Consider the following 288358-nt stretch of genomic DNA (forward strand, 5'->3'; position numbering starts at 1 on the left):
AGTAAGTTCAGTTGAATTTTCCCTCCTCCACACTCAACCATTTTTTCCATCTTCTTCGTGCTTAAAAGCTTGGTCCCAATACAAAGTGAAGTGGGAAGCTGGCAATTATCCTATAAATCCGGGTTATGTTGTTAGGTCAACAGAATTGTAGATTTGATGGAGCTTAAAGGAATTTTAGAGATTATCCTATCCAACAGCTTTCAAACTTTAAATATTTTGTTAATGAAATCATATGTAGAACTCCAACATATAAATTAGGTTTTACAAGTATTTCACTAGTATAACTTGGTCAAAGATTATAGAGGGAAGAAAAAAAGGTTGGTATGTGATTGTCCAAAGCCGAAGAGTCCATGAGAGATGAGAAAGTGGAGTAATGTGGAAATCCAAAGGAGAAAATGATTATTTCTGTCTAAGCTGACCAGGAAAAACTTCATGATGTTGGTACTAAAAGATCAACAGAATTTGGACATTGTTTCCTCCACTGACTTGCCCTTCCTTATCAAAGATACAGGTTAGAATCATGGTCTTCTACAAACTCATCGAATGGACAGGCACATGGGAATTTTATCAACCTGAGGAGATGGTCACTTTCCCATAATTGTCCATCCTTTGGATCCTGTGGCAGAGATTGCTGGCCGGTAACCAAAAGTCTTTCCTTGTCTTGTGAACACAATTACACTTCCCAGCTTCCCAGCATCAGATATGGCCATGTGACTGAATTCTAAAATGATACATGGAAAGAAATGATGCGTTCCAGTCCTAGCCGATAAAACAAATTCCTCCATGCAATCCCTCATTCTCCTCTCTTTTTCTTGCTATATATTGATGCCCAGCATGGCATGAGCTGAGAAGTGACACACGGAGGATGGCAAAGCCTCCATTAACCTGGATCCCTGAAAGACTGCATGGAGCAACGCCCCCACCATGACCATTACTAGTCAGCAATATCTGCATTGGACTGTTACATGAGGGAGAAATAAAATTTCATGACACTAAACCTCCTGGTATTTTAGGATTTGTTACAGCGGCTGTTGCCACCCTAACTAATACAGATATCTTTCTCTATTACAGCCAGCTCATCTTTCCCTTTCTTGCATACATTTGCATTTTTCTCGGGTGTGTTTTTGTACATCGCTAAGCTTTTGTACATTATTAATTATGTAATCTCAAGAGAATAGCTGTTAATAAGATATAATCCAAGTCTCTTCGAAGGAAGAGACCATGTTTCCACATAGATGTTTGAAACTCCTCTGGATGCCATTTTCTTTATAGATAAAGAAGAGCATGGAATAGACATGGGCAAAGCCTCTTCCTATCACGAAAACTCTGCTTCTACGATGCAGTGACAAAGTTGTCAATGACAGCATGCATTGGTATACTGGAAAAGTTACCAGATTCAGAGTCAGACAACCTCAGGCACATCACCTAATCTTCCAGTTTCCTCACTTGTAAAATAAGGATAAAAATACCTACTTTGCAGAAGGTGTTGGTTATTCACTCAATGGCCATTAATGATGTACCAATTAGGTTGCATTGCCAAAGAATGTATATCTGGAGGTTCTTTGTAAGCCAACAGTGGTTGATGATTACGTTTACATATCTCTTTAGCTAGCTAGGTTCCTGATAATGCGGGCCAGTGCTTGAAACTAGTAAAAGAGGTATAAATATGCAATACTATTTTATCCAAAGGATTCCAATTTTCTATCTTGGAGACTGCAAAAAGGGGTTTTATAAAATTGGCTGTATGTCCCATTGGCCACTTTGCCTTTTCCCCAATTTAGAAACTCCAGGTTTGATTCTCCACCCCCACCATGTGTACCAGCATCACCAACACTAGATATCTTTCTCTTTCACAAAGTCTATCACTCCCCAGGTGTGCCAAATAGGCAAAATTCAGAACACCAGCTAACAGTGGGCAGAGAGCAGAGGACATCATTCTGCATTGCTGTGCAGAATTGCCTTCAAAGTCAGCATTTCACTCACCATGGAAGCTCCACCAGCATTTGGTGGGGAGATCTCAACCTTCCAACTCTCACTAGATTTGGAGGCCATGTAAAAACCAGAAACCAAAGAGCCCCACTCTCTCATGACCACCCGTCATTGCTACCACAGTCATTGTCCAAGAAGGCCGCCCTCTTACCTCAGACCTGGGATCAGTGGCTATCAGGACTGGACAGGATAGGACAGGAAGGCAAAGCTGTCAGGCTATTATCTGGTTCATTTTTTTTCTCTTCCAGAGTACATTTCAGTTTCAGAAAGAGCTCTGCAGCTAAACACTTACATAAAGGTTTGTAAACCTCTGAAACAAGTGCCATGAGGCAAGTGACTTGCTTCAAACTTCAATTTTCTCAACTGTAAAATGTGAGTAATAATATGTTGGTTTTTTCTGCCACGTGAGGATTGTTGTGAAGCATAAATGAAATTATGTCTACCATGGACAAATCTAGGAGGTTTTATCATTATATCTTAATTGCTATCTTACTGAAGGCCAGCACCAAGACCTAGAGCTCAAAATCATGTCATTGACAGGGCATATTCTAGGTCAATCATACTGAATATAAGACTACTTTATTTTAGATTTTAAATATGCAGGATCTCTTCAAAATTAAAGCCTTGAATAGTAATAAAGTCTCAGGAATCCAGACTCTGCAAATTCAAAATTTATCACTCTATAGAGAGAGCTAAACTGAAATGAACCTTTGCACCAATTATAAAATAAGAACTTAATGTATAAACAAAGCTTCAAGGGGAGTATTGACCCTACTTGCGAGTAAGTCTTCAAAGCCTTTTGGTCAGAACTTTCAAAAATATTTTCAAAGCAACCTCTTCCTATAAATAAGTGATAAAGCTATTCTGAAATGTTCTTACCTCTTTGTTATGGCAAGTCCCATAAGGGCCTATTCATGAAGATTTTGTTAACTGAGTTTTCTTAATTAAAAATGCATTTGCTTAAAATACTCTATAATTTAACTTTGTACTATGAATAAAAATCACCTTTCATTGAGTGCTTACTGATGTCAGGCCATTGGTTTAAGCATGTTCACACACATCATTTCATTTAACCCTTATGATGGCCCTGTGATGTACTGTGGGCATGATTATTTCCTTTTTACCCACAGGAAAGCCAGGCTCAGAGATTTTAAGTGACTTGTCCAGTGCCCTGAAGCTAGAAAGTGATACAGCAGAGATATTATACAAACCAAGAATTATCTGATTCCAAAACCCTTTCTCCTGCCATTTTTCTACTTTGCCTCTTAAGATTTACCTTTTATCTAGTTAGCCCAACTTAGTAGGAACTTCGGTACAATGAAATATAATAAAAAGGTTAGTCTCCACACCATCAGCTGGCATGCTCTAGAAAGCAATAGCCACCTTTGACCAAATCTTTATTAAGTCCATTCAGCCTGACTAGGTGTCATCATGTGTGGATGCCACAGGGAAGTTTGATACTCACAATGACTTCCAAGTTCCCCTCATTGTCAGACAACTGATAAGCTTGAGAAACAATCTGTGTTGAGGTAACAAAATCACCAGCAAGTGGGAAGTGGTCACGGGAAGGTTAACTCAGGGGGCTATTAGGCTCATCTTCCATCTTCCCTTTGACCCTCTACTGACATTGCTCCGGGCACTAGCCCTGGCTTTTATAGGGAGGATAAAGGACAAAAAGCATTAGTCTTTCTTGATCCCTCCCAAGAAAGAAAAGACGACCAGCTGGGAAGGGCAGTGCAGTTGTTTCACAGTAATGCAGGCTTTCGAGGGAGCTGGCTCCAACGTCAGGAATGTGCAACTCTATCCACTGCTGATTTTCTTCCCGAAGAGAGACCCTTTGGAACGTAAACTTCAACCAAGAATTGGATTTTTCTTACAACGTCAACAATTACTTTGTTATTAAAGAAAAAATCTGGGCGGGAGACAGCAGATGGGTACATCTGACAAGGGGCTGGGAGGAGGGAGCAGTGTTTCAGGTATTGGAGAAATTGTTCAAGGACAATTTGTGTGTGGAAATGTAAATTCCTATAAATCTGCCAGAGCCAACAGGGCTGAAGACAAATCACTCACAGAAATGCGTCTCTCCCCAGCAAAGCTGACCACGGGCTTAATTTAGGTGCACGCCCTGTTTGTGCTGGATTTCAGATATTGTTTTAAGAGAGGCAAGAACAACAAAGAAGTAAATTGATATCAGTACCCCTACCTTGTCCTGTTAACAGCATCTTTTGCCTTCTGGTATTTTTAGGGCTTTGATTCAAAATAGGAAAGTCTATGTCATGATCCAGACCAATGAGCATATCATTGCCATGGCAATAGAATATTGGCCTAGGAGCAAAAGAGCCAACTTTCTCTTCCCAATGCCACCATCAACTTTCTTCTTCATGTTGGCATGACTAAAAGAGATGGAGGAGCTGATCCATTATTTAGCCAGTTGAGAATTGCCTAAGCCACTCATTCTACCCACTGAGATATAAGTCACATTAGGGCAGGGATTTTTTTTTTCTTGCTCATGCTCTGTCCCCAGTGCCTGAACTGTGACTCACTTGCAGTAAGAAGTCAATCGTTATTTGTGGCACTCATGAATGAATGAACCATCCATCCATTCATTCATCCTCAAAGATCACTGCCAAATATTCATAGGTTTTCCTCCCACGGAATTGCAAATTATACTCATTATCTCATTCAATTTTATCTCTGGGGCCATGGGTAAATCACTGACATACTTCCATATTACTTTAAGTGCAGGTGAATGATTTTGGGACAAGAGTTAATCTCTGGGAAAATCTTGCACCAACGAATACTTCTGCTTAATTTTCAAACCCTCCCTTACCAACTTATTATTGCAGCGATCTACTTTCTTAACTTCTTATGTTCATCAGCTTGGATAATATAGGTTACAGACAATTAAACAAAGAGCTGTATTCAGAATTATTGCTCTCTAGATTATCAGATTCCAGTTTTATTCTATCACACTTTTTCTTAAATGAATGAACTGTCAGCTTTTCCTAGGAGGTTTTAGAAGAGAGGCTTCTGATATGACCATAGTTAAGTCATTTCTCCTTTCTGGACTTCCATTTCCCATCCAACATAGAAGGCAGTTGGACCAGACCAGAGGCACCGACATTCAACACTCAGAGTACATGGAAACCACAGACATATCTTATTTGACCTGCATGGAGATTTCTGAGTGGGGTGGAGAGCACTAGGTGTGGGATTGAGGGGCGGTGGTGGGAGGTGTTTAGTTGCCAATATGTAAAGACATTTTCACATAAAAATGGCAATATCCAAATTCCTAGGTTTTCTTTATTTTCTTTCTTTATTTTATTTATTTATTTATTTGAGATGGAGTCTCACTCTGTTGCCCAGGCTGGAGTGCAATGGCATGATCTCGGCTCACTGCAACCTCTGCCTCCCAGGTTCAGGCAACTCTCCTGCCTCATCCTCCCAAGTAGCTGGGATTACAGGCATGCACCATCACGCCCAGCTAATTTTTTGTATTTTTAGTAAAGGTGGGGTTTCACTGTGTTGGCCAGGCTGGTCTTGAACTCCTGACCTCAGGTGATCCACTTGCCTCAGCCTCCCAAAGTGCTGGGATAACAGGAGTGAGCTACCGCACTCGGCCCCTAGCTTGTCTTTAGAAGTCATATCTGGCAATACTGGGTTCAAAGGCTTGCAGGGAAACAGTTTAGGAGGTGCCCCCTTTTAGGATAGCTTGATCTCTCTGATTCCCCAGTGCCTCCAGCCCCACGTTACTCCTTAATGTTAGCTACCTGACCCCTGAGCTAAGCAAGCCCTGAATTTCCTTCTATATCGAGCATTCTGTTATTCCAAAACTGTATGAAATACTGTCAATTGGTATTGGGTCACTAATAAGCATTTGATAGGGTATATATTGGGTAAATCTCTGTGTTGCCACTCAGTGTGATTTATTTATTTGTTAATGTCACAGGGACACTCAATGCTCTGCATCTCCATTTGTTCATCAGTGCTGAAAAAAATGGGCTACTCAGTGAAGAGCTACTGAGGCCCACGGATGCCATGCAGCCCACTGGCCTCGCTTTGAATATAAGGCTAAATGATTAGGATGCTACCTCTGTTGCTGCTTCTCAAATAACCCAGATATTTACACTAAATGATGACAAACCATGAGAATTTTTTCATTGACATTCTTCTAGTCAATGAAGTAGATCATGCAAGTGGTAAGATGGTACATTTTTCCCATGGGACTCAGTAAAACTATTTTTATTTTGAATGGAAAATAAATACAGCCTGTAAACATTATTTATTTTTTCTGAGAAATGTCTTCTATTTCTCAAATTCTATGATTCCATGTTTTGTTAATGCCTTTCTCCACCAAGACAAAAATACTCCAAAACTGGGGATATTCTACTAATATTATATTGGTAGAAAAGAATAAAACTAAAATTGCCTAAGTATGTCCTAAATGCTTTTCAATACAATTACATTTTAGCCTTACAGCAGTCCTGTGAAGTAGATATTGTCATCCTACTTTTACTGTGAGGGACCAGTAACACCTGGAACTAGAAGTCAAACTCAGAGTGGTCTGATTTGAAATCCCAGCTTTTCCTACTTTACTTCACTGCCCCCTTGAAAAGTCTGTTTCCCAAACTGCAGACAATGACTTGATTTTTAGGTGGAACTAAGCACTGATTAGTTAAATATCCCTCCATTAGTGACTACAAATAAATAGATCTATTTTTGTCATTGAGAAATTTATTTTAGGTGTGGAAATTTTTAAATTTATCTGGTTTATCATTAATTGTTTTTCATTGGTGAATTTTATTCTTAAAAAACTTTTAAGTAGCATTTTTGCTTCCGTTGTACTTACTTGTATGATTTCCTTGTATTTACTGCAGGTGAATACTGACTTTTCTTTCATTTATAAACAGTTTTAAAAGTGAGTCAATAAAACAAATAGCCAGGCCAGATGCAGTGGCTCACACCTGTAATCCCAGCACTTCAGGAGGGCAAGGTGGGTGGATCACCTGAGGTCAGAAGTTCAAGACCAGCCTGGCCAACGTAATGAAATCCTGTCTCTACTAAAAATACAAAAAATAGCTGGGCGTGGTGGTGCGTGCCTGTAATCCCAGCTACTTGGGAGGCTGAGGTGGGAGGATTGCTTGAACCTGGGAGGCAGAGGTTGCAGTGGGCCGAGATCATGTCTTTGCACTGCAGCCTCGGCGACAGAGTGAGACTCTGTCTCAAAATAATGAATACGTTAAGTTAATTAATTAAATAGCCAGGCATGGTGGCTCAGGCCTGTAATGCCAGCTATGCAGAGGCTGAGGCAGGATGATACCGTGAGCTCTGGAGTTTAAGGCTGCAGTGAGTTATGATCGTGTCACTACGCTCCAACCTGGGTGGCAGGGCAAGACCCTGTCTCTAAATATATATATTTATTTATATAAAATGAGGAGATGAAACAGCACAAGTGGCAAATTGATAAAGAAAAAATCAGAAAGAAAATGCACCAATGTTTAAAGTTCAGGAAAAATTAGGCTGAAGGGGAAGGTATTTGGTCAGGGATCTTGGGAGGGGCTAACTTCATCTGGGGTTAATTAGAGTCCCATCCCAGGGAACAGCCATCTTATTGGCTGAATATGGGAAAGGGCCAGAAATAATAAAGTATCTACAAGGAAAGATGTTAATAGAAGAAAAGATCTTTTCTCTTTTTGTCTTCCCAATGGTTTCCTCTTCAATACACCCCTTCCTGTCTCCTAACTTGATCCCACCCAGCATCTATTACTCTCCTATTAGGCTGCTCATGCATTTTTAAATCCCGCTTAATTGGACATTGACATATTTGGCTCCTCTCTTTAGCACCAAAGCCACCCAATCAAGTAAAAAATTTATTTTCTCCTCAGTACTGCAAATGGAAAGTATCTGCATGCAAAAAAATAAAATATAAATAAAAATTCCTTCTGTAAGAAAGAATATCAACAAGAGCACAAAGTAGAACATGCCAAGTGTTTAGAAAGACAACATCAGCTTCATTTTATTTAAATGCTCCATTGTTTGTAATAAATTTTTAATAGCTTGAAAATCTAATTTTTCCACTACCAATTTTATCCTTGGCCACTTGGCAAATACTGATACTGGCTTGTTTTTTCTTTTCTGCCTCTGTTACCCCAGTAGTAAAAGCTGAAGATCTGGATATGTGAGTTCTTAATTATGAACCATTACAATGAAAATATCAGCTCTGTATTGGGAATAGCACCAAGTGGTATAAAGACCTAGACTGTTATGAATTATTTGGGACCAGAGTATCTCTCCACCCTACTATAGGAGAGAGAACACTCAGAAAAATAGAGACAGAAAGTCTGTGGGGGTGGCTGATCTGTAGTGAAACTCTTTTATAATTTAGAAGACACAATTGTCCCGAACCTTTATACTAACCACATATTACTCATTGCATAATTATTGCAGGATTGAAAATGTATGACAAATGTGCCATAACTCCCCCCGCCCACTCTCATGGCAGACATTGCTAATCAACTATGAAACTCTTTCCCACTAAACATTCTAGGTGGACACTGCGGTTGGGATGGTGTGGCAGGGGGAAGGTTGGGGCAGAAAGAGCAAGAATCTCCCCTATTCCTGATACTTCCTTCTTGTAAAAAGAGCACCACTAATGTAACACTCCTACTTTCCTCCAGAGAAGAAAAAGAGACATAATCTGATTGGTAAGCTTTAAAAGAAACACTAGTCATGGGTTGCCAAGCCCCTTCCTCTGGCAGTATGCACACTCACACAGAGCATGTGCTCCTGATATTTCTCTACCAGCTAATAAATCTATCAGTGAACTTACTCCTCAACCTGTAGGAAGATCAGCAGTGGTCCAATGCTGCTGGAGGCTGGGTGTGGTCCCTGCAATATCACAGTTAAGAATGGGGACGCTCACTGGCACAGCAGATATAACCACATTCCTCAGTAGCAACTTTAACAACAACAAAGGTGATGTTTTGACTCTTTCTGTCTTACTCTTTTGCCTAGCTCTAATTGATTCAAGCCTTGGGCCAAAAAGAAGGGTGATGTTTCAGGGTCCCTTAAAACCCCTCACAGAAGCAATTGATTAGGACACTCACAGGAAATTGATGTACAGTCTAGTACACTTCAGGAGCCATAATGTGGTCTGATTTACAGTTAACGAGAGATGTGTGAGGTCAGTGTTGTTTGGGGTGGCATGCCAACGACCTATACAAGGCCCGACACAGGAGTAGCTCTTGTGTCATCAAGTTCCCGAGACTTTGCAGTCCAGATCATCAGTTCTGTCATTGCTTCAGACATGGTCTGTCCCAAGCAACTCACCCAACTGACCAAATTCATGGGCAACCCTCATATACTCCCAGTGGAAGTGGAAATTGGTGCCATTTTGAGGGGGCCAATTTAGTAGTACATAGCCAAATTGTCCATTTAGTTATGCATTGTGATGGCAATTTCACTTCTGTGTATCTATTCTCATAGAAAATGCACAAAAATTAATGTCCAAGTTTATTGCAACACCTATTGTCACGATGATAATTTGGAAACTACCTAAATGCCCAGCCATAGAGAACTGGTTAAATAAATAGTTAAGAAATATTGTGAATTGGCTTCTAGTCATTTCATGGGTTTTTTGGTTTGTTTGGTTAGTTGGTTGGTGTTTTAGAGACGGGATCCTGCTCTGTTGTCCAGGCTGGAGTGCAGTGGCGATCATAGCTCACTGTATCCTCCTTGGGCTGAAGTGATTCTCTCACCCCAGCCTCCCAAGTAGCTGGGACTACAGGTGCACGCCACCATGCCTGGCTATTTTTTAATTTTTTTGTAGAGACAGAATCTCTCTATCTTGTCTTGAACTCCTGCATTCAAGTGATCCTGCCCCCTCAGTCTTCCTGAGCACTGACTGGGATTACAGATGTGAGCCACCATGCCTGGCCCATTTTGTTTTTTAATGTAGCAATTTTATACTATGTGTCATGGCATGGTGATAGATGGAGAAAGAGTATCCACTTCTTACTCTATATTTCTTCCATTTGAAATTTTGAGTAAATGTTCTAATTTTATGATTAGTAATTAAGAGAAATGAACATGAATTTAATAATTTTTAATTTTTTTTTCTTGAATGGTGCTGCCCATCATTTAGACTGCTCTCCATGATGACAGTGCCTGGAAGCTGAGCAGGTAACAGAAGGTTGGTGGGAGAGCCAAGGATTGGGACAAGGGCAACAGTTGTCTGGAAGGAGAATTCTCCCATACCAAAGTGTGCCTAATCAATCCCCTCTGTCATAATAGAGTCCAGCTTTCTCCAGCTTTCCTAGGACCAAAATTCCCATGACTGCCAAAACCGAAGTTTCTTTTCTTTTCTTTTCTTTTCTTTTCTTTTCTTCTTCTTCTTTTGAGACTGCATCTCACTATGTTGCCCATGCTGGTGTCAAACTCCTGGGCTCAAAATCCTCCCACCTCAGTCTCTCAAATAGTAGAGAATGCAGGTGCATGCCACTGTACCTGACTCTTTCATTTTCGTAGTGCTGGAGAAACATCATTCAAGTCTTCGTCTTTTGGTTCTCATCTCAGAAACTCCAAGCAGATCATAAACACATACTCCCTGCAGTTAGATCTAATACAATGGGTTGAGCTTCAGCTTTTGCCAGGTGACTGCCCTTGAAAAGATTCAAGATCCCTGCCTCTCTCCCTTTTGAAGAGTCAACTTGGCATTCTAAAGACAGTGAGTGAAAATTCTATTTGACTTTGTCTAACTCAAATCTATTTGACCCATTTTTGTCCCTGAAAAACCTGTTTCACAGATCAAACTTTAGCCAACACTTTATGAAAAAACTCCCAGAGTTCTATTTTTCAGCAATATGAATATTCTCCCTTGATTGAATATGAGCTGTCCTCATCTCCCTGTGACCTCCTCAACTACTCAGGCTTTTCCTTGGTGGATGTCATTTCCACAGATAGTTGGTTTCATTGATCATACATGAATCTTAAGTATTGACCACCCATCCTTATAATTGCAATCTCCTCTGCCACGTAAGATTTGGTTTGTCATATTTACAATAATGCCAAATAATGCCTTGGGTTTGCGTAGTGCTTTCAACTTTTAAAGGCTTTTCATATCCATTATTTTATTTTGTTTTCACAATAATTCTTTTAGGTATGATTGGCTCTGTGTCAACTGACAGATGAGAGAACCAAGACTGCAAGAAGTAACTGAGAATATGTCTTGATGATGAGCGAACCAGTCCTACAACCAGTGTCTCCTACCTTTTGGTCTTGAGCTAGAAGCCAATTAATCCCAAGCACAGAATAGTTTCTAGGTACACTGGACTTTTCAAACCACTTGAAGCCTCAAAGCTTCAGTACTGAAAGCTTAGTTTGCTAGATGATGTCTACCTTAAACCACTAGGCTTCTCTCTATTGAAATAAATAGGCTTGTGCCATGCTAGTTGTTGGCATTGTTTTGTCATTGTTGTTATGTGATAGAGTTCCTGTCCCTCAAGGCCAGAAGAATATAGCTATATGACTTATTTAAAAAGACACAGCCAAGGAAAGCAGTCCAAGCTTTCTATGCAGTTCCAGGTATATTGAGATCATTCTCAATATGTCTGGTAGCAACAGAGAATTCTTTATAGAAGGAGGTGGGGGCACTTGAGTTGGGTTGCAATGGATCATGAGAGAGAGAATAAGTAGAGGCATTTCAGAAACAAAATGTCATGAACAAAAGAATAATAGTCATAAAAGTTTTCTGTCTTTTCAAGATCCTGGTTCCCTCCATCTGAGATAGAATATTGATGATAACTCAATCACTGAAAGCAATTCCTCTGTGTCTGAAGGCATGCTGAGGTTAAGCAGAGACCCAAGGATTAGGGCACTGGGCACATTTTCTTTGGAGCCTGGTCACTATTCATTACCCTTCCTCAGGGCTAAGTCACTTATCAGTAGCCCATTCTTTGATTCACACACCTGACACCTTCTCACTCCTGTGTTAAGTACTATGTAGACACAACTTAGAGTGTCCAGCCACCTCCCTCCAACTGTGCTACTACCTCCAGGGCTCTACTATTTAGAAGTTCTAAAGTTGCCACAGATTTAGGACTTCTGCCTTTATATTTCCCAGCCACTAAATGATGAGGAACAGCGACATACCAAGGTTAGAGACCCTCAGAGAGGTAGAGAAGATCAATGTTTATAGAGACAAGTATTGGAAGGAGACTGGGTGCCAAGCAAAATCTCTAAATTACCAAAATTGAATTGAAGTGACTTTCTCTCAGGCTTCTCCTCAGGTGGGATAGGCTTTGTGTGAGATACAAAGGAAAAAGAAATCTACTAATAAAGCACTTTCTATCTGGCAGAGAAGTTAACTGCAAGGTAAAAAGTCACACAATATAGCTGTTTACCCATCCCGAGTTCCCTCAGGGCTTGATCTCAATGAATGGTTTTATTTTAAACCAGAAGATCTAAACTGATCTTCTGTGTTGGGCTAACTAGCTAATGTTCCTATCCATAGGAGATGGTGCTTTAATGCCCAAAGGCCAACTTTATTCTTTCATTTCTGAATCCTACAAATTATTTACATCCCCTTAGAAGCTGCCTTCTCAGTGAACTTGGAGCAAGTTATTTAAATCTTTTTGTGCTTCAGTTTTCTGAACTGTAAAAAGACACAGTGCTCACATCAGAAGAGTTGTAAGGATGAAAAGAAATCATTTAAAGTATTTAACAGAGCTCCTAGCCCATAATAAGTGCTCAATGAATGTTAACAATTAATTTTACTTTGAACTCACTCTGGTTAGAGTCAGTGCCTGTTTTGCACATATGCAAAAAGTTTTCCAATGGCTAAGGCAAGGAAGATCTAGGGGTTTTTGTGTGTGTGGTTTTGTTTGTTTGTTTGTTTCTTTTTGTGACACAGTCTCTTTCTGTCACCCAGGCTGGAGTGCAGGGGTGCATTCCCGGCTCACTGCAACCTTGACCTTCCAGCTTCAGGTGATTCTCCCAGCTCTGCCTCCTGAATAGCTGGGACCACAGGCACACACCACCCTGCCCAGTTAATTTTTTCATTTTTTGTGGAGAGGGGCTTTCACCATGTTGCCTAGGCTCGTCTTGAACTCCTAGGCTCAAGCGATCCAACCGCCTCGGCCTCCCAAAATGTTGGGATTACAGGTGTGAGCCACCTCACCTGGTCTATTTTTATTTTTTATATAAGTAATACATTGGAAACTACCAAACACCACAAAGAAATCTGTAACTGTCTTAATTCTAATATTGACATAAACTTATGTTTTAAGTTAAAAACTATTTTCTTTTTAAACTTAACATTATTTTGAACATCTTTCCATGTCAGTAAACATGGTTCTATTACATTCTTAATATCTGCATATTTTTTATTAGAGTTGTACCATGATTTATTTAACCAATCCTCCATTGTAAATTATTTATGTTGTTTCCAACTTTTTGCTATTTTAAACAATGTTCTTGTATAAATTTTATGCATTCATTTTTTGTGAACTTCTCCAAAATTGTCCTTAGGATACATTCATGGGAGTAAAATTTCTGGGTCTAGCAGTATGTTCCAAGGGACTTATTACATACTGTACTGCCAATTTGTCTTTCAGAAGGACTGTACAAACTGGCACTCCCACCAGCAGGGCAAATTCCATTTTCTCACTTCCTCCTCACCACCAGCTACTATTTAAAATATTTGCCAAGTTGGTGGGTCATAAACATAATTTTATTTTTTAATTTTAATACATTCAGCAAACATTTTAATTTTTTCTTCTCTAAAATCCTTTACAATGCCATCAAAAACTTGGTAAAGTGTGTTCTTGAGAGCACAGACCCTGGAGACTGACTACTCGAGTCTGAATTCAGTCTCTGCCTCTGAATTTAATGATTTCAAGCCAGTTACATATCCTCTCTGTGCCTCAGTGTCTTCATCTAGAATGAGAACAATATTAGTGATTGCCATATAGAGTTAGATGCATGCATGTAAGCACTTAAGGCAATGGACTACTCTTATTGTTTGTCCATTTTTCAGTTGGCATGTTGGACTTCTCTGGGTGGATATGGTGAGAAGGCAAATTGAGGGACATCCAGAAGAAGTAATGACATAAACAAAGGCACAAAGAGACATTAAGTGTCATGTTAACTCCTACATTTAAATCTTCCCAATATTTTCATGTGTTTCGAAGAACAAAGAACAAGAATGGTTTCATGCATTGTTTTCCACTTCATGAAACCCAATTTAAACCATATGAAACAAGCCTTGACATGTTGTCAACATGAACTTTTCTTGGTCTATGCATGACACTGTCCCTCCAGGTCCAGCAGTTCCCAGTTGTGCTGTCTTTCACCTATAATGACCCATGTTGAGCAGGCAAGGGAAAGCATAATTATATTTGCTCACAGAATTCTATGCAAGCTTCTGTATTTCCAAATGCAAATTATACAAGAATATCTCTCCTCCCCATTATGCAGTACAACAGGGAATTATTCAAACCCAACTTTGTGCTCCAATCGTGTCCTTGTGTTTGGATGACACTAGCAATGTACACAGCCCTAGAAGTTTCATGGTGAGTCAGAAGGAACCTCAGAGCTCATCTAGTTTAACCTCCTCATTCATAGAGAAAATTCTGGATGACTACATTCAAAACAGATCCAAGAATGAGGAAACATTGACCACAGGGGCTTTCTAACTTTGGGAACATGGGAGCCTTCTATACAACTTATTGTAGAATTTTTAAACCTAACCCTCGTGTTGGTGGGATCAGCTAAAGATGGAGGAGCCACAATTACTGTACCCTATTCTGTCCATATATCCTGAGTCCTTTATGAAAGTGGAATTCCACATTTGAGAACCATTTGTCTGATGAGGATCAGCCTCCTCCTCCTCCAACTAGTGTCCTAACCCTTTCTTCTTACGGCTTTGTCTTAGGTAAGCCAACTACCTCTACTTAGCATCTCTGGGTCTCAGTTTCCTCATATGTAATGAGGGTGCTATTCTTTTTTTTATTTTTTATTTTTTTTTTTTTATTTTTTTTTTGAGACGGAGTCTCGCTCTGTCGCACAGGCTGGGGTGCAGTGGCGCGATCTCGGCTCACTGCAAGTTCCGCCTCCCTGGTTCATGCCATTCTCCTGCCTCAGCCTCCCGAGTAGCTGGGACTACAGGCGCCCGCCACCGCGCCTGACTAATTTTTTGTATTTTTTAGTAGAGACGGGGTTTCATCATGTTAGCCAGAATGGTCTCGATCTCCTGACCTCGTGATCCGCCCGCCTCGGCCTCCCAAAGTGCTGGGATTACAGGCGTGAGCCACCGCGCCCGGCCGAGGGTGCTGTTCTAAAAGATGCCTTCCAGAACAAATATTTCGGGGTTCCATTTGCAGGCTTACATATTGATTCCAAGAATATACTTTTCTGAGACAAAGTACTTTATGACTACAGAAAATCGCCACCCCCATAATTACCATTGTTGAAAACTAGCCAAAGGTCTCAACCCAAGTTCTGCGGCAGGCCCAGGATACAACTCAGATCTCCTCATTCCCAGACCTTGAAAAGTTAGGCACACCCTAAAGGGGTACTGTTTCAAAAAACCAAAACATGGACACTAACTTAGGCAAGGGGAGATTTTAAAATTCAGCTTGACTAACTTTACGAATGCAACTTTTCAATACTTCAATGTAAAAATATTAAAGTGACCTGTAGTATCTTCCTTCTTTGTCTGCAGTCCACTGATCTCTCTATAGGGTGCCACTGTCCTTAGTGGCTAGGCCAGTGATTCTCACCCTTGGTTGCACAGAATTCCCTAGTGGATGGGGTGGAGGGGGAAGGTGAAATATTCCCATGATCTGTGTACCACCCCCCAGAGATCCTGATTGATTTGACCTGGGGTTGGGACCGCAGTGTCAATTTTTAAACTCTCCAGAAAAGCTAATTTTCAGCCAAAGTTGAGTACCACTAGTCCAGATAAATTGCTTCCAAAGCAGAGCGCATAATTCATCAGCATGCTGAAAAATATTGTAGAATGTCTTTATATATTTTTATCTCATACTTTTAAATTTTTTATGATTTACATCTTTGAGCATATTAATATATATTGATACATTTGTAACAGATTGGTGCAAGAGTAAATACATAATTTATAAATAAATACATATTTATCTGGTGTGCATTCTAAAACAAAGGTTTTCTGATAGAAGTATATTCTCCAAAAGTTTGAATCTGAATGATTCACTGGGTAAGTAGCCATTTCTACTAAATAGGCATTCCTTTAATTATGGCATTTGTGGTCTGCTGTTAGCTAACTTCTGTATTGATATTTGCCTTTCATTTGTGCAATATGTCTTGTCTCCCAAAGTAGATTGTAAATGCCTTTAAGGCAAAGACTCTGTTTCCTGCTTTATACTCTCTCTCATATTTCTTGGCAATATGTTAAACCCATCAGGGTCTGCCCACTTTCTAGCTGTTGAACTATGGGCAAGCCTTAATCTCAATCAAAAAATATTAATAATAGTACCAACTTCATAGCATTATTATGAAGATTAAATTTGAGACAGTTTAAACACAGTTCCTAAAATATATTATGGACTCAAAGAATGAAAGCTATTTTATCACTGGTTGAATTGAATTCTTACATTCCATACATACAGAATGTCAGGTATGATCCTAAGAAATAAGGAAAACATGTATAAGACATGACTCCTCTGTAAGGAATTCAGTCTAACAACAACAAACAGATATTTGAACATATAGTCATAATACCACATAATATAATAAATGGTCTGATTGGCATATATGTAAAATGCTATGAGAATACAGCTAAAGGGGGCAATTAATTCTTCCCAGTGCCTTGAAGGATGAATAGGAGTCTTCCCGTAGGAAAGGAAGAGCATATGCTTGGAAGAACAGCATAAACAAATGCATAGAGCACTAGTTCTCAAAGTATGGTCTGGGGATCCGTGGGAATGTTTGAGACAATTTCAGGTGGCCCACAGGGTCAAAACAATGATTATAATAATATTAAGACATTATTTGCTTTTCTCGCTTTCATTTTTTGAGAAAGGTACAGTGGAGTTTTCCAGAAACTATATGACTTGCGATATGAAACACACTGAATGCAGAAGCAGCTATGAGAATCTAGCTATCTTCCATTAAAGAGACTTCTAAAAATGTAAAACAATGCCTGTCTTCTCACTATGTTTCATTGTTTTGGAAAATATAGTTATTTTTTATTAAAAACTGTTTTATCAGAATGGATTTATTATTTTAAAATCAGTTATAAATATTTTTAAATATTTCTACTATAATGTATAATATTTTACATATACAAAATCTGACTTTCTAATATTAAATGTATATATATCCACCACAAACAAAAGCTCTTTGCAGTCCTCAATAATTTTTAAGTGAAAAGGGGTCCTGTGGACCACTGGTGTAAAGACATAAAATTGCATGACATGTTCAAGGAATAAATGAATAAGTGTAGTTAGCTACCTCCAGTTCTTTTTGGAAGTAGACAGAGTATAAATTATAAATACATACATCACACATTCATACACAATGAATGTGATTATCATATCCTCTCAGCCTATGAATAACAGATAAAATATACCAGAATGCTGAGAGGGTTAATCTGAATGTATGGGTGATTTTGAGAAAGGACGAGGGAGCAGATTTAGTTAATCCAGTGAAAGTCATCGCATACAAATTTGCAAACTAAAATATTCCCTGGGCTGAGGTCATGTGTTTAATTTTAGCAAGTAGGGTGAATATGTTTGGGTAGGTATTTATACTAAGCAGTGGACTGAGCTGGAGATGGGTTTGACAGTGGAAACAGTGATACAACCTTTATTATTTTCAATGCAAAAAAAATGAACTATTAATGTGATGTTCTGGTTGAAAATTTAAACTCTCAAAAAATCTGGAAATTCAAAGTCATGGTACCCATAGCAACCATAACTCTGCCCCCTTGCATGCCCAGTGTGGAGTATTTTGTATTGCAGTACATGCTGTGAAATCTATGCCTAAATGTGCTATATAGCAGAGTTACAGTTGCTGTGGGAACTGTAACTTTGAATTGCCTGCCTTTTGTGTCATTAAACTTTCAGCTGAAGTATTGCATTAAAGGAGGTTTTTTTTTTCCTCTACTGCGTTTCCTCATTTAAAAAAAAATTGATTGGGCATCTTTTTTAAAAAAGGATGTAAATGATGTTAGATTCAAATAGCAGGATAATGCATTCTAGCTTCCCAGATACATGCACTGATATAGCATTAGTGAATTACCACATTTACATATTTCAACCTGCAATAACAAGTCATAAAATAATCCTCTATTTATATAGCACTTTTAATCCTGAAGGGTCCCATCACACACACAGACACACAGTAACCGAACCACTCTGGACAAGAAAACTCAATAAATATTTAACAGCGCCCAACAAAATTATACAGTGCTTTAGGACAAGCAGTAAGGAAGAAAGGCACTGTCATGCAGTGGTCAGAATACAAACCAACGAGTGAGAATTCTCATGCTCCACTCTTACTTTTATGATGGCATGGGCTCTCCCCGTGACCTTGAGTCAATGATTTGACTGCCTCGCAAAAACTCTGAGTATTCCTTTTTTTTTTTTCTATCTGTTTACCAAGGAAGTATTTCTAGGACCAAAGGCAAGAAAAGACTTCAAAAGGTCATTTGGTTGAGTTGACTACTCCCAACCAAGGGATGTATCTCCATATTCTAGAATAGGAGTCAGCAAATTTCTACTACAAAGGGCAAGACAGTAAATATTTTAGGCTTTGAGGGCCATACGGTCTCTGTCATAACTACTCAATTCTGCTGTTTTAGCGCGAAAGCAGCCATAGACAATACATAAATGAAAAAGCATGGCTGTGTTCCAATAACATTTATTTACGGACACTGAAATTTGAATTGCATATAATTTTTATATGTCACAAAATATTATTCTTCTACTGATTTTTCTGAGCCATTTAAAAATGTAAAACATGTTCTTGGCCTGGGTGCTATAGAAAAGCAGGTGGTAGGCTGTAGTTTGCTGGCCCCTGCTCTAGAAGTCTGAATTGTATATCATGTTCAAAGATACCTATACAATGTGGTGTGCTTTCAAATCTTTAACAATTAGTTCCTCACCCCCAAAAAGGTATGTATGTTTTATTTAAATATATACAAAGATCTAGATCTAGATATATAGACCTATATATGTATATATGTAGGTCAAGTTATCCACATATATGTGTGCAATTTTATTATATATTTTGCAGATATACAGGAAGTATAGCAGAAATGTGCAAATAATAATTATACACACTCTTCATTGTGAATTCCAGATAGCTAATTTATTCTCATAGAATGCTTCTGTTCCTGTTTGCTGAACTCTGCTATCCATACCTAATCTATGGTTGCAATTAATAAATAAGTGTAGCTCTAACTTTAATGTTGATTGATATTTTCACTTATATTAAGGAGTACAATAAAAGAGAAAAAACAGAGATGTATCCCAGAACTTCCCTCTTTCATCAATGACATTGAACACCTTCTTTGCTGGTATCAAATAATAGTTTTCAATATATTTCCTCAATTGTGCTATTCACAATACGATTGGCTACAGGCTTGACACACTTTTAAGTTAAACCTAAGTCAGAGTTCTCCAGAAAAACAGAATAAGGTGTGTGTGTGTGTGTGTGTGTGTGTGTGTGTGTGTGTGTGTGTTGTATGGAGTATGTGTAGAGAAAGAGAGGGAAAGACAGGGACAGATTAATTTATTATGAAGAATTGGCTCACATGATTGATTATGGAGGCTAAGAAGTCCCAAGATCTGTAATCACCAAGCTGGAGACCCAGGAGAGCTGATGTGTACTTCCAATCTGAGTCCCAAGGTCTGGAAACCAGGAAAACAGATGTTTCAGTTCAAATCTGAAGGCCGGAAAAGACCAATATCCCAGGTCAAGCAGACAGTCGAGAGGAGTTCCCTCTTACTCAGCCTTTTTGTTCTAGTCAGGCCTTCGACTGATTGGATGATGCCCACCCACGAGGGGGTTTACTTTGCATATCATTTGTCTGCATTACTCAGTCTAGTGATTCAAACGTTAATCTCATCCAAAAACACTCCCCCAGATACACCTAGAAAAATGTTTGACCAAATATATGGGCACCCCATGGCCCACTCAAGTTCACACATAAAATTAATCATCGCAATCTGCAGTATTAACATTGTCTTCATCACTTTCTCAAGTCCAATCAACAAAACAATGAATCGAGCTCTGATTTGTAATGTTTGCTGAATTCCATGGTATAAATACCCCACCATGGCCTATTTCAAGCTACCAATGGGATGTCAATGGATGTGAATTGGGAAGAGATGGGGAGTAGCACACCCTTATATAGTAGAGTTGGCCCTCCATATACAAGTTCTGCATCTGAGGATTCAACCAACTGCAGATTTAAAATATTCAGAAAGGCCAGGCATGGTGCCTCACGCCTATAACCCCAGCAATTTGGGAGGCCGAGGCAGGTGGATCACTTGAGGTCGGGAGTTTGAGACCAGCCTGACTGACATGTTGGAACCCTGCCTCTACCAAAAAATACAAAAATTAGCCAGGTGTGGTGGCGCATGCCTGTAGTCCCAACTACTCGGGATGCTGAGGTGGGAGAACTGCTGCAACCCAGGAGGCGGAGGTTGCAATGACCAGAGATTTCACCACTACCCTCCAGCCTGAGCAACACAATGAGACTGTCTCAAAAAAATACAAATAAAAAAATAAACATAAAAATAAGTGAAAAATAAAAATAAGTGAATAAGTGAAATAAGTGAAAAATAAAAATAAGTGAAAAATAAAACAATATAACAACTGTTTACATAGCATTTACGTCATATTAGTTATTACAATATGATGATTTAAAGTATAAGGGGGATGTGAGTAGGTGATATTCAAATACTATGCCATCTTATATAAGGGACTTGAGCATCCACAGATTTTGGTATCTGCCAGGAGTCCTGGAACCAGTCCTCTGAGGATACTGTATTGCGGCCACAAAAATACAAAAGACATAAATAACCTCCAGAGTATAGATAACAGTTAAATATAGTAAAACAATTAGAGTGTTGAGGGTATATTACCATTGTTTTCTAATATAATTTATTTGAGAGCTTATATAATTTAATGTTCAATAGTGGATGTGTTTGACATCTGACTTGCAAAATTTCTGAAAATGTAATCATCAGCTCTAGGGAGTCTGCGGGAACTAGTGCCAGCACATCCCTAGAAGGGCGTTGTTTAAGCCCTGAGGGAAATTCATCTGGTCCCCTACTATCTTTGTGGAAAGCCCACCCAATTTTATTTTGGCCAAAGCTTATTGGAAATGAAAACAGAACCAACCTCACTGTTTTTCTTGGTATTATTTTTCTTCTGAAGTACACAGATCTCCTTATACCCTTAGTGAATTACCACGTTTACATATTTCAACCTGCAATAACAAGTCATAAAATTATCAGTCTGTGACATGGCAAAATGCAGGTGGAGGCGGTCAAGGGACTTGCCGGCACTTCCATGGGTCTGAATGACTCCCCAGCAAGGGCAGCTGCCTCTATACAGATGAACAGCCTGGATAATTCTGCCACAATATCTGAGAAATTCTGACAAGGCCAGAATTAGGGTTTGAGTCCTGCAGATAATTATAGTCATGGACATGGAGACACAGCAAATCAGAGAAGAATGATCCCCTTGACTTTCAGTCTAGTGATTTACCTACCGTACCTACTCTGCTTCTAAGTAATGAGTTACTTAATGCTTGTCAAGTAATTATAAGTTGTAAATCACCAAATACAAGGCATCATTAATGTCTGTTTGAAACTGCACAGAGAAATTTTAGTAGGCAATATATGAGTGCCCCATTGGAGCCAAGACTCCATGTCTGTACATTTTTTCTTGTCTCCTTTAAAAAAAAATCAGGTATGGCAAGATGTTTTAATAACCTCAGATGGTTGGGACCTCTGTTTTGAGTATGACCTATGATAGGTGTTCCCAGGAATTTCTTTAATACCATGCTGGGGGGCAATTTGATCAAATTATTTATTAATATGTGGATCACAAATGAGTCTGAAAGCCTGAGTCACCACTACCCTTTCCTCCAGCACCCTGCCATTTGAGATGGAATGCCGTGGCATTCTGAATAGAGGGGCAAGATTACAATTTAGCCAAACGTCATATATGTACTCCGCAGTGCAGGCAATTAAAAAAATAAAAGCTTAGTTATTTCTATACTAAGTAACCCATAAATGTCAAGGGCACTTGAAGGCAATGAAATTGTTAAAATTAAGGGGTGTTAGGGTGTATTTGTGATTGGGGTGAGGGAATGGGACTTGGCTTTAATTTACAAACAAATTAGAAAAAATAAACAGACTCAGCATTTCTATTGTAACTAGAAAGGCTTGAGCAAATTTAATCCAACTTCCTGCATAATATTTGATTAATCTCAGACTCGGGAGGAAAATCAAGATGAGATAGGAAGTCTCCATCTGTACCGAGGGCAGGGGAACTTGGGGCTTCCAGTGCCCACAAAGGGCATCACATGACCCTTCCCAGGGGATCACTTGCTCCGAGTTCCCTGTGTCTCTCTTGGCTCCGGCTCCAAGTTCATGAGAAATCTGTCCCCATACCCATCCTTCTGAAGCTTCCAGCCTTTACCACCTGGACCTGGGCTGGAGTCCCACCCCCACCACAGCTCTTGAGACAGGCGACGAATAGACCCAAATTTGAGATGTAGCTCAACCTTTGACCACTAGAGGTCTCCTGGAAAGCAATGACCCGTATAACCCGGTTGATCCTCCTTCAAACCAATAGACTTGTTGCACTAAGGCTTGGCGAGCCTGCTCTGCTCAAGGCCTCCTTATTAATAACGCCACCCGCCCCCGCCGCTCACGATGGCGCCAGGCATAGAGGGGGATGGGACCAGGCGGTGGCTGACCCTCAGACAGTGCTGGTTCTTTACGAATCAGTCTGCAGACTCCAGGGCTACCCCTTCGAACCCCACTTACTGACCAAGCAAGAGCAGGAGAGCGTGCCTAACTCGAGGTCCCCAGGTGGGCAGCGTGGAGCCCCACAGACTTCCAACCAGCGATGGACTGGGCAAGGGACCCACGTTCAGAATCACCTAGCATCAGGTCCGCCAACAGGCCAGAATCCACTCGCCCCTCGCTTCGTCCCCCTAATTCCTCGTCCCCATTACCCCCCTTCACCGCCTCCGTTTTGCCTCCGGATCGCAAAAGTGACCCGAGCTTTAACCAGTGGAGAGAGATCAGGGAACAATTCACTGTCCCTATTCTCATCCATGTGGTATTTTCTGGGAAAATTAGTGGCTTCTAGCTGGAAGAGGAAAGAAAAGGGGTGGGGGGGTAGATGGCTGAGGGGGAGCAAGAAAGGAAACAGCCAGGTTGAATTCCCAGTCTTTATCAAGCAATTCGCTCACCAATGAGAGAAAGCTGCAGTGGCAGATTCGAGCCACATGCGGTAGTGTGTAGCAATTAGTAGATAAAATGCTGACTAAAGTGCTAAAACATGAAGTATTATTGTAGCCAAGGTCAAAAATGCTTCAGTTGTCTTTTGCAATTTGGGGGAGGGGAGGCCCAGGGGTACGCAGAGAGGTTTGCATTTTCGAAATGGTCGCCTTCTTTCTTCAAACTGTACTTTTCCTTTTTTTCTTTTTTTATGATCCTGTTTATTATAGTCCAAGCTGCCTAATTATGTCACTGCTGGTTTTTGCAACTAACTTAATCCTCCTGATCCTTTATGAAGCGATTCACAGACACTGAATAATGTCTACTGCTCTCCCATCCCCTTGAGGGGCAAGAATGATTTTTAATTTTTTACCGTGTAAATACACGAGATTAACTTAGAGAGTTGGATTTTTGGCTAGTAAAGCAGCAAGAATATAGGTGTGTGGGTACCGGATTCTGTGTTTCAGTACAAGAAAGAGCCCAGAAATAGTGGGTCATATAAACATATACTACTCTCCCTCCCACCTTTTATACACAGCAAGTTCCAGCTACAAGCTTTTTTATAGATAAATAAAGCAGTTGCTTTCATGATTATAACTGTCCTGAATGGATTGTCTTCTTACAACATTCAATCTGTTTATGAGTATTTACTTTACATTAGCCCAGGGACCCTGCACTGCAGGAGTTTGCCTCTATTCCCCTGGGTGTCGGTGTCTCAAGTCTTACATCTGCTCTGTGATTGATGGAGCCTTGAATCCACGTTATTAGTCTCTCACAAGCAGAAATCGGACAGGCTATTAACTACATTACTTCAAAGAACTGTTTCAATACAATCTCCTTATCTTAATTGAAACTTTCTTTGTATGGATATTTGCTACACAGATAATTTACAGGTGCCTATCAAACATCACATTAAAGAAGAGGTAAAATTGAGGGATTTTTGGGGGGGAGGGGTAAACACTATTGTGATCTGTAATTTTAAAAGACATTCACAGTATTGGTTTGATTTATTAGATTTATTATGTTCACGGGGGGTGGGGGCAGTGCTGTAAAAAGAGGGGGAAAGATACCCCTGTGATTCGGTTTTGAAATTTAGCATTCATCTGATTACAAGGCTGCGGATATTCAAAAATATTCAGACCCAGATCCCTGCAATTGTTAACATCTCAGAAACCTTATCGGAGAGATAAGGCAGCATGCCTCCTAGTTCAGTGCCTACCTTGAAGAGCTGAAGAAACAGGGTTTCTAATTAGATGAAGTTCGTTACACACTTAAAGACTTACAGCACCAAAGATAGTAGAAGTAGCTTAGATGCTGTAAAGAGCTGTATAATTTTTTAAGAAAGAGATTTAATATACAATTGAGGGATACCCTCAGGCATTCTGTTGAGGTTTCTTGCATAAATGCTGCTGCATTGGTCATACAGGAAACTGACTCAGAGTCGATCTCAAATACGATCTTGTCAAAATACTGCAACTCAAGTTTTTTTAATATAGGATTTCTTGAACTGGATGTATATATTTACGCTAACATGACAGAGACTAACAGAAGCTTTAGGCATATCTATTTTTTAAAAAGACATGTAAAATGCCCCTCAGTCAAGTCCATTCATATGTTAAAAATGAACAAAATGGGCGATTCTAATCAAACGTCTGCAGTATGCATTATAAAGTTAAAAAGAGAGAGAGAAAGCGCAGGAGAGCTATAATTTCTCTTTGTAACCCATGTTTATAAAATAGAAAGATCAGATGAAATTTCAAGAGATAATTAAAGAGTGATGTGCAAGTCATAATTTGGCTAATGTTAAAGATGGGAGACTGCGAATTGTAGTCCTCCATGGTGCAGAGTTGTGATATTACTTTAAATTATTAAAATAGTTTTCGACAGCTTTCAGAATACCGGCTCTTTGGCATGGGCTTTTATTATTTATTGTAATTAGAGGATCTGCCATTTTCTTTCGTTTATCTCTGTGTGTATAGAAACGAGATAGATTTTGCCTTTTATTACTTCCCCATATTCTGAATCAAAAATGTGGTTTAGATAATGTTAAGTGCCCTAATTCTTACTGCAGCGGACGCAGACGTTATGAAAAGGCATAAAAATACACACAGAGGGTCTTTCCACCTCAAGTCACTGAATATGAGGCATTTGCGCTCTGCCGGGTGTATTAACTTCAGCCATGTGAATATAATTTTCATTAAAGTAATCCTGTTTCAACTAGATGCTGTGACTAGAGGTGAAACGTTGCGAAAGCGTTAAAAATAGCTTACTAGTAATTTCAACATCCTGTAATTTTATCACAGATCAAGTTTCAACTGTCATACTATACAGACCTTATTCCCCATATAGTACATGTTTACTTTTTTAGCATGCCAGACCCACTTTGGAAAGATTGGTGCCAATATAATAAAAGCTGGAGGGGGGTGTGCTGGAAGGAGTGGGAGGAGAGCGGGGAAGGGGGTGGGGGAACGTGGGGGAAGCGAGTACACCATTTTAAATCAACACTGCGAAAATGCAATCTAGCCTGGCGGAGGACCGGCAGCTGGGTCGGAGCTTGCGAGGGCTTTGCAGTCTCTGCCTGTTCCTTGTTCTGTCGCTCTTAAGTTTCTCTGTGTTTGCATAATAGCCGTGCATGCAAACCTCGCAATGCTCCAGGGCTCCAGAACAATAAATATACACATTTAAAGCCTTTATTGTCTTACGGATGCCCCCGGTTTTCAACAGCTTAATTTCTGGTTGTATTTAACTAGTTTGCAAATGGATTTTTTCAGTTTCAAACTATTATTGAGGAAGCTCCCCTCCCTTTTTTGGCGGGGGAGGGGATGGGGGTGGGGTAGGAGTCGGTATATTATTCCTGTAGCGCTGGGTTATATAAACACATTATCATTTGAGAGCGCCCTTGGCGTCCATCAGCATTGTAAACACGTACTAGTGTATATACTTCAAAATTAAAGAATGCACACGCAGATCCGGGAGCCTGAATTCATATTCTGAGCAGACTCGCTTCTCGCATTTATTGATTTATCATGCATCGTTTATTGTTCCAGTCCCTAAATGCAGTCGCTGTCCGTTCAATATTGTTTGCAAAATCCTAAGATATGTGTGCACTGCTCACTTGTCTCTTTTTTTTTGCTAAGTATTTTTTTGCGAAGCGAACAAATGCATTAATATTTATATGTTTATATAATCGATAACCCACTTTTCCCTTCCATGTAAATAGGCATCAAAAGATAATTTAACAGATTAGTTCTCGAAAACATGGCAGTGAGGAAGCGTAATTTAACTATCAAACAAATCTACATGTCTAATAACAGCAAATCTGCTAAGGAGCATTAGAAAGAGGAGCAGCGCCCCGGAATCTCTGCAGGAAATGTTCTTTATATTAGACATATACAAGCAGGTCCTGTCAGATGCACAGTGGAGCTCGCTAGCCCTCCTCTCCTCCAAAAATCTCATCAGACGATATCCCAGACAGGGGCGGTTAGAGAGAGAGGAATCACATCTCCACACAGTTTTAGGGTGCCTTTTATTTTTACAAATCTTCCTGTGTGTTTTTTGCCTTGATCCATCCTCTTCCCGCCGAGATCGTATGGCGCCTTTCTCTCGATTATGAATTTGATCAATCCATATTTGGAAGAAAACCCACATAGTTTTTTCAGGAGCTGAAAATTGAGTCGTTATAGAAATATTAGGACATATTTTCAATCATTTCGGTGCCCAAAGGGAGGCAAGAGCTCAGTTTTATATTGAGACATTACGCCGGCTGAAGACAGAGAATGCGTTTCCCTGCCAGGACCTGATGCAATCCATTCAAGCCAACAAGTTTGGAGAGAATGTTGAGTTCAATCAATTCAGAACGTCGAGATGGAGCCCAACTCACTCCAGGTATTTCGCTCTCCTCCGCTCCTCCGATCCCGGCACCCCCCGGCACCCCCCAACCCCCCAGCTCACCCACACCTCTGCACCCACCCACACCCCCCACAAACTTTTCACCAAACTTTTACCCTCTGCATCCCCCAAAATCATTTTTATTGTTTAAAAAAATCCCTGCACTGATCATACATACATAATGTAATTTTACCGCCTCAAATGGGGAGGTGGGGAGAAGTGGCGGTGGGGGGCCCTGAGTTTTTTTTTTTTTTTTTTTTAGGGAAGCAGAAAATTTGTGGGTGCTATTATTTTTTCCACCCAGCGTTATATCTGTTGGGTCGTCTGTATTAAGAGAGTGGATGTCTGTGTGTAAATGTGTCTGGGAATAGATGTTTGTGCTCTGATGGCTACATTATTTATTTGGTGTTTTTTTCCCCCCCTGCAGTGGGTCGGCTCACCGTGTGGCTTGCACGGACCTTACATTTTCTACAAGGCTTTTCAATTCCACCTTGAAGGCAAACCAAGAATTTTGTCCCTTGGCGACTTTTTCTTTGTAAGATGTACGCCAAAGGATCCGATTTGCATAGCGGAGCTCCAGCTGTTGTGGGAAGAGAGGACCAGCCGGCAACTTTTATCCAGCTCTAAACTTTATTTCCTCCCAGAAGACACTCCCCAGGGCAGAAATAGCGACCATGGCGAGGTGGTAAACCTGTCTGTCCCCCTCTTCTTTCTTTATTATTTTTCCCCCTAGTAATGCTTATTACAGGGCAAGCTTGAAAATACTGTATTCACTTCTGCAGGCAAGCAGGATCGACTCCTTTTTTAAAGGGGTAGCGCCACTAGCTGGGGCTCGAGTATTTTGCCATTGTCAGAGTTTGGCTGTCAGCTTTACAAAGAGGATCCAACTGCTGATTTTAGTCAAGATCAAATAACTTGTTCGAGAAGGGTTTTGTTCAAGGATGTGTGTGTGTGTGTGTGTGTGTGTGTGTGTGTGTGTGTGTGTGTGTTCATTTGCTCTCCTGCTATTGCCTCTTGAACATCACATGCTTTTTATATTTTTTGCCTTTTGAAAATTTACCTTCGTGTCTGGCTCGGTCGTGTCTGGGTGGATTTCTTTCGGTGGGTTTCGATATTGTTCTTTTTTCAAAGTAAGTATTTGATATGTTTAAGAGGGCGGAAATTACGAAATGGAGGCAGAATGAGATCAAAAGCTATTGAGTTGGCAAAGACGTGTTGAATAAAGTGATAAATGACAGGTACTGGAATAATACATTCAAATAACTTGCAGATCTGCCCGGGCGGATTTCAAAGCGGTGGTGTAACAGGCACAAACACGTTAAGCATTAACAACTATCTCTCGCCCACTCCCCCTCCCCCCGGACAAGCCATTTGATGTTCTAGTTTGCAATTACTCCACGCAAAGTGGACGTCCTCCTGCGCGATCTTTGGGGGTGTGTGGGACGGGGGCGGGGGAGGGGAGGGCAGAGGGGTGTGTGCTCGCCCACTGGCCCTGCGGGTCCAGCGTTCTCCGTGCCCAGACGGCGCTCCCGGGGAGGGCGGGGAGGGGACAGAGCCTCCCCGGCACGTTTCTGGGCGGCCGCGGGGGCGCTCGCCGCGCTCCCGGGAGGACGCCGGAGGTGAGCCCGCTGTCACTGGGCGCCGGGGCGGCCGCCTCCCTTCGGCTCTGTCATTTCATATGTGACCGCAGTTCTGCGGGCTCCCCTCCTCAGCTGACCGACCTCAGCGCCGTGGTACCTACCGAGGGGAACTATTTTGGGGAGTCTGTGCCCACGGCGCAGCGGGGAGGGAGGGCGCACTGCCGCCTGGCGAGGCTTTGTGTTGCCAAAGCGAGAGCAGGGTAATCAAACAGACTTTTGAGGGCAGCTAGTGCTGTGCCAGGCTCTCGAGCTTTCGAGGTAGGTGTAAGGATCTAAGGATCTTTTTGTTAAATGAATGGTTTCCCGTTTAACTCATCCCGGGGCTCGGAGCTGCCAGTCCTTCCAGAATTCCTCGGTTTGATCGAGTTGATAGTACTTTTGGCATTGCCAGTTCACTTCCTCTCCCCAGGATCGAATTACTCGTCAGTGGTCTATGCCGGTTAATTACTGGAGTTCGTCGAAACGTTCGCCCTCGAATCTGCCTTTTCGGAAATAAGCCCCTCCCACCTCCCCGCTCACCTCCCCCCTCCACCCTCCCCGGCCAGCTTTGGTTTTTAAATGTTCATATTTCCCGACGTCCGCCTGCAATTTTAAAAAGGTGTTGTTTGGAAATACTGTGAAAAATCCTGCAACCTACCAACAGGTTGAGCTCTTTCCCCCTCCCAAGGTCTGGCTCGGCCCCCTCCCCCGACCCAACTTTCCTGCGCAGCTGTCTTCCTCCCCCTCCCCCTCCCCCTCCTGATTTCTTATTATTTGCTTTTCAAATTTATTACTTCAACATGGCCTGTGATCTGGAAAAGGGAAGGATTAAATATCCAGAAAAGAACTGGTGCCTAATAGACTTCTGACTAAGTCCAGGAGGAAATTATTCAGTGTTTTATGGGATATTTTGTGGTCACTCTTTTTTGGGGGGGGGGATTGAAATTGGGATGTTTTTTAAAGACCCTGAGTTGACCCCACTTGGTACAGTTTTAATTTTTGTTGGTGTAATTAAATGGTGAATTCTGATTTAAGAATAAAGGCTATATTTGCCAAACGTTGCATCTGCTAGAAGTGTTGACAGTGAATAGATATATTTTTAAATACATGATTTCTTTTTAATTGTTCATTATGGGGAATTGAAAGGGAACCATTGTAATGATCTGTGCATTTCGTCACTGCTATATGAGCCATACCTGAGAAAATTAATCTTGCCATTTAAAAGTAAACTCTAGGGGGTTTGCGGAGGGAGATGGCTCTATTTATAATCCTCAGCTGCATATACATCGTCTAATATTATGCATGATTTGTTTTTTAATGCTAACACGGCTGGTAATTAGCTGTATGATTATACTTGTATATTTCATTAGGACTTTGGCTGATGTCATTGTGAATTATTCAGCCATATTAAAACAATTTTCAATTGAGATAATGACACGCCTCAAAATTATGCAAATGCAGACTGCATTGTGCAAAATAATTATGACAAATGTAAAGCAGGTAGAAAGTTTCCCAATGCAGATCGGTTTTCCACCCTGGTGATGTCATTTCCCCCCTGGCCTAAGTTAGTCATTCATTAGCAGAATAGCAGCAGCAGTCTTCTCTGGAGGAGAGCCTTACAGAAACCAGCATTTACTGCTGGCACCTAGAGGGGGCAACAGGGCCCTCTCATTAAGAAATTTGCTTTGTTTTCACTTATTCCATTAACTTGTTTATATACATTTAAATGATTTTTATTATTGATTTTAAATAGTTTTGAATGATGCATTTGCCATTTGCAATGTGTAACTGAAAGAGAAAGGTTTCTTGGTGATATGCACTGTTACTTGGAGAAAATGTTCAGCACATTTAATCAGCCAGTACAGTTTATTTTAAGTAACCAAATGGAGATTAATAATTTCTTGATTGAGCTGACATCAGCATCCATTTCGAAAGGACAGCCAGGACTCAGTATGCTTTTTTTGGTTTAAGAGAATCATTCTGCCTTTTTATGATTTCTTGAAATGTAAAGACGTCAGTTCTAAAAGCAGAAAAATGATCATTGTGCAAGATTAGAAATAGCGTCCCTGTGTGGTTTGCTGTGATTTGCAGAGAGTTTTTTTTTTTTTTTTTGGGAATATTTTCTCATGATTTTTGTAATAATTGTGGGAGGCTGGATAAGGCAGGACTTTGTACACCCATTTTACAGATGGGGACAGAGACTTGGAAAGGTTATGTGGTTTGTCAAAGGTCACCAGGCTAGAACCCAGGCCTCCTTGAAATTCAAGGTTATCTTTTCTCCCCAGTGAAACCTACCCTTGAAAGCAGAGCTTGAATGCATCATATTACATTCTAGAAGTGTGTACTAATGTGAACAGTCCCTCAGACATTTTAGAATTGTAACTAGTTAATCAGCTTTGCCAAAGGTCACCAGATGTCTAGGTAGCAAAACTATCCTTATCCTGTAAAGTTAAGCTAATTCTAATCAGTGGTATATAATGATAACAGTTATATTTTAATAGTTATTAATGAGCATTAACAACTTACTATTCATTTTAATGATGATGGTGATGATTTATATGCTTATATACACCAATGCCTTCATATATAATACTTCCAGTGTTGGCAACTGGTGTTGAGGAAAAGCATTCAAGAAAGTCACATTTTGATTCTGCAGCTTGCTACTTGCTTAATCTTGAACAACCATAAGTACTTGGAACCTCAGTTTCTTCAGCTGCAAAATGGGAACAAAGTAGGGATGACTATAGATTGTTGGTGAAGATCAAGAGGATTTATAGGCAAAAGAGCTTTATATACTATAAAGTACTTAAATAAATAGAAAAGAATTATGATTATAGTGACCTTTGTTCTAGATATTCTTAATTTTATAAACAATAAAAAAAAACTTTTGTGTCTGTGTGGAGGTTCTTGGACCTAAAAATGATACCATCTTAAATTACCATGAAAATGAATAGCAGGGCCATGTGCAAGGAGTTAAGTGTCTTTAGTAATTACTTAGAATTGCCACATTCAGCCACTAGCTCTTCAGAGGAGGAAAATGGCAAAGTAGGCGGGTAATTGGTTCTGTTACTGGATAACTTCTGATTACATTCATTTTCCAATTGCCAAGTGCTTAATCTATTGGCAGTATACCCTCTTAAAATGGGTGGATATGCAAGCTTGGATTTCAGCCTGACCAGCCATCGCTGGGATTTTACAAGAAGGTTTGCTGGTCACCTCCAACTGTGCTTGTGGATGGCTAAGCTAATGATGTCCAGGAGTCAAGATCAGGCATACCTGGATGTTACAGATTCTAGCATGCATTCCAGATTTCTAAAAGTGATTCGGTTATCACCAGCCTCACTACTGAATTTAAAAATGCTAAAAATCCATGTTCTGGGGCCCCTATTGAAGTCTCCTCAAATAGAATCTCTAGAGTTGGGTCCAGGAGTCTGAATTTTAAATATTTAAACAGTCTCAGTCTAGCTATGTTATCTTGGGCAAGTTCTAAACTCTCTGTGCCTCCGTTTTCTCATCTGTAAAGTGGAAATACAGTCCTTATTTCCTAGGATTATTTTAAGGATTAAATAAGTTAATATATGTAAAATGCATATGCCCGAAGTTGACACATAGTAGATACTTCAATAATGGTTGACTGTTGTTATTATCATTAATATTAGCATTAATCTCACTGAGGTTTGAAACCACTACCATGGAGCTTACTGAAAAGTTTTTCCATGTGAGGGAATGGCACCTAGGTGAGTTTGCTAGGACATGTGGGCTTCCAAGTCCTACCGAATCAGGCTATCTTTCATCTCCATGTTGGCTTTAGCTGTGTCACCAAAATAAAAAGTGTCTTAAGGATTTACATTTTAGTGCAGAAGTAAACTGTCAACTGGATCAGCAGGATTTTTTTTTTCAAAAGATTGCCTGATTTGGTCATATCTGGAGTTAGACAGACACATTCTGGAATCTAGAAGGTGCTGGATTAGTCTTGCTCTTCTCTTTGGATAGCTCCTCAGTCTTGGTCTATATCCATAAGGTAATTTTTTAGAGATTTCTGAGACCTCTTAAATGACCACACTGGCCTTAGACAATTGCTTTAACTTTTTTAAGCCTCTGTTTCTTCCTCTGTAAAATGGATTTAATGGCCTCAACTGTGCTGGGAATCAGAGATAATAATGAAAAGGGTCTGGAATCTAGCATAGTATAGTACCTACACATGAGAGTTCAATGAATAATGGTTGCACTTATAATAGTTATTATTTATTTTTAGTAATCATCTTAAGCTAAGAAAAGGATTTATCTTTACTCTACCAAGCAGGCCTTTTAGAACAAAGATAAGAATGTAAAGAATTACGTGGAGAGAAATTACTGGACTGTGACAAGAGTCGGCCAAGTAAGGCCTGAAGGCCAAATCTGGCCCACTGTCTGTTTTTGTGAATAAAGTTTTATTGGAATGTGGCCATGCTAATTTGTTTATGGCTGCTCTCAGGCTCCAACAGCAGAGTTGAGTTGTTTTGACAGTTACCAGATCGCTGACAAAGTAGAAATATTTATTATCTGGCTTTCTTAAGAAAAACTTTGCTGACCCCTGGCCTATGCGGTTGATCTGCAATAAGGTAGATGATTGTGTACCTATTTTTCTTTCTTGAGTTTTGGCCATTAACCAGTAATAGCAGAAATATAAGAAACTTAAGTAATATAAGAAATTGTACTTCAATATTATATCATTAACGTTTACATATCCAATCCAATTTCACCATTGATTCTAGGACATTAAAATTTGAGAATGAGTGAAATAATATTAAATTATATTTTGTATGGTTAAGATCGAAACTTTAGCCAATATTAGTATTGTCTATTTTGAGTTAATAAAAAACTACTCGTGAAGTTCTATGTGCTCAGTACTCTGCTAGGTGAAGAGACGGATGCAAAATAGTTTGCGATGTGACCCTTTTTCTGAATAAATTTATCAGTCTTGATAAGGAGATGAGATCAACATGTCTAAAAATGTAAAAGCAATATGAGACACAACACATCAGTAAATTGTGCTGATAATACATGTCATAGGCGTCCAAAGGAAGGCTCCCAGCCATCATGTTTTTTGGAAAAAGAATTCATTAAATTTCTCAGATGTTGATTGAAAACCTACTGTGTGCTGGCACTTGGATACAAGAGATTAAGGAGAATGGCCTCGGCCAGGCATAGTGGCTCACGCCTGTAATCCCAGCACTTTGAGAGGCCGAGGCAGGCAGATCACGAGATTGAGAACATCCTGGCTAACATGGTGAAACCCCGTCTCTACTAAAAATACAAAAAAATTAGCTGGGCGTGGTGGTGGGCGCCTGTAGTCCCAGCTACTTGGGAGGCTGAGGCAGGAGAATGGCGTGAACCCGGGAGGCAGAGCTTGCAGTGAGCCAAGATTGCACCACTGCACTCCAGCCTGGGCAACAGAGCAAGACTCCATCTCAAAAAAAAAAAAAAAAAAAAAAAAGAAGAAGAAGAAGAAGAATGGCCTCTGCCCTCAAGGAGTTCCCAAACTGCCTTTGTAGACAGACAGTGATCACAGAAAAGGCCATCAGATTCTTTCCATCTGGGTTCCTTAGTTTAAGTTGAGACGAACTGAGATCACTATTTATTTGTAGCATTTCTTAATCTTTCCGGAAATTAGAAAGTACTGTCTTCATCTTTGAATTATTACTTCCTGGACACATATTTGTAGAGCACCTATTATGTGCCAGATCCTATTCTAGGCCCTGGGGATGCAGCATGAACAAGACAGACAAAAATCACTGCTCCCAGGGAGCTTATAGTCCAGTGGTTGGTTGTAACCTCTCGTGCACTTTATACCTTGTGCCTTATAGTTATCTGTGTTCTTTTCCTTTACCTTGTCACCTGACCCTATGCTCCCCCCACCATAGTGCTGTTCTCAGGAGCAGGCAGTTGTGCCTTATTCACCTCTGGGTCCTCTGCAATATTTAGTGCTATTCAGTGAGTTGTTTTTTTTTTTTTTTTTTTTTTTGAGACGGAGTCTCGCTTTGTCGCCCAGGCTGGAGTGCAGTGGCGCGATCTCGGCTCACTGCCAGCTCCGCCTCCTGGGTTCACGCCATTCTCCTGCCTCAGCCTCCCAAGTAGCTGGGACTACAGGCGCCCGCCACCGCGGCCGGCTAATTTTTTGTATTTTTAGTAAAGACGGGGTTTCACCATGTTGGCCAGGATGGTCCCGATCTCCTGACCTCGTGATCCACCCGCCTTGGCCTCCCAAAGTGCTGGGATTACAGGCGTCAGCCACCGCGCCCGGCCTTCAGTGAGTATTTTCTGAGTGACTGAACCACAGAATTAAAATGCCTTCTTGCACACAGTCTACCTTTTTTAAGCTTTACCCAGTTTCTTTCTGGCAGATGACCAGTGACCAGTCATTCACATGTGGGCCAGATCCACGACCCCATCTCACACTTCTTTCTCTTCCAAAGTCTGTAGTCATTTTGCACTGTAGAATGTGAAAACATGGGAAGTGGTTTTTTCACAGGGGCACTCACCAAAGAAATAAGCAAATATTTGAATGATTAGACTGGAGGCAGCATCTCTGTTTCGTTGTTAATTTTCCAGTCTCAGCAGTCAACCCGTAAACAGTCAGGGCTTTGGGGTGGCAACCTGTGAAAAGACTAGACTTCAGGAAAGAAGATTCACTCCTCGCCTGGTGTTGGTTGGCAGTTCATACGAGCCAGCATGTTTTTCAGGCTGATGGTCTTAACTAAGCCACATGTTTGATAGTGCCTCAAAATTGTAAGCAATTAAAACCTCTCGACAATTAGACTGTCAGACACATACTAAGGAAATGTTATTTTTATGAAATACAAGAGTCCATACATGTAAATACTTCATTATTAATTATTAATAAAGCATGCCATTGTTCATAGTGGCATCTAGTGATATATGACTCAAGCTCATTTATCAAAGTCTAGTTTTAACCAATATCCAGAATATAATTGCTTGAACCAAATGCATTCACTTGTCATTTTTTATAGCCAGTGTAGTTGGATATTTGCCATCTTCTACTCAGAATAATATTGTAGCTAGTGACTACCCGTTGCCTTGGCTTTTAAGGAAATTTAAAACAAATTTATCGATTGTTGGCTTAAGGATTCATTCACCTCTCAGAGATGTGGTCATGGATTCCCTCATTTCTTGAAGAATCTACACCGCACAAATCCAAGGATGCATTTTTCTGGCCACGCTGTGTTCCTCACTGACTTGCTGGAGATGAGAACCTTGGTCTTAGCCCTCCAGCACACATCCCTCATGCCCTGGACTATGAGCATCAGTATCGACAACACATTTCAAACATGCAGATGATGATGATTATTGAAAGGGTGCTTTAGAATCATGCTAATGGCATCAATCTCTCGCACACACTTGGGTAAATTAATTCTGCTTTTAAAATCAGATGCACTGTTAGCAGCGTTAAAGATGGATATTTGACATTTATCACGCAGACTAGGATGGGTGGTTTAATTACGTGAATTTTCTGTAGGATCTTTGTGGCTGTATAAATAGACGCACAGTGGCGTGTGTCCTTGGCATATGACCATCAGGTTCACAGTCACATCTCCATTCCTGTGCCCCAGTAAGAACCCCAGGCGGCAAAGGTCAAATGTTGCTAGTCAATCTAGTGACCCCATAAACATCTTTTCCCCCACCTTTCTTTTCTCATGACTCCAAGCACACCCGGGCTATGAAACACCCCTTCCACCCCATAGTTGAGTTCCAAGCCTGATCAGTGGCACTAAACATTAAACTCTTGTCTTTGAGAATAATGGGCTTTGCTTTCTACACCCTCAAGCATGTTGAGCTACTGTGCAAGCTGGAAAATAAAAATGTTCTAATTGTGTCTTTTAAATAAGCATAGGAGTGAATTAATTAGACCATATTTTGTCTTTAGTTGCTTAGTTACACAATAGTATTCCTGAGCACGAGTAAGATAAATTGGTTCTTTTTGTGCTGCTTGTCCCTTAATCATAATTACTGTATTGCTTAGGAGAGTAAAGCATACATAGATTTTGAATTTTTTATTAATAGTCAAAAATATGCATATGATATATAAAGTATATGCTGTTCAACCTGTTTTATATGTGGGAAGAAGTTTTATTGTGGTGGTTACATTTGCATTAGTTGCTCAAAGATGTAGTTCTGGGAAATACATAATTGAAATGTTTTTGAATTGCTTTTTCTGGCCTTTTCAATCTTATTCAAAATAATAGTGCCTCCAGTCCTGGAGTAGTCATTCTCATTTGATTTAACGTCTTTCTTTGCACTGCATGAGCGGCACCCAGTTTTAACCCTGCAGAGCCTAGATGAAGTTCTGTGATTCATAGGCCATACATTGTGCCTTATGTTTTTTGGCTCATGCTCTTGGGGCTTGGGGGGCAGCGAGCAGAAGGGTGCCTTTGTCTTGCCGTCATTATTCCAATGCCCTTCGCCCTTGGCTCACTTCCATGCTCCTTAAGGAAGGTTCTAGGGTTAGAGAGCGTAAGAGTTTTTTTAGCATGAGCTGGACAACTATCTGTGCTTGCCTGCTGGGGTCTTGCAAAATGAAATGTTGCTACTGGAAGTTGGGTTTCTAACCCCCTACCCCAACCCTCCACCAAGGAGGGCAGCAGGAGTTAGACAGCTTGATATAGTTATTGAACAATGAGAGAGTCTGGATTATGACCCAGGATACTTGCTTGGTAAATGTATGTGAAAATCGACTCCATTGTTCTATTGTATTTGAAAAGCAAGTAAATTATTTACAGATATTTGCTAATTAAAGCATATGTTGTTTCACAAGCACAAAGGAACGCAGTATAACTGGAGACAAAGAACTAAGTGCAAATAATTTAAATTCACTAATACTGTGTATTCTTCTTAAGGGAGGAATATGTTTTTAAAATGTGTATATATAGGGTGTTGGTCAAAAGGTACAAACTTTTAGTTATAAGATATTCATCATATATATGTGTTCATCTTCTATCTGGAGATCTAATGTATAGTATAGTGACTATAGTTAATAGTACTGTATTGTATACTTGAAAATTGCTAACAGAGTGGATCTTAAGTGTTGTTACCACATCAAAAAAGGATAACTGAGGTGATGAATGTTAATAACTTGATTGTGGTAATCTTCATGATATATATGTACATCAAATCATCACATTGTATACCTTAAATATATACAACCATCATATTGTATACTTTAATGTATACTATTTTTGTTAGTCAATTATACTTCAATAAAGCTGGAGAAAATAAAAGTATGTATATAGGCATATATATAATTATGTGTGTATATATATGCATGTTTATATATATATACACACATACACACACACACATACAGATAACTTGTCCTGTTATCTCTGTATACATTACACATATATACATACTTTTTTTTTAACCCTTCCAAGGGAAGTCTCGCATGCTACAGAGATAACAAGCCAAGTTACCCCCTAGTTGCTTGTCACTAAGCTTGCCCTAAGCTCTCCAACGGAAGATGAGATGGAAACAGTTTTGACAGAATGCTATTTTCCCTTTGGTTTTTGCTTGCCATTATCTAGTTTGAGCTCAGCTCAGAGTATCACTAGAAATAAGGCAAATTAGCCAGATACAGTATCAGAGAATAAAAATGTTCTCACCCATTCCTTTGTCCTCAGACTTTCCTGAATGTGATAGGCTCAGGTTTAGTTGTTTTTCTTCTGTTTTGGCAGTGTTCTGGTTGGAAATTTGCACTGTGGAAAAGACGCTGGTGATACAAGGCAAAAGGCAGACCAGTGAAGGTCAGATGCAGAAAAGGTCATTGATAATGTTCTCAGAGACATTTTCCTGGCTGGAACTTTGGTGTATCCATTGGTAAAGCTGGTCTCTCTGGCTGTGTTGTCTGCCAACATGTTTGGTTTTAGGCATGGCTAGCTTAAAGTCCCTTGGTATTGTTGATAACGATGGTCAAGAAGAATTGCCATGGTTATTTAAGAGAATGGCTCATGTCTAATTTGCCATGGACAATTCTGTAGACTCACAAGATAACAGATAAAAGAGACTGAGAAGAACAAATCCAGCCCTCTTTATTTAATAGATGCAGAACCTAAGGCCCAGAAAAATCTTGGGCATGTCCTCAGAACTAGAGAGTGACAGAAGTGGAACTAGGATTCAGTGTTCTCAGGCACCACAGTCTGGTCGGCTGTTTTGTGGGGAAGGGGCTGCTCTCTTGAGGTCATGCGCTGAGGAAAGTAGGCAAGTGCTTCCCGTGGCTGTGTTCTTGGTAGGTCATTCCAGTGCCCTGTCTTATACCAGTGCATGGTGCCATGGGGGACATCACTTTTATAAAACAACTCATGGAGAGTATGGACTTTACTGGAATGGCAAGATACCTTGTTTTGTTTGTTTGTTTGTTTTTGAGATGGAGTTTCGCTCTTTTTGCCCAGGCTGGAGTACAATGGCGCAATCTCAGCTCACCGCAACCTCCGCCTCCCAGGTTCAAGCGATTCTCCTGCCTCAGCCTCCTGAGTAGCTGGGATTACAGGCATGTACCACCATGTCTGGCTAATTTTGTATTTTTAATAGAGACGGGGTTTCTCCATGTTGGCGAAGCTGGTCTTGAACTCCCGACCTCAGGTGATCCACCCGCCTCAGCCTCCCAAAGTGCTGGGATTACAGGCGTGAGCTACCGCGCCCAGCCCTGGAATGACAGGATACTTAGCAGAGAGTTAGTGATTACACAGAAGCCAGGATTGATATCCAGGATCCCAGACTGGACATCACCTTCATGTCTATAATTTTTCCTGAAGCCAGGAGGGCCCTCTAATGGGATGCTATTTATGTTGGCTGAAGAAAAGCTTCGCCAAAAGGTGGCAATGTTGGTAATAAATGGAATTGGTACTTATGCGAACATCTGATACTCATGGATGGTTTCATCATTCAGAAGTGTGTATCTACTATATGCCTACTATGTGTCAGTTCTCTGTGCTGTTAAAGGAGCAGTTAAAGTGAGTGCCTACTATGTATCAGTTCTCTGTGCTGGGGATATAATAGTGAACAATGAGTGACTAGTACACAAAGATTTCTGTTCTCAGAGAGCACATTTTCTCTCCTATAGTAAGAAGGAAGAAGCAACTTGATTAATTTGTCCCAAATGGAGGGAAAACCATCTCCATACATTGTAGTCTTAAAACCAAATTCACGCTTCCTTCTGGAGTGCTTTTTCTGTGTATTCACAGCCCAGAGAAAATGCCCCATATTTCTCTTTCCTGAAACCATCTGCAAAATTTTCACCCACAGTCTTTTCAATGAAGTCAAAGTCACAACATTTTCCATTAATTCAGTGACCACTTATATGTCAGGCATTGCAAATACATTAACATATAAATTAAATGTAAATAAAATATCTCATTTAATTCTCATGGATACTCTATTATGTCCGTAGTAGTTTGACATTTCCATACTTTGCAGCTGAGGCCAACAGAGGTTAAAGGAACTTGCCCAAGGTCACACATAGGTGAGACTCAAGAGTCGGGATTGAAACCCATGTTCTCCCGATGCTGCCAAGACCAGTGGGCGAGCTTGGTTTCTCATTATAACTTTAGAATATATTGAGAACTCTCAACATCAGCACTGGGGTTTTCACTATATACTGATGTATTCTTTAATTGAGTCTTTATGAAAGCTTCTTTCCTGCTCTTTAGGGACTTGCACAGTTGACTGATACCCAGATAATAGTAATACCATGCACACAGGTAATACACTTTCAAAGGGCACTTTAAACTCCACATAGCGCCTTTCTCACATTTCACAGGAGAGAAGTCTCAGACTCAGTACCTCCAGCGTGACTTTTGTGTGCAGCCCAGCACTGCGCACTGGAGAGAGAGAGGTGGAAAACCAGGCAGATCCTGCCGCCATGGAGCTTACCATCAGGTGGGGACCACACGCATAGTATATAAACTTATCACAAACAAAGGGTGATTCTGTGATGTGGTCAAGGGGATGAAGGGCAAATACAGTGCCTATGTCAGGGGTACATGATTTTGTCGGAAAGGTCTCAGGAGGCATTTTAGAAGAAATATCATTTGAGTTGAGGTCTAAAGGGATCTGGGGGTGAAGATTGGGAAGTTTCTAGGCAAGCTGTAGGGTGAGCACAACCTCCCTGCAGAATGGTTTCTGGGCTGGGCTTGGCCTTGGTGAATTCGTAGCCAGGTTAGAGATGTCCATTTGCCCACTGGAGGGACCAGTTGGTCTAGGTATCATCTAGACACCTGGGGTGCATATTTAGAGCTAATGTACATCATTTGGCTATGGAGATGGTTGAAAACACGGCAAGCTAAGGCAAACTAAGGCCCATAGGCCAACTCTGGTCTACTATCTGTCTTTGTTTGTTTTTTGTTTGTTTGTTTGTTTGTTTGAGACAGAGTCTCGCTCTGTCGCCCAGGCTAGAGTGCAATGGCACGATCTCAGCTCACTGCAACCTTCACCTCCCAGATTCAAGTGATTCTCCTGCCTCAGCCTCTGGAATAGCTGGGATTACAGGTGCCCACCACCATGCCTGGCTAATTTTTGTATTTCTAGTAGAGACTGGGTTTCACCATGTTGGTCAGGCAGGTCTTGAACTCCTGACCTCAAGCAGTCCACCCGCCTCAGCCTCCCAAAGTGCTAGGATTACAGGCGTGAGCCACCGTGTCCAGCCTTGTTTGTTTGTTTTTGAGATAGGGTCTCGCTCTGTCACCCAGGCTGGAGTGCAAAGGCGTGGTCTTGCCTCATCGCAACCTCTGTTGCCCAGGTTCAAGTGATTCTTATGCCTCAGCCTGCCGAGTAGCTGGGATTGCAGGCAGGTGCCACCCCACCCAGCTAATTTTTATATTTTTTTTAGTAGAGATGGGGTTTTGCCATGTTGGCCAGGCTGGACTACCTGTTTCTGTAAATAAAGTTTTATTAGCACAGAGCCATGCCCACGTTTACAAATGGTCTCTGGCAGCTTTCGCACTATAGTGGCAGAGTTGGGTGGTTGCAGCAGAGACTATATACCACACAGAGCTTAAAACATTTACTATCTGGCCCTTATATAAAATGCCAACCCCTCATTTAAAATAATATTAATAAAAGTAATAGTAAAACTAGGTCCTGACAGATTAATATGTGACATTTTATTTACTCTTCATAACAGTAATACTGTGAGGTAGATTCTAGTGTCATCTCCATTTTGCGGGAGGGTAATTTGAAAGGTTAGGTAACTTGTCCGGGTTTCCAAATTCACTCACCTGGTGAATGACAGAGACTGAATGGGAACTCAAGCTGTTTTAATTCCAAAATGCAGGTGACAGAAACATTGTGCTGTCCTGTTTACAAGTAGAGGAAACGGGAAGTATAAGAAAAGGGTGGTAAAGTTAGCTGAGGCTTTACTCTGTGAAATAAAACTGCGCAACAGCTGTATCCGTCTTTCAAGGTCCCATTTAAAAGCCACCTCCTCCTTGAGGTCTTCCATTGACTGTCTAGGAACAAAGAAGCCACAGAGGCACAGGTGTAAGTGCCCTCTGGGTCAGGCAGATAAGATCAATGAGTGACTGGGCCAAGTCTGGGAGACAATATGATATTCAGGGGAACTGGGGAGTGCACGACTGGTTTGAGGCATGCCTCTAAAATGTTCCTCTTGAGCCAGGTGCCATGGCACATGCCTGTAATCCCAGCTACTTGGGAGGCTAAGCGGGGAGGATCACTTGAACCCAGGAGTTCAGGGTGAACCATGATTGCACCACTGCACTCCAGCATGGGCAACAGAGTAAGATCCTGTTTCTAGTAAAAAAAAAAAAAAAATTAATTAAAAAAATAAAATGCTCTTCAGTTTCTACCTAGCATTGCTGGGCAGGAATGTCAGTCTGAGATATTGCCAAATCTTTCCATTTTTCAAGAGAAGCCAGAAACCTAGATTTTCATGTGATTTTAGTTGACCATTCTATTTATTTATTTATTATTTATTTAAGACAGAGTCTCGCTCTGTCACCCAGGCTGGAGTGCAGTGATGCCATCTCGGCTCACTGCAACCTCCACCTCCTGGGTTCAAGTGATTCTCTCTACGTCAGCCCCGCTGAGTAGCTGGGATTACAGGAAAGCACCACCACGCCCAGCTAATTTTTGTATTGTTAGTAGAGATGAGGTTTTGCCATGTTGGTCAGGCTGGTCTCACTGCACCTGGCCCAATCCAATTTTTAAAACACTCTCTGTGGGCCAAACAAAATGTGTCTTCTGTCCAGATGTGGCCCACAGGCTGCCACCTTGCCATCTCTAGAGCAAAGCTTTGGACTATTACAGTTTTTAAAACTTTCTCATATTTGGCCCATTTTCTGTAACTAAAGCAAAAAGAACCGTTGGTCCCAAAGGGGCTGTTAAAAATGGGGTGGGGAGAGCCAGGTGGATAAAGCCAGGGCTCTGGAGTCTGGAGGGATGGCAGGAAGAGATGTTCAAGAAGAAGAGCTTGGCTCTGCCCTGGAGCCTACATTTAGGCTTGAGGAGGGAGGCAGGGACCAGCTGTGGAAAGAAGTGCATGAGTGTGAAGGTGACCTGTTGCCATCCTGGAAGGTGTCCTGGAGAAGGGGCCCTTGAAAACACCTAGGGATGGATGAGGGTGAGAGATGAGAAAATCCTAGGCAGAAGCAAAGCCACAGGCAAGTAGGAAGGAAGGACATACCAATACCGGATATGGTCTGGATTTGGTAAGAGAGCACAGGTCTAGTGGGAAATGAGGTAGACTGAGGCCAGACCTCAGGGAGCCTAGCATGTCATGTGGACTTGAATCTGAAGGCAGCGCTGCTGAATAAATTCACACATCTGTTTTCTCTTTCTAGTTAAAATATAAACCCTTAGCCTTGAAGAGTAGTAAAATGGAGTGTGAATATTTACTCTGCCAGTTAGTAGCTGTGTGTCATCTTGACCAACTTGCTTAATCTCTCTGGCATCTCAGTTTCTTATCTGTGAAATGGCTTGATCTTGCTGGGCTAAGAATGTCAAGTGAGATGCTTATGGGCATGGAGCACAAAACCATGATCTGGCTTATCCTAGGTCTGCAGCAGATGTTGGTTATTGACCCTGCCCTCCCTGGTCAGGGACCACATCCTAACCTTTGAAGTCTTAGTGCTAGGCTGTTAATAACTCCTTAATAACTAATTTATGGGTTGAGATATTGGACTATTATTTGAAAAACAGGAACTAAGGAAACTATCGTATTAAATAGAGTTAAACTTCCTGGTTTTTCATTTACCCCAAAAGACTTCTCTTGTGTTTAGGTTCAACACTTTTGATCTATATCTGTGATTTCCAGTCACTTTGAAGGAGACATGTTCAAATCAATTCTATTCTGTTCCATGTAGATGTTAAAGGTACATTAGGGGCCAGGCACGGTGACTCATGCCTGTAATCCCGGCACTTTTGGGAGGCTGAGGTGGGCAGATCACTTGAGGTTAGGAGTTTGTGACCAGCCTGGCCAACATGGTGAAACCCTGTCTGTACCAAAAACACAAAGATTAACTGGGTGTGGTGGCATGCACCTGTAATCCCAGCTACTCAGGAGGCTGAGGCAGCAGAATCTCTTGAACCTGGGAGGCGGAGATTGCAGTGAGACGAGATTGTGCCACTGCACTGCAACTCCAGTCTGCGTGACAGAGCCTGACTCCGTCCCCCCCAAAAATAAAAGGTGCGTTAGGGGACATCTATTCCATTGGCCATGACAAAATTAACTGAGATAGGAGGAGATGGAGTCAAGAGACAAAACTGGCTTTCCAGATGTTTGATCTAAGTGCCCCACCCTCCACCCTGCCCTTTCATGATGCAACCATCAGGAAACCTGGTGTTGATCTGCAAAATGTGCAAAACATTGAATTCATTTTAAATATACCCACTATTCCTCCATTTCAAAAAAGTTTCCTGTATTTTCTTTTCTTAAAAACACCCCTAACTTGAAAATTTGCTTCATCCCTTTGTCCCCTTCCACCCCACCGTCTTCCTCATTTGGGGATGCTCATGGTAGAGGGTGTATTCCAATCCAACTCTGAAAGATGCAAAAAGCATCAGCCAGACCATGTAAAGGGAAAGGTCCCAGCCAAAATGGCTGGGGGGAATCTCAGAAGGATCTTCCAAATAGAGGTAGCCTGCTGGGCCATTAAATCCTTTTGCTTTGGGTTAATCCCACAGTGTATATCAGATCACTAGAATTCAGATGAAAACACTGCTGTAGTACTCAGTCTCCTCGCCAAATGATTCCAAAATATATGGGTTATAAATACAGAAAAAATAACTGAATTCAATATTTCTTAAGTGAAATAATCTGTTCCTTGTGAATATTCTCCTTAATAGTCTAATAGTATTTTGTGCTCCTGGGGGCTGAGTGTGTTTTTAGGAACAATGCATTGGTTATAAAATATGCATCCCTAACTATCTGGACAGACAAGAAAGAGGGCTCTAGTAAAAAGACTGAAGTTTTTTTTTTTTTTAATGCAGATCGTATGAATCACATAAATGGTGGTGTCTTTAAAAATTATCAACAAGCTCTGGGTTTGCTTTTATTTCTTTACATTATAGGTCCTCTTTCTCACTCCACATTTTTGATATTACTAGATCAGTAATTCAAGAGACAGCCAAGCAGGTGTTCAAATCACTCCTGACCCCCAGAATTCCTTAAATGACCCCTTGAGGCAGTGGAGTAAAAACATTCTCAGCATGTCAGAATATTGAGATATCTCAGTTGTCTTAATTTTTTTTTTTTTTTTGCCTTAATCTTTACAGGCTTTTTGTGTGTCCTTTTTTTTCTCTGCTTAAGCCAAGAGGAATCTTGCTTCAATCTTGGCCATGAAGATTGGGGGACAGGAGGACAGGGTCTGCAGATTGTACTTACAGTTAATACAGTTCTAACTGCTCAGCTGTGCCAGCTGACTTTTCTAATTGGTCTTTAAAAGATGAATCTTTGTTTTTTTTTTTTTTTCCTGAGACGGAGTTTCGCTTTTGTTGCCCAGGCAGGAGTGCAATGGCGCAATCTCGGCTCACTACAACCTCCGCCTCCTGGGTTCAAGTGATGCTCCTCAGGCCTCAGCCTCCTGAGTAGCTGGGATTACAGGCGTGTGCCACCACGCCTGGTTAATTTTTTTTGTATTTTTAGTAGAGACAGGTTTCGCCATGTTGGCCAGGCTGGTCTCGAACTCCTGACCTCAGGTGATCCACCTGCCTCGGCCTCCCAAATAAAAGATGACTCTTAAATTAGTAGAAGGAAAAAAAAGGAAGATGGGGCTTGGAATTCTCATATGGTAGTTAAGGGCATAACATAATATTGCTCTTGAAAAAATATAACATTTATATTTTTAAATATGGGCCTTTGACTATAACCTTTTATTCAATTAAATTCAATCAATATTTATTAGGATGTACCAGGGTACTACGGGGGGTGATAAAGGGATGAATAAAATCAGCTTCTTTCTCTCTAGTTAGAGGAGATCAAACATGTTCAAGTTAGCCATACTTGGCAAGATTATATGGCCTCTTTCATACTGAAAAATACACTCACATTGTTAGATAGTATTCTTAGAAATTTCTATCGATACCCCTCCAAAACGAAAGATCTCTCATACAGGCAGTTGATTTAGGATTTAGGCAGTTGCATGAAGTATTTAATATTGGTTTGTTGTCATCTCTGCAGAAAATTATCTAATTTCTAGGCATACTTGAAACATATTTAGCACCTCATTTTACAAATTGTATTTTATTGTCACACAATGGTGTGTAAATGTGTCCTGTGTTAAAGATGGTTGTATCGGTTATCTATTGTTGTGTAACAGATTACCCCAGATTTGGTGTCTTGTTAAAACAACACTTACTATCCACAGTTTCTGTGGGTGGCAAGTCTGAGTAAGGCTTAGCTGGGTGCCTCTTGCTAAGGGACTCTCAAAGCTGCAGTCAAGGTGTCCTCCCCAGCTGTGGCCATCTGAAAGCTCTGTAGAGGGAGGATCTATTAATACTTCAGGCCCACTCACTTGCCTATTGACAGGTCTCAGATCTCTCAGGCTGTTGGACTGAGGCCCTCAGTTCCTCTCAGGCAGTGGGTCTGGGTCTCCCTGGCTTCCTTGCTGGGCCACATGGGCCTCTCCATAGGGCAACTCAAACATGGCAACGGACTCCCCTCAGAGTGTAAGGTGTAGGAATGAGACACAAGCCATAGTCCTTTTATAACCTGATGCTGGAAGTGACATTCCATCACTTTTGCCTAATTCTGTTTGTTAGAAGTGAGGCATTATTGTCTAGCCCACACTCAAGAGCAGGAGATTATTACGAGGTTGCATATAATCTCAGGGGACCATCTTCGAGGCCACCTATTACAGCTGGCAACAGAGCCAATCACTTCAGTGTACAGCTCATCTGATGAGGGTTGAAAGGTATTCTTCTTACTCTGTTTTGCTTTTTTCCTTTTTTCTCTTTTATTCGTTATTTATCTGTTTATCTATTTTTGAGACAGAGTCTCACTCTGTCAACTGGGCTGGAGTGCAGTAGTGTGACCACGGCTCACTGCAGCCTCGACCTCCCTGGCTCAAGCGATCCTCCCACCTCAGCCTTCCAAATAGCTGGGACCACAGGCGTGCACCACTGTCCCCGGCTAATTTTTTGATACAGTCTCCTTGGATGGTTCCTCCCAAATATCTCCCCGCTCTTCAGGGCATATAACTATAGATGACATACACAGTAGACTGCAGATTGCCTAATCTTTTGAAGATCTGTTAGTCTTACAGCATGTCAACAAGCCATATCGGGTCTTTTTTACATCTAATGTCTTGATCATTGCATTTGGAGAGTTTTGCTGGAAAGGGCATTGTGTCTGGTTAGATGAGAAATCGGCAGAGAGAAATGAGGAAGGAGGATCCTGTAGCTGATATAAACAGGCTCCTTAATGCATAAGAAAATAGGCATGTTTGGGCTGGGTGTGGTGGCTCACGCCTGTAATCCCAGCACTTTGGGAGGCCAAGGTGGGTGGATCACCTGAGGTCAGAAATTCAAGACCAGCCTGGCCAACATGATGAAACCCTGTCTCTACTAAAAATACAAAAATTAGCTGGGCGTGGTGGCACATGCTTGTAGTCCCAGCTACTTGGGAGGCTGAGGCAGGAGAATCGCTTGAACCCGGGAGGCGGAGGTTGCAGTGAGCCGAGATCATGCCACTGCACTCCAGCCTGGGTGATATAGTGAGACTCCGTCTCAAAAAAAAAAAAAAAAAAGAAAATAGGTATGTTTCATGCACAGTGGTTGAGGAGAGGCTTTAAATCATGTTGGCATACGCCCATGGAAAGAAGACCTAAAAATCCACATGAGAGGGATTCTTGTCCCAGGTGTGTTTCTCATGAGTGTATCTACAAGAGGTGAGCATCTCCTGGCCCTCCTTCCACGTTGTGTATACGTCAGGAGAGCAGCTGGTCTGCCATCTTTTAAATTCTGTGCAAGTTAACTGTTTTGTGAGAAGACTCATTGATCTTTCTTTCTGGAAGTGTGCAGTTTGGTCTTCAGCCAAGTGCTCACAACATACATATGTAGGCATCAGAGCTTTGAGAAAAAGGTAGTATTAAACAGATTCTGGCCAATGTTTTTTTAATGCATAATGATGTTCAGTGATACTGGTTAATTTTTAATAATGGAAATTGATTTATGGGGTGGCTTCCACGTTAAACCTAGTGGGAACTTAAAGAAAAGGGGTCTGGATTCAAATTGAGGAGCATGCATCAGCAGTAAGACATACACATGGGGCATGTTGTATGTTTTTCTTTTTTTAGCCTTAAGTGTAACCATGTACCACGTTTCTCCCAGTGGCTTCACGTGTGCTGTTCCCTCTGCCCACAGTGTCCTGTGTTCTTCCCCATCTTCCCTCACCTCTTAACTTGGCTGCTTCCTTTTCTTTCTCAGGGTCTGAGCAGATAGACCTTTCCTGACCACTCAATTTCAGTCATCCCCGCTTCCACCCCTTGCCCCATCAATGCCTCTTCTCGTCCTTTTGCGTCCGATTTTGTTTACTATCTGGCTCTTCTACCCAGTCCACACATACATGACTATCCGCTCTAGAGGAGTAGGGGTTTTGTCTGTTTTATTCCTGGCTGTAACCCCAGTGCCTGGCATAGAGTCGGTGTTCAATAAATATTTGTTGAACTGATAAAATCACTTATGACCATTTTTCATTATATAAACCACATTTAGCTAAGGGCTTACGTTTACTGTCCATCTCCCCCACCTTGGCTGCTGTATGACTCAGAGAGGCTTGTTCCCCAGCTGTTCCTAGTGCCTAGCACAGCTCAGAATAGATGCTTGCAACACTGAAGATGAAAGAGTGAGTGAACTCTCTGACAAAGGACTAGAAGGAGTGTGAGCTGCACTTCCCAGGAAAGGAGCAGGAGACTCTGCCTGGGCGCTGTGTGTTTCTGAAGGGCAGCACCATGTCTTATCCATCCTTATCTCTGTAGCTGATACTCAGCCCAGTGCTCGGCACAGAGCAGAGAGTCAATACAAGGTAATTGGATCAGATTGAATTGAGTTTGGGAAAAGCTAGAACAAAATCTCTCCTGACAACAACATTGGATGAAGCTCAGCTTGTGAATGCTCTCTTAAAGGTGGCAGAGATGGCTCCTCCTGGATTCCCTCCTGTGATTGTTTTGTCAGGATGCTTAGTAGTATGCATCTATTCATTCATTTATTCATTCTTTCTTTAAGCTCCACCTGCAAGGATGCAGAGCACAGGGCATGGAAAGCTGCACAAGTTTTCAGCCCCACCTTTAGAAAGCATGTCTTGAGGAAAAGTTAGGCTGTATTCTCTGGCTTATACAACCTCCCCGAGGAGGCAAAAGAGTTGGACTCAGGCGGTTGTAGTTGCTTGAGTCTGTCCTTTGTGTTGGCCTCCACACCACAGTCGTTGAACAGGAGTAGAAAGAGCACCAACTGTGGTTGCAAATTGGCTTTTGCATTAATCCTGGCTTATTGAAAAACACTCAATATTTTTCCAAACTGAATTTAGGGCTTTTGACTGAAGCCTGAATCATTTACTGCAGCAGAGCATATCACTAGTCTAGGAAAAACTAGAACTTATAAATACAAAGTCCGTTTAAGTAATCCAATATAGGATAATTACATTATTAAATAAAGCTATGGGTCTCAAATTATGCCACTGCCTTTGTACATGTGAGGATCATAATGTGAACTGTGCTAAGTGAACAGAGTAAAAAAATTTAACAAGAATGGAGTGTGTCTAAATCATATGTTTATGTTTAAACAGAGGCTACAGAAAACAGGAAGATTTACTCGGTTTGTACATTAAAGTGTCCTAAATAGGCATAAGGCTGTCAGTGATTCTCGGAAGACTGCTCTTCTAATTAATGGCAACGGTATATTGAGACTCTGTGCCAGATGACCAGTAAGCTTTAATAATTCAGATTTTCATACACCAACAGGGGCCAAGGGTTTTCTTCTTCCTTTGAGGGTCTTTATGGGATAGACTCTGCTGGACGATGTACCTGGGCAGAAGGTCATGTGCCTGCAAAAGTGGATGAAAAAGGCTGGGCATAGTGGCTCATGCTTGTATCCCAGCACTCTAGGAAGCTGAGGCGGGTGGATCACTTAAAGGTCAGGAGTTTGAGACCAGCCTGGCCAACATTGTGAAACCCTGTTCCTACTGAAAACACAAAAAATGGCTGGTCATGGTGGCACATACCTGTAATCCCAGCTACTCGGGAGGCTGAGGCAGGATAATCACTTGAACCCGGGAGGCAGAGGTTGTAGTGAGCAGAGATCGCACCACTGCACTCTAGCCTGGGCGACAGAGACTCTGTCTCCAAGAAAAAAAAAATTAAATGGTCAAAAAAATCAGATGTTAAAGTAATGGTCGAGTCATTCCGGATTGGGTGGTGGTTGGGTTTGGGCTTTATTGTTACTGTTTTTGCTTTTATTGGGTGTTCTTACATATGGCTTAACTGAGCATAACACTGGAATTGGGCTCATTTATCTTCTTTGTTAATGTTTTAATGGCCAGAGCTAACTGGGTGCCAAGCTAGCTTTTATTATGGCAACCTGAAAGGAGTTAAAAAAAAAATAGACCATGGAGTTTACACCCTATTAATTTGGCCAGAGAAAAAGTAGGCAGGCTTAACTAACACTGATATAAGTAAAGCCTCTTCTTTGCATATCAAATGCTTGACTGTTTAGAGAGAAAGTATGTAGGACACTGGGATGCAATTTTCTGCTCTCTGTGTAAGTTGTCTTTAATTTTAGGGAGGAAAAAGGTACATGCATGGTAAGCCCAAGAGGAAAGAAATGGAACAGGGAATTATGAGAGGGTGTTTCTAGGACTTTCTCTGGAGATGGTCAGGGGAGCAGGCTGCAGCCGACCAGGTTTTAGATTAGTGTGTATTAAAAATGTATTTAGGAACATAAAATGTTTAGGATTTTTGAATTACTTGTTTGATACGCAAATGCCGTTGGCTATAACCATGAAGGATGGTCGCGTTACATTTGACAAAGCGTGCCTCAGAGCAATCTTCTGTTTGTTTACTCCCTCCTCTTGTGCCCGGATGGATTTCCAAAATTCATCGAGCCACAGGCATCAAAGATCTGGTGAGCAGGATGGAAAAGGTTGGAAGAGGAGGGGCTAGCTTGGGAAATTAGAACCCAATACACTAAAGAGCCTCCATGGCAAATCATTTCATCATGTTAAGGGAGTCAAATTAAATCTTAGCACATACTTCAGAGTCTATCTTCATTGCTCTGACAACAGAAAATTCTTTACATTTTTAACTAGCACATGAGTGGTGATTTCTGCCGTCTTTCTTTGGGAACAAAAACACGATAAAAATTAAAAATTAAAATCCTTTTTGTGAAGTGACTTGAAATCCCATTCACCCCAGGGAATTGGCAGGAGGTGGGGAAAGGTGCATTTGTCCCAGGGAGGGAGTAGGTTGGGATGTGACTACTGTCAAGGTTTAAATGACCAGTTTTCCAGAAAGAAGATGATGCTACCATGCTGGTTTCTGGTTCCACTCCAGTTTTTTCATCTCTAAAATGAGTTAAGACCACCTACCTCAGAAAGTCCTTATAGGGATTAGATGGGATAATGTCTATTAAATTCGTAGACTAGTGTCTGTGTCAAGTAAAGCATCTCTGAGTTTTCTGCAGCTGTGTCCTTGAGAGCTGGGGAGGATGAGAAACCCAGGTATTTAATTTTATTATTATTGTTGTTATATTTTATTTATTTATTTATTTTTTTGAGACAGAGTCTCGCTCTGTCACCAGGCTGGAGTGCAGTGGCACGATCTCGGCTCGCTGCAACCTTCTCCTCCCTGGTTCAAGTGATTCTCCTGCCTCAGCCTCCCAAGTAGCTGGGACTACAGGCATGCACCACCACACCCAGCTAGTTTTTGGGGTTTTTTGTATTTTGTGTTTTTAATAGAGATGGGGTTTCATCGTGTTGGCCAGGATGGTCTTGATCTCCTGACCTCGTGATCTGCCCGCCTCGGCCTCCCAAAGTGCTGGGATTACAGGCGTGAGCCACCGTGCCTGGCCTCAAGCTTATTATTAGGTTGGTGCAAAAGTAATTGCGGTTTTTGCCATTGAAAGTAATGGCAAAAACCACAATGACTTTTACAGCAATCTAATAATTGTCTTCTGGTCCAACCTTCCCTTGGAGATACCCAGCAGGAGGTACAGGACCATTATTGTTCCTAGACAAAGAATTAAGAAGAGTTAGGAACATGCACAGTTACCCACAAGGGACATTTGAATCCCACTTGCCCTCCCTTCATTTTCTGCTCAAGAGATAATATATAATAGTAATCACCATTATTTCATGGATGCCTACTCTGTGTTGACCATTGTATTGTAACAATTGCAGCATCCTAACTACCCTATGTAGTTAGTTACTTTATCCTATTTTCCCCATTTTTTTAATATGAGACCTTGACAAGTCCAAGAATAACATAGACTTGCCAGGGTCTCATCTAAAAAATGAGGAAAATAGGCTAAAATAACACAGTAGAGCTGCACTTGAACCTCAGTCCATCAGACTCAAAAGCCAGGGCTTTCTCAGCTCTCCCTTAGTTTCTTCCAACATGGAACATTCAGAGATGATGTACCATTAAAATAAGCACTTGGTGCTTTGGGCCCAACACAGGCCTTGGCTCTTTGGGAAGTACAAGAGAAGTGGAAGTTAGGCAAGGAAACCTGCCTCTAAAAAATATTTGCAATTGAGGTGTTTACTGTAGAAGACAGAATTATGCAATTCAGCATCAAATACTAGTGCCTAATAAAGATTTAACATTATGTCACGGGTAATAAGAACAGTAAGTCCCAGTTCAGGGACCAACTTAGATGAGATAGCTTTTTATTTTGCCTAATAAGGACATTCAAAAACAACTACCAGCATCTTTTGATATCATCATTTCAGAGAAAATAAAGGATATTATAATACCACATGAAAGAAACAAGAAGGGATAAAAGTCTCCAGCGGAGAGTGTGTGGAGTCCCTCCATATCAGGGCCCCTCCTTTCTTTTCTCTGCTTTCTGCCCTGGGAGGCTGACCTATGCGGGCTCCATTAACAGAGGCCCTGGGCGTTGTGGTTTCCAGTGGGGTTTACTCATAGAGGTGCTGGGAGCGGGAGGAAGGGAGAAGTGTGGAGGCAGGTATTTATTCCCTGTTGCTTCCCTTCAGGCTGGTCCCTTCAGGCTGGTGGCATCCCTTTAAGGAAGAGTCATTGTGTTTGGTAGAAGGGTCTTCTCTATTCTGGTAATCACTCCCACCCCGCTGCGGCCCTTTAGCCCAGGAGTGGTGATGGCTGAGCTGCTCTAGCCCAGGTTCCTGTACTGTGTATCTCTTATGCTTCCTTTACATCCCAACACCTCTGTCACTTGTTCCAGTGTAAAACCTCCCCTTGAATTATTATTACTATCATTATTATTATTGAGACAGGGTCTCAACTCTGTCACCTAGGCTGGAGTGCAGTAGCACAATCATGGCTCACCGCAGCCTCAACTTCCTGGGCTCAGGTGATCCTCCCATCTCAGCCTCCTGAGTAGCTGAGACTACAGGCACCTGCCACCATGCCTGGCTCATTTTTGTATTTTTTGTAGAGATTGGGTTGTGCCATGTTGTACACGCTGATCTTGAACTCCTGGGCTCAAGCAATCCACCCACCTTGGCCTCCCAAAGTGCTGGGATTACAGGCATGAGCCACCGTACCCGCCCCCCAACTTGAATTATTATTACTCAAGTATTCCATTGGTTTCCTGTTGGGATTCTGACTGATACAAGGAGAGTCCTTGAAATCTAGCAAGTTTAGCTTAATGAAGCTTGACTGCATTGTCCCCATTTTTCTCATTTCACCACTGACCAGTGAAAGCTTCATCTTGTTTGATCCATATTACCATCCTGTCTTTTCTGACTTTCTTGGATTCCAAGTGGCAACTACTTATCTGTAGTGTGAAACCTTTTTACTCCCTCTGTAGATATCCCATTAGCAGAATACACTAATGTGTAATGGGGAGAACAGTTGGGCAAACTGATACGTACCTCAAATTGCAGTGTGTCTGAGGGAGGCTTGAAAGCAAGGGAGTGGCCAAACCACCCAGGCTTCGAGGTGGTACATTCTTCCCCCTACCCGTCTCCATTGGTGCACACCAGAGGCACATGCACCTGCCAGGAATGGTTCCGTCAGGACACAAGCTGAAGTGGTTGTAGTTAGTCTGTCTAAAAGTTGACTCTTAACAGAGTTCCTTCATTTTTAATTTCTATCTTGATTAAAGTTTGCCACCCTCATGCAACTAGTTGGACTAGTATTTCGGTGTCACAATTTATTTAGCTAATACCTCATATTGTTGTTTTTGTGTTCCCAACATTTATCATGTTTCAAATGCTACAAAGTACATTTTGAAAGCCTGGGATGTTCAGGGAAGATTGAGGTGAGTATGCCACGCTTTCCTGTTCTTGTTCCATCCCCTCCTTGCCAACCCGTCTGATATTACACTTGTGCATTTATTGTCCTTGGGACGCTAGGTGATTATAGCTCTCCTTACCAATGATCTGTTACTGGGTACAACATAGTATGATAAGAAAAGTTCATGTTCTTTCTCCGGAGGGATGCCATATTTGTAAGGATATAGGTTCAGCTGTGTGTAACAGAGACTCATATATTATAGTTGCTTACATACATTGGGAGTTCATAAATCTCTTATCATGGTACAGACGTAGATGGCTCACAGGGCTAGTGTGGTGGCTTTGCTCTGTGAGGTTGTCTAGGGACTGGGCTCCTTTTTCTCCTGAGCAATTTGCCCTCATTCTTATGGTCCAAAGCTACACTTATTCCCTTTGAGGGAATTACATCCGGGAAGGACATCACTAATACTCACATCCTGTAGTCATAATTTGGTCACGTGACTGCACCTGGCTGTAAAAGGAAGCAGAAAAACGACGCCTTTATTCTCCACCCAGCAATTTAGCAGTTTATTATTAGAAAGGAAGAATAGATATTATGGAGAGGTTAGCCACAGTTGGGAAGTGTTAAAGTCTCCTTGTACCAGGCAAGATATTTTCTTACAAGTAAGTCAAAGGGAAGGCTGTGCAGTTCCGCTGAGCTTGAGTTGACTCTGAGGCATCCAAATTGATAACAAGGGACTAGAGTGTGGATGAATTTTTGGAACCAAACAGTACAATGTAGTCATGGGCTTTAGAGGTGAGCATTGGAATCCCCATAGAGAATGATTTCTTTAAGGAGTGATATGCAGAGAAAGAAGACCACATCCCAGATTGCATCTAAGTATATGTTTCATACATTTTCCCAGTTGGGAGATGGAATGAGGAAGAAGAGAAATTGAATAAAGCAAAGAAATGTAGAGGTGATAGATGTTGGGTAGGTGTTCTCCAAGGGTCTCTTGCATATGTACACATCTTGTGAGCAAAGCCACTGACTGTCTGTGTTCTGGACTGTCTTTTCAAAGATCTTTATATAGTGAATAGCATTGGAAGACAAAGGTAGTGTTTTTCTTTAGAACAAGAGCAGGCATGCTTACTGTCCGGTATTAAAGATACAGGTTCTCGGCCAGGCGCAGTGGCTCACACCTGTAATCCTAGCACTTTGGGAGGGCGAGGTGGGCGGATCACGAGGTCAGGAGATCGAGACCATCCTGGCTAACACGGTGAAACTCCGTCTCTACTAAAAATACAAAAAATTAGCCGGGTGTGGTGGCGGGCACCTGTAGTCCCAGCTACTCGGGAGGCTGAGGCAGGAGAATGGCGTGAACCCGGGAGGCAGAGCTTGCAGTGAGCCGAGATGGCACCACTGCACTCTAGCCTGGGCGACAGAGCGAGACTCCGCCTCAAAAAATAAATAAATAAGTAAATAAATAAATAAATAAATAAGATACAGGTTCTCTATGCTCAGGACTCTTCTCCGGTAGTGCACCCCATTGTGTGAAAAGGTATCATCTATCCCTCTTCACATCTCCTTTTGGGAATTGAGTATTAAAGAACCACCACAAATGCTGGTACATTGACTATTGCTATTACTGTGAGTAATAAGCCATTTTTTGTCTCTGGCCAGGAGTCTCATGGCTTCTGCCAACATCCATGAAACTGGCAGGTGAACTTGGACGTCTGCAAAAAGGGTAAAAATCTCAGACCCTTCACAGTTCTTAACAGGAAGGAGAGTTTCAAGTCAAAATTAGGGTTGTTCATTACCAAATGCTACAAAGAAGTTAAAGAAATTGAAGAATAAGAAAACGCCTTGGGTTAGTGACATAATACCATGGCTCTCAAAGTTTCGGACTCAGGACCCTTTACACTCAACTTATTGAGGGCCCCAAGGAGCTTTTGTTTATGTAGGTTATACCTACTGATATTTACTACAGTAGGAATTAAAGCTGAGAAATAATTTTAAAATATCTATTAATTCATTTAAAAATTATGACATCCACATGCACAAAAATACATCAAGCTGAACCTCATAACTTATACACAATTAAGTGAAAATGGATCATATTCCTAAAAGTAAAATGTAAACCTATAAAACTTTTAGAACAGAACATAGGAGAAACTCATTATGACCTGGGATAGGCAAAGAGTTCATAGATATAATGGCAAGCCACAATCCATAAAAGAAAAAAAATCTAACTGGACTTAATCAAAATATAAAACCTTTGCTTTGTGAAAGACACTATTACGAGAATTTTAAAACAAGCTACAAAATAGGAGAAAGTGGTTTCAAACCACATATCTGACAAAAAGTTAAAAGAACTCTCAAAACTCAAGTGTAAGAAAACAAATAACCAAATGGGCAGAAGACTTAAACACACATTTCACCAAAAAGGACATGCAGTTGGTGAGTTAGCACCTGAAGAAGATGTTTGACATCATTAGTCATTAGAGAGATGACCATTTAAAACACAATGAGAAACTACCACATACATATTAGGATAATAATTATTAATTATTAATAATCAATTAACAGTGATAGTGTCAAGTACTGGCAAGGATGGGGAGCAACTGGAACTCTCATGCATTGCTGTTGGGAATGTAAAATGGTACAGCCACTCTGGAAAACAGTTGGGCAGTCTGTAGAAAAATTACATCCATACTTACCATATGACTCAGCAATCGAATTGAAAATATGGGTTCACACAAAAACCTGTGCGGGCATACCTTAGAGATAATGCAGGTTTGGTTTCAGACCACTGCAAGAAAATGAATATCGCAATAAAGCTAGTCACATGACTGTTTTGGTTTCCTAGCGCATATAAAAGTTACATTTACACCATACTGTAGTCTGCTAAATGTGCGTTAGCAATATGTCTAAAAAAAAAGTACATACCATAATTTAAAAATACCTTATTGCCAATAAATGCTAAAGATCATCTGAGTCTTCAGCAAGTTGTAATTTTTTTTGCTTGTGGAAGATCTGGGCTTGATGTTGATGGCAGCTAACTGATCAGGGTCGTGGTTGCTGAAGGTTAGGGTGACTGTGGCAATTTCTTTTTTCTTTTTCTTTTTCTTTTTCTTTTTTTTTTTTTTTTTTTTTTTGAGACAGAATCTCACTCTGTCACCCAGGCTGGAGTGCAGTGGTGCATTAATGGTTCACTGCAGCCTCGACTTCCCGGGCTCAAGTGATTCTTCCACCTCAGCCCCTGAGTAGCTGGAACTATGGGTGTGTGCCACCACACCTGGCTAATTTTTGTTGCTGTTGAGATGCAGTTTCGCCATGTTGCCCAGGCTGGTCTCAAAATCACAATTTCTTAAAATGCCATGCATTGGTTGACACTTCATTTCACGAAAGATTACTCTGTAGTATGCAGTACTGCTTGATTGGATTTTACCCACAGGTAGAATTTCTTGCAAAATTGGAGTCAACCCTCTCAAACCCTGCCACTGCTTTATCAACTAACTTGACGTAATATTCTGAATTTTTTGTGGTCATTTCAGCAATGTTCACAAATCCCAGCACTTCGGGAGGATGAGGAAAGAGGATTGCTTGAGGCTAGGAGTTTGAGAGCAACCTAAGCAACACAGTGAAACTCCTCTCTAAAAAAAAATTTAAAAATTTAGCCAGGCCTGTAGTCCCACCTATTCGGGAGGCTGAAGTGAGAAGATAGCTTGAGGCCAGGAGTTCAGGCCATATGGTGCCAATGCACTCCAACCTGGCCAACAGAGCCAGACCCAACTCAAAAGAACAAAAACAAAACAAAACAAAAAAACATTGTTGACAGCATCTTCACCAACAGTAGATTTTATGTCAAGAAACCCCTTTCTTTACTCATTCATAAGAAGTAGCTCCTCTTCATCTGTTCAAGTTTAGTCATGAGATTGCAGCAATTCATTCACATCTTTGGGCTCCACTTCTAATTCTAGTTATCTTACTGTTTCCACCACCTCTGCAGTTACTTCTTCCACTGAAGTCTTAAATTCCTGAAAGTCGTCACCTATGAGGGTGAGAATCAATTTCTTCCAAACTTCTGTTAATATTGATGTTTTGACCCACTTTCATGAATCTGAATGTACTTAATGGCATCTAGAATAGTGAATGCTTTCCAGAAGGTTTTCCGTTTACTTTGCCTAGATCTATCAGAGGAATCACTGTGGCAGCTATAGCTTCATAAAGTATATTTCTTATATAATGATACTCGTAAGTCAAAGTTACTCCTTGATCCATGGACTGCAGAATAGATGTTGTGTTAGCAGGCATAAAAACAACATTCATCTCTTTGTACATCTCCATCAGAACCTTGGATGACCAGATGCATTGTCAATAAGCAGTCATATTTGTAAAGAAATCTCTTATTCTGAGCAATAGGTCTCAACAGCAGGCTTAAAATTTTCAGTAAACCCTGCTGTAAACAGATGTGCTCTCAATCCAGCTTCGTTTTTTCATTTATAGAGCACAGAGAGCATAGATTTAGCATAATCCTGAAAGGCCCTAGGATTTTCAGAATGGTAAATGAGCATTGGCTTCAACTTAAAATCACCAGCTGCATTAGCCCCTAACAGAAGAATCAGCCTGTCCTCTGAAGCTTTGAAGCTGGCATTGACATCTCACTATCTATGAAAGTCCTAGATGGTCTTTTTTGCCCAATATAAGGCTGTTTCATCTTCTATTGAAAATCTGTTGTTTAGTGTAGCTACCTTCAATTATCTTAGCTAGATCTTCTGGAAAACTTGCTGCAATTTCTACATCAGCATTTCCTGCTTTACCGTGTACTTGAAAGTTACAGAGGCAGCTTCTTTCCTTAAACCTCATGAATCAACCTCTGTTAGCTTCCAACCTTTATTTTGCAGCTTCCTCACCACTTTTAGCTTTCGTAGAATTGAAGAGAGTTAGGGCCCTGCTCTGGATTAGGCTTTGGTTTAAGGGAATATTGTGGCCTGTTTGATCTTTCTACCCAGACCACTAAAACTTTCTCCATATCAGCAGTAAGTCTGTTTTGCCTTCTTATCATTTGTATGCTCACTGGAGTAGTGCTTTGAATTTCCTTTAAGAGCTTTTCCTTTGCATTCACAACATGGTTAACTGGCGCAAGAGGCCTAGCTTTCAGCCTCTCTTGGGTTTTGACATGCCTTCCTCACTAAGCTTAATTATTTCTAGCTTTTGATTTAAAGGGAGAGGCATGGGACTCCTACTTTCACTTGAACACTTAGAGGCCATTGTAGGGTTATTAATTAGCCCATTATTGTTAAGTCTTATGGAATAGGTAGGCAGGAGGAGAGGGAGATAGACTGGGGAAAAAGGCAGGTCAGTGGAGCAGTCAGAACACAAAACAGTTGTCAGTGAAGTTTGCCACCTTATATCTGCATGGTTTGTGGCATCTCCAAACAATTACAATAGTAATATTAAAGATCACTGATCGGCTGGGTGCGGTGGCTCACACCTGTAATCCCAGCACTTTGGGAGTCTGAGGCGGGTGGATCATGAGGTCAGGAGTTCGAGGCCAGCCTGACCAACATGGTGAAACCCCGTCTCTACTAAAAATACAAAAATTAGCTGGGCATGGTGGCACATGCCTGTAATCCCAGCTACTCGGGAGGCTGAGGCAAGAGAATTGTCTGAATCCCGGAGGCAGAGGTTGCAGTGAGCCGAGATTGCACCATTGCACTCCAGCCTGGGCAACAGAGCAAGACTCTGATTAAAAAAAAAAAAAAAAAAAAAAGATTACAGATCAACATACTAGATATAACAATAATGACAAGTTTTGAAATATCACAAGAATTACCAAAATGTGACCTGGAGACACAAAGCGAGCACCTCCTGTTGGAAAAATGGGGCCGATAGACTTTCTTGGCACAACTTGCTTCCCACAGACTTTCAATTTGTAAAAAATGCAATATCTGTGAAGTGCAGTAAAGTGAAGCACAATAAAAAGAGGTATGCCCGTACATGGAAATTTATAGCAGCTCTGTTTGTAATCACCAAAATTGAAACAACCCAGATGTCCCTCAGTCAGTGCGTGGATAAACAAACTTTGGGACACAAACATACCATGGATACATAAGAACTCTGCAGAAAGGAATAAGCTATCGATACAAGCAGGGACATGGATGGATGGATCTCAAAGGCATTATTCTTTGAGGCTGCTTTAAGAAGCAGCCTCAAAGATTTTGTACTGTATGATTCAATTTATATGACATTTTAGGAAAGAAAAAACTATACCAAGAACAAATCAGTAGTTGCCAGGAGCTGGTGGGGAGTGGAGGGAGAGGGTGACTACTAAGAATTAATATGAGGGGTTTTGAGGGTGAGGGACTAGTCTGTATCCTGACAATATAGTCGTGGTAGTTATATGAATCTATCCATGTGTTAAAATTCGCAGAACTGTACACCAAAAAAGGAAATTTTACTGTAAGTTAATTTAAAAATAAAATTAAATAGCAATATAAACTCATTATGTAAATGTAACGCACTTTTTATGAAAGTTAACCATATTTTCAAAAACAACAAAAAATTAGTAAGAAAAGTGGCATTGTTTTACATTTTTTGTAAATCTCTTTACTGTCTAGCTTTATATAGAGAGCGGAGTTCTCATATCTCCTTCTGCATTCACTCTGTTGTGATATCACATGTCACATCGTTTCTGGAAAACCCTACTATATATACACTTGAAAGAGGATGAGAGTGAAAAAAGCCAGTAATGTCTTAGTAGTTTTAGGATCATTGTTTTGACCCTGTGGACCATCTGAAATGGTCTCAGAGATTCCCGAGGGTTTCTGAACCCACTTTGAAAACCAATGATATAACACATTGTTCCAAATTTTATTTTCATAGCATCTTGACTTTTATTTTTCTGGCTATATCCACATGTTCCCTGTGTTTACTTAATGCCTATGTTCAAATTAGCCCTTTTTTTAAACTTAAATTTATTTAAAGAGGAAACTTGCTATATCTCCTATAAATAGAAAACCAGTACCACCTTCCCATAAATAGTAAATACAAAACAAATAAGCAATGAAAAACTTAATATACATTTTAAAAGTTTATTTCTGGGCCGGGTGCGGTGGCTCACGCCTGTAATCCCAGCGCCCTGGGAGGCCAAGGCAGGCAGATCACCAGAGGTCAGGAGTTCGAGACCATCCTGGCCAACATGGTGAAACCATGTCTCTATTAAAAGTACAAAGATTAGCCAGGCGTGATGGCGGGCACCTGTAATCCCAGTTACTAAGGAGGCTGAGGCAGGAGAATCGCTTGAACCTGAGAGGCAGAGGTTGCAGGAGCTGAGATCGTGCCACTGCACTTCAGCCTGGGCTACAGAGTGAGACTCCGTCTCAAATAAATAAATTAATTTAATTAAATTAAAAGTTTACCTGTGAACCATCTAAAATCATCTCTGCATGCCACGGTTTGGAAAACACCAATGTAGAGAAGAAATAACAATGATCATGATAGCTAATTCTGACATGCTACTTCATTTGTATCAACCCATTGAGTCCTGGCAATTACTGCTGGACAAAGCAGACAGAATTATTATACTGTCTTTCTACAAAAAAAAAAAAAAAAAGAAAGAAAAAAAACTTTGAAGTACAAGGAGGCTGAAGAAGTTGCTCAGTGTTCCACAGCAAGTAAATTCCGGGGCTGGAATTTGAACCCAAGCAATCTGGCTGCAGAGTCCAAGATGCTGTCTTGGCAGATAGGAAACCTGGATCTTTGTTCAAGTCCTGCCGTCAGTTGGTTCTTGGACATGTCACTGAAACTCACTGTCCTCATCAGTAAAATGAGAAAGGTGAACTAAATCAATGTTACAAGTTTAAATGTCTGGCGCCCACGGGGGCCAGATAGTTAAGGGAAAACTGGACTGAATACAATGCAATAGGGAATGGTGGGGATTTTACATCTTGTCTGAAGAAGGCAGCTTCTATCAGTTTCAACTGTTTTTTATTTTGATTTTTTTGGCCTTTATTTTATTTTATGAGAGAAGATTGAGGTCTGGGTATTTTTGCCTAAAGTTTTCCAAGTTTTAGAACACTTGGAAGGGCCCGCCATGCACATGGGCTGACTGGTTTGTGACTTCTTGACTGGGTGAGCTCCTCTTGACTTAGAGGATTTATGATTAAATGAGCTGTTTTTGGACAATGGTAGAAACTAAATCCAAATTACAGAAATAGGCAGTTTAAAACAATGACGAAAGAGGATAAGGACTTAGAACGTGGCTCAACACAGCTTACATAAATATTGATTAAGAGCTGGGTTAATTGAAAAGCCAAGGTACATTAATAGAATAACAAAGTGTATTTCTTTGTGTTCCTTTTGTGTTGTATTAGAGTAAATCAGCAATATTTATCCAGTGCTAATTCTCAGTTTGCAGAGAGCTAATGTAATCATGAGATGAGCTTATTGAAATTCTTTTCTTAGACATAGAGACTTGCCCAAGAATGGTGAGTATTAGGAACTTTAGTCAGCACTTGCTCAGAATAGTAAATGCGAACATGTGATTTATGCCATTGTGTGCACAAAGTAATGTTTCCTGAGACATTTTCTATATATATGTTAGCTAGTTTTTGTTTTCTTGTGGTGGGAGAGGGGTGTTGGCTTGCTGTTTCCCCCTCCTCTCCTTATCAGATTTCCTTCTATGGCATTTGACAATGTTGCAGGGCCAGTTTCTCTGTGAATCCACAGTAAAACATACTGGTGGTTTCACAATTAAGCCAAACTTGGGTTTATGGCTTATGCATGTTTATGTGAATTCCTGCATTTGTTTTTATGTGTGTGTGTGTATTCATGAAAGATCTGTTTGAGAGAGGGAGAAAAAGGGAGGACAAAAGCTATAGACTGAATCATAAAAGATGGGTTTATTCATTAATGACATCATAAGGATAGTATTTTCTCTTGGTTAATAAACTATTTGTTTGGAGGGTGTTGTAAGCCATCCAGAGATAGTCATGCCATTTCTTGGAAAAGATCTGAAGCAACTAGTAATTGAAATGATAATCATTTGATCAGAGAGCTATTTGAAAATAACACTCATCTACAAACTTGTCTCTTCTGGGAAACCGTATTTAGTCAAAATGTTGCCAAATTCTCTTTTTACTAATGTTGAGACTGATACACCTAATTATTTTCCAGTACATTCTAAACTTGATTTCTGGTGTCACCTGTCCAGAAGCTGTTCCCATATGCTTTGAAACAATATCTAGCCTGACTTTGTTCTGACATTTAATAATCACCATGAAATAGCTATAAAATGCATGACAACTACAGATCTTTTATTTCAAGAGGATGGTGTGGTGAATCTGAGGGAAATCATCCGTTGAAATGGTACTTTGTAATGGGCCCCATTGTTTATAAAGTACTCAAATTTTTTCTTGAGCGCACGATAAAAACACAGTTTCCACTTTGTCTCCCATTTAGTGGTAGTTCATATTTAATCATGATAAGGGAAAGGATTCCATTACTAAAGTTTTACTTTTCATTTTTGATAGAGTATTTGTTACTCTGCTGCTGCCTAATAGACTTTCTTCTCAGAAGCAGCTTGGAACTCAATGAGGAAAATTGAAATTTTAGATCCTACCTTAAAACATCAGAAAAAAAAAAAACAAAAAACCCTCAACCCAGGGCTTCTTATTATGTGAAGCTTACCCTAATAACCTTTTTTTGTTCGAATTGGAGAAGAGTGTGTGTGTGTGTGTGTGTGTGTGTGTGTGTGTGTGTGTGTGTGTGTGTCGGTGGGGCAGGGGGAGGAGGAAAAAGTCACGTTTAATAGCAAAATTAGCCAAAATCAGTTGTGAATTCCTTTTGTTTAATAGCTTTGAGACATCTTCCTGTTGTTGTTTGTCAAAAATATTTCTAAGATTTTGTAATCTTAGGGGTTTTCACAGCCAAGCTTTCTTCAGAAATGTGAAATAAAAGAAATGAAAGAAGTCAGTTCAAGTTGAAATGTCAAATGCTTAAATAACTTAACTTAAAACCCAGTGAGATGATCTTCTTGAGCCTTTTCCAAAGAATCTTCGGGTGAAGGGGCCTCCCTTTGTGCCATGTATGGATGTCTATTAAAGATCTTGCTGAATTAATTCTGAGTCAGAAAAGTTGGTTGTTTCCTAGAAGCAATTAGAGATGCTTAACATTCAAATTTATGATCCAGAGGAGAAACTTGCATTTCAACTACTTCTCTTAAATTCAAAGACTTTTTCCTCACTCACCCTCTCACCCTCTACCCCATCTGTATTAAAAGAAAAAATCAGTTCATTTCTCAGCTTACAAAGTTTTTGAGAAACATGAGAATGTGTAAGTTTCTTTCAGTGGGAAGCACATAACATTTATGAAGTATTTCTTTTGGGATTACATCACAGTTTTATTTAATTTTTAGGACAAAAGTTAAATTCAATATTTGTGTATAAGCCAAGGGAAAATGTACCATAAACATAGGAATTTGGGGGTGAGTCAGAGTTCCAAGAATCCTAGATTTACTTAGACCATTTATGTAGAGACAGGCTCACCATTAGTCATCTAGCTTTCACTTTTTACATTTGCAATTAATTACACCTAAAAACTAGCTTTCACCCAAGTGGTCAGCTAGGTAGAGTGTGAACTTGGGCAATCAACATTAAAAATGGCTTATTAGAATTACTGTTCTATTTTTGGATACTTTCTAATTGTATAACAAACATAAAAATTATTCCTTAACTAAACAACTAGCAGTGAAAAACCATTGAAATGAAGTGAGTTACTAAAGATTCTGTGTCACCAGAATGCACACAGTCTCCTTGCATTAGGTTAAACCACTCACATGGCATTTCAGATGGGCCTTGTGGAGAGTGGATCATTTCCCTCAAACCTATAAATAACGTTTTTTGTTCTTCCCCAACCACCTCTTGTAGGATGAAGTCATTGCTGTTTCCGAAAAGGTGATTGTGAAGCTTGAAGACCTGGTCAAGTGGGTACATTCTGATTTCTCCAAGTGGAGATGTGGCCTCCACGCTGGACCAGTGAAAACTGAGGCCTTGGGAAGGAATGGACAGAAGGAAGCTCTGCTGAAGTACAGGCAGTCAACCCTAAACAGTGGACTCAACTTCAAAGACGTTCTCAAGGAGAAGGCAGACCTGGGTAAATATGACTTGTAATTTTAAATCTAATGTGTGGGCGTATATAGTAACTTTTCGGTTGTAGATTTTTCTGGAAACGCTATCATTTATATATAAATGTATTTCAAATTTCTTTAACCTCAAAGGGTCCTAAGAATATGGATGGAGAGATGACTGGATGGGTAAGGGATGAGTGTTACCTGTTGGATCAAAGGACCTTTTATGTATGGACCCTTGTGCTGGGGTGATACAGTGGTTCTAAACAATTTTCAGTGTGATGTCAAGGCATACAATTTAATTAGAGCACCTAAAATTGAATTAATAAAGAGTTTAAATACTTGCTATAAGTATGTAGTATGACATCTATTAACACCATGTCCCAATTTCATGTTTTACATTGAGTGGAAAACAAACTGAGGAAAAGGGATGAGTTCCTCAATGTGGAGCAAGAGAACAATGTCAAGCCAGGGGATCCACTGGTTGGCAACCAATGGCATAGGTTTGCTTGATCTTTTAGTGTTCAGTGGTACCATCAATTTTATATATATATATATATACATATATATATATATATATATATATATATTTTTTTTTTTTTTTTTTGCTTCCTTCCCTCTTCCACTGCAAGTTTAAAGGAGAACTTGGGCTTTGGAGTAGTTGTGCTGATTGGTGTTTACATACTAACTCTGCTGCTTACTTAGCTGTATGGCCTTAGGCAAATAATTTAACTTCTAAGCCTCGGTTTCCCCATCTAAAAAATAGGGGAACTTTACAGGGTTATTGTGAGATGTGAGATAGAAGGGGTAGAGCACATCGACTGGCATAAAGGAGGGGCTTCATAATTAATTCTATTGCTTTTTCTTAACACTTTCTTCTCCAGTGACATTGTGTGTCCTTTCATTGCTTTTTTTTTTCTTCTGTTTGTATTCCCGTGTCATTCACTGATTTATTCTCCTAGCATTGTTCAAGACGAAAATTGTTGTCCTCTGATTTAGACTAGTTATTTCCTCTTTAGGCAAAGAGGAACTGCACTTTAACATATTAAGGCATCTTTTTCTTTCATTTGCGCACAATGCTGATTTTTGCAGTCCTATTTTATGCCTTAATGTGACAACTTCCTGATTTTTTTTTTTTAAACCCAGAACTTAACTATTACAACAAACCTAGGCAATTTATTTTAATTGGCATAAAGAGACTGAATAACACCAGTAACTGACTGTGGCTTTCATGTGACCCTGGTTTGTGATGAGCTGTGCTGTGTTTTGGGAATAGCATTAATATTTTCTTGCAGTTTGAGTTTAACTATCAACAGTTTCCTGGCATCTTTTGGTTGATGTCAGACAGTAACATTTTAGATATGGCAGCCTGATTGTCACCTGCACATTTAGAGAAAATTATTAGACTAGTGGTTTTCCTTCTAAAGCCAAAGAGTTTTTTGATAGTCTTCCTATATATACTGTTACACCCCCCAGTTTTGTGAACACACAATAACTAGTCTTATGACTTGCGGTAATGCTGAATAATACATCTGTTGTGTTACTTTCCTAATGTATGATCTAAGTTGTATTACCATTGTCTTATGTTTTCCTTAACATTAAAACCTTTCTTTTGTTTGTTTAATTTTGTGTGTGTGTGTGTTATGGAATATACTGTTACTAATAAAAAATTAAACAGGAAACCCACAGGGGACAAAAGGATGTGTAGATGGTTAAGCTTGATGTCACACATATAAACAAGAGTATTTATAGCAAGGTTTATGTTTAAAATTGTGTTTAAAATGGATAATTTATTAATGAACAGGAAAATAAGTCTAATTTCTTAATTCCACCCAAAGAAATAAAAGGTTGATCCTCCTGGATTCTAAAAAAAAAAGAAGGTCCGTATTCTACCTTTTTGCAGTTGATTCCAGAAGAAATTGGTTTATAGTGAATATTCACAGTATTTGCAGGTGGTTTGGCCTGGAAAATCTAGATGAGTGGTTTTTAAATTTAGTTGCTTATTAGACTCAAGAAAGAAATTTAAAAAACAATACTGATTACTGAGACCAGCTTTTCTAGATTCTTCATTCAGTAGGACTAAGGAAAGGCCAAGGAATGTGTATTGATAAAAAGGTTCCTGGCCGGGCACGGTGGCTCACACCTGTAATCCCAGCACTTTGGGAGGCCAAGGCAGGTGGATCACCTGAGGTCAGGAGTTCAAGACCAGCCTGGCCAACATGGTGAAACCCCATCTCTACTAAAAATACAAAAATTAGTCACGTGTGGTGGCAGGGGCCTGTAATCTCCGCTACTTGGGAGGCTGAGGCAAGAGAATTGCTGGAACCTGGGAGGCAGAGGTTGCAGTGAGCCGAAATCATCACGCCTTTGCACTCCAGCCTGGGCGACAACAGCGAGACTCTGTCTCAAAAACAAAACAAAACAAAACAAAACAAAAAAGGTTATTAGGTTGAGTCTGATTTCGTTTGTTTGTTTTGGTCTCATTTTGGAGACAGCATTATGATTAGTGCTGAAGAAGGGAAAATGATCAACAGGAGAGTTGATTGGGAGGCTCTCTCCTGGGGCACAAGAAACACCATGTACTTAAAAAATTTTTAATGTAAAATACCCCTTTAAGGATAGAATTTAGGGCCTTGAAATTCTACTCAGTTGCTATGAACTGTGGGGAATTTGAGACAAATAGCTTTTGTAATTGGAATGCACACTGTGTTGTAATAATGTGGAAAGAGAAACAAAAACTTTCCTTAATGTAATGAGTTTCCATTATCTGCCTAATCTAAGGTTTGTAAGTCTACATTGTCAGGATTTATATTGAGGAGATAGGGGGTGTCATTTTCTGTACACATTCCTGTCCCCACAACTTTCTCTTCAGCCTCTTCTATAACATCAAAATATTTGTTGTCTGTACTTTTTTCTCCGCAGTGGTTTTCTTATCTCCTTTTCTGTTGGTCACACTGAAACCACCTCCAATACCACATTGTTAATGGAAATTCACACACTTATTAGGTTTTTCCTTCTGTAGAACCCTTCCAACTCCTCATTGTTCTTACCAAAGAAAGAAGATGAACTGTGAGATTATTTGAGGCCCACCCCCTTTTTTTCTGGTGGAAGTAAGCAAAGAACGGAAAGATCTCACCTTTCTATGGATAAAGTAAAACTCCAACATGTTGTCGTTTTTTAACTGAGTTATTTCATAATGTTGAAACATGAATAATAACAAAATAATTAGATTGGTTCTTAGAGAAGGGATTTTAAAATATAAAAGCTCATTAAAGCACTTTTCTTGCTTAGTGTTTAGGTAGAATAAGTTCGCTTTAATTCCAGTTTGTGTCACTTCCTGTCTCTCTCTGAATAGTAAAAAAAAAAAACAAGAATGTTCTCACAAATGTGTGTCTGCCAACAAATTAATACTCCACAAAGAGAAACTCTGCCCCACATGGCAGCTTCCAATAAATGCTCTGATTCAAATCACAACTCTTTCATTTTTTTTTATCCCCTTCCCCCTTGAGGGAGCACATTTAGACAATATTTGAGGATGTCATCTTTCTGCTTTTTAAAACTCTCTAGAATTTTCATTTAAGACTCTTAATGGTTGATGACTAAAACTACAGATCTGGATAGTGGAAAAACTAATAATCTTAAAAAACACTTCTGAAATGTGGTAAAGTGCATTCATTCTCTTCCCTCCTCTTTGTCCTTTTCAAAGAAAGAAAGTTCAATATGAAACCAATGCAAATTATGACTTTACTCAGTGAGATATTTTACCTTCTTTCAGACTGTTTCATACTGAAGTTTATTAAAAAAAAAAAAGAAAAATAACTATGTTAAAATAGGAGGGTTAAGGAATGTATTATTCATAAGCATAATGAACACAAGAACCTGTTTTTCCAGAAGAATTGGGTTGATTAAATCATTCACCACACAAGCCTCTAGTTATTTATTTTTGTCTTTAGAATTACAGTACTTAGCTTTTATAATAACGTGGACTTGATACCCATATTTGGTATGGCAGTTGAAAGTAGTCAAATGAAGAATTATTTCATTTTACGAAATTTTTAGCAAGTAAGGAATATAAACACTATCAGTTAAACATAGCAAACTTGCATTTTTTATTCCTTGGGCTATAGTTTGAAAAAAAAATCAAATTATTTTATGTAACACTGATTCTTACAGAGTTCCTTTAAGCAAAGTATGAAAGCTGCAGTGTAAGCTTTATTGGCCTATAAATATGTCATTATAGTTGGACTACATTTATATGCTTTGGATTGTTGTTTAAGCCAAGAAAATATGTCTCTACAGGTTGACTTTTTATTGAAGCCCTTTGAGGCATACAACAGAATGTATTTTAGGCCAAGGTTATTAAAACAGCATTTTCATTTTTTTGCAGCAGACTCATTGTCAATTATGCTGCCACAAACTGTCTGTGGATGGGCAGTTATGAATGGTTTCATCTCCAAATGTGTCTTTAGAAAAAGAAAGAAAAGATAGAGGAGTCTGAGCTGAAACTGAGAAAAAAGACCCAAAGATTATGTGTGGGGGTCTGGCTGAATTTAATGATGGGGGTTCCCTCAGTTCAATTTCTGTTTCTAAATCTGTCCCATCAAATTGAGAAAGAGTAGCTTCCCCCTTTCTTCTGTTGCTGGGACTTTCACTGTACTTTTTGGGAGTCAACAGTATGGTGGGGTTAAAAGAGCAGAGGGTGGGCTGTCAGGAGAATCTTGGCTCTACATGTAGATCTGTCAACACTGGAAAAGTCACTGGAAGACACTGTATGATTTTTTACCTGAGTGCTCTCATGAATTTACTAGGATTTGAAGACATGCCTCTTATTGGAACAATCCTTCCTTCCTTTCTAGACTTAAATTTTATGTGTATGTATTTTTTGTTTTGTTTTTTTTTCAGTGAAGAGAAATAACTTTTATTAATGAGAGCAATGAATTCTTAATTCTCAGCCACAAAAAAGATAAAATACAATGAGATTTTCAAATGTAAAATAAAATATCTGTACTCACATCATTGCTGCAGAGATAAAGTGAAATATTATACAACTCTAAGGTGACATGAAAAGAACACAACTGTTCAACCAAATGGCTCAAAGTAGATTTAAATTTTATGTGTATATTAAAGAGTCTTTGGAAGGTATTTGTTGTTTATATTTTACTTTGGATTGCTGGTTTCACTCTGCCATTTTCCATAACACTGCAACTTGAGAAGTTTCTTAAATGATATATTGTTTATACATTCAGCTTTGTTTTGTCTAAAATGGGCAATAATATGTACCTGGCTGTTTCTCATTGGATTTTTGAGAAGACCAACTGAGAACAAATTAGTTAATATCTATGGAAACATTTGTGATACTGAAGTCTAAAGTGATATTATTAGTACATTATTATTATCAGAAGCAGGTTCTGTATGATAGGGAGCCATGTGGTACAAGGTTAGCTTATTTGTCCCTTTTGAATTTCCCTAATCACACACACATTCTAGTAATTTAGAACAGGGTTTACTCTCATTACTGTCTCCCTCAATAGAAAACTATTATAAAAGTCCTTCAGGTTTTTGCTTGTTTATATGTATATATATAAATACATATTATATATGACTATTATTTTAATATATATTTATTTCAAATAATAAATGTATGTAATATATACCATATAACATAAACATTTTATATATTTATATATTAATATATATTTATATTTTATAAACTTTTATCCTCCTGAAAATTCTGTCAAAATAAACTGAGCCATAAGTGGCCAGTTGTATAGGATCTCTCAAATACTCTTGGTTAAAAATTAGCTGTAGTTTTTGCTTGGAGATTCTGGAGGCCTCGTATTGCAAATGGTTGTTTCAGATCACTTTTGAGTTTGATATGTCAGGCAGCTTCCTGAGATGTGGACATGGGAAGGATTCTCACTTTTTGTTGAAGAAAACAATATAAATGTCTGTAAGAAGCATGCTAAATGCTGACATCTTGTCATAGAGACTTTTCACTGCTAATGAATTTACTAGGCTTGGAAGACATCCTTCTTACTGGGACAATCCTTCCTTCCTTTCTAGATTTAAATTTTGTATGTATATTAAAGAGTCTTTTGAAGGTATTTGTTGCTTGGATTGCTGGCCTAAGTCTACTATTTTTCTTAACACTGCAACTTGAGAAGTTTCTTAAATAATATATTGTTGCACTATACTATTCATGAATATCATGAAGAATCCTTACAGAACAACCTTCTAACTAAAACGAATTTGGGCCAGGCGCAGTGGCTCACGCCTGTAATCCCAACACTTTGGGAGGCCAAGGCGGGTGGATCACAAGGTCAGGAGTTCAAGATCAGCCTGGACAACATAGTGAAACCCCATCTCTACTAAAAATATAAAAATTATCCGGGCATGGTGGCATGGACCTGTAGTCCCAGCTACTCAGGAGGCTGAGGCAGGAGAACCGCTTGAACCTAGGAGGCGGAGGTTGTAGTGAGCAGAGATCACATCACTGCACTCCAGCCTGGGCAACAGAGTGAGACTCTGTCTCAAAAAAAAAATAATAATAATTTGGCCTTTATAGTATCCTTAAGTTCAACATGGAAACTAATTACATACGAGACTTATCAAAGACTTGTAAAGATACTTTCCAAAGGATTTTCTCTCTGACAATATTGTTGTGTTAACCATGCATTCGTTAAAGAATTTTATCATAGCCCAATTAACATTGGAGGAGATACTCTCCAAGTACCCACATGACTCTTCAAGAGATTGCCTCATGCCGTTATAACGTGACAACCCAAAGGACTTTTGATGGAGTACAAGAATCTGCATCCAAGATATTCAGAGTTTTAGAACAGCTTATTACCAGTATATCTTCTCACTTTCTTTCTTTCTTTCTTTTTTTTTTTTTTTTTTTTTTTTTTTAGACAGGGTCTCACTGCGTTGCCCAGGCTGGAGTGCAGTGGTGCGATCTTGGCTCACTGTAACGTCCTCTTCCTGGGTTCAAGCAATTCTCCTGCCTCAGCCTCCCAAGTAGCTGGGATTACAGGTGCCCGCCACCATGCCCAGCTAATTTTTGTATTTTTTCAGTAGAGACGGGGTTTCACGATGTTGGCCAGGCTGGTCACAGACTCCTAAACTCAAGTGATCACCCGCCTTGGCCTCCCAAAGTGCTGGGATTACAGGTGTGAGCCACTGTGTCAAACCCAGTATGTTTTCTAAGAAACTAGGAATACATATGGTTATAACACATAGGAATAAGATTATTCATTTCATTTGAAATTTAAATTTTGGCTTGACCATCTAATCAAATAGTTGAATATTGCCTTGCAATAGTGGTAGAATGAGTGAATAAAAGTGGCTCAAATAAGTAATATTCATTTATGCTGTCTACACTCAGCCATCTTGGCTATTCCTGCTAGAAAAGAGGTCTTTGTGAAATCTAACCAAGTCTGAGCCAATCAACAGCTGGTCATTGATAATGCTGCCCAGGTACTTGTACTGCCATCACTCATGAAGGCACAATCCAAGTTAAGACCCTTTCATTTGGAATTACTGTTGACCTGAGGATTTTCTAGTGTTTCCTGCAGCCACGAAAGCTTCTTAGAATTCCAGGTTCATTTCTTCTTCTGATGACGGACTGAAGATGGACCATCAGCTGAAAAGAAGTTTGTAGACTTTTAGAATTTATTCCTACTTTTCCATTTGGAGATGTCAGGGCAGAAGTAGAAAAAAAGTGAAATTGGAACTTTCTGTGCTATTTTTAGTATCCAGGCTACCAGTATTTACCTCTAGGATACAATGTATGCAAAAGGAGTAATGGAGTACAAGAATCTGCATCATGCTTTTCTGAAACTCTTTATAGAATTGTCAGGCTGGAAGGGGCCTTCATGAACATTGTTTTCTCCTCTTTTTCCTTCTAACAGTCGTCAGGCCTCTCTTTTCAGTTCTTCCCTAAGATGTGCTTTCAGAATCATCTTAGGATACACTTTAGGTGATTTTTTTTTTTTTTTTTTTTTTTGAGATGGAGTTTTGCTCTGTCACCAGGCTGGATTCGGATCCCTGCAACCTCTGCCTCCTGGGTTCAAGCAATTTCCCTGCCTCAACCTCCCGAGTAGCTGGGACTACAGGTGCACGCCACCACATCCGGCTAATTTTTTTGTATTTTAGTAGAGACGGGGTTTCATCGTGTTGGCCAGGATGGCCTCGATCTCCTGACCTCGTGATCTGCCCACCTTGGCCTACCAAAGTGCTGGGATTACAGGTGTGAGCCACCATGCCCAGCTGAGGTGATTTTTTTATACCATTTAACTCATTTATATTGCAGGAGCTCATTTTTACTAAGAATCCTAGAGCCAGAATAGGAGTAGATTCTAGAGAAAGGCCCCAGTGATCCATTACGCATGGCCAGAACTCTAAGGAGCTGGCTTGGCATCCTCCAGATACAACATGACATTAGCAAAACTACTGGACTCTTCTCTAGAGCTGTATGGCCTTGGCCTTTTTATAAGTAAGAGCAAAAAGGGGGAAAATATTCTGCCACTACACTCCCTGAAGTTTAGGTACCTATTTTTTTGTTTGTTTTTATACACAGTAATATTAAATGTAGACTAGTATCTAATGAACATCGTTGTTAATTAATATGGCAGCTACTGTGGCTCAATATCAATGTTGTGCCTTTTGAGCTTCTGTAGTTCCTGTAGTTTTTTACTCTAGCATTTAGGATAGGGCTTGCCCAAATTGATTTTTGCCTCAGTAACGGTCTACAGTTGAAGACCAGCTTGGTGTCTGAGAGTTTGTTTAAGCTATTCCAACCAAATAATATAAAAACTGCAAGTCTTCCCTAAATTTTCATATGTGATAGTTTAATCATGTTGTTCTCTTGGACTTAAGCTGTTCTTGTTTTTGTTTTGTTTTGTCTATTTTTTCTAGCATTTTGGTTTTTTACAGCCATATCTATGATAAAAGACCATGATGGAGGCTGGGCACGGTAGCTCACGCCTGTAATCCCAACACTTTGGGAGGCCAAGGCAGGTGGATCACTTGAGGTCAGGAGTTTGAGACCAGCCTGGTCAACATGGTAAAACCCCGTTTCCTACTAAAAATACAAAGTTAGACGGGTATGGTAGCACACATCCATAATCCCAGCTACTTGGGAGGCTGAGGCAGGAGAATCACTTGAACCCGGGAGGCGGAGGTTGCAGTGAGTCAAGATTGTACCATTGCACTCCAGCCTGGGCAACAAGAGCGAAACTTTGTCCACATCACCCCCCACGCCCCCACAAAAAAAGACCGTGATGGATAAGACAGTGAATTCATAATTTTGTTTTAGCTTCATTAATTTGAAATGTTAATTTCCCAAAGAACTGTCTGTAGAGATTGCCATCTGATGAGAAGATAATCAAAAGATGAAAGAATAAATTCATTTATGGTCCTATTCCTTGCTATGCCTTTAGTTTCTTGCTGTGTACCTTGGATTGACTGGAAGCAAGTCTTATGCAGCCTTGGCTTCATACAAGCTCATAAATTTTCATTATCACTGATAGATTGCCAAACTTAGACCAGTAATTCTGTTTGCATTTGGTGATAAAAGTGGGTCTATTGTGAAGGACAAACCCATCTGATCCACCATGTTGTGTTTTTTTTTTTTTTTTTTTGAGATGGAGGTTTGCTCTGTCACCCAGGCAGGAATGCAGTGGTGCGATCTCTGCAGACTGCAACCTCTGCCTCCCGGGTTCAAGTGATTCTCCTGCCTCAGCCTCCCAAGTAGCTGGGATTACAGACATGTGCCACCACGCCCAGCTAATTTTTGTATTTTTAGTAGAGACAGGGTTTCACCATGTTGGCCAGGCTGATCTTGAACTCCTGACCTCGTGATGTGCCCGCCTCAGCTTCCCAAAGTGCTTGGATTATAGGCGTGAGCCACCATGCCTGGCCCCGACCATCATGGTCTTTCAAATATCTTTTGAGAATGCAACACTGACTCTGTACCTCAGATGTGCTTTTAAAGTGAGGTCTGTCTGGGCACAGTGGCTCACACCTATAACCCCAACACTCTGGAAGGCCGAGGTGGGAGGATTGCTTGAGGCCAGGAGTTCAAGAGGAACCTGGGCAACATAGTGAGACCTGTCTCTGCAAAAAATTTTTAAAAATTAGCTGAGTTTGGTGATGCCCAACTGTAGCCCCAGCTACTCAGGAGGCTGAGGCAGGACAATCACTTATGCCCAGGAATTCAAGATTGCAGTGAGCTAAGATGATACCACTACACTCCAGCCTGGGCAACCCACACTGCACTCCAGCCTGGCCAACACAGTGAGACCCTGTCTCCAAAAATAAATAAATAAAATAAAAATGAGGCTTGATTCAGCAGTTCCCCTTTCAGTTGGAGGTGCATGATGCTTTTATTTTGTCATAACTCTAAAATGTTTTTGTTTGCCTTCTACCTCTCACCTCATTAGCCACTGTATGATTACTGACAGTGAGCCATTATTACAGCTGCTATCATGATAGCATCATCTTGGAACACAAAGCAGATATATCCTACATGTGAATTGATGTGGTTTTTCCAGTGGGTTCTGTGAGCAGGTATCTGATTTGTGCATTTACTCTTAATACTCGGTGGTATTGACACTGATTCTTTTGAACAGTTTGTTTAATCTGTTAGAGTACTTTTAAGTCTGAAGTTCTGTTACAACACATTAACTTTCCTAAATGCCAGATTCACTCCTCTTCTGTAACATTGTGTGTTTAAGTCTGTAGTTTATGCAGGTCACTGCAGAGGAAAGCTGAGGTTTGGACTTTTAGCTTATTTTAATAAATGTATTTATTTAGGACAGACTGGAATAATAGTGGGTTTTCAAAGACTTCGTGAAGTGCTTCATGCACAGTAGGGGCTGAGCAAATAGTGCTGATGATTTCAGGCTTTTCCTAGTTGCCTCACTGTATGTTTTCATTTGGTGTGCTTGGATGAAGTGGTATTGCTTCTTTCTTCCCTGAAACCCCAGAGCCTGTGCCTTGCCTAGAACTCTCTTCCGTTGGGCAGCCCCACTTGCTTTTTGAATTTTTAACTATTTCTATTATCTTTTACTTCTGACCTTAAATATTGGCATTCCGCTTAGGATCCCTGTTTCTTTGCAAACTTCATGCCTACGGGATAAAATACAAATGTTACAGGAGTATCCAGTGAACTTCCAGGCTCCATTTTCTTCTCTTTTTCATTAAGTAACTTTCATTATTGTTATTTTTTGTTACTACCAATGTTATCCATGTTTGTTTTAGAAAATATAGGCACTACTGACAAATAAAAAGCAGAAAAATTAATGTTGCCTATTTTCCTCCCACTCAGAAGTGCTGTTAGTATTTGTATATGTACCAATGTATATGAATGCATGTATCAGTGAGAATTTATATGGATATTATTTTTCCTCATAAAAATAAAATCTACTGTTTGGGAATCTACCTTCCCATACTTAATTTTGTACAGAGGTATTATAAATATGCCCCCATATTGTAAAATATCCTATACTGGGTTTTTTTTTTTCAGCTGCTGAATATTTCATTACAGAGATGTTTCATACTTTAATTATCGTTGGGCATTTCAGCTCTTTCTGATTCCCACAAACTTTATAAAACTCTTGTAGTTATGCACATAGCCATGACTATTTCTTTATACATTTGTAGGGGGGGATCGCTGGTTCAAAGTGCACACAGAATGTTAAGACACCTATCCCCTACCTTATCTCCTCTCGTAAACCTTCTTTGCCCTAGCCTAACTAGTCTAACTGCCTGGTCTTCTTTCTCTTTAACCACATATACTCAGTCCCCTGCCTTCCAAACTCTCCAGTGTGTTTTAAGTGGCTCATGCCTTTCTACTCTTGGAATAGCCTTTCTAGGAGTCTTACCTGTGGGAATTCTGCCTTTCGTTTAAGACTTGTTTAAGCCTCTGAAGCCCTTCTCAGCCTTCCAGCTCAGAGGAATTGCCCTGCTTTATTGAGCTCTTATCTTATCACATTTAGTGTCTCTACCACCTTATTGATCACCTTACTCTATACCTACCAATATAATGCAGTATCTTTTTTCATGTGTTTATCTTATCTTCCCAATAACAGTCTTAACTCTATAGTGTTAGCACTCAGACATCAAAGCTATACCTAGTAGGTTAAGTAAACATGCGGCTTTTATGATCAGACTTTCCTGAAATCTCTGGAGTTCTCTGTTCTTAGTCTACTTGAGACACCTATGCGCATTTGAAGGTTGATTTGAGTTCTTTTAGAGCACTTCCTAAGACACTCTCTAGTGGAGAGGCTGTTTCATTGGTACCCTGTAGAAGCAGCAGCTACTTGGGGTATTAGTTTGCTAACTATTCTTGGTCTAATTAGTAGTCATCTATCCATCATTCATTCTAGAAAACACATTGAGAGATCACGTGAACATGCTTGAAGCTATCCTGCTAGCCTGAGGATTGTAGGTGGTGTTGTAGGTGTGTGTGTGTGTGTGTGTGTGTGTGTGTGTGTGTGGACATTTTACATCTTAATAGTGGTACATATTAATGCCTTTCTCAAGGGAATCTTCTTCGTGTTTCAGGGTCATAGTAGTGACAAAAATATGCAGGGAATAAATCCAAATTGGACTTGTTCCACCTTACCTTTTTTTTTTATTATTATCGGCTTGTTTGTAATCTTTTTTTAAGATGACAGGTTATTAAGAAGATGATTGTAGCACGACATCTAGTGCTGCTTATTCTAGGCAATCACACCGTTTTAATCTTCGCCTCCCTTAAAATGGTTGCTTGCTAATTATGGCGGAAGATATTCTCCATCTTCCAACTACTCATTCTACAACTTTTGTTCACAAAGAAAGTATTCTGTTAGGCCTTACAAAAACAATGCTTCATGCCTGGCCTATTCTCTCAATAGGAAATAAAACATTGTTTTCATAGCAGAGCTGATAATAAGGCAGAGTTCAAAGCATGATGAAACATATACTTTTCTAGCAGAGAAAAACCTATAGTTACCTGGCTAATTAACTATCACGTGATGGCTGTGTGTATAAAGATACAGGCTTTTCACATGTGCAGCCTGTATCTGGGTTTCTTTTCTTTTTCTTTTTTAATTGAGAATGCTCATTTGGTTCCCATTGATTTGTATTAATGTTTTCCATCAAAGATTTAGAAGAATGAGCAAACACAGAAGCTGCCATTTTAGGGTAGCTTCTTTTTGACCACTGTACTAAACCTCAGTAGTCAGTTATGTTGTAGCGGAAAGAGCATGAACTTTACAAAGTAAGATGGACCTGGATTGAAGTCCTTGCTCCATAAACTGTATGGCCTTAAAAGCTTTCACTCTGCTTTGATTGCTTATCTATAAATCAGGGTTAACAATACCCATCTCACAGTTTTGTCTCACAGGACTTGGGAAGATTACGTTAGATCATCTATAGGGGTACCCAACACACAGTGGGAGCACTTGGTCAACAATATTAGTTTCCTTTCCCCTTTCCTTTAGAAAGGTAAACCCTTACTCAAGAAAGCAAAGTGACTAGATGCAACATAAAAAGAATACCAAGACAGAGATTACAGTAGTATGTTATTTCATTTTATTTAATTCACAAACACTTATCTATTATAAGACATTGAAATTGATTGAGGGTTAAGTGAGCCATGATCCCAGTTCTGTAGGAATTTTGAAGTTTTTAATGTGATTTTTAAAAAATATAAATTTCAGCCGGGCACGGTGGCTCATGCCTGTAATCCCAGCAATTTGGAAGGCTGAGGTGGTGGATCACCTGAGGTTGGGAGTTCTAGACCAGCCTGACCAACATGGAGAAACCCCGTATCCACTAAAAATACAAAATTAGCCAGGCATGGTGGCGCATGCCTGTAATCCCAGCTACTCGGGAGGCTGAGGCAGGAGAATCACTTGAACCTGGGAGGTGGGGGTTGCAGTGAGCCAAGATTGCGCCATTGCACTCTAGCCTGGGCAACAAGAGCGAAACTGCATCTCAAAAAATAAATAAATAAATAAATAAAAATAAAATAAAATTATATATATGCATTTCGATGCTAAAATTTACCTGTGTGTATTGTCCTACAGACCTGCTTTTTACTTCCTCTGATCACTCTTAGATCATGATTAACAGCTGATGCTAGTTGGCTAGAAAATTTCGTGCCAGGAATTCAGAATGTACTTTGGATGATCACATGTAAAACATGTGTATTGCTGAGCTCCTCTGATGTTTCTCTGGCTGTGAACTGGTGTTCTTGTGGTTTATTGGATGTGCATGAGTAGGTGTGTGAAAACGCTTGTGTGTTTGTGAAATCATCCCAACTGGAAATCTCTTTTGTCCTTGTGGTATCTATTTATTCCATAAGAAAGCAAACTATGGGCCATGAGCAGTGGCCTGTAATCCCAGCACTTCGAGGCAGGCGGATCACCTGAGGTCAGGAGTTGGAGACCAGCCTGACCAACATGGAGAAAATCCATCTCTACTAAATATATAAAATTAGCCGGGCATGGTGGTGCATGCCTGTAATCCCAGCTACTTGGGAGGCTGAGGCAGGAGAATCGCTTGAACCTGGGAGGCGGAGGTCATGGTGAGCCAAGATCGTGCCATTGCACTCCAGCCTGGGCAACAAGAGTGAAACTCCATCTCAAAAAAAAAAAAAAAAAAAAAAGCAATCTATGATGTGCCATGGTTTTGTGTGTGTTATTTTCTCTTGAAGGTTATGAGTAAGAATTTTCAAGTTTAGAATAGCCTAAAGGATGCTGTAGTAGCAACATTTCTAAAACCTCAATAGCTGAACACAACAAAGACTGACTTCTTGTTTATATACGGTTCAGTGTGGGGTACATAGGACTCTAAGAGCAGTTTTCCCCTCTACAGTGGCCCTGCTTTGGACCTCCATACCAACACATGCTTCTATGCTCACGCAGAAAGGGAAAAAACAGGCACAAGTGGAGTACTGGCAATTAAGTGTTTATTAATACATACATTAATAACATGCAGTAACATGCATCGCTTCTCACATTTCATTAATCAATGAAGTGATTAATTTCATGACCATGTCTTGACTTAAAGGAGGTGGGGATGGATATATGATCTTATAGCATTCTTAGAAGGAGAGGGGAATTGAATGTGAACATTAGTGATATTTCACACATGCATTTAGGATAATGATGTATATCATAGGATAATAAAATCTCAGGGATGAAAGGAACTACAGATAATCTAGTTACAAGATTTTAGTAATGTCATCTTTACTACACTTACTATCTCTTCAATGCCCTTTGCAGAAATCTTTTTTTGTTTTGTTGTTGTTTTTTGAGACAAGCTGTCACTTTGTCACCCAGGCTGCAGTGCAGTGGCCCAATCTCAGCTCACTGCAACCTCCGGCTCCTGGGTTCAAGTGATTCTCCTACCTCAGCCTCTTGAGTAGCTGGGATTACAAGCACCTGCCACCACGCCCAGCTAATGTTTGTATTTTTAGTAGAGACGGGGTTTCGTCATGCTGGCCAGGCTGGTCTCGAACTCCTGAGCTCAAGTGATCCACCCGCCTCAGCCTCCCAAAGTGCTGGGATTATAGGCCTGAGCCACTGCACCAGGCCCAGAAATCTTGATTAGTTGACTTTTTAATATTTTCAATGACTGGGAATTTTTATTACTTTGTGAGATAGTCCCATTACATCTTTTATCCATCTCTTTGTTAGACATTCTTACTTCTGAAAAATAAATTTGACTATATGGTTTATAACAGGGGCCCCCAATCCCCGGGCTGTGGACTGGTACTAGCCCCTGGCCTGTTAGAAACTGGGCCGCACGGCAGAAAGTGAGTAGCCTGCCTGAACATTACTGCCTGAGCTTCACCTCCCGTCAAATCAGTCGTGGCATTAGATTATCATAGGAGGGCAAACCCTATTGTGAACTGTGCATGCACGTGATCTAGGTTGGGTACTCCTTGTGAGAATGTAACTAAAGCCTGATGATCTGAGGTGGAACAGTTTCATCCTGAAACCATCCCACACAGTCCATGGAAAAACTGCCTTCTCCAAAACCGGTCCCTAGTGCCAAAAAGTTTGGGGACCACTGGTTTATAGCATAAACAATTGTATTAACTATATACTGTTGTTTCCAGTTCTATTCTTATAACAACATGGCACAAATCACATTTTTCTTTATCTTGATAGCATTTCAAATATTTTCATTTCAGTTTCCAGGCCTCCTCAGCACTCTCTGTCCCCACTCCCAATTTTCCCTTCTCCAGGTCAAACACTAATAACCTCAATCTCACATTCCTTATACAGTGTGATTTCTAGTTCCTTCACCTTTCTGGTGGCCCTTATCTAAAGAAATCTAAGTTGTCCCTATCACTCTCAAACTGTAACTACATTTGTCTGTATTTAAAGAAAAGGTGGCATCTCAATCTGTTTCTCTCCTTAATTTTACTTTTTATATAACACACATAAAAATGTAAGTAAAAAATCCTTCTTCACCTCCTTTCCAGTCCTACTCCTCCTCCCAGAAATAATAAATTGCTAACAATTTGCGGGTATTCCTCCAGTTATCTGTATGTGTTTGTGTGTAAATTGGTTTTTGTTTTTTTGAAATAGGATCTCACTCTGTTGGGATCATGGCTCATTGCAGCCTCAACCGCTTCCAGGCTCAAGTGATCCTCCCACCTCAGCCTTTTAAATTGTTTTTCTGAAAAGACAGGAACTAACTATGTGCATTTTAGTGTTTAACAGTAGTGCAGAGCTCTGCTGTCCAGTATGGTAGCTACTAGCCACAAATAGCTATTGGGCATCTGAAATGTGGCTACTACAGTTGACAATTTGGGTTTTATATTTAATTTTAACTAATTTCGTTTAAAATAAAAAACTGAAGCAGTATAAAATTTTTTTTGTTAAGCATAACTTTTATTGTCTTGTTTTTTTGTTGTTGTTGTTGAGACGGAGTTTCACTCTCGCCCAGGCTGGAGTGCAGTGGTGCGATCTCGGCTCACTGCAACCTCCGCCTCCCAGGTTCAAACAATTCTCCTGCCTCAGCCTATTGAGTAGCTGAGACTACAGGTGCAAACCACCATGCCTGGCTGATTTTTGTATATTTAGTAGAGACAGGGTTTCACCATTTTGGCCAGGCTGGTCTCGAACTCGTGGCCTCAGGTGATCCACCTGCCTTAGCCTCCCACATTGCTGGGATTACAGGCGCAAGCCACTGCGCCCGGCCTGTCTTGGCATTTTAACTGTTATATATTTAGCATGCAGACTGGATGTACTGGAAGTGCAAAATACACTGGATTTAAAATCTTAGTATGAGAAAGAATGTATATCTCTCTAATGACTTTTATATAGATGGCATGTTGAAATAATATTTTTGATATGTTGGATTAAATAAAATATATTATTGTAATTTGACCTTTTAAGAAATTTTAATGAAAATTTAAAATAATGTATGTGTCTCACTTTATATTTATATTGGACAGTGCTGATCTAGAGAGATTTGGACAAATGCAGTGTTTAGCCCAATCTGTTATTTTGAAGTAGAATCACCGTTTCATGCTTCATAAGGCCAGGGCACTATATTTGCTGTAGAAAGAATATGAAGACGAAAGGGACCCAGTCACTGCCCTCAACTACGGCCTTCATTTTGAGGTTGTCCACCTGGTTGGTTGGTGGGTTTCCTCTTTTAGATTGGAGGGTTTCTGGTTTTCATGCATGTGTAGGAAGGAAGGAACTCACAGGTAGCAGGGCAAACAGCTACAACTATGTTATAAGGTAGAGTCTAGCCAGTGCATGGATGAAGGCGTAAGCAGTGTTCCAGGAGCTTGGATGAAGGTTGCGTGAGTACATCTTGCCTGTGAACAACATTGTAAAAACTTAAAAGAGTAGGCATTGTGACCTCTTTTTCTTTCTTTCTTTTTGAGATGGATTCTCGTGGATTGGTGTGATCTCAGCCCACTGCAACCTCCGCCTCCCAGGTTCAAGCAATTTTTATCCTCAGCCTCGCAAATAGCTGTGATTACAGGTGCCCGCCACCGCGCCTGGCTAATTTTTGTATTTTTAGTAGAGACGGGTTTCACCATCTTGGCCAGGCTGGTCTAGATCTCCTGACCTTGTGATCCACCTGCCTCAGCCTTCCAAAGTGCTGGGATTACAGGTGTGAGCCGCCGCGCCCGGCCGTGACCTCTTTTTCATTGGTAGTAGTCTCATACACATGATTGTTGAATGAATGAGGAGACTCCCATCCCATGTACTACTCTTCCTATTCTACCAGGATATTACTAGAAATAAAGAATCTTGTGGTCAGCTCTGACTTAGATCTTCTTTTTGAAAGGCCTAGTCATCCCACTAGGAACTTACACTTAGTTCAAACCCAGCTTTCCAAATAGAAACCCTGTGCTTGATGTTAAATACTGACCTTTTTGTTGTCTCTGATAAGTGCATAGTGGTTCATTTTGAGGTTGTCTGGTTAACAGAAGAAATATGTATATTGTATATTCCTTGTCAAAATTCCTAATATTCCACCAAAGCTCTAGCACTTCCATCCAGAAAGTGTTCTGAGGAGTTGAAGGCTCTTTCTTATTTTGATTTATTCAGTTTCATTTGCTTCATAATTATGAAGACTGTCCAGGCCTACAAATGTCTGCTTTGGCAATGAAAGGCTGTCAGTTGAAGCTCACAATGTTAATAATTTATCCTCTCATTCACTATCCATGATTCATCACTGCAATATTTTCATATTATATTCTTAGGGTACAACCTACAAGCTAGGGGAAAACATTAGCAATTTTAGATTGCAAATAATAGAACTTTTCCATGAAAATGTCAACTTTTTGCCTAGTTATATTCATGGTTGCAAATGGGGCTAGTGTGGTTAATCAAATTGTTTCATATAAAACAATTTCTCCTGAAGGCAATGTTAGTGGTGGATTTCACAAAATCACAGAATTCACCTTGGGCAGAACTTTGTGGCTGAATAAAACTTCTGTCACATCTCTGTTTGAGGAGTGAAGGTAGGGCAATTTTATCTAGAATCTGTACTACACCTAATAGGTTCAGTGTTTGGCAGGAGATATACTGATAATCATTATTCCCCCACCCCACCTTCAAAAAAACCTATAAATTGGGCTACATGTCAAGTGCCTAAATGTTCTGCTGGGAAATAACCTGAGTAATAGGATCTTAATTAAGAACTGATGGATAAGTTTTGTGGAGATGCTACCCCCTGCCAAAATCCGCATGCAGAATTTTATATGTAAACACACATTTTCTTGGGAGACCATTCATAGCATTCATCTGATTCTGAAAGGTATTAATGATGATTTTAAAGGTTATGATATACCCTTTTAAATGCCCAATTACCAGTTACTGTTCTCCCCAAGAAGCCACTCAGGCATCTCAGCTAAGTTTTATTTACTGTATTTTCCTAATAGTTCATGCACATGTGATAGGGAGGACAGGTGGTTGGTCACCTAGTCTAGTGGGGCTATAACTTGGGAGGGCAGCATGGATGACTTTGAGAATCCAAAGAACCCTATGGACTGTCTACCAAGAAAACGTTTACATCCACAAAATTTGAATGACATTTGAGGACACTCATGAACAGCACCCTCCTGAAGTTGGTCCATGAACTCTTTGTTAAGGACTGCTGGATGATTTCCTTTAAGAATACAGAACCATTATGCTGTGAAGAAGGAAAACAAGGATGATGTGTGTCTACCCGCTTGGTTGGTGGGTTTCCTCTTTCAGATTGGAGGGTTTCTTTTTTCATGAATGTGTAGGAAGGAAGGGCATGACTGTCTTATTTCATATATTTTTCTTTTATATTTTCAAATTATAAATTTTGACAACAGGAGACAATAGGTAATATTCATTCTCTACTGTCTGGACAGCATGGAAATACTATGTACAGTAATGTCTTCAGTAGTTACTTTCTCTTTAGAAAGCTCCAAGGAAGCTCACAACAGTAGGAAGCCCTACTGAAACTCCTTTTGGTAAAGTGGAGCACGTTTTGTAATGGAAACACATTTTCTATGGCTTAATTTTTATATATAGGGTTTTCATAAAATGAGACTTGCCTAAGGATTCTTTTGGAAGCCTTTTGCCTCTTTTAACAGCAATGTGTTTATTATAGGAATCAGTCTCCTGCTCACTTATAAAATATTCTAAATATTCACTTATAAATATTCTAAATATTTATAAGATTATGAGTTTTGTCTTTTAAGTAGGGAGTTCTGCATATTGTTTTTGGCCAAAATGTAGCCTGCCTCCTTGAGCATGAGTTGAAGCCCAAGATGAGAAGCCCTTTTTTTTTCCCCTCTGACCAAGATCTCATCTGCCATTTACTAGATTAGGCTACTTGAAGGGAAGGAAATGAGGGCCCCCTTCTTTTAATCCAGGACATTGTTAGGTATATCATAGGTGCTCCGTATGTATGTTGGATGAATGGATGGATGATTAGACCTTAAATCTTGTACTTGGCAGCAACATAATGTAGTGGTAAGGGACTAAAAGTCTGGCAGACATAGACTAGCACTCTGGATCCCCAATCTCTAGCTTTATGCCCTTCGGCAAGTTGTAGAGTATCAGTTTTCTCATCTGTAAAATGGGTATAATAAATCTATCTGATAGGGATATTGTAGGATTTAAGAACATATAGAATCCCAGGTGCTTATGGACATTTTTCTGGTGCCATAAAGCACTTGATACATGGTAGCATTATTAAACTCTTAAGCCTTAAATCAGGATATCCTAGACTTTAGTCATTTATAAAGCAACTTTATAGTTCTTGCCATACCAATAACACTGTTTTATTATTTACTTAATTTTTCTTTAAATTAATTGCTTTTTAATTTAAAGAACTTTAAGTAGGAAATTTTATATCATCACTGTAAATGGAAAACCTGTATCACTTGCTATAATTAATGGTGAAGGTAAATATATAATCCTTAAAATAAAAAATATGTTTATCCATGCACCACCTAACATTGACTTGGGTACCGCTAGTGTATACCACAGTTAAGTCATTTCCTTTGAGGCTTTTCTCTTGGGCAACAGCCTAACCTAGGTTATTGATAGCTTTGAGACCTTCTGAGACCATGCAAGCCTCGTGTCAACAACAAGCTAGAAAGGGTTGGAACCGGTTGCGCTGAATTAATCTATAGGCTCAGAAGTGTAACTGCCACACAGATGTGAAGTCTGAAAATAACCCACCATGCACCTGCCCTTTTCGTGTGTCAGTTACAGTGTTAACTGAGCACCAGAGGATGAAATGCTGTAGGAACAGTAAAGGCATGAATCTTACCTTCCAGATGCTCAGACTCTTATCAGTGGTTTGATACCTAGCCCCTTGATTGGGCTTGGGGACCTCAGTGTCTCAATTCTGGGCAATTTCTTTCTTTCTTTCTTTCTTTTTTTCCTGAGATGGAGTTTCACTCTTGTTGCCCAAGCTGGAGTGCAATGGTGCAATCTCGGCTCACTGCAACCTCTGCCTCCCCGGTTCAAGTGATTCTCCTGCCTCAGCCTCCCGAGTAGCTGGGATTACAGGCACTCACCACCACACCTGAATAATTTTTTGTATTTTTAGTAGAAACAGGGTTTCACCGTGTTAGCCAGGCTGGTGTCGAACTCCTGACCTCAGGTGATCCGCCAGCCTAGGCCTCCCAAAGTGCTGGGATTACAGGCGTGAGCCATCGCACCCGGCCTTCTCGGCAATTTCTGAATACAGATCTTAGTAGGGTGAGGCAAACAGTAATTGTTATTACTACCAACTGGCCCCAAACAGTTATTGCATAACGTTGCACAACTGAGTCCTGGGTAAAATGAGCTTCTTCAGAAATTGCCTCACCAAAGGTGATTTGCCGAGGTTGAATCCTTCGGATTGTCTGCATTGGAACAACCCCCTTGCCCAAGCACTGAGCTTAAGCTAGATAAAAGGAAATAAACACTGCTTTAAAAGGGAGTGCACTTTAGCAGCACACAAAAAACAAAGGTGAAGGCTCACATCTGTGTTGCATTGCATAATTGATAAAAGCTGAAGCACCATTAGAAACAGCCTCATCATCCATACTCCTCTCCTAATCATTTAAATATGTACTGCATGTTTTAGGATGCTTGTTAATGACTCTACGGGCACGTTGGTAGTCAGAACATTACATGTGGGTTTGAGAAATAGGCCTGGATCATTTGCCAGACAATCTAATTCTGACAGTGTAGTGAAGGCCATCTTCAATTTGACTGTGCTCCACTCTGTTATGCTGTGAAAGAAAAAGATAATTCAGCTGAGCATTCTACCGTTGGCTAGAAACACCGCAGTTCTGAATACAAATATTATGCAGGTAAATGAATCATTAAAAGAATAGAGGCATAAAATATCTGACAGATGAACTCCTAAAGTTTGGACTAGAATAAATTTTCCCATATATGAGCAGTACCTTCATCCATCGACTAACAGTGTTAGTTATCCGTTAAGTCACCAAAAAGCATTTATGGTCTTAGAGTAAATGATTGGTAATTATGACTTACAAGGCTATAAATACATGGAGGGGATTTGGTGATATCATAATAAACCACGAAAGAAACTGCAGTGGTTTTTAATGTTAGTAGAAACTTAAGAAATATTTAGAGCCGTGTTCGCAGCCCTACAGTTGTTTTTTTTCTTTTTTCTGGGAGTGTGTGATTGGTGTTTTGTCAAAATGTGCAACTCTACCAATGGACTCAACTCAACTAATGTAAATTAGGGCCAATGAGAGTGTCCGACTGAGATTAGTCCTCAATTTGTATGACATGTGTTTCAACAAATAGAAAATATTCTTAAAGAAAAATAAGATATTCCCGCATGTCTCCCTTTTTTAGTTCCCTAATTTCTGATTCCTTTCTTCTGAATGAGTTTTCTGTAAGTTAAAAAAGACAACAGTGAAAGGCCCTGTTCCTCTCAGCTTCTTAACCCCAGTTTGGCTGGTTTATCTCCTGTTTTAGATTCTAAAAAGGAAAACATTAATCATGCTTAGCCCTGGACTTTGTTTCCCTACCTGTTACCTCCTGGTCTAATGGCAGAGATACTGAAAGGGGCACAGACCCACACCAGCCAACTGACCTAGCTCATAGCCACAGGAAGAGCGGCATGTCCCTGGGGCAGTGAGAGCGAGACTGCACCCAGAACCACTGTCTCATGACACCACCCCACATCTCAGTTGAAGATCCAGATGGACAGCTGACCTATATGTCTCTCCCTGACTGGACCAGCTCGGCAGAGCATCCTAGATTCGAGTAAAGAGCAACACAATTCTTTGTAAAGCCATTGGCCCCACAGAAAGCTCCATGGAAAATGATACATGTGGGTGTTAGTGGGAGGTTGAGAACTGCTTGGTGCATTCTTGATTTCTGTGCCTGTGTCCTGATTTCAGGAGACTTCGGTCATCTTTGATTACTGTCATTACTCTAGCCCCTTCTGTGTGCAGTTACTATAGTTGTATCTAGTGCGTTCAAGGCACCGGGGAAGAAATGACCTGTGCCCCCAGTGTACCTACAGCCTTGGCATCATTAGCAACTCTCAGTTAAAGGAGCTTACACAGAGAGACAGATGTGCCTGGTGTGAAAAACATTGCCAGGATCTGCCCCAGAGTAATTTTATTTTTGCAGGTTTCTGTGGTCCTCAAATCCCTTTTAGATTTGCACCTTTCTTGATTTTGAAGTCTGGGGTCAAATCTAGAGATCAACTTACTGGATAATCAGATGTAGTGGGGAGAGAATCAACACATTAGCAACTGTAGGGAATAGGCAGGCATCAGTCTAAATGGACACAAACTTCAGGGCCACGATAGCAGCCAGGGACCTCTTGTGTGTGTCAGGAGTTAACCCTTCAGTGTCTGGACTATAGGGTGTCCAGGAACTCCCAAGGGAAGACCAGAGATAGGGAGGAAGAGTCAGGGAGCACTAGGGAGAGGAGATGGGGCAGCAGCTATTTATTAACCTGCAGGGACGTCTCTCAGTAGTTTAAACTGATGAGGCCATTCTAGTGCGTTCTAGCCGTTGCTGCAGTCCTGGTGTCAGTGCGTTAACCCAGGGGCAGGAATCTGTCTAGTTTCTGTTTGTAGCTTACTGAAATCCCACCCTATAATGCTTAACTGAATAGTGCTCTTCAAAATGCACCAACTAAAAATAGTTTCATCTGCAGTGTGAACATAGTTTCATATTTATACTAGCATCTGGCCTAAGGAATTGAATACTCCATTCTTTAAATAGCTTCACTCCAGCTCTGGAATACTCTGAGAAGAAAATCTCCCCCAGTCAAACACCTTGTTTACATAGGCATGCTTAAATGCAAACAAGCTCCCTTTTTAAAATGCAGAAGAATATTAATTTGTGAGGCAATGGTGCTTTGGGGTAGTTTTTTGGTGAGTGAAAGTAAAGGGGTTAAGTAGAGAATGAATTTTTTAAATGTCTACTTAGTAAAAGATTTCTGAGATGCCTATTATGTTTTAAATTTTTCATTTTCCTAAATTTGATTCACGAACACATTAATTGTACGTGTGAATTCGGAATTCCTTCTTTACCATCACATGTGAAGCCAGTTAGAATGAAGTTCTTGGGAAGAAAAATTTATGCTGCCGCTAATGCCCAACAATAATAGAAATATAAGCCTAGATATACTATAACTTTTTCTACCAGCAAATGCTTTGGGGCCGGAAATCATTTGCCAGCATGCAATGAATGTACTTTTGTTAGTCTTAGGGGGATACTAATGGTTAGTCCCCATGAAGAAAAATGTGAAAATAACACACGAAAAGGTAAACATTACGAATGGATGGCTAATGATTAGCTGTTACAGTCCAAAGGGGCAGGGTATTTTTTTTATAGTTTTATGACCCTTGCCCAGCCTTTATTGAAAGAACATTGTATGTTCAGAGTTATATATTTCAAACGTACATCTCCTTTGAATATCCCTCTTTAAAGATAATAGGAAATTTTTCCATGTTCATTTTTATTTGTAGAGAGAGGAGGATTTTAAATGTATACTAGTTTTAACTCTGTATTAAAGAGGAGGAACGGTTATTTTTAAACATCCCATTCATGAACCCACAGAGTAAGATATAATAATATACCTTTACCCTCCACCCACCCCAGCCATCCTGAAAATGAGTGAATGTAGGGCAGTATGATTACTCTGTCATGTAGATGAGTTAGTATTCGGTACATTACTACCACAGTATAGTTATGATATGTCCCTCTCTGAAGTGAATGGTTTTTGTGCATATACGTCAATTCAGAAAAAAAAAATTTCTATTTAAAATAAAAATGGCTTTTTTGAGTTCCCAAGGGTTCTATTTTTACAACTTGCAAGAACTACTTTAGTAAATAAAAGAATGTCAGTAGAACACTGGCCACTAAAATGTTAACATATGGGTATATTTGAGGAGTAGTAACATAAAGGCAACTTTTCAGTCATTGATGTTAAAATTAGATTTGAGGCCATAATCTCAAAGAGGTAGGCCAGGGGTTGTTTTTCATGGTCTACGAAAATAAATGCTTTGGTTGAACTAAAGTTATGTGCATTATCTGGGAAACAATGAAATGTCTTAATTTAGACATCACTTTCAATTTTCACCAGTGGGACTTTTCTAGATGAAAATCTAATCTTGTTCTAAATCATCCTTTTAAAATGTTTTTCCCCATTACAAATGTAATATGTTTGTGTTGCAGAAAGTAAAGATATGCAAAAAGAAGAGATAAAAATCAGCCATAGTCCCACTATGCAGAGGCTTACCACTGTTAATGGTTTAATTCCAATTTACTATATTTTCTTTTTACTAAGATGTCACTGGTTGTATACAATGCATCATCGATTTCACAACAGCTTTTGGGGAACAGGAAACCATTTCATTCTAAATATATGCATGATTTTAAGATATATACTGATTTCAGAAAGTTAAAAAGTGGTGAGGAGAGGCAGGGAGCACGTTTTAAAATTAGTTTTTAAAAGCCAGCTCTGGCCCTCCTCCCTCAAGAAGTCATCTTTCTCCCTGTGTTTCCAGCTCACAGTGAATGCTCTCCCTAGTCCAAGACTCCTAGAATTGTAAGGAATTGCAAAAATTCAATCTGATTTTATTTGCATCCATCACAGTAATTTTCCCATTGTTCTCTCAGTGATATTGAGATTACTTGCCTTACACAACTGTAGATTTTTTTTTTCACATGCTCTGAATTTTAGAAAATTCTTTGGTTTTACATGGACCAAATACCCTGGCTTTACCACATTTTCCCGTTGAGACTAGTTCCCTTAAGGCACCCCATAAGATGAGGGTATAAACTCTTATCCCACATGAAAGTCCTTCAGATACTTTAAAAGCAGTAATCTGTTGCTTTCAAGAGCTCCTGAAATCTTCCTGGTTCTTCTGACACCTCCTAATTTCTAGGTGAAACATCCCTGGTGCTTTCAACCTGGAGTATTCCTTAAAGTGCACCTTTGTCATGTGCTTCAGTTAATCAATGCCCATTTAAAAATACTGCCTGCAGACCATATATGTTGTGTAACCAATGTGGCATATTATAAGATCTATAACATTTTTTATCCTGGACCTATATTTCCATGAATTCTGCCCACATTTTATTATTTCTCACTAGCAGTACTCTGTATATTGGCTCATATAGAAATAATGGTTAGCTCAGAAAACTGGGCCTTTTTTTCCCCCAGAATGTATGTAAGTTTGCATTTTCCCTTACTAGATTTAGCATTAATACTATCTTTAGGCCATTTTTTAGCCCTTTAAGAGCATTTTGCTCTTCACTCACATACATTTGGATTATATCTTCCAATGGTGTCATCTGCAAGTTTGAGAAGGCTTCTATAACTTTACTCAAGCAGCTGATTAAAACAAGCAAACACCAAACAAATATGAACCACTCTTATTTGGATGTTACCATATTTCTACTTTAAGATATATCTTCCTAACTTGACTCCAACCTAGTGTCTTACAGGAAGAAGCTTATCTTACCGGTCAATATTTGTATTATCCAGAGCTCTTAGTTCAAAGTAAATTTTTAATTGATCCATTGGCCGTTAGTGAATCATATGTCTACCTTGCTTATCTTCAGCCACCACCACAATTCTTTGTGTGTGAACACAGGGGAAATATGTGGTATGAGACAACACATCGAACCTGGCTGGCGATGGTTTGTTCACACAGTGTCATGCACCCTACAGCAAAAAAGTTCTTTTCTTGCATCCATATGCTTTGTTGTAGAATGACAAGTGGAGCTGGTTGATGGCTAAATGTGCATCTTTCAGTAGATGATTTGTACTGTGTAGACAAACTGCCCAAACATTCAATTTTTCCCTTTCCAAGCAGATGTTTTGCTAGAATGTAGACACAGCCTCCAAAAATACCTTTCTGGCCTGTGAATGTTAATGTCTCTCTTATGTGTGTGCCATTTACAACAGAAAATATAATGCTGGCATTTTATTTCAACAGAATATTGGAAGTACAGATCGATGTTGTAAAGGTAAGTTGTCCAGGCCCATGGAACAGTTCATATAACCTTTTGGTTTGGAAATGCTTGTCGCATTCTTGTAGATAACCATCTATTTGTACATTCTTATTTTTCTTGGTTTATTCAGTAAACACGTAAGGGCCTATTATGCCCAGGCTCCATTAAGCCTTGGATTTTTAGAAAAATTATTGAAAATGCGCATTTTCTTATTGTACGGCAAGTGGGTGGGGGTGGCTCATTTCATGAAAATTACCTAAGTAAGAATTTATAGGTCTATAAACACACCTAGTCTAGTGTGCCAAAATAATAATACATTTAACATGGCAAGCCAGCACACACACACATATTTATACACACACACACACACACACACACACAAACACAGTTTCACCAGGCAGTACTTACCCCTTACCGACAATGCCCTCTGACATTTTCTTTTCTATTATATCCTATTTCATTTTTTTAAAAACCCACCCGATTGGTTTTATAATCCTATTAATGGGCTACAAACCTACAGTTTAGAAAATACTAACATACACATAATCGTTTTTGCCTGATGTCTCTTTCTGGTTAAGCACACTATTTCCAAACTTAACTAAGTGTTTATGGATCCAAATTCGGCTAATTGATACTTAGGTTCTTCCAACCCTGTAACAATCCCTGCAGAATTTGCATTTCTTTTCCAAAGTCTAAAAATGAACCCTTTCAAGGTATCCTATTTCTAAAGCACCATTACTGGTACAGTTCCGTGCTCTTTTTGGTAATCTAATATATTGTCATATGTTACTAAGCTACCCATGTCTAAAACAGAAGAACCCCACAGCGCAAGTCCATTTATGATACAGTGCCCTTGATTTTTCAAAATATGTGGGTAGGTTTGCTGTTCTTCTCATATACAGTGTGTTTTAGGAATCCATCTTTTAGGCATTGTCTGAATCAGCGTATTACTCCTTGATAGAGAAAGAGTGATAATTCCTGCTTTTTGCCCAGGACCTAAGAGAAACTGCTTTCAACAATCCCAAAGACAAAGAAAAGCTTCTATTTATAGGCTTCATATGGTTTCTAAAGTTTTAACCAAAGTGAATAGAACAATAATAAATTGCTTTCACATTTCTGCCCATAGACTTGTTTATTTAGCATTTTCTGTAAAACAAGAGGCCTTCCATCCACATGAAAAGACTGTATTTTGATTGCCTGGGAGATTCAAAATGATTTCTAATCTTGCCACAACTGTCTTCTGCTGTATAAATGAAATGTTTCATTTTCAAAGAGACTGTCAGGATATTCTGAAAAGAGTTCCTTAGCTGCTCTGCAATACCCTCCCCCCCAAATAAAGTGCTTTGTTTTGTATTTTCCAAGAGAACAATGGCATTACTTCTCATATTGGAAGATATGATTTTCAGCAAGTCCTAAAATGCTTATTTGCTAGCAGTTTGTTTCATCAGGTTCCTCATAGGAATATCTTATTTAATTCACTTACAACCAAAAATTCCCAGTTTTGTGAGGTGGTCAAACAGGATAGTAGCCTTCTGCATATGGAAAAGGAATTGAACCTATAATATGCAATATGCACACTGTTATCCTTTTTTTTTCAGAGTCATGGTAATAAGTGTCTACAACAAAATTCCCTTCCTTCATTGAAATAGACAGGTCTTTGCTCGACAGCTGGACAGACCATACCAGCCATACCAAGGGACCTGGCATTTTGTGAAGGTGTTGAGGAGGACTGAGTTGAGTTTACCAAATCAGCCTTCTTGACCCTTCGGCTTAGCATTTTCAAGTCATTGACATTCTCTTATACCTGTGCTGCTGATCTCTAGACCTGCCATGAGTGTGAAAGAGGCTTAGTTTTTTAATGACACTTTACCCAACCAATTTTCACTCAAGAATCTTCATATTCTATTGTCTCACAATCAGAATAAATTGGCATTTTCCTCACTCAGTTTACTAGGTGCTTTAATTGTGTTTAGAAATAGCCTTTTGATTCTTTTGGATTTGTTTTTTGCCCTAAGAGTCTTGATTTCCGTACTAAATTACCTGACAAAACTCACTCTCTCCAACATCAATTAAAGGGATTTAAAAAATATAATTACACTTAAAACACTAGAAAGAGTCAAGTTCTTAGCATATGTTATGGCTTGCCAGTATGAGAAAAGTGACTTAACATCCAAATAAAGAAAAATAGTTAGCCAGTCCATTCATTATGTTGATATGATCAGGTCTCCAAGATGCATTTAATCAATATATTCTGCCTTGATTAGCCATATTGAAATACTTGAAAACATAACCTACAATATGAAAATCAGACATACTTATAAATGCCAATAGCTTTTATTTAGAGTCAACAAGTGATGAAAAAGCTCTTACTTAAATAAGTTGACTTTGAGAACAAGAATGCGAACAGAAACATAATTCAATCATTGTATAATTGTTTTTCCCTGCTGTGGACATTAGCCTTTGGCATATGGTCTTTGACCATAATCTATGGGTAGATATAGCCAGGGCACTGGAGGAACACGAAGGTGAACTCCAGTTGGGTAACACTGGAGAATTCCAGTTAAAACAAGGTTGACTAAAATCTAAAATACACTGTAACATAGACAAAAGAATTGTTATTGTAGATTAAATGTATGTAGAAGATATAGAAGGATTATTGTGTCTGTTTCAGATGTAATTTCATGCCTGAGAATTTACATTGAAGGAAAAATGGTCTGGATCCCATTAGCGAAGGCCCTGTTTTGCTGTCAGTTTAATTAAATGGAAACTGCTGGCAAGAGCGCCGAGGAGGTTGATAGAAGCAATGCTATTTTGTATGTTGGAACAGGAAACTGTTAGGTCTTCCAGTTTGAAAAGGATACAAAAATGAAACCTGTGATTCATTTTTGTTTACAAACTCCTTCCTAGTTTACAATGACCTTAGTGATAAATTAACTAAAATAAGTTATACATAGTGAGCAGGACAATAGCTTGATCCCAAGATATGAAATACTAATCTCTGATGAAGAAGGTAGAACTTATTTTTATGTGACTTTCCCCCTAAACAATGGATTCCTCAACAAAAGTAATTGTTTCCTTTGGTTTATTTTTCTGTAAGTAGATTGAGAAAAGGAGGAGGGGTATTAGTTTGCTTTTAAAGTGTGTGTGTGTGTGTGTGTGTGTGTATGTGTGTATAAAACAAAAGAAAGAGAATAAAAAAGAAAGAAAAGGGAAAAAGAGTAAAATAGAGACCCTGGAACAGTGATTTATCTGTTAAGTGTATTTGGCATCCTGCCTTTTGGCTGGAATTTTTGAGAGAAACATATTTGGTTTACTTTAATGGGCAAAAGCTCTGAACCTCATTTGTAGGAAAAAAAAGTGCATGTTTTCTTTTCCCTTTTTCAGTTCAGTTTATTATATCTTGACATTCTGTCTTGTAATTGAATAGTAATTCTGGATTTAGAGTGGAGAAGAAAGAAATTTAAGTCAGTCCTCCTCCCCTCCTTATGTTTCAGAGAAAAGGACTAGCTGATCCCAAAGTTTTAACTTTTTTCACAGCCACCCTTTGAACTGGCACCAAAAAAATGATTGTTTAATATTGCTGAAACTCTGTAGCTGTCTTTGTTCCTTGACTATGCTGAGGGTTGTTGATATGTTTGTGTCTATTCTAATAATGCAAAGTCAGTATGTGTTATCCGATGGAAATTTTCGATCTCAGTTAAGGAAACAGATTGGCAGTGAAAGTACTCTATTAGATATTGTCATGGTGGATACATGACATTTTGCATTTGGCGAAGCCTGTAGAACTGCACAATACAGAAAATGAACCTTCATGTAAACTGTAGTCATTATTATAATAATGCATCAATATTGTTTCGCCAGTTTTAACAAAGGTACCACACTAATATATTAATTTTTTAAATGTTTTGTGTGAAGATACTAGCAGGAAAAAAAGATGTCAGTGGCATGTAAACCTAAACTGAATTTTTTCCTAACTTGGTGCAGCTATTTTATCATTATTTTTAATTTAATATATATTGGATTGTCATCTTCTTGCTCGTTGTGTTGAGGGAGATTTATCAGAGTTACAAAAACATGAAAGTTTGGTATATTTATTTCAAAAAGGCATGAGCAAATATTTGAGCCATCCAACGCTGAAGAACTTATATGAGGTTATTTTCTTTCTCTATGTCCACGTTTTTCATAATCTCTTTTAATTGTGCTTATTTTGTTATAATAAAAACAATCCATGTTTATCATAAGACAATACAAAGAAACAGAAAGAAAAAAATTATCCAGAATACCACCATACTGAGATAACTAGTGTTGATATTTGCCTGTTATTCTATATTTTTTATCTGCTTATATGTTGGATATTAATTTTTAACATTATACTGTATCTCTAGTCTTATATCATGCTTTTTTTTTTTTTTTTTTTTGAGACAGAGTTTCGCTCTTGTAATCCAGGCTGGAGTGCAGTGGTGACATCTCAGCTCACTGCAACCTCCGCCTCCCAGGTTCAAGGGATTCTCCTGCCTCAGCCTCCTGAGTAGGTGGGATTGCAGGTGCCCGCCACCACATCCAGCTAATTTTTTGTATTTTTAGTAGAGATGGGGTTTCACCATGTTGGCCAGGCTGGTCTCAAACTCCTGACCTCAGGTGATCCACCTGCCTCGGCCTCCCAAAGTGCTGGGTTTACAGCCATGAGCCACCACTCCTGGCCTGTATCATGCTTTCAAAAACACTTAATATGCTCTTTCACACAGTAAATATTCATCAGTAGCATCATTTTTATTGATGAACTCCACTGTATTCTATTATAGAAGTGCCATAGCTTATCTGACTATCCCCCTATTGCTGGACTTTGGGTTTTTTCCTCCAGCTTTTGTATATAATAAACAGTGCTCTCAGAGACATCCCTGAAGTCATATTATTATTTCTTTAGGATAAACTCCTAGAAGTGGAGCTTGTCAGATCAAAGTTCAAAGCAGAATTCTCAGACTTTTCCTAGGTGCTGGTCAAACTGTAAAAACCATTTTCGGTAGAATTAGGATCTTGTGTATATTGAAAATCCCTCAGTGATTGCATTTGCTACAGCCAGTGTGAAATGAACAAATTTATTATCAAGTTTCATGAGAAGTTGGGCAAACTTAGATATAGCCAATCTTGGACAGACTTGTACTTTCTGTGCAGAACATGTTTCTATATCCAGAATTCTATCTCCAGCTCTCAGACTATGATGAGGAAAGACAACCCAACACTAAGAGAGCTCCTGATCATTCCCTCCTCTACCTATGAGAACCATCCACAATGAGCCTCTGAGGGCCTATATTTGTATCAAGGCTTCCAGTTGAAGAGACATACCCAGTGCCCTTTAGAATGTTCTGGGTCTATGCTGTTTGTATGTGGCGGGGGAGGGGAAAAAGGGTGGTGACGTTCTTTTCCAGTCTCTGCTCTTACAGGGGAATAGAGGAACCTCATTAGAAAACTAGCAAAGTGATGGGCTGAGACCCTCTGTGAAAGGGTTAACCCAAAAGGTTTTGTAGCCAATGAGCATTTATCCTGATGATGTCACAATGCTGATATCAGGGGCTCCAGGGCTCTGGGGAGTTCATTATGAAATCACTCAGAACTGGAAACATTCATTCCACTATTTGTGGCTTTTTTGATAAACAAGGATAAATTGAAGTTTTAATAGACTGGGGCTACATTTGTTGCTCCAGGTTCCTGAAGATCATTATTTTTAGTCATACTTAAATTCACACACACATGCATACACACACACACACACACCAGATGCCAGTGTAAAAAATGGGAGGGGGGAAGCTTTTAATCTTTATTATTGATTTTCTATGTGTACAATTTTATCTAAAGAGTATGGTTTACCAGCCATCGTGGAGCTAGGCTTTAATGCCAATAAAAAGCTTTGCTTGATCCTTAGAAAATAAAATGAGATATTCAGGCAGCTAGTTTATTTTATTTCTTTTCTTTTCCACATCAAGACAGTATTTCAAATAATTAGGTTGATTTATGATTACAAATAGTTCGAAGATGTAAGATGCTTTTACAGTGCAGCACGGGTTTATTGTATCTGGCCTTATCCAATTATAAAATCGAGTTTAGTCATGTAATGATTCTCTAACTAAAATATCAATCACAGTGAATGGACTTTTGCGATGTATATACTGTGAGGCTATTTTGAGCTTCTCTCTTTAAGGCACCCGCACATCTGAATATGCTTACTTGGCTTTACTCTTTAACATATAAGAACACATGAAACTTTGGCTAAATTTAGCCTCTGGAGTCCAATGCACATGCTTGGTGACAGCAAAGGGAGAGGTTTTGACAACAAGCAGGATATGATACACCAGAGTAATTATTTCCGCAAGACAATGAGCATTCTACATTATTTGTACAAATAACGCAAAGTGATTATTTGGCTGCGCCATTGTAATGAGACAATGAAGATCATATTTAATTTTAAAACAATATGTTCTAGGGTCTTTTTTATTCTGAGTATTCTGGACTACTAAAACAAACTTGATTTGCTGCTATGGTTAACAATCACATTTTAAGTGGGGGACAGAGAGAAAGAGAGAGAGGAGAACAAATCTTTCCCTCTCTTCCCATTAACTCTAGCATTCCAGAAATCATGATAAGGGTATGTGGGACAGGAATGTTGAAATAAGTCACTTATTTCACTATTTTTCCATATTGTTCACATAACCGTTTATTTATAATAATTTGAGTAATCTCAGAGTTCCTCCTAAAGGCTTTTTTTGGCCTGGATAAAAAGTACAGCTTTAAGATATTTCTCCTAAAATAAATTTGAGACGGTCTCATTTATAGTCAGCAGTGCCTTGATTACTTGCAGACACACTGGAAATTTACATGCGCTTTTCTCCTTTATAAAACACTGATCTGTTCATATCATTAGTTCCCTCATGACTAGTGCTTGGCTGCTTGCCAAGCGGTCTAAATCTGTAGTTGTAAATCGTGAGTTGAAATAGCAGAAAGTGGATTTGTAACTTAAAAAGTGTAAACAGTTTGGAAAATGAAGTAATTTTGGAGTATGATTGATTGCCTTGTGATTGTACTTTAAATTAGCCTGGGGTCTCGGGGGCAGATATGTGCTCTAACTGCTTATTACACATTTTCAGTTTTCGAAGGAATAATAGCATTGTTGGTAGACTTTTAAACAATGTATGCATCTCCTGGAGTGACCTTTTAGGAAATGAATAGTTTTATTGTGTGTCCATTACTTTGCCTGAAACAACATTTTTGAGTTATTAATTTGACTTGTTCTATAAATAAAGAATTCAAAATGCAAAGCAGCTGTGCAACCCAGAGCATAGTATACCATGCTTCAGAACCACTGTTTGAGATGGATAATCCATAGAACAAATGGTTTCTTGGGTGATACATTAATAATGTTTCTGGAGCCTCTGGTTACCAAAGATTAGCCCCTCAATATTGCAGAAGCCAAAAATTATTATTAAGGAGGACAATCGATTAGTTGGCCTTCCAACACACTGGAAGTAGAGGTCTGCTTTTGTTAAAAGGATCCCAGTTCACTTAACAGCATAAATAGAAAGTGGGAGTAGCTCAGTGGGTAATGTCTGCACAAAGTGTAGCAGTTGTGACAGAGGAGAAAGACTTGGAGTTAGAAAGCCTGAGGCCAGATGTCTTTTTCTCTCATTTACCAGCTGAGTCATCCTAGACAAGTCACTGAGTCTCCGATCCTCTTTTTTTTTGGCTACCAGTAAACTGGGTATAAGAATTCCAACCCCGCAAAATTGTTGTGAGATTGAAATTATTTAAAAGATTTGGAAAGGGTTTTATAAGTATTAAATGGTCTATATTGCATGAGTACCATCATTATTATTAGAACTATTGTCATTGCATTACTCTTACACTGTCTTTGGTGACTTTGCCTGTCTATTAATATTGAGAATAGCTGATGGATGTAAATTCTGAGCAATAGTCTTATTCACTCTTTGCTTTCATAGGGAGCGATCTAGAAATAATTTTTGTATATTAATAATAGAATTCTAGTTTTTGAGTATGGAAACAATTTTCCAATTATAGCTATTTCTTTGTATTTATTACTTCTTCCTTGTCTAACTCAGCATTTTGGGGGGAATCACATTTTGTTTCCATGTTTAGAGAGGAAGAATCTCAGTTCCTTAAGCATTTATTAGAGCTTTTAATACATGTCAGACAGGGCCTGGGTTAAGCACTAGGAATACAGTGGTGAAAGGAATGTAGTCTTTGCCTTTATAAATGTCCATGCCTTCAGGCATACTTTGCCAATAGAATGCTCTTCAATGATGGAAATATTTTGTATCTCTGTTCTGTGTCCAGTAAGGTACCACTGGCTACACATGGCTGTTGACCACTTGAAATGTGGCTAATATGACTGAGAAACTGAATTTTTAGTGTATAAAATTTATTTTGTTTTAATTAATTTAACTTTATATTGCCGCATGCAGCTATAATGGCAAAAACTGCAGTTACTTTTGCAACTACATAACAGAAGCTATTCTATTGGATAATCCAGCTCCAGAGTAAATGGCTTTAATTGCCAGTTTGGAAGGTAAAGTGGGGTATTTCATAGACACGTGGAAGCCTAAATGACTGTGTATATTTGCTCCCTAATGAAGCACAATGCCAAGGCTCAGGAAATTGGTGTTTGGATAGTACCAATGGAAAAAAGCAGATGGATTGCTTTTTAGAGTGTATGCTGTTGAAACATCGAAGTGGTACATACTGATAGGGAAAATGAATAAAATTATCAAACCCTAACCCTAACCTTGGTGAGCGGGCAAAGATGGTGGTGCCGCTGAAACTCTGCCAGCGGGAGAATGTTCATTGAGTCAGTGGAAGGTGGTTTGGAGCATCAACACCCAATAGACATATTTGCAAGATTTACAAATGTTGAACTACAGAATAAGTGACTCTCTGCCACACAGGATCTTAAATTATGTAGCACTTCACAGTTCCATTTTGAGTTATCCAAATTCATTTGTGTTTGTGGGAGAGAAACTTTCTTTCTTTTTTTTTTTATTATACTTTAAGTTCTAGGGTACATGTGCACAATGTGCAGGTTTGTTACATATGTATACATGTGCCATGTTGGTGTGCTGCACCCATTAACTCATCATTTACATTAGGTGTATCTCCTAATGCTATCCCTCTCCCCTCCCCTCACCCCACAACAGGCCCCGGTGTGTCATGTTCCCCTTCCTGTGTCCAAGTGTTCTCATTGTTCAATTCCCACCTATGAGTGAGAACATGCGGTGTTTGGTTTTTGTCCTTGCAATAGTTTGCTGAGAATGGTGGTTTCCAACTTCATCTATGTCCCTACAAAGGACACGAACTCATCCTTTTTTATGGCTGCATAGTATTCCATGGTGTATATGTGCCACCTTTTCTTTATCCAGTCTATCATTGATGGACATTTGGGTTGGTTCCAAGTCTTTGCTATTGTGAATAGTGCCACAGTAAACATGCGTGCGCATGTGTCTTTACAGCAGCATGATTTATAATCCTTTGGGTATGTACCCAGTAATGGGATGGCTGGGTCAAATGGTATTTCTAGTTCTAGATTCTTGAGCAATCACCACACTGTCTTCTACAATGGTTGAGCTAGTTTACAGTCCCACCAACAGTGTAAAAGTGTTTCTATTTCTCCACATCCTCTCCAGCACCAGTTGTTTCCTGACTTTTTAATGATCGCCATTCTAACTGGTGTGAGATGGTATCTCATTGTGGTTTTGATTTGCATTTCTCTGATGGCCAGTGATGCTGAGCATTTTTTCATGTGTCTGTTGGCTGCATAAATGTCTTCTTTTGAGAAGTGTCTGTTCATATCCTTTGCCCACTTTTTGATGGGGTTGTTTGTTTTTTTCCTTGTAAATTTGTTTGAGTTCTTTGTAGATTCTGGATATTAGCCCTTTGTCAGATGAGTAGGTTGCAAAAATTCTCTCCCATTCTGTAGGTTGCCTGTTCACTCTGATGGTAGTTTCCTTTGCTGTGCAGAAACTCTTTAGTTTAATTAGATCGCATTTGTCAACTTAGGCTTTTGTTGCCATTGCTTTTGGTGTTTTAGACATGAAGTCCTTGCCCATGCCTGTGTCCTGAATGGTATTGCCTAGGTTTTCTTCTAGGGTTTTTATGGTTTTAGGTCTAACATTTAAGTGTTTAATCCATCTTGAATTAATTTTTGTATAAGCTGTAAGGAAGGGATCCAGTTTCAGCTTTCTACATATGGCTAGCCAGTTTTCCCAGCACCATTTATTAAATAGGGAATCCTTTCCCCATTTCTTGTTTTTGTCAGGTTTGTCAAAGATCAGATGGTTGTAGATGTGTGGTATTATTTCTGAGGGCTCTGTTCGGTTCCATTGGTCTATATCTCTGTTTTGGTACCAGTACCATGCTGTTTTGGTTACTGTAGCCTTGTAGTATAGTTTGAAGTCAGGTAGCGTGATGCCTCCAGCTTTGTTCTTTTGGCTTTGAATTGACTTGGCAATGCGGGCTCTTTTTTGGTTCCATATGAACTTTAAAGTAGTTTTTTCCAATTCTGTGAAGAAGGTCATTGGTAGCTTGATGAGAATGGCATTGAATCTATAAATTACCTTGGGCAGTATGGCCATTTTCACGATATTGATTCTTCCTACCCATGAGCATGGAATGTTCTTCCATTTGTTTGTGTCCTCTTTTATTTCATTGAGCAGTGGCTTGTAGTTCTCCTTGAAGAGGTCCTTCACATCCCTTGTAAGTTGTATTCCTAGGTATTTTATTCTCTTTGAAGCAATTGTGAATGGGAGTTCACTCATGATTTGGCTCTCTGTTTGTCTGTTATTGGTATATAAGAATGCTTGTGATTTTTGCACATTGATTTTGTATCCTGAGACTTTGCTGAAGTTGCCTATCAGCTTAAGGAGATTTTGGGCTGAGACGATGGGGTTTTCTAAATATACAATCATGTCATCTGCAAACGGGGACAATTTGACTTCCTCTTTTCCTAACTGAAAACCCTTTATTTCTTTCTCCTGCCTGATTGCCCTGGCCAGAACTTCCAACACTATGTTGAATAGGAGTGGTGAGAGAGGGCATCCCTGTCTTGTGCCACTTTTCAAAAGGAATGCTTCCAGTTTTTGTCCGTTCAGTATGATATTGGTTGTGGGTTTGTCATAAATATCTCTTATTATTTTGAGATACCTGTGGGACAGAAACTTCCAAAGGTACTGAGTGTGAAATGCAGCCAGCCACGACACAGAGCTCATCGGGAGAATTCCACGGGAGACCCGAGTACACATGGCCTGCCAGTGGGAGGTGCTGCACCCAAACCTCTGCAGCACTGGACAGTGATGCATTTTTGCAAGCCATCTGAGTTCCTCAAAGTCCTTTCTTAGGTCCTACATTAGTGAGTTTCCTCTGGGAGAGGAAGCAACTTTTGGCATTGTGGAACAGTTATTTAAATACTTGTGGCAAAGAAGAAAAGTCTAATATTAGAGCAGGAACAGAGACTTTAGACATCATGGAATCCAATCTTGTTTTTGTTTTTTAAATTCCGTGTTCCTGGTGAGCCATGTAGATCGTAGGAAGGATTTCACAGAGTCGATGGGAGAACTGGAGGAGGGCTTGGTTTACATCCACACTCCATGCAAACACTAACATCATCACTCCCAGCCAACACTTCTCCCCATGACTCTTCAACTGGTTCCCAATTGGAGGTCTTTTCTCCAGGCGTCTCCCACATGGAGGCCCCTTTTGCAGAACACCACTGCCAGGACCACTGCCCTTCCAAATGTCCTTCCCCAGCTCCAAGTCCTTAGCAAACCAGGGGTCTACCCTCTATCCAGGTCTGGCACAAACAGTAGCCACAGCAACCACAGTGATTAGGGCCCATAGTACTTTTAAGGACCCACAAAAATGCCTTTAGTCCTTTTAAAGTGAGAAGAAAACACGATGACCTCTTTAGTCGAAAAATATGTTTTAGGCCGAGCGTGGTGGCTCACGCCTATAATCCCAGCACTTTGGGAGGCCAAGGTAGGCGTATCACCTGAGGTCAGGAGTTCAAGACCAGCCTGGCTAACATGGTGAAACCCCATTTCTACTGAAAATACAAAAAATTAGCCAAGCGTGGTGGCACATGCCTGTAATCCCAGTTACTCAGGAGGCTGAGGCAGGAGAATCACTTGAACCCGGGAGGCGGGGGTTGCCGTGAGCCAGGATCGTGCCATTGCACTCCAGCTTGGGCAACAAGAGCGAGACTCTGTCTCAAAAAAAAAAAAAAAACAGAAAAATATGTTTTAATACATTATTTATATATTTATCTGTGTACCAATGTAGTCCTAAAATGTGACTTTTAATCTTTTCCTATGGAGGAAGGGGCTCAGGAGGGCAAAGTGCCTAGAGGCTAATGGAAGCCACAGGCAGTGCTGTCTTTACCTGGTCACAGTCTCCCTAGAAGACAGCGACTCTGTCATTTTACAGAGCCAGAGAATGAAGCCCTTCTTTGCCCATGGTTACAAATCCAGTGCCTGTTTCATATTTCTCCTCCTTATGCTGCCTCTTCATAAGGCATCGCCTTGATTTCTTCTTAAAACGATTTATTCTGGGGCTGATTTTTCCCAACCTTAATGTAATTGTACTTTAATCAATAAAAAATTTCCTGTGGAACAACTGGGAGGGGTGGGGAGGAGAGAAGCCCAGCAAATGTGAATTGTTGTTTATTTGTCTCTCTTAAACAATGTTTCACGTTAAACCAGTTGCAAATGAAATGAATTGTATTATAACCATCTTGGAAAAATAGCTGCTGATCTCATAAATTCATCGAGCTTCCTGGTTCCAAAGCCCTCTCTTACAATAATAGTAAGTGTTGCTGTGCTCAGTAAATATCTGCCTCCACTTGGCTGGTAGTGAAGGAACTAGAATGGCAAACCCAAGATGGGCCCCCTTCTGCCTCCTCCAAAATCACAGGTTTTGTGCTGACCCTGAACAGGAATGGAGAGGAACATGGCTTCCCAGGACAGTGACTACTGTCCTGTCTCCTAGGATGCCAGTATCCCAAATATCATCACTCACCCAGTAGGTTGCTCCTCTGGGCACCTCCACTGCCTTGCATCTGTTCTCAGTGCTGCTTCCGTGGCATCTGCCTTTGTGTCATCGGTTCATCTGGGCACAGGCCTCTCTCAGAACTTATAAGCAGTGGCTATGACTGTGGGCTTTGGAATCAGACAGACCTGGGTTCCAGAGTCACCTTGAACAGGTTGCTTAATCTCTCTAAGCCTCAATTTCCTCATCTATAAAATGGAAGCAGTAAACTTATCCCTCATAGGATTGCTACAGTGATGAAATACACATCAAGGGCTTAGCGCTTGCCTGTCTGTAGTGCATGTTCAATCAAAGGCAGCTGTATTCTAGCAGGACAGTGCAATAACTGAACACTCTTGGTGGGTAGCCTGAGTTTTGTTTTGTTTGTTTGTTTGGAGACAGAGTCTTGCTCTGTCACCCAGGCTGTAGTGCAGTGGCGCACTTTCCACTCACCGCAATCTCTGCCTCCCGGGTTCAAGCGATTCTCCTGCCTCACCCTCCCAAGTAGCTGGGATTACAGGAGCATGCCACCACGCCCGATTAATTTTTATATTTTTAATAGAGACAGGGTTTTGCTATGTTGGCCAGGCTGGTCTCAAACTCCTGACCTCAAGTGATCCACCCGACTCAGCCTCCCAAAGTGCTGGGATTATAGGCGTGAGTCACCATGCCTGGCCTGAGGTTTTTATCTTTTTTTTCCCTGTAGTTTGGCATTAAATGTCATAATGACTGTGGTGTTAATAAACATCAGGAAGTGTGCTTGGCAGTTTGCAAACTGGACCTTATCTTACCTGTTCAGGTGTGTGAGATCTTCTCAGAGATGGAACAAGTTCCTCAGGTTTATGATCTCAAAACCCACAATGTCTATTCCTCAATGCAGGTCTCTTAACACCTGTCTGTTACATTTTGTTGGTCATCCAAGGATGCATTAAGCAGAAAAGAAACACCTCACCTGGGTGTTACTAAATTCCATTATCCTCCTGTCAGACGTCCATGGTGGGAGAGACTTTGGTCCCCACCAACCTGGGTTTCTGCAGGGTTTCACTACCTGCCTTTTTATAGAGTCTTGTATAAGACAAATGGCATTTTAAGCTGTTTTTCTTTTTGCAGGTTTGGAAATCTTATTTAAATCAATGTAATGAGACACTTTGAACAAAATGTAATCATTCTCACTTCTCCACGTGTTGGAAGAAGCAGTATAGAGTTGGAGACTTGGGGTTAGATTAGAGCTGGCTGTCTTCACAGATTTGCATCCTTGCCGTGTGCTCTGAGTTGTCACAGTGTATCGGATAGGTGGGATGTTTTTGCCTCTGTGCTAAGTAAATTACATTCTAGAAGAATTAAGAGGGCTGTTATTTCATGGTGATTTTTTAAAAAAAGTCAGACACCCCAGAACCGAGCTAGAATTGTTGGACCAGTTTTCTTCCCTTTTCTTCTTGGCCTCCTTCTTGTCAAGAACAACTGTTCTCCAGTTTTCAAGAAGGCTCTGTTGAAGTGGAAACATAAGCCTCCATTAAAGTATAAGGGTTTGGGAGGAGGTCAAGGGAGTCATTACTTTGTCTTTTACAACAAGGATGTATTTATATATTCTGAGTTAAAAAAATGCTTTTAAAGAAGGTGTGAGCAAAGATAAAAATTATTTCTTACAGCTAAAGAAAAGTAGTCTCTTCATCGTTATCCATGAGGGAATAAATCATTGACACTTATAAAAGAGCGTCCTAGCCCAAGATATCATGTGGTGGGAAATTTGATTGGAAGAATCTCTTCCACTAACTTGTGCATGAGAATATTTGTTCCAGCTCCAAAGCCTTAGAAGCTGTTAGAGAAAGGTGGGAGGGTATTTGGCTGGCCTTGGGAAATGGTAACCTAACACTGGAAGCCCCTTGCTTTTGTTCTCCTTATTGTACATAAGAAGATGAGATTTTATTTCCAGATTTCAAAACACGGACCAACTTGCAATAAGAAATAAACCCCCGCCAAGGTGATGAATTATGTTGCTTTTTAATTTAGAAACTGGCCCTCCAATCAGAAAGAGTAAGGATGACTTTAAATAACCAGATTGATTTGCAGGTTGGGGCAAAGTAGAGGGATCTGGTGGATCTCAGAGACTCTTTCTTGGCTGCCTAGAACCTCATATTGAGGCTCCTTCAGAGGCTGCTTGTGTGAGCCTCTGACTAAATCCTTAAAATAACTGCTGTTGGAAGTCCTGTAAGTTTCAAAATTTGTTACTGGAGCAAGGAAAGGGTGTGTTGGGTGTCTCAGTTGGCTTGAAGTAAGGACCTGAAAGCTTAGCAGCCAATAAAAAGAGAATTAGGGGAAGATGAATATTAATTTTAGGAAATACAAACCTCAGTTTTCTCATCCAAGCCCTTCCTTTCCTCCTCCTCCCATTTAGAATTGAAGAATTGCAATGGCTTTGACTTAAAAGGATAAGAAAGAGTAGTGATTTTCTTAAATCGGAGGAGACAAACATGGAATTTTTATAAAATGTAATATTTGCTGGTATTTAAGTGTACTTTGGTGGTATCTTGGCTGGCGTTCAGAGACTGTTGAAATCATCTTGATTGTGAAAAGTCGCTAAATGGAGCTGTTAAATTGTGCTTCGCAAATTACATTTAGCTGCAAAGTATTGGTTCAGTCTAGGCCTCCTGAATGATAACATCTATTATATAGATGTTCTCTGTCCACATCCCACCTGAGGAAAAAAAAATCACATCAGGTTTGAAGTTCAGTTGAGGCAAATTTTATATTAGTAATATCTTTCATTATTGAGAGAGATCTCAGCTGCTGACCTGCGTATGAAGCACTTGCCCCATGGAAGTTGTGGCAAGCCAAGTGCCAGAAAAAAAAAAAAATGAAAAAGGAAACATTTAAATGGTAGACTATGTACTTGATGTATCCATTTTTCTTCTGCATGAACCCAGTCATAATCCAAATTATATTTTTTAACCCTCTTTTGTTCTTACTGTTGTACCAACCATAGCTTTTAAAATCTCAGACTCAGAGATGAAATACAGAACATCTTTTTCAGAGCTGGGACATAAACACCTTCAAAGTGCTGAGCTCTGGGATGTGCTTTACGTTTTAATTATTCATCCCCTGGGCTCCACTGTTTCTTTGGGAGCCACCAACTCCTCCTTGGTCTGGAGTCTCATCTGTTTTCTCCATCAGTGGAGGATAGGACTGGGAGCTCCCTGAGAGCGGGTGCTGTCATGTTCACCCATGTAAACCCACTGCTGAACACAGCGTTTGGCACTGAGTAGGAACCAAATAAAGGTTCGCTGACTGCATGAGGAAAGCATAGACATTATCCTTGCATATCTAGTTAATGAGACTTAGATTACTCTTCCTGGGATCTTGCCCTCAGATGCTGCTTGCATGGTCTCTCTCTCCCTTGAAGAGACTTCATCTGGACATTGAATGTGGTCTTCCTTGAACTGGGGCCAGTGGAGCTTGCTCATGTGGAGGCAGCAGGTGGGGGGGCCTCAGTCAGCTGAGTGAAAGGAGGAAGATGAAGGCTAAGGTTTAGGTACAACAATCCTCCAATATATCCTCCACTCTTGCTGGAATGGAGAGTAGGCCCATCACTACCATGCATGAACGCAGCCTCGCTGCCTTCAGGATTTAATCGAAAACCCATAGCATTGCCACCAAGGTTCTCTCAGAGTTCCAAACCCATATTTCAGACACAGCACCTAAATTCCAGAGTCCTCACTGGTTCATACCAGTTACAGCCCTGGGGACAGGAGATTCTCCTCTCTCCTTTTGACCTTTTGAGGCAGCAGGGGCAGGCAGACCCACACATCGGGCCCAGATCTATTCTCCAGGCCTCCTTAGCTGTGTGACTGTTGTTAAATTACTTAATCTCTTTTTGGCATCAGTTTGCCCATCTGAAAAATGGGGCTCATAATAACTTCCTTAGGGCTGCCCAAAGGAGGAGAGAGAATGTTCATGACTGACATGCTGGAAAGATTAATGAGTCATGGTATTTTAATCTGCCTGGGGAGTTTCTATGTATCCTTCAAAAGTTAGCTTGAGGGGTTTCTCTTCCCTGCGAAGACTTTCTTCACTCTCTTTGCTACCAAGATTCTGCCTCTGCTGTGACTCTTGTCAGAACACTTATTTGTATTCGGTTGGTGCAAAAGTAATTGCGGTTTTTGCCATCCTGTTTAATGACAAAAACCGCAATTACTTTTTGCACCAACTTAATACATCTGTTCACATGCCCACCACCTTTTCTAGGCTATACACCCCTCTTTAAAGAGGGATGGTGGCTTTTGGTCTTTATCCTCTTGCCACCTGCTACCTCCTAATCCACAGAAGGTATTCCCTTGGTGTCTGACCAGCCAATAGATGGAAGACCATTTTGATGTTAAATCCTTTTTTTTTTAACCACATATTATGTTAATCCATTTATATGAAATGTCCAGAATAGGCAAGTCTATACAGACAGAAAGTAGATGAGTAGTTGCCAGGGTGTTAATGGGTATGAGGTTTCGTTTTGGGGTGATGAAAATGTTCTAAATTGATTGGAGTGATGGTTGCATTGTGAGTGTCCTAAAAAACATTAAATTACATATATGTAATCGTATCATTTTTAATCTTATCTTTTTGATGATACAATGGGTGCCATTGTGTGAGCTACGTGTGTATGATGAGAATCAGGTGGTTGTGGATCTTTGTCCCGGGATCCAAAGAGGAGAAGTAATAGAGAGAAATAATAATACCATTGTCTTCACTTAGGCTGAAATGTGCTTTCTAAGGGGTTAAAAGTAAAGAATTGTGCTGGCGAGGTGTGTTCTGTGCAATGGTCATCTGTTTTTGAGATTATCTTCCAAATAAGGCAACACCAAGCTTCACTTAGGCATTGTTTTGAACACAAGACTGGAAGAGATTCTTTAATACTACAATCTGAAACCAGAAATTTGAGTCTCATAAAAATCACAAGAGTTCTCAAAGCCACCAGCCCACTGGAGGGTCTCTGAGAGGTGCCTGGGAATACCATGACTCTGACAGGGCTCTTCTCAGAGGTTCAGAGTCAAGCAGAAGGCAGCTGGGGTGTGTTGAGAACAGTGTGAGATTTAAAATAGTGCCAGGCAACTTGCCCCTGCCATTAGCTGGATGACCTTGGGCAAGTCATTCACCTCATTGAGCTGCCTGTGTCCTCATGTATAAAATGGGACTATTCTTGACAGACCCTAAGAGAGATTCTAGGAGGATTGAATGAATCTAAGCACATGAAAGGGCTTTATAAATTTGGGAGTGTTATACAGATGAGTGATTATACCATGCATAATAAACTATTGGTAATTATACAGTGTTGAGCTGGCTGTGTGTGCTGAGAAGGAGAGCTGAAGGGAGCAGGGCAATTGCTGTAATCAACATTCGGGTGTGTTATGTCCCCAAAATGTGATCAGGGAAACACTAACTTGTTGAGGTGAGCCATGAATGACAAAAAAGTGGGGGAGGGTGAGGAAGCGGATGGGAGAGGATTTCATGGTAAAATAAAGTCAAGAAAAGCAGCATCTTCCCCCCTGTGCATTAAAATGTCCATTAGCATGTTAAAGGCTCCAAGCTGTTTGTGTAACTTTTTGTTAAACTCAGTGTTTCCTGTGCTGTGGTGCCCCTTTTCCACATAACACTTGGTAACATACTCCCTTCTTTCTCAAGGAACTAGTGTTCCTTGGCATACTTTGGAAAACAGCTTGCAAAGCAATAATCAGACAAGTACCTACGGGGCGTTCACTGTGCGCTACATTAGCCTGACTACTTTGCATCTTTTAACTACTGTTAAAAGACCCCCCAGGAAGTCACCGTTCTTAAGTCCATTTTACAGATTGGGAACCCAAGGCTTAACAAAAGGAACCAAAGGAAGACTATAGAGATGGGGTTAGGGTGAAAAGAACCATGAAGACATCTGGGCACTAGTAAGAAGCAAGAGGAAGACATAGTGCTACCTGGTGAAAGCTGCCGTCAGGGTGGAGCTGTGGCCTTGGCCAGAGCTGCCAGGCCAAAGCAGAGATGGGGCAGAGAAGAAATATGACAACTTCTCACTCTTTCCCACATGCGATCTGTTAGGTGTCTCCCATTGGCTGAACAAGCAGAAGCCAGCCAGCCCATGAGGGAGCCCAATGATACAACATTCAGGGGCCACAGAGCAAGGAAGAAAGAATGGGTAATAGATCCGGGAGTAGGATGAGAACAGAGGGACAGTGAATAACCAGAAAAAGAACCAACATTAATTAAAAATCTATCATGTGCTTCGCTTGTTTCCAGGGTGTTAGGAATTCAGACATGCTACAGACCTAGCTCCTGCCCTTCAAAGAACCCATATTCTGGAGAGGAGAGTCCAGCTTGAACAAGTAAATGCAGCCAAGTGTTACAGAGTAACTGTATCTTAGAAATTAAGCTGATATTCGTGATCCAAAATAGCAGATTTCTGGCAGCAAGACTGTATTCTCTAGATCAAGGGTCAGCAGACCCAGATGGTAAATATTTTAGATTTGTGCACCATAAGGTCTCTGAGGCAAATGCACCAGTCTATAATCACACAACTGTGCCGTTGTAGTGTAAAAGCAGCCAAAGACAATATGTAAATGAATGTGCATGACTATGTTGTAATAAAACTTTATTTACAAAAACAGGTGTTGGGCTGAATTTGGCCCATAGTTTGCCAACCCTTGCAAACAGAAATAATCTTAAAGAAATATCTGAGAGATACCCAGAACAGGGATCTGTAGCACTGGTAACTGATGGTATGAAACCACAGAACTATCACTGGAATTAATATATTAGTCACGAGCAATTTGTTTATTGTCTTTTATGAGAAAAGAGAAGTAGGTTTGGATGTTAGAGACGGGGGAAAGGGGGATATTTGCTGTGGAAATGATTTTCAGCAGATGGTAGGTACTTTGGGAAAGGTGACTAAACTACAGCCATCCTCCTCCTGTCTTACATCAGCTTACTCAGTACTAACCCTGTACAAAAAGGAAGTAAAACAGAGCACATCTGTATCATCAGCTTTCAATGATGTTCTTCCATGGTGCACTGTGACAGCACATTAGAAGGTGCTGGAGTTTTTATATGACTGCTTTGCCGTGAGATTAAATAGTGGTTTCAGTTTCCAGTAGGTTTCATAAGTATCTCTTTCAGCTGTTAAATTACTTTTAGTAATGTGCACACTAGAAAAAGAAAGAAAGAAAGATCCATTCTGAACAACTGGGTGTCATGACAGAAAACAGAGCAGATGGTTTTGTGGACATGGCACCAAGTGAATCTGTAGCTGGTTACAGCAGGAGGATATGTTTAACCCAGAGGAGAGGGCTCTCACCAGGTCTTAATAGTTGAAGCTTTTAAGAGATTATTATTTTACTTTGAATTGATTTTTATTATTCACCAGAAACCAAAGGTGGCAAGCGAGAATCTCTACTAAAATAACTATACTTGCTAACTTTGGGTCTTTGTTGGGGTTTTGGGGTATCAGAACAATGAAATAACAGGCACTGTGAGGCTTTTCCTCCTGTTCTGTTCTCCTCTCCTAGCTATATTTCAGAACATCTTATCTCAAGATAGTTGGCCAAAAGGAAACTGTACACAGAACAACTTCATTTTTCCCAAGTGCCTCTTCGGACCCAGGACACAATGATTTTAAAATTTCTTTTCAGGCAGACGCTCTAAAGAGAGCTATGCTGTTCAATAAGGTAGCCACTAGCCACCTGTGACAACTAAGCCCTTGCAATGTGGCTTGTCCACTTCAAGAGATGCTATAAATGTAAAATACACACTATATTTTGAGAGCTTACTATGAAAAAATAATGTAAATATGTCACTAGTAATCTTTTTTTTTCTTTTACTTTTCTTTTTTTTGAGTCTTGCACTGTCGCCCAGGCTGGAGTGCAATGGTGCAATCTCGGCTCACCGCAACCTCTGCCTCCTGGGTTTAAGTGATTCTCCTGCCTCAGCCTCCCAAGTAGCTGGGACTACAGGCATGTGCTACCATGCCTGGCTAATTTTTTGTATTTTTAGTAGAGACGGGGTTTCGCTGTATTAGCCAGGATGGTCTCGATCTCCTGATCTCATGATCCGCCCACCTCAGCCTCCCAAAGTGCTGGGATTACAGGCGTGAGCCACCGTGTACGGCCAGTAATCACTTCTATTGATGACATGTTAAAATAATATTTTGGATATCTGGGTTAGATAAAACAGCTTACTAAAGTTAATTTCACCTGTTTTCTGTTTACATTTTCAATGTGTTAATTACAAGTTGGCTCACATTGTGTTTCTATTGAATAATGCTGCTCTAAAAGATTTTTGAAAAAAATAATCCTTGTATTCCTTTGCCCAGTTTTAAGTGGACATCTACATTTTTAATCATGTTTTGAATAAATTTTGTGTTAATAAGTAAAAAATGTTAAACATGATAGGAAATGAAATAAGATGGTGATTAACTATAATTAGAAGACATATTACATATGATTTGATAAAAATCTGAAGTTTAAATCTGTGTTTAATAAAGCACAACAGTTCTAAAATAAATTATCTAAAATTTTTATGCATAGGTTTATGCAATTTATGTCAAAAAATCTGGTAGCCTTGCCGCGCATTCCAGCTACACTTTAATGGACCAGCATCGTTAACCTTTATTAGTTTGGCTTTTCTGAATTTAGAGCATTATAACACAGGCCAAAGTACTCTATTTCTAATGCTAAGCTTCCTCTTGAACAGAACTATGTGCAAAAAGGGAAAGATCAAAAGGCTATGGCTTGAGGTTCCTTGATAGATCAATAAGGAAGCATCTCCAAAACCAATACTTTGATTTGACTCTTTAGTGCTCATAATAGGACTAGGGATGGAGGATGGGTGAAGAAGGAAATGGGCTGTTCTGATTGCTGGCTCATTCTTGGGCAGATGCATTAGGGAGTGGAGTAGTATCTAAGTTGAAGATCTGTCCCATCCCTATGTAGGTTCCCTTTAAAAAGTCTTCTCGTACCCTCAAAGGAGAGATTCACCATTTTGAAGACCACTGATTTAAGATGAGTCACTGACAGAGGCAAGAGGCCTTTTCCCTTCTTTCCTTGTTGAGCTGCCCCAGAAGCCCTGCAGTAAGATGAAGGAAAACAATGCAACCTATAAAAGTGCTCTTGACACAGATATTAGCTCCCAGAAGTCAGTGCAGTTGCAGAGGTGGCTCAGCACTTAGAGCATGGTGGACAAACTCCTCAAGTGGCGAGATTATTTTATTTTTTAAAGTCACTAAAATGAGATGACTGCCTAACCACATGACCCTTTGTCTAAAAAAGGCCTGCCAGGCAGTGGCTACAGTCATGTTGGGCAGATAACCTTCTCCAGATTCCTTCAGCCTTTTAGGAAGTGTCATTGGTTCAGAGCCTGTGGTGAACTAATGAAATGACTGCTCTTATCCTTTGGAAGAAGGCTCAGATGTTTACTGCAACACTGTCTGTAGGCAATTACTGTCAGCACTCTCAAAGGTCTAGGAGGGATACCAAAGAATTAGGACACTGATTCTGTGCCCTCCGGGATATATTCTAGTTGTGGATTGGAGAGACACCACTTTTCCTCCCCAGAGCAACCAAGCATGCATCTACACAGAAAATATAACCCTTCCCAGATGTTCCCCTCTTTGTCATTGTTGTGTAAAATAGACATAACATAAAATTTATTATTTTAACCATTTTTAGGTGCACAATTCAGTGGCATTAAGTACATTCACAATATTGTGTAACTGTCACCACTATCTATTTCTAGAACTTTTTCACCATTCGTAACAAAAACTTTGTATGCATTAAGCAATAGCTCTCCATTCCTTCCAACCCTCCTAGACCCCCTGCACCTAGCAACCTCTATTCTATTTTCTGTCTCATGAGTCACCCTGTTTTGTGATTCCACTTTTAAATACCTCGTATAAGTGGAATCACAATATTTATCCTATACACACACACACACACACACACACACACACACACACCAAATTTTGTTATCTGTTCATCTATTGAGGAACTGTTGGGTTGTTTCTACCTTTTGGCTATTTTGTGATAATGCTACAATCAACATTAGTATGTAAATAACTGTTTTTGAGTCCTTGTTTTTAATTCTTTGGAGTATATACCTAGGAGTGGAATTATCACATGGCAATTCTGTATATAACTTTTTAAGGAAGTGCCATACTTTTTCATCATGGCTGCACCATTTTACATTCCCACCAACAATGCACAGGGGTTCCTATTTCTCCACATCCTTGCCAACACTTGGGATTTTTTTTGTTTTCATTTTTATAATAGTCATCCTACTGGGTGTGAAGTAGTATCTCACTGTGGTTTTGCTTTACATTTCCCTAATGAAGAGCATTTTTTAAGATGCCATTTATATATATTCTTTGGAGAATCATCAAAGTCCTTTGCCATTTTTAAATTGGTTTGTCTTTTTGTTACTGAGTTGCAGGAGTTCTTTATGTATTCTAGTTATTAATCCCTTATCAGGTATATGCTTTGCAAATATTTTCCCCCTCTCCAAGACTGTCTTTTCACTTTATTGATAGTGTCCATTGATGCACAAAAGCTTTTAATTTTGATGAAGTCCAATTGTCTATTGTTTGTTGTTTTCTTATGTGCTTTTGGTATTATGGTTAAAAAATCATTGTGGAGGCCAGGCACGGTGGCTCATGCCTGTAATCCCAGCACTTTGGGAGGCTGAGGTGGGCGGATCACCTGAAGTCGGGAGTTTGAGACCAGCTTAAATACCATGGAGAAACCCTGTCTCTACTAAAAATACAAAAAAAATTAGCTGGGTGTGGTGGCGCATACCTGTAATCCCAGCTACTGGGGAGGCTGAGGTAGGAGAATCGCTTGAACCCAGGAGGTGGAGGTTGCGGTGAGCTGAGATCACGCTATGGCACTCCAGCCTGGGCAACAAGAGCGAAACTCTGTCTCAAAAAAAAAAAAGTGAATGGCTGACTCTAGCCAAAGGTTAACCCATGTGACGGGGAAGCAAGTTAAGGTAAGTCAGGCCCCATAGAATAACACCTCATATGTGGTAACAACTTTACCTACATGTCAATCTGGCCATGAAGTCTCACCTGTTGCATAATCCCTGTCTAGTGTGACATTTAAATTTAAATGTGGCTAAGATGAACCCTATGGCAATAAGCTGCAAAATTCTCAAGATAAAAAGTGGCTCCTGGTCGTGGCTTAGAATTCAGTGACCCTTTGGGACAACCTTGGAGGTGGAGTTGGCTTTCTTCCCACTGTGTTCATTTGTTACTCAGAGTGGTAGCAGTGTTTGGTTATAGTTTAGTTTTGTGATGTTTTTTTTCTTGAGTGATGAAGCAACAGTGAGGGCAAAAGCTGATAGTAACATTTTGATACATATTTTTGTATTTGTCTATGCCTCTATTTTAAGTGGTTTGCTTTTGAAAACAGCTGGTTCAAACCCTTGGTTTTGGGTTTGAAATATTCTTTGTTTCGTTTGCATCCATGTACTGATATATTTTTCCCACATTTACTTTTTTTTAAGTTCTCCAGTGATGTTTTCGTTGCCTATCCTGGGAAGATCTGTGTTTCCATTTAGCAAAACAAATGGCAAGCTGGGGACCATTTAAAGTAGTTTTTTTTAGTTAATAAAGCCAAGCCAATCTCCTTGTTCTGTTATGTTAAAAGTACATTATCTTTTTATTGCCAGTTCTGTATGGCTAGGTCTGTTTTCTGTCTCAGCAATCTCAGGGCTGCCCCACTTGCTTACTGTGTCGAGAATTACAAAATCATTAAGGGTGGGGCAGCACCAGCTGACTTACAGTACAAACCATTTCTCAAAATAACCACAACAGTGCAATACTGATGTGTAATTTACGTCACAGTTTGTTTTTATGAAATAGTTTGTGGCATTTTCATTTCTATTCCGGATGGAATCTTGTTCTCTTTCCCTTTTAATCAGGCATTTAATTTATTTTTATTATTAATATTTTCCACTCCTTGTTTTGGCATGCCTCCAATTTAACAGCTTTGATGAGGAAGGGAGACACACACACACACACACACACACACACACACACAACTGATCTTCCCTGACTCCAACTCTTCAACATCAGTTTAACTGCAAATGTGTTTTCCCCTTTGATGTGTACTAACTTTGGGTACTAAGTTTACTACCTTAAGAGAGATAGAAAAATACGGCAGGACACAGTACACATTTACATAGAGCTGTAACCACGAATTGATAAAGTTGATGTACAACTTTGGAATTTTAAACACTTTCAACCAATTCAAGCTATTTAGTCATATGCTCTGCTGCATTTTCCTTTTACAAATGTCTTTCTGTATAATGTCCTGTAATTAGAACAGGAAATCATTGAGTAACTGCAAGATGAATAAGAGCACTTAGACTGAAAGGAAAATTACCTTCCGAGAAATTATATTCTCTTTTTTTTTCTTCATGTTACAATGTTGGTAATGATAGTAACAGCTGTAGCTACTCTTATCTGTAGAATTTTCATGCTTAGGTTTTCTGGAATAAAAATTTCATTTTCAGTAATAATAAAAAATGCATGGACAGAAAATAGGAAATGCCTAATTATGACAAATATTCCGTGTCACAACAGAGCAGCAATTAAATGGAAACTTCAATATAATTGTCAATAGCAGTAAGAATTGGAATAGCGCCAGGTATATAAAGTTGATGCTTTGCCGTTGGTTGGTTGCTAGGAGCACAGTGAAAAGTATAAAGCTTTGAGAAAAGAATGTCTAATGTAATAAAGTAACAGGAGGAAGCATAAATCATTGTGAGAACCTCACATATTGACATTATTTTGCTTAAATTGTTTCAAAACTAGACATCAAGCTTTATAACGTGAGCACATTCATATTTGCTTTAAAAAAAAAAGGAGAAAGAAAACTGTATGTTGTCTTTGAAGCACAAGGGACATTGTGTCTCAAACTTAGCCTTCATACATATTTGGAATCTTTTAAGTGAAAATCTTTAAATGTTTGTTTCTATTGGCATCCAAATGCATTTGCCCTAATACGATTAAGAGAACTAAAGGGCAAAATACTTGGCAGATTTTTCAGTTGAGGTAATTAGGTGCAGGAAGGAACATGCATATTTTTTCCACTAGGCTCTATAAAATCCTGGGGCGAAGGTTTTTTTTAAAAAGATTTTTTTAAAAAAACTTACTGATGTTAGAAGTAGATTATAGTGGTTTTCAGTAAGCATAATAGTGTGATGTTTCCGAAACAAGCCTCCCCTCACCCCAAGAATGAAAAAGAAAGTTACATTTCTAAATTGTTGTGTAAGAGATAAAAGCAAATTTCTCCTCTGGAATTTATGTTTTCAGCCTCCGTGCATTTGGCCGCCATTATCTATTTTCAAAAAATAGCATTATGGATATTTGAAAGTCAATGCTCCATTAATTCATTGTGTTTGCTATTTCATGCATCTCTCTTTGTACAAAGACAACTTGAGCAACGTGCTATTCAGAATGAAGGCCTGCTCTTACCCTTTCTCCCCGACCCCTTCCCCACCCCCAGCCCAACTCTGAGGATTAAAGCAATGGTATACAGTTACTGTTTGAAAAGCTTGGGTGGAGTCTCATGTTATAATTACAGTTTCGCTATGGAATTCTGTTTCGGACTTTGAAGTATATAAATAAGTAAAAAAATTGACATTGAGAGAGGTTAACAAAACGTGTAATTATGATATAAGCACAGAATTAGAGTCATTTTGGTTGAGCATTACAAGCAGTGTACTTTAGGTATTAACTTTTAATAGGCAAAGTTCTTTTTATTGAAGTTGAAATGAGGTTTAGTAATGTTGGGTCTCTTATTCCCTTTGAATGTTTCATTTTAAAATAGGCATTCACTTTTTTTTGGTATAGGAGAAATTCAGGAATGGGATGACATTTTAATAGAATATCATAATTATGGTTTAAAATTTCAGTCTTGGTTACTAGCAATTTATTACAGATCATTTTCTGTTGACTGAAATCAAGTAATGTATATGTAACCCAACCAGCTACAACCAACTAGAGTGTGTTAGAAGAATACTCCTAGGGGTACTTTGATTTCTTTTTCTCTATGGGTGTGGTTGAAAGAAAATCTGTGTTCCAGGAACACTTTGTTTGTCTTTTACAAAACAAATGTGCAATTTATTCATTCTTAGATTTATCTGCTTTCCCTATTATGAATTGGAAGGGGGAAAATATCTTACACAGCATTTATTGGCAGCCCTTGTTTCATGGGTAACTTTGCACAGGAGTGTTTACTTATGTGTATATGAAATGCGTGAGCAAGAAAGAAGTAGCCGAGGAATTTAAATAATTCTTGAAAGGACTATTTGGCTTTATTTGTTTCCTGGTGTACTAGGGCAAAATAAAATATGCCGACCATTGAACACTTTAATATTTTTATAGCTGTATCAGAAGGAAGTTAATTTAATGCAAAGGCTTAGGAGGCAGTTTTAGGATCATAGAATTTTAGATCTGGAAAGCTCTCCCCAAACTCAAAATTTTACACTCTGTTATATACACCTTTCATATAAAGTTGACCATATTTTGTCTTGAGGGAAAAAAAAATGTTTTCACCAATAAAATAAACTGCAAAGAAGAGACCTGGACCCAGACTGTTTTTACTCAGTGAAACTTCAACCTAGCTTCAACCTTGGCTTTTCCGGGTCCCACTTTGACTCTGTATCTTTCCCTTTTACTTTTCACTTAGAATGCTTTGTAAACTTTCCTAGGAGTCCTCAAGGTCTCGTGGGCTTTCTCCAGTTTGGTAAATATTAAAGGCAACTCCTCTGGGGATGTCTAATTGCAAGGTTGGAAATCTGCCTCTGTCCAAACAATGCCAAAATTCTGGTCCAAACGGGAGGTTCTGTTCATAAGCAACAAAGTTATCATTTGTGTTTTGGCCCCACCAAGCATTGCCACAATAGACCAAGCCCCAGCTGTGCCTGTAGCCTCTTAGTGTGTGGAAGGAGGTTGATGAAAGGTAGGGGTTCTAGGCTGGCAACACATAGAGTTGGGACTATTTCCTATCACATGCATAGAAAGTAGAAAGTTAATATACATGAATGATGTATCAATAATGTTAAATCATTACAGTGGGAATTGCAGTGTTCCAAAATAATAAGTAACAAGCTAACCTAAGAAGAGTAGAATTCTGGCTTCCAACTGGCTGAATTCTACAGTCTTACATCAAACAGAAGTCTTATATTTGACTTGATCAAAGGCCACCATCCTCGTCCCTAATAGTGTAAACCAGTTAAATCTCTGTTATTATTATTACTGTTATTATTTGAGACATTTTATCCTAATGAAAAGTCCACCAAACTGGGAGTTCAAAGATTGGGTTATAAGTCCCAGCTACTCAGGAGGCAGAGGTAGGAGGATTGCTTGGGCCCAGGAGTTTTAGGTCCAGCCTGAAGAACAGAGAGAGGCCCATCTCTTAAAGAAAAAAAAGGATTGGGTGGTTATAGTCTCAAATTGGGGAATATTAACAACTAGTAATGCCACTAATAAGGTTGTTGTGAGGAACAAAAGAGACGTGAAAACACTATATAAAAAACCTTTGTGAATTTTAGTGTTTTATTATCAGTACTGGAAATAGCATTAATACTTGCTTTCTAAATGGGGAAACAGTCTCTCTGTTTCTCATATTTTTAGTTAAGAGGGCTTTTAAAATTTGCTGTCTTCTGTGATATCTGTAACAATCCTGAAAAAGTGGCAGAGAGAAGAGAATTTGCTTCTTTGTTCTATGTACTGGGGGGTTAGGAGAGAAATAAGAATTTTTTAAAAGTCTGACAACTGAAAAAAAAAAAATATATATATATATATTTCAAAACCCAAACTAACAACCTTACTTTAAGTCTTCGCAAAAAAGTAAACTCAGAGTTACTGGTTTCAAAGTTTAGTGTGCATGAGCTATTTGGGATGCTTGTTGAAAAGGTAAATTCCTAGACCCCAGCCTTAGAGATGCTGAGTCACTGGTTCTCGATGGCACAGTATCTGATTCTGATACAGACAGCCCCAGGACCACTATTAGCAACACTGTCTCCAGAATGCACGGACAGTTGTAGGAGTTGAGAGTAGGGGGAACTTGCTGTTTTTCTTCCAACAGAAAGAGAAGGATTCATGACTTGGCTAGTGTTTTGGGTACTGCGTGATCTAAATGTTTTGAACTAGGTGAGGTGGAGAGAAAAAAAAGGTCATTTCTAGGCACAGAAGATTGCCAGGGAGCCGACTCCATCCAGAACAGAGAATTGGGAAGCAGTTAGAGATGGCATCATCATGAAAAATGGTTAGAGAAAAAAAAAAGGAGAATGAAGGGATATGAAGGAAGTGAAGTGGTCCCAAGAGTCCAGGTGACATCTTCCATGAAACTTACTCTGAAGCAACTGTTCATTTATACTCCTTCAACCTGAGAGCGCACACATTTTTCTCCATTTTATTTCAAGAGTACTTGGAGAAATTGATGCACCTTTACCCCTATCATAGAAAGCTAATTGCACAACCAAGATAGAATTTTGGAATCAACAGGTATTTACAGGCACAGTATTTACTATGTATGGGAGATGGTGTTAAGTGCTATGAACTTGCTATGAGGGGTAGTCCTGGCACTTAATGGTTATATGCCTCTCTCTCATTAACAATGTCTTAGACAAATCGAGTATAATACAAATCGAGTGTAATAATACAATTGACACGTTGGGGGCTGCTTCTTGAAATAGCACTTAAAAACTCTGGAGAACTGACCGCATTTGAATATTTTCACTAAAACTTTTTGTGCTTTAGCTGTATAAAAAGCATGGTTTTGAACCCAAAGTTTGAACTTAGCATCTTGGTCTGCTGTAAAAATCTCAGATGGGCATGCCTTGGGACATATATCAGCATCTCAAAACTAGTTTGCACTGGGGGACTTGCCTTCAAGGTAAACATATTTCCTTTTAATTAAGTGTGCCAGCTGACAAAGCAGCTATACACAGACCAGGCAGGAGTTGAAGACGTGTACACTGTTAAAAGATGTCATCTTGTAAGCAGCTAAACATCTCCATCCGTGGAAAAGCCGCCAGCCTGAGGAACTAAGTGAACATAATTAGAAATACATCTGGGTATTGGCCTCCTATCTGAAAAGGTCACATGCACACCTTCCATTGGTACTGGTTATGTTCCATCATTATGTTCCGTCCTTGCTCATTCGTCTCCCACTGGTTACCAGATGGCCATGATAATGTCGGTATCCTTAACAACTGTCTAGTGCAATTCCCTGCAGCATGGTAAGGGCTTGAAATATTGAGTGTTTTCCCTTTGGAGAAGCAAGTGACATGTCTGGGAATTGCTTACAACCGCTCTGATGGGGTGGTTGCGGAGTGATGGCAAACTGGGTCATGGAGCCTAAATTCAGCTTGATGTTGTACAGGTGGAGGCCACCAAAGCACGGTGTTTGCCATTTCTCAAGCTTAAGATGAGGGAAGGCTTCATCCGTGTAGAATCTGGTGTTTGCAAATGAGCACAAAATAAAGTGAGGTGTAAATAAGCATTAAGATCATTATAAGAGGAAGCTTCGCTAAATTTGCTGAAATGTTCCCCTGAGTTAAGGTGGTTTTGATAGAACTCTCTCACAAGGATGCTTAGGGAGTCCTCCCAGCATGGTTCTCTGAGGTGTGCCAAGTTACCAGATGGATTTGAGGAACATTAAAAGAGAGGGGTATGGGTATGGGGAGGGTGGAGAAGGTGGGTGTATCAATCAAGTTGGGCTAGATCATGCTGCAATAACAAATGACCCCCAAATCACCACTGCTTTAGAACAACAAAGGTTTATTTTCTGCTTATGTTATATGTCTCTTTTGGATCAACCAGGGGTTCTGCTTCATGTTAATTTTACTCCAAGACCCAGACTGGCAGAGTTGCCACTATCTGGGACATTATAGATGGTCACAGCAAAGACAAAGAGAGATTGTGGTCAGTGGTACACTGGGTCTTAAAGTAACCACCCACTTCTGTCATATTTCATTGGCCAAGGAAAGTCACAAGGCCACTGGCCTCCAAGAGAGTGAGGCACACAGGCTTTCCACAGGCCCAGAAGGAGAACAGGAAATAGTTGCTGAACAGCACTCCTGACCCCAGAGCAGATGGTGATGCATTTTAGACCCATGGACATCTTTGGGGCCAGATGACCTTTTCAGAGGCTCCAAGCACTGAAAAGATTATACAGATGCTTGTCGACTTTCTATGGGGTTACAGCCCAACAAACCAATTGTAAGCTGAAAATATCAAGTCGAAAAGGCATTGAATACACCTAACCTACTGAACACATAGCTTTCCTAGCCTACCTTAAACGTGCTTGTAACATTTGCCATAGCCTACCGTTGGGCAAAATCATCTGGCAACACAGTACACTGTAGAGTACCGGTGTTCACCCTCTTGGTCTCGTGGATGACTGGGAGCTGCCACCCACTGCCCCTGCCAAGCCTTACAGGAGAGCGTCCTACTGCATATCACCAGCCCAGGAAAAGATGAAAATTCAAAATTCAAAGTATGCTTTCTACTGAATGCATGTTGCTTTTGTACGATAATAAAGTCAAGGAATCTTACGTGGAACCATCGTTCAGTTGAGGATCATCTGTATAATCCAATATAAGAGCAATTCCAAACTAGAAATAAATGTAAAGAAGCCCAGCAAAGTTCTGCCTTTCCCTATGATGATGATGACTTTAATGCTTCAAAAAATGAAGATTCTTTCAAAACAGTTTTTGGGTCCTACTGCTTGCTGATGACACAAACATTACTTACTGTGTCTAGAGGGCCAGCCTACTCTTTTCTTTTCTCTGCAAGAAGGTCCACTGTGCGGGTAGCCTGAAGCATATTCTGTGGGGCTGGATGGGTGAAGTGGGGCTGGGAGGATGCTGGCATCCCCCAGACTGTAACAAGGATGAGAGTCTTTTTAGTCCCAAACCAGAAGTGATTATTGAAATTATACCATGGCCATGAAAGTTCTTTGTCAGAGGGAAGAGGGTAATGGAAGTGTTTTCTCGTTTGTCTAGGGGAGGACGAGGAAGAAACGAACGTGATAGTTCTCAGCTACCCCCAGTACTGCCGATACCGCTCGATGCTGAAACGCATCCAGGATAAGCCATCTTCCATTCTAACGGACCAGTTTGCATTGGCCCTGGGGGGCATTGCAGTGGTCAGCAGGAACCCTCAGATCCTGTACTGTCGGGACACCTTTGACCACCCGACTCTCATAGAAAACGAGAGTATATGCGATGAGTTTGGTGAGTCTTTTTTTTTTTTTTTTTCCTACCTGATACTTGTGCGTGTGTGCCTAGTTGTTTTCAGTTCTTCTGAAGAGCGGTGATGGGGAACGGGGCTCACTTTCACAAGCCCCGTGTGCTGCCCCACCCCTCCCATCCCCCAAATTATTGCGGCATAAGGCGTCATTGCCTCCTTCGTAGCCTCTGTTTACTATGAGTAAGAGATGATTATTTAGAATTTGTTGTTCAATGTAGAGTCTGAAGTTGCTTGGTCGACCTTGAAATTGGACTTTAGGACAGGAAGCTTTCATGTTAGTTCTCTCTCAAAAGGCTTTGTCTATTCAAACGCTTTTTTATTTAACTAGTCACTCTCTTTTCATTGTTATAAGGTATTGTAAAAATGCACCAATGGTAACCACTTCAGTAGTAAACAGTGAATAGATAAATAGATAGAAAGAAAACAACTTCAGTACTGTATGGTGGATAAATAGATAACCACTTCAGTACTGTACAGTAGATAGACACATAGAGAGATGATAGATAGATAGATAGATAGATAGATAGATAGATAGATAGGTGATAGATATCCATGTCCTGAATTTTTTCATACACTCATACACACACATGCACACGTACACGCACATTGTGCCCACCAAAGATGGATACATATCTTAATCTGCATCTCTGCCTAGCTAACTGGTCACGTGTCTCTACATGTAGACAGAAGGGGAGGAGAAGAAGATATCACATCACCAGTTTGGGAAGCCTTACACGGTGCAGTGGATGGCGAGATGCAAGCCAAGATAGTCGTTCTCTTACATTATCACTTTCTCATCTGTTTGTTGAAAAGACTGGATCATATCAGTGGTTTTCAGCAGGCTGGGCAGGGATGTCAGAATACCCTGGGGTAGCCTTATCAAACTGCTTGTGTTCCTGGGAATTTCTATACTTAGAGGCGTGAACCCCTACCACTCTCACCCTACCCCTTCTCTGGAATCACTACCACAGAGTGACTGCTGGGATGGCTGAGCCCTGCTGAATCCCTCATGGCTACCTGGGTGAAGAAGAGGTTGAGACCCTTAGCCTGGAGAGAGCATAGGGTCCCTTTGAACTGAAACATTCCTTGATTTTGTTGGCTGACGTTTTCCTGAGAATCACTAGTTGGCAGATTATCCAGATTCAGGTTACTCTGCTTATCCTTTGCAGACCTTGGTATGGTTTCAGGAGTCCACTATGGCCTCTTAAATTTGATTCTTCATGATTCCAACAGCCCTGGTGCTGCTGCTGGAGAAATTTTGCAAGTAGCTATGTGAACAGAGTCGGAGTGAGGATGAGGAGATGGCATATGATGATCAAGAAGGAAGGGAAGAGAGAGAGAGGAAGGGGAACCAAATGATCTAAGTCCATTAGATTCTAAGAGCCATGACATTTTTTCCCTCTAAATTGTGTTTTTGGATATCTCTCACAACTCTGGCTTATCAAATGACTGTCATTCTGTAAGAGGGCAACACTGTTTGTATTTATTTTTTTCTTCTTCAAAGAAATTTATTTATTGTCATATTTTTAGTATTCAAATATCCTTTGACTTCAAGTAGATAAATGTATGCAATACATTTTTTTACAATGCCCTCTCTTTTCAGATCAGTATTTACAAATCTTCCCTTTTCAATATCTGTGTTTAAGTTTTTCTTCCACATTCTCGGCTCCCAAACGTTGCTTCCTACTTGCCGCTCAAGAGGTCTCTAAATTCCTGACACAGAATAAAACTGAAAGCATGCATTCCCTCATTTAAGAGTGTTCAAAATTAGAGTTTCACAACGTAATATGAGGAAAAAAATGTTTTAACCTTTTTGGTTAATTTAAGAATTATTAGTCATTGAGTTTCAAAGCTGTTGGATCTAGAATTGGTAATAGAAAGAAGTTCCAATTTAACAGCAATCACAATGGTTGTTAAGAGTTACTAAATTAGTTTTAAATGTTCTCACAAACACAAGCATCTGACTTTTGAATGTTTTCCTGAACTTTCTTCTGGTATAGCTAATTTTAATGCTGTTTTTCTTCTCCAGCCTCTTAAAGTGGAAGCTTTCTTTTGGAATAAAGGTACCTTTAGAGACCTTCTAGATGGCTAGTTTAATAATTAGAGTATTAGACTTTTTTTAGTTGTTTGTACTTCAAATAGTTTGTACTTCTTACAGACTTTCATGTTAGTAAGTGGACCAAAAAGCTTATTTTGAGCAGATTTGAGCAACTTCACTAACATCCCTCCCCACCGTCCCACTTTCAGTCACAACCTAAATTTCCAAAGAGCACCCTTTTAAATCTCCAACTGGTTGCATTTGAAATTGACATGGGTTAAAGTGTTTGTTAAAATGTGGCATTGAGTTTCTCCAACCAACTAACAGTTGGTGGAAGAACATAAATTTAATTAGTGACTAGCATTAAACAAATGTTCCTAATATTAAACACTGCCAGATGACTGAAACACTTCTGTCAGATTACCGAGAGTGCCAGGGGGCCCACAGATGAATTTTCTACACAGTATATATTCTGTACCACACGTTTGGTGACTTCAGTAATTGGTCAAATGTAATTTAGGTAACAGTATGCCTAGGCTGTAAAAATCAAATTTTATTGGCCATATCACCAGGTGGATGAATGGTAGAGCTGATGGCAAAGAGTTTATAGCATTTAGCAGCTACACCTTTGACACATGAAATTCATAAATTGCTGTAAAATACCTCCAAGGCCCTTCTCAAAAGGACACTGTTTGCTTTCCTATGATTGAATAATGTTTATTTTATTAACTAATATACTTTTTGCTTTCTTCTATTAAATGCGATTATGGAGTAGGGGGTGGGAGGAGGTGTTCAAAAGGTAAATAAAACTTGGTTCTTGCTAGTTTTGAGAATTTAAAATCTAATTGGGGAAGACAGGATTAACACACCTGAAAGGTTAACTAATGTTACAAGAAAGTCAATGATTAAGTATTTGATGAGTGTTGCAGAAAGCAAGTGTGGTAGGAATTTAGCAGTGGGCTGGGAGGTGGATAGAGATGGAAATCTTGGTGAGGGCTCAGGGACAGCCTCGTGAAAAAGGCAGGGTTTGATCTGGTTTTAAAAGATAGGGAGCAGGTTAATAACTACTCATTTCTAATTTTAAAAACTATTGGAAATGTCTAGATTGTTTAAAACTCATGTTCTGACCTTCCATTTTGGGTAATGGCTGCCTTCACCCTGGATCAACTGTTGATCTGTCTTAGGTTTGTTCTGCCTCTAGTCACTATCCTTTGGGTGGGTTTCATAAATGGCCTGATGTCTTCTCTACCTGTGGGACACACATGTGACTCAGTGACCAAGCCTGGCAAGAACCCAGGCTGTGACTTTGGAGCGGGGCTGGCTTTCCATCTTGGATAGGAATGAGTCTGAGTTTTCTCTGTGTGCCGTGGAGCTTACCTGCATTCCCTGGATTCATCTCTGAAAATAGACTTTGCATCATGGGATGACCTTGCCCAACTGCCCATACACCCCTGCTCCCCACCCACCAATCCCCGCTGCTGTTTTAATGTTGTCCACTGAATAACAAGTTTAATTGAACAATAAAAGTAAGGCTTTTAAATCTGCAATGAGTCCCTGTAAATAAATTCTCTGTGGAATTTTATGAAGCTATTTAATGAAAAGTTTGATTAGAAACTATTAAAGAAAAATAGAATAGATGAAATTTCATCATTTAGTCCAACATTACAGTAGTGTCATTTTGATTTTTATTTACATTGAGATATTCAGAATTGAGTAAATATATCCTGGTTTTAATTAACTATCCTCCTTACTTGGAAAAGGTTATTTTAGGCTTGAAGGGTTTTGATAGCATACCATCTGCTTTCTTCACTGTATTTTATTCAGGTCCCTTCCTTGCTTACAGAGCTGTGCAATGTCTAAACCTATGACATAAGCATAAATTGAATCATATTAATGGTAGGTGATTGAAAAGCTTCAGTCTCGACATTCTGCTTGCATTCTTCCATCTTGTCAGTTACACTGCTCTTAAAGGCAATATGCTCTTTTCTTAGCACAAGAGAATTGACTATTTTTAAAACGAAAGCAACAGACTCCCCATTAAAGCATTATGAAAACTCATTGTATTGCACATGCAATTAGGAAATGAGCTTGTAATACCAATGTGGGGAAAGTGATGCGAATGGCAATTTTTTCTTCATAAGAATCTTTATTCTGTGCATAATTCCTGCCTCCACCGTCCTGTTAGAATAGCCTGGAGAATCAAGCATTCTCCAACAACCCCTACCTTGCTTTTACCTTTTTAAATGATTCCTCTTTTGTAAAATGCATACTGTCATTTATATTGTGTTATTTCCTATGCCATAGAAAAAACAAACACATACAAACATTTTTGTCTATTTTTGTTGTTAGAACGATAAAATGTCCACCACTTTGTAATGCACAGTGTTTACATTAATATCACACAGATTGATTTCACATGTGTGAAGTGTTGACAGCTAAATCCAAACAGAGGCACACTCAGTACAGTAGATAAATGGATAACTTTAAGGTACTGGCTTCCATCAAAGATATGTAAGGCAGCTCAATATACATAAATGAGATGAAATCAGTTATTCAAGGTGTGTGGTACTAAATGGCTTAAGAAATGGTTGACTTAAAAAAGAGATACAGTTTATTTTGGTCTGAGGTTTGAATTGCAAAGAAGAATAAGAAGTTGAAGTTGTGCTTCTGAGTCTTTTGGCAATTGGGATGTGTGTTGGCCTGTCATCAGCTGTTTGGTCCATGTGTAGACACCATGAGCTCTGATCTTCAGGGAGAAGGGGTTGGCTATGTCAATATGAAAATACACATTCTGCTGGGGACCAGAAAGGAGGTACAGCAGGGTATAGTGAAAGAGTGCTAAGCTTACAGGCAAATAGCCCAGGTTTAAAATCAGGGCTCAACCATCTGATTCTCTATGCCTCTGGGCAAGTGACATAAGGTCCCTCACTTGCCCCATCTGTAAAATCGGGTAATAACAGCCAACTTGCTGGACACAGAATAAGACTGTGTTCACTTGATTTTAAAAAACCCTCTTGATAAATGAAGATTCTCTACTGTTTCTATTAGTCATATGTCTTGCACAACTCATACTCATCCAAAATGATCTTGTTTTTCAATCATGAAGGAACCCAATTCCCTAAGGCTCCTGGGGTCTTACTATAATAGAACTTTAATGGAAAAGACGAGTTTTCTACTTTTTACAGTAGGTTTTTAAAGAGGCTTTTCTATCTCTGTACTGAACTTTCCAGTCCTGTTTTTCCTGTGGAGTGAAATAATGACATTATGGACAAAAGAAGAAAAAGAAAAGGGGGAGAACAGAAGAGATGAAGGGACAAAACCCTGAATTTTTATGAAAGGAAATTCAGGATGTATAAAATTAATTTGAAGCATAAAGGATGAGCTGGGCTCTGCCTCTTCCTTTCTGAACATCACATGTTTTGCTGGAAATGAAAGGAAAGGCAGTTGTTTTGTTAAGGATCATGAGAATTTGTAAGTGAGTAAACATTTTTTTCCTTGCCAAAGTAGGTTTCATGGTCACAGTGGATTTCGATGATCAAATGGCTTTGTTCCTGGCCCCTGTCCACATTCATACTTTCTCTGCCTGCCTGTGGTGCCCACTGATCTCCCAAATGATAAGAAGGCAGACATTTTTCTTTCATTGAAGCTAAGTAGAAAAGGAGTTGTGCTTCTTGTATATTGCTGTTTATGCAGAAGACCTTAACCTTCAGAGATCTTACTTGGAGGACTGCTTTGTTTTGGAAATTTTCTAGAGGTTTTGTTTATCATTAAAGAATGGTCTAACCAGGCTGGGCATGGTGGTTCATGCCTGTAATCCTAGCACTTTGGGAGGCTGAGGCAGGTGGATCACCAGAGTTCAAGAGTTTGAGACCAGCCTGGCCAACGTGGTGAAACCTCTTCTCTACTAAAAATACAAAAATTAGCCAGGCGTGGTGGCGAGCACCTGTAGTCCCATCTACTCGGGAGGCTGAGGCAGGAGAATCTCTTGAACCCATGAGGCAGAGGTTGCAGTGAGCCAAGATCGCGCCATTGTACTCCAGCCTGGGAAACAGAGCAAAAACTCCGTTTCAAACAAACAAACAACAACAACAAAATAATGGTCTAACCAAGTCACTCTTGGCACTTTCTCCTTGTTGCATGGGCTACCAAAGTGAAAACAAGGAGAACCTTAAGGTCATCATATAGCATAGTAAACCAAACCCAACTCAGTGCTGGTAGAGGTGTAATGGATGTGCTCCGTGATACATGTAATGATTAAAAGATGGACTCAGCTTCTAAGAGAGTAAGACAAAAGTAGAGCGAGAGAGAAGACCTCCTTGGGCAGAGGCCTCAGAAGCTAGAATATCATTTCTCTTGGGAAAAGAATTTTGTGTGTTGCTACTGTAAATTAATTTACAGTCATAATATATGGAATGGCTGAGATTCGAGGATTTCTTTTCTGTTTTTGGAACTTGAAAGGAGATTTAAAAATAACTCTGGACATCTTTTGTAGCTGAGTGGGCTCAATGGGTTATTAAAAACGATTTGGGCTCATGGGTACAATAAACTTTTGTTCACGCCGTAAGAAATGATTTGTGTCTATATTGACTAATATTTCACCTAGCATTTCATCTAGAAAAGCGAGAAAGTTATATCCCATTACATTAGCAACATCAACATATTTCTCTCTAGGGTGAAACTGACATTTTTATCAATTAAAAAACATACATGCTGCAGGAAAGAACCAGGTCATTGAAAAATCACAAGCAAAAGTGCTGGTCTGGGGTAGTGGTGGTGGAGAGAGATTCAGAATAAGTCTATGTTCGCTTGACTTAAGCAGCCTCCTTGATAAATGAAGGTTCTCTGTAATCCCCTTTATTATGTCCTGCCAGGGAACTAGATGGATATAAGTTCCTTGAACTGTAGGTGAGGCTGTGTGGAGATGCTTAGAGCTATTACAGTGCCTGACACATGATAGGCTCTCATTCATTCATTCATTTAACCAGGGTTTATTCCACAGCTATTATATGTGAGGTGCTGTTCTGGTCTATGAGGACAACAGTTGTGAACAAGACAGAAAATGTCCCACTTTTATAGTATATAGAAAGGGGAGTGACAAAATGTGAGATAACTGTGGACCTGACCTCACAGGTATTGACCTCACAGGACTGTTGTGAAGATTAAATGAGCTAATGAGTAAAAGCACTTAGATGGTCCATGTAAGTGCTATTTAAGTACTCATTGTTAACCTACCCTTCTTGTGCCTCTTGCAGCACCGAACACAACCTCAACCACATACTGGGTCTGTAGTGGTTCCTCAGAAAACACCCACAAAATTATTTCATATTGATACAGACTGCTGGGGAAAATGAAGTATGTCATTTGCTATTAAAAATCATTCCACATCGCTTATTCCAGAAATACTTGTTTGTTTGTCCCTCTGCATGGAATGTATATCCCCAGATATCACAGATCTGGCTCTTTCCCAGATCATTTGGGCCTTGGCTCAAATATCTCCTCCCCAGGGAAGTCTTCTCTGACCATCCCTCTTCAACAAGCCCAGCTCTATCCCATCACCCAGTGTGTCATTATCTTTCTGTAACTCATCATTATCTGAAATTAACTCCTATATTTGTTTCTTTACATGTTTACAGTCTGTCCCACCCCCTCCACCCACCTCCCCCACCCCACAACACACAAACACACACACACACACACACACACATACTGCCACATAAGCTCTTTGTAAATGTATATAGGGATTTTCTGTCTTATTCACAGCCATGTGTGCAGGCAACAGAGCAGTACCCAGCACATAGTAGATGTAGTAAATATTGGTTACATGAATGGATGGATACGTTTATAGCGTATGTCAGTATCATTGCTATCCCCTGTTTCACAGATAAGGACACTGAAGCACAGCAACATTTCATGGCCAGCAATTGGCAAAATCAGCATACGTGCTCAGTGTCCGTGCTCTTTGCACCTTTACATTAGGCTGCCTCTCAGCCCAGACCCTGCTCAGAAAGAGATCTCAGACTTCCTGAGATCAGGCTGATGGAAAACAGATAACTGATAGCTAACTTTCTAGATGATGAATGTACAGTAGATTTTGTAGGATTTAAATAGAGAGATTGGCGTGTTGGGAAGTGGTTAGGAAAGGAATAATCACAAGGATTCAAAATCTGAAACCCACTGGACTGGAATCAAGAAACCCTGGTGCCAGCCACCAATACCCTTCATCTCTGTTATGCCAGCCTCCTTGCCTCAGCCCTTGCTGTCCTTTGGTCTGTTTTTAACACCCCAGCCAGAGTGGCCATTTCTCTGCTCAGACCTCCGGTGGCTTCCCATCTCATCAGAGAAACAGAAATGAGGATAGGGCTCTTTAAGAGCGCAAACTATTTAGAAGTTGAAGGGGGCAGATAGTGAACTGCTCTGTGTTCTCATGGACTCTGTAAGACGTGGGGTTTCCATGCTGACAGGACTTCCATTATACACCTCTCCGTGATTTTCTGCTTAGAATGCATTGGCTTTCCCAACTTGGCATTATTCTTTAATGAAAAAATTATAGGTCTAATTTCAAAAAATGAAATGTATGCAAGCTTTCCTGCTTCTGTCACTTTTTTATTTCTGTAGCACATAAATCATTTCCCTTTTTAAAATTAAATTTCGCTTGCCATGATTTGGTGTAATGGGTTTTCAAAGGAGGCAGAGTAGCCAAGCTCTTGGCACAAGAGCCAGCTGTACTGCCTGCTCAGGAAATCTTCTCATTGCTGGCTGGCGTGGGCCTTGATTCCATCATCTGGGCTTTATGTTCCCTTAGGAAGTTGCCTAGAAATTCTGTGTCTTAAAAGCTCTTCTTAGAGTGGCTGTTTTGGCTCTCCAGGTGCCATCTTGGAGGACTAAGGAACACACTGGGTTCAGCAGAAGAAGACTGGTGCATTCTAATGCTCCTTGAGTGCTTATACATTCATTCCTTGGGCACCAACTATGTTTAAGGCAGAACTCCAGGCATTGTTAGGATGCTAGTGTCTGCTCTCTAGACAACTGAAAAATCAAGTTGTCTGAGATAGGACATGGAGAAAGAGGCCATTACAAATGTTCTTTGTAATCCTCTTAAAAATCTTGCATTTTACCCATGAGCGACCTCAGAGAGGTTAAACAGCTTCTGAAGGGTCACAGACCTGGCATGTTGCTGAAGTAGGGGTTAGCAAAGCAAACCCCCACACACCCCCAGGTCTACTGACCCCAAGGGGCACGCTTTTCTGCTACAAATGCAAGAAACCTAGAGCTAAGAGTCAGGAGTTATTTTGAAGTTTAAAGGAGAGGATATCTGCCAAAGCTTTGTCCATGGGAAAGTTTGCCATATAACAGACACTACGAGGCAGTTGGCTAAGGGCAAAGTGAGGAGGTCAAACCGTAGGTGCCACCGGAGTTAAAAGATGCATAAAAGAGGGCCCTAATGTCAGAGGAAGCCTCTTAGAGGAAATGGATCTTCAACTGGACCTTGAAGGACACAAAAAGGAGGAAGTTATTTCAGGTGAGGAGGTGGAAAATACTCTGGACTTTGAAGCTCAAAGAGATTGTTTCCTCTGCCATTTTTAGCTTTCTGCACAGACAAAAAGCAGCCTCCACAAGCAAAAACTCTTTTTCTTTTCCTAGAAGATGTTATATTCCCCTGAGGGAGTGAGTACTTGTGAGTCCTCTCATAGACCCCCATCATGGTTAGAACCCAGGGGAAGTTTCTTGGAAGAAAAATCAACTTGTTTCTTATTAAATTGGATCCTTCCCTTGGGCCTATGAGAAAGAAAAGGAGAGAGGCACCAATTTTGCAGCAGTGGTAAAGGAGTGAGGTGCCTGCTTGGTTTCCTGGCTGCTTAATGGGCTGCTTCTAGGCTAAAAGAGTCACTTCAGAATAATCATCTTTAACATTTTGCTTCTTGTCCCTTATGTGTTACTCAGTACTTTTCCAAAGATGTTTTTCCCCCTCTGCCTGTTATTAAAGTTAATGGCTTTAGTTGCATTTCTCTTCACTAGACTCGAAGCTCCTTGAGGGGGTAAGAATCAACATGTTTGTTGAAATGATACAAAAACTCTGCTAGATCCGAGAGGGCTTCAAATCTCCATCATCTTATCTCTTTTCCTAGATAAGTATTTCATGACCTCAGTCTTTCAGCTTTAGCTCATTGCCAGTTGATTTCATTCTCAAGGCAGAGTGCCAAACTCAAAAGAACTGGGTTTTTTCTCAATATTTATTTATCTTTTCAAACCAAAGAGACGTTGTTCGTAATCTGGTCAGTGTCTTTAGCTAAAGATAGTTCATTTGTTAGGATGCTTAAAAGACCTTTGTAGTTCTGCACAACCTAGAAGGATGTCTTCCTTAGAAAATCAAGGAGCGTACTTAAGTCAGGACAAATGGTAGCCTGTATCCAGAGGTCACTAACAACCTTTCCAACTTGTAACACAGATACCAGAATTCGCCGTGGCCAATCAAGAAACAGTGGCTGGTTGCTTGACAGCATACGGGGCGTTGTCAGGTTTCTAATTAAATGTGGCTCTATGGGTCAGGAATATAATATAGATCACAGTTTGGGCTGGAATCATATCGGAAAGTGTTAAGTAAAAAAGGCTTAGCCAGTATAACGTTCTCATATGGAAAACTCCTTGGTAGATGGTACTGATACCCCAAGGATCCTTTATGGATCACTGGCTTACTGCATATGATTGATAGTTGAGGCCTTCTCTTGGGAGAGTTGCATGGAAGATCCTAGAAAGGCAAGTTCATAACACACAGGATTCAGCAGGGCACTTTCCTCGTCCGGTCCCAGGCATGAATATTATATCTTTGAAGTAGGAGATCAAATCTTTTAACAAGGGTATCACACACAACACCAGAAACATGACTTTATCAAGGAGCCGAGTCCCGCTTCATTTCCAGGACATACCCCTTCAGAAAGACAATGGATGTTGGTACTAATTAGTTCTTTTGAGATTTGTCTTTTCTGCAGCACAGTTGCAAGTACCATGCTCTAGAGAATGCATTTTATCCCATAGCTGTTGAAAGAGAGGAAATTGAAATGTGTCAGGACTAGAACAAACCCAGGGACTGTTATGGAGGCCCCAGGAAGTTGCCTTGCAGACCCTTGGTGCCAGTGTCACCTACAAGAGCTGAGGAGGTGGCCTCAGATACATGGAGAGTTTGGCCCCACCACTCCCAACCCTGGTAACTGCTCATCCCACCCTCAGTCTTGCCATAAGAGGAATGTCTTGCACATGCAAGAAGATGCCTCATACTTTTCAGAGCACCTCCACCTCTTCTGGCCTCTGCACAACTCTGTAGAACTGGGAGAACAAGTGTCCTTGACCCCACCAGGAAGTTGAAGAAACTGGTCAGGTGAGTCTGTGGCTACACGTTAGCAGAGTAGTGAATGAAGCTAAGGGGAAACCACAGTGAGACTCGGGCACCAGCTACTCGGCCTTTGCTCTTAATGCCATCCCCCCAAATGTGGCCCAGTGCTGAAGGGCACGGCATCACAGCTGTGATTATATACAGCAAACCCTAATTAACCAGAATCTTCCATAAACCAGATGCTCCCCCTCCTTCATCCCCTTAGTACCATATTTCAAGGAGGGGAAAAAAAAAAGTAAATAGTAAAAACAGCTTATATGTTTTTCAAAATATTTTTCTCATTATGAAGTTATTTCTATTATGAAAAGTACAAGTAGAGTAATAATAATAATTGCCACTCTTCTGTGAGCATGTACCATATGTCAGGCCTTATGTTAAGCCCTTTATATACATTATCTTGCTTAATCATTACAGCATCCCTATAAGGAAGCTCGCGTTAACCATCACTTCACAGGGGAGGAAAGAGCGGCTAAGAAAAGTTAAGTAATCTCAGCACTTTGAGAGGCCGAAGTGGGCAGATCCCTTGATCCCAGGAGTTTGAGACCAGCCTGGGCAACATCCCTTCTCTACAAAACAAAACAAAACAAAAATTAGCCAAGAGTGATGGCACGCGCCTGTAGTCCCAGCTACTCAGGAGGCTGACGTGGGAGGATCATTTGAGCCCGGTATGCCAAGGTTGCAGTGAGCCAAGATCACACCACTGCACTCCAGCCTCCCAAGCAGCTGGGCGGCAGAGCGAGACCCTGTCTCTATTAAAAAACAAAGAGAAGTTAAATAAGCCAAAGTCACAAAACTAGTAAGTGGTCAAGCTGGATTCCAGTTCAGGTCTGTCTGGCTTCAAAGCTGGTATGCTTATCTACTCTGTTGCCTCCCTAAACATCATCCGCCATCTCATCAGTGTTATCGATTTCCCTCCAGTCTTTTTCAAAAGCACTTTCATTTACTTGAGAACATTTTATTTATGCAATTTTATATGTTAAATTTCTAGTTATTATAAAGCAAACATTTCCCCATATTCTTATAAACATTTTATAAACTCCATTTTAATGATTGCCTAATATTACATAAAATGAATTTATCACAGTTTACATAATCCCTTTTTATTAGAAGTTTAGATTGTTTCCTCCACAGTTTTGTTTTGTTGCTGTTATGTATAATATATAATTAATACTATAACAAACATCTTTATACATAAAAGCGTCAGCACTTGATGGATTCTAGGAATCTCTTATTGCCAAGATTATTTTCCTTCCAAGCAATAGCAGAGAAATCAGATAATCAGAGCCTGCTGTAGACCTAGGTATCTTCTGAGAACCAGTGCTCAGAATGAAGATCCAAAGTTTCGCCTGGGCTCCAAAGCACAACAGGAAAAAATTTTCTTGAGTGAATACTGAGCACAAGCAAGAAAGTAAGCTCAGGCGGTGATTTTCACATGTGCATCAATTTCCTGAAGCACTTACTAAAAATTTGATTCTTGGGGTCTGCCTCAGACCTTCAGAATTTGAATGGGTAATATCATGTAACCCACTTTTTTTAATAGACAAAAATTGTACACGTCTATCATGTACAATGTGTTGTTTTGAAATATGTATACATTGTGGAATGGCTAAATTGATGTAATTAGCACATGCATTACCTCACATACTTAACTTTTTTTGTAATAAGAATACTTAAAATCTATTCTCTTAGCAATTTTTAAGAATACATTATTAACTATAGTCACCATGTTGAATAAGAGATCTCTTATGTCTCTTATGTAACTGAAATTATGTATCCCTTGAGCAACATCTCCCCAACTCCCCCAACTCCAGCCCCTGGTGACCACCATTCTACTCTCTACTCCTAGGAATTCAACATTTTTAGATGCTACATGTAAGTGAGATCTTGCAGTATTTGTCTTTCTGTGACTACCTTACTTCACTCCACACAATGCCCTCCAGGTTCTTTCATGTTGTTGCAAATGGTGGCAGAATTTGCTTCTTTTTTAAGGCTAAATAGTATTCCATTGGGTATATATATATATATATATATATATATATACCACATTTTCTCTTTTAATTTTTATGGATATATAATAATACATATTTATGGGGTTCATATGATACTTTGATACAAACGTAATACTTCGATACAATATGTAATGATGAAATAGGGTAATTGTGGTATCTATTACATTAAGCTTTTATCATTTCCTTGATAAACTTTATTTTAAAATCGATTCATCCTTTGATGAAAACTTAGGTTGACTCATAGTCTTGGCTATTGTGCATAGTGCTGCAGTGAACATGGGAGTGCAGATATCTCTTCGACATATTGATTTCCTTTCTTTTGGCTATATACCCAATAGTGGGATTGCTGGATCATATGGTAATTCTATTTTTAATTTTTTGAGGAACTTCCATACTGTTTCCCATAATGGCTGTACTAATTTACATTTCCTTGTTACCAATATTTTAATCACACTTTATGCACACTTAAGATTGAGACTCAATACTGTAGGAATGCTTAAAGTTGAAGTTGGTTGCAGTGGTAATGGAGAATGGAAGTTGACAAAGTAATTGTTACCACCAGCTCCTCCCATAATTGCTTCTGTTCGGGTGTGATGGAGGAACTGTTGAGCTGGTGCTGACAGGAGGCAGCGTGTGGTAAGAAGTAGTGGCTGAAGGTAGGGGGTATGTTCCTTGGGTAGTTGCAGATGGGTAAAAGGCTTTGCTAGGTAAAAGTGCAAAGCCCTGATTTTGGAGGTATATACTCTGTATGCTATTAACTACCAAGAAATTAAGAAAAAGCACAGTGTACTAGAAAGGGCATTTGGGAGTCAGGAGAACTATGTTCTGAATATGACCCTCATACGAAATAGGGAGCTTCCATGACTCAGTTAACCTCTCTGGGACTCCATGTCTTATATATGAAATGGAATGTCGGACTGGTTTTTGCACTTTTTTGGATCTCAGGTCCCTTTGAGAATCGGATGAAAGCTATGAATCTTCTCATAAAAAGTGCATGCAAACATAATAAAAATAATAATAGCTTTGAACAATGTCATTAGCAAAAATTGACATGTCAGGCAAATACAGAACATTCTGCATCTATTTTCCAGGATTTGTAGGGTATATGAAACCTCAGATTAAGAACTCCTGGACTGGGTGATCTTTAAGAACCTTTTCTGTTCTCACATTCCATCAATGAAACAAAAAAGGTGTTTCCAATGATTCTCTGTAAACGTTACACTTCATTAATTAGAACAACTCATTTCCTTAGAATTTTAGTTCATGAAAATATGAAAATAATGACATTAGATCATACCTTTTATTGAGAGCATACCATGTATCAGGCACTGTTATGTGCCTATAATTTGTGTTCCTAAGAGATAACCACTTAATGAAGTGTTAGTAGGATAAATACTTCAGCGAAAGGCTTATTGAAGCCAAATTTTTCTAGGATTTATTGAGCACCTACTATGTGCATTATCTCCTCGATTTTCACAGTAATACTTAGGTAGGGATTGTTACCTTCTCTGGTTTTACAGATGAGAAAGCTGAAGCTCAGACCCATTTAAGGAAGTCCTTCAACACAGCTGCTTTAGTGGAGCTGGGATTCAAACCCTGCTCTTAAGCTGCAAAGCAGTGCTCTTACGGGTTGTGTTGTGCTTCTTTTCAGTAGCCTATCAACTGTTCTAATTCATTTAAATAATGATTATGAGACTCTGACTTGAGCTCAATGGGACTTTTGTCAAATAGATACAGCAGTGCTCCTATGGGGGAAACCGAGTACGCTCTTCAAATTCACCTGCGTAGTCTTTGCTTTTCCACCTCTGAATGGTGTGAGGTTTTTTGTTGTTGTTGTTTTCTTTTTTGAGACAGAGTCTTGCTCTGTCACCCAGGCTGGAGTGCAGTGGCGCGATCTTGGCTCACTGCAACCTCCGCCTCCCGGGTTCAAGAGATTCTCCCACCTCAGCCTCCTGAGTAGCTGGGACTACAGGTGCCCACCACCATACCCAGCTAATTTTTGTATTTTCAATAGAGACGGGGTTTCGCTACAGTGGCCAGGCTGGTCTTGAACTCCGACCTCAGGTGATCCGCCCACCTTGGCCTCCCAAAGTGCTGGGATTACAGGCATGAGCCACCGTACCTGGCCTAACAGTGTGAATTTAAACACTGTTATTCACTTCAGCCTTATCTGGCATATGTGGAGCACTTGCCGTAGGTGAATTGTTCTACTGAGAAGACTCAGAGGATGATGGAGTTTGTGCCTTTAGGAGATTCAGTGTTGCGGCTAAGGTTCCATCACTGTACGTAGCTGGCTCTGTTCTCATAGGTCAGTGTGCTGTTTGCAGCCTACTGTCCATAGGGCAAACTACAACCCACGGGCCATGTGCAGCGCTCAGCCTGTTACAGAGTTTTATTGGCACACTGCCACACTCATACGCTTACATCTTATCTATAGCTGTTTTTGTGCTATGACAGCTGACTTGAGTATGGCTCACAAAGCTGAAAATACCAACACTCTGACCCTGTACAGAAAAATATATTGACCTCTGATATAGACCAATGAGGTTCATTAAATTTAAGACATCATTTCTAAGATACACCATTTTTATATGTGCCACATTGCATATACAATAAAAAGCACTGCTGATTAACAACTGTAAAATGCCATCAATTGAGATGCCACCAATTCTGGAGATATTGAAATGTGAACCAAATGGTGTATCTTACAATTGAAATTTAATACTTTTCAAAGTGATGTTTGAGATTGAGAGGCATTAAAATAAAACCCTGTAAATATGGATTGTCTTAAAGACAATTTTACCCTGCCCATAAGTCAACCAGTCTGTTGCTCCCCACGAAACCTATAATAACAGACCATGTGATAGGACCCAGTGAATTAGAAAAGCACTGGCTTCTTGGCATCTGTCTTCCCAAAGACTGTTGCTAATAATGAGTGGAAGAAATATTTTGGCATTGTCCTCTGATACTATTTTCAACTCCTGTTAGTATAAATATTTGGGGTGTTTCAGTACAGTGGGTTGTGTGGCAGTAAAATTGTTAGTTCTTTTATCTTAGGGCTGGCATATTTGAACAGTATGCCTGTTCTTAAAATGTGTTATGAGGCTATGTACAAAAGGCTTTGTAGTAGTTTGGAATGGGAGGCTTCTCAGATGTTGCTTATGGTCAGATTCTTACTAGTCTGAAAAATATGCTAATTATATACAAGCCTCTGAGCAGAGAGAGTGAACTCAATATTACAATTTTAAACTTCCTCAAAACAAAAACAGGACACCACGTAAGGGGAAGTAGTGATTAATGCATAAACAGTATGTGCCTCGTATGTGTACACAAATTGTCCATTATGTCTACATACGTTTGTATATTCATATAAACTGCCCAGACAGCAAACATATTTGAAAAAATAAGCCATGACTTTGGGAGGCCAAGGTGGGTGGATCACTTGAGGTCAGGAGTTGAAGACCAGCCTGGCCAACATGGTGAAACCCTGTCTCTACTAAAAATGCAAAAATTAGCCAGGTGTAGTGACATGCCCCGTAATCCTAGCTACTGAGGAGGCTGAGGTGGGAGAATTGCTTGAATCTGGGCATCGGAGGCTGCAGTGAGCCAAGATCACGTCATTGCACTCCAGCCTGGGCAACAGAGCGAGACCCCATCTCGAAAAAAAAAATAAGTCATGGTATTTTGTTTTGTTCTGCTTTTTTTTTTCTTCAAAAATAGAAATTTAGGAATTCTGAGTCAGGCCACATATTATTTGACTAATTCAGCTGCAGAGTAAGTTATTAATGACCCCCAGATGTTGTTTATAGTGATTGGAAATGTTTGGTTGTGAAATAATATTGTCTTTTTTGTGTGTGCAAGTGATATTTCTTAATATGCTCTACAGCATCTGAATAAAAGTTTGATGGCAGAACAGTTTGCATGTCCAATGTAATTGCTTCTAAGTGAGCTCTTCATTCTTCACATTTTTAGCTCTAATTGCTTTTTTTCCCATATGTCTAAAAATAAATATTTGCAAGTTTTGTGTTCTGCTACTCATTGTAATACATAAAATATTTGTACACTGAGCAAAATTCACTGATAATGTTCACAGTGGGCTATTTAGAGAAAGTAAGGTTTGTGTGTAGAGGAGATAAAATACATTTTTATTATTCAATAGTATAAATGCCAGAGAAAGCCATTTATCTTACTTTGAAAGAATATTTTTAAAGAAGTGGCCAGATATTTGACCTCTGAGATGATTTAAATAGATTCAGTTGGAAGAAAAGATCCAGTGTCAAAAATAATCGGGTTTTCTATATAATAGATATTTTAAATGATCTCTGGAAGGTGGCAATTAATTTTTTATTATCAGGGACAGAGGCCCCACTATGTAGATTATCTAAGTCCCTGACTTCCTGGGCAGACCTCCTCTCCCTTCATTTGAGTTTATTCCAGCTCATTAGCACCTCCATCCGAAGGTTGGCAGAGAAAAGGAGAGGAAGAAAAAATGAAATCACTTCTGCTGCTCTTAATGGCCCTTGGAAAGAATGGATCATGAAAGAAACAGAAACCAGTGGGAAAAATAAGCCATTGGATTTTCTGTGTTTTCTTTTATCCTTGCCTTCCTTCGTCACCACAGATAATCAATAGTTGGCTTAAAGACTTTTAAATGAACTGTACATTGGAAGGCTTTGTAGTTGTAATACCAATATCATTATTATCTTTACGTTTCCAAAGACTGGGTGGGTGCCAGAGAGGTAAATATTGCCCGGTCTCCATGTTGGCATGAGACGCGTTCCTGACCTTTTTTTTTTTTTTCAAACCTGCCCCTCCCCCGCCCCCACCACTGTCGTCTTTTATGCACAGAAGGTAATTTTTTGTGGGTGTTCAGATACAAACATCTGCTTGACCACCCTGTCTTGTGATTATGTCTTATGATCCTGACCTGGTGATATTTTGCATTAATGAAAGTTGGCTGGTTTGGTCTTCCCCATCATATTTACTTCTTAATGTGTTGCTATATTTACAGTTCACCAAGAACAATCTGTGACAAAGATCTGCTTTTATCAGGACAGCTGCCAGATTCATACCACATCTCCAGGTTCTATTAGACATCACAATAAAGTAATTCTTTACTGCTTGCTTTACTTGAGCCATCTTTCTAATGTGTATTCTTGAAAGTATCCTGGCTGTATGAATCTCAAATTTCAGTCCCTTTTTTAGACCACCATGCAGCCCAGAGGTTTGGAGCTTTGTCTTGGAAGCTCCTTCCATCAATCAGAATACCAAATTTACATTGTTAGGTTCCCTGGAGGTGTTGGAGCTCTGGATTCAGCAATTATTGTGAATAAGAACCTTGCAGCTAGGGTGAGTGCCAACATTCCAAGTGCTAGCACAATGGAAAAGAGAAGTGGTTTATGTTAGAATATGGTCACATTCTTCTGATTAAACCCACTCAAAAAAAGACAACATTGTAATATTTTCCAATGACTGTTTATCATGAATTACGTCAGCCTTCGTTTAAATTGCTATTATTTCTCCTTAATGCTTCTTGGTGCCTGCATAATTTACGGCACTGGCAGCCTCGGGACTATGAAATAACCTTTCACAACCACCGTACAATAGTAAAGAACATGGCGTTTTTGTTGTTAATTATTATAGGACTCCTTTAACTTTTACAAAGTGACATAAAATATTGTTGAGGCATTTATGATTCAAGCTACTTTTACATGGATCTATTTTGCTTCTGGCTATTTCTTAACTAAAGCAATCATTTGTGGTTATTAGGCCGCCGGAGATATTATGTCAGAACTGGTTTAAGAGTATTATTATGTATCCCATGTCATACACTACATGTCAGCACTTGAGGCTGTCTTTCAATAAAAACAAATGTAATTTTAGTTTGTGCTCTTTTAGGGATTGGCCATTTATAAGCCAACCTGAGTTCATTCGAAGGTGTCCCAACCATTTAGGAGCTTGTCTCAGCCTTCCATCATACACTTTTAGTCTCTTTCCTGTGGATTTAAGACCTTTCCAAAACAAACTTTGGCAAAGGTTTAATTCAGAGTGAAGATTTGCTCCTAGGGAGCCACAGAATTAGCAAGGACTGGTTAATCACCCGGGGCTGAGCTCGTTCTGATTCCCACATTTTGTGGGTTTTCTTACAGATTTCCTAGGCAGTGAGTCTTCTAATTGTGACCCTCCTAACTGTGACCCTCTGAAGAGAAGCGAGTCTCAGCCCATAGAAGACCCTGCCTTACATTCAAAGAGGCTACCCTAACTTTCTGGCGAGGAGTCTTGAGTAGAAGGGAGGTAGAAACAAAAAAGGATGGGAACATGTTTGAGTTTCCACAAAGCTACACTTCCAAGCAAACTTTGAATTAATATGTCACTCCCCTGGGTTCCAAATACTATGCATATTTTCCAGTCCTTGCTTATTTAAAGCAAGAAAGGAAGGGCGTGCCAGAAAGTTTTACAAAGAATGAAAACACATTAATGACTCATGTGAACAATTACTGATTTTCTTAACATATAATTTCTTAATTACTGTCAACCAAAATAATTTGCATGATAATATTTTTCCTCCCCTCCCCCATCTGTGTTTAAAAGGCATAAAATAATGATCAAAGAGTCTGTTTGATCAATAGTCGGGAAATTTAACTCCTTAATTCTTAGTGGATTGATGGGACTTTGACATCGGATATTCTTCAGAATAATCACCTCCAACACAATGGGCAAAATGAGCTCTCCAGTAAAACAAACAGCTTTGAAAAGAGCTCAGGGGCATTTTCTTTAGCTTGAATTCAAGGAGGAAATTGTGACTTTTATGAAACTTGCATAAATTTACATGTATCCTGTCAGAGTTTTAAAATTAGACAACATGCCTGAATGCCCTGGAAATGAGTCTGCCATCCAGATTTAGAGTGCTTTTAGCTTTTTTAATTAAAGACATTTCACAAGCCAACGCCAGAGAAGAGAATTAAGCATTACATAAGAACATAGCAAAGTTTGAGATTTAATGGGTGAATATTACGAACTTATAAAGGAGATAAAAGGTGTGAAAGGAGCGGTTATTGGGAGTTTTCTACATTTTGTTAAGTGTAAAAAATGGAAAAAATGAAAAGGCCAAGCTGCCATTTGCTGTAGCCCTCGTTCTGGAACTGGTTCAAAGCTCACAGAACTGACTGTGGGACTGTGATGCTTGTTAATGAGCATTTGTGGCAGTGCACTGGGATCATGGGTTTGTCACATGAATATATATATATATATATATATATATATATATATATATATAAAACTCAGAAGATAGAAGACAAAAGTTGTTGCTGCAGTGTGATTGTGAGAAACACAAAACAATCATCCTGAAGACTGCATTTACATAGAGCTCAGTGCCAAGTCCCACAAACACTCACTCTGGATTCTTTAATAACTGCTGATACATAGTTATCGAAAATTGTTTTTAGCTGCACATGCTATACCATTTAAAAAACTTAGACTAAATACTGTCAGCTCTTGTTTGCTTTCCTAGCATGTTATTCATTTATTGAGAAATTTGGAATGTAAAACATCTGGGAATAACTTGGTGTGTGCAAAGGCATCTTTAAAATGTGTATATTTCAGAACTTCTTTGGAGTATTTATTTAGAAATATGGGAAAATTCTGTAAACATGTTCTGGAATATATGTAGCATTTGAATATGAAAGAGGAAGTTGGCATAATTGAAAACCTAAATTCATCTTCTATAAATATTACTCTGTCAGAGGAATGGGTTTCTGAAATTAGAGAATCCAGATTATGGTCAGCGATATTTACCAAGAAGTATCTCCTTTTGCCCTGGACAGAATGTGTGAACCAGAAACATCCATTCTGGCCCTTTCTGGGGTGTAATGTGGTCGTGTGACAATAACTTGGTTTTTTCTACACCAATGTTTATGTCTAAATAAAGGAGTTAATTTATTTCAGCATTTCAAGGCATGAGTTGGAGCTGTGCAAACCCAATTGCTTAGAGTACAACCACTGTGGTGTTACTAGCTCCCTGGTTTGGTTCAACAGTTAGTCCATATATTTTATAGCCGGGTCTTTAAGAAACCAGTGCCATCACCACAATCATAGCAACTGGGAGATGACACAACATGGAAAGGAGTCAGAGAGGAGAATTTGTTAATGATTTATAAATTTTCTCCTTTTGGGAAAAGTAAATGTAATACCGAATATCACATAACTGTTTTTACTTCTTCTAAATTTCACATTTTGTAACCATTTTAGTAGCTTTAAGCCCTGGCACTGTCCCCCTGTCCCATGTTCTCTTCTTTACTGAACTACAATTCATGTAAGTGGAGCTCATACAATGAAGTTTGCCCATATAGCCCAGTGGGCTGGACTGGATAAACTCTAACGTCCTCCAAACACCACTTTATGGAGATTGCAAAACCCATGTGAGCAATGAGGTTCTCTAGATGGTGTATGGATTTCCAGTTAAGGGGCACTCTTACTTTAACCACTGTGGCCATGGCGTCCTTTGGAAAACCTTACCCATTTACTTGTGTCTCACAGCTGCCCTCCTTTTTGATCCTGATAGAAGCAGGAGGAAGATAAGGGGGAAGGTCCCTGGAGAATCTCCCACTGACCTGTGCACTGGGAGGATGGGGTGGAGCCTTGGGAATTTCACACCTTTCGCAGGAAAGAGGAGCTGGCCCTCTCCTGTTCCTAGGTGGTAACCTGGGATTCAGTCGGTGAGGTAGAGAGCTTGTTAACAAGACTCCATCTCACTTTGCTGAGTTGCTTTTCCTTTTTGCACAATAAATTCCACTCACCCTTCTATGTGTCCACAAGCCTAGTCCTTCCTGGTCATGTGACAGGAACCCAGTTTTTTCTACAACAATCCCTCATTTGTGACACTGGCTGTGGATTTCCTATCATTAGAGGGAGATCATCAAAGGAATATTAAAATTAATGTGCTTTCCTTGAGATATTCCCTGGGTCTTGTCTTGTAAAAAACTGAAATGACAGAAAAGAACTGGAAGCAAAGTGTAAATTGAAAACAAACCAAAAAAAAATCTCCTCATTGTGAACGATTCACAGAGCTCTCTTTTAACTGGAGTACAAGGTTAAATCTGCTCATTGATCAGGGCAGCAGAACCCATGGTGCCCATGTTAACGAACTTCCCATCTGTTTTCTTACGAGTTTTGATAAGATCTTTAGTCAATGCTGGAAATAAGTTGAAGAAACATATCTCTGTGTTTGTCTCTTTGCCCTGCTTGGACTTTCCACATACTGGAGCAAGTCTCCAGCCCCTTTCCCAATACCTAGTGGATGTGGCAGATGATCAGTCATTCAGAGAAGACTGTTTCACACCCCTTACTATGAACAATTCTTATCTGTTCATTAAAGTAACACTTCTCTGTGGACGTGCTTGGTTAGCAAATAGCTGAATGTCTGAAAGTAACAAAATGCTTACTAGAATATTCATCAACTCAGACTTTTTGTGCATTTGCTCCTTAGATTTAGGGCAAGGCACTCTTCCCCATATTGCCTCCTTTGGCCATCATCATTCCTAGTATATAACTGAGTGGGCCTGAAAGAAGTATTGTTATCTTGAGAGCTCCATGTATTTGCATGTATGACACAGAATCCTTTTGAGTCTCCTCACACCAACTGAACCAAATCCTATATTTACGCACATGTGAGCAGGTCACTGCCACATTTTGAGTCATATTCTTGTACCAGAAGAATAAAGTACTGCAGAGCTGAAGGATTTGGTCAGTGAAAGGTTGATTTGGAAAGTGGAAGAGGATAAGAAGTTTAAAGCAGACTGTCACGTCAGAAACAACAGACTCTTGGTGAGATTAGGAAAGAAAAAAGGAAGCGGGGGAATACATAGCTGCAACCTTGATTTAAAAGACAAGTAGCGATGTGATATTAATCAAGCGAAAGGAAGCCTTACTTATAAAATCAGTAAGAATGGCACTTTTGAAGAGAGCTATTTCTGATCTCCAAATCAAGCCACAAATATTTATTGAATAGTGACTGTTCTGCCCTGAACTGTGCCCTAGGCACATTGAAGGACACAGACTGTTTGGGAGACTAAGTAAAGTAGTCGTTATGATCAGGGTCACATACGTGTAGATAAAGTGGTGTTCCCTTTGAGTCTTGGATACCGATAGGCTTCTGTATCCACACAAAGATATGGAAAACTCTGATTTAAGTGCCTGCCCCTTCTGCAGCTTCACTTTCAAGCCTTGATTTCCCTAGTTTTAAAATGGGGATGATAATCCCCTCAGCACACAGTGCCTTATTCATCCATCCATCTGTACTTCTTTCTGTCAAGGCCATCGTTCATCAATTCAACAAATATTTAGGGATAACTTATTATGTACCAGATAATCCATGAGGCCCTGATTAAACCTTATGGAATTAAATCGACATAACTCATCTACCCTAATTCTAGAGCCTGGGAATGTGAATAGTAAGCAAGTAAATAGACACATTTATATTTGTACACATACACACGAAGAGAAATATAGAACTTAAGAGACTCCTAATTTTGACTAATACAACACCTGTTGTCTTTGTAGCAGCCAGTGACTACTGCACATGCTCAATTCTTGAGTTTAATGGTAACACAACCACTCCTTTTTCTTTGAGGCTTATTTCAGAAACCAGAGTGGAAGGGAACCTTTCTGTTGAGTTTATAATAGCAATTACAAGCTGATAAGGGCAAACCATTCATCAAAGGATCATACCTCTGGACTTTATCTCTTTGGGTCAAATGTTTCCTGATTGATATTGACTACCATATCTTAAGCAGCTTTGAACAGATAAGAAGCTAGGAAAGAAATTCCTTTGAAGGAGATTTGACAAAATTATATTTTCTGATTTTTTTTTCTTTCAGGAGGCAGATTAACTTCCCATTGTTCTTACTAAGGAGTACAAAGCTACCAAACCATTGAACTGAAGAAAATCTAGAAAAGTTTTCACGGGTAGATATTGATTGAGTTTCCACTAGAGACAAATGATCATCTGTATTGTTATTCTTTTCGGGTTCTGAAATGGCTTGGAAAGAACTTTTAAAATATCGAGAATGGCTCTGTACCAAAGACACTTAGGAATAGACAAGTATCTAAGAAAAGATAGCTACTTGATTACTACATATAAGTGCCCTACTGGAAGCAGTGCTATAAGTAAAAGTCTTGCAGGTTAAGTATAATTCGTTTTCGTAGAACATTATTTGTAGAAGCAATGTTTTAAAAGGTGGGGAGGGTAGGTTTCTCACCATGGACCTGATAGCCAGCTTTTAATTGGAATGGCCATAAACATTGTAATTAATCAACTATGTACTCAATTATAAAGTATATAATTGCATTCTGAACAGTAAAAAGCTTCCAAAAGTGTATATAAATCAACTAAACTGGGCAATACAGTAACTGATCACATAAAATTATATTTAATGAGATGTGTCATCTATCACAGTGTTTTCCACACAGTTCTTATCTTACATCTTTGTGATTCATTTGTGCTTTATTTTTATTGCAACAAATCTCACAGTAAAGAAACCTCTTTATCTTGGCCACAGAATTCAGTGACATTACTTTGGGCAGATTTATAATGGGTATCTTTAAAGAGAGTTTGGAGACGGGGAGATGTGGGGTCATTTCTAATTGGCTTTCTGGAAAGGTGATCTGGATGTGTCTGTCTGCCTTTACTTATTATAAATTTCCCTATCACAAGCTTGGCTATTTGTACTTAACTTGTGGTCATGCTACTCTATCCGCAGTTGGCATCTGTTGCCTGGAAATTAGCTAGATGACCTATGTTTGTGTGCTTCCTGCAATAGCTGCTAGGTGTTACAAAAGAGGTGTCATTAGAAAAACATGCTAAATACAAATCACTCTTGATCAAGTCACTGCATGTTGAGAAGTATAGGTATAACTTGTGACCATATCATAGCTCCTTTATTTATGTAGTTTCTTCACATTTTATGTGTACAATCAAGCATGCCTGCTGACCAAGGCCAGAGGTGGAGTGGAAGCAAAAAAAAAAAAAAAAAAAAAAAAAGCTTATTTGCATTTTTAACTCTGGCAAATTGGAAAGATTTCCAAAATATTTTGATAAATATATTCCAAAATGGCTTTCACTGAGTGGAAGTTCAAAAGGTGTTCGTATCTGGTGAATACACACCAAAGACCTTGCAAATTCTGGCACATGACTTGGGATGGATAATAAAGAAATAGCTGAGTAACTGCTACAGCTGTTAGCTGGCTTTCTAATAAGGTGGTGATACCACTCATTTACCACCCTCTTTCACTCTTTCAGTCGGGTTCAGATTCCAAGTGCCTTTTCCATGAGTGGAGTTAGATGCATGCTGAGTACTTATACCCAAGCCTTGTTGCAAGAAACACAACCATATGAAACAACTGACCAGGGCAGAACTGCCAAATGGAGTGAGCTGAAAACCTTCTCTTCCATCATCCTGAGAGCTCATGTGGTTATTTTGATCCCCCAGTTTCCTGTATTACCTATTAGCAGATATGTGTGGTGTGGGCAATGAGTGTGCTCATTTATTTATGTGTCCAACTGACATTTATTGATTACCAACTATGTAATTGTGTGTAGCCCCATGTGAGGATATAGGACTAGTACAATAAAGAACACAATCCAGTGCTAACCTTTGAGGCACTCACATCCTAGTGGTGGGGGACCCTTGAATTAAGCAATTATAACAGTATTTAAGTACTCCAATAGAGCTAAGTGAATCCTTCTTGTCAGATTCCGTAGATAAAGGAATACTTTTTTTAAAAAATTGTATTTATTTCCTTGAATATTTTACTGGAACTAATGTAACTGACAGACTGGCAAGTTGTACAAGTGACTAATATATTAATCCCACTCTTCCCTTCTGCCTTGTGGGATCGTCAAGTTGAGTCAGGGCTTAAAAATGGAGCTTGATGAGATTTGCTCTAAATATGTTGACTAATACCACTTAAACCCCTAAACATCACATGCAAATTGATTATGTCTCTTTCACTCCTTTTAAAGACCCAAAGATGCACCTAGTTAATAACATGCTCTATGTCCTTAATAAAGAGCAGGCTAATTAAAAATTGTTTGCTGGCTGAAAATGAATAAATGAAGAGTCATATATTAAAATAGGCAACTTCAGCCTGCAGAAGGAGCCAAACAAAGGCTAGTGGGGAATGAAAGGAATATTTTGAGCCTTTTCCACCAAAGATGAAACATATGCATGACAAGTTGTATCACAGTGACAAGGTCCTGGGGTAAGAAGGCTCTTGACAGGGCGGGCAGCCAGGGTTAGTTTCACCACCTCCATGATACAAAAGGAAACAGTCTTGTTTTCCTCTCTTTCTTCCTCCATCTCTCCTAGTCCTTCCTATCTGTCAAGCCCCATCTGGCCACAGCTCCGCACCAGCCTCCTGGAATCTGTCCACCTCCTGGAGGCCTGCAACATGAAAAGTCTTCACTGTAGTGATGCATTAGCCTCACAGTATCTCCTTTTTTTTTTTTTTTTTTTTTTTTTTTTTTTTTTTTGAGACTGAGTCTTGCTCTGTCGCTCAGGCTGGAGTGCAGTGGCACAATCTCGGCTCACTGCAAGCTCCACCTCTCGGGTTCAAGCGATTCTCCTGCCTCAGCCTCCCAAGTAGCTGGGACTACAGGCGCCCACCACCACGCCCGGCTAATTTTTTTGTATTTTTTTTTAGTAGAGACGGGGTTTCACCATGTTAGCCAGGATCATCTCAATCTCCTGACCTGGTGATCTGCCCACCTCAGCCTCCCAAAGTGCTGGGATTACAGGCGTGAGCCATCGCCACCTCACAGTATCTCTTAAGAAGAAAATGGTCCTTCCCTTGTGCTTTGTACAGCCGGGCAGTGTGCACCTTTTTTAACTTCTTGCACTCGTTTCTTTCTCCCTTAAATATGAAACCCTGTGTATGTCCTTCCCAGAAAAGAAACCCCCTTATCATTGCCTCATCCCTCAGTCTGGCCAATTTCTCCTTCTATTCTGGAGATCTCACCTTAAACATCACTTCCTCAAAGAGGTCTTCCCTGACGTTCCAGTGAGTTCAGCACCCTTGTGATGTTTCTTACTCTCACCCTTTCATAACACTGATCCAGCTCACCTTGCTGCATCTCTCTTTTCCATGCCAAAACCTCAGCTTTATGGGAGGAAGGAGAAAGGGCATCCTGGAAACGCCTTGTCCCTGGTGTGCATCTGCTTATCCTAGGTAGCCAGTGAATGTTGAAGGGATGGATGAGTTAACTCTAAGTCACAGAAAACACACTTGATTCTACATCCCTGGAAAACAAGAATCCTATCCATATTTCTTTGGTTTTGGTCACAATGCTATTTGGTGCCCAAGAAATATTTATTGAAAATAATTCTTAGCTCTGTTGTGATATTTATCTTAGCTAGGAATGAGAAGAGTTTCCTTTAATGATGTGGGGGATAGGGAGAAGAATGAACGAGCTTGGGCTTGTTTGCTTTCTTAGTTTGAAGCAGTTACGCAAATACAAAAATACTAGTTTGTAGTATTGAGTGAGCAATCCTGTGTTAAGTGTGGGCCTGTTGTCACTGCATTCTGCTTTTCAGCCTCTCTCCTTCCAGGCCACTTTGTCTCAGGGAACAAAGTCTGTTCTCCTGTAGGGTATTGAGGCCCACTGCTTTGTAGAGGCAGGGGACGCAGCAACAAGAAGATGAACTCTGGATCTCAGTCTGCACTCATTGTCACTCACCACCTGTGTGCTCCTGGGCAATGACTCACCCTCTCTCAGCCTCAGTTTCCTCATTTCTAAATTGACAATCACGATACTACTCACTTCAAGGGGATATATTATATATATGAGGATTAAATGAAGTGCTGCACATAAAGCTCTTAGAAGGGGCTGGGCATGGTGACTCATGCCTGTAATCCTAGCACTCTGGGAGGCCGAGGCGGATGGATCACTTAAGGTCAGGAGTTTGAGACCAGCCTGGCCAACATGGCGAAATCCTGTCTCTGCTAAAAATACAAAAATTAGCCGTGCATGGTGGCGCATGCCTGTAATCCCAGCTACTTGGGAGGCTGAGGCAGGAGAATCACTTGAACCCAGGAGATGTTGCAGTGAGCTGAGATCACGCCACTGCGCTCCAGCCTGGGCAACAGAGCAAGACTCTGTCTCAAAAAAAAAAAAAAAAAAAGCTCATAGAAGTACAGTACCTGGCATAAAATATTTGCAAGAGATTTACAATACGCACCACAGCTAACCTAAATCAAGGGAGATCTGCTTGCCTCCATCTGCTCTCCAAAACTGTTCGTGGGACACTTTGAGGTGGCAGTGAGTGCACAGAGAGGCCTAGGCTTTAGAATATCCAGAATATTGCAGAGCCACACTATTCTCACCTCCATTTTTTTATGTTCCGCCTCCTGTCCTGCAGCCCTAACCCTTATCCACGTCCACGTCATAGGGACTGCTCCAGTTCCGGGTATGCCATGCCTTCTCTTTATCTCTACTGCTCTCCAAAAGTCAGCTTGGAAGTTGAGAATTATATCTATCTATGTAGTATATTTTGTTCTCTGATAACAACTTATTTTTTTCCTGTGGAAGGGCAATTATGCTCAGAATTTTTCCAAGTTAATTGCATAGAGAAGACATTGTCTTTGATTGGAATTAACCAAAATGAGAATATATAGCTAAGAAACAGTAGGAAGACAATATTGGATCTAAGGCCAAGAATTAATAATACTAGTAGGTAGTGCTTATATACTATTTATTATGTGCCAGGCACTGATCTGAGCTCTGAATCATTTCCCCTAATTTACAGATGAGGAAACTGGTTGCCTGTAGGAACCACAGAGTGGAAAGAGTATATAATCAGCCTAGTTTTGCCTGTAGGACTCCATCCTCATGGACATTTGTGTTGCTTCACTTAATATCCAGTAAAAGAGGGAGATCACCTTGTAACAAATTCTGCCCTTATTTAGTTCAGATTTTTGACTCACTGTATCGAAGTCAATATTAATTGACTCAATTAATCATGACATTGAATATCAAAAACAAAGTGTGAGGAAAACACACTGTAAAGTGAAATCTATGTCTCCTTTAACAATGTGGGGGTAAGACGTACACAGAGCATTTGGCATTAGCAGAAATCTTAGTCTTTGATGTGGAAAATAGAAAAGTTCTTGTTGTTTCCATTTGGGTCAGAGAAAGAGATGATCGCCCTATGATAAGTTTATTGGGTTCTAAAGCTAGATGTAATAATTGACGAGCCACAAGCTGTCCTGCCCTGAGGATATGCAAGTATGAAATACACATGTCAGGAAAAATGCAGGGTTTTTTTTTTTTTTCTTTTTCTTTTTCTTTTTTTTTTTTTTGAGACAGAATTTCACTCTTTGTTGCCCAGGCTGGAGTACAGTCACGTGATCTCGGCTCACGGCAACTTCCGCCTCCTGGGTTCAAGCGATTCTCCTGTCTCAGCCTCCCGAGTAGCTGGGATTATAGGCGCCTGCTATCACGCCCAGCTAATTTTTGTATTTTTAGTAGAGATGGGGGTTTCACCATGTTGGCCAGGCTGGTCTGGAACTCCTGACCTCAGGTGATCCACCTGCCTCGGCCTCCCAAAGTGCTGGGATTACAGGCGTGAGCCACCACGCCTGGCCAATGCAGGTATTTTAAGTAAGGAACTGCACAACAGGAAAAGCAGAATATATTTAATAAGACAAATCCCAGTTAGCCTGAGAGTGAGGATTTGTCATAAGACAGGGCTGCTCACATGGATGAGTGGGGGGCTGAAGATGGAAGATCTAAGACAAATAACTGTAAGTAAATAATTTTTGGTGAATCATCTTACTCCTTAACAGAAGCCAGCAACCTGTAGTGGCCTTCTTCTGGATAGCTGCATAAGGAGGGAAATATTTTAAGTGTGGCAATGTCCTCAGTTTTAAACAAATTTTCCCCATTTTTGAAAATGATCACACAATTAATGCCTCTTGCATGTATTCAACAATAGTTGCCTAGCAACCACGAAGAAGTGTTTTTGGAGCGCAAAGGGTCTAAAAATGAATGAAGAACAAATACAGTACAATTTGCAGCTGAAAATGACCGATTTTTTGATATCAGTTTCAAAGTACATCCCCCAGGAATCAGGCAAGGGCTGTGCATCTTTAAGAGTAAAGAGGTTTGAGCTGGGTGCAGTGGCTCACACCTGTAATCCCAGCACTTTGTGAGGCCAAGGCAGGTGGATCACGAGGTCAGGAGATCGAGACCATCCTGGCCAACATGGTGAAACCCCATCTCTACTAAAAATACAAAAATTAGCCTGTCACGGTGGTGGATTCCTGTAATCCGAGTTACTCGGGAGGCTGTGGCAGGAGAGTCACTTGAACCCAGGAGGCGGAGGTTGCAGTAAGCCACGACCATGCCATTGCACTCCAGCCTGCGTGACAGAGCGAGACTCCGTCTCAAAAAAAAAGAGTAAATCTGATCTGGCATCTTTAGAGACCCACTGAAATGTCCTATTTGTCTTGGACACAGACAAAGAGGAAGAAAAGTCTAAACTACAAGAAGGACCTCTTAAGTGTAGATTGGTCCACTTTTCTGCCTTCCAGCAGGACTGCTTTCCAGCTAATCCCAAATGGTTGTGTAACTAATGGAGTTTTGAAAAACTCTTAAGAAGGAGGATTATAACACCTTCTTTGGTAACTCTCTTTGGGATTTTGCAGCTTTTGGACTGAGACCACTTGGTAAAGACCATGGGTTAATCAAGGAACTAACCTCTTCACTGCAGGTAACTGACTTATACCATTGGTTGGCTCTCACAGTCAGCTTATTTGAAATGAAAAGACCTGAGAGATCTTTCAGATGAGAAGTCACAAGCTCAGGTGCCCAGAGTTGTCAGCAAAGACCCTAGCAGAAGAAGGGCAGTTGAAGCCTGTAAGAAATCAGGAAGCAGGAAACACCCATGCACGGTCTAAAGGAGCAGCTGCTTTTCAGCTCCAGTCTTCCACTGTGTTGTAGGAATATGAGTCCAGAGTTGCCAGATCTCTCAACTCCTTAAGGAAAGCTAGATATACCTATTTTTGTGTGAAAACCTCATGATTTTCAATTGATGATGATAAGAAAAAATCATGCGAGCTAAACAAGCTATACCACTAGACAGATTTGGTCCAGGGACTGCCAGTTCATGACCTCCTCTCTTGTCTAATGAGCCCCTCATTTTACAGATGAGGGAACCGAGGCCTGGTAATAAGGATACTTATTCAAAATCAGTGAAAATGTAGCCGGGTGCAGTGGTGTGTGCCTGTAGTCCCAGCTAGTCTGGACGCTGAGGTGGTAAGATCGCTAGTGGCCAGCCAGGGCAACAAAGTGTAAGACTCTGTCTCTAAAAATATAAAAATAAAAAAGTAGTCACGTGTGGTGGCACACACCTATAGTCCCAGTTACTTGGAAGGCTGAGGTCGGAGGATTGCTTGAGCCCAGGAGTTCAAGGTTACAGTAAGTTTTGATCACACCACTGCACACTCCAGCCTCAGCAACAAAGTGAGACCCTGACTCTGTAAATAAATAAATGAAAACATGAACTATTTAATGTCAGGAACTATATTGTCTTCTCTGTGCTACCCCAACTGGACTAGCACAGTGTCAGACATCTGATGGCAGTTTAATAAATACTTAGGCCGGGTGTGGTGAGTCACACCTGTAATCCAGCATTTTGGGAGGCTGAAGCGGGTGGATCACGAGGTCAAGAGTTTGAGACCAGCCTGGCCAACAGGGTGAAACCCCGTCTCTACTAAGAATACAAAAATTAGCCGGGCGTGGTGGTGGGCGCCTGTAATCCCAGCTGCTCGGGAGGCTGAGGCAGGAGAATCGCTTGAACCCAGGAGGTGGAGGTTGCAGTGAGCCAAGATCGTGCCACTGCACTCCAGCCTGGGTGACAGAGCAAGACTCCATCTCAGAAAATAAATAAATAATAAATAAATATTGGATCAGTGAATATTGGATGTTAGAAACAAAACCAGGACTTGGTTTGGCCAGGACAAATCAGAACCTTAAATGTTTCATCTTAAATGACTCCTTTCTTTCCTTTTCTCCTAAGTGACCTACCCTAACTTCTATATAGGTAGAATTTGGTCTCCTATTTTGCCACCTAGGGGCTTGCTTAAAGTGAGATTTGATTAATAGGAATGTTCTACTGAAAACGCGAGAGCAAAAACCTTCAACCCTCTATGGGGCCCAACCTTCCTGAAAGATAAGTTTGTCTATACTGGGAACCCTACGACCAACAGGTTGCCATTCTTCTTGGCCTACCAGATTAAATTCTGTTCAACTTGTTTTCTATTTATTGAGTTCCTGCAATGTGCTGAGGCTTGTGTATGGTGATTTCTAGATACAGGGGATTCCAATGATTCCAATGAGCCTTGGGACTTAAGCATTGAATGGGGATTCTCCAAGCACATTTCAGAAGCATTTAATGATTAATTTAGAGAATAAGGACACTTGGCATAGTCTCTCTCTCTCTCTGTCTGTCACTCTCTCGCGTGCACTGTCTCTCATCCTGTTGAGGCACACTTTACTTTGTGGTAATTTCCTTTCTTCAGTTTTTGCCTTGAGATTTAAAGTTGCCTGAAACACAGAATCAATTATCACCAAGATAAGTTCTTCCTTTTGACAACCCAGTTATTGCCTCTATATTGGAAGACTTGTCAGCATAGACAACAGTTCAGGCTCTAAGGAAGTATACCAGATGCCTTTTGTCAAATAAGTAGCTTTCCTGCACTTATCTTTCTTCCTGGGCTCTACAAGGTGCTTACCTCCGTGCTAAGGGTCCAGGTGTTTCCAAAATGTCAATAACTCTCCAACCAGCAAACTGCTGGTCTCTTGAAATGCTTGAAATGATGTATTAATATTACTTCCACGTGCCCATGCATATAATAGTGATAATAATGGTATTCACCATTTATTAGTGTCTTCAGTGTGCCAAATAATGTGCAAGCCATGTTGTCTAATGTTACCTCATTGATACTCCTTACCCATCATAATCTTTCAAGATGGGCATATAATTCTCTTGATGAACAGTTAAATTCAGCCCAGAGAGAGATGATGACTTGCCCGAGGTCATATAGTTGCCTTATGTATAAAGTGAATACAGAGTTGCCTGCTCTCAAAGCCTGTGCCCTCTCTACTTTCTTATGAAACTTGGGTCTCCAACAGCAATTTTGCCAACTTCACCAGTGCTGTGATGATGGAAGGAAAGATGACATATCTTTTTTCAGAAGGAAACTCAAGGGGCCATTTTAAATGGAGCGGATGGTTTTGCATGAGGCTATGTTTAATTTCGGGATGTCGTCCTTTTCTGGTGAAGATAATCAGACGTAATGTCATCTGCAACCTCTCTGTGTGCATGATTTCATAAAACTGGTATAGCATTTATTATTATAAAATTAGTATAGCATAGAACAAACCTGGGATGCAAGCCAGATGAAATAGACAATGAATAGTTATATAAGGTTTTGGAAGCACATGTAGTAGAACACAAGCTCACTGTATTTTCTTCTCAATTGTCTGCTGTTTGTTAATGTTTCCTTTTCAACATGATTGCATCTCAGTTTAATAGCACTTGCCATCTCAGGCTTTATGGTGCCAGGCCTGACATAGTTACATCCCCTCTGTGCTAAAAATATTGCATGTATATATTTAACCGCAGCTGACATGTTTAGCTAATGGGTTACTCAGGAGCTATGCGCTTATATAATTAAGTGATATATGTAATTTTGTGTTAACACATTTGCAATGTGTGTTTCCCTGGTGATTGCAACGCTTTATTCTGTGTAAAGTGTGACATTTTAATTCCCGCTGAACAATTTCCTACCTTGATTTGCCTTGATTTTGTGGCAGGGGATTATTTTGCAATCAAGATAAAAGCATTATTTATGAAATTTCTAGGCTATCCCATTATTTATGAAAGTTCTAGGGAACTTTTAACTGCAGATCAATCTCCTATTTTATTGATCTTTGTTAAAAATCTTTATTGGAATTTAAATGTAATCTCTACATTACAGATTTGCTCAGACTTTCATCGGTAGGCACATTTTTTTAGGCAGCTCTGCAGAGATGGGGTTCCTTAAAAAAGGAATCCTCACCAGGCAGTCTGCCATCTTCCCCAGGGAAATTTTTTCTCCTAGGTGTTGCTGACTTTTTCTTGTTGTAGGGGCTCTCTAGGAGAGCCAGTAGCCCTGTGGGCTTGAGAGGCAAAACAGGTGAGATCTGTGTGTCCACAGACAAGGTGAGTTTCTGTTAGGTATTTAGGTGTTTGACAATAGCTGGGTCTCAGAGTTACATAGTGGGCATTACAATGTGGGTGTATATGTCTTCCCCTTATTAATGGTGATGGTGACCTAGGGAAGGTGCTGGAGATAGGAAGGTGAACCATCAAGGATAGCCTAGCCACCTGGCCCTCTTTAGCGGCATTTATGTTCTCCAGTGGGATGAGCAGTCAGTGCAGTTTAACAAACATTTACCAGACTCTAGTAAGTAGTACCAGACACTGATTTCAAAACATGACACAGAGGGAGGCATTTGTTTAGTAAATGTTTATTGAACACCTACTATAATGATGCTACAGTGATCAAGACCAATATAATCTCTTCAGACTGTGGTAAGGGAGAGAGGTACACTAACCAGATGATTTCAGTACAGGGTGACAGGTGCCAGGATCAAAGCATGCTTGTTTTTTGCATTTTTTCAAATTTTTTATTAATTATTTTAAGACGGAGTCTCACTCATTGCCCAGGCTGGAGTGCAGTGGCACAGTCTTAGCTCACTGCAACCTCCACCTCATGGGTTTAAGTGATTCTCCTGTCCCAGCCTCCCGAGTAGCTGCGATCACAGGCGTCTGCCACCATGCCCAGCTAATTTTTGTATTTTTTAGTAGGGACGGGGTTTCACCATGTTGGCTAGGCTGGTCTCAGTGTGAGCCACCGCGACCGACCCAAAGCATACTTTGTACAGGTATTGACAAGGGTTTTCTCACCCAGCTGGAGATGAGGGAGAATAAGGAAGCTTTTTTTTGTTTTATTTTGTTTTGGCTGGGGGTGGAGACAGAGTCTCGATCTTGTCACCCAGGCTGGAGTGCAGTGGCACGATCTCGGCTCACTTCATGTTCTGCCTCCCAGGGTCAAGCAATTCTCCTGCCTCAGCCTCCCAAGTAGGTGGGATTACAGGCGCCCACCACCATGCCCATGTAATTTTTGTGTTTTTAGTAGAGACGCGGTTTCACTGTGTTGGCCAGGCTGGTCTTGAATTCCTGACCTGAGGTGATCCACCCACCTCAGCCTCCCAAAGTGCTGGGATTACGGGCGTGAGCCACTGCACCTGGCCAAGGAAGCTTTTAAGCGGGGAGTTAGGGCAGGAGGGAGAAAAGCTAAAAAAGAAAAGGTATTGCTGTCAGAGGAAGCCCAGGAACAAAGGCACACAGGTATAAAGCTGTGTAATGTGCTTGGGACCTCTGAGGCATGAGTTACTACTAGAAGGTGAGGACGATGCTCCCTAGCACAGTGGCCTGTGGTCCATTTCTTCTGGATCCCAGAGGTCCTGAGTTCCCAAAGCCCTTCCTCACCCCCAGGAGGGCTCCTTTGTTTTTTCAGCCCAGCCTAACAAAAGCAAGCAGGTGGCGGTTGTTGACGCCCAATGCCAGAGCACTTTCCTGATGGCTTTGCAAGTGTTTTGCTGCTAGTCCCTCACATTTGGGTCTGAGCAAACAGCTGGGAGTATGGTGCACAGAAGTCCTGCCAGAAGGACCTGCGCTTCATGCACTCCAAGTGAGCTTTCTTGCTTGTATGTTTTGGCATACGAACACAGTGGGAATGTCCTTGTCAGCTCCCATTTGACTTTATTAATTACAGTTCCTTGGAAAGTGTGTTTCAGTAACGTGGTCTTGGGATGACAGGGCTCGCCCTGCAGAGACCCAAGTGGAGGTATTCAGGGCCCATTGAAAAGCCATCTGCTGCCAAGGCTCTGCTGCTGATCTCATGCAACAGAAACCAGAGTCTGTCGCAGCTCTGCTACTCACTGGGTGACTCTGGGCGAGTGGCAGGCTCTCTGGTCCTGTCTTTTCTGATGTGGAGAATGACTAGCTGGTGCCCGAGGTTTTCCTAAAGCTATGGAATTCCATCATTTTATAAATGACTCCAATGACGAATCCTACTGGCATAACATCTATGGTTTCACCAACTCTTAGCAGTGATCTTTGGTTCCAGATTCATGTGAAAAGCCAAGAACCGCTTTCCACAATTTGTCTTGTCATGACTCTCCGGCTCCATATTTTAAGAAGCAGTCTACACTAGCCCTTGAATCTAGACTCTAATTTTTTAAGATACAAAGGAAATCATTAAGCCCCGGAATATTACTAGAGTATACGGCAATATGGATCAAGTAATCCAAAGTATTAGCAATGTTGCAAGAGGCTGTCACCTAGCAGCTCTGTATTATGTTTCCAGGCCCTCCCCCACTCACTTCCCTGAGCCCCGAGGCTGTGGTTAATAATGTCAAAAGAATGTTTTAAAATTGCCCTTCTGTTGATTCCAGAGAGTTAGGGCCCTCACATGGTTAGAGTCCTGGGCTAAGAGTCAAATTCTAAATTTAATTCCAGCCTCTACGAACATCTTAGTTCCATATTTCCTCACCATTTAGAGATGTTTCAGTTTTCCCATCTGCGAAATCGGCATAAGATGCCTCGCTCCACAGAAATACTTGTCAACAGCTTTGCTGTACACAAAGATTGGCATTATATTGGGGCAAAATATCATTTTTCATTCCATAATAGGAATTAAACAAAAGCCCTTTGAGAACGCACCTTGTGTAAACGCCCTGTGCTTAAAAGCCTGTGAATTTCAGAGGTCAGCAAAAACCGCCCCCCTTCTTTATTATTTTTCTTAAAGCTAAACAAGGGTAACTAGGGAATTCATTTTGGAATATAAAGACATGAAAGAAAGGGTATTTCAGCTTGCACAATAGTACAAAGAAGAACAAGAGTTGTCATGTTTTGCTAAAGAACTCCCAGCTGTTTAATTTTATAGTAAAATTACTTTAAGAACTTTGCTAATTCAAAGACAAAATCAAACAACTGTTGTTGCAAAACTGAACTTCCACATTTGAGTGGAAAAGCCAATTTGAGATTAATCTGCCCCTAAAATCATATTATAAAAATACAGAGCATTTCTGTAATGCTGGTTGGAGGAGTGGCTTTTATCTGAAGAGAAGACACATAAAAGAGAAAAATGGTACATTTACTGGTAATAAGATTAAAAAAGTAGTTTATGTTCTCATGTACTTTGCCCTGACTTCTCCCCCAGCTTTCTCTTAAGCTCTTCAGTCTGTTTTAATACCAGGTTTGTTTGCTTTCTGGGGATGGGCCTGTTAGGCAGGAAATTGTTGAAAGGCATACAGCAGAAATTTTAAATGGTGTTTTTAAAAGATAAATACCCAATTGGGTAACTGACTATTAAATTTGGAGTTCAGAATTTTTTAAAATTTTATTTTTAGACAATATAGAAAGATAAATTCTGTACCTATACTTGGTTCTATAAGTCCCACATGTTGCCTATTGTCAGAAACAAACTGCTCCTTATTTAAAAAAAACAAGAAAAGAAAAAAAGCCAGTTTTTCTTCCATATTAGGGAATTATTCAGACTTCTTTCCTTGGTTCCTATAATTCCAAACCAGTTGGAACATCAGTCTATTTTTGGTTTAAAGGAGCTTTTAAAATGTGAGCATGATTTTTTTAAGTTCCTAAATCTCATAAAAATCAATTTGCCACATATATAGCAGCTATGGTTGTAAATATAGTGAAGTCATTGTATTGCAGAAAGACAAAGTTCTAATTTCCATATTACAAACCCCACCTACCCCACCTTGTCCAATCTCCACGTAAGAGGGCTGAAAATGTAAATTCTAAAACATATAAAACAACATAAGGTTGTCATTTGTGGCTGTTTCTATCCAAGATGAATGTTGTCACCTGTATTGGAGTAAACTCTTTTGTTAGTTTCTGCGGGTTTTTTTGGTCGTCCCACCGCATCCCATCGACTCACCACGAGAGGGCAATGGAGCGTTTGCTTTCAGCTAACAAAGCTAGAAATGGTTTTAATATCAGCTAAGTGTTTGAACTTGTTAAGGATTTATTTCTCCACCTTCCGATTGCCACACATGCAGCCTCCGAGTTTCCACTAACAGCGAATAATGATCCAAATAAAGTTATTCTGAGGGAAAATATAGACAGACTGGTGCAGACAAGAGCTTTTGCCCAAATAAGGATCCCTTTTGTGCAGACCCCATGTGTTAGATAACCATCAACTGACAGTTGCTCATGAGTTAATAATGTTGGATGCTGAAATATGCATACCACGTGCTATAAAAGAGTTTGGAGGACAAAGACAAATACTTCTATAGTTAGATATCAGAAACATACCAGAGGTGTGCAGATTGCTTCACGGTACGTAGGTTGAACCCGCCCAATCATTTCATCAAAATTAGTACAATATAAGTATGATACAGTAGAATGTATGATATTGATTGCATGTTTCATTGATGTTGCAGAGATTTTGGTCTAAGCCTTTCTGCATGTTACTGCCTTAAATGCTATAGCAACTACTGCCTTCTAAGAAAAGAAAATATTTCCTAAGCTTCTTTCTATAGCCAACATTGTTGCTCTTTTATTTTTACCATAGGAACCCATTTTACCATGTGTGTGCAGCCTTTTGATTGGCATGTAGTGTTTGGAGGGCTGTTAATGTCTAGTTAGGTTTCTGTGTTGCTGCTGCCACAGGAATCAAAAAGTGAGGAGGTGGAGGGAATCAGCTTTGATTTTGGCTACTGTAACAAGTTGTTTGGGAGGATGGGACACAGGGCCAGCTGAGCACTGGGCAGCTGCCTTCTCAGTGATGCCTGATGGTTTTTTGGTGCTAAGAATGATTGTGGAAAGAATGTTTCTCCTCCCTGCCCCCAGAGTTGAAACCTTTTTGTTCTGTTCAACTTTCCTGGGCTTATTGGAATGCCAGTCTTCAATGAATAATCTCATATTTTGTCATAAATGGGACCTGAAGCAGGTTGGCAAAGCCAATGAGGCTATGTCCCTGCATTTAGGCCTGACTGTAACTGACCTCTCTATTTATTCTCAGATGAAATGTCCAAAAAGTCAGACCATTAACTTACTCAATAGTTGGAGATTAAGAAGTGTCTACTTCCAAGCAACTAAAATCACTCCAGCTCCATTTTCTCCTATTCAGTTTGTACTGGATGATGAAAATGGCTTACATTATACCCGACCCATATTGACAGCAGGAGAGAACAAGTCATGAAATAAATAATTAGCTAGTTCCTTCCCCCCTCTCTCTCCCTTCTCACTCTCTCTCGCTTTCTGTCTCTTCTCCAGTCTGTTGTCAAAGCTTAACATTTACTTTGACATCTTAGTTAAGGAAGTTAATGAAATAACATCTTCATCAGGGCCATTTAGTAGCCTTGAGTCAATGATTACCAGATTTGAATTTTACAGAAGAGAGACCTCAGCTTAAGCAAAATTTTTAGATACTATTATAACATTATATATATGTGTGTAATGTGTATATATAACTATATATAACGTTTTTACATGACTACCCTCCATAACAGTGAATAAAACCTTAAATGTATTGAAACATTGAATCGTGACTTTTGCTGATTATTCTAGCTTCAGATGTTAATCTTGTTCTGTCTGCTCCTTAACACATATTTCCAAGAACATATCTATAATCATAACATTGAATTATTGACTAAACCAGCATCGCCCAAGAGAAAGATAATGTGAGCCACATGTAATTTAAAATATTCTAGTAACCACATTTTAAAAGGTAAAAAGAAACATGTGGAGTTAATTTTAATAATGTATTTTATTTAACCCAGTATATTCAAAATATTATCATTTCAATATGCAATCAATATAAAACGTTATTAATGAGATATTTTACTTTTATTTTGTATTAAGTCTTGGAAATCCAGTGTGTATTTTACACTGTGGCACATCTCAATTTGGACTTGACATATAGTATTTCAGATACTCAAGGGACACATGTGGCTAGCGGTGACTGTATCAGACACAGCAATTCTAAATAGTCGTAGAAATGTTTTATCTTACAGTGAAAAAATGTGAAGAAGCTGTAACCTCTTCTGGGTTCATTGTTAGCTTTACGTTAGGGTTTCTGATGGTATCTGTGTGCTGTTTCTCTATAGTGTAACAAACCCTCCCTCCAATTGACTGATCACTCTAGCTTGCCCCACGGCTTATAATCTGCCCTTAGTTAACATGTCACCAGGTATTATCAACCTTGTTGCTGCCTCTCCACGCCCACTCCAGGCCCCTTTCTCTTCTCATTCTGTACCCTCACCCCACCCTGCTCCAAGACACACGCTCTTCTATACAATCTGCGAGTTTGCATGAGGCTCTTGGTACCACAGAAGAGTTTTTAAAGTCATTTTCCAGTATCTTGGCTCCGGTACCTGCACAAACAAATGAAGCTCAGAGACCACTGAGGTACTTAGTTGGGGATGGTGCTGGTGCCCTCATAGGGAGGAAGGGTGAGAGGGATTTGCCTGAACAAAGAAAAATGTCTCCGAATCTCAGAAAACCAAAAATAGTCATCTTTTTACTTTTAAGTAAAAGACTATCCTACTATTCACATTATTCTTTCTGAAAGGTATAAAAGCACAAAGTGAGTGAAAAGCCCCCTTTCTGTACAAATTCCTTTTTGGATCTTTTTAAAAGAATTGGGAGCCTATCACTTGATAACTGTTTCTTATGCGTATGTCTTTTAAATATTAAAATGTATCCCATGACATACTCATCCAAGTATGTAATAAGTTAAATATCTCCATGTTAATCCACATACACACCAAAACAAAAACAAAAACAATCCATCTCTTTTACTTATTTCCAAGTGGGGAATGTTTTCTGCAGAGAGGTAGCAAATCAATTATCCTCAATGATGAAATGGAATATCTCATTTCCAAACCTGGAGAAATGGCTGAACAAGAATGTCCTGTTTATAAATGAGTTTAAAAACTGTTCTGATATTTACTGCTCTTACAAGGCTATTCAGTACAAAAATGTTGCTTTCACTTCTGTGCTGTCATGTTCAATAGTAACACCAAAGAACATATCAATCATAGACGAGAACGAGCAGATTTATTGATTGTAACAAAAAGAAAAAAGAGAGAGACAAAAAATTAACTCTCTTTGTTTAAGAGGTTCTATCTGTACAACCTTCAGAAATTGTGGAAATCAAAATGTCCTTAAAACACATTTCCAGAGCAGATCCTTAAACAGCCTTAAGAGAAAAAGACAATTATCTTGTTAATATTATATTTGTATTATATAGAACCATACCAAGAAAGACTAAATCTGTATTTATAGAAGAGTTTTCAAAAAATGAAAACAGGAGCTATTTCAAAGTCATAAGAAAAAAACACATAGTATAGCATTGAAACAACATGCTTATTCTCATTGTAATAGCTTCTGTGCATGATCTCCATTGAGAGAGGAGCCTGGGGCCTGGAAATGGCTCATGGACACCTGGCATCTGGAGAGATGAATAGGAGAAAGGAGTTGCCAGGTAAATGTGAAAGTGGGAGTTTGAGCCTTGATGGCATTTTGAGAGTCCACTTTTGGTTTTGCTGAATTTGTGACTTGACAGGACCTTGCAGCTAGCCTGGTGGGTGGCATGGGCTGAGAAAACAGACCCTTTGCGTGCAGTATCAGCTCCTAGATAGCACCACCGCCACACCCTTAGGTGTGAGCTAAGTCCTAAGATGTCCGCTCTGCCCTGATGTCTCTTTATAGAATATGTGGAATTCTGGCTGTGAGTCGTGGCTCACGCCTGTGGTCCCAGCACTTTGGGAGGACGAGGCGGTTGGATCACGAGGTCAGGAGATCGAAACCATCCTGGCTAACACGGTGAAACCCCGTCTCTACTAAAAATACAAAAAAAAAAAATTAGCTGGGCTTGGTGGTGGGCGCCTGTAGTCCCAGCTACTCGGGAGGCCGAGGCAGGAGGATGGTGTGAACCTGGGAGGTGGAGCTTGCAGTGAGCCGAGATTGCGTCCCTGCACTCCAGCCTGGGTGAAAGAGCGAGAGTCTGTCTCAAAAAAAAAAAACAAAGAAGAAGAAGAATATATGGAATTCCAAGACAAAGGATTCTTTCCATAGGCTCCTGATCCTCAGGAAAACCTAGGCTGTGGTCTTGTCCATGCTATGGTATATAGACCCCATTATCCCAAAGATGCATAGGCTCTTGCACAGCAGCCATGAGCTACCACGTCCACTTCTTACAAGGGGACCCTCCACCAAGAATGGTTTCCCCTGGAGGATATTGCAGACAGCCAAATAGACCAGAGAGAAGGTGAGAGTTGGAAAGGTCTGGCATAGATTTCAATCTCTTTTCCTATTTCCAGAATTCTCCCCTTAGAGAGTCAATCCTCTGAGAAACCAGACTGTCTCCTCACTCCTAGGTTCAGCTCCCAGATTTTCCCCTTGTTTCTCAAGCAGTAGTGAAAAGCATCTATAATCCCTTTCTTCTTTGCCAGTGTGTTTGTGGACACCCCTATTATACAGACGTCTAGAACATTTTTATATTACGTTGGAATTCACTACATGATTTCAGAACAATATTTAAATAACGTGATCATTTACATTTCTCCCTTGCCTCAAGACACAGTGGGGGAACAAAGATCGAAATCTGCCTATCACTGCTGGTAAAGCTGACTTCAAAAAAGGCTTGCTTGTGTTTTAATGGCAAGAATGCATGGAGTCACATGCTTTCAAACCAATTAGCAATACAGATGAGCTAGGAAGTCCTGTTCCATTTATGAGTTGGGGGAAGGGTAGAAGTAAAATAATCTGTGTTTTTAAGTGTTTCTGAGAAATGAAGACCTCCAGGGCAGAGAGAGACGGCGGATCAGGAAATAGCTATGCAAATCACATGCCTAAGAAATTACTAAAACCTTGATCAGGAGCATTAATAATTACTCCAGCATTCACAAGTATGAAACAGAGTGAGTAAGACTGGGCATGTATTGGAATGGATTACAAAAGTGTTTACTTACATGGTTTGTTGAGCAGTCAATGAAGTCCATGGCTGTTTTGGACTTAAACTGACCAAGCAATCCAGGTATAGCAAAGGCAGTAATACATTACTCTCATTGGTGACTCTTGGGGCTCTCAATGATTTTGACAAAGAGGCAAAGTGACGACCTCATATAAAGCCAGCTTCTTTTTTTTTTTTTTTAAATGTTCTTTCTAACACCACAACTGCTCACCCTTCCAGGAGGAAGAACAAGCACTTGGATTCTGTGAGAGCAGAGTTCATTGGAAATGCTAAATTGTAGTTTGTGGTTCAAGCAGTGTAGGGGTATGACTTGGGCAAAAGCACACTTGGAAACTCAAAGTCCAGGTCTTTATATCACATGATATCCAGTGTGATGAGTGTAAAATTTCTCTAGGGCACATCCATCCATTAGTGATTGGGGTTGTCTGCTCTTGATGACATTTGAACATGAAAAGTGTTTAAATCTGGCTCTAGAATTTGGGTTCCAGACTCTGGGTTCATTTGCTCTTTTTTTTTTTTTTAAGAGACAGGGTCTCACTCTGTCACCCAGGCTGGAGAGCAGTGGCACAGTCTAGGCTCACTGCAGCCTCAAACTGCTGAACTCAAATGATCATCTCACCTCAGCCTCCCAAGTAGCTAGGACTACAGGCACATGCCACCACACCCAACTACTTTTCGTAGAAACAGGGGTCTCATTACATTGCCCAAGCTGGTCTCAAATTCCCGGTCAAGCAATATTCCCACCTCCCAAAGTGCTGGGATTACAGTCATGAGCCACCACCAGGGCTTCATCTTTTTAATGCCTTTATCTGAGAAAAAATAATTACTCTGAAGAGGAAACTGTCAGAACAATTGCCAAATAATGAAACTTTTGCAGTATTGTGTTTCCATGTCTATTGTTTAAAATTCATCATCAGAGTTAGAATGTCCCGCAGGATCAAGTTGTGCTTGTCAATGGCCCAGTGTGTTTATATCTCATACAATGCAATTGCTTCTCAGGCATTTCTGTTGGGTGTGGAAGACTGATTTTGGGAAAACAGAATAAAAATAAACTTGAATATTTCCTAAATTCGTATGTGATCAGTGTTTTGTGAATTTGTAGAAAAATTCAAACAATTGAATAGAAATTTAATACCAATGGTCACTATATGAAATATAACTGTGGATTTGAAATAAAAATTTCAGGGACTTATTTATGAATTTTTAAATATTGGCTTTAAGTTAAAGCCAAAATGAGGTCTGAGAGCTTCTAGTTTTCTTTTGTTCCCCCACATATTTGAAAACTGAAATTCTGTAAGAGATTATCTGTGAAATGCCTTTCTTTTATTACACCCATAAATTTTAGGAGTGGCTTTGATCAAGCCTTCTGCCATTCTTGGTTTCTAAGTCTTTTACTCATACGTTAATAACTTTAAAAACATTCGTTCTATTTTTGTTGTAATGAAAGAGGAAGTTTCTAAATAGTTAAAAGGGAAACATTGAAAATAGAACACAGTAAATGATAACTAAATTAGGGTAGGTTACTCCTCCTCCCCCCCCGAAAGAGCAATGCTCCATGCTGAAACTTGCCAGGGTATTTTTTTTTTTTTTTTAGACGAAGTCTTGCTCTGTTGCCTGCCCAGGCTGGAGTGCAGTGGTGTGATCTTGGCTCACCACAACCACCGCCTCCCGGGTTCAAGAGATTCTCCTGCCTCAGCCTCCTGAGTAGCTGGGACTACAGGTGCACACCACCATGCCTGGCTAATTTTTGTATTTTTAGTAGAGACAGGGTTTCACTATGTTAACCAGGCTGGTCTCGAACTCCTGACCACGTGATCCACCCGCCTCAGCCTCCCAAAGCGCCCAACCAGTATTTTAAGATTATTGTCTGAAAAGAAAATGTGCCAGAGAATTGATATCCTCAGAGGAAAAGCATTACAGAAATGCAGGGTATTATCAGTAACGCATACTATACATAGAACAATGTTTGTCTTCCCTAATACTGCGATCAGTGGAGTTTTGTTTTCTGGCTCGTGTTTAAAAGACACACGCAACTTGCAAATCGAATGAGTTAACGCTCCGCCGACTTCTCTAGACATTGACCTCGGGGGTCAAACTCTTAGGAAAATTGTGCTGGTTTTCCATTCCCCTGATTCCAGTCCCTACCAACAAGTAAATCCTATCTCTGAGTGGAAGCTCACAAAGAATTTCTCGAGAGAATATGTAGCTGTGTTGGCAACAAAAGTCTCTCTGCAAAATGGGAAGGAAGAGTTGTTAACTGATGAGTCAATCCAGCTTTTATAGCAGTTTATCTATCTTCGTGGTATTTCCAAGAGCATAAATGCTATTAAAAAAAAGAGACGGTCATGACAGGAAGAACACAGTAGAAAAAAACAGGAACATTTAAGCCAAAAGCAATTTACTTTGCCAGTAACTGGTTACATTTCCCTTTGTTTTATTATTATTATTGCAAGAGTTGGGGTTGACATAAAAGTTTCCCACACCTGCACTGCCCTGCCATGTAACTTGTGTGAACCCGTAGTCAAATAAATGTATAAACAAATTGTCTGCAACTCAGCTTCTAGACCCTTTAAGAAAAACAAACTTGTTTTGCTATATTGTTGAGAAAATAGACTATAATTCATTAATATTTGAAGGAGTTTAAAAAGAAAAAACAAACATGGGTTAGCTGTCAGAGTATCCTGGAGCTCTGGAGGTAGCTTGATTCTCTGAGGATTAACACCTATAGAAATAGCAGTGACTTCACAAAGGTGAATAGTTGTTAATTTCTTGGCACTGAGTAAGAGGAACAGATGGGCAGTCAGAGGGGAAAGATTTTTTTTTTAAACCACAGAGATCTTTCACTGATTAGGCAGAAGAGTCAGTGGCCCACTGGTTAAGGGGGGTAATAGGTAGGGCTCTCTGACTAAATTTTATTGGCCTTAGTGGGAGTCTTGCCACCTACTGCTGGGTCAAGACTAAAGGGGACCCCACTTGCTGTCAATTCTGTCGGACAGTGTTTCCTGTCTGGGTTGGGCTGCAGCACCCTCGTGCTATGTAGTACTTGAGTGTTTTCATTTGCGGAGAGCTCCCTGGTGACTGCCAGCCCAAGTTAGTATGAATACTTCATTTTGAGGCAATGTGTATGTGTCTGTGTGTGTGTGTGTGTCTGTGTGTGTGTCTGTTAGAGATAAGTTGCTTAAAGCAGGGGATCTGGATAAAGTCCAGTTGCCTGTGTTGAAATCCTTCTGCTGCCAGTAACCATTTGTATGGTCTGAGACAAGTAATTTCATCTCTGTCTCAGTTTCCTGGTCTGTAAGACGGGGATAAGGATCATGCCTTCCTCTTTGGCTTGCTGTGAGTTTTAGTGGAATTATTGTATGCAAAGCACTCAGAAGAGTGACTTGTACAGAGAAAGTGCTCAGAAATGGTTAGCTACTATTATTATTCACTTAGCTACTCTTATTATTCATGTATAATACTGAAAACATTCATGCAAAGAGCATTTACTGAACTCTGTGATAGGCCAGGCCAGTGAATCATATACACACGTAAAAGTAACAGTACGTCTATTGCTTTGCACTGTTTTTTTTTCTAATAAAACTGACTGAAGCCAGATATGCTATCAGTAAGGGTACTGCTCTCTCCCTAGCAGAGCTTTTTCTTGGTAGAGATCAGTCTCACCTAAAGAACAAGAGCTGGTCTAATTCTGGAGTCTTAGGATTTAGGTTCTGTCAGTAAGTACATAGCACTGAGCTTTCAAGGAGAGGGCAGGTGTAGGTCCTCGCAGGGTGGCTGGAAGGAGGTGGGGCTGTCTCTTACATGAGTGAATTAAAGTCCGCAGACCCATCCCACTCCTGCCCACCAGCACACCATAATGCACCTGTTTTCACTCACTGACCTAGCAAATGACAGATTATGACTCTAGAGGGACAAAGATGTGGCCTGGGGACCAGAATTTTTGCTGTCCCCAAAGCCAGTCCTTCAATACCAAAACTTTACCTGGAGTCTTCTGAATCCAAAAGGTCTCTGATTCGATTGCAGAGGCACCTACCCAGTCCTTTGTGTTCCATTCCCCCCTGTACTTTGAATATTTGTGCTCTTCAGGGTGTTTGTGCATTGCATGTGGGGACTAGATTATAGTCTTACTGAGATACCAAAGGCCTTTGGTTTCCTGTCTCCATTCCCAGTGCAAACTCAAGTCACCAGTTTATGTTTCCAGAGCATAAGCATAAGTAGTAAAGGTGAATGCAGTTTTACAAGTGCCCAGTGTGACAAGTATACCACGTGTGAGGTTGGCGGGATCAGTCTATGAGGACAGGAAAGAACAGTATGTGGGCATCTTTATTTCCATTAGTCACTTTTTCATTCAACAAATACATGTTATGCAATGCAGCCTTTTGGGTGTTGTGCTGGGCAGATAAAAGACACATCCCACAGGGTCTTGCCCTTAAGGATTCTCCAGTCTGGTATAATAATATGCCAAAAACCACAGCTAAAGTACAAGGAGTACAGTGATATGTTCCGTAAGAGAAGGAGGGAAAAAAAGTTCAGAGGGGAGAGTAGGAGAGGAATTTGATTTTGAGTCCTGAATGACTGGTAGGATTTGCCTAACCATACCTGAAATACGCAAGTACTTGCCTTATTAAGAACAAAGGGCTTTTTCTCTTGATCAAATCCCATTTAGAGTTTACGTTTGTGTGACCAGAATATTAGGTGCTAGTCTGTTCTAAATTTGTAATTCTCAGAATCTGCTGGGGGAGTACATGTGCTTCTCTGGGTTCTGAAAACAGCTCAAAGAATGGAGAAAATAAACCCAGTTTGGGGATGACTTCTTGTCAGTTCCCGGAACCTTTGCCTTTATTTAAAAACAGCATGTTCGATGCAAGTTCTGTCGAAAAGGCCTTTGGGATTTGAAAGCTTTTCTAGAAATAAATGCCTTTTAGGTCTAAGTGCTTTTCACCAAAATGCTAGGAAGGGAAGATCATAGTAACAAGTCTTAGAACAGAGGGGATATTGTTTTGTTTGTTTTAATGAAATGCCTGAGACCTGCTACCCCAAGTTTTGTTTGTCAGCTTTCTGCTCAGCTATTATTTTGATAAGGGACTTGAAAGTACATCCTTCCCTCGCGGTCATTAAAGTCTTAGCACTTGGGTCAGTTGTGGAAACACTTCTGTGCTACACAAAGTCTTCTAAACAAAACAAATAGTCCATGCCCTGGCTCCAGGCTGCGGATCGTGTCAAATTCATGGAACGTGGCATCGTGCTCTGACAAGGAGAGCAAGAGGTCAGGATCCACAAAACAGGCCGGATGAAATCACCATCTCCGTGCGGGGAGGTGGAGAGAGCAGAGCCCTCCCTGCCAGTCTGGCAACTCCAGCAAAGTCCTCAGGCTCATCCCACACACTCGGTGCTAGTCACTGCTGTGTGTTTACATGAGTAATGGAGCTGCCGGGGGAGGGGAGTTGTAAGCAGAGCGCTGAGCCTCGCAGCTCGCATTCGGAGGGAAGCTGACATCCACACCAAGTCGAGACTTCCAGGGATGTGGCCGGGGAGCAGTCACATGCTGTAGCTTTCATGAGCACAGACATCAGTCAGGCAGATGTTTGTCGACTGGAATGGGTAATCGCTACTTTCTCTTTGCTTGATTTTTGTTTGTGAGCTTGTTTACCTTTGGTAATTCCAGGCTGGCTTTCTGGGATGGACTTTCAGACCAGCGTTTAGGGGAATGAGAGGAGAGAGCGGGTGTGGGAAGGGGATCCTAAGCCCTAAAGCCTCTTTTTAAACTTTTGCCTCTCTGATTTTAAAGTCAGTTCTGCTTTACTGAGCTTCCACCAACAGTAAAACTGTTATCCGGAGGAGAAAATCAAATTAGTAGGATTAATTTTGTTTGTAAAATGAGTACAATGTAAAAATGTCCTAAAACCACTGGTTAACTGCCTAAGTAAGATTAACAACAGTCAAGAAGGTTCATGTTGTTTAGATTTGACATTGTCATAATCACTCCTTAAGTAATAAAAAGTGTGGGTGCCTTGAAAGGTCTGAAGGAAATTGTTTAGGGTATATAATTCATTAGCTTGGAGTCATTCTAGGGGTGGTTGGTTAGTTGGTTGTTTTTAATTTTGCTTGACTTGGGTGACTAATGAAGTTAAATGTGAAAGCTGATGCCGGATAGTCATAGCTCTCAATAAACAGCAGCCTTTTCCCCCTACTTTCTGTGTAGATCTTAAAAGGAACAAGCTCAGCATCAAGGATGAAATAGAACTTTGATTTGTATCTTGTCTTTTCAAAAGTGTAACCCCCATGGAATCAGGCTAACCCCAGTGTAATCTTTGGATGTTATATTAAATAAGCCTTAAGATCTTCATAAAAATATATTGAAAAGGAAAAGACAGCATGCTGATTTAAATGTATCTGTCAGATTTGTTGAGCTTTGAAACTTGCTGGCTGCAGTATTATTAGTAAATATATGTAATAATATTTTCCAGCTTGCTGTTGTGAATGCCCCTCTCTCTATAGCTATCTCTCTACTTATCTGTATGGTAATTTGAGAGAATGCCCTTGTCTCTGAATATTTTGTAAAAGAGATGTTTTCAAACATTTCATTACTATGATACCATAAGGGCAGGCATGTCACTTAGGTTTCGGAAAGCAAGATACAAAACAAAAACCAAAGATTGAGCTCAAAGCCTGGCTCAGTTTTTCAGCACCAAATGCTTCTTGTCTAACAACGTGGAAGGACATTTTTCTTATCATGATCCTTTAGAGCTAAGAGCTTTGTGTTACTTCTATTAATTAGACATGTTAAAGCTAAATAGATTAGCTTTGGGAAACGTGTACAGAAATGTATACTCTACCAATATGCAAGCCTTCAGAGAGAGAAGCATGTAATAATGAGGGCTGCCTGCCACAGATCTGTACATTTCTCTGAACAATTAGAAGGGATCACTGTAGTGAGATTCTGGGTCTTTAATAAAGAAACCCATGCCACTGAAAATGTATATCAATTGTTTTCCATTTGTTTTCAGCGCCAAATCTTAAAGGCAGACCACGCAAAAAGAAACCATGCCCACAAAGAAGAGATTCATTCAGTGGTGTTAAGGATTCCAACAATAATTCTGATGGCAAAGCCGTTGCCAAGGTACGGTCATTCACTCCACGGTATTCATTTCGTTGCATCTTTTTATTTTTGCTTTTTCTCTTTATCTCTCTGTGCCTGTGTCTTGGAGGCAGTTTTCAATTCAGCATCTGACTTTGGTATTCAGAGCTTTTGAAGCTCTATGCTGTGCCTGTTCCTGCCACCTCCCTTCCCCTGGTTGCCGTGGGGTGGGGGAGGTAGGCATTTTGATTAGTCAACAGAAAGACTTCCTACCTCCCAGTTTGGCCTGTTATGAGTAAAGGACAGATGATTAAGCACCCACGTCATTGAGGCTGAGATTTCATAGTGGGTGACACAATGACATAGTTTACTCTGCTTGTGTCAAAAATAGACCAGCGGAACCGTCCTCTTTCTGAATGTGTTCATCTAAATGTGTTTTGGAGATTAACAGAGGATGAAATTAGAAATAGCTAGAATTAATCTTTTTAGTTATGTATTTTTCAAAGTCACTTCTAATTTACATTAGACTAAAATTAAAGATACATAGCAAAATATTTAGATGTATACATATGCCCACAAGCATTTTTATACTTTTAAAGATCTCTGTTAACATAGAATGAAAGTAAATTCTACGCTGTTGTTCAAGACCCAGGTCAATTTTTTGCCTAAGCATTCTTTGGAATCTTGAAAGTGCATGCATGCCTGAAGTATTTTGCACGACAAAGGGTAAAGTATCACTTTATATTTTTAGACTTACCTTTCTGACTTTTGTGGGCTTGGGTCAGATTTCCGTGGTTCTGTTTACTGCATTTAGGTGTTATTTTTGTGCTAAAGACAGCAATCGTCCCTTTAGGATTTTAGTTGACGAACAGATTTCAACTGACACCAGTTTCCAGATCAAAGAACTAAACTTCTGAAAATGGGACCATTTTGATTAGTGGTGAATTTGGAAGAGTCTGATGTAGAAAAAAAAAACATGAGTTAAGTTCTGTGTTGACAGTCTACTGTTTCTCTGCCATGTACTCTACCTCCTTCCCAGTGTAATGAAGTAAATCTTAGACTTTCACATTCTAAAAAATCTTATCTTTAAGCATCATTGTTTCATTAGGAAATTCTAAGGACTTTTTGCTTAGAATTTCTTCATACTTCTAAGATTCCAAAGGGTTAAGAAGAGATCAACCAGTAGAAATGTGTATTTTCCAGTTTCTGGCTGAAAACAAATCTCTTTCCCTTAAGTTATTGTTGTTTTGCACATTTAACTTTCTGCGAATTAACCCCACATGGATGCCATGAATGACATTTTCTTGTAAGTTGGACACCTCAGCCCTAGAACTGACTACCTAGGACTTTGGTTTCCATCGTCTTGAAAGATGTCAGCAGGAACAGTTCATTCCCTACTATGTAGTTTGCAAGATCCTGCAGAATGGCGCAAGAAGGTTTCAAGACCATAACATTCAGCAGAGCTTGTACTGCCCATGCCTTCTGTTGGTGCCCAGCCCATCCTTCTTGGTTGACAGCATTTGTTTACTCCAGCATATTCTGTCCCTGAGCCCGGCAGGATAAAGCTCCTTCCCATGCCACTTGGAATCACCACCAAGGTATGCTTCTGAGAATTTTACAGAACTCATACAATTGATCTGAAAGAGCAGACCTCCAATGTTTCTTTCCATGGAAGGCAGCTCAGAACTCACTGTTGGGTTCACAAAGCCGAGAAGAACAAGAGCCTGCTATACAGATGGGCCGTATTTGATGTTCACTGACTTCTTAACAAGAGGGATAGAAGTCAGTCCTGGGTTTTCTAAGTGACGCCTTTACTCCATCCCCGCAACAGTGCTGCCCGTCAGAATCTTTACAAAGAGATGGATCATTCTTCCATCGTTGGTGTTCAATGGTGAACAGATGAATGTCATGCTGCAGTCAGCTCCTAGGGACTGGTCTAATGGCTTGGCTCTTTTCAGAGTCTTGGATTACAGTCATGCCTTGGCTGCTTCCAGCGGGTCTGGCAAGACCACTTAAGCAAAAAGATCAGTAGGTATGAAGTATGACGAGCTTGTCTGTTGACACCAACAGGCAGATGTAAAATCCCTACAGAATGAACAAGCCACATCTGGGATGAGGACAGTCATTAAAAAGCATGTGTGTCTTAACATGGTCTTTTCTCATGAAACACTGCAGTAGAGATTATGAGTCTGTGACCATCTAATCATCTGTTGAATTGAAAGCAGCATCTTAGAGGACAGTGAGCTGTTTGACTTTGTGACCAAGACCCATGTGACTGTTTCTTTTTAAAAGTGCCTCAAACAGACCATTTCTAACTAAGCACCAACTTCATGCAGCTCCACACAGCAAAGCTCTTAGAGTGGGACCCACTGGGTTTGTTGTGTTCATGACTGGAAAAATAAGTCAAGTGATTTGCCGGTCGCCATCAAAACGTTGCACTCCCTCATTGAGAACATGAAAACCAGCTTTGCAAGACCATGTTTTCCAAGGGAGAGAGAATTACATGGCTCCCCAAAGACAGCAAGTGTCACGTGGGGAGGAAACTACCAGTTCTTTGAAGATCTCATGACTGTGTTCAGCCCAAATCCTGCCATTTTTTTCTGGAATAATCTTAAAGCAGTGAACCTGAGGCCCAGGCCTTTCATAGAGTGATCTATAACAGAAATCTTCATGGCATAGGACCCTAATAAAAGGCCTACATTGATAGAAGGCAAATTATTTTTAATATCCCGTATGCATTTTCTGAAGGGCAGAAGTGTATTACAGGTGGTTTATATTCTAAAAGGAACACAAAAAAGGAAACTGTGGTGGGAAGTGTGTTCATTTAAACCATAAACATACTTTCTGTATTTCACAAATGTGATACTTTCATTATTTTCAATATTTTTCCTCTCATTTGGTCCTCAGAACTATTCCCAGGGATTATCATTTTTGCTTTACTAAGGTAGAAACTGAGGGTCACCTAGCAAGTTAGCAACCAAACCAAGATTAGAACTCTAGCTTTTTGTATTGCTGGTTCAGCACATCTTACTGCCCCAGTTGAAGGCTGGATTAGTTATAACTCAATCCCGTGGAAGGATGTGGTTAATATCAAATAGGTGGTGGATCATTGAAAACGTTAAATGTTGATTCTTTAATTAGCACCTCCTCAATCATTTTGGAAACCCCAAAGTACTTAGTGAACTCAACAGGTGTATGGTGTTCAGGTCAGGAAAAACAGATCTAGTAATTAACTGTCACCATCAAAAGGCTGGGCTTTCTTAGGTCAACATGAAGACTAGCTCCCATTTCCACTACCACCTGCACTGTAATAATTTAATAGATTGAAATGCTGAGAATGCTTTGGGTAAATGTAAAAACATACAGAAAGGAACTTGATTTAGTCCTACCCAGAATCAGAATAATACCCTAAAGAGCTCATTTATGTTAACTGAAAAAAAAAATTATCAAGCTAGAACAAGAAAAGAAGTTTCTGTTCACTTGTTCACTTCTTACTAAGTACCTGGCCTCCCCAGGAGCAGCATGCTGGCAAGCCCACTGAGATTCAGGACAGAGTTCAGTAGGCAGCAGCCTGGCTTCATTTGGAGCCTTTGCTATGTAGCAGGGAGTCTGGGTTACTTTGGACCTGGTTCATGCACCCCTCTGTGTCTTCTTTCTGTTTCTGAGTGTTTCTGCACAGATGAGGAAGAGGGTTAAGCAGCTCTCTACACACCAAGGAGCTCAAACCTTATTCTCCTTTTAACAGTGGTTCTTCTGACCTAATAATATAGGTAGTTGGCCCATTATCACTGCAAATTTAAGACTCAGTCAGTTTTATACACAAACCTGAGAGATCTACTCCTTTATGTTATAAAATTGGGGTTTGGAGTGGGGCAGACCTGAGTTCTAAACCCAGAGGTCTGCCCCTTCCAAACCATACATGACCTCACTAAGCTCTAGTTTCCTCAACTGTAAAATGTGGCTAAATATCTCCCTTTTACAATTCTCAGGAACATTAAGGTAGAGTATGTGAAGCCCACAGCACTGTATCTAGCTCATTGTAGGTGCTCAATTGAAAACTGATTTCCTTCCCCTTTGCTCAATATACAATAGGAGGAATGGAGCTCCTTGACACATTGGAAACCCCCTAGATTTGTCTTTTGCTTTTCATTTGATAAATCACATTTCTAAGTGGTAGGTTTCGTAATGCCTGGTAATAAGATAGGCTTTTTAATTAGAAGTTTGTTTTCATTACCAATTTAATATTTGTATTAAGAGTGTCAGAAAAGTATAACATTTAAAACCATAAGCCCTAAAGTAAGGCTGCCTGGGCTTAAATTCCAGACTCCCCACTTACTAACTAGGGCATGATCTTGTGATGTTGTTCATGCTGCTCATCCTGTCTACCTCCGTTTCCTCATTTCTAATACGAAAATAATAACTACCTCATTCGGGTTGTAAGTTTGAAATAACACATAAACAGCGTTGAGAATGGAGCCTGGCTGCCCACGAAACACTCAGGAAGGGGTGGGAGGCAATACAAATTAAAACTGGAGTGATGTTATGATTTCAAGAAGCCATTAAATTATAGATTTCATCAGAACTTTAGATCCAACAGCCTAAAATTGGGCAGTGAAAAATGATGACAACATAAAATTTCACGGGATGTTCGCCTTAATATAATGTTAGAGAGTACAAAATCTACATGGGAAAATTGTTTTAGTCCCATTTCCATAGCCCCTTAAAAGTTAAAATCCTACCTAGAAGCCCCATTGAATCAGTTTCATAGGAAGTTTTATCTTTGCAGGACCAGTCGAAAGATATTAAACTGTATGTGTTCACTTGAGAGAATAAGCAATGAAGAACTCCTGCAGAGAATGTACTTTCCTTTACTAAATAAGCATAGTCTTTTATGTTCTTAATGCTTAGGAAGGAGGAGCTGCAGGGAAAGAAAAAGGGTTCGAAATCCTGTAATGGACAGCATTGTAGAATATGTGGGACATTTTTATTCGTAACATTTCCCCAGCACTTGCCCTCTTCTCTCCCGATGTCAGTTACGGAGATGTAAAGAATATTGGAATGTACACATTCCCCATGGGCACACTTGAACTCAGAGTCTGACCCTTTGTACTTCCCCCTTTTACAATTAAAATAGCTCAGCAACTTAGCATTATATTTAACGACCATCAAAGGCCTCTTGTAGAACATGGCAGTGAGGAGGGAACGTTAGGTTAGCCGCCCGATATGCCAAGTTCCCTGTCTGCCTACAGTGTGGAAGGAAGAACATCTGGAGACTTTACCGCCTTTTATTTTTTAATTATGGAGCTTTATACTCACTCTTCTTGGGTTTTTAGCTGACCTCTACTCTTTCTTTTGTGGCAAGTTAACATCTTATTCTTAGAGCTGACTGATAAAGCAAGAAGCCCTCATTAAACAGTGAGATCTTTTGTTTCCTACTGAGGGTGTACCCCCGCATCACCCTTGGGTGGCAAACAGCAGAGGCCTTGCTGGTATTGCTGATGCCAGCATCTGCTGGTATTGACTTGTTTTTCAAGGTTGCTGGAGAGAATAGCAACAAGAATGGTTTACTACAAAGAAATAGACTTGCCTTTCATTTTGATACAAAGTATAAAATATGGTTCTATTTGTTAAGGAGGCAGGGTTTGTTCAAGGACATTAACTGATGCTTCTCCTTAAGAAAATAAAATGTATTGATATAGAGAGACAAAAGAATGTTTCTACCAGATGCAAAGGCTATCTCTCATTTCACATCAACATACTTGTCAGGAGTCTAAAAGAAGCTGGCATAGTTTGGCAAACTATGACCCACTGGCTGGCAATTTCTGTCAATAAAGTTTTATTGGAACACAGCCACACCCATTTGTTAACATATTGCTGATGCCTGCTGTCCTACTAGTGTTGAATAGTTGCAACAGAGACTGTATGACCCAGAAGCCTACAATATTTACGATGTGGCCCTTTACAGAAATTTGACATCCCCTGGCCTCAGACAATTCATCTTCAGTGATGCCTCTGAAAAGCTATTAAAAGCAGGGATAATTTACCGGTTCACCCTTAGCACTCACTGAAAAGTGTTGCTGGCTCTGTCACTAGCTATGTCTTGGTAAGCATCCTAGGGCTGTGCCTCGTCTGATGTGGTATATTTTCCCTTTTCCAGGTGAAATGTGAGGCCAGGTCAGCCTTGACCAAGCCGAAGAATAACCATAACTGTAAAAAAGTCTCAAATGAAGAAAAACCAAAGGTTGCCATTGGTGAAGAGTGCAGGGCAGATGAACAAGCCTTCTTGGTGGCACTTTATAAATACATGAAAGAAAGGAAAACGCCGATAGAACGAATACCCTATTTAGGTTTTAAACAGAGTGAGTATACTTGTTTTCGTTTCAGAATTATCAGAGCTGCTCAGATTCTTTGAATTGGAAAAAATAATTTTGACTCAGGATTATGTTGAAATCCTAATCTGGGGATAGTGCTCTCTGTTTATACTAAATCCATAAATGTTCCAGGCCAAGAATTTTTTCCCTGCCTTTTTCCGCTACATTGTTCCCTTCTGGGACAGTTGCAGTGAGATATTTATAGGCTTGAATCCACTGATTATGACTGGAAATAGACATGTTGAAAGTTTCTCATTTGCTGTTTTGTCAATCTTGAGTGTCTGTGACGCCTTTCTTGTGAGATAATAATATGACGTAGCTTTATCAGGCACAGATGTTGCCTGTGAAAAAAACAGCTTTTAAAAGGAGGACATTTAAAGATGGACAAAACAACCACAAAGGGAAAACACATTTCCTAAGCCCCAAATGTGTTAAAATATAACAAAAATCCAACTTCAGAGAAAACAAGAAATACACAAATTGGAACAGAGGGCCTAATTTTGAATTACTTTGACATGTACATTTAAATATAAGTGTCATTGTATATTTGCAAGGAGAACAGGAAACTCATAGCCAAACAGAATTCCAAATCAAAAGAGAAGAAATCCAGATCCTGCCTTGATTTTGCAACCGAATATATATTTTGCCTCTGTCTGGATTTAGTGGTGCACAAAGCGATGAGCCTCTGGCTTGAAATAGTATTTTCTCCAAATGTATCTTCGTAGATTAAAACCATGTGTCATTTTGATGAAGAATGTCAAACCTGTGTGTTTTACATAACAATTTACATACCTAATAGCAATTGGCACTGATTGCAGGAGAACACTCGCAGCCATTATTATAAACTTATATAACTACGAATGATTACAATGTTTGTCTGAAAACTGGTTGCTTGAAATAGAAGTAAAATTAATGTACTATGAACAGCTTTGTTGCATTATGCATTGGTTCAGATTAAATCAAGGCCGAGGCAGGGCTCTTGATAGCTCTGAAGTAGTGCAAGGTTCAATGAGGCTTTGCGAACATGTTGTGTCAAAGAGCCTTTAAAAATAAAAATCATTTTATTCTTCATTTCCCTTACCAAGGAATCACTTGAAGTTCAATTTTCCCCTCATGTAAAAAAATCAAATCCATAGCAGTCCCATTCCATGGTGTTTGGTATAAATGAACAGGGTTGCTAGCAATTTGGTATAGTTGTTTAACAGCATAAACATATACAAACTCTGCAAAGAGAAATCTGTTTGAAAAAAATATATTTGCAACATCACACAGGCCAGTTAGGGGACTAAGTGGGTTCATGATTCAATTCCTCTGTGAATGAATGTCTTCCTTCCCTTTTATCTGTTGTATCACTGTGGCCTCCACGTGAAATATTTGTTTTCCTACTCACTGCCAGCCACCACATGTTGGTGAAATACTGTATGAACCTTTAATATAGTGCTGCCATCAGACATTCTATTAAGAAGGTAATCGTATATTAAAGTGGCTGTTATTTATTGATTAGGGAGAGTTCTTATATGAGAGAAGCTCTATATATTACTGTTTAATCAGTGGCGTCTAAGGGTCGAACAAGACCAACCCCAGTTTTGAGAGCCCACGCTTTTTCCCAAAGACATCTAATTTAGCTTCTCGTGCTCTGCTGATGACAGTAGGACTAAAACTCTTGCCTTTATCCTAAAAGTAGAACCATTTTTGTAGCTTTATGACTGTTTCTTAAGAAATGTTTTAAGTGGTAATAATAGATTCTGTTGTCAAATGCCCTTTGGGCAAATTGTTTCCTAAGAACTTAGCTCTCTGGGGTACTTTAGTATTTCTTTTTTTCTCTTTCTCGTTGAAAAAAAAAATGTTTTAATTGACATTTCTTGGAAGTATGTTAATGCAATGCTTATCTAAATACTTATTGTCCCTCTAACAGTTAACCTTTGGACTATGTTTCAAGCTGCTCAAAAACTGGGAGGATATGAAACAGTAAGTGTTTAAGCAACTTAAATGAAATAATTTTGCAATCTAACTTTTCCCCTCTCTTTGACCAAAATGGAGAACATGCAAGGGCAAAACATCACTGACTGCCTTTTCAAATGGCTCTACACTTTTGGGGGTTTATTGGGCCGCTTTGGAAACAGTCCCAATTAGTTCCAGGTTTGGCAAAATTGTAAACTTGTCGTAAAAACTACAAGTGGAAAACATATGTAACTCTCCCCTGTCAGGGAAATTAGTTGGGTCTGTAATTTTTTCCCATGTTGAGAAAGGGCTATTATTGTACAACAAGCCAAGATTGCATAAAAGAAATTTCCCTTGGCAACATACCTGACATCTGTTCATGTCTAATATGGGAAATGTATTAAAGGCTTTCAAAAGTAATCAGTATTGGCCATTAAGGAATAGAATGCAGCAGAATCTCCTCTCATTCTAGGGCAAAGAAGCTTTATTAGACAAGGGTCAGTGCTGCATAAACAGGAAGTTATCAAACTTATTCAGAACAGGCTCTGACACTCTTTATCAGCTAATTCTAACTGACAGCAATGGGTTATTTTTAGCCCACAGGAAAATTTGATGGCCACGGATTTTTACAGCATGTATTTTGAACCAATGAAACGTTACAGCAACAAACTGAGATTAAAATCTTTAAATAAGAAAGAGCTGCATGAATATAACCCACAGAGATGACATCTGTAATAAAATCAATTGACATAGGAAGATGTTGTCATTGGGAATACTTTCTTCTCCACACAATGATCAGATTAAGTTGTGTAGTTTCTTCTTGCAATTGAATAAGAAATTATTTTTTCATTCCCTAAGAAGTAATCTGGGATATCTCTGTACCATAGTAAAATGACAGTAAGACACACAAAGTCAAGAAAATGAAATTCATTTTAGCCCAAACGTAATAACCAGTGCTTCTTGCCAGATAAAGCACATTGTTCCACAAACTAATATAATGGTTTGATATACGGGTCTTGGGATGGGGAAAGAGGACAAGCATTATGTGGTTCAGATAATCTGATATTTTCTGTTGAGCTATCTGCTATGAATTCTGACTAAAAATTCTTTCATATGAATAATATGTGCTTGTAATATGTTTCATATTTGGGGTATGTACACGTTTATAAAGAAATATAGTCACATGGACTACATATAAAATGTGCATTTCATATACATAAATTTACTTGAAATATTTATTTTATCAAGTGACCTGTGTAAAAACTGTAATTTTTCACTTAGTTTAGTCTTTTGATAGGATCAGGATATGAACTCCTTGCCACTGTAGCTCATAGTTTATGGCAAAATCTTGAGCTAATTATAGCCCTCATTCATGTAAAAAAAAAATGGTAACTTATTCAGGGTTAGTCTCATAAACGTAGAAGTCAACCCAATAGGCTAGACTTTCAAGTCTAGCTTTTAATGTTTAGAATAGGAATATACATTTTTATATGAACCATGACTGCAGATAGTTATATGATATTGAACAATATTATGAAACGTCTTTTCACACTCTGGAACTTTTTGTTATTCACTGATAGGGAGAGTGCCAACAATTTCACAGAATCAGTTTTTCCTGCTTTTGTGTCTTCTGTATCTTCACAAAGATTTTTTTTCCATGCAACAGCAAATTGATGTAGAATGTACAGAAGAAAGTTTAATAAATTTCAGGGCATTTGCAGTACTCTTTGAACAAATAGTATTTATCCTTTTGTTGGATGAATAAATGACCACACAATCAGCAAAACACCTGACCACATATTTACTGAGTACCTTATGTGTATGAGGCATTGTTTTAGACACTGTTAGATGCAAGGTTTCAGTCAGGCCAGTAATTTCAGTCCTTAAGTTGCTTACCATCCAAGAGAGCCAATAATGATCAAACAAGGTGGAAAAGGTCAGTGCCCTACACAGGTAAAGTACTTACTCACGTAGAGATGAGAGAAGGAAGGCTTGATGGCTCTGAGGCCATTTGGGAAGAATTCTGGGGAATGGATAAAATTTAGACATGAATGATGGATTATGCCTTCCAGAAAGAGAGAATGAATCAAATAAGGGAAACTATATGGAGGTAGAATAAAGTTGGGCATGGAGAGTTTGAAAAACATAAAATAGAGTGATGAGGTGGCTGGGACAAGTGGCCCTGAAGGGAAGTTTCTAGAGAGAAGGATGGAGAGAAGATGGAACCAAGTGAGGAAAGTCCTCCGATGCTAGCTCCCTGATGTTAGGCCTTCAGATGCTAGGCCCTTTCATGCTGAGCCTCCAGATGCTATGCCCTCCCATGCCATGCCCCAAAGTTATTCATTAGGCTGTGGGAACTATGGAAAGTTGCCAGCTCCCCATCTCTGGTGATAAGAGTCGCTCCTCTTTCTGGTACTGTGTGGGCACCTTCTCAATGGGAAATTTATGCCCTTCTTTTAGGCAGATAGGCAGAGGAGGGGGGGGCAGAGAACTCTTCCTGCATCTGTTGGTTCTCTGTTGCCCTCATCTCAAAATAATCTTTATGCCAACGTGGCATAATTTAGGGGTGACATATTCTGATCCCCTTCACTGGGGCTGGGGAATATGGAAGATCAAATTGGCATCTGCTCTCCATCTGGTCATGAACAGAATTTTAAAAGGCATTTCTGCTTCATCCCTTCCTCATTTCTTTCCTTCCTTCTTCCTTTTTCTTTCTTTTTAAATGTTTCATGCTATAGATTGGCCCTGCAGATACTTCAGTTTGCCACCACTATTCTACATTTAAGCTTCTGAACCTCCTATAAGTACAGAATACATTTTTCTCTTGGCATATTTTGACTAATAAAACTGTGAGATGTTCAATGGGCATTGAATTTTGAAGTCAGTCCAGGAGATGTGCAAATAATATCCAGAGTCTGAAGGCTTAAGCTGTCATCACAGAGTTACTAGAGGACACTTATCTTTGACATGATCTGATGTCAGAAACGAGTGTAGACTTGTAGTCATTTAGAACTCAAAAGAGATCTTAGAGTCTTCTAGATCAGTGGCTCCTAAAAGCTACTCAAGAATAGGGCTCATGTTTTTATGGGGAACTTTAAGTGGTTGTTTAGACCCCCACCCCAAGATATAAACTGTGGTGGGGCAAGGGCCTGAGAAGCAGAGAATCCTTTTCTTTTAAGCTGCCCAGGTGATGTTAATTCAAATCCAGTGATAACAGTGATAAGTAACACTTAGCCAAGTGTTTCCCATGGCTCTTAGCTTCAGAATGTGACCCCTATCTAAGTCAAGTATCAAAGATTTTTCTTCATGCCATTACTACAGAAACAGGGTAGAATACTCATATTCCTTCGGCTCAAGAGCAGCAGAGTTTCTGACAAGTATTTTTGCATTTGATAAAATGGTAGTCTAAGTTGGAACTCAGTAAACTATTTTTGTTTTCAATGAGGGGAAGTGTAGAACTGTAGTACTCTCCAATTATTTTTTCTCAAATTGGCCTTTGTGCAAAAAAAAAAAAAAAGTATGCCTGCTGTGCCCCAGTTCATAGCCTCATTTTACAAGCGAGAAAACTGAGGCACTGGGAGATGAAATGAGTTGCATGGGATCATCATGGCTTTCTTCAAATTCTGACTCACTGAGAATTTGGTACACAATTGCCTCACCCTCTGTAGCGTTGCTGAAAGAGATTTATAAATGATTATTCTTTGTGGCTTTCCATTCCTAGCAATCGCTAATCTAAAATGCTTCCTACATATTTGGGGCAATGTTTTGGGGAAAGGATCTGATAACCTGCCTTTTGTAGCATCTTTTAGTCTGTTTTGTAGCATCTTTTAGTCTGTTCTTTGTATTTAACATCTGTAGCATCTTTTAGTCTGTTTTTTGTATCTAACATGAGCTTTACCAGATGTACTAATTACTAGCTGAGATTTTTATCTGATTCTTGAGAACAAAATGTGTGAATTCAGGAGATGAGTCAAGAAGTATGGATAATGTAAATATTCAATAATAGTAAAAAACTGCAAGTATAAAAGCTGTAGATGTATTGCTTCTGCGGTTAACTTGTGATTGGATAAAGACATCTCTCTGGAATCCCTTCTGGTTATAAAAAGAGGCCATCTTAATTGGCTTGTTTTTGTTTGTGGTTATAAACTATTCCAAACCTTCTGGTTTGAATTGCGGATTATGGATTATTTCATTTCAGTCCTCTACAACCATCAAATTGAATTTAAAAAAAAAAAGAGGAGCAGAAGTTTCATTGTAAGCCTTTATAGCATTTGACTAATGGCTATATGCAGTTCTCTCAGTCTCTTCTGCCTTTGCTGGAAATGTATAGAGTGTTTCTTCATCCTTAGGTTGAGAGAGCATAAATATATTGAATGGATTTGATTTCCTACAAAACAGTATTCTGACATTTTGATTAATTGACGAAGACCCTTCCTTTGCAATGTACCCAACTTTTCCTTCCAAACATTAGAATGTGGATCACCTACATTTGAAGAGGTAGAGCTGGATAAATCTTTGCTGATGAACTAAAAAGGCTTTCACTTCAGTGTCTGGTGAAGCAATTAATGCTGGAAGAGTAGCTTGGGGTATTACCAGGATGCAGCATATGGCAGTGGTTTGCTAAAGTGATTTCCATTTGGCTAACCACTTGATGGCAAGCCAGAGGCAGTATCTGGAGAGAAGGTAGAGTTGGGAAATGGGTCTTGAGTACATCTTGTCCTCAAGTCACAGGGTGATACACAGTGGTGCCTTCTAAGAATGTCAGTTAGCAACCCTTTCTCCTGCCACCAGTGAGACAGGGCCATTGTTCTTCATCTGGAAGAAGCCTCTTTCCTTGCTGAAAGGATTAGGCTTTGACATCAAATTCTGGCTTTGACATCATTTTTAAGACATCCTCTGAATCTAACCCTAGTTTTCTGAACAGGCAAAGCCTCTCACTTAAATTCAAAATTCTCCAGGCCAAAGATGATGTCATGTAGTTTTGAAAGGCTCCAGTTCCTGGAGTACTACCAGGAAAAGAAAGTCATCTTCCTTGAATTCAGTCCACCCTCAAGGTGTCCTGAGAAAGAAGCTGTTTCTCAGAACAGCCCAGGCAACATTGCTTTCAGGCAAACTCTTCTGTTGACTTCATATTTCCTACACATTCTTAAGCCACTGAAAGAGTTTAAGTCTGAAAGATTTCTGATACCTATTTCCTCACCAGGCTGCAAAAATACCAGAATTATTTCATTCCTGCAGCCTCAGAGATAGAGAAATCAAGGCTCCAAGAGCATGTCTTGAGTTAAAATAGTGATTTTCCACTTTTTTTAAGTGACAGGATATTTTCATCCAATAAAACTGTGGAGGGGACAGATTATTTTTCCACTCACCAGACCCGTCTTCTTGACCAGGTGGGCAGTGTGGAGAGTTACTTTCAGGCTACCTTTAAAATGCTACCTGGGTTCTAAAGACAGTTTATTTTTTTTGTTGGTTTTTTGTTTGTTTTTGTTTTGTTTTGTTGGAGGCGGAGTCCCTCTCTGTGTTACCCAGGCTGGAGTGCAGTGGCATGATCTTGGCTCACTGCATCCTCCGCCTCCCATATTCCAGTGATTCTTCTGCCTCAGCCTCCTGAGTAGCTGGGATTACAGGCACCCACTGCCACGCCTGGCTAATTTTTGTAGTAGAGACAAAGTTTCACCATGTTGGCCAGGCTGGTCTCGAACTCCTGACCTCAGATGATCCACCCGTCTCAGCCTCCCAAAGTGCTGGGATTACAGGCGTGAGCCACCATGCCCGTCCTCTAAAGACAGTTTGAAAACCACTATATTTATAAGCAATGAAAATTTTATGAACATAGTAGGTGTGGAGTGCTTTTCACAGAGTCTCTTGGGTCTTACCTACACTAGGGAGAAATAACTTTCAAATGTCTTCAAAGTGAGATTAAATCTCACATGCACCTAGATTGGTTTGTTTTACTTGGGTGTAGTCTGCTCAGTTTTTCATCTTGTGTTATGGTTAATTGTGTGAAGTTATGCTTCCCACTAAATTATGAACCTTGAAAGCAGTAACATCTCTTTCTTTTCGTGACACCATCTCACACTCTACCCTCCATCCCTTCCTTTCACCTCCATACCTCTGCACAGGCATAGTGCCCGAAAATGGTAAGCATTGGTGGATGGTGGTGTGAATCTGTCATCTAATTGCGGACCTTGAAGAGGAGGCACAGCTCAAAAGAAATAACTGTGTGGGTGAATTTGGCTATTTTCTTTAGGAAACAAAGAGCCAGGCCAGGCACGGTGGCTCACGCCTGTAATCCCAGCACTTTGGGAGGCCAAGATGGGCGGATCACAAGGTCAGGAGATCGAGACCATCCTGGCTAACATGGTGAAACCCCGTCTCTACTAAAAATACAAAAAAATTAGCCAGGCATGGTGGCAGTCACCTGTGGTCCCAGCTACTCAGGAGGCTGAGGCAGGAGGATAGCGTGAACCTGGGAGGCGGAGCTTGTAGTGAGCCGAGATCGCGCCACTGCACTCCAGCCTGGGCGACAGAGTGAGACTCTGTCTCAAAAAAAAAAAAAAAAAAAAAAAAAGGAAACAAAGAGCCAGAAGTTCTCTGTTCCCCTAAAAAGCTAATATAATAGAAGGTCAGGTTGAAACACGAATTATAACCAGGAGGCCTGAGGCTTAGTGAGAGAGTTGATCAAACTAGCCCCTTGATTAGATCAAATTTTCCAGCTGATTGAGGCTGGGTACTAGACACTAGGAGGCAGACGTTGGTTTTATTCCAGATGGAATTTTAAAGCTTACCCACATCCAGAGAGGACATTGGACAACAGAATAAAAACTTTAAGCAAGTACATAATTAGGCACAATTAAAGCATGTTAATACACAAGGCAGATTTACATGAAGCCGGGAGATGTTTCCCTGCCCTGTTCTCTCTCCTTATTGGGCTCTGAGACCCATCATGTGTTTGGACAATGGGAGAATTTAGACATTTCTTCCTCTAGAGTCCTTGGCTAGTGTTTGAATTACATCTAGAGACCAAAAAAACAGAGATGTGTGCCTAGGAGACCTGTGTACTTAACAGCATTTAACAGTTGTGAAGGGCACATTTTATGACTTTCCCATGGAAAGAAAATATCTCAAAATGGCCCAATTCATCCAGGCCATTCAGTGGAAGCTCAGTAAATAGAGGAGCCACTTCCTCGAAGGGCCAGACCTGTCTTCACTCCAGATGATCCTCACTGGTAAAAACTGTATTTAAACACCAGAACTTACTAAGTGCTAGGGGGCTGACACAGACCCCTGGCCTACTGCACACAGCTTATTAATGCCCAGCAGTGCTTGATGTTGGCTTCCTGTGGCTACCGTTTCAAACCTAGTATGAGATAGATTATTTTTCCCTCCTGTGATAATGCATTATTTATTCCTAAAGGGTCTTCTTTCTCTGATAGACAAGTGTGTCATAGGGCATTCCCTCGTTTAGATGGTAGGATGGGGAGGGAGGCGTGGTCAGTTTCACACCCTAAATATCCCCGGCTTTCTTGCTCATCAGTTTTCATAATTTATATTATTTTATTGATATATGTGTTCACTTGTTGATTGTGGGTATCCCCTACTAGAATACAGTGGTCTTGCATGCTGGGTCTGCTTTTCATTGTTGCATCCCAGCTGTAACATTTGTTAGCACAGTGCCTAAGAAATGGGCGATGTCCAATAAATTTTTGGTGAATTAACGGATGAGTGACTGGATGGATTCTGATATAATTGAGACTTATTTGTGACTTGGTGGTGAACTTAATACAGAACTTCTTTTTTTTTTTTTTGAGACGGAGTTTTGCTCTTGTTGCCCAGGCTGGAGTGCAATGGCGCGATCTCAGCTCACCGCAACCTCTGCCTCCCGGGTTCAAGCAATTCTCCTGCCTCAGCATCCCGAGTAGCTGGGATTATAGGCATGCGCCACCACCCCGGCTGATTTTGTATTTTTAGTAGAGACGGGGTTTCTCCATGTTGGTCAGGCTGGTCTTGAACTCCCAACCTCAGGTGATCCGCCCACCTCGGCCTCCCAAAGTGCTGGGGTTATAGGCGTGAGCCACCATGCCCAGCCAGAACTTCTGTTCTAACTAGAGATACAAGTGGTTAGGGTGGACTTTATGCTTTGAGAGTAAAACCTCAGAGCACTGTTAATTCAACCCACTACCTTAAATTGATGCTGTCCTCTTAGCTAGATTTCCCCATTGGGAAAGACTCAAAGCTAAAGGTTGAGAACTCACAGCAGAAACAGTGATTCCCACAGTTACCTGCCTCATTTGAAGGAAAAGGCTCCCAGAGTTCTGTGTTATCAACTTGTTACAAGCATGGGCTATTCTCAGATCATTCTGATGTGGAAGCTGCTTTATGCAGTGAAAAGAAGTCCACTCTTGAGACCAGAAGACAACCATATGGATCCTAGTTTTGGTACTCTGCTGCTGTGTGTCATTGGGCAAGTGTGCAGCCTCTCTGAATCTCCCTTCTTCTGTGAATGAGATTTCCTATAACCTGCCTCACAGGCTATGGGAGGATTATATGATGTCATGGATGCGAAAATCCTTTATAAAATATACAGTGTACACAGGAGACACAAGGATGATCAGAGTGATGGTTTCTTAAGTGATTACAGGGCCACACACAGGCTGTTTTCTAACCCTGTTGTCACCCCCAGGGCCCACAGTTCTCATCTGAGGGGAATCTGGAGGTGTGTTTCAAGGGGTATTCTAGGGTCTTTGAGGAATCGTGTAGGCACTTGGAGGTATCCTGTTTCTTCTCCCTTGATATGTGGGCCTCAGATTAGCCCAAGATTGTATCATTTAAAGGTTGGAGGCAGATTGTAACTAAATATAAAATAATTATCAAAATACATATTTTGAGTGTTTTGAAAGGGGGTTGAAACCATTTCTTGTAATCTAAAACAAACTGTAAATAAGGAGGATTTTATTTTCAGTTACACCTGCTAGTAGATGTAAGAGGTGGTTCTGTCTAGTGAGAACTATTGAAACCGATTGGTGCAAGAATGCTTCATGGGAAATTGAATAATGCACAGCTAACATTGTCTCGAGGTCCTATTTGGGCCTGTTGAAGGGTTTATGAAAATGAAGGGGTTCTTTCTATTTGAAATAGAAAAGGTACCATTTACCCCATAATATTTAACCAGCCATCTCCTCCTCCTCAGATTTACAATTACAGAGCCCCGGTTGCAAGTTGAGGTTTTTTAATTTTTTTTTTTCATTTGATTGCTGCTTTTAGCCCCTTGGTGAACTCCGCTGGCAGCCTCGTGGGTATTTTTCAAAAGAAGCCTCCAGCTTGACTGTATTAAATTCCACTGGCACCTTTGCCACGCCCTGTCCCCTACACATTCAAATAACAGTGTTTTCCCGTAACCCTGTTGAGAAATGTTCACGAGGGCCTCAGAACTTGTTCTGTCTTCCAAATTTCAAGGAAATACTAGACTTACTTGGATGTAGTAAATGACATGGTTTCCCCAAATTAATCATTTGCCAGATCTTGCATCTGTTATTTTGTAAAATCTTAATTTTTGTACAAAAATAAAATTAAAGGAAAAAATTAAACACGACCATAGTGTGCAGCTCAGTATATTACAAGCTGTTTGTTTTTATTCACTCAACTCAATAATGTACATAGCTAGCATTTTCACTGTGGAATATGTTAGTTTTCATATGATTTGACAAATATCCCATTTTCTTGACCTAAGTGAATAAAAATAAACAGCTTGCAACATATACAGTTTCAGATTTTGGTTTTGTTTTGGTGGTTAGAGAAGCTGGCATAAAAATATAGCCTGAGATGACTATAAATTCCACAACCAATTTGATCATTTAACTTAATCTGTGTAGTAATTGTATTTATTTTTTAAATTGGCAACACATCACATGGATGGAAAATCAGAAGATACAAAAGCATGTTTGGTAAAAGACTCTTTTTTACCTCTATACCCGGTTCCCCATTTCCACATGCCTCAGGCAATGTTAATGTTGATTCATCTAAACTGTTGAACTGAGATATATTTCAGCTAAAACCTGATTTTATTTTGATGCTTTATCAAATGACTTAAAGGAACAGGGTATGAGTATGAGACCTTGACAATCCTACATGAATATCCAGGGAGGTGTCTTAAATGAAATGCACTTAGGATGACAAAATACACGTCCAAAAGTAGAATTCCATTTTTATTGTAAAGAAAAGTGCTGAAAGCGAGATCTCACTATGAAACCATAAATCACCCCATATACTCTTTTGGACTTCTCTGTTTCTGGGTTTCCAGAACAGACTGTTCTCTTCTGACTGTTGCATATGTATTGAAGCCTGGCACTATGAATCTCTTATGATGTAAGATTGAATTTCCCATTGCCATTTTTTCAGATAACAGCCCGCCGTCAGTGGAAACATATTTATGATGAATTAGGCGGTAATCCTGGGAGCACCAGCGCTGCCACTTGTACCCGCAGACATTATGAAAGGTAAGAAACCATTTCATGGAATTGCTTAGTTAAAAGTGTGTTAATTGAAAGGAGCTTCTGGTCAAGGATAAGACAGAGGAAGTCTAAATGACCTTTTGGGAAACTGAAAATTTCCCTCTGGCATTTTACTTTGCATACCGCCTTGTGATTTTTAGGGAACATGGCTTTCTCTTGTTACAGGGGCTAAAATTAGATGTTCTTTTAGTTTGGTTCTATCATGTGACCACCTGCCTGACAATGCCTTTTTTTTTTTCCCCACAAGCATACATTACTCAGTATGTTCTCTTTAGGCTCTCTTAACATGAGAACCTTTAGCTTCTGAAAAATCTGCAATGCTACTCTGAGGTTGACATTGAAAAGTAAGCACTTCTCATAATATTAGCATTAAAAAGTAAGGATTTCTCATAGTAAGAGAAATGGCCCCAGATCAAATCTGTTGTTTTATTTCATCCTGGTATTTTTCTTCTACGGAATCTTCTTACCAAGCTCTGTGTGGCTTGGTTTTCTAACAATTTCAGCCTATTTCAGAAAGATGATGAGGATGCAAACAAGAAGTAATGCAAAATTAGCCTACTATGTTGCATCCACAGGAGTGGATTTCCCATTTGCATTAGGACTCCATTATTCACACCGTTAAAGACCAGTTAGCAGATTAATGCATTATCCCTCTATGCTTCAAGCCCATACTTAATTTGTTTAGGTCATTACCAACTTCCTTATAACTGGCACTTCCCTTTGGGTCTTATACGTACATCCTCAGGCAATACCATTTAACTCATCAATTCTTAGACTTTTTTTTCAAGTTCAATTGTACTTTTATCTGTATTGCATTTAACTCAGCTTTAGTATGGCCGTTCAACAAGAATGTTTTTGTAATAATAAATTGAATTGGGTTTAGTACACCATGAAAAATTGCTACAAAGTATTCCCAAAGGATTGCCTTACTTGGCAGGGTTGTAATTCAGAAGGATTTTTAAAAATTGATAATAGATGTTCAAATTATTACTCTTTATAGCATTGTTTTTCAATACAACACATCAATTTTTAAAATATGTTATTTCTGTCAGTGTTTAATACAAAAACTCACCCATTCTCACTGTATGTATAAGGTACGCCACTGATGTCCTAGTACAAAGTAGCACTGATATCTCAGGTGAGTGTTCCGAAAATAATGTCTAAGGAACCACAGGCTACTTGTTTTTGACTTATGAGTCAAGGCTTCATTCAGAACTTTTTTTTTTTTTTTTTTTGAGACGGAGTCTTCCTCTGTCACCAGGCTACAGTGCAGTGGCATGATCTCGGCCCACTGCAACCTCTGCCTCCAAGGTTCAAGTGATTCTCCTGACTCAGTCTCCCGAGTAACTGGGACTACAGGCACGTGCTACCACGCCCAGCTAATTTTTGTATTTTTAGTAGAGACGGGGTTTCACCATGTTGGCCAGGATGGTCTCGATCTCTTGACCTCATGATCCACCCACTTCGGCCTCCCAAAGTGCTGGGATTACAGGCGTGAGCCACCACACCCAGCCAGAACATTTTTACTAGAAACTCTGTCCCTGTTTTCAAATAGATTCTGTTTTGACAGTGGACATCCCTTTCCTTTATATGCAAATGCCCTCAACACCTGAACCATCAAACATAAAGGAGCAGATAGCAATTAAAGCTTGAAAAAGGAGTGTATCTCAGCTGTTAGCTCATCTAGTTAAAGAATGAAAACATCAATCAAATTAATTACAAAGTATCGCATGGTAAAACAAAAAAAAAAGAGAGAGAGAGAGAGAAGGTTTGGCATGGAGAGAAGGACTCAACCCATAGTAGTGTGTGTGTGTGTGTGTGTGTGTGTGTGTGTGTGTGTGTGTGTGATTGAGCAGGTCTGTGAATAAAAGTAGGATTCTTCTGAAGATTGTGTACTTTTGATTATTTACTTCTTTCAGGAGATTCCTGAAAGCTTTCAATCACATTAGAAAATTTTAGTAGCGATACCACAAACTTTAGCAATTAAGAAACATGATTAAAGATGTCTTAAAATTTTTCTCTTCTCTCCCTATTCTTGGGACCAGATTGGATATTCCATAAAGGTTTGCTTTCTCACTCGATTAAACTTTTTGAAGAGTGATGTCACTTTTCCAAATCCAGAATTTGGTCAGTGTATGAGTCAGGGTGTAGTAAGGAAAATGGAAACCACACTGGGTATTCAACAAAGAGACTTCACCATAGGCAGTTGCTTAAACAGGGGTTGGTGTGAGGCACTAAGTTAACACGGGGGCAACAACTGTAAGTTCCCTAGGGTGACAGAACAGAGAAGAGAGGTTGGTTGTCACCACCCAGAAGTTTGGAGAATGTGCCTCAGAGCTGGGGTTCAGGTCCCTGGTAAGAAGGAGTCACCCAACCAGCACTGATGCTTCAGGAGCTCAGAGGTGGAGCACTGCAGAGCTGGGCTGAAACCTGAGGAGGCGGTGCTCCCTGGCTGCTGCCAGACCTCAGAGGACACGCGCTGAAACTGCTGGGGGACTGTTGAAACTAGAGGCTGCAACCCACTGCTGCTGTTAATGCATTGTGGAGTTGACACTGATGTGAACAAGTGAAATGGAAAGGAGATTCCTTTTCTCTCCCTGCCTCCCAGGACACACTGTCTGCAGAATAGTAACAGGAAGATAGCTGACAAAAGGGATGTGTAATTTACAGAATTCCAGTCCTAGCATCAGCAAGCAGAGTACAGAAGGGTGGATTTGGAGTTGAAAGACAATAGGCCATCCGCCAAGTGGGAACCCCATATGCAGAGCCCATTTTATGTGTGGCAACACCAAAAATTGGCAGTGTGGAGCCTCCAACTCTGTTGTTGGAGCATAGCTGTCCCAGGGTGATTAGCAAGGTCTTTTACCTTTCCTTGGTATTTCCTTTTTGCCATCTAGACTCCTCTCACATCCTTGTGATCAGATGCAACCGCTAACTACCAAAATTTGAAGATCATTGATTTTATTTACAACAGTGCCTCTCTCAATGTTCAATCAATCATTCTCCAAGAGGAATCACCCATAATCCTATGTGTTGTGGTGGGGAGAAAAAGCTAGGATTACCGTTCTAGATGTCTTCCTTTTAATTGGTTCTACCAAAGAAGGGCAGAGGACATGCACATATATCGAAGAAGAGACTGAAGCTCTGGGCTAAAACTTCATGATTATGGTGGATTTCATTCATTCTTGCTAGTCACAGGTTGCATGAACAGATAAAACAGAGATGACTGGATTGGTGAAGGAACACTGTTTTCAAGAAGGGTCAATGAGTTGAGAATGGTCAGGACTTTGTGGGCAAATATCTAGTCTGGAAATGCCCTTGGAATTTTGTAAAGCCTTCCAAACCAAATCAGGATGATGAGAGCTCTTCCTACTAGGCTGCGGGTTCTTCTGTTCTCATTCTTTTCACTCTGATAAAGAGAACTGCTCTTTTTCCTATTTCCCTGCCACCAGCTTTGCTTTCCTAGAAGATGAAGAAGTGAGTGATCTCTATGCATTATCCACTGATTTATTTTTCATGCACTGTGGTTCATGTTTCCAGTAAACGTTTTCATTTTACAACAAGAAAAATGTAGCCAGTTCCTCAGTAAAATGTTACTTGTATATTAGTTGAGCACTTTTGGTTTATTAATGAGTGCAATAATGAAAGTGTGGGTTGTTGAAAAGAATCAATGGGTGTTTTTATTTAAGGCAAAGCAGAAATGGTACAATGCTTGTGAATACATCATTGTCACTGAAGGCCTGACTCGTACAAACTTGCCTCTGATTGGTTTAAATCAAATAGGTCCAAGCACTTCATAAAAATGTCTTTGTCAGCCGGGTTTTGCTTCCAAATCTATTCATCTCTGTCAGTTTTTAATATTAGTACCAGGCTCCTGGCCATAGTCCATTAGTACTGTACTTAATTGCTCGTGTTACAGATGATTACCAATATAAAAAGCATTAATGTTTTCCCATCGCAAGGCTGTTGCTATGTAGATGTCTCAAACTCAGCAAAGCTTATGAAATGTGGTTATTCTGGACATTTCTTGCTCAGGATTTATACATAAAGTTACTGTAGCTTTTGATGCAAAGAAAAATACCCACCTCATTCTTTCTAAGTGGAACATTTTCTTTCTTGTCTAACTCTTTACTGAAAAGTAACCAGTTCACTTTATTTTTATCAGTAAAGGAACAAAAAGGAAAACGGCTACTTTTATGGAATTCTCTTAGCTTGATTTTCTGGAATAGTAAATCACTTTAAAGGCTTTGTTTTCACATGCAGATTTCCCTTTTTAAAAAATGTTTTTAAAGTCCATGCAGGGGGAAAAAAATCTTTACTCAGAATGCTAGATTACTGGTTTTAATTTTCCTGAATAAATTACATGGTCTGTTTCTGTGGAGCACATGAAGTTGTTATTAGGGATTTTAAAAGGAGCATTAAAGCAAAAGTACTTTATGATGTGCATTTTTGAGTATTTAGAAAATCAAAATCATAAACAAATGTATTTGTTTGTGAGGGAAATTAGCAATTATTCTTCATCTTCTTGCACACATAATGCCTAATTTCAAATCCAACCTTTTGCTTTTGCCATAAGCATTCCTTGGACAAGATTGTCACCCTGCATGGCTGAGGCAGCTTTCTTTGCAGGGACTTAAGGTGAGCTGTACCCAAGCCAGATGTACTTGGGCAGATACTGGGTGATAGCTGGAGCTTCTGCCTTTTTTCTCTGAAGGTATAAGGCAGAGTGTGGGAGGCTTCATGTTTTGAATAAGATAAGCATGTGCTTTAAGTTAAGGACCAAAAATATATCAGGTTCTAAGGAACCCACCTAATCATACCATGGATAAAGGCTGGGGAAGGAAAGGTGAGTTACAGTTCTGTGCACATCAAGGACATGATTCCATGTATTCTTGCTCATTTGGACACCCTTGGAGTTAATAGATACGCAATTCAGAAAGTCACAGGCAACATCTCAGAATTGTATATTTAAGAGGACCCCTAGCAACTCCCTAGGCCAGTGCTACTCAAATTAGATTTTCTGACTTGTCCATGAACTGTTTTCTACTAGTCCATAACAAGCTAATAAGCACAGCAATTGCGAATAAGCATTGATACACTTATGCTGAAATTTGCCAGAATAACATTATGTCTGTTGAAGCTAATAAAAACTTGGGGCTTGTGTTTTGTATGCCTCCTTTTGAATTCCATTTTTCTAGTAATTCATTTTTATGGTTGTTTACAAAAGCATCAGTCAGCATCAGATGGGAAATTTAGAAAACTAGTCCTTCACCCAGGTCAGTGGAGAAGCTCCGCTCCTACCTCTTGGCCACAAACTCAGATGTTTATGGAGGCAGGTAGCAAAGATGAGTGCAGGGGCCACGGCTGGAAAGTGTGAAACTGGCACGCACAGCCCGGGCCAGAGAGCCCAAAGGGACCAGCCCACACCGTTGCTGTTGGTAGATGCTGTCTGTGTGCTTCCTGACCTTCTATGTTTTCAAGATATTTTTTTAATGTGAAATAACCTAACTTACAAACACTGGCTCCAATATTTAAAAAAATATTTTATATAAGCTAAATCAAACATGCCCATGGGCAAAATATAGCCTACAGGATGCCAAGTTCCACAAAGACTGAAATATGCTTGACACTAGGCTCTCCAGCCTCTGAAACAGTGCCCTGCAGTGGGAGGGGCTGGAGGAAGCTTCAGGGTTCCAGGCGCTCTTACTCTGCTCTACACACTCTTCCGTGTGCTGAGCAAAACACCCTCTGTGGCTTCCCATTGACCCTGCCTTGCCTTCAGAGGACGACTCGCCACATGTCTGCTCCCTTTGCTCTGATCAGCGTCCAGGAGCTTGTCAAAGCTCCTCTTTCACTTCAGGTCTTCCTGTTCCATTCAACCAAGCCTCAGAGCGTCAGTAGTGGACCTTCACCAGCTCGGCTTGCTCTCATGCAGGCGCCTCCAGTTTGTGTCACTCAGAATACCCAAAGCTACTCCAGATGTGGCATGTAGTATTTCTCAGGATGCGGGCAGTGTCAGTCTATCAACACAGCCTAAGATTACATGTGGAATGGGCAAGAAGCCCTCTCCTATTGGCCTGTTGCGTTTTCTTGGATAGGATAGATTTGCCATTTGATTAACTGTCTTTTTCATTTACTGCTGCCCTCAAAACCCAATCGGTGTTTTTTGGACATCTGCCATGTGCAGAGAGCACTCTCAGGGGTAATGAGAACATATAAAGCAAAGAGTTGAGAATTGGCTGGCAAACAATGAGGAGGTACCCTTGCCACCACATTCATAGCTGAGATTGCTAAAGGAACAGGATGCTGCTTCCGGTGAGCCCGGGTTCAGCCTCAGAATTCTTCTCAGTATGGCATCCCCAGGGAGCCACCACGACTCATTAGAACTGGAAGATGCCATGATCCTTGGTTTATCTAACCCATCACAAGATCTGAGTCAAAGGCCGTACACACATGGAAGAGAGTTATATCTATGTCTGTGGTGGGCATGGTGGCTCACGCCTATAATCCCAGCACTTTGGGAGGCCGAGGCGGGCAGATGACTTGAGACCCAGGAGTTCGAAACCAGCCTGGCCACATGGTAAAACCCTGCCTCTACTAAAAAATACAACAATTAGCTGGGGCTGGTGGCACACACCTGTAATCCTGACTACTCAGATGTCTGAGGCACAAGAATCACGGGATGAATCACAGGATGGCTGAATATGGGAAGTGGAGGGTTGCAGTGAGCCGAGATCACACCACTGCACTCCGGTCTGGGCTACAGAGCGAGACTCTGTCTCAAAAAAAAAAAAAAAAAACACTACATCTATAAAAACTAGTTTTATGTAATTAAAAAAAATAAGTTCAACAGGGATCAAAGAAGGAAGAGAGAAATTTCAACTGAAATGAGCAAAGTCCCCTCTGGAAAATGTGTATAAAAAGGTAGGGGCTGTCAGGAAAGTCCTAACGCTGAATTTCCAAGTCACATACCCCAAAGGCAGGTAGTGTAGTTTATCCTCTCATGTCTATGAACTATTATCCTAAGGTGCGGTGGGTAGACTCTGCCCATCCTCATCCATGGTAAGGTACCCAGTCAATGGACTTGCATTTCCTTTCCCAACACTGTCTTTCTCATGGCAGTCCTGACCTGTGGCCCCTATTGGGCTTACCTCTGCAACATGGCCACCCTGCCACTCTCATCTCCCTAAACCCACAGAGGGCATCCTAGCCCTATCAACAACCAGAAGCCCAGGAAACTGAAAACAAGTTGCCCAGAGTTAGGCTGACTGAGGTTGTACAGCTTCTCTTCCATCTACACTCCACCAAGCTTGTTCTTACAGGGCTTTGAGTCAGTTCAATGCAAACACCCTACACCCAGAGTAGCTTCTTCTTGTCATCTGTAAAGAATTTCTCTCCAAAGGACAGTCAGGTAATTTCATACACAAGAGCCGCATAGTCTGTATCACTCAGCATGCCTAAAATGCTCTGATAACTTTCCAATGCCTGGATATTTCAAGAAACTTTTAGAAAGGAAAACAAAACTCTAGCCAGACCCTGGAGTAGAAAAACTGGTTTCTATTTAAAAAAAATAAACAACAGCCTTTGAAAAAAATCTCTATTTAAAAATTCTTAAATTTGCCTCTAAATGCAAGTTGTAATTAATAGAAGTTAGAGTTTACACTGTTGAGTGTAAAAACACCCTCAGGCACAAACTAATCAAGTGTGTATGTCATGCTGTAAACTACAGCGAGTTCTTTGTTTGACCCCCCCCAAAAAAAAGCTTGCCAAACAGCAGTTTTTCTTTGTCGAGCTCCTTTATTGTCTCATTTTTGTTTTTATCCTACTTCCTCTGTCCCATCCTTTGAACCTAACTATAGTATTTAAGAAACCTTGCAGGTCCCATGTTTTATTGATAGTTTTCATCAAGCATGAATTTAAATTTGAGAATAGATTAGGTGTCTTAGCCCTTTTCTTTTTGATAAATAACAAAAGGTTTCTACTTATGATTTTCTGTCCTCAGGGTTTTATCATTAAGATTAAATAACTGTACTCTCAAGCATGCCACTGCACAAACATCTTTTCAATTATGTGAGTAACAGATGCCTTCACAAAGGAACTATTGAAAATTCAGAAAGCATGTTTCCAAAAAAGAAAAGGGAAAAAAAGTATCATATGACAGAAGAATGTAATTGTTTACCATTAAAGTATATTCTTAACTCTTCCACTGAAAACCTCTTGGAACATTTTGTTTTTGTGTAAGTTACTACAAAGTTTGACCAAAATAATAAATGTTGTGGGAGAACTGTTGAACATTTCAGAAGTTCTGGAACCAGTAGGATCTAACATGCATGGGGCTTAAATGCAATAGTTGTTTGCCTATTTTTATATTTTGACACTGGCTTCCATCATTTGTGGGGTACACATCACATTGAAAACACTGCCATGTTGGCTGGGCATAGTGGCTTACCCTGTAATCCCAGCACTTTGGGAGGCCGAGGTGGGTGGATTGCTTGTACCCAGGAGTTTGAGACCACCCTGGGCAACATGGTGATACCCTATCTCTACTAAAAATAGAAAAAAATAGCCACGTGCAATGACGCATACCTATAGTCCCATCTATTCAGGAAGTTGAGGTGGGAAGATATCTGAGTCCAGGAAGTTAAGGCTGCAGTAAGCCGTGATTGCATGAGACCCTGTCTCAAAACAAAACAGTATTGGGTTTATTATTCTTGAAATAATGTTCATCTGCCTTTGAAATGGATCCATACAACTCAATTCTGAAGTCATTGGGCTTTTTTCATTGAGAAGAGTCATTGCTGCAGTTGTTGCTGGCTGGCATTGTAGAGAGCTAGGCACCATGCATGGTCTGTGTTCACTGTAATAAGCATGCATTTTAATCCCTGGGACGTAACATCAGCCTTCCTTAAGTCCATTCCAACTTTCTTCAATGTGGTTGTGATTTGAAAGGCATAGGAACAACATTAGTCTAGATGCTCTTACATGTGGCATGGAGACATCATAGAAAGCCCCAAAGGAGCTTTATTAGGGAGACCATGGGAAGCTTGGGCTTGGTAAGATTAAGTCCTAGAGGCTGGAATTCATGGAGGATATGATTCTCAAGTTTCTCTTACCATGCGATATTAAGTTGGGCATGATCCAACTAGTATCACTACCTTTTGAAGAGCTATGGCATGGTTATTGTAGCATATTGTAAGAGTAGTTGCCCAGTGCCCAAGCCATAGGGCTTCTTCTGATGTAGGAGGTTGACCCTTTGTGGAATGGCTACATATGTATTTTATAGGCCTGTTGCCTCTGAGAAAAGGAGAATGCTCACTCCAGTTTCTCAGGTAACTCCTTAGGAGCTAGGAATTCACTTAACCCAGGCAGGAGTGATCTTTCAGTATCTCCTCCATGTTGGTACGTCTCCGTGTTGATACATCTGTGTATGAAGATGCACAGCCACCTTTTTGAGATGAAGATAGCTGGACTAGCAGAGGCAGGCAGTTTGGTGGTTGAACTCAAATTTTGACACTAAATAGCTGTGTGCCATTGACTAGTCACTTAATCGTTTAGCTCTGAACCTCAGTTTTGTCATCCATAAAATGAGATAAAATAATATATCTGTAGATATTTCTTTCTGTAATGGTTGAAATTAAAGCATGCAGAGTGCCTGGTATTAATAAGAATGTAATGCGTGGTGGTGGCTGTTAATATTGTAATGCCTAATCAATATATATGAATGACTTGAATGAGGTTTCTCTACCTTCCCACCTTGCTTCTAACACAGTCCCCTGAAATCCATGTAACTCCAGTTCAGGAAAGCTGTCATCCTTGAGCTAACTCTGTCACACTGACACATCTTTATGGGAGCCGAGCCACCACCTTGCTGTGTCCAGTACCACGTACCTTTCTTTCTTCTCTTCATTTAGGGTCACACACACTCCGGGACCATGGAGGGAGGTAACAGAATTATCAGTGGGCCTAAGAAACAACTCTCCCACCCACTTCCAGGGGCAAATGGAGAGAGCATTAGAGCCTTCAAAAAGTTTTCTTGTCCATCTGCTGCCCATTGAGTAGGTAATGAAGCCCCTGTGAGCAGATCATTTTCCCAGAAAAGAGACCTTTTGTGGTGACAAATGGTTATATTTTATCGTTGTTAATAGTGGACTCCATACCTTTTAGGTGTCTTAGCATAGAATACTGGTGATGCTAGTTATACCTACCTCATTTTTACAGTATGTAAGGCAGTTTGGCTTTGGTAGCTCTTGGGCAAACTGAGTCTTTCACACAGACTCTGTGTTGCACTCTGCCGCCATTTTGTTGGCTCAGATGGGCCCCACTATAGGCTCGTTCTTCATGTCAGCGTGGCTTCTTACTCCGTGGTTTGGTGCCCCAGACTTTCAGTTCACATCCTTGCCTGTTGGGAGGTGACACTGGAGGCCTCTTTCTCACCTGTCTTGGTTATGGGGAGAGCTTGTCACACTCGGCACACTATTTTTTCTGCTCCACTTAAGTTCACACCATAAAATGGAGATCTTCATCTGCGGCTCACATCTCTCTCAGATGGAGCTTAGCTTTTACTGTGCTCAACCAAGGTTGTGCCCGCTGAGGAAACATTCTCATTTCTCTGCTCATTTACATAGCACATTTGTGTATTTGGCTGTTGGTTTGGTTCCCTACCCCCAAAAGCTCTTCTTCCACTTTTATTGTCATGGTCTAGCACCTGAGAGGTGAACAGTACGTGAGATTAGAAAAACTCTCTATGCTTATTGGAACTGTAACAAGCATGTGTACCTCATCTTCAGAAAGGAAAAATATACCTTCTATTGGCTCCATATTTGGTGAAAGATTCCTTCCCATACTTCACAGTGAAGTTATATTTTAATTTCTGGCTGCAAAGGGAAATGTCTGGCCAAGCCGTAGAAATTTATCAAGGCTGGAATCAACTCAGAGGTGTAATGACTCCATTTGGGGTGAGATCAGGTCTGAAGTCCCAGTTGAACCAATATGTCATTTCGTTGTTACTACAAAAAAAAGCCTAATAGTATTAGAATAGTAGTGCCTTTTTTTTTTTTTCTTTTTTTGAGACAGAGTCTCACTCTGTCACCCAGGCTGGAGTGCAGTGGCATGATCTCGGCTCACTTCAGCTTCTGCCACTGGGGTTCAAGCAATTCTCCTGCCTCAGTCTCCCAAGTGGCTGGGATTACAGGCACGTACCACCACGCCTGGCTAATTATTGTATTTTTAGTAGAGATGGGCTGGTCTCGAACTCCTGACCCCAAGTGATCCGCCTGCCTCCGCCTGCCAAAGTGCTGGGATTACAGGCGTGAGCTACCACACTTGGCCAGTAATGGCATCTTTGACCTGACATGCACCAATGTTATTTCCCTCTGCCCCTAGAAAATATTCTGCTCCAAGGACACCAGCAAACCTTTAGGTCTGGAATTTCTCACTGATTTGATACCATAAAGTGCCTATGCAGTAACTGGGGTGACTTTGGGATTCAAATACAACCCTAAAAGTTCACCACTTCTTGCCCCCACTCTCTGGATTCAATCAGTTCCAGACATTATTGTAATACCATTTTTCAAGCTCTGTAAATAGATGGATTCTCATTTTTCCTATTAAGCACTGTTTGCTAAATATTTTGGCCCAAAAGTTCAGTCATTCCATGCAAGCATTAATCAATACAGGAGACATTAGTGGTTACTTGTTCAGATGAGGTTTGACATTATTTTTCCTCTGCTTCTGAGGAAGGGAGGGGAATGTTGTGTAATAAAGATGAAGGGTCTTTTCTTCTTTTGTACAAAATGCAAATGATGAGGACATGTGTGATACACACTTCTCTAATGCAAGGCTGCTGCTTTTTGTTGAGAAAGAGAGGCAAGGCCCAGGAGGATTTTAGACTTTGTAAATATAAAATTATCTGCCTTAGTGTTTAAAAAAATAATAAAAGGGAGAAAGAGTTGGCAGGTTGCCAGATTACTTACATTACAGTAATAGATTTGCTGACCCCTGACTTCTGCTGTAGAGAAATGTATTGAATTTTTCATAATATCAGATGAGGCAGATCTAAAAACCTGGTGTACTAAGCACCATTATTTAACTTGAGATTTAGCAAAGCCGAAATCTTTTCAAACCAGCAATTTCATGTACGATGATAATTTAGTGGCTCAGATGCTAACAAATCAAGGTTATAATGCTATTGATTTGTTAATTTTAACTTGGGTTGATTTTAAGTCTTTTTTTTTTTTTAAGAAAGAAGAATGAGGAGGGGAAAAAAATCTTGCTTTTCACAGTGACTGAATTTAATAAGAATCTCCGTGATAGCAAAAGGCCCCCCTACTGTTTCTGCTTTGGGGTGGAAAATGTTATTCTTGTATTATTCCTAGGGAAAAATAAAATCTCATGCTGCTACAAATCTTATGCCTATGGAAAGATGTTATTTTTTAATACATAATGGCTTACCTATTTCAGATCCATTAATCGCATTGTAAATAAGCATTTTGCTAATCTGAAATGTGAAATCTGGATAATAATAAAGGCCCATTTATCTGTCCAGCTTTCAATCCCCAGACTAGATGTAGATCAGGAAGGGGAAAATCTCTGGATTTTCTAATGAATATATTGCTTCTCTTCCCCATTACTTCCACCCACCTAAAAGCCAGCCCCCATTCTTAGAGTTGCAGTCCATTGAAAATATTTCTCCTGTGTAATGAATTCTTGGGGGCTGGAGTGCATGTTTGCTTTTATCTGTACAGTTTAGAAACTGATAAAATCTTTGCTGTGCTACAAATATTTGAGAAATAATCATCCTCAAGGCGCAGGCATGGTGCATTTTACTAAATTCTTTATATAATACAAACCTACTCAGCTTTCTACATAGGGCAGTGTTGACCTAATCTAAGGCTAACCTGTTTTTAATGGTACCACATGTACGTTGAACGTTTAAATGTTCAGAAACCTATAATAGCTTTTGTCCTCTTGTACTGTAAAAACTTCTAATAATCATATGATAAGATCATATCCTGTGGGGTAATTGTGTTGTACCGTGACAGGATAACTGAAAAAACATTCAGTGAAAATTGCACCAAACGGAAATCACTATATGAAGCAGCGATTGTGTGCCGTGCGAGACCGTGCCCTGTTCTTCAAAGCTTAGCTGGTCATATTTCTACTTGCTTTCTTTTAGCTTCTGCCTTGCTTGTTTTATTTTAGGAGGCTTTTTTCCCCAAGCCACTATAATTATCTTTCAATGATTTAGAAGGGGGGGAAAAAACACTCAATTGACCTTTACACACACACTCTCTCACACACTCACACACTCTCATATACTCTCTCTGGAAGCCTTGAACAAGTAGGGCTTGTGTTTGGATTCAGTTTTACCTTAGTCATGCCTCTTTCCAGATACAAGAAACATTTAATTCCAGATTTCCTGCTTCTGGCTTTAGGCCTTTGACCAGCAAAGTGAAATGTATTTTTTACTGCTGTCAGCCAGCCAGCTGCTGAGTTGAGTGAAGGGGAGAAAAAAAAAAAAAAAATGAAAGAAAAAATGAAAAAAAAAAAAAGGAACCGAAATGAGAATGGTGCCCTGCTTTGTGAACTTGCAAAATTAGAAAAGGAAATTAAAGTCTCCTTAGCACCCATCTAGAGAGCCAGGTTGGCCCAGGGCTCTCAGAACCCAGAGTGAGGGGTCCTTGGGGGTCCATGGGGTGTCTCTCCCACCCAATTCTCTGCTTTCCCTCCTCCTCCTTCCCACACTCAGAGGTAATGCTGTCATTCTTCTCAGTAAAGAGGGTCCCTCGTGGTGTCACCATCTCCATCAGAAAATGAAGCTGGGGGAAGGGTGGTACCAGCAAATTGCTATCATTGGAATACCCAGACTACAGTGTTCCTTGAGTTCCCATGGCAACAAAACAAAAGTAAAACAAACCTATCTGTCCCAACAATAAAATATGTTTTCATTAAAGTCAATTTAAAATATCTTTCCAGTTTAAAATATTCAATGCATTTTGCTCCCAGACAAAAATCCACAACCTGCCAATATTGAAGAGGATAAAGTCCCTGGCAGAACCAGGCAGAAAAAAGGAATTGGGGGGAATGTTGGGGACTTTACAGATGAGACAGAATAAATTCAAGTATGAACAGGATTGCTTTTTTCTCTCTTTTTGTGCTTAGTTATGCTTTTTATTATATAAACATTAACTGTAATATTACAGTGGGAAGCAGGTATTTGGCAGCCATATATTATTTTAGTAAGTCTACATAGGGAGGGCAGTTTCCAGTTTTAGCAGCTGTAACATGTTTAAACTCAGTTTGTAATGGGATCTGAAGATAACTATTCCCCATGGGCTCTGTTGATCTTCATGGCTGGCCAACTGCCAGATGTAGGGCTCCAAAGTATTATTCACGCCTCCTTGCTCATACCTTGTCCAAGCATGCTCAGTAAATGAATTTTGTTTCTAATATGCTATAAATTGGGATCTGATTTTCCCATAGTTTTATTGGTATTTTATTAAAGAGCAAAATATTAGGATCACAAATGTCCCCACATCTGTACTGTCAAACCTGAACAATCGTGTATGGTTAAGCAGTTGAGATCCAAATAACATAGATAGAAACCAATTTTAGGATAGCAAACCAATATCCAGACCAAGGAAGTTTTTGCCTGGGAATCTTAGTTTAAAAATAATCAGGATCCCCAATATTTGAACAGACTTATGATGTTTATAAGCCAAGTACATTTTCTTCATTGAGTCAACTTGTCTTATTTAAAACAAATTATGTTTGCTGTATTAAAGTTCATATTTTTAAGGCTGAGTCTTATATTAATCCCACAGTGAGTCATTAATCATACCAAATGCATTATAAAAACTTTAATCACTGAAGTTGAAACTGAGATTGTAATGCAATCCATCCCTTTTAATTACATCAGCTATTTTTCCCTTTCAGATAAAGAGCTACGTTGCAAAGGGAAAACAGATTAAAACTAGAGCTGTTTGATGTTTCTCTTTTTAGAGCAATTTTATGCAGTTTGTTTAAAAAGTTATATAATTAAAATGCTTGAAATTTTTAGGCCTCTGGTTTTTGTGGCTTGCATAGTCTGTCTGCCTTCCTTCTCGCTGGGGCGGTCTTTTACTTAGCACACTAAAACAGAACTCCTAGTGGAGTCCCCTACCCCACTCAGAGCTGTGGGATAAGACTAAACTGTCTCTTGGCCACGCTGTGCTTGCCTCTCATTGACCTTTTTATCTTAGATGTTTCATCTCTATCTTGACATGAATGAAAATAAAATCTTTTCAGATGGGCAGCACTAGGTTCAGATCTCACCTCTAACAAATGGTATGACTCAGGCAAATTGTTTAACCTTTTTAGGCCTCAATTGCCTCATATGTTAAAAAAGAGAATAATAATAATACTCCATAGGGATATTGTGGAGTTTACATAAAATAATCTTTAAATGTACCTGGCACATGCTAGTACCTACTAGAATATAAGCTTCATGAGCTCAGAGGCTTTGAATGTTTGGTTCATGGCTGTGTCTCAGTGCCTAGAACACTGCCTATAGTATGTGCTCAATAAATAGTTGTTGATGGACTGGTAAAGCAGCTAGCATTATTGTTGCAGTTTTGTTAGCACTTAGCCAGGTGCCATGGGGAGTGATGGTGATATTGTTAATGTTGGATGCTTCCATTGGTATCTTGGTCTATAGACCCACAAAACCAAAAAGAGGTCTTGCTGAGAAGTATTAAGTTACCAGGTACTGATTTTGACCAAGGAAGCAGAACACTAAAGTGTAGAGTAAGTTTATAGAAGTATAGCACTGTCACTGGAGATGAAGCCATTTAATAATTTGCTTATATTGAGAAAAGAAAGTAAACCCCCATAGCATTGATGCTACTGGAATTACTCAACTGACCGATCATCTCTTCTGTTAACCTTTTAGATTAATCCTACCATATGAAAGATTTATTAAAGGAGAAGAAGATAAGCCCCTGCCTCCAATCAAACCTCGGAAACAGGAGAACAGTTCACAGGAAAATGAGAATAAAACAAAAGTATCTGGAACCAAACGCATCAAACATGAAATACCTAAAAGCAAGAAAGAAAAAGAAAATGCCCCAAAGCCCCAGGATGCAGCAGAGGTGAGTTGCTTTGCTCCATAGAAATACCTCTGGAAGACATGTGCTGCCTCGAGGTCCTTCTGGAGCCCTGAATCCACAGCTGTGTCCCTGCACAGTTGGATGGCTTGATGAAGAAACCAAGAAATCTAAGCTTCACAGTTCCCCACATAGTTCCCCAGTTCCTGAAAGCCTTTCAGCTTGCTCATGAGATGAAATCCAATGCCTAGTATTGAATGAGATAGCCCAGGAATAGAATCTAGAAAGATACAAACATCCTGTAGAAAACTGATAGCAAATGCTCAGGCTTCAAGAGAAAAGGGTCCAGAGCCACACTAACATCAAAGAATTTTACTGTGAAAACATGGCTTCTTGGCCGCTCCACAGCCAGTCTATCTGAGGTGCTGGTGTGACTTTAAAACATATTTTGGGGCTGGACATGGTGGCTCACGCCTGTAATCCTAGCACTCTGGGAGGCCAAGGCAGGTGGATTGCTTGAGCCCAGGAATTCAAGAAGAGCATGGGCAACATGGTGAAACCCAGTCTCTACAAACAAAGCTCACACCTGTAATCCCAGCACTTTGGGAGGCTGAGGTGGGCGGATCACAAGGTCAGGAGATGGAGACCATCCTGGCTAACACGGTGAAACCCCGTCTCTACTAAAAATACAAAAAATTAGCCAGGTGTGGTGGTGGGCGCCTGTAGTCCCGGCTACTCGGGAGGCTGAGGCAGGAGAATGGCATGAACCTGGGAGGCAGAGCTTGCAGTGAGCTGAGATCGCAACAGCCTGGGTGACAGAGCAAGACTCCATCTCAAAAAAAAAAAAAAAAAACAAATATTAGGCATGGTGGTGCCCCGCTGTGGTCCCAGCTACTCAAGAGGCTGAGGTGGGAGGATAACCAGAGCCCTGGGAGGTAAAGGCTGCAGTGAGCTGTGATTATACCACTGCACTCCTGCCTGGGTGACAGAGTGAAGCCGTGTCTCAAAAAAAATGCTTTGGAGGTCCAGGAAAGAGGGACCTTGGAACTGTGGTGCTGTATCCTGCAAGACTCTCCTGAAAACTTTAGAGAAGTGTTTGTCTCCCATAATTGATTTCTGTGCAACAGCCATGGGTTGAGACCAATTTAGGAAAATCTTAAGTGCGGCCGGGCGTGGTGGCTCACGCCTGTAATCCCAGCATTTTGGGAGGCCGAGGCGGTGGATCACGAGGTCAGGAGATCGAGAGCATCCTGGCTAATACGGTAAAACCCCGTCTCTACTAAAAATACAAAAAATTAGCCAGGCGTGGTGGTGGGCACCTGTAGTCCCAGCTACTCGGGAGGCTGAGGCAGGAGAATGGCGTGAACCCAGGAGGCGGAGCTTGCAGTGAGCCGAGATCAGGCCACTGCACTCCAGCCTGGGTGACAGAGAGAGACTCCATCTCAAAAAAAAAAAAAAGGAAAAAAGATCTTAAGTGCATATTATTTATAGGGGAATTTTGAAATGGTTCCTATGAAACCATTATTATTTTTCATATTAACAGGTAGTTTCTGCACTTTTTAAGCCCCCAACAGCCTTTTGATAGAAGCCATTACCCCCAGCATGTAGCCAGTCATGTAGGCTGATCTGGGCTCCATTTCAACATGAATAATAAAAAACGATGCTGCCCATTAAAAAAAAAAAAAAACTGAGCAGCCACATTTGGAGACAGCATGTTCTAGGATTCAACCCCAGAGGGAATTTTGGTGCTGATATTAAATACCCCCTAAAAAATCAGGTTTATAATGAACACATAAGAGGCTCCATAATTAAACACTGGTTTAAATTGCACATGTACAACATGCACCAACCTCCCATCTAGACATCAACTTACCCAGCTGACTCTTACATAAGAAAATAGTATTGATACCAAGATTAGAAATTTGTGGGTTTTTTGTTTTTATTAAGTTTCATAATTATTTTAAGCTCTAGTAACTAAAAAGGGGGAGGAGGAAGAAGATGATGCAGATTTTTTTTTTTTTTTGAGACAGAGTCTCTCTCTGTCTCCCAGGCTAGAGTGCAGTGGTGCGATCTCGGTTCATTGCAACCTCCGCCTCCCAGGTTCAAGCAATTCTCCTGCCTCAGCCTCCCGAGTAGCTAGGACTACAGGCATGCGCCACCACACCCGGCTAATATTTTTGTATCTTTAGTAGAGACAGGGTTTCACCATGTTGGTCAGGCTGGTCTTGAACTCCTGACCTCAAATGATCCTCCTGCCTTGGCCTCCCGACGTGCTGGGATTACAGGTGTGAGCCACCGTCCCTGGCCAGATGATGCAGATTTCTCAACATCTGCAAGCTTGCAACATAAATGGCCAAAAGCAAGGAAATTCCAAGTGCATGCTTACATTCCATTTTTCCTTGATACTTTTGGCCTGGTGATTTATTATAGGGTTTCAGATGAGTGTGTTCTATTAGCTGCCATATGTACACAAAACACCAGGGGACAAACTGAGGACCAAGGGGACAGCTGACCATTGAATATCTCCAATTTGGGGATTAAGTTTGAAATGGTTGGTTTGTGAATGGTAGGAGGAATCTTTAGCCTATGCACTGAGCCTGTCAGCTTGGGAGATGACCATGCCCAAGAGTGGAGCCTTACTCCCTGGAGTCCATAGAAACCCTGAAAGCTGTTAGGCTTTGTGTTTCCTGTAGGCTGCAGCTGTTCCCTTCAGGGAGCTGTAAGTGTCTCAGGTTTTGAAAGTTGTCATGATGAGGTTATCTAAACCTCATGGAATCTTCCACCCTCTCCAAGGTTGGCCTTATAATACGAATCACTTCTCACCTCCAACATAGAACCATGTTATTAGCCAGGTGTATTTTTTCTCATTAACTCTATTTGGGGTTTTTGGTTTGGATTTTATTGTTTTCATTGCTTTTAGTTTTTGGTGTTTTCAATATGAAGCGGTGAACTCAATGGAGATAGAAAGGGTGAGAAATTCCCTCTAGTTGAATCCACTGTATTCAAGTAATGGGATTGCAAGTTGCATGGTGGGAAGCTAACATTTAACATACTAAGCAGATCATAAAATGTCTTACTAGAAAAAAAGTCCTTTACTTTTTTCTGCCTAGCTTTCAAAGACTTCCTAAACCTGTTTTACAACCCGAAGCATGGGACTCCGATATAACTGCAGTTCTACATCATAGAAACTTCAATGAGACTGAGTATCCCTCATTGCCCTGCGTCAAACTATAGCCCCATAAGAAACTAACAATTAGATGCAATTTGCCTTTTTCCCTTGCCATACTCATTTGTCTTTATTTTTATGTCATGTATAAGCTCAAGAGACCAATGTGATGATTATTAATGTAGAAGAAGTAATGATATTTGTACTGGAAAAGGCAGCTACTAGTACAAAAAATAAAAGAAAAAGAAATGATGATAAGCAAAGTCTCTTAGGTATAACATGTCCCTAAAATTCGGGGTTTTTTTTTTTTTAAAGGGATTTAAGGAAAAATACCTGTGAAATAGGTGTGATTTCTTAAAACTTTGGTTCCCACGTATTCCTAAACCAGCATCCTCAATCTTACCCAAAGATGCTAATTGGCAGACCCACCCTTCCTTCCTTCCTGCCTGCCTGCCTTCCTTCCTTCCTTTCTTCCTTCCTTCCTTCCCTCCCTCCTTCCTTCTTTTTCTTTTTTTTTGAAAGTTACACTCTTGTTGCCCAAGCTGTAGTGCAATGGCATGATCTCGGCTCACTGCATCCTCCACCTCTGGGGTTCAAGCGATTCTCCTGCCTCAGCCTCCTGAGTAGCTGGGATTACAGGCACCCACCACCACACCTGGCTAATTTTTGTTTTTTTACTAGAGTTGAGGTTTCGCCATGTTGACCAGGCTGGTCTTGAACTCCTGACCTCAGGTGATCCGCCTGCCTCGGCCTCCCTAAGTGCTGAGATTACAGGCACATCTTTTCTTAACAGAGAAGAACAAAGTTCAAGGGATGAGATGGAAAAAGGAGGGGAAGAAGACCAGCTCAGTACAACTGTTGTGTGACTGCTCTGCTAAGACATGTCAGGGCAGAATGACAGCAGTTTTGAAAGGGCTTGTCAGTCAGCTGGGTCATAGATGGAAAGTTAAAATGACCTCCTAAGGTCAAAGTTTACATGGCTGCATAATGCAGTAAATGGGTCGAATTGGTACCCACAACTTCTGTCAGTAGGGTCACATAAGGAGTGTGTCTGTCTCATTGACTATAATTTATTTCATTGAACAGCAAAGCTATATTTGCGGTGGCACTGACTGTCTGAATTTTGACAACTTCATTTTGGGCTTTAATAGAAATGTAGTTTGCTGCAACCTAGAAGGACTTAGTCTCCTCTGTCCCTCCGGTAGACAGGCTGCCAAGAAATCTTCATACTTTGTCAATATTTTAGCATTATCTGCATGTCATCTGGCCCTGAGTAGAAATTATTAACACTTATGCATTGCTAATCTTCAGTGCATCATATTGAATACATTGGGAAGGGATTTGCCCTGTTAAAGAAAAGCAAGGAGTTGCAATAGGTTTGTTGTTTGTCGTTAACATGGGGTTGGTTGGATTTTTGAAAGAGAAATGCTTTAAAAAAATCTTTCTCAGGAGTATCATAAAACACAACATGTAATTTAAAACCCATTTGGATAATTGACTGATTTGACAAGAAGACAACCTTAGAATTAAACTATATATTAGAATCAAGGAGTGATATGATTGTATACCATCAGTACATAACACTTTGCTATTTTGATAGGTGTCTCATAAGGGACTGAAGCGAATATGCATATTTCCCCTAATGTTTCTGTAATTTAGATTTCTTTGTTTAGAGCCATGATTGGGGAGTAATAAAGCTTTACAGAAACTTCACGAGCTGATTGACAAGCCTGTTTTCAAGTAAAACTGCTGTGTGGAATATTTTATTTCATAGCAAAACGTGTCAGTGTATTTGGTTTTCTTCTGACTGTCTTTTGAAATATGTTACCAGGTTTCATCAGAGCAAGAAAAAGAACAAGAGACTTTAAGCCAGAAAAGCATCCCTGAGCCTCTCCCAGCAGCAGACATGAAGAAAAAAATAGAAGGGTATCAGGAATTTTCAGCGAAGCCCCTGGCGTCCAGAGTAGACCCAGAGAAGGACAACGAAACAGACCAAAGTTCCAACAGTGAGAAGGTGGCAGAGGAGGCAGGAGAGAAGGGGCCCACACCTCCACTCCCAAGTGCTCCTCTGGCCCCAGAAAAAGATTCAGCCTTGGTCCCTGGGGCCAGCAAACAGCCACTCACCTCTCCTAGTGCCCTGGTGGACTCAAAACAAGAATCCAAACCATGCTGTTTTACAGAGAGCCCTGAAAGTGAACCCCAAGAAGCATCCTTCCCCAGCTTCCCCACCACACAGCCACCGCTGGCAAACCAGAATGAGACGGAGGATGACAAACTGCCCGCCATGGCAGATTACATCGCCAACTGCACCGTGAAGGTGGACCAGCTGGGCAGTGACGACATCCACAATGCGCTCAAGCAGACCCCAAAGGTCCTTGTGGTCCAGTCGTTTGACATGTTCAAAGACAAAGACCTGACTGGGCCCATGAACGAGAACCATGGACTTAATTACACGCCCCTGCTCTACTCTAGGGGCAACCCAGGCATCATGTCCCCACTGGCCAAGAAAAAGCTTTTGTCCCAAGTGAGTGGGGCCAGCCTCTCCAGCAGCTACCCTTATGGCTCCCCACCCCCTTTGATCAGCAAAAAGAAACTGATTGCTAGGGATGACTTGTGTTCCAGTTTGTCCCAGACCCACCATGGCCAAAGCACTGACCATATGGCGGTCAGCCGGCCATCAGTGATTCAGCACGTCCAGAGTTTCAGAAGCAAGCCCTCGGAAGAGAGAAAGACCATCAATGACATCTTTAAGCATGAGAAACTGAGTCGATCAGATCCCCACCGCTGCAGCTTCTCCAAGCATCACCTTAACCCCCTTGCTGACTCCTACGTCCTGAAGCAAGAAATTCAGGAGGGCAAGGATAAACTCTTAGAGAAAAGGGCCCTCCCCCATTCCCACATGCCTAGCTTCCTGGCTGACTTTTACTCGTCCCCTCATCTCCATAGCCTCTACAGACACACCGAGCACCATCTTCATAATGAACAGACATCCAAATACCCTTCCAGGGACATGTACAGGGAATCGGAAAACAGTTCTTTTCCTTCCCACAGACACCAAGAAAAGCTCCATGTAAATTATCTCACGTCCCTGCACCTGCAAGAGAAAAAGTCGGCGGCAGCAGAAGCCCCTACGGATGATCAGCCTACAGATCTGAGCCTTCCCAAGAACCCGCACAAACCTACCGGCAAGGTCCTGGGCCTGGCTCATTCCACCACAGGGCCCCAGGAGAGCAAAGGCATCTCCCAGTTCCAGGTCTTAGGCAGCCAGAGTCGAGACTGTCACCCCAAAGCCTGTCGGGTATCACCCATGACCATGTCAGGCCCTAAAAAATACCCTGAATCGCTTTCAAGATCAGGAAAACCTCACCATGTGAGACTGGAGAATTTCAGGAAGATGGAAGGCATGGTCCACCCAATCCTGCACCGGAAAATGAGCCCGCAGAACATTGGGGCGGCGCGGCCGATCAAGCGCAGCCTGGAGGATTTGGACCTTGTGATTGCAGGGAAAAAGGCCCGGGCAGTGTCTCCCTTAGACCCATCCAAGGAGGTCTCTGGGAAGGAGAAGTCCTCTGAGCAGGAGAGTGAAGGCAGCAAAGCAGCACACGGTGGGCATTCCGGGGGCGGATCAGAAGGCCACAAGCTTCCCCTCTCCTCCCCTATCTTCCCAGGTCTGTATTCCGGGAGCCTGTGTAACTCGGGCCTCAACTCCAGGCTCCCGGCTGGGTATTCTCATTCTCTGCAGTACTTGAAAAACCAGACTGTGCTTTCTCCACTCATGCAGCCCCTGGCTTTCCACTCGCTTGTGATGCAAAGAGGAATTTTTACATCACCGACAAATTCTCAGCAGCTGTACAGACACTTGGCTGCGGCTACACCTGTAGGAAGTTCGTATGGGGACCTTTTGCATAACAGCATTTACCCTTTAGCTGCTATAAATCCTCAAGCTGCCTTTCCATCTTCCCAGCTGTCATCCGTGCACCCCAGTACAAAACTGTAGGCTCAGCTCTGCCCAGCAGTCCAAAGCGGCATGGCCAACAGAGCTTCACTCCTTACCCAGGAGTGCTGGCTTATAGAGTTAGAAGTCAGTATTTCTTCTAATCTGAGGCTACGATCAGTCCCAGCTGTAGGGGCCCAGAGGGGAGGTGAACATGCCTGATTTTTGTGGGACAACTCTAGCCCACAAACTGACTGGCTGGTCAGTCTTGACTCCCTTCCAACACAGATGCCCAGGCACCTCCAGATCATTCACTTCGCACGTGGGCCTTGTGAAGGGATTTGTGAATATCCAGGAAGAACTTAGAGGACCCCATCTGAGTTCGGATGGTCAGGAAACAATCTGGGCAAAAAAGAGGCAGGCATTTCAAAGGAAGGGGCAAGGAAGACTGGCAAACAGATGGCAAGGGATGCCCCTCTTTTTCATAAAACTCTCCAAGGTTCAATCAATGCAATGTATAGTGAAACTTCAATAGATCTTTCATTTTGACACTATTAAACAATCCAGAGAAGTAAACACTGTTAAATTGACTGTATATATTTGCTTCTTAAAACTACCTGTATCACTGTTTGCTCACCTAATTTATATACAGGTAGTTCCATTTTCTCCCAGTTCCTTCTCGTCTTTTTTTTTTTTATTATTATTAAATGGTATTGCTTTTGTTTGCAGGTCTTTTTGTTTTTGTTTTGTTTTTGAGGCTGACTGACTGTCCTAGTTGTTGTGTGTTTGTAATTTTTCCACATCTTATTTTGAGCAGCTTTGGGTGGTAAAGTTATTGTTTACAAATTGAAGCAACTGATTCTAGTGGAACAAATGAAAAAGAAACAGTCAAGCACACAATAGTGCAAAGAACGTTCCTTTGTAGATCCGCAACTTAAGGATTTTGTTCCTCATAAATGGCATAGTTGAAAGAGCTTATACACTGCTTACCCAGCCAAATGCTTTGCTTTGAAGTATTGGGTTCTGTGAAAATATTGAGCATTGTACTTACCTTATCTAGGCTGTGAAACTGTCCTACATACCAGAGGAATCATAAAAACAAAAACCTCACTGGCAGCAAGCTGCCGAATAACAACAGAGTCTAGAGGACATATTTGTGGGCTGCACAGATATTTTAGGAATTTCAGAAATTAGAACAGGAGCCAAAATGATTTACATTGGCGTTGGCACTGATTCCTTTAAATGGTCTGGGAAAGGGGGTTGGGAAGAGGATGGAGCTCAACTGGCCAGAAGAGGAGCAGCTGCAGTCCTGATAGCTTCTCTAGCCTCGGTCTTTTGAGTGATAAGTAGTCACGTTGTTTTCATCCAGTTGGTTTCTTGTCATTCCCAAGAAGAATCTCCCAGGCCACATCTTTGGGAATAACTGACATACTGGATTAGCCTTTTCAAAAGAAAAGTCATCCTATTTGGTTTTATGGGGTGTGAGTTTTGTGTGTACACACACAGAAACATGTAAGGTGGTTTGGGTCATGTTTTTAACCACCTGGCAATACTGTCCACTTTCTGGTTTCTTTTATTGTGGGAAGTAAATGGTCAAGCTGCTCAGGCAGTGAAAAGATGTGGAGAATGTCCGTTGTCATTCTTGCCACTGTATTCCATTTGCTACCGAGATGTAACATTAAGGTGGACACATTTTCTAACTGTATTAATTAAAAGTCAATGGATACAGAGAGTGGATTTTCTCCCCAAGTCCCATCCCTGCTGAAGACCGCTTGGATGAACTCCCCAACCCACTGTGCCCCTCCCGCAACACTACCAGTAGACTTTAGAACCATAGTTAACTAAGTCTTTTACCTCTGAGATACTTAATTCTGGGAAAATTGGTGACAATTTTCAACTTCTAAATAGGTAACTCGACTGCAAAATAATCAAAACAGATAACAATGAAACTGCGGCTCTTAAACAAAGCCATGCATGCCGTGCATTTGTATTGAAATGTCTCCATGATATGAAGCCAAATATTCAATGTAACATACTTAATATCCAAAGGTGGAAACAAAAGAATGTAGAGATCCAGTGTTAAGAGTTCCATTTGCTTCAATTAATTATTTACCTTCCTGTGGAATAATATATATATATATTTAATAGAACCATAGATAGACTAGTAGAATTTAGATTATAAATGTGTGAGTGCAGATTATCCTGCTATTGCACAAGCTAGAGGGGGGAAAAATCTCAATTCCAGCTGGCAAGATGCTAGCCAGGACACATATAAGAAAGTTGCACTAGATTGAATGGTCACAGAATCGGAGGACATGGAAGAAAAAGGAAACTTCGGTGGTTCTGCAGCAGACATGGGCTAGATCATATGTGGTTTCTGTGAGTTCGCGTCTCAAAAAAAAAAGGAGGGGGGGCATCTGTCCCCGGTGGAGCTCACCTATTTGGAATATGGGGCATTTGTTTTTTCCACTGCAGTGATTTCAGTCTGGTTTCATCATGCTGGAATTCGATCACACCATTTTCAAACAATGTTAACATAGTCCAGCTTTTGTTTTTCTCATCTCTTCCGAGAGGAGACTCACTGTTTCTGTCTGAGGAAGCTCATACCCTCGGCAAAACATCAGGACAAATAAAGAGAAATGGGGGTATGCATTCCCAACAGAAGCAGTGTGTTATTTGTTTTAAAACTCTGAACAGAGATCTTGGAAATCTTTCAAAAAGACCATTGAATTCTTCATTGGCTGAGAACGACGTTTTAAAATGTCTTAAATAAGGCTTTGTTTGCATTGTTTGAGTTCAAGGGGCCTTATTATTGAATGGAATTGCACAAGCCTTTCTTTGTGCAATCAAACCATTGTTATTGGTAGTTCTGTAAAGGAAACTGTGGAATCGAATTGGCAGTGGAGTCATAAATCTATTTACTGAGTGTGGCTTCCAAGAAATGTTGCAATTCAAAATGCACTAAGTCTGTGATTTATTGGAGATTTGGAGATTCTAAATAATATTTTTTAAAAACTTCCATGCAACTTCTGGTTTAATGTTTGGCAACTCCACATGATAAAAAAATAAAAACAGCCCAACCGAGTTTCGGAATTAAGTATTCTTCTAGTAAGTGATTCAAACTTGTAATATTTGCCACAGGACTGACTTATTTATTTGCTAGCTAGAAGCTCTTAAGTTCACTTGTTTATCAGGGCATATACAGAAGGGTTTGTTAAAACTCGATGTTAACTTTACAACTTTCTGACCTGGTGCATGAATTCTCAAGTACTGTATTTCACTGTGTTGGTGTGTCTGATGGAAATTTCGAGGTGGTCCCACAAAAATATTTTATGTAGTGTGCCTTCAAAGAGAACCATTTATTTCTCTTCACTTATCGTCCCACAAAGTCACATTTGGTGGTGGTCAGCCAAGTCGCATCTGGTCTAGTTTTACTCTTGTCCCAATTTTAAAGAGAAATGGGAATGAGTTTGCCCTGGTGAGACCCACACCATTGCAATGATTATCTTGAGCACTTAAAGTCCAGTGTTGGCTGTTAGTGTATTTGATATTCTGCCTGTCTCCTCATGGTTGAAATATGTCTGAAGAATAGCAGCATAATCTCTTGGCTGTTTATACTTTTTTAAACTTTCCTGTGTTGTAAATATTGTATACTTTTGGTGATTCCAGCTATGTAACCTCTATGCTCTGTAAGGTGATTATTTGTATATAGCAACATGGCCCAGTGATATTATATAGTTTCCCAATGGAGAGGTTATTGAGTAACCTTTGCATTAGTTTAAACACTACCAGAAGAATGCTGAGCCAACTATAAACACTCAATTTTGTATGTTTTCCAAATTGTACTTATTACTGCTTTTGATACTGTATTACGTGCCAATAGTTTCCCAATCACATAGCAGGCAAGAGATATTTTGTACTTTTTGATCCACTGTAATATTTAATAAAAAATGTTACTATCTGTTTCCTTTTGGGTGTGAGTAATCTGTCACTCTTCCTGAGGAGCCTGTGGCCTCCCCAGAAGACTTTCCACCCCATCTGTCCAAATTGAATGATAACAGTAATGATGGCAATGTCTGTAGTTCACTAAGGACCTAGTGGTGCCCATTTGGGAAATATCTCTTATCTTCACAACCTTATGTAAATATGGTTATACCTATTTTACTTATGAGAAAACTAAAGCTTAGAGAGGTAAATCAACTGGTCCAAGATCACCCAACAGATGGCAGAGTCAGGATTTGAAGCCAGGGCTCTCATCTATGTACTTCCTTTGCATACCATCCTCCTCCGCTGGTAGGATAATCAGAAAAGTTATTTATTTATTTATTTATTTATTTATTTATTTATTTATTTATTTTGAGACAGAGTCTCACTCTGTCGCCCAGGCTGAGTGCAGTGGTGCAACCTCAACTCACTGCAACCTCCGCCTCCCAGGTTCAAGCGATTCTCCTGCCTCAGCCTCCTGAGTAGCTGGGATTACAGGTGCATGCCGCCACGCCCAGCTAATTTTTTAATTTTTAGTAGAGACGGGGTTTCACCATGTTGGTCACGCTAGTCTCGAACTACTGACCTCAGGATCCACCCGCCTCAGCCTCCCAAAGTGCTGGGATTACAGGCATGAACCACTGTGCCAGGCCAAGTTATTGTTTTTTATTCAGTCAACAAAGATTTACTCATGCCCCAATTGCCAGGCATAGTATTAGGAGCTGGGAATACAATGGTAAATAAAATATAAAATATTGTCTCTGGGAGCTTATAAATCTTATGGGAAAGAGAGTTCATCAAATAGTCATTCCTATAAATTCAAAACTTCAGTGTGACTGAGTTCCAGGAGAGGAGTTTGAGGAGTAAAATGACACACAAAGAGAAGGTGGTGACTAAAGTGACTGGCTGAGTATGGGAGGGAAGGAATTGGGAGGAGGGTAGGTCAAGCACAGGGTACCACATGTGCAAAGGCCCTGAAGCGGGAACGAGTTTGGCTTATTAGAGGAATTGAGAAAAGCCTGTGGGGCTTGATTGCATTGTTGAAGGAGTGAGGTTAGAGAGCGTAGCAGGGGCCAGGCGGGTAGGTCCCAATAGACCAGATTGATTTGATCAATTTTCTCTTTATCCTAAGCAAGAAAGATTTGTCTTTTTCAATATCATCCTCTGGCTGTTGTGTGAGGGGAACTTAAGAGCAATCTAACATGAGTGAGGTGGTGGTCATTTTGATGGGGTGATGGAAGGTGAGAGTGGACACTTTTCAGAGGTACTTAGAAGGAGGAATGAGCAAACATGGTGATTAATTAAATAGGGCAATTGATGGAAAGATACTCAGGAAGGGTTGAAAATCTGGGAAAACACTGCGTATTCTGAGGTCTGCATCTTTTAATCGTAGACCTGGTGGTGATGGACAAAGATTTCTGATCCTCTGTTCCCTTGACCTCTGCCCCTGGCTTCCCTTGGCTTTGCTCAGCTTATCGTGAGTTGAAATGAGGCATTTACAAAGCAACACCCTATTTGTTCCCTTCTTATGAGTCCTAGAGAGGGAGGAGAGGTGTGGGGAACAGGACTTATGGTCAGGATGGCTTTGATAGACAGGAAAGAGTAAGCTGCTAGCAAGCATGTCACCACAACTCAGAGGAGAAAAGAAACATATTTTGGTAAAAGCCACGGGATCCTTTTCCTCATCGTTATTGACTCTCCAAAGGACCCTGCCCATTCACATCGGGGTCAGCAGGAGTTGCAGCAACATGTTAGCAGCCTCACCCTCTTCTTGCTGGCTGTCGTTCTTTAGCTAATCCCGCACCCGACAAACACAGGAGGAACCCCCAGCCCCATGGTCTCCTGGCCCTCATTCTGAGTCATGTGTATTTCACCATATCATGTGACTTGCTGTGAGTACATCAGAAGAACATTCTTCCACCTGTGACACATTCAGCATTTGTAGATCTGATACTTGATTCCTACGCGATAGGAAACATTGTAAGTTATCCATTCTTGCCAGGCGCTGGCTGGCGGATACTGCTGGAGAAGAGGTGCTTTTGCTAAAGATGTCACTCATAGGGCAAAAGCAATGACAAGCCCAATGTCTATTCTAGGAAAGTGGCCAAAGTTGACAAATGTTTTAGGGCTGCTAGTGACCAGGAAATAGGTGATATTTATATCAACAAGTATGTAAGTGGCAGAAGGTGGGAATGGGGTCAGAAGTGACCTCTGGCCAGGAACGATGTAATCCCAGCTACTCGGGAGGCTGAGGCAGGAGAATCACTTGAATCAGGGAGGCGGAGGTTGCAGTGAGCCGAGATTGCACCATTGCACTCCAGCCTGGGCTACCAGTGAAACTTCATCTCAAAAAAAAAAGGAAGTGCAGCCTTCAAGATTGACCTAGGGAATATAATAAATCACATGAATTTAGGCTTCACTAATTCAGAATTCCTGAATTTTGGACTCTCCATGGTAATTCTCAGGGTAAATAACATTCCAAAGCACTTGTTTAACCTGCTCAGAAAAACATATTATTTTTATTCATGCTAGCCATAGCCACAGGCATTCAGCCTGCTTTAGTAAGAACTAGGTGTTCTGTTCCCTGAGGCACCTGTACAAGAACTACTAGTACTTTCGTGGTGGAACTACTAATACTTTAATTATCGGTGAAACTCCCTCTAGAACAGAGGTGTTCATTAGAATTTCCTGGGATGGTGGAACTGCTATAATTTAGAGTTGTCCAATATTGTAGCTAATAGCCAATGTGGCGACTGAACCCTTGCAATGTGCCCAGTGTGATGAAAACACTGACTCTATAATTCTACTTAATTTTTATTCATTTAAATTTCAATAGCCACATGTGGCTAGTTGTTACTCTATTGGACAGCACAGCTCTAGAAAGGCCAATTGGTCAATATGCGTATATGGATAGACCCAATGACAGATAAGCCAATATCTGCACATAAACTTTAACCTAAACACTAAAGCAAACGACATTGTTCCTCTTTTTAGCAAAACTTTATCTATTGGGGTGACAATGGCTTTAATATTTTTCATTCAAAATTTATACATCATATAAATTTATACATCTTATGAAAATATTTAGCCAGTTAAATGCTCAATAAACTAATCATTTAGAAAGCACTAAGATAAGTATACATTTATGGTATCTTTTAACCCAGCCCTGCCGTTTATGTTAAATCTGATTGTGTGAGGCTTGAATGCAACTTCCAGAAAGTCTGTGAAATATTCGATGTGGTCATGTTCAAGCCCTCCTTCTTCACTCCACGGTAATTCAACATTTATCCATGGAGACTGGGAGGGCATTCAGTGTGAGGAACATGATGGCCAGGTAGGTAGAGGGGGACCTAGAGACCAAGTGTGGAAGAACACTTAACCAACATATTTTTAGTGTCTTGGTCCTAGTTCTTCAAACCTGGGTTTGTTCATTTATTTCTCCTTTGCACATAATAACAACAACTAATGATATCAATGACAGTTCTATATGTGACAAACAATATTTTAAATGTTTGTTTGGTATTAATTTATTTGATCCTCATAACATTCCATCATGCAGATACTATAATATATTCCCACCTTACAGTTGAGGAAGATAAGGAATAACTGAGCTTTTGCTGACCAATCAAAATAGGCAGTACCTGCCCATGGCATTAGAAGACTCTTTCCTGAAGTTTGTTCTTACCGTGCAATTTCTCTCTTTCTTTATACCGCACTCCAACCCTGAAATTCAAGAAATCAGCACAACCACTGAGTCAGAGCACCCTAAGGTTTTTAAATAAATTAATGAGGGTAAAAAAAGAGAAGACATCAATAAACAGTACTAGGAAAGTAAAACGAATGCAATAGAGACTTTTAAAATTATTAGAGGATGGTGTTAAGTTTAAAAACTGGAAAAGCTAGATGAAAAACTGTTTCATAGCAAAATAGAAATTAACAAAATTTTCTCAAGGAGGAACATAAAAGTCATAACTAATAGCTTGTTCAGTAGTCAAATATTTCCCCACAAAAAACACCAGGTCCAGATGGCTTCAAGAACTCTTTCAGAGAACTGAAAAAAAGGAAAATCTACACAATTCTTTTTATGAGTTTATTTTGACCTTATTATCAAAATTCAAAAAGGATAGTGAAAGAAAGAGAAAATACAGACCCACTGCACTTATAAACCAGACGCAGAAATCCTAAGAAAAATTTCAGCAAATTATAAAAGTTTATGCTTATACCTATTTACATCTATTTGCACACATACAGTGCATGTGTATATGTGTGTGTGTGCACATACAAATACAAAAATATAAAAATAAAATTTGAAAGTTATTGAAATATTACATTATAACAAAGAAATTTATTCTGAAAAGATAAAGATGGTGAAATATTAGAAATTTCATTCGTGAAATAATATATGAAGTCATGCAGGAAGAAAAGTTGGATCCAAACCTCAAACAATACACAGATGAATTACAAATGAATTAAAGATTTAAATGTACAAAATAAAATTATAATGAAAGACTTGAGGAGAACACGGGATAATTGTTTTATAAACTTGGCATGGGAAAAGCCATCCTATAATTCAAAATTCAGAAACTATAAAACTATAAAAGATTGATCTATAACTATAAAAGATTGAAAATTTATCTGCATAAACATACAATTTCTATATGCAAAAGATAAGCAAATTTAAAATACAAATTTTACTTTGGGAATAAACTTCTGCAATTTATATCCCAAAAGGCTCATATCTCTAACATATAAATAGCCCTTAGAAATCAAGAAGAAAATGGGCAGTAAAATGTACAGCTCTTAAGTGTACAGTTCCGTGAATTTTGACAAATGTAACCATGACCAAGAAGAAACTATCGTACAATTCCATTTTGGCAGAACATTTTCTCATGACATTTTCTGGTCAGTTGGCCCACTCTGACCTAGAAGGCAATCACTATTCTGATTTCTATCAGCAAAGATTTGTTTGGCTTTTTTTTTTTTAGCATGCTTTTAAAACATTCAAAGCATTTAAAAGCATTTAGCGTGCTTTTAAAACACAAAGGTATTTACTATCACAGTTTTGCTTTTATTTAACATAGTGCAGTAGATTTTTTGCCGTATTATATGACCATAATAGGAAATGAAATGCATAAGGTTTGGAGTGGAAGAAAATCAGTTGATATTTTTCATAAACAGTAAGACTGTTCATCTGGAAAATCTCAGAATTTGCAGGTAAATTATTACAGTGAGTGAGAGAGCTCAGCAAACTTGTTATATATAAGAGTTCTAAAAAATCAAAGTCCATAACATTTTTATCTACCAGTGACAATTGAAAAGACAATTTTTGAAATGTCCATACCAATGAAAAGAAAAGGTACCTAGGAAGAAATCTAGCAAAACATTTGGAAAGCAACTTGGCAAAATCCAGTGTAGTGGCAAATGCACTTACTGTGTACTATAAACTTAGCAAGAACACTTTTAGATATTAACTGAGAACCCTCACACTTGCGTTAGACGGCCAAAGTATGGGGATGTTCATTGCAGCGTTGATTCTCATCACACCCAGGGAAATACACAGACAAAAAACAACATAAAAGTTAGCCAGTGAAGAATAGATACGTAAATAAATGAAAAATATATGGCCCCTTGCCTCAAAGGACATGAGGCTAGAAGCAGTTCTTACAGCTGTGCACATGGATTGAAGGTGAGTACCTTTCTGCATTTTTTATGGCAAAATTGTGCAGATTTCAAGAACATCATGGGAATGATTTCCAAGCAGGGCTTCTAATCCATGTGTGGGCAGGATGCTGCTGTGCTTGGAGGAGCAAATAGGCCTGCCCAGAGTGGAAGCTCAGGACAGGGGAGGTGGGAGTCTGCAACATTTCTCCTGAGAAACTGAGGCTGCATAGTAATAGAACTGGTTTGCTTAGGCCCGAAATATTTACTTTCAATTCCTTTCCCAAATATTTGTGCATGCATGTGTGTATATATGTGTGTGTGTGTGTGTGTATGTGTGTATGTGTGTGTACACATATATATGTACAGGTATATTCCCTGTTGCATTGTATATAGGTGTGGCATACACAAACACACACACACACACAGGTTCTGTGCTAAGTGTTTCTCTTTATAACAACTCTCTGGGGTTATGTTATTATACCTTCCTTACAAATGTAGAAACTGAAGCTTAGACAGGTTAGATAACCCACCAAACATCACCTAGAACATTCATGGCAAAGCCAGAATTCAAGCCTAGACTCTAAGAACAGGTTTTAATACATCATCTCTTCTATTTCATAGAGGCCCCAAATAGGGAGGATGATTTGCTGTGTAGAAGAAAAATGTCCTGTTGACTCCTTGATCCTTGGTCACTGGGATCCTTCTGCTGCTCTCCCACTTTAACATAATGTCAAATTCCTGGAACGTGCTCTACCCATGTGTGTAAACTAAGTCATATTCATGAAGTCAAGCTCGCTTTAATTTGGAAAATTCTGCAAGGAAACCAAAAGGCAAATTATGTTTGTGGGCAATCATCTTCACTAGATTGGGCATCTTCTTAAATCAGTGACTAGCTCAGATCTGGAGAATCAATATCTGGGATTGAAAAATGGGCTTTTTTGAATGCTCTGATTTAGTGATCTGTAATAGTAATATCTGTTCATCTTTTATTGCAATACAAGCAAGGCACTAAGTTCTTCATATCCTTTATTTCATGTTTCTATTAAAACCCTTCATAGATGAGGAAATTGGGGCTTAGGCAAAGTAATTAACTTGCCTATAATTACTCCATTAGCAAGTGTCTGTGCTGTGATTATGAACACGGGGCATCTGGCTTCGGCATTCAGGTGCCCAGCCTCTACCCTGAACTGAAGCAGACAGAATTCCCTCCTTGGAATTGCACCTTTCCCACCAGCCTGGTGTGAGTTGAGGGGAGGTCTGCACACAGTCCCCTTGGGCTCTCTCCATCCCTCTTGGTGACTGCTCTTTTTCAGCATCTCTAGGTCTATCATCCAAGCTTGGGAAGTTCATCTTTGTGAAGTGCATTTTTTATTCATCAAACATTCTTGTCATATTGCCACACAGAGTCTGCGGCGTGTTTGTGCTGGGCTGTTCCTTCTGCCGGCCTGTAGCCTACCCAGCTATTCCTAACTGTTCATCAGGACCTTGGCTCATGCAGGTGGCATGGAGGAGCCCACAGAAAAGTGTGAATGACGAGATTCTTTCACCCATCGCAAACTAGGGTCTGCTAATTCCCACAACAAATATTTGGGGAAAAAGTAAAACCTCGTTCTTAATTGCCTTTGTCAGTTTGTTGGAAAGCTCAAGATGCAGGTGCCGGCAGATTCAGTGTTTGGTGAGTGTCTGCTTACTGGTTTGCAGATGCCCATCTTTTCCTTGTATCCTCACATGACAAATAAGACAGCTCATCTCTTTAGTCTCTCCTTGTAAGGCACTCATCCCACTCACAAGGGCTCTATCCCTGACCCCATCACCTCCCAAAGGCCCCTCTTCCAAACACCATTATATTGGGAATTAGATTTCAACATAGGAATTTTGGGGGAATACAGACATTCAGCCCATAATAATAATATAAGGTCATTAAGAAGCTAATTCATCTTTTAAGTTAAAGATGAAGAGTTTAAATCTCTAGCCATTCACAAAGGCATGGAAACTCTGCTGTGTTTGTTAATCTACTCCACCATTAAAAAAAACATTCATTTTAGATTTAAAATAATACAAACATAGTATGTAATAGAAGGCAAAATTCTTCTGGGTTTTAAGGTAAAACCAAAGACATCAAAAAATGTCAGGTTTGCAGCAGGCTGTTTTAGGCTATAATCCAACAAATACCGCTTGGTCATCTATACGTGCCAGGCGGTCTGGGAGCTCCAGTTACAGCACCGAGGAAGGCTGTGCCTCTCTTTCTCCTGGAGCTGGAAGTCTAGCAAGGAAGGCAGGTATGACAGCAGCACTTCTAAGTATGTTGGGTGTTACAAAAGACGACAGTCAAAGACCTTTAGGGAGGAGAGCAAAGGAAATAGTACCATCAACCAAGGCTCAGAGAAGGTCTCTTGAAGGAAGTGACTATTTTTTTTGAGATGGAGTGTCGCTCTGTCGCCCAGGCTGGAGTGCCGTGGTGTGATCTCGCCTCACTGCAACCTCCGCCTCCCAGGTTCAAGCAATTCCCTGCCTCAGCCTCCTGAGTAGCTGGGATTACAGGCACCCACCACCACGCCAGGCTAATTTTTGTATTTTTAGTAGAGACAGGTTTCACCATCTTGGCCAGGCTGGTCTTGAACTCCTAACCTCGTGAGTGGCCTGCCTCGGCCTCCCAAAGTGCTGGGATTACAGGCATGAGCCATCGCACCTGGCTGAAGGAAGTAACCTTTAAGTGAAGGTCTGAGAAGTGATGAATAGAGAAATAAGATACATGAAATCTCACAAACAAGAAGGAGCACCGGGTGTTGTAGGAACTGAGAGAGAGGAAAGGCAGTGGTTGAGATGGGGAAGCAGGACTTGTAGGGGAAGTACCCAGGTAGGAATGTACGGGCTCATTTACAACTGGAGCACAACCTCGCATAACACAGGCCTAGTCAAATATTAATCAATAAATGATCTGACAAATATTACACCTTATGGGATAATTTACATTCTGAAAGAGGATACCAGGCCCAGAAAACCTGGGAGAACCAACTGGAAAACAATAAAAAACAAGAAGAGAATTCAGAGAAGAGATGAGTTGCTAAGTAACTATTTAAAACCAGTAGCCTTTCCTAAACCATAACTTGTTAGAAGTTATGGTAAAAGAAAAGATCTCATTTAAAATACAGCAACTGAAAAGAATCCTAAAGATCAATATAACAAGTAATTTGCAGGACTTTCATTAAAAACTCTTTAATAACCTATTGGCAGACCTAAAAACGACTTAACAAATGGAAAGACACACTATGGTCTTCGATAGAAAAATATCATTTCCTCCTAAGTTGATTTGTACATTTAATGAAATCCCAACTGAAATAGCAATTTTTAACTTAACAAAATAATATTAATGTTTGTTTGTAAAACTAATTATGAAGATGAGTCAGAAAAAGTGTTGAAAGTGAAAAACAGTAAGAACTAGATGACTGATATTAAAACTATTTTAAAGCTCTAATAATTAAAATGGTTTGGCATTAGGGAAAAATAGATCAATGAATAAGAATGAAGAGTTCATAAATGAAACCAAAATCATATGGGAACTAAGATATGAAATGGCAACACTTTAAAACCGTGAGGAAAAGGCAATTAATCAGTAAACAGTGCTAGATCAATTGACTGGAGAAAAAAAATAAAGCTGGATCCTTACTTCAGTTATTTTAGTAACATCAATTCCAGATGGATCAAAAATTTAAATGTAGGGCCGGGAGCAGTGGCTCATGCCTGTAATCCCAACACTTTGGGAGGCCAAGGCGGGCAGACCACAAGGTCAGGAGATCGAGATCATCCTGCTAACACAGTGAAACCCCGTCTCTACCAAAAATACAAAAAAATTAGCCGGGCATGGTGGCAGGTGCCTGTTAGTCCCAGCTACTCAGGAGGCTGAGGCAGGAGAATTGCTTGAACTCCGGAGGCAAAGGTTGCAGTGAGCCGATATTGCACCACTGCCCTCCAGCCTGGGTGACAGAGCAAGACTCCATCTCAAAAAAAAAAAAAATTAAATATAGAAAATGAGCTATAATGGTTCTAGGAAAATAAATGACTGTGTTTAAGCTCCTGGAATAGGAAAGGCCTTTCTAGGAAGGATTCAAAACCCAGAGACCATAAAGTTAAATTTGACTATATAAAAATTGTGATTTTTTTTTTGGAGGGGTGGGTAAAAATATACCCTCAACTAAGAAGAAACGAGTGACAAGTTGGGAAAATATTTATAATGGATGTGACAGGAAAAGAGCTAATTGCTTTCATTTTCAAAAAGCTTTTGTAAATAAAATAGAAAACGAACAATCCAATTGGAAAAAAAAATTGACAAAGCTTATCAGTAGTTAATTACCAAAAAGTGAAAATAAGACATAGTCAGTAAGTACGAAAATATGCTCAATATTATTTGTAAGTAAAATAATGAAAATTAAACAGCAGCAACAGATTGTTTCTTAACTCATGTTATGAGAACCTACAGTGATGAGTCCTGTTCTGAGAAGGCTATTGACAGGCAAGCACTGTCAGACACTGATGTGGGGCAGGGGTGGTGGACTGGTTCATTTCTGGAAGGAAGCTTGACAAAGTCCATCTACTTTTAAAGGTACATATTATTTTACTCAGTAATATTTGCTTGCTAAGAATTTACCTATATAATTATCCCTGCACATGTTGGTCAAGAGATATGTACAGGTGTGTTCCCTGTGGCATTGTTTGTAACAGCAACAAGGAAAAGTAACCCATCAGTAAGGGATAGTTACATAGCCTATGGGGCTCCTCCTATCTGACAGATTATTATCAGCTGTGAAAAAGAATGAAGTAGCTTTCTGTATATCAGAGACAGGGAAAAAAGAGGTAGAGGACTGTGTGTACTGAATCATTCTTTTTATGTCAATTTTATAGGAATAGATGGACAGACAGACATGCACACTGGTCTAGAAATAAACACATTTTCTAAAAGCAATAAAAAATATTTTACAAGTGGCTACTTTTGGGCAGAGACAAAGAGCTGATGCATGAAGACTTTTATGTTTCATTTCATCCTTTGCTCTACTATTGGAAGTTTTAAAAATACATAGGTGAATTACTTTCATTCTTTAAAATATGGACATGGATTACCTGAGTAGTGAGATGATGAACTTTTTTCTTCTTATTATTATTATTAAGAGTATTATTATTATTATTATTTTTATTTTGAGACAGGGTCCCACTGGAGTGCAGTGGCACAATCTCAGCTCACTACAACCTCCACCTCCTGGGTTCAAGAGATTGTCCTGCCTCAGCCTCCCAAGTAGCTGGGATTACAGGTGTGTGCCACCACACCCAGCTAATTTTTATATTTTTAGAAGAGATGGGGGTTTCACCACGTTGGCCAGGCTGGTCTGGTCTCAAACTCCTGACCTCAAGTGATCCACCCGCCTTGGCCTCCCAAAGTGTTGCGATTACAGCCGTGAGCCACCACACCCGGCCATTATTTTTTATTTTTATTTGATTAATTTATTTTGAGACAGGGTCTCACTCTGTCACCCAGGCTGGAGTGCAGTGGCACGATCATGGCTCACTGCAGCCTCAACTTCCCAGGCTCAAGGGATCTTCCCACCTCATCCTCCAGCTGAGAACTACAGGTGCATACCACCACGCCTGGCTAATTTTTTGTATTTTTTTTTAGAGCAGGGGTTTCACCATGTTGCCCAGTCTGGTCTCAAATTTCTGAGCTCAAGTGATTCACCTGCCTCAGTATCCCAAAGTGTTGGGATTACAGGCGTGAGCCACTGCACCCAGACTTTTTCTTCTTTAAATGTCTATAGTTTATAAAAAATAAAAATAAAAAATAAAATAAAATAAAAAGTGTGAGAGCCAGGCGTGGTTGCGCACACCTATAGTTCCAGCTACAGAGGAGGCTAAGGCTTGTGGCCAGGAGTTTAAGACTGTAGTACATGCCTGTGAATAGCCACTGCACTCCAGCCTGGGCAACATAGCAAGATCCTGCCTCTAGAGAAAAAAAAAAGTGTGGAAGAGGCAGCAATAAAGAAAAAGATACCAGATAATGTTTTGACCAAAAAGATTTAAGTTCAAATGGTGGCCTGTCCAACACTGCTAGGGTCCCAGGAAGAGCTATTTCTAGAGCAGGAGACTTCCCATCAGCTCACAGATCCCCCCACTTGCCACCCATAATAATTGTTCCCCCATACGTAGCCATCAGAGAGCTTGGCTTCAGCATCAAGAGAGTTAAAATGAATGAAAGGAAATCAGGCTTAAAAGAGAATGTCTTTAGGATTTGTGCAAGCATTTCCTCTCTATAGATAAAGTGGAGTGAGATGGCAAAAACAGATACAGGCTCACCTCATGCTTTTCCTCCCCTCTGCTTAGTTGGGCAGACTGAGATGGCTTATATCCTTCCTACCTTCTTATGAACCCTGCATGTCCCAGGGGCCTAACCATACAGCAGCCTTCAGCTGCATGACTCCAGGACCTGCAGGACCCCAGGAATGTGTCCTATGATCCTGGCTGGGTTTTCTCCCCTCTGTCACCCATCTCCTAAGCTCTTCCTCTCCCATGGCCTTCTTGGGAAGTTCTTTCCAGTCAATCTTTAGTGGTCATTCCTTGAGGCCAGCTTAGCCTCAGGCAGGGTGCAAGAGATGGTAAAACCCAGTTTCTACACTTACAGAACTGCTGGATGCTTCTGAAGAGTCTCAGAAAACAATTAGGCAGCCAAGTGAAAGTAAAGAGGTAAAGAATTTCAGCCAAGTAAGATGAAGCAGGTGTTGTTGGTTGGCTGACCCAATCTCCAACTCATCTCTTCCTTATCCATACAGCAAGGGGCTCCCCCACAACACCATTTGGGCAAAGAAATAAAAGCAGAAGTATCTGTGAGACTCCTAAAAAAAGACCTTTAAAAAGGACAAATCCAATTGGCATGTTCCTTTGGCCTTTTGCCCCTTCCCCGTTTTTCTTCTTTTGGGAATGTGGCCATGAGGCTGCAGGTGGAGTTGCCATCTTACAACCAGTGGCAACATGTCTGAGGGTGAAAGTAACATGCTAAGGAGGGCACAGTGGACCAGAGCAAACCTGAGTCTCCGCTGACATCCCTGGGCCACTACACTAGGCCTGATGATGCACATCTACATGTTTCATTATGTGAGAAAAATAAACTTCCCATTTGTTTAAGGTGCTATTAATGGGATGCTCTGTTATTTGCAGCCAAATCTGCTATTAAATGGTTAACATGGTGTTAAGAGGAAGTGGCTCTGATATAACAGAAAGTGCATGGGCTTTGGAATTGCATGATTTGGCTTCAAATTCTAGTACTGTGACTTATATACCAGGATAAGTTATCACTTAACTTTTCTGGGTCCTTGTCTCCATAAGTAAAAAAATAGGGCAAATAAAGCTACTCAAACAGATGTCTGCGGTCTCCATAGAAAGGGGAAGTGAAAGTAACTGTATATAATAAGTTCCAGCTCAATAAATATCTGATACAACTTTGTTGAGAATGTGGAAGGACATTGAGGAAGTGAGGCTTAGCTGGAATACAAATAAAGCAAGAGGAGGTAAAATGTAATTCAGAAGAAGTAGAGTATGGGAAAAGATTGAGAAATTTCAACAAAAAGGTGTAGTAGGCAAATCATCTTGTCTCTTTAAATAGACCTGAAATCTAGTCTCCCATAGAAACCTCAGGCCGAATGCAACTGTGGCCCAGAAGAATGAGAGAAGAAGGTATCCTTTAGCCCAGGGCTGCAAACCCTCCAGAGAATTCCCAACACCAAAAAGGAAAGAAATATCCTCATTAACATTTCCCTTCTCGTCTTCCTTGTTCCTTTTTCTGCTTTTCCTCCCTCCCTTCCTTTTTTCCTTTTTCCTTCTTTCCTAGATCAAAATTATTTCAAAACCATGGAAGGCAGACACAGTTTGTTCTGACTCACAGTGGATAGAAGATAGGGCCTGGATTTTACACCTTCTAATCTATTTTAGACACAAAGAAAATTTCTGCATTCTCCTATTCCCTCCCGCAAAGAAAAGGCATCACGGTGTAGCCCCTGGATGTCAAATAAAGGGTCAGGAGCCCTCAGTCCTGCTCTGTGTATGTTCTTGGATGGTCTCCTAACCTCCAAATTTCAATTTTCTCATTTATCAATTGGGAGTATGAGGAAGGGGGTGGGCAATAGGGGAGGAGCTACCTAGGTAAGCTCTCAAGTTCCTTAACTTCTATTTATTAGCTTCTTGCAGTCCCTGGGGCGATAAGAGAAGGTTAAATTTCTCATTAATCCTATAAATATCTATGGAGCACCAACCCTGTTCCAGGAACTGGTTTAACCACCGGAAATACTACTATGAAAGAAATAGATGGCATCCTATATCTTGATGAAGGAGACAGACAATAAACACACAAACAAAGAAATTGGACAATTTCAGAGAAGCAGTGAAGAAGAAAATACAACTAAGTGATGGAATAGAGTGACTGGGAATGAGGGAGCTACTTGAAAAGAGTTGGGTCAGGGAAAGTCCTCAATGCGATGTAAACTTTGTGCTTAGCTGAAATGAAGTGCCAGGCTTGCCCCTCTCCTGGCAGGACTCTGGCCTGATCTTTGACTGGGTACTCAGACTCATTCTCAGTGCAAACTTGTTTCTTTGAGCCTCTTGGTTCCTGAACAATATCCCCAGTCTACGATCTTAATGGGCTCACACTATGGGTCTACATGGCCCATTGGAATATTCAAAGTGGGTACAGTCAATCCCCACAGTGGCCAAAGGAGAGAATAAGGAAGCCAGGAGCTGTGCAAGCCAGTCCAGGAAGACAGGCAGAATATAATGCATTTCTGTTTAATCTACTTTTTATCTCATCTTTTTGGTTTTTTTAAGTGGGGACAGGGTTTTCTTTACAATGAATATGATATATCGCATGCATAACAATAATAGTGTATACGTAACAGTGCTTGCTGGTACTTAGACATTGTTCAAAGTGCTCACATATATGAACTCATTTAATTTTCATGACAACTTTATGAGGTACATACTGATATTTTCCCCATTTTACAGATGAAGGAACAGAGGCACAGTCAAGTAAATGATTTGCCCAGCTTGTGAGTTGCAGAGCTCGGACTTGGAGCTAGGTAGTCTGATACCACAGTAACTTCTTTTAACCAATTATGCTGTGCACCTTCATGTATGAAATGTGTTTGTTTTAAAGGATATCTGTAGTTTACTGAAGATTCAAGTTCAAAATTTTTAGAACTCTTTTTTCAAAAATACTGGTGAGTGTGACAGTGTCCACAAAGTCAGACAGACCCAGGTTTCAATCTCTATTAAAAAAAAAATATTGGCCGGGCGCAGTGGCTCACACCTGTAATCCCAGCACTTTGGGAGGTCGAGGCGGGCAGATCATGAGGTCAGGAGATTGAGACCATCCTGGCTAACACGGTGAAACCCCATCTCTACTAAAAATACAAAAAATTAGCCGGGTGTGGTGGCGGTCGCCTGTAGTCCCAGCTACTCGGGAGGCTGAGGCAGGAGAATGGCGGGAACCCGGGAGGTGGAGGTTGCAGTGAGCTGAGATTGCGCCACTGCACTCCAGCCTGGGCGACAGAGCGAGACTCCGTCTCAAAAAAAAAAAAAAAAAAAAAAAAAAAAAAATATATATATATATATATTCATGACATTTGTTAAAGACAGTAAGCCAGACTATTCAAGGGAGACTACTACAATGGAATTTTGCCAGGGGGGAGAGATTGGCCTCAACTCTGAATACAACAAGGAAAAGTAGAGATTTATAGCCAAGGGGCAGGGTAGGGTCAGTGGATGGAAAATTACTAACAGTAAACATTTTATAAGGGTAAACAAGGGGTAAGGCAGATTCTGGCTAAACCTACTTGACAAGCTTCTTGCTGAAGGAAGGCCAGGGTGAAAAAATATCCAGAGATGGGGATGAGGAATTTCATCAGATATCAAGGGTGGGGGATATTTGCTAAACTGACCCAACAGGATTCTTACTAAAACTGGACTAAATAGGCCAAGGACAAAGCCTTCAGGGTGAGGCCTCAACAAAAAGATGACTCAGAGGAGCCTGATTAAAGTTTGATTAAGGAGAGAATCTTGGTTATCCCCAACATTGTTGCCTCCTAGCTGTGTAAACTTGAGTAGGTTATCTAACCTCTCTGAGCTTCAGATTTCTCATCTTGAAAGTAGATATTATACTATCTCCCCTACACATTGTAAGGATTAAATGAAATAATGCTTCATAACTACAGGTTGAATGTCTCTAATCAAAAAACCTAAAATCCAAAATACTCCAAACTCCGAAACCTTTGAACACTGACATGATACTCAAAGGAAATGCTCATTGAAGTATTTCAGATTTCAAATTCTTTGGATTTGGGATGCAGAATCAGAACGTATATGTAATGTAAATATTGCAAAATCTGAAACATTTCTGGTCCCAAGCATTTCAGATATGGGATACTCAACCTGTACTTAGCACATGGTCTGATCTAGTAAGCGTTACCAATATCACTGTTAATGTGAAAGCTCTTGCCAGGGAATCAAGTCATTCCTGATGAAACCGAGCACTTGAAACTCTTAAATGCCACTGGTAAGAGTACAACTTGACACAGCATTACTGCCGTGCAGTTTTGTGGTATCTATCAAAATGTAAAACATGGCATTGAGTCTCTGGATTCAGTAATTCCTTTCCGGAAATGTATCTGAGGAAATAATAGCACAAGGGCACAAAGACATGTGTCTGAGGATTTCCAGTGCATCATTATTTAATATAAAAAACTTGGAAGATAACCTAAATGTCCAGCAGTAGGAGATTGGTTAAATACATGATGATATTCATAAAATATATTCAACGATAAGTCAGTACAACAAAAATATATTAAGTGCAAAAAGAAGGTTACAAAATATTAGGTTAGTGCAAAAGTAAAAGCAACTGTGGTTCTTGCCATTAAAAGTAATTACCACAATGACTTTTGCATCAGCCTAATAATACAAGTAATATGTTCCCATTTTGTAAAAACAGAATAAACAATAAATGTAATTAATACAAAATGTCTGTGTTTTATGTGTAGGCATATGAACATAAAGATAAACACCAAAATGTTACCAGCACAGATAGTCCCTCACTTACAATGATTTCATACAGGATTGTTTTTACTTTACGATGCTGCAAAAGTGACATACATTCAGTAGAAATCATACTTCAAGTACCCATATAACTATTCTGTTTTTCACTTTCAGTCAGTATTCAATACATGACATGGAATATTCACCACTTTATTATACAATAGGCTTTGTGTTTGATGATTTTGCCTGACTATAGGCTAAGGCAAGTGTTCTGAGCACCCTTAAGGTAGGCCAGGCTAAGCTATGATGTTTGGCAGGTTAGGCGTGTGTTTCAGCTCATTTTGTGTTGTTGCAACAAAATAACTGAGGCTGGGTAATTTTATTTAAAAAGAGGTTTATGGCCGGGTGCCATGGCTCATGCCTGTTAATCCCAGCACTTTGGGAGGCCAAGGCGGGCTGGATCACGTGAGGCCAGGAGTTCAAGACAAGCCTGGCCAACATGGTGAAACCCAATCTCTACTAAAAATTTAAAAATTAGCTGGGCATGGTGGCAGGCACCTATAATCCCAGCTGCTCGAGAGGCTGAGGTATGAGAATCGCTTGAACCTGAGAGGCAGAGGTTGCAGTGAGCTGAGATTGCGCCATTGCACTCCAGCCTGGGCACAAAAGTGAAACTCCATCTCAACACAAATGAAAAATAAATAAAATAAAAAAATAAAAAGAGTTCACAATTTTAGTTCACAATTTAGTTCATAATTTTGGTGGCTGGAAGGTTCAACACTAGGCAGCTGCATCTGGTGAGGGCCTCAGGCTGCTTCAACTTACGGTGGGAAGAAGTGGAGCAGGCATGTGCAGAGATCACAGAACAAGCGAGGAAGTGAAAGACAAAAATCAAGGAAGCCAGACTCTTAACAACCTGCTTTTGCTCTATGGGAACTAATCCATTCCCCAAGAGGGAGAACTCACTCACCCCCATAGGAGGGCATTCATCTATTCATGAGGGATCTGTCCCCGACCTGCCCCATGACCAAACACCAGGATCCACCTGTATTTTTACTCATACTTACAATATTTCTTTTTTTTTTTTTTTTGAGACGGAGTTTTGCTCTTGTTGCCTAGGCTGGAGTGCAATGGCGTGTTGGCTCACTGCAACTTCCGCTTCCCAGGTTCATACGATTCTCATGTCTCAGCCTCCTGAGTAGCTGGGATTACAGGCATGCACCACCACGCCCAGCTAATTTTTTGTCTTTTTAGTAGAGACAGAGTTTCACCATGTTGGTCAGGCTGGTCTTGAACTCCTGACTTCAGATGATTCACCCGCCTCAGCCTCCAAAGTGATGGGATTACAGGCATAAGCCACCACACCCGGCCTTTACTTACAATGTTTCTCTCTCTTTTTTTTTTGAGACAGAGTCTCACTCTGTTGCCCAGGCTGGAGTACAGTGGTAGGAGCTCAGCTCACTGCAACCTCTGTCTTCTGGTTCAAGTGATTCTTGTGCCTCAGCCTCCCGAGTACCTGGGACTACAGGCGTGTACCACCACGCCTGGCTAATTTTTGTATTTTTAGTAGAGACGGGGTTTCACCATGTTGGTCAGGCTGGTCTTGAACTCCTGGACTCAAGTGATCCACCCACCTTAGCCTCCCAAAGCGCTGGAATTACATCCGTGAGCCACCACCGTGCCCAGAATTTACTTACAGTATTTCTAATTTTTGGTGGGTTTATCAAGACATAACTCCATTGTAAGTCAAAAAGCATCTGTATAGCTATAACTGCCCCAGGTATGATAGGCATCTGTGCTTCTAAGTATTTCTGGCTATGCCTTTGAGGCATAGAGTAGAAGTTACACTTCCTAGCCTCTTTGTAGTTGGGCTGGACCATGTGAGAGTGCTGGTAACATATGTCACTTCTGCGTCAATATTTAATTGTTGGTGTGTGACTTTTCATAGCTCTCTTCTTTTCCCTTTGCCACAGCAACCAGTGGTGTTCCAAATGCTAGGTAGTAGCTCTGACTACCTGAGTCCCAGAGTAGGAAAGATGATGACATTGGAGCAGAGGTCCCAGGCAGCCTTCTGACATGATTATCATAGCTTGAGGAACAAAATATCAATGGGATTAAGCCACTGATATTGGGAATTGTCTGTTATTTCAGCAAAACCTAATCTATACTTCTGATGATAGGGATTATGGCTGATTTTTATTTTCTTCCGTTACTTTAGTTATTGTAATTTCTGATTTTTTCCCTCTGGCGAAGCCCAAAGTAGGGCAGGACTTATGGGTCATTCTGAAAGTCTTGTTAAGGGGATGTCTAGACTAGAAGAACTAGTTTGACTTCTCATCCAGACTGGCCATGGGCCTGTCCCCTGACACAGTGGGTGGTTTGTTGGGGAGACATGAGGAGAAAAGTAGTGTGAGGAGCCAGAAGGCAGAGCAAATTGCACATGGCAGCCCTGGCTCATCAGAGGCCAGGCCTAGGATGTGAGGCTAGTGGCCTAAATGCCAGGTATCAGGAACACGAAGTGTTAGGTTAGTGCAAAAGTAATCGCGGTTTTTTCCATTACTTTCAATAGCAAAAACTGCAATTATTTTTGTACCAACCTAACAAATATATGAAAATTGGGGTCGGGGCATGTTTATCAGAAATGCTTAGTGTTACTGACAGCCTAGTCTGAAGTTTAGAGCCTCTCATCATAGAATACCAAGGCTTTCTCTCTCTTTTTTTTTTTTTTTTGAGGTAGAGTCTCACTCTGTCACCCAGGCTGGAGTGCAGTGGCACAATCTCAGCTCACTGCAACCTCTGCCTCCTGGGTTCAAGTGAATCTCCTGCCTCAGCCTCCTGAGTAGCTGAGATTACAGGTGCCTGCCACCATGCTCGCCTAATTTTTGTATTTTTAGTAGAGACAGGGTTTCACCATTGTTGGCCAGGCTGTTCTTGAACACCTGACCTCAAGTGATCTGCCTGCCTTGCCCTCCCAAAGTGCTGGGATTACAGGTGTGATAACCGTGCCCAGCCTCAGAATACCAAGGCTCTCTTATTTCTTCTCTCTACTTTCTGTCAGATCCATAGCCTGCTACTAGAACATTCCTTTTAAACAATAGATTGATGGAATACCTCTGCTCAAAAATCTCCCTCTTGAAAAAAGGTAATGTCAATGGTCCTCTTATTGATTGATTTTTAAACAACCTTATAAAGAGTCTCTAAATAGCTCAGATTTTAAAAAAAAACATTATTTTTAGTTGGCATGTAATAATTGTAGACATTATGGGATAGAGTGATATCTCAATACATGTATACAATGTGTAACGATTAAATCTGGGTACTTAGCATATGCGTCACCTTTTGTCATTTGTTTGTGTTGGCAACATTCAAAATTCTCTCTTCCAGGCCAGGCGAGAGGCGGGCGCGGTGTCTCACACCTGTCTGGGTGGCGGTGTCTCACGCTTGTAATCCCAGCACTTTGGGAGGCTGAGGCAGGTGGATCACTTGAGGTCAAGAGTTCGAGCAAGCCTGGCCAACATGGTGAAACCGTCTCTACTAAAAATACAAACAAAAAACACACACAAATAATTAGCCAGGTGTGGTGGTGCATGCCTGTAATCCCAGGCTACTCAGAAGGCTGAGGCAGGAGAATCACTTGAACCCGGGAGGTGGAGGCTGCCATGAGGCAAGATTGTGCCACTACACTCCAAGCTGGGTGACAGAGTGAGTGAGACTCTGTCTCAAAAAGCAAAAAAAAAAAAAAAAAAAAAAAAGAAATTCTCTCTTCTAGCTATTGAAAAATATACAATAGATTATTCTTATCTATAGTCACCCTAGAGTGCTATATAATACTAGAATTCATTCCTCCTATCTAGCTATAATTTTGTATCCATTAACAAACGCCTCCCTATCCTCTCCTCCCCACTATCTTTCCCAGCCTCTAATAACCACAGTTCTACTCTCTACTTCAATGTGCTCAAGTTTTGTCGCTCCCACATATGAGAGAGAACATGTGGTATTTATTTCTTTGGGCCTGACTTTGATGCATATGACAGGATCCCATCATTTTTAATGGCTGAATAATCCATTCTCTCTCTCTCTCTCTCTCTCTCTGTGTGTGTGTGTGTGTGTGTGTGTGTGTGTGTGTGTATAAATTTCTTTATCCATTCCATGTCTACATCCAGTATTGACATACACTTCGGTAGATTCCATATCTTGGCTATTGTGAATAGTGCTGCAATAAAAATAGGGGTGCATGGCCAGGCACAGTGGCCCACGCCTGTAATCCCAGCACTTTGGGAGGCCGAGGCGGGTGGATCACCTGAGCTCAGGAGTTCGAGACCAGCATGGCTAACATGGTGAAACCCTGTTTCTACTAAAAATACAAAAAAAATTTAGCTGGGCACGGTGGCACGTGCCTGTAATCCCAGCTACTCAGGAGGCTGAGGCAGGAGAATCAATTGAACCTGGGAGGCGGAGGTTTCAGGGAGCTGAGATCGCACCACTGCACTCCAGCTTGGGAAACAAGAGCGAAACTCCTTCTCTCAAAAAATAAATAAATAAATAATAAATAAATAGTGGGGCAGATATCTCTTCAATATACTGATTTCCCTTCCTTAAGATAAATATCCAACAGTGGGATCGTTGAATCATATGGTAGTTCTATTTTAGGTCTTTGAGGACTGTCCATACTCTTTTCCATAATGGCTATGCTAATTTACATTCCCACCAACAAAGTATAATAGTTCCCTTTTCTCTGCATCCTCACCAGCATTTGTTATTTTTTGTCTTTTTGATAATAGCTGTTCTAACTGGGGTGACAGGATATCTCATTGTGGTTTTAATTTGCTTTTCCCTGATAATTAGTGATGGTGAGCATTTTTTCATGTACATGTTGGCCATTTGTATGTCTTCTATTGAGAAAAATCTATTCAGATCCTTTGCCAGTCTGACTATTTGTGGGGCTTTTGTTTTTGTTTGTTTGCTTGTTTTTGCTATCGTTTGCATTTCTTATATACTCAGGATATTGTCAGATGAACAGTTTGCAAATATTTTCTCCAATTCTGCAGGGTTTTGCTGCACTCTGTTGACTTTTTTTTTTTGTGCAGAAACATTTTAGTTTGAAATAGCCCAATTTGTCTATTTTTGCTTTGATTACATGTGCTTTTGAAGCCTTACCCATAAAATGATGGCCCAGACCACTGCTTTGTAGCATTTTCCCAATGTTTTCTTAAAGTAGTTTTATAGTTTCAGGTCCTACACTTAGTATTTAATCCATTTTTAGTAGCTTTTAAAAATATATATATGGTGAGAGATATAGGTCTAGTTGCATTGTTCTGCATGTGGATATCCAGTTTTCCCAATACCAATTATTGATGAGGTGGTTCTTTCCTAATGTATGTTTTTGGTACTTTTTGTTGAAAATCAGTTGACTATAAATATGTGAATCTGTTTCTGGGTTCCTATATTCTCCCATCGGTTTTCGTGTCTGTTTTAATATCAATACCATGCTGTTTGGGTTACTATAACTTGTAGTATATTTTGAAGTAGGGTAGTGTGATGTCTCCAGCTTTTTCTTTCATTTCTCTCTTTTTTTTTTTGGCTATTTGAGGTCTTTGGTGGTTCCATATAAATTTTATGATTTTTTTTCTATTTTTTTGAAGAATGTCATTGGTATTTTGATACAGATTGCATTAAATGTATAGATTGCTTTGAGTAGTATGGCCATTATAGCAATATTAACTCTTTCAATTCATGAATATGGGATGTCTTTTCATTTTTTCTGTTCTCTTCAGTTTCTTTCATTGTGTTTTGCAGTTTTCATTGTAGAGATGTTTCACCTTCTTCGTTAAATTTATTCCTAGGTATTTTATTTTGTTTTTGTAGCTATCGTAAATGGGATTGCTTTCTTGATTTCTTTTTCAGCTAATTCATTATTGGTATATAACAATTCTACTGATTTTTCTATGTTGATTTTGTATCCTGCAACTTTACTGAATTTGCTTATCTATTCTCGGATATTTTGGTGGAGTTTTTAAGATTTTCTCTATATAAGGTTATGTTGTCTGCAAATGTAGATGCCCTCCATTTCTCTCTTGACTAATTGCTCTAGCTAGACTTCCAATACTGTGTGTAATATGAGTGGTGAAAGTGGGCATCCTTGTGTTGTTCCAGTTCTTGGAGGAAAATCTTTCAGCTTTTCTCTGTTTGGTGTGATGTTAGCTGAGGGTTTGTCATACATGACCTTTATTGTATTATGTTCCTTGTATAGTTAATTTGCTGAGAGTTCTTATCATGAAGGGATGTTGAATTTTATCAAATGCTTTTGCTGTGACTACTGAGATGATTGTATGGTTTGTGTTCTTCATTTTGTTGATGTGATGTATCACATGTACTGATTTGTATATGTTGAACCATCTTTGCATCCCTGAAATAAATCCCCCATGATCTTTTTGATGTTCTGTTGGATTTGGTTTGCTAGTATTTTGTTGAGGGATATTGGCCTATAGTTGTTGTTGTTATTGTTGTGTTCTTGTCTGGTTTGTTTGTGTTTTCATTTTGTTTTGTTTTTAGAGATGGGGTCTTACTTTCTCTTCCGGGCTGGAATGCAGTGGTGCAATCACAGCTCACAGTATCCTCAAACTCCTGGGCTCAAAAGATCCTCCAACCTCTACCTCTCTAGTAGCTGGGACTACAAGCATGCACCACAGTGCCATGCACAACTAATTTTTTTTTTTTTTTTTTTGAGACACAGTCTCACTCTGTCACCAGGCTGGAGTTCAGTGGTGTGATCTCGGCTCACTGCAATCTCCGCCTCCTGGGTTCAAGCAATTCTCCTGCCTCAGCCTCCCGAGTAGCTGGGATTACAGGTGCATGCCACCACGCCCAGCTAATTTTTGTATTTTTAGTAGAGACGGGGTTTCACCATGTTGGCCAGGATGGTTTCAATATCCTGACCTCGTGATCCACCCTCCTAGGTCTCCCAAAGTGCTGAGATTACAGGCATAAGCCACCACGACCAACCAATTTTTAAAATTTTTTTGTAGAGATAGGGTTTCACCATCTTATCCAGATTGGTCTCAAAGTCCTGGGCTCAAGCAATCCTCCTGCCTTAGCTTCCCAAAGTGCTGGATAGGCATAAGCCACCACACCCGGCATGATTTTTATTTTTTAATTTGTAATTTTTATGGGTATATAGTAGGTGTATATATTTATGAGGTACATGAGATATTTTGATACAGGCATACAATATGTAATAATCACATGAGGGTATGTGGTGTATCCATCACCTCAAGCATTTATCATTTCTTTGTATTACAAACATTCCAGTTATACTCTTAGTAATTTTTAAATGAACAGTAAATTTTTGTTGACTGTGGTCACCCCGTTATGCTATCAAATACAAGATCTTCTTGTCTGGTTTTGATATTATAGTAATGCTGGCTTTGTAGAATGAGTTAGGAAGAATTCTCTCCTCTTCAAATTTTTGGAGTAGTTTGAAAAGTACTGGTGCTAATTCTTCTTTGAAAGTTTCATAGAATTCAGCACAAAGGCCCATCCAATCCTGGGCTTTTCTTTGTTGTGAGACTTTTTATTACTAATTTGATCTTGTTACTCGTTTTTAGTCTCTTCAGGTTTTCTATTTCTTCATGGTTCAATCTTGGTAGGTTATATGTGTCCAGGAACTTACTCATTTCTTCTAGGTTTCCGGTTTGCGGGTGTATAGTTGTTCTTAGTAATCTCTGATGATCCTTTGTATTTCTGTGATAATGCCAGATATCTGCTTTTTCATTTCTGATTTTATTTATTTGGATCAGCTCTCTTTTCTTCTTAGTCTAAGTAATAATTTGTCAATTTTGATTATCTTTTCAAAAAACCAATTTTTCATTTCTTGGATCTTTTGTCTTTTTTTTCTCTACTTCATTTAATTCTGCTCTGATGTTTATTTATTTCCATCTATTAATTTTGAGTTTGGTTTGTTCTTGCTTTTCTAGTTCCTTTAGGTGTATCATTAGGTTGCTTATTTAAAATCTTCCTACTTTTTTGTTGTAGACATTTATTGCTATACATTTCTCTCTTAGTACTGTTTTTGCTGTGTCCTATCAATTTTGGTATGTTGTGTTTCTATTTTCATTTGTTTCAATAATTTTTTTATTTCTCACTTAATTTCTTAATTGATTCATTCATTGTTCAAGAACATTTTGTTTAATTTCCAAGTATTTGTACAGTTTTCAGTTACACTTGTTATTTATTTTAGTTTTATTCCATTGTAGTTTGAGAAAATACTTGATATAATTTATATTTCTAAATATTTGTTGAGACTTCTTTTTTGCCCTAATACACGGGCAATCCTGGAGAACGTTCCATGTACTGATGAGAAGAATGTGTATCCTGCAGCTGTTGGATGAAATGTTCTACAAATATCTGTTAGGTTCATTTGGTCTGTAGTGTAGTTTAATTCCAATGTTTCTTCTTTAATTTTCTGTCAAGATGATCTGTTTAACGATAAGAGGGGGATGCTAAAGTCCGCAGCCATTACTGTATTGTGGTCTATCTCTTCTTTTAGTTCGAATGATATTTCCTTTATATATCTGAGTACTCGAGTATTGGATACATATATATTTACAATTGTTAGATCTTCCTGATGAATTGATCCTTTTATCATTATATAATGACTGTCTTTGTCTTTCTTTATGTTTTTTGACTTAAAGTCTCTTTTGTATTATATAGGCATAGCTACTCCTGCTCTCTTTTGGTTCCATTTCACATGGAGTCCTTTTTACTTTCAGTCTATTTGTGCCTTTTTAAGTGATGTGAGTGTCTTCTAGGCAGCATATAGTTGGATCTTTTTTAAATCCATTCGTCCAGTCTATATTTTCAAATTGGGAAATTTAAACTGTTTACATTCAAAGTTGTTACTGACAGGTGAAGACTTACTCTTGTCATTTGGTTAATTGTTTTCTGGTTGTTTTGCATATCTTTTGTTCCTTTATTTCTCCATCATTGTTTATCTTTGATGTTCAGTGTTTTTTTGTAGTTGTAATATTGATTCTTTCTCTTTTAGATTTGTGTGTCTGTTCTACCAGTGAGTTTTATATTTTCATGGATTTACAAGATGGTAGACATCCTCCTTTCACTTCCAAATGTAGGACTCCCTTAAGCATTTCTTGTAGATATGGTCTAGTGGTGACAAATTTTTTCAGTTTTTGATTGTCTGTGGAGAAACTTTATTTCTCCTTCATTTCTGAAGGCTAACTTTGGTGGATATAGTATTCTTGGCCACTGTTTTTTTTTTCCTTTCATCTCTTTGAATATATAATCCCATTATCTCTTGGCTTGTAAAGTTTCTGCTGGGATATCTACTGATTATCTAGTAGGTATTCTCTTATATGAGACTTGATGCTTTTCTCTTGCTGCTTTTAGAATTCTCTTTGACTTTTGACAGCTTAAGCAGAACGTGCCTCAGAGAGAAACTTTCTGGGTTGAATATATTTGAGGATTGTTGAACTTTCTGTATCTGGATGTAAAGTTCAACATCATTCTCAAGACTTGAAAAGTTTTCAGCTATTATTTTATTAAATAGGTTTTCTATGACTTATCTCATCTCTTTTCCTTTTGGAACTCCCAGAATATGAATATTTGATTGCTTAATGGTGTGTCACATATTGTGTTGGCTTTCTTTAATTTTTTTTTGTCTGACTGGATTATTTCAAAAGACCTGTCTTCAAGTTTAGAAAGTCTTTCTAATTTCTAATTTCTAAAATTAGAAATAGTAGATATTTATTGTTGAAGTTCTCAATTGTATTTTTATTTTAGTAATTGAATTATTTATTTCCAGGATTTCTGTTTGGTTCTTTTTTATATCTATCTCTTTGTTCAATTTCTCATTCAGATTAAAATTTGTTTCCTAATTTCTTGAATTGCTTATCTGTTTTCTTGCAGAGTTTGCTTAAGACCATTGTTTTGAATTTCTTTTCGGGCATTTCAAGGGTTTCCTTTGCAGAGATGTTGTTACTGGAAAATTATTGTGTTTCTTTGGAAGGGTAATATTTCTTTGCTTTTTCATGTTTCTTGTGTCCTTATGTCTATATCTGCAGATCTGGTGGAACAGTTGCTTCTTCCAATTTTATGGAGTAGCTTTTGTTTGTTTGTTTGTTTGTTTGCTTGTTTGTTTTTTTGAGATGGAGTCTCGCTCTGCCACCCAGGCTGGAGTGCAGTGGCGCGATCTCTCAGTTCACTGCAACGTCTGCCTCCTGGGTTCAAGAGATTTTCCTGCCTCAGCCTCCCGAGCAGCTGGGATTACAGGCATGTGTTACCACGCCTGGCTAATATTTGTATTTTTTTTTAGTACAGACAGAGTTTTGCCATGTTGGCCTCAAACTCTTGACCTCAGGTGTTCCACATGCCTCGGCCTCCCAAAGTGCTGGGATTACAGGCATGAGCCATCACACCTGGCCTGTGGAGTAGCTTTCATAGGGGAAAACTTCTTCCTGTAGATACGTCCTATGGTTTCAATTGGGTGGAGTGCTTTGGCTTTGGTTCTGGGTGAGCACAGTAGTGTAGTATCCATACGATTTCTTCAACTATAAGCAAAATCAACAGTTCTGCAAATCCCTCAGTGGCCTGGGCTTCAGTTGTTTGTGGAGGCTGCAGTGCAGCCTGGCTGGGGTCTGGGACACTGGTTAGGTCAGTCCTTAACTGTGAATAAGGACTGATCACATGTGAATAGCTCAGATTTATTTCCTCCTCCCTTTCCTTGGGCTCTTTTTCCTCCCAGGAATATTCCCCACTCCTCATTACACCACACTCCTCTCAGACATACTCAGTCCTCAAGGTCCCAAATATGTCCCACTACCTGCAGGTAGCCTTCCCAGATGATCATAGTCCTGAGAAGAGCCCTCAGAAACCCCACAGCATTTACTTTGTCTCCAGTAACCTGGACTACACTTTCCACCTACCTCTTTTAATCTAATCCAACTGGCTGCTCTCCTAGAAGGCAGAGACCACGTCTTATGCATCTTTGTCCAAATGCCAGTTCTTCAGTAATTCAGATGAGAAGTTGCCCTGTAAACACAGGTTTCATCATCAAACCAGGGCTCCCTGTTCTGGCAGGGAGGTTAATGCCTACCTACCTCTGAGCCAACACTCCCAGCTCTGCATTTAGAAAACCCCCCCGAAAAGATACATTTTCTCTTGGCTTTCAGAGGAACTTGGGAGACACATGGAATTATCTCAGGCTCATTCTTTGTGTCTGTTCTTGAAAGCTGTTAGAAGGTCTGCTTAGATGGTACTGTGTGGAAATAAAATTTAAGCAAAAAAGTTATATATATATGGTATGCTTCACCCAGTATTTTACCCAAAGAATGATAACATGATATTTCAAAAATTAAGGAGAAGAAAAATTATATACAAAAACTCTTATTACATTGGATTTTCCACAATATTTTTAAAACAACTATGAACTTTACCACCCCACAAGCAAACTCATTAGAATGGCTGTAATTAACAACAACAACATATATGAAAATAGCGAGTGTTGCTGAAAAATTGAACCCTTGTGCACTATGATATTTAATCCCCCACAAACCCATTAGAGTGGCTATTCTTAAAAACAACAACGTCAGAAAATAAGTGCTTGTAAAAAACTGGAACCGTGTGCATTGCTAGTGGGAATGGGAAATGGTGCTGCTGCTAAAGAAAACAGGATATTGGTTTCTCAAAAAAATTAAACATAGAATTACCATATAATACAGTAATTTCATTTCTGGGTATAAATCCAAAAAAAAAAGTATAAGCAGCCGGGCATGGTGGCTCACACCTGTAATCCCAGTACTTTGGGAGGTCGAGGTGGGTGGATCACGAGATGAGATAGAGACCATCCTGGCTAACATGGTGAAACCCCGTCTCTACCAAAAATACAAAGAATTAGCTGGGTGTGCTGGTGGGCTCCTGTAGTCCCAGCTACTCGGGAGGCTGAGGCAGGAGAATGGTGTGAACCCAGGAGGCGGAAGTTGCAGGGAGCTAAGATCGTGCCACTGCACTCAGCCTGGGCGACAGAGCGAGACTCGGTCTCAAAAAAAAAAAAAAAGCAAGAACTTGAGTCGTTGTTCATAACAACATTATTCACAACGACCAAAGGTGGAAGAAACTCAAGTATCCATCAATGGATGAATGGATAAACAAAATGCTGTATATATACACAATGGAATATTATACAACCTTAAAAACTTAAGTAAATTCTGACACATGTTACAACATGGATTAATTTTGAGGACATTATGCTAAGCGAAATAAGCTAAACACGAAAGAACAAATATTGTATGACTCCACTTATATGAAGGTATATATATTATATATATATATACACTCTCATATATACACATATCTCTGTGTGTGTGTGTGTGTGTGTGATATTCAAAAGGAAGTAGAATGGTGGTTGTCAGGAGATGGAAGAAGCAAGATATGGGGAATTATTGTTTAGTAGCTACAGAGTTTCAGTTTGGGAAGCTGACAGTTTTCTAGAGATGAATGTTGGTGATGGAAGATGAAAAAGTACTGGAGATGGACAGTGGTGATGGTTCAGTTAATGTCACTGAAGTGCAGATGTGAAATGATTAAAATGGTAATTTTTTAAAGTATATATTTTGCCACAACAAAACAAAACAAAATGAAGTTGGGCATGCTGGCTCACACCTGTAATCCCAGCACTTTGGGAGGCTGAAGTGGGCGGATCACCTGAGGTCAGGATTTCGAGACCAGCCCGGGCAACATCGTGAAACCCCTAAAAAAAAAAAAAAAAAGTAAAATACAAAAATACAAATAAAAATACAAAAATTAGCCAGGCCTGGTTGTGGGCTCCTGTAATTCCAGCTACTTGGGAGCCTGAGGCAGGAGGATCATTTGAGCCCGGGAGGTGGAGGTTGCCGTGAGCAGAGATGGCATTACTGCACTCCAGGCTGGGTGACACAGCAAGACTCCATCTCAAAAAAAAAAAAAAGCAGGTGATAAACTTTTAAAAATTCAATTAATTGCATATAAACAACTTATTTTTTCACTGACTCTTTTCAGAAATGAAATACAAGATGAGAGGAATTTGCTTCCAAGTGAGAGAGCATAGACCTGTAACTTCTCTCCTTGCTGAGGGAAACTCTCATCTCCAAAACCCTCTTTCCCTCAGGAATTCGTTGGGTCTAATGTGGGCATAGCAGCTGTTGCCTTGGAACCTGAGGGTACGTACGTCTTTTAAACTTTGTGTTCTTTGTATTTTTAATGGAATAAACAGCATGTTAATTATCAATTTATTTTTATTTTTATTTTTTTGAGACAGGGTGTCCTTTGTCACCCAGGCTACAGTGTAGTGGCACCATCTCGGCTCACTGCAGCCTTGACCTCCTGGGCTCAAAGGATCATCCCCCACTGCAACTCCCAAGTAGCTGGCACCACAGGCGCATGCCACTATGTCTGGTTAATTTTTGTATTTTCTGTAGAGACAGCGTTTTGCCATGTTGCCCAGGCTGGTCTTGAACTCCTGGCCTCAAGTGATCCACCCACCTTGGCCTCCCAAAGTGCTGAGATTAGAGGCATGAGCCACTGAACCCAGCCTAATTATTAATTTAATAAGCATTTTTCTTGCAGGGTCCCAGAATGGCCAATCATGCCCTATACTTATAACTGTATACTACCATTCCCAAAGCTAATCAATACTAATTCTTCCTGTTGAGACCAGATGCAGATTCAGACTCCTTGATAGATCTCTGTAACTGTAATAAAAGTAAATGGGTGTTAGCATGAGCTAAAATGCAGTTTTCTATCGTTAGGACACCTCTCAAGGCTTCCAGGCAGCTGGCATCACGTTCAAACCTAGATTTCGTATCAGGAGATGTGGCCTATTGGAGAAGGAGAGCTGAGTGCTGACTGCTGTGTCAGTAAGTAAATGGTGATGTGTGGTCTCACAAGAATCCAAAGCCAGGCTTAGCCATGAGCCAGATCTTTAAGTAAGTGTCAGGTCCCAGGCAAGTTCCAGTGAATACATGAAGATGTAAACCAAAATCAACATTAACCTGATTTTCCTCCTACAGTTTATGTAAGATTATATAATATAGTACTTGAGGAAGACAAGCAAAACCCCAAAGTGTCTGATGTGTGTTGGTGTAAGCCTTCATTGCTAACATTTTTCTTGGGTTAGAAGAACTCAGAAGGCAGAAGGCTCTTTATGGATCTTCCTTCTCTAGTGCTACTGAATTCTTTTTCTTCCAATCTGGTTTGTAAGGCCACATCAGCTTTCTCCCTTCCTGCATCTTCCCTAACTCTGAAACTTCTAGAAGGAAGCTCTCTTCCTTTTCCTTTGCTCACCTCTACCTCTGTTTCTGCCCAGTTTCCCTGGCTCTAGTCCCTATTGCAGGGGCCTCTCAGGGTACACAAGCCTGTCTAGACATTGGCTCAGGAGGGCTCCTGGTACACACACAGGTCCCACTTCCTGACCCTTGAGCTTATCTGACTTGGAACAAGAGAGTCAGTTTTAAAAAGATAATTCAAGGTCTTCTGTCTACTACTCTGTTGAGCACTTAAAATATATGATCCTATTTATCATCTTAATAATTCTGTGAGGTAGATATTATTATCTCTTTTTTTAAAATGAAGACACTGATCTTTAAATAAGTATATAACCCAAAGGCACACAGAAAGCAGTGGTAGAGCTCTGAAATCTGTGACCCTAACAAGACTGCCTCTGAACCCTTCAGCAGGATTATTGCCTGAATTCCCTTTGTGCCTTGGCCTGATTGGCTCCTGTGGTCCTTCAAAAGTCTCTGAGTTAAAGAAATAAAGGTATAATAATTAAGTTTCTGCCAGTGAAGCAGATATTTGGAGCCACACAATTCCTACCTAATTACAAGAGCTACTCTTAGAAAATACATGGACTCAGGTTTTCTCAGCTAGAACAGTACACGCTAGAGAGTTCTTCAGGAGACATTAAGGAACTCCAGCTGTGACGAAAATGCAAGGGATTCAGACTAGCTAAAACAATCTTAAAAAAAAAGAGCCAAGTTGGAGGACTCACACTTCCTAATTTCAAAACTTACTACAAAGCTACAGTGTCAAGAGAGTATGGTACTGGCATAAGGATAGACAAATAGATCGATGAAATAGAATTGAGAGTCCAGAAATAAACTCATACATTTACAGTCAATTGATTTTTTTTTTCTTGAGACAGAGTCTCACTCCGTTGCTCAGGCTGGAGTGCAGTGGCGTGATCTTGGCTCACTGCAACCTCCGCCCCCCAAGTTCAAGCAATTCTCTTGCTTCAGCCTCCCAAGTAGCTGGGATTACAGGCGCTTGCCACCATGCCTGGCTAATTTTTGCATTTTTAGTAGAGATGGAGTTTCACCATATTGACCAGTCTGGTCTTGAACTCCTGACCTCAAGTGACCCACCTGCCTCAGCCTCCCAAAGTGCTGGGATTACAGGTACGAGCCACCACGCCAGGCTCAACTGATTTTTGACAAGGATACCAAAACTATTCAGTGGGGAAAACAACAGTCTTTTCAACAAATGATGCTAGGACAACTGAATATACACATGCAAAAGAATAAAGTTGAAGCCCTACCTCACACCATATACAAAAATTAATACAAAATAGATCAAAGACTTAAATGTAGAACTAAAACTATAAAACTCTTAGAAGAAAACATAAGATTCTACCAATAAAGTAAAACAACAACTCCAAGAATGGGGAAAAACATTGGCAAACCAAAATATTTGATAAGGGTCTAGGATCCAGAATATATAAAAAGCTCTGACAATTCAACAAAACAGAAAAATAACCCAATTTTTAAAAGGGCAAAGAATTTTAGCAGACATTTCTTCAAAGAAGATGTACAAATATATAATAATTATTTGAAAAATGCTTACCACCATTAGTCATTAAGTAAATGTAAATCAAAACCACAATGAGATACCTCTTCAACCTCCCCAGGATGGCTATAACTAAAAAAAAAAAAGTAACAAGTGTTGACATAGGTGTGGAAAAATTAGAATCCTCTTACATTGCTGGTGGGAATGTCTAATGGTTCAGCCACTTTGGAAAACAGTCTGCCAATTCCTCTAAAGGTTAATCATAGAGTTACCATATAACCCAGCAATTCCACTCCTAGATATATATCCAAGAGCATTAAAAACGGGTGTTCAAACAAAAACTTGTACACAAATGTCCATAGCAGCATTATTTATAATGTTCATAGCAGCATTATTTATAATAGCCAAAAGGTGGAAATAGCTCAAATTTGCATTAACTGATGAATACGTAAATATAATGTATATCTATACAATGGAATATTGTTCAGCCATAAAGAGGGTACATGCTACAACATTTAAGAACCTTAAAAACAATATGCTAATTAAAAGAAACCTGGCTCAAAAGTCCGTCTGTCAAATGATTTCATTTATATGAAATGTACAGAATAGGCAAATCCACACAGAAAAAACTACTTAACTGATTGCCACAGGCTAGTGGTAGGAGAAAATGGAAAGTAACTAGTAGAAGGTGTGGGTTTTCTTTTGGTGTAATGAAAAGATTCTGGAGTTATGTAGTGGTTGCTATGGTTTGAATGTGCTGCTCCCAAGTTCGTTAGAAATTTAATCTCCAATGTAACAGTATTTAGATGTGGGACCTTTAAGATGTAATTAGGTCATGAGGGCTCTGGCCTCACTAATAGATCGTGAGAGTGGGCTAATTATTCCAAGAATGAGTTCCTGCTAAAAAGGATGAGTTCAGCCTGATTTCCACCCTGCCTTACACAGTCTCACCCTCTCTCACCATGTCATGCCTTCTGCCATGTTATGATGCAGCAAGAAGGCCCTCTCCAGATATGGCCCTTTGAACTTCCTAGGCCCCAGAACTGTGAGGCAAATAAACTTCTATTCTTTGTAAATTACTTAGTCTGTAGTAATATGTTACAGCAGCAGAATATGGACTAAGACAATGGCGATGGTTACATTAACTCTGTGAAAATACTAAAGACCACTGAATTGTACGATTTAAAATGGTGAGTTTTGTAGCATATGAATGATATTTGAACTTAAAAAGACCAATTGTAAAAATAATTTCTATTCAATGTCAAAGAAAACCAAAAAGGCAAAGGTCTAATATCTTTTAAAATTTATGTCTTTGTGGACAAGGAAAAAGGTTTTGCAATATTAAGATCACACCCAATGACTAAACTAGCAATGGTAATGAGTGCTAGGAAGCGCAAGAAACATTGTTTCCAAGGAACTCAATTGTCTTAGAGTTCCCCCAGAAATAGACCCTAAGACAAGCATTTAAGTGCAAAAAAAAGTCTATTTGGGAGGTGAAGGAAATACCAACAAGGGAGCAGGAAAGTGAGTCAGGGAAGGGAAGGCAGCCAATAAAATGTGCATTATCGAGCAAGTCACCACTGAGGGTAACTGGAGCTAGACTCTATTGGGGAACTCTGGGAGTCAGTGTAAAAATGTACTTGAGTCACGCTCACCCCTAGGTCAAGAAATTGAGATATTTATACTACAACGCTTGTCTTATTAATTGAGGCTTAGCTCCTCTAGCAGCAAGAGGAAGTCCTCAAGCAAAGAGAGGCAGATGCTGGTAGTTGGAGCTGGGCAGACTTGCACTGAAATGGAAAGGCCCTGACCATTCATATCTCTTAATTATAACTCTCTACAGATGGTTGTAGATTATGGATTTGGAAATAAAAAGACCTGGATTGGAGTTGTAGCTTCACTAGTTGGGGCAAGCCATTCAACTCCCTGGGGCTCATTTCTTTATATACAAAACATAGAAGAAAGGGAGTAAAACATATACTGCACAGGATTGTTGTAAGGATACAATGAAGTGATATATATGAGTGTTCCTTGCTATATAAAACGTAGTTATTAGGTTTTTTGTTTTTTATTTTATTTTTTAAAAGATGTGGATGACAATATGCTGAATAAAGATAAAATTTATAGAACTGGAATGCAGTCATGCTAATTTTCTTAACTCTTGAACAATAAGCATCTATGTTCAGAATGATAACCCAGGGACTCTGCCAGATTGTATTGCTTTAAAGGAGGCTCGGTTTTGTTCATCTACCTTTGCAGTCAACATATATTGTCATAGAGACTGCTAAATGTTTACCACAATTTGTTTTCTCTTCTTCCTGGGCTCACAAATAGATGAATTCTCCAAGCCTCACTAATAATGAGGGAAAGCCATGTGACCGAGTCCTAGCCAATGGAAAGGAATGTGTTCTGTTCCCTCCCTTGGTCAGTCAAACCTCTCATAAGCCCTTTTAGGTGCTCTTCCCTCCCCTTGCGATTGGCAGAAATGGAGAAAATTGCCGGAGTGATTTTAGAAGCCACACATGCTGAAGATGGCATAGCCTTTGTCAGCATAGGCCTCTGATATGGTTTGGATTTATATCACCTCCCAAATCTCATGTCGAATCGTAATCCCCAATGTTGGAGGAGGAGGCTGGTGGGAGGTGATTGGATCATGGTGATAGATTTTCCCCTGGCTGTTCTTGTGATAGCGAGTGAGTTCTCTTGAGATCCGGTTGTTTAAAAGTGTGTAGCACCTCTGCCTTTTCTCCCTTCCTCCTTCTCTGGCCATGTAAGATGTGCCTGCTTCCCCTTCATTTTCCATCATGACTGTAAGTTTCCTAAGGTCTCTTCAGCCATGCTTACTGTACAGCCTGCCTAATTGTGAGTCGATTAAACCTGTTTTCTTATAAATTACCCAGTCTCAGGTAGTTCTTTATAGCAATGTGAGAACAGAGTAATACAGCCTTCAAATGACTTAATGGAGGAAGGATGGCCCACCACAATGGTCACCCTGCCAGTACTGTTACATGAGTAAGAATGCCTGACACTTCTATTGGGTTCAAGTCACTATACATTGTTGGGTTTGTTATAGCAGCTACCATTACCCTAACAATTAAACCCATATATATTAGAAAGATTTCTGCAAAGAGGGTTTTTGTTTAACCTTGGATTAATAAGTTTTTATTAAGTAGAACTGACTTTTTCAAACATTCTGATTAACTGTGGTTGTGTTTTGGAGGGAGTTATGACTTTTTGGGGCAGTGTGCTACGTACTCAGTGTATTGTGAAGTCAACTCCAGGCTTTTTAAAGCAGTCTTCCAACTGGAAAATGCATCATATCCTTGGCTAGCCCTACAAAGACAGAGCAGGAAATCATGCCCCCACTACTTCAAGCACTTTCTACCTTGGAACCTGTACATTTAGGTGTCTCTTATATGATGGCAGGTGGGAGGTATTAGACACATCTTATATGAAAGACAAGACCATTAGGGGTGAGACAATCTATTTCTTCTTTCTTCCCATTTAATGAAAGTTCTACTGAGGGAAGCAGCTGACACTGTGTGTCTTTTTTTTTTTTTTTTTTTTTTTTTTTGAGACAGCCCAGGCTAGAGTGCAGTGGCATGATCTTGGCTCACTGCAACCTCCACCTTCCAGGTTCAAGCAATTCTGCCTCAGCCTCCTGAGTAGCTGGGACTACAGGTGCCCGCCACCACGCCTAGCTAATTTTTGTATTTTTAGTAGAGATGGGGTTTCACCATATTGGCCAGGCTGGTCTCAAACTCCTGACTTTGTGATCCGCCCACCTCGGCCTCCCAAAATGTGTCCTGCTTTTTAAAAATTTTGTTTACTTTTTCCTTACTTATAAAAAGAATAAACATCACATCTGTTCCAGTTTTCCACTGATGAATAACAAACCATCCCAAAATTTGTGGCATAAAACAACCATTTTGTTATGCTCATAGATTCTTTGGAATTCAGGCAGGGTGATACGGGAATGTCTTGTTTCTGCTCCAAGATATCTGGAACTTCAGGTAGAAAGACTGAACATCTGGGAGTTGGAATCATCTTCAGGTGGAAGCCTCTTCACTTACATGCTTGGCACCTGGGCCCGGATGACTGAAAGGCTGGGCTGTGTTGGGCCTGTTTACTAGAGACCCTGTCAATGTAGTTTGGGCTTTCTCACAGCATGGTAGGTAGTGTTAGGGTAGTTGAGGACTCCAAGAGTGAGTGGTTCCAGAGACCAAGGCAGATGGTGCAAGTGCTTTTATTAACCAGCATTAGCACTCACATAAGAGTCATTTCCACAACACTCTTTGGTCAAAGCAGTCTCAAGACTAACCACATACAAAAAGAAGGGGCACAGATGCTTTCTGTAGATGTGAAGAGTGTAACAGAATTTGCAACTACATTTTGAAACTGCTATAATCTCTAATCCCACCAACCAAATACAACTGCCATTAACATTGTGGTTTCTTTCTTATCAGTTTTTTTTTATTATTATTATACTTTAAGTTTTGGGTACAGAACTTTGTACCCAATACTTTAAGTTTTGGGTTTGTTACATGGGTATACACATGCCATGGTGGTTTCCTGCACCCATCAACCCGTCATTTACATTAGGTATTTCTCCTAATGCTATCCCTCCCCTAGTCCCCCACCCCCCCGATAGGCCCCAGTGTGTGATGTTCTCCTCCCTGTGTCCATATATTCTCATGGTTCAACTCCCACTTATGAGTGAGAACAGGTGGTGTTTGGTTTTCTGTTCCTGTGTTAGTTTGCTGAGAATGATCGTTTCCAGCTTCATCCATGTCCCTGCAAAGGACATGAATTCATCCTTTTTTATGGCTGCATAGTATTCCATGGTGTATATGTGCCACATTTTGTTTATCCAGTCTATCATTGATGGGCATTTGGGTTGGTTCCAAGTCTTTGCTATTGTGAATAGTGCTGCAATAAACATACGTGTGCACATGTCTTTGTAGTTGAATGATTTATAATCCTTTGGATATGTACCCGGTAATGGGATTGCTGGGTCAAGTGGTATTGCTGGTTCTAGATCCTTGAGGAATCACCATACTGTCTTCCACAATGGTTGAACTAATTTACACTCCCACCAACAGTGTAAAAGCATTCCTATTTTTCCACATCCTCTCCAGCATCTGTTGTTTTCTGACTTTTTAATGATCGCCATTCTAACTAGCATGAAATGGTATGTCATTGTGGTTTTGATTTGCATTTCTCTAATGACCAGTGATGATGAGCTTTTTTTCATATGTTTGTTGGCTGCATAAATGTCTTCTTTTGAGAAGTGTCTGTTCATATCCTTTGCCCACTTTTTGATGGGGTTTTTTTTTTTATTGTAAATTTGTTTAAGTCCCTTGTAGATTCTGGATATTAGCCCTTTGTCAGATGGATAGATGGAGAAAATTTTCCCTCATTCTCTAGGTTGCCTGTTCACTCTGATGATGGTTACCTTTGACTTTATAACTGGTATGAAAAGCTTTATTAGCTTGAGGTACAAGTACATTCAGGTTTAATTGTTTTTTCTGTTAAAATTGAGGTATTGACAAAGCCTGGTGTCTCACTCCTGTAATCCCAGCACTTTGGGAGGCAATTCTTTGTGAGAGAGTTGCTTCAGCCCAGGAGTTCAAGACCAACCTGGGCAACTTAGCAAGACCCTGTCTCCACGAAAAATTTTTTTAAATTAGCTCGGCATGATGGCACATTCCTATAGTCCCAGCTACTTAGGAGGATGAGGTGGGAGGATGGCTTGAGCCCAGGGGGGTCGAAGCTGCAGAAGCTATGGTCATACCACTGCACTCCAGCCTGAGCAACATAGTGAGACCCTGTCTCTTAAAAAAAAAAAAAGTGTAACATATATCATATAGTAGATAAATCTTTTTTTTTTTTTTGAGATGGATTCTGGCTCTGTCGCCCAGGCTAGAGTGCAGTGGCACAATCTCAGCTCACTGCAAGCTCCGCCTGCTGGGTTCACGCCATCCTCCTGCCTCAGCCTCCAGAGTAGCTGGGACTACAGGCGCGTGCCACCACGCCCGGCTAATTTTTTGTATTTTTAGTAGAGACGGGGTTTCACCGTGTTAGCCAGGATGGTCTCGATCTCCTGACCTCGTGATCCGCCCACCTCGGTCTCCCAAAGTGCTGGGATTACAGGCGTGAGCCACCGCGCCCGGCCATAGTAGACAAATCTTAAGTGTAAGGCTGACAAATGTTTACATGTTTCTACAAACTTGAAACACACCCACAATATATACAATGTTTTGTCACTAGAAGTTTCCCTCAGAGTCATTTCCTAGTCATCTCCCCTGTCCCAGAGCTAGTCACTCTTCTGACTCTTACTGTCACTGATTAGTTTTTCCTGTTCTTGAACTTCAAATATGAAATGAAAGTGTAGTACTATTTTATATCTACTTCTTTCTTTCAATATAATTCTTTAATATTTATCCATGGTGTTATATGTATCCATAGTTTGTTCTTTTTTATTGCTGAACGATATTCTAGAATATAGAAATTGACCACACAAGATTTATCCATTCACCTCTTGATAGACGTTGGGTGATTTCTAGGTTTAGGCCATGATTAATATGAATAAAGTGCTACAAACATTTTTTTTTTTTTTAAAGAGACAGGTTCTTGCTCTGTCACCCAGGCTGGAGTGCAGTGGTATGATTATGGCTCCGTAGTCTCAGACTCCTGGGTTCAAGCCATCCTTCCACCTCAGCCTCTCAAGTAGTTAGGGCTACAGATGTGAGCCACCATGCCAGCCAATTTTTTAAATTACTTTTTTGTAGAGAGAGGTTCTCTCTTTGTTGCCCACATTGGTTGCAAACTCCTAGCCTCATGTGATTCTCCCCCCTCAGCATTTCAAAGCACTGGGATTACAGGCGTGGGCTACCATACCTCGCCTAAATATTCTTTTTTTTTTTTTTTGAGAAGGAATCTTGCTCTGTCGCCAGGCTGGAGTGCGGTGGTGCAATCTCGGCTCACTGCAACCTCTGCCTCCTGGGTTCAAGAGAGTCACCTGCCTCAGCCTCCTGAGTAGCTGGGACTACAGGCAAGCCACCATGCCTGGCTAAGTTTTTGTTTATTTATTTATTTATTTGAGACGGAGTCTCGCTCTGTCGCCCAGGCTGGAGTGCAGTGCCGTGATCTTGGCTCACTGCAAGCTCCACCTCCCGGGTTCACGCCATTTTTCTGCCTCAGCCTCCTGAGTAGCTGGGATTACAGGTGCCAGCCACCTGGCCTGGCTAATTTTTTTTTTGTTTTTGTATTTTTAGTGGAGACGGGGTTTCACCGTGTTAGTCAGGATGGTCTCGATCTCCTGACCTCGTGATCTGCCCGCCTTGGCCTCCCAAATTCCTGGGATTACAGGTGTGAGCCACGGTGCCCAGCCCAAATATTCTTTTATATGACTATTTGTGGACATATTTACTTAGTTCTTTTAGGTACATGTTTAGGAGTAGAATTTCTAGTTCATCGGGTAGATGTACATTTATCTTTAGTGGTTATTACCAAATGGTTTTATTAAGTGATAATCTCCATTCCCATCAATGTTTAAACGTTCTAGATGTTTCACATCCTCAACAACACATGGTGTTTCCAGTTTTTATAATATTAGTCATTCTAATGGATATATACAAGCATTTTAGTGGGTTTTTAGTTTACATTTTCTTGAAGAATAATAATGTTGAGTACTTGTCCGTATGCTTATTAGTCATTTGGATATCCTCTTTTGTAAATTATCTGTTCAAATCTTTTGCTAGTTTTTCAGTATAATTTGGGGGTCTTCTTAATATTTTTAGAAAATCTTTATGTAATCTGGATTCAAATATTTACTTTCTTGATGAAGTCTTTTGATAAACATAAGTTCTTAATTTTAATCAATTCCAATTTATTAACATTTTATGATTAATACTTTTTGTGTCCTATTTAAAAATTCTTTGCCTGCTCCTAGATCATTAACATGAATTCACATATTTTTCTTCTAGAAAATTTTAGCTTTAGCTCTATATCCATTTTGCATCAATTTTTGCACATGGCATGAATAATGAGTAAGAAACTTTAAAATATATATGAATATGTCTTCCAGCACCATTTATTAAAAAGGCCAACTCTTCTCCACTGAATAAAGGGGTACCTTTTCTATAAATCCAATGACTATATATGAGTGGGTCTATTTATGACCTCTCTATTATGTTCTATCACTTCACATCTAGCCTTGTGCCAATATCACATTGCCATAATTACTGTAACTTTATAGTAATATTCTATGCAGAGAAGGAGGGCTGGAGATTGAGTTCAGTCACATGACCAGTGATTCAATCATCCATGCCCATATAGTGAAACCCAATAAAAACTCTGGACATGGAGCTTGAGTAAGCACTTTCCATCCCGTTGATATGCTGGGTAGGTGATGTGTCCTGAGGATAAGGCGCTTCCTGACCTCACCCATATGCATCTTCATTTGGCTGTTCTTGGTTTGTATCCTTTATAATACAATTGTAATCAAAAGTAAAACACTTTCATGAGTTCTGTAAGTCATTCTTTTTGTTTGTTTGTTTGTTTTTGAGATGGAGTCTTAATCTTTCACCCAGGCTGGAGTGCAGTGGCATAATCTCGGCTCGCTGCAACCTCCGCCCCCGCAGGTTCAAGTGAGTCTCCTGCCCCAGCCTCCTGAGTAGCTGGGATTACAGGCGCCTGCCACCATGCCTGGCTAATTTTTGTATTTTTAGTGGAGACAGGGGGTTTCACCACCTTGGACAGACTGTTCTTGATCTCCTGACCTCATGATCCACCTGCCTTGGCCTCCCAAAGTGCTGGGATTACAGGAGTAAGCCACCATGCCTGGCTGAGTTCTGTAAGTCATTCTAGTGAATGATCAGGACTAAGAGGATAGTGGGAACCCCAAATCTGTAGCCATTTGATCAGAAGTGTGGGTAGCCTGGAAACTGGGAGCTTGCAGCTAGTATCTGAAGTGAGAGGAGATTTGTGGAGGACTGAGCCTTTAACCTGTTAAGTCAGCATCAGAAATACATTGCAGGTGTGGACATATTAAGGATTGTAATGTCTCTTGAATAACTTACCCCTTTATCATTATGTCATGTTCCTCTTTGTCGCTGATAATATTCTTGCTTTTATGCATGATTTTTTCTGAAATTAATAATAGCTATTCTAGATTTATTTTGATTAGTGTTAGCATGCTCTTTCTCCATTCCTTTATTTTTAATGTATCTGTATTTTTAAATTGAAAGTAGGATTATTTTCTTCAGCATATAGTTGGCTGTTAATTTTCTTATCCACTTAGAATCTCAGTCCTCTAGTTGTGTATTTGGACCAATGATATTTAAAGTGATTATTGATGTAGTTGGATTAATACATACTATATTTGCCCTTGATTAACTGATCAATCAATTGATTGATTTTTATCTTCCATTCTTTTTCTGCCTTCTCTTTTTTCTGTTTGTTTGTTGTTGTTGTTGTTTGTTTTGTTTCTTGTGACAGGGTCTTGCTCTGTCACCCAGGCTGCAGTGGAGTGGTATGCTCTTGGCTTCCTACAGCCTCTACCTCCTGGGCTAAAATCATCCTCCCACCTCCTCTTGAGTAGCTGAGACTACAGTTGCGTAGTCATGCCAGGCTAATTTTGTTTTTCTTTTTTGTAGAGATGAGGTCTCTCTATGTTGCCCAGGCTGGTCTCGAACTCCTGGGCTCGAGTGACTCTCCCACCTCAGCCTCCAAAAGTGCTGTAATTACAGATGTAACTACCCCACCCAGCCCTGCCTTCTCTGGTTTTAATTGCACATTTTATATCATTCCATTTTCTCTCCTGTCATAGCATATTAATTATATTTCTTCAAAAAATGTTTTTAGGTTGGGCATGGTGGCTCATGCCTGTAATCCCAGCACTTTGGGAGGCTGGTGTAGGCGGATCATTTGAGGTCAGGAGTTCGAGACCAGCCTGGCCAACATGGTGAAGCCCCGCCTACACTAAAAATACAAAAATTAGCCAGGCATGGTGGTGGGTGCCTGTAATCCCAGCTACTTGGGAGGCTGAGGCAGAAGAATCACTTGAACTCAGGAGGCAGAGGCTGCAGACCACTGTACTCCAGCCTGGGTGACACAGCGAGACTCTGTCTCAAAAAAAAATTTTAAAAAATTGTTAGTGATTGCCCTAGAGTTTGCAATATACATTTTCAACTGAAGCCAGACAATTTTCAAATAACGTAGTATTACTTCACAGGCAGTTCAAGTACCTTATAACAGAATATTCCCATTTTAACCACAGCTGGTTAATTTTTGTATTTTTAGTACAGACAGGGTTTCACTATGTTGGCCAGGCTGGTCTCGAACTCCTGACCTTGTTATCCGCCCGCCTTGGCCTACCAAAGTGGTGAGATTACAGGCATGAGCCACTGCGCCCGGCCCTCTTGTTCTTTTTAGTTTCACTGTTGTTCATTTCACTTATCCATAAGGGATAATCACCCACTATGCTGTTGCCATTATTATTTTGAACATACTGTTATTCATTAGATAAATTAAGATCAAGAAAAAGAAAAGATATCATCTTCATTTATTCCCTCTCTAAAGCTCTTCCGTTCTTCATGCAGATCTGAGTCTTTTACCTGTATCATTTTTCTTCTCTCTGAAGAACTTCTTTTAACACTTCTTAGAAGTCAGGCCTACCGGTGACAAATTCTCTCAATTTTTATTTATGGGAGGAAGGCTTTATTACTCCTTCACTTTTTAAGGATTTTTTTTTTTTAAGAGACAGAATCTTGCTCTGTTGCTCCAGCTTGGAGTGCAGTGGTGGTATCACAGCTCACTGCACTCTCAAATTTCTACGCTCAATCCTTCCACCTCAGGCTCCTGAGTAGCTGGGACTATAGGCATGTGCCACAACACCCAGCTATTTTATTTTTATTTTTAGTAGAGACAAGGTCTCCCTATGTTGCCCGGGCTGGTCTTGAGCTCCTGGCCTAAGTGATCCTCCTGCCTCAACCTCCCCAAGCATTGGGATTACAGGCATGAGGCACCATGCCCAACCACATAATTTTATTGGGATATGAAATTCTAGGTTTTTGGTTCTATTTCAACACATTAATTTTCTTTAGCACACTCTTTTCTTGCTTGCATGATTTTTTTTTTTTTTTTTTTGAGATGCAGTCTCGCTCTGTTGCCCAGGCTGGAGTGTAGTGGCGCAATCCCTGCTCACTGCAAGCTCCACCTCCCGGGTTCACACCATTCTCCTGCCTCAGCCTCCTGAGTAGCTGGGACTACAGGCACCCGCCACCACGCCCAGCTCATTTTTTGTATTTTTAGTAGAGACGGAGTTTCACCTTGTTAACCAGGATGGTCTCGATCTCCTGACCTCGTGATCTGCCTGCCTCGGCCTCCCAAAATGCTAGGATTACAGGTGTGAGCCACCATGCCCTGCCTCTTGCTTGCATGATTTCTAAAGAGAAGTTGGATGTAATTCTTACCATTGTTTCTCTGTACATAAGCTCTATTTTTCTTCTCTGGCTTCTTTAAGGATTTTCTCTTGATCTTTGACTTTTGGTAGCTTGAATACGATATGCCTAGGTATAAATTCTTTTTTTCATTTTTCTTTTATTTATTTATTTGAGATGGAGTCTCGCTCTGTCGCCAGGCTGGAGTGCAGTGACGTGATCTCGGCTCACTGCAATCACCACCTCCTGGGTTCATGCCATTCTCCTGCCTCAGCCTCCTGAGTAGCTGGGATTACAGGTGCCTGCCACCTCGCCTGGCTAATTTTTTTGTATTTTTAGTAGAGACAGGGTTTCACCATCCTGGTCAGGCTGGTCTTGAACTCCTGACCTCATGTTCTGCACGCCTCGGCCTCCCAAAGTGCTGGGATTACAGGTGTGAGCCACCGTGCTCGGCCATGCCTAGGTATAAACTCTTCTAGTATTAATCCTGCCTGGTGTTCTCTGAGCTTCTTGGATCTATGGTTTGATGTCTGTTGTTAATTTTGAAAAATTCTTGCCATTATTATTTCAAATATTTCTTGTGATCCTGTCTCTCTTTGTTCTCTTTATTTATATTCTTACTACATATTAATCTTTACATATTAATTATATTAATCATTTATTTCTTGAATTCTGCCCTATTAAAAATTTTTTTCATTGAATTTTAGTCTTTGAGGTTTCTTCTCCTTCCTTTCTCTCTCTCTTTCTCTCTCTCTCTTTCTCTCTCCTTCCTTCCTTCCTTCTTTGTTTGTTTGTTTGTTTCTTTCTTTCTTTTGACAAGGTCTCACTCTGTCACCCAGGCTGGAGTGCAGAGGCACAATCTCTGCTCACTGCAACCTCTGCCTTCTGGGTCCAAGTGATTCCTGTGCCTCAGCCTCCTGAATAGCTGGGATTACAGGCATACGCCACCACACCTGGCTAATTTTTGTATTTTTAGTAGAGACAACATGGTTTCACCATGTTGGCCAGGCTGGTCTCAAACTCCTGGCCTCAACTGATCCACTCGCCATGGTCTCCCAAAGTGCTGGGATTATAGGCGTGAGCCACCGTGCCTGGCCTAATTTTTGAGGATATTGACTTATCTTGAAGCTCACTGATTCTCTCCTTGGCCTTATCTACTCTATTGATGTGCCCGTCAAAGGCCTTCTTCATTTCTGTTACAGAATTTTTCATTTCTAGCATTTACTTTAGATTGTTAGATTGTTAGAGCTCTAGTCTTTCTGCTTGATAACATGATTTTTTCTATTTTTTATTTTATTTATTTATTTATTTATTTGTTTGTTTGTTTGTTTGTTTTTTGAGACAGAGTCTTGCTCTGTCACCCAGGCTGGAGTGCAGTGGCACAATCTTGGCTCACTGAAAGCTCCGACTCCTGAATTCACACCATTCTCCTCCCTCAGCCTCCCAAGTAGCTGAGACTATAGGCGCCCACCTCAACACCCGGCTAATTTTTTTTGTATTTTTAGTAGAGACGGGGTTTCACTGTGTTAGCCAGGATAGTCTTGATCTCCTGATCTTGTGATCCACCTGCCTCGGCCTCCCAGTGCTGGGATTACAGTTGTGAGCCACCGCACCCAGCCACATGATTTTATAGCTAGAAAACCCCATAGTTTCTGCCCAAAAGCTCCTTGAACTGATAAACAACTTCAGCAAAGTTTCAGGATACAAAACCAATGTACAAAAATCAGTAGCATTCCCATAAACCAGAAAGCACCAAACCAACAGCCAAATCAGGAACACAATCCCATTCACAATTACCATAAAAAGAATAAAATACCTAAAAATACACTAACCACATAGGAGAAAGACGTCTACAATGAGAATCACAAAACACTGCTCAAAGAAATCAGAGATGACACAAACAAATGGGAAAATATTCCTTGCTCATGGATAGGAAGAATCAATATCATTAAAATGGCCATACTGCCTAAAGCAATTTAAAGATTCAATACTATTCCTGTCAAACTACCAATGACATTCTTCACAGAACTAGAAAAAAATTATTTTAAAATTCATATGGAACCAAAAAATATCCCAAATAGCCAAGGCCATCCTAAGCAAAAAGAAAAAAGCTGGAAGCATCACATTACCCTACTTAAAAACTATACTACAAGGCTACGGTAACTAAAACAGTGTGGTACTGGTACAGAAACTGACACACAGACCAATGGAACAGAATAGAGAGCCCACGAATAAGGCTGCGCACCTGCAAACACCTGATCATCGACAAAGCTGACAAAAAAAAGCAATGATGAAAGGATTCCCTGTACAATAAGTGGAGTTATTGTACAGGTTACCCTGTACAATAACTGGGTAACCATATGCAGAAGATTGAAACTGGACTCCTTCTTACGCCATATAAAAAAATCAACTCAAGGTGGATTAAAGACTTAAATTTAAAACCCAAAACTATAAAAACTCTGGAATATACCCTAGGAAATACCATGCTGGACACAGGAACTGACAAAGGTTTCATGATGAAGATGCTAAAAGCAATTGCAACAATAGCAAAAATTAGCAAGTGGGATCTAATTAAATAGAAGAATCTCAGCACAGCAAAAGAAACTACCAACAGAGTAAACAGGCAACCTACAGAATGGGAGAAAATTTTTGCAAACTGTGCATCTGACAAAAGCCTAATATCCATCTATAAGGAACTTAAACATATTTACAAGGAAAAAAAACAAGCAGCCCCATTAAAAAGTGGGCAAAGGACATGAACAGACACTTTTCAAAAGAAGACATACCTGTAGCCAACGTTCAACATCACTGATCATTAGAAAAATGCAAATCAAAACCACAATAAGATACCATCACACACCAGTCAGAATGGCTACTATTAAAAAGTCAAAAAATAACAGATGCTGATAAGGTTATGGAGAAAAAGGAATGCTTATACACTGCTGTTGGGGGTGTTAATTAGTTCAACCATTGTGGAAACCAGTGTGGTGATTTCTCAAAGAACTAAATACAGAACTACCATTTGACCTAGCAATCCCATTACTGGGTGTATATCCAAAGGAATATAAATTGTTCTACCATAAAGACACATGTGTATGTTCATCATAGCACTATTCACAATAGTAAAGACATGGAATCAACCTAAATGCCCATCAGTGGTAGACTGGGTAAAGAAAATGTGGTACACAAACACTATGGAATAATATGCAGTGACAAAAAAAATAGAACAAGATCATGTTCTTTGCAAGAATATGGATGGAGCTGGAGGCTATTATCCTTAGCAAACTAATGCAGGAACTGAAAACCGAATAATGCATGTTCTCAATTAAAAGTGGGAGCTAAATGATGAGAACATATGAACACAAAGAGGGAAAGAACAGACACTGGGGCCCATCAGAAGGCAGAGGGTGGGAGGAAGGAGAGGATCAGAAAAAATAACTATTGGGCACTATGCTTAGTAGCTGGCTGACAAAATAATCTGTACACCAAACCCCTGTGACACAAGTTTACCTATATAACAAACCTGCACATGTACCCTAAACCTAAAAAGTTTTTTAAAAAAGAAATAAACACACCCAATTTTAGTTCTTACCAAAAAAGAAAAATCATTCTGCTTACATTGCCCATCTGTTCTTGTAGGTTGTCCATTTTTTTCTATTAGAGCTCTTAGTATATTAATTAAGAGTTATTTTAATTTCAAAATCTCTGCTGTATCTGAGTCTGGTTCTGAGGCTTGCTTTGTCCCATCAGACTGTGTTTTTTTGTTGTCGTTGTTCATTTTGCCTTTGTGCATGCCTTGTAATTTTTAGTTGAAAGCCTGAAATGATTAGGTCAAAGGAACTGAGTTAAATAGGATTTTAGCATGAAGTTTCATGTTTGGCTACTTAGGTTGTGTTTACTTTTTGCTGCATCTGTGACATCAGGGGCAAAAATTGCCTCTAGCATTCTTTTGTCTCACCCCTGTTTTTTGAGTTTTCTTAGAGACCTATTAAATAGGGACTGAGACTTGCAGTTCTGTTAGCTGTAATCGTGCTATTATTCAGGAGCTGGACTGATATGGTGGTGAGGTGTGGACAGAGGAGACATTTTCTATAATCCTACAGTGAGGTCTCAGTGTTTTAGAAATCCTAAATTGGGTATTCCCCTTCTTCCAGGTTGGTTAGGCTCTGGTAAAACTGCAGTATGTCAGGAACTTGGAAATTAGTTTCCCTTGAAGTTGGGCTTTGTTAAGGAGAAGACAGAGCTCTCAGTGTTGTTCAGAATGTTACTTTTCCCCTCCCTCTGCATAAGGGGATTTTTCTCCAGTCCTCACAATGAGAACCTGGAGAGAGTACTGGAGATAAACCTCTTCAATGTGTGAGAGCCTCCATAAAATCAGGTTCCCTTAGAGTTTTAAAATTCTCATGTTTGTCCACACAGAGCCTTCAGCAATTCATCCATATTAGCTTAAAACATTCCTATGGATATTAGATGTGGCCAAGGGCTTCTGCTCCATGTAAGCTGTGGTTTTCTGAATCCACCTGTTTGTCTCTGTAGTTTTCAGGGCAGCAGTTGCCCTGTAACCTCAATTCTCTGATGGATCTAGGAAGAATTATAGATTTTCAGTTAGTTCAGCTTTTTTCTTGTCGTGAGGATAGGAGTGATGACTTCCAAGCTCTTTACATGTTGACAGACATCAGCAGTTTACCAGGTCTGTTTCTGATTCTTAAATTAATATAGAGTCACCGTACGTCTATATGAGCAGGAAGTAGTGTCTTTATCTTGGAACCTCCTGGCTACACTGTCCTAGAACCAGAGCACTTAGTCTAGTCGGTGGAGTTTTCAGACATCCCTCTGGGAGGAATTGCAAAATCTGACCAGTCCACTAACAGATTTCCCTTTTTATCCCTAGTTGTTTCTGTTATTGCAATGACTACATTATTAGACTATGTCACCATGGAAAAGACATGGCCTTCCCAGCCAGATGCATCCTTGCCCACTACTGCCATAATGCCACACACAGTTCAGACTGCAGTAGATTTTTGAGGGAGGATGGCCTTGTTAGTTTAGTGTCATGCTTGTCTATGATGCTCCACCCTTGGGCTCCTGAGGTTATAATCCATCCTCATACATTCAGCCAGTGTCCCAAAGTGAACCCACCATGCTAGGTAGATGAATTAATAGGCGCATCTTCAAACTCCAATTCCCCTAAGTTAATGGTGAATTCCTTCTCACTTGACCTTCCTTTCTTGTAAGTAGGCCTCACTCAGGACCACCTCAGTTCATCAGGCCTTCAAAAATGGGAGGGTTCCAACACTAGATCTATTTGATTTACCCACTGGTTGTTCAGAAACTAGTCCTATATGCCCAGGGGTATAGAGAGAGGTAACATTGTTAAGGCACCTGTGGGTCTTCAGTGGTGTCCCATGAAGCTGGAGCCACTTTGCTTGCATTTGCATGGAGGTTTCTACTGTCATATATTCAAGCTCAGATATGTCAGTGACTGAGACTTCACTTCCAGCATCCCCCACCAAATGTGGTCCTTCACCAATGTAGAAAACCCAGCTAGCTCCCTTACCTCCGGTTGGACAACTGTGAGGTGTAACTAGCGCTCCAAAGTTTCTCTGTGGGAATGGCGGTGAAGCAACTTCATCTCCTTGTTCAGTTTCTTTCCTTTCCTTGTTCTGCTTTCTTCACCTGCTCACTGAACTCCCTTGGAAGCACTTCCCTAATCAATCGCTTCTCATGATCCTCATCTCGGGGTCTGCTCTTGGGGAACTCAACTCAAGAAACCATCTAATGAGGTCAAGGCAGTGAATGCCTTCTATTGTATGGATGTATGGATGTATGTATTTGAGATGGAGTCTCGCTCTGTTGTCCAGGCTGGAGTGCAGTGATGCTATCTTGGCTCACTGCAACCTCCGCCTCCTGGGTTCAAGTGATTCTCCTGCCTCAGCCTCCCGAGTTGCTGGGATTACAGGCATGTGCCACCATGCCCAGGTAATTTTTGTATTTTTAGCAGAGATGGGGTTTCACCATGTTGGCCAGGCTGGTCTTGAACTCCTAACCTCAAGTGATCCACCTGCCTCAGCCTCCCAAAGTGCTGGGATTACAGGCATGAGCCACCACGCCCGGCCGGCAGTGAATGCCATCTAGTCTTACATTTTCATAGCCAAGAGGGTCCCTCAGTGTGCTCCAGAAGGATTTGTTTCCTCCAAGTGGAATGGCAAACACCGTTGAAATGGTAGCTACTCATACAAATAAATGAAATTCTCTATTTCTGCCCAAGAAAACTCTTTTCTATTGGTTGCTCCAATATTTTTACTTATTATTTTTCTTGTGATTATACCTAAGAGGCTTGAAAATGGCCAAGGTCCACAGTCACCAAATAATTCACTTGACTGATCATCATATTCAGGAAACTTGCTTGAGTATTTACTCTGAAGTCAAAGACTTTCTGACGCCTCCTTTCCCAACCTCTCCTTTTTTTTTCTCCTAGTGCCTTTATTCAGGTAAAACTGACACCCATATGTCCCCTGTCTTGCCCAGTCAAGGCCTATGCATGGAAATGATTAAACCAGTTAGTGGCGAAAGGCATGGTTTCTACTTTTCTTCACTTGGTAAGAGACAGTGGGGGAGGGTCAGGATAAGTAATGAAAAGCACTGGATGGTGCTCAAGGCATTTCAGAGATCAGACAATCAGTATGAGGAGAATTCTGGAACACAGGGGCCTTTGAAGATACCCTCTGGCATTTGTCCCCAGTACACAGTTGCTGGTTGTAGGCTATTCCTTATTCACAGTTTGTAGATTAATCCTCGTGAGGGAGGGGTGTGCTGCCCCTTGTCCCCATCTCTGTACCTCACCTGGTGCTGGTGAGAGCTCAAGAATACAGGTTACTTGGGTTTCAGGTCAGCAACACAGGTGGCCACGGGAAGTCTACATGGTGTGGTGGGCGAGGCCTCAAGTTCAGCAGAAGACAAGCTTGATTCAAATCCTGGCTCTACACTTGTGAGCTGTGTGGCTATAAGAAAATCACTGAACCTCTCTGTGGCTCCATTTCCCTGGATAGAAAATGAAGATAATGATAGTGACCTCCAAGAGTTGTTCTGAAGCATAGAAATGAGATCAAACATGTACAATGGTTGGCACCAAGTAAATACCTGAGAAATAGCAATTCCTATCCTCCCATACAGCAAGGTTTAGTAAATGACACTAGGTTTATCTGAGTCATCATTCAGCTTTATAAAGACTGAACGTGCCTCCCTCGCCCCACAATTAATTCCCAAATTAACTTTTTGGAACTTTGAAATTAGAAGGTAATTTTCATGTCACCTTGTCTAACCCACCCATTTTGCAGGTGATAAAATTGAGGCCTAGAGGATTCAGGGCTTTGTTCAAAGCCTGCTGTTTCTCCTCTATTACCCCTTGCCCTACACCTTGTTAATTATCACCTTTTTGAAGTCCATGTTTACAAATCCTGGTGAATGTTTAGCTATTTGCACTTGCAGTATTATTTTGTGAGGTGTGGCCATGTGGGGTTCTTTCAGGTCTTTCGCTATGGTCCCCCAAAAGGAAAATGCTGTCAATTCTTCAGAGCCCCCTAAGGGTGTCAAGTCAGTACTCGGCCACAGGCCATTGGTTCTAGATACTTCCTTCCTGAGAGAAGATTGTTCTCTCTGGACGCATTTGTCCTCTGGCCTAAATGCATTCTGCCATGGTCAAGGTGGTGAGGCTGGAGGAGAGAGTTTTACATAAGCTGGGACAGTCCAATCAGCTTCCTGGCCTTTAGTGGCTGCTGACTTTGCCAGACACTTGTGCTCTGGGGAGACAGCTCTCCCTCTGTCTAACCCCAGGCTCTGTTGCAAATTTAGAGATCCAGAGTTGGGTCTTCAAGGCCAGAGGCCTCCAGCAGCCTAGAGTTCTGCTTCCTCACCAGCCAGCTAGCCCATTTCTGCACCATAGCCTTTCCAGAGTGTGACAGGCCACCAGTGGTCTTGGGGACAAAAATTATGAAAACAGACCAATCAGAACATTGTCAGGAGCGTCCTGCAGCTTCCCAAAGAGTTGTTCTCGCAGTGTCAAACGCATTAAGTCCTACCAGGGAAAACAGGAGAGATGTGACTGAAATACTCTTGGCACCTCCTCAACCCCAGAGTGCTTCACTGCACAGCCCCCACCTCAATGCCACCCTCAGCCCCCAGCTTCTAGGATACCCCTGGGAGAAGATATCAAAGTCTGAGTGATGGCAGGTGGGTGGATAGACACATCAGAATCTGGTTGGGTGTGGGGAACACAAGACAGGTTTGAAAAGTTCCCCAGCTTATTCTGATGAATTCTCCCTCTGTCTAGGTTTGCCAGACTTAGCAAATAAAAACACAGGACACTGGCCGGGTGCGGTGGATCACACCTGTAATCCCAGCACTTTGGAAGGCTGACACGGGCGGATTACCTGAGGTCAGGAGTTCGAGACCAGCCTGGTCAACATGGTGAAACCCCATCTCTACTAAAAATACAAAAATTAGCCAGGCATGGTGGCACACGCCTGTAATCCCAGCTACTTGGGAGGCTGAGGCAGGAGAATTGCTTGAGCCTAGCAGGCAGAGGTTGCAGTGAGCCGAGATCGTGCCACTGCACTCCAGCCTGGCCGACAGAGCAAGACTCTGTCTCAAAGAAAAACAAAAACAAACAAACAAAAGACAGGACATCTAGTTAATCTGAATTTAGATAAACAATGAATAGTTTTTAATTTAAATATGTCCTATGTGATATTGGGAAAATACTTATACTAAAAAAAACTGTTTATCTGAAACTCAGTTTTAACAGGGCATCATTGTATTTTATCTGGCAACTCTCCCACCTTCCCCACCCTCAAACAGGAAAGTGACATTTTAAAATACCATTCTAAAAAAAATACACTCACTGTCAAAAAGTAGAGAAGTATAAAAAATAAAAATAAAAACCAGGCATAATTTTACCATCCAGAGTTGTTAAGCACTGCTAACATTTTGGTCTATTCCTTGTCAGTCTGTGTGTGTGTGTCAGAGGTTTATTGTCAACCATGTATTTATTTATAAAATTTGGATTACACCAAACATAGTTTTATGTTATTCTTTTCCTCTATAAAATTATATATATAAAGGCCAGTCACGGTGGCTCACACCTGTAATCCCAGCACTTTAGGAGGCCGAGGAGGGCGGATCACGAGGTCAGGAGATCGAGACTATCCTGGCTAACACCGTGAAACCCCATCTCTACTAAAAATACAAAAAATTAGCTGGGCGTGGTGGGCAGGCACCTGTAGTCCCAGCTACTCGAGAGGCTGAGGCAGGAGAATGGCGTGAACCCGGGAGGTGGAGCTTGCAGTGAGCCAAGATTGCGCCACTGCACTCCAGCCTGGGCGACAGAGCGAGACTCCGTCTCAAAAAAAAAATAATAAAAAAATTACATATGAAAATATATAACATATTTTCTTACATATAATGTATAACAAATTTTCTTATATATAATATATAGCATTAAACCTAAGAATATATGTTATATATATCTTTATTTCACATATCATTATATATATTTAATGTTACATATTTTCTTATGTCTTTAAATATCCTTTATGAGCATGTCTTTTTAAAATTTACTTTAAGTTCCCGGGACACATGTGCATGTTTGTCATATAGGTAAACTCATGTCATGGGGGTTTGGTGTACATATTATTTCATCACATAGATAATAAGCATACTACCTGATAGTTACTATTTCTGATCCTCTCCCTCCTCCTACCCTGTCCCTTCAAGTGGACCCAGTGTGTGTTCTTCTCCTCTCTGTGTTCATGTGTTCTCATCATTTAGTTCCCACTTACAAGTGAAAACATGTGGTATTTGGTTTTCTGTTCCAGAGTTAGTTTGCGAAGGATAATGGACTCCAGCTCCATCCATGTTCCTGCAAAGGACATGATATCATTCTGTTTTTTGGTTGCTGCATAGTATTTCATGGTGTATAGGTATTTTCTTTATCCAGTCTATCACTGACGGACATTTAGGTTGATTCCATGTCTTTGCTATTGTGAATAGTGCTGCAATGAACATATACATGCGTCTTTAGGGTAGAACAATTTATATGTCTTTGGTTATATACCCAATGATATGGTTTGGATCTGTGTCCCCACACAAATCTCATGTTGAATTGTAATCCCCAGTGTTGGAGATGGGGCCCAGTGGGAGGTGATTGCATTATGGGGGCGGATTTCCCCCTCGGTGCTGTTCTCCTGATAGAGAGTGAGTTCTCCTGAGTTCTGGTCATTTAAAAGTGTATGCACCTTCCCCCATCCCCTTCCTCCTGCTCTGGCCATGTGAAGTACTGGTTTTCCTCTTTGCCTTCGACCATGATTACAAGTTTCCTGAGGTGTCCCCAGAAGCTGAGCAGATCCCAGCATCATGCTTCCTGTACAGCCTATGAAACCATGAACTAATCAAACCCCTTTTCTTTATAAATTATCCACTCTCTGGTATCTCTTTGTAGCAGGGCAAGAATTGACTAATACACACAATTAATGAGATCACTGGGAATGGTAACTCTGCTTTGGGTTCTCTGAGAAATCACCAAACTGCCTTCCACAATGGCTGAACTAATTTACATTCTCACCAGAATTGTGTAAGCATTCCCTGTTTTCTGCAACCTTGTCAGCATCTGTTGTTGTTTTTTTTTTTTTTTTTTGACTTTTTAGTAATAGCCATTCTGACTGGTGTGAGATGGTATCTCATTTTGGTTTTGTATTGCATTTCTGTAATGATCAGTGATATGGAGCTTTTTTTCCATATGCTTGTTGTCTACATGTATGTCTTCTTTTGAAAAGTGTCTGTTCATGTCCTTTGCCCACTTTTCAATGGGGTTGTTTTTTTCTTGTAAATTTGTTTAAGTTCCTTATAGATGCTAGATGTTAGACCTTTGTCAAATGCATAATTTACAAATATTTTCTTTCATTCTGTAGACTGTCTGTTTATTTTGCCGTATCTGTTGATAGTTTCTTTTGCTGTGCAGGTCTTCTGTTTAATTAGATCTCATTTGTCAATTTTTGCTTTTGTTGCCATTGCTTTTGGCATCTTCATCATGAAATCTTTGCCAGTTCCTATGTCCACCATGGTATTTCCTAGGCCATATTCCAGAGTGTTTATAGTTTTGGGTTTATATTTAAGTCTTTAATCCACCTTGAGTTGATTTTTGTATATGGTGTAAGGAAGGAGTCCGGTTTCAATCTTCTGCATATGGCTGGCCAGTTATCCCAGCATCATTTATTAAATAGGGAGTCCTTTCCACATTGCTTGTTTTTGTCAGCTTTGTCAAAGATCAGATGGTTGCAGGTGTGTGGCTTTATTTCTGGGCTCTCTATTCTGTTGCATTGGTCTGTGTGTCAGTTTCCGTACCAGTACCATTCTGTTTTGGTTACTGTAGCCCTGCAGTACAGTTTGAAGTCGGGTAACATGATGCCTCCAGCTTTGTTCTTTTTGCTTAGGATTGCCTTGCCTATTTGGGCTCTTTTTTAGTTTCACATCAATTTCAAAATAGTTTTTTTCTAGTTCTTTGAAGAATGTCATTGGTAGTTTGATAGGAATAGCATTGAATCTGTAAATTTCTCTCGGCAGTATGGCCATTTTAACGATATTGATTCTTCCTATTCATAAGCAAGGAATGTTTTTCCATTTTCCTTAAAGAGATGTGTCATTTCTTTATAAGCAGGTCTTTTTAATGCCTAAAAATGCTCAATGTTATTTCAACTCAGGCATGTAGGGGAATGAGAAGAACAGATTTGTTCAGACCCCTCAATTTTTGCAGATGGCAATTAGCAATCAGATGCTTGATATAGCAAACATCCAGCACCATGCAAGACCCCTAGGAGGGGTTCATAAAACGCTTGTGGATTAAGTGAATAAAATATTCTCTCATTATAATGAGAGAATAAGTATTCATTATAAATGAGAGAATAAATCCCTTTAGACTCTGGGAGCACTCTAATCCAAACACAATATCCACATTTCCATTGTACAGGTTCCTGATGAATGAAATAGGTGCTGTTTGGACTTCAGCAAGAAGTTGATAATGTAGCATTCTGGCCTTTGATGTTGAATACAGGCAAAGTTGTGATTTTACTTTAAATTTCATAAATACTCAGCATCCATTTGGTGTCAGGCCCTATTGTAGGTACTCAACACAGAAATGAACAGGAGGAATGACATACACATGAAATTATATTTGTATGTGGTGATAATGAAGAGACAGATAATAAGAGTAATTAAATAAACATAATAATTTTATAGTGATGAATGAGAACTGAAACCATTATAAGCACACAGCTTACTGTACATCCTAACATGATCCAACTATTTGACTCAGCATTAACATGATTGCACTACTCCACAAAATGCTAGCCCTAAAATGATGAAGCTGCAAATAATGTTATTGTTTGTTTCAGGAAGTTCCTGGAAATGCATTTGTCTGACCAATAGACTCTTCACTAGTCCTCATCAGAGTAGCTGGCCCCTTCTCAGAACAACCCAAGGGGTTTGCATACCTGTCGAGGTGCTGTGTGAAAACCTCACTTCACTATATTCATCAGTCCCAAACTATTATATCACAACTTTGAACAATTGTAATTAGTCTCTACATTAAAAGACCCACCTAAACTAGTTCCTCAAAATCTTATCAATATTCCATCCTTGACCACCCCCTTCTAAGATGCTCCTAAGATTCCATCAAAGGAGCCGTATCTCTTACTGCACTGGGGAATAAACTTGGCCTTGTGCAAACAGCAGGTTATTTCAGTAGGCTGTGTGCGATTCAGCAGTCAACATGAATGGTCTAAAGTCAAAGATGTAGAAACATTCAATCCACAGTGATGGAGGTGGGACTGGTGGTGACAATACTTTCATGGGGATGAAACCTCTTAAAAGTGGTTAACATTTGAGCTGAGACCTAAATGAAGAAAGGATCTGGTCTGGTCATATCCTGAGGACAAAAAAAAGTAACAAAAGGAAGATTGATAGTAAAGCAAAGGAGGTCAGAGAGGTAGGGGTGCATGGCAGATAGTGTAGTTCATTACAGGCCAATGTAAGGAATTTAAATTTTATGCTAAATATGATTTTTTACACTGGAGTATTTAAGCAAGAAAGTAACATCCCTTCATCTGTCCATCCAGTCAATGAATACTAATTGAGACCTTTCTCTTGCCTGGAATGTATGGGTATAAACTGCACTGCAGATTTAGCATTCTGGAGGAAATATAGACACAAATAGCCCCATGCAGAAGACCAATCCCAGTACATTGCAGGAAGTGTGGGAAGAAAGAACGACCCCTAAGCTACATAGTCAGAACTGGCCCTTCCTTGTCATGGTTCAGCTCCCACATATCCAGGGTTCAATGTGAGCAAAGTGTGCCTGGTAGTGGTTCCCAGTCGCTGAGGTCCATAGGGCACTACAGCACACCCAGGTTGTAAACTCCCCAGGAGCAGCGATCTGTATTATTTTTATCTAAGGGCCTCAGGACCAAGCACAGGGCATGGCATAGAGTAGGTGCTCAATACATGTTGGAATGGATGGTCTACTTTTTAGGTATTTATGCTATACCCAGTTCCAGAAAGTTTTAAAGTTGTGTACAGAGCTCCATACATTATTAAATAACAAAAATAAATGATGAAATGGATCAAGGGAATGGGAAGTTAGGGAAATAAGATAAAACTAGGGATAAAGTCAGTGGTTAAAAATCCTTAATGAGCAGTTTTGAGTAGAGGTGAACTACAAAGTCTTCTAGCAGCCAGTGAAAAGAGAGCAAAGGCCAGTTGCTGTATTCACAGAAACAAAATTAGGAGCAATAACAAGAAGCCAGTGCCTCAGGAAGAGCCTAGCTCTTTCTAATGTTGAATCAAAGACTTTTTTTATGGTCTTCATGAAGGGATTTTCTGTGAGACAGTAAATAACAACATCCTTAGAACAAATACAGTTGTGGGTTTCAAATGGACATTTCTTGAAAGACCCCCTGGGAGCATTACCCAGGCACATCTGAGCATAACTCCATCAAGGAGACTTGGCCAGGGAGGAGAGGGTAGAGCACACAATTCTGATCAACAGCTTGCTGGTGACTGTAATGTAGAATGGTAGAGAAACCGTGATGGGTGCTGGAGAGAGTGGAGGATTAAGCTGACTGACCCAGTGGTTACTGCACTTGCTGGAGGCAGGTGCATGTGTGCCTCTTACACACTTATGGCAGGGAGCAACTTGTAATGCGGGAAGTACCTTCTTCTTACAACCTGTATGGAGTATTCTTAGGCCCTCTTCCTAAAATTAGGGGGAGGGGGCCTCCATAGAGGAGGGATTTGTGGAGAAGGGAATCTTCATGAAGTGCTATAGTAAACACTTCATATATTAACTCTGTGAAGAAAGCATCTCCTGGCAGGCAAGCTTACAAAATGTGTGCAGTTAGTGGCGGGGTCGTCCAGGGCCTGTCTGCGGCTCCATCAGGGTGCCCCATTTCCTGGCTCTTACGGGGGCCATAAAAGCCAGCTCCTGACTGATCGTTGACATACGAGGTGACAGGCAAGGAAATGGTTTCCTTTGGCCACATGTGTGTATCCTAATTTACAGCTCCTCTGGAATTAGCAAGGGCAGATGCTATTGAACAATTATGGACTTCCAACGGCTTCTTCATAAAGGAGAACACTTGGTTTTGAAAAGAAAATCATGGTGAATTCAATACAAAAAAGTAACATCTTTTTATCATTGTCGTTATTATTGAATATACGTAAGCACTCTTTAAATTAACTGGATTTTCTTTTGTTTTTGTTTGTTTGTTTTTTAGACAGAGTCTTGCTGTCGCCCAGGCTGGAGGGCTGGAGTGCAATAGCGTGATCTTGGCTCACTGCAACCTCTGCCTCTGGGGTTCCAGCAATTCTCCCTGCCTCAGCCTCCCAAGTAGCTGGGATTACAGGCACCCACCACCACACCCAGCTAATTTTTCTGTATTTTTAGTAGAGACGGGGTTCCACCATGTTGGCCAGTCTGGTCTCGAACTCCTGACCTCAGGTGATCCACCCACCTTGGCCTCCTAAACTGCAGGGATAAAGACATGAGCCATCGCACCCAGCCAAGAGAGATTTATCTCTTGCCAAGCTCATTGTCTTGTTGGATCCTGACATTGCTCATAGATGGGAAAATGGAGGCCCAGTGAGGGTTAAGTGATGTCTCTTCAAGGCCACAAAAAGTTGTTCCTAAATCCTAGTTTCCTAACTCCTAGTCAATAGCTGTTTACATGACATGATGTTGATGAAGCGTCCAGCCCAGTGCCTGGCACTAGCAGCAGGAGCCGAGTGATTATTCATTTACCCTGCTTCCAAACTTCCTCTTTTCTACTTTTCTACTAAAGAGATACTCATAGATTGAAGGATAAGGTGTAACTCCCCCCATCGGTCTACCTGCTTTTCCCACTTTGTGGAGATACGTGCTTTTCTTTGAGTCCCAAGTGGAATGCTCTAAACATGTGTTCTTAATAAAATACAGAGACCAACTAAAATGTAGAAGGTTGTCAAGTCTCAGATCTATCTATAAGGTCGGCAATAGAATCCCCTCTTAGCCTTCTAACTCAGGCTTGTCACTGAGTCTGTGACCCCAGACCTGTCCCCATGTCTTTCTTTTCCACACGGCTTTACAGTTACCACGCGTTTTGGGAGTGCTCACATTTGAACAGAGGGATAGGGAGAAATATCAAACAGGATGGAGCCATGAGCTTCCACAGGAAGAGTAGAAACAGAGGATGGGAGTGTCCATGCAGACCACAGGTTGTACATTCTGGTGAAGGAGATGAGGCAAGAAAGAAGTCCAGAAATTCTCAGACAATAAGGTCGGGGAAATAAATTCTTTGGATGACAATAGGGAGGTGGTGAAATTTATGAGTAGGATTACATAGTGCTGGATTTGTACTGTTTAGACTGGAAAGTCAACAACAATACAGTGCTTGGGGTATTCTCCATATGATCATTTTCCTTCCATTAGGCATAGAATTTTAAAATTATTTCCAAAATACATTCTGACTTTGTATTATGTACATATTTGTTTCAGTGCGGGGGAGGGGGAGCAGGGGAGGAAGGATGATGCCCAGTGCCCACCAATACTGATCCTAAAGAGATTATTCTCTAAGTAAATGCCTTCCGAAGGCCTACCTGATGAATGAAAAGATGCACCTCAGGATGGGTTGCCGGATGTTACAACGGACTATGGAAGAAATATTAATAGTCTTTTTTTTTTTTAATGGCAGACGAAGAACTATGAGTGGCTTAAGTCAAACAGGAAGGGGAAATAAATGCAAATTGCCAGTATCCCAAGTATAGGAAAAGAAGCTAAGGTACTTCCAAAGGATTTCAACATCAAGGGTTGAAACAAAAGCTTTGCCTTCTGCTAACCAGAACACTAATTAACCAGATCGGGCTTCTCCCTGACATTCATCTATTTGCAGACTCTGAATCCTTAGTCTCCTTTTATCCAGCAAGTTCCCCAACTATGATTACCTCCAATATATGAGCTCATTTCTCTGCACTTATTCCCAAATGGTTGACATCGATTTGCAACGTTAATGAAGTAAGTACCCAACTATCCTTGTTCATGAGCTATTAGCTCGGTATTGATTGTAGCCTTAATTGACAATTACTTGAATGGGCCGGGCTATACTGAGCTTTTATTAATTTTCCATTGTGATGCTCATTACTAAACTTGTTTGCAATTGTGTAATAATGTAAACTCCCACTGTGGCTAATTGAAGTGGAAAATTCCACTGGTCATTTTCCAAACCTATTTATCTTGGAAAAGAGAGAATTTCGTATTGTTAAATTTGATATCAGGATGCTAGGTTTTGATTCTGTGGGAAGTGAATCGTGACTTTGGCTCTGAAAATAAATAGAATTTGCTAATTATTTTTCTTTCACTGCTATTTCAGAGGACATGTGGTATCCAGAGACTTGATTCTTCCCTCCCCTCCTAGACAAACAGTAAACTCCATGTTACTGTTAAATTTTATTCATTCTTCTGCCTCCCTTAAATTTTTAAAAAAATAATTAGAGGTGGAGAAAGGACAGAGAGAAAAGGAGATTATGCAGTTTTAGGGATTTTCATTTCCTTCAGCTAAGCCCTATAAATCAATTTTTTTTCCATTCTTTCCAACAAACAAAAAAACTCCTCTGCTTTTAAACCTCCCTCAAATAATACACAAAATGTAGGAGAAATACCAAGACCCTGCTGGAAATAAAAGTCAGAGCTTTGTCACAGAAGAGCAGTTAGGAAGAGGAAGGACTTGCTCACCAGTACAGCTCCCAGAGACACATTGAGAAACCCCTGGCCTCTCACATCTAGACGTCAGAAATCAGAAACATCTCTGGCCCTCACCTCTTAGAGAGCTTCATGCTGACCACCCTTCATCACCCTAATTTGCCCTTTAGTGTCTCTGACCATGTTGGGATTGCCAACATGCACGTTAGGCTTAGTTGCAGGCACACTCAGAAAAATGTAATGATAAGGCTCACGCCCTCTGCTCTGTGACTGAGATGAGCTGAGTTTGGGGCACATGATGGCAGAAAGTGATTTGGAAATATGACTTATGACTGAGTAAGTCAGAGGAATGGATGTAATGTAATATATAACGGATTAAAGTTGGAGTTCACTTTGTTGCGAGCTACAAAAATGGAGCCACTCCTGTGGTCTTCTGAGAGAACCGCAAGTGTAACAGAAAGAGAGTTCAAAAGTGAATCCATCAAGGAACTGCTTAATTCTTAGTTTTGCTGCTCTAGAAATATAATCAGTGAATGTCCACAAAATTTTTGTGAAAAAACATTGATTGGCACCCAACAACTTGAACTTTCGATTAATAAGACTAGTGACCTTTTTGTTTTGTTTTTTTGACCGTCACACATGCCTTCTGAGCCTTATATTTGTCTTTTTTTTTCAGCTCCCCTTTACAATCAGTTTTTCCCACTTTATAAAATGCAGTAGATATGAAGATCGACTGCCCAGCCATCCCTCAACAAAGGACTTGCTGCCTGTAGTGGGGTAAATGATGACCCCAAAAAGATACATCCACCCTAAACCTCAGAATGTTACCTGAACGTAGCAAGTTTTCTTATCAGTGAGATGTTTTCAGAACATCTTCTTCAGAGAGATGTTCTGAAAGAAAAAAATTAACCAAGATCAGTTGACTTTGAGTACAATCATCTCCATCTGTGTGAAAGGCAATGCAGTGGGTGGAAAATGCTCTTCCCTGGGAATCAAAATTCTCATGGGTTAATGTCTCTAAACCTTATGATAAAATGAGGGGTTTGGCCCATATGACCTTAGGGGCTTTTGTTCTCTAAAATGCTGTGATTTGGTCTTGAGACACTGAGCTGCATGAGAGTAGAATAGTGGAAATGGTACTGGCCTGAGAGTTCAGAGCATGGCTTTGCATTTTCATTCTCCTGGCCAGCTGTGTGGCCTTGGACAGGTCACTTCCCCTTCCTGGGCCTTCCTTTCCTCCTCTGCACCAATGAGTGTGACTGAGGCAGCTAACATGTCAGCATGGTGAGTAATGGCTCTTGGGATGGTCACTTTTATGTGTCAATCTGGCTATGCTATGGTACTCAGTTACGTAATTAAACAGTAATCTAGGTGTTGCCGGGAAGGCTATTTCGCAGATGTGGTTGACATCTATCATCAGTTGGCTTCAATTAAAGAGATTACCCTCAAAATTGGCCAGGCCTCGTCCAATCAGTTGGAAGTTCCTAAGAACACAAACTGCGGTTTGCAGAAGAAAAAATTCTGCCTTGAGTCTGCAGCATTAACTCCTGCCAGAGTTTCTGACTTGCCAGCCTGCCCTACGGATTTTGGACCTGCCAGCCCCCACAATTGTGTGAGCCAATTCCTTAAAATAAATCTCTTTATATAAATATATATCCTGTTGGTTCTGTTTCTCTAGAGAACCCTGACTGATACAGCCCTCTAAATGAGATGGTAAATCTGTGGTCATCAAAGGAAGATGCCTTTCTTCTACTTGCTGTGGTAGGAATAGTTTTAGAAACATTGTAAAGTGCAGGTTACCTCAGGGGCCATATTCAGCCCACAGACTTTTTTTTTTTGCTTCTGCCTACATTGTTTGTTTTGAACTAGCTAATATTTAAAAACAAGGAGATATTACTTAAATTATGAATTTCTAATTCTCTTCAATAATTAGAGAGCTAGCAACCTAAGATCTGTATTCCTGCAAGGAAATAATCAGCTTGAACTAAATCCTCAAACTGGGTTACTTGTCACCCTAGGGTACACAAAGGCTTTCCAAGGAGTATCAATTTCCAGACGCTCGTCTTCCATATGTTCTCATTTCTAAAGCTGATCTGCTTGGCAACCTGCTTGCCTTCTGAGCCTCACATTTGTCCTGTTTTTCTCTCAGCTCCCCTTTCCAATCACTCTTTTCCTACCTGATAAAATGTAGATATGAAGACAGGCTGCCCAGCTATCCCTTCAGCACAGGACTTGCTGCCTGTAGTGGGGCTAACGGTGACCCCCAAAAGATACATCTACCTGAAACCTCAGGATGTTACCTTACATTGGAGTAAGGGTCTTTGCAGATGTAATTAAGGTAAAGATCTTGAGATGAGATTGTCCTGGATTAGGGTGGGCCCTAAATCCAATGATAAGGATCCTTATAAAAGACTGAAAAGGAGAAAGCAGACAGGGAGACACAGAGGGGAAGGCCATGTACAGACAGAGACAGAGACTGGAGGAACGCATGTGCATGCCAAGGGAATCCAGGGATGGCCAGGGGCCACAGAAGCTGAGAGAGGCATGGGATGCTTCTCCCTCAGACCCTCCAGGAGGAACCAGCCCTATATACACCTTGATTTTGGACTTCTGGTCTCCAGAATTGTGAGAGAATAAATTTCTGTTACTCTTAGTTACAAGTTTGTGGTAATTGGCTATGGCGGCCCTAGGAATCCAATCCACTGTCCATCTGTGGAGAGTGCAGCCAGCAGACAGCCCCCCAGCAGACAGACCCAGCTCTTTCAGGGTTGGCCTCAGCTGCAGGGATCACACCCATCCTGGTGACCAAGCCTCTAGTGGTATAAAGACCTGTCTCCAAGACAACTCTAATGGGCAGCACTCACTTCAGAGCTCCTAGCCAGGTTGGCCAAGGCTTCGCAGATTTCGTCTGTGCCCAGGCCTACTTCCTTTCACAGATACTGATCCCTGATAAACATCTTGCCCCATGTTCTGCTTCCTGAGATCCTAACCTGCCCTGCAAAGGAAATGCACACCTTTTGCCCATCTCAAATCCGACTGTGGCGCATTGCCTCAGGGTGTTAGAACTTTCTCCGTGACAATGAGGCAATTCAAAATATTCATATGGAAGTAACAAAACAGTTCCTATTCACATTTACTTATTTTTGTCAACCAGGTTTCTCAGCCTTTATAGCTATAAATGCCAAAAATAGGAACAGACTTGATGCTGAACCCTATCTCATTCTAGCATTAAATAATAGCCATCCATGCATACATGAACTAATTGGAACAAATAAAACCCCATGCATCTTATGTAGCTATGCACTTTTAATAAATTTTCAATTTCATGTTTAATAATCATTCATAAAAATGTTTAAAGTATATTTATATTGTTTTGGTCAATTTTTCCAGATGATAAATTTCATGAACACCTATGGCCTTATGGTAGCAGGAAATAAAATTTCAGTTTGTATTTTTATTTATATTATCAAGAAGCCTGACAGGGTGATGCATAAAACACTTGAAAACAAACATACCATATTAGAATGAAATTTTGTGGGGTAATAGAAATTAAAATATGAGTTCAAGGAGAGAAAAGAAGTAAAATTTCTGTATGTCAAAAAGAACTTGTGTTTTTAATTTATAGTTGATGATATCAAATTGCTATGGGGTTTACATTTTACTAGAGGGATGTAAACTTTTATGTTTTTATTTATTTATGTATTTATTTTTTTTGAGATGGAGTTTCGTTCTTGTCGCCCAGGCTGGAGTGCAATGGCACGATCTCGTCTCACTGCAACCTCACCTCTGCCTCCTGGGTTCAAGCGATTCTTCTGCCTCAAACTCCCGAGTAGCTGGGATTACAGGCCCCTGCCATTATTTTTGTATTTTTAGTAGAAACAGGGTTTCACCACGTTGGCCAGGCTGAACTCCTGACCTCAGGTGATCCGCCCGCCTCCACCCCCCAAAGTGCTGGGATTACAGGCGTGAGCCACTGTGCCGGGCTTAAACTTGTATTTTAAAATGTTGCCATTTACCATACACCTCTAATTACCATCTTAAAAATAACTATTAAACTTATTATTAAAAAATTTAGATGTTAACTTAAAAATCTGATAAGGGTTACATAGTTTTGCTAAACATTTTTAGGAGGTGCATGAGCAAAAAGTTCGATGACCACTGATTTGTGTTGCCTGCTGGCCCCTGAGGGCTTTAGCTAAACTACTAAATACCTCTGTGCTAAAGCACATGTTAACACTTTAGTGCAGTTCTTGGGAGCTTTAATTTTTTCAATCATTTAAGAATCATGGCTGAAATACAGAAATGGGGAAGACTTTTCTAATTCCCACCAAGGTTATCTGAAGGCAAGGGCCACAGGAGAATGCTCTGAGGGGCAAGAGAAAGACACACTTACAAATTCCCCCAAAAGAATTTAAGAGAAGCTGCTCCTTCTGCACCCTCCCCCATGCCCTCCTGCCACTACCACCGGCTTTCTCTCTTTCCCCTCTCCTGTAGGCTCTATTAGGGGTAGAGGAGAACCAGACATCAGAGGAGAATGTATTCACTTTGCATATTGCCGTGCCTTCCAAAACAATAATTATAACCAAAATAATGACTGCCAT

General features: G+C 40.3%; 1 protein-coding gene across 7 annotated transcripts; it reads left to right on the plus strand.

Moving 5' to 3' along the window:
• The first annotated feature begins 26831 nt into the window (after positions 1-26831).
• On the plus strand, positions 26832-222466 carry ARID5B (AT-rich interaction domain 5B). Of its 7 annotated transcripts, XM_003830323.5 has the most exons (10): positions 26832-27377; positions 27808-28062; positions 65841-66066; positions 125629-125859; positions 176426-176538; positions 182654-182855; positions 184783-184835; positions 195207-195304; positions 211248-211446; positions 216399-222466. In XM_003830323.5, exons 1-10 carry the CDS (start codon positions 27357-27359, stop codon positions 218562-218564), a joined length of 3564 nt encoding a protein of 1187 aa, XP_003830371.1. In that variant the 5' UTR covers positions 26832-27356; the 3' UTR covers positions 218565-222466. The 7 variants fall into 7 exon arrangements, with proteins under 7 accessions (XP_003830371.1, XP_063463498.1, XP_034786532.1 ...); XM_063607428.1 differs by lacking the exon at positions 125629-125859 and having other exon boundaries at positions 26855-27377; XM_034930641.3 differs by lacking the exon at positions 26832-27377 and having other exon boundaries at positions 27506-28062; positions 184807-184835.
• Positions 222467-288358: the final 65892 nt, after the last annotated feature.

The sequence above is a fragment of the Pan paniscus genome, chromosome 8 (genome assembly GCF_029289425.2).
Source record: "Pan paniscus chromosome 8, NHGRI_mPanPan1-v2.0_pri, whole genome shotgun sequence".
Taxonomy (NCBI): Eukaryota; Metazoa; Chordata; class Mammalia; order Primates; family Hominidae; genus Pan; species Pan paniscus.

Excerpts from the sequence above, each read along its gene's own strand:
- ARID5B (XM_034930639.3), top strand. The coding sequence starts at position 27,736 with ATGTGTCTGGGAATAGATGTTTGTGCTCTGATGGCTACATTATTTATT. Across the intron at positions 66,067-125,628 it reads CAAGGAGAAGGCAGACCTGG|GGGAGGACGAGGAAGAAACG; the intron begins GTAAATATGACT and ends TCGTTTGTCTAG. Across the intron at positions 176,539-182,653 it reads ATGGCAAAGCCGTTGCCAAG|GTGAAATGTGAGGCCAGGTC; the intron begins GTACGGTCATTC and ends TCCCTTTTCCAG.